At 40.6% G+C, this 230,369-nt stretch overlaps 3 protein-coding genes across 6 annotated transcripts; 1 reads left to right on the top strand and 2 right to left on the bottom strand.

Moving 5' to 3' along the window:
- Positions 1-49,034: 49,034 nt before the first annotated feature.
- NEK11 (NIMA related kinase 11) lies at positions 49,035-131,050 on the bottom strand. 2 transcript variants are annotated; one of them, XM_072330622.1, is made up of 16 exons: positions 130,827-131,009; positions 130,047-130,303; positions 115,238-115,403; positions 110,096-110,214; positions 104,972-105,036; positions 104,073-104,199; positions 97,140-97,289; positions 96,979-97,057; positions 96,411-96,496; positions 91,944-92,063; positions 89,503-89,596; positions 88,517-88,640; positions 74,429-74,553; positions 69,829-69,889; positions 63,378-63,474; positions 49,035-51,081 (listed from the first exon to the last, which is right to left on the bottom strand). In XM_072330622.1, the coding sequence occupies exons 2-16, from the start codon at positions 130,214-130,216 to the stop codon at positions 50,877-50,879; spliced, it is 1,788 nt and encodes a 595-aa protein (XP_072186723.1). In that variant the 5' UTR covers positions 130,217-130,303; positions 130,827-131,009; the 3' UTR covers positions 49,035-50,876. The 2 variants fall into 2 exon arrangements, with proteins under 2 accessions (XP_072186723.1, XP_072186724.1); XM_072330623.1 differs by lacking the exons at positions 110,096-110,214; positions 115,238-115,403 and having other exon boundaries at positions 130,827-131,050.
- ASTE1 (asteroid homolog 1) lies at positions 130,949-135,634 on the top strand. Of its 2 annotated transcripts, XM_072330621.1 has the most exons (5): positions 130,949-132,237; positions 132,322-132,377; positions 133,856-134,066; positions 134,654-134,849; positions 135,149-135,634. In XM_072330621.1, exons 1-5 carry the CDS (start codon positions 131,055-131,057, stop codon positions 135,438-135,440), a joined length of 1,938 nt encoding a protein of 645 aa, XP_072186722.1. In that variant the 5' UTR covers positions 130,949-131,054; the 3' UTR covers positions 135,441-135,634. The 2 variants fall into 2 exon arrangements, with proteins under 2 accessions (XP_072186722.1, XP_072186721.1); XM_072330620.1 differs by having other exon boundaries at positions 130,949-132,377.
- A 3,961-nt stretch (positions 135,635-139,595) lies between these two features.
- On the bottom strand, positions 139,596-182,165 carry ATP2C1 (ATPase secretory pathway Ca2+ transporting 1). Of its 2 annotated transcripts, none has more exons than XM_072330619.1 (28): positions 182,074-182,165; positions 181,452-181,602; positions 168,344-168,454; positions 167,501-167,617; positions 166,015-166,104; positions 164,510-164,545; positions 163,605-163,666; positions 163,128-163,236; positions 160,074-160,229; positions 159,496-159,564; positions 157,607-157,682; positions 157,020-157,086; positions 156,147-156,271; positions 154,850-154,947; positions 153,813-153,908; positions 153,613-153,702; positions 152,216-152,320; positions 150,422-150,578; positions 148,813-148,983; positions 147,751-147,848; positions 146,207-146,257; positions 145,316-145,482; positions 144,827-144,895; positions 143,962-144,078; positions 143,166-143,313; positions 142,278-142,373; positions 141,547-141,688; positions 139,596-140,778 (listed from the first exon to the last, which is right to left on the bottom strand). In XM_072330619.1, exons 2-28 carry the CDS (start codon positions 181,455-181,457, stop codon positions 140,642-140,644), a joined length of 2,766 nt encoding a protein of 921 aa, XP_072186720.1. In that variant the 5' UTR covers positions 181,458-181,602; positions 182,074-182,165; the 3' UTR covers positions 139,596-140,641. The 2 variants fall into 2 exon arrangements, with proteins under 2 accessions (XP_072186720.1, XP_072186719.1); XM_072330618.1 differs by having other exon boundaries at positions 139,948-140,778; positions 182,001-182,131.
- Between the last annotated feature and the right edge of the window lie 48,204 nt (positions 182,166-230,369).

The raw sequence follows: 230,369 nt of genomic DNA, 5'->3' as shown, positions 1-230,369 counted from the left end.
TGACAGGAGTTTGTTTGCAGAATTTCACCTTTCTCCACCCTCCATGTGGATTTCACAGTCTGGGAAGGTCAGAGCTTTTCTTAAAATTAGTGTTTCTTTAACCAGCTTCTTACAATCCAGCTCACAAGCTGGGTTTGCTGATGTAGCATTTTAATAACTAGCAGCAGCTCCGAAAGGTGAAGCGTGGTACAGTGAGATGGGATGTCAGTGCAGGTATGGTCGTGAGAAGTGACAAAAGCCCAGGAGGACTTGTGGTTGTATAAAGCCTTTCAGCACAGAAAGGCAGTTGTGCTGATAATACCCTGGGCAAATCTGACAACCGTGATCTTCCGAATTGCACCTCCAGAGAAGACTGGAAGAAGATCGATTGCCATATAAACCACAGGGGAGCTGGCTTGTGTCCTCCAGCTGACTCCACAACAGCCAGCAGCAGTGAGCCCAACACTCCTGCCAGCACAATGGGATTTGTGCTGCTCAGTGCTGGGGAACAGAGGGTGCTTCCTGGCCAGATAACCACAGCTGAGGGCAGTGGTGGTCTCATTCATCCCGTGAGTATCGTGTTTGTAATACAGTGTGTGGCTGGAATCAATCTATCTCCTAGTTTATTTCACACCCACATTCCTTGATGTTTCACCTGAAAGCCTCTGTACCCTGTGTCTGCTAATAATCAGCTCCTATACCCTTCAGTGCACAGACGTTGCTTATTAATTGCATTTTAATGAGCATCTCTCACCTGCAGGGAGTTGCTCTGCATTATAGTATATAACATAGCATAGAATAGTTTACTGTTTATACATCACACTTGGTGGCTCTTTACACCTGCAAATACGTGCAAGAATGCTGACCTTGGTCTTGAGTATTTATTGATTCTGGAGAAAATGTGCAGTTTCTGGTGGAGGAATTTATGTCAATTATATGTATCCTTCACATTATAAATTGTAGAATCGTAGAATGGTTTGGGGTGGAAGGGACCTTTAAGATCATCTGGTTCCAACCCCCCTGCTATAGGCAGAGACATCTCCCTCTAGACCAGGTTGCTCAAAGCCCCATCCAGCCTGGCCTTGAATGCTTCCAGGGAGGGGGCATCCACAGCCTCTCCGAACCACCTGTTCCAGTGTCTCACCGCTCTCACAGTAAAGAATTTCTGCCTAATATCTAGTCTAAATCTACCCTCTTCCAGTTTAAAGCAATTTCCCCCTCATCCTGTTTCATCTGCCCTTATAAAAAGTCCCTCCCCAACTTTCCTGTAGGCCCCCGTAGTAAATAAATCACACCAGCAAGAGAATGCATTTCCATTGGTACAGCTTTGCTGTGCTTGAAGCGCAGCAACAAAACAACCTGGCAGTTAGTTTGAGCAGTGGTAGTGGCATATATAAAGACCAATGGTCTCTGAATTAGTGCAGCCTGTTGACCTACTTCATGAAGCATCCAAGCAGGAACTGGAGAGGATAGCTGTGTAAATAGCAAGGAGCTGCCCCTCTTTGTAGCACCAGTTTGACAACCAGCACTTCTGTCATTAGGCTACTTGCATCTCTCCCCTCAGTTTAGCTGCGTGTGTGCATGGTATGAGTGTGTCGTAGGGCTGAGCATCACAAAAAGGTTTCCAGCAGCATCGATGTCCATGCTGAGATGAGGACTACTTACACCCAAGTTCTCTCCCTTATTTGTTCTGCTTTCCTCATCCCTATAGAATGCCATGTGTGGGTTCCCACTTAAGTGGATTGCTGTTGACATGCCACAGCAGAATCATTTCTGAGTTTGAATACTGAGGACCCATGCTCTGTTCATGCTTACTGACCTCAGTGGCCAGTCGGTCATTAGTGGAATTAGAGCACCCATGTATCTACAGCCTATGATGCAGTTCTTGTGAATAATTTGATTTGTGGAATAAATTAATCTCTACTTTCATGGCAGTAAATTTGGACTTCAGAACAGACTCCAGAACAGGCAATCAGCTAAGAAAGCAAATGCAGTTTCCAATGTGAATGCAGACGATGGCTTAAATTATGTCCTGTGGTGAGTGTCTGCTGGAGATGGAGCCTCCTGTGCTCTGGTGCATCTCAAATTCCAGGGCGTAAAACCTTCTGGCAAAAGCTGTCCGTATTGAAGACAAACCATGGATAAAGCCAGCTTTGGGGGATTTGGGAGGAATAGGCTTGGAAGGCAGGTTTTTAGCAAAAAAAATAAAAAATAAAAAAAACCTGTTTAAACCAATTTCATATTGTTTGGTTTGTGCTATGTAATTTGCTTCACATTTCCCGGGGTGACAGAAGCTTGCAGTCAGCTAAGTCGAGTTTTCATCTGTCTGTTTTCATCTCCTTTCTCATTTCCTTTCTAAGTAGTAGAAAGCCCTAAAAAATGTGTTTTTTGCAGGTGCTCAAAACAATAACCTCAAAGAGGGTCCCCTGACAACCTGCAGCTCAATCAAAAAGCACTATGACTCATCTTTCACAGGCAAGACACGGTACTTTTGTAACCCTTTCTTCTTTTATTATTTCTAGAAGATCAAGATGGAAGACCAGCGTTGCTGGAGCAGAGGCTTTTGTGCAAGTGGCCTCTGCAAAAGCAATCTTACACAGATTCTCACCAAATCTCGCCTGCGATAATGTGTTATTGCTCCATGCAGCAACGATGTGTGGTTGCTCACTCACAGTGTGAAGTACAGGTTTGGTACCTTAGTCTTGCAAAGAATTTGAATGCATCTGCTTGGCATTGTACCAAAGATGCATGAGAGCATTTGGCAGCAGGTAATAACTCATGCCGTGCCATTCGGAAACACTCTGCCTTTCTCTGCAGTTAAAAAAGCATTTTTGCCTGCCGGCTTGTTCTCAGACCATGAGATCTGTTGCCAAAGGAGATCTTCCTCAGGCACTTCCATGGCCTTCCTTAGGCTTGCTTCAGATTTTCCTTTATTTGGCCTAAAAGTTTATTGCTGCATATGGAGCAAGAGTTGGATAGACAAGAAGCTGATGTGATTTATCTTCCCTCATCTTTCATTTCTCTTGATCGCAGGTCAACAGAAAACTTCTTTCCCTGGATGCTTCTTAAAGACTAAAATCAGTCATTTTCTGTGAAATTGGCAGTTGGTATCTAAACTGCTATTTCACCCCCACAGAGAAGGTGCCGCAAAATGTCCTTCAGCTCTTTCACACCCAACCATGGCCACTATGCCTATGGGCTGATGGCTTGGCTGCTGGGCCTGTGGGCCAATGGCACGGCCACTGGGCCTACCTGGTACTGACTGCACACAACCCAACCCTGTTGCACACACAGTCTGGAAGGAGTTTTGGGCAGGCTTTGTCCTGTGCCATTGAAAAGCACCTGGTGCAGCAGCTCTTATAGCTGTGAATGCCTGTGTTTGTTTGCTGGTGGGGTGCGCAGTGGAGGCTTATTTATTCCACTATCTATGAGCCAGTACCTCCATTGCTGTTTGCTTGCTTCTGATGGGGAGGCTCAGTGACAGGTTTTCAAGCATCGTCTGTTTACAGTTCAGTGAAACCACTCCAGTTGGGAAGGCAGTCTGCTCCCATCATTCTTTGAAGGGAGAAAGAAGTCAACAGACTCCTGAAACTTCAGTGGAGACATGGCAGGAAAGCACTGGCCCTCTCCCCCACTGTGCAGCCCTCTCTGGCAGACGTTTTCCGACGTACTTTGATGCAAACACAGTGCTTGCTCTTGTCTGAAATGCATCTATATGAGAAAAGTAATCAGACTCTGTCATCTGGCCTCATTGCAGGCAGTCTTCTGACTGGTCACCTTCTCCTAATCGCTTAATGAGCTTCACTGCGAATTATTAAAAGTAATTGCTGATTTGCAAGCATGGGAGATTGTGACAAAACAATTTCATAGTTATCAAACATCAGTGTTAAAATAATTGCTGTTATATAAATACGCAAGTACCCATCTATTAAGTCACAGTTAGGAAACCTAATGAATTATTAGTGCCCAGCTCTTTGTTTCTGAAGCATTTTTACAAGCACAGCCTATGCTGTTACACATGTTTAAGGTGGTAAGCAGAGGCTGCAAATCAGCTCTTGGCAAACTGCAAGATTTATCCCCTGTCCCACAGCCTGTGGGATCTGAGTGACACACCACAAATGCTTGGTGAGGTGCTGGAGGCAGAGACTGCTCAGAGAGAGGGTTAAGAGGAGAGCTGAGGGCTGTCAGATGAAGGGAGGGCAAGGCTGGAGGGAGATCTGGGTATGAAGATGTCCCACCTCATGGTGAATGTGTTTTAACCCAGCTGATAAGATAAGCAGCCCTTGAAAGGGGAAGTTCAGGCACACAATCTTCAGAAGAAGCATGCGAGTGCTGAGTTATTTCCTGAGGAGAGTGCCTGCCGCTCGCCTGCAGATGGATTTTGATTCCTGGATTAAGGGCAGGAATTGAAGTCAGGCCCTGGCTTTGGTGGCTGCTCTCAGCTGTCCTGAGCCATCTGCTGCCTTCTGTAGGAATGCTGTGCACCCGTGGGGCTGGGATTACTTTGGTCAGGGACCAGCAGGACACAGGGACCTGTCATTCTGGAGCCCAGGACCTGTGCTGAGGTATCTACCAGCCTCTGTCCTGCTGCCCTCATCTCATTTGTCTCCATTTGCCTCCCCGTGGCAGCGGCTGTCACTCATTTAATGGCAAACTAAATTACTGCCTGTGGCCTGCCAGCTCTGTCAGGGCCTCACCGCAACAGACACCGAGACATGGGGAAAGAACGTGCCACGCACAAGGGAGAGGGGAGGAAGTTTGGAAGGGGAGAGACTTAGTTCTGCGTCTCATGCACAGCCACAGTTAGCTACAGTGGAATTGTTGATCTTTGGCTTGCTGGCCATTTGTACACAGCACAGAAGATGTTAAAATCTTGAGAAAATCCTAATGTGTGATAACGTCCTAATAATAACTAAGCTGCTTCTCTCCTTTTCTTCTTTTTTTCCATAGGTCATTGTGACAGACAGCCGGGCCTGGAGAACCCAACCATCTCTGCTCATGGAAATTTGCCAGTTCTCCTGCAAGGAACAGAAGATGTTTGGCTTCTTCATTGCAGAGACCTGGAGAATAGATTTAATTACATTTAGATTTAACCCGCTTTCCTCTCAATTCAGTTTTCCTTTCTATTTAAATAGGGAATGACAGGGCATGATCTGATCATTTTTGCCTTTTGTGAGCAAGGGTGGGATATTCAAAGGAAGATTTAAATCCCATAAGGTTATTTAGTTTACAGACCAGGTCCCGTGATATTTAGCTCCGAATTTTACAGGTTCATGTCTCATGTTACCTAAAATCTATCTGGTAGATACAATCCCTGATCTCATGCCTTCTCACTGTGAACTCATGCTTTTTAAGAAGTCCCTAGAAATAGAAATGTACATTTTTGTATATTCTGCTGCAAAGCCCAACCCAAGGGAAGCCCTGTGGGATGAGTGTATGTGAGTCTGTTGACCCCACAGTGACAACAGCTTAGAGGGAAGGCGAGGGCAAGATTTACTAAGGGAGCTCAACACCTACATGTGGCTGTAGGGCATGGCGTGTGCCAGACTGCGGGACCACATGTGCTTCCCATTTGGAAACTCAGCTAAGCTGATGCTGAGTGCCTTGGTGAAGTCTTTGCCCTAAATGACATTAAGTGCAACAGGGAATTGGAGTTAGGCTGGAAAATAGGCAACTCTGAAAAAGTTTTGTTTGTACCCAGGAAAATTACCTAACTCTAATGTTAAATAATTCAGTGCCTTCCTACCTTCCTTCAGTAATTCCTGTCACGAGGTTGCATGCAGTAGCTGTAAAGTGCTGTAGGCTACAATATTAAGTTGAACTCAGGGCTCAGGTGCTAGGGTTTTCAGTGAGTTTCATCCATCTGTAAACCAGCCAGCCCTTTATGAGAAGGAAAGAAAAATCCCATCTTGCTGATCATTTATCCCTAACAAAAGCAGGGAGACCCTGCGCGCGTCCTTTGCATGGACAAATGCAGCTTGTCTCTCCTTTGTGTGCTGAGCAGATGTAGCACAGGTTTCGGATGAGTTGCAGTGTCACAGACTGCAAAGCAACAAAGCCGGGGAAGTCCTTGGGGACCTGCAATCAGCATTCAGAAAGGCAGAGCCAAGCTATTCTTCAGTATGAAAAATTTCAGGTCATCTGATTACAACGTGTGCACCACTGGCAGTGGTGGTAGGAAACTAAATGCTTGTTGGAAATCTTTCCTCACCTTCATTTTCCCCTTCAGGATTGGCTGTATCTTGCCCAGTGCTGAAGCTTATGATGATGCAGGTGGGAAGTGCAGGAGCTGGTGCTGATTGCGCTGTGCCTGCAGTGAAGCTGCTGCCAGGTATTGACTTCATGAGGAGCTCAGAGCTATTTCCCACTCCCCACAGCCCATGGAGAGGAACAGCAGCGGTTCCTGGTCTAACATGGAAGCCCAGGGCTCCCTGTGAAACTCATTCTGCACTGCTGTGCTGAGGGTTTTTGCAGGGGTCTGTGTTCGTGCCTTGAACCACACGTTCTTTTAGCAGAGCAAGCAGCAATGCTGCCTCCTACAGAAGGAAGACCTGGTAGGTTTTTGCTGATACCTTAGCAAAACCACATCACCGGAGCTGCCATAGACTCATAGGAGGAGACTATTTGAGCCTTGAAAAGAACTAGAAAACAAATGTAATTTAATAATTTGTTTACATTATTATAAAAGGAAACTATTTGCTGCTTCTTGATGTCTTTCACTTCAGTTATTCTCATGTTCACATGGGCCTTGTGAAATCCAGGCAGCAAACGAAGGATCTTGCTAAACACAAGTTGCATCCAACCCTAGTTCCCCATTCTCACAGGTGTCCATGCCAGGGAAACAAGAGAGGAGGGGACAAGCTCCATTTGCAAATCATATTATCACAACAAATTCACCCCTTTTCATTTTGGGTTAGCCACATCTTTTTTCCCTATAATGCTACAAGTGTAGTTGTTTAATTAAGATGCATAGAGCAAGGTGGAAAGGTGGGCCCATGCTTTAAAATATTTGATTTACGTACGGCTTTACAGGAGCTTTCCTTGCAGAAGAGATGATACCTTCTGGAACAGAATACTCTGAGAGATTTGAGCCATGCAGATGATGGGAAAGCAACTTCTGTGCCTTGACAGCTTGGTACTCAGTTTGCATTTGTGGGACTCAGTGAACACCACCCTGAGTTGTCTATATTTCAAATATAGGCCAGCAAATTGATCTTCTTGGCTAGGAAATGGCCAAAAAGAAAATGATAAAAGACACCTTTCTGTTCTGCTCTTTGTTCAGAAAGGATAAGGACTTATTTTTAATGAAACATGCCTTCCTGTGCATTTCATACTGCCAGCTCGGCTATCTCACACCTCCTGACTGTAGCTATAGTTTAATCACGAGATGTGTTTCATGCTGCTGCAAGCCATGCAGCTATAATCATGTTTTCATACAAACACTCCATCAGAGCTGTCTGCTTTTGCCAGTAAGCCGTAGCTATGCTGGTGGACCTGCCCATTTCAGTGGGCTCTCCCTGCAGTTTTTCACTGGCCCTCCCTGAGCCCAGCTCAGGCGGGCTGCGTGCCATCCATCAAGAGCCATCCTGTTGTACTGTACAGTGCGGGGATGGACAGCAAAGCCTGGGATTTGAGGACGTCTTGCAACATTGCAAATTGGATCCAGCCTTAGTCAATAAGCATTGCCTAGCCCTAGTCACGCCTCCAAGTGAAGTTGCTCCATGGTAGCGTTTTTAGCCCCAGGCATTCTCTGCATCTCCAGTGAAGGGTAAGCTGGTTTTGTCACTCCAGTTCCCTGCAACGCCAGAAATATGATTTCACCCTCTCCCAATAGATGACTTTGATTCAACATATGGAGGCTAGAGATTCAGCCTCTCTGATTTCCACCCGTGGTGGATAAAACTGGCTGTGAATTATTTATAGCATCAATCTGAGCCTTTTTTTTTTTCTTTTTTTTTTTTCCCCTTTTAAACTCGTGAATTAAGCGGAGTTCAAATGAGTGTCTGAGAGAGAGGAGGTGGGAGGCTTTAAAGAGGTGAAAATAACAGGAAGACAGCTGCTGCGTGTTGGCTCCATCAGTGTGGTTCAGCACCCCGTGTCGATCTGGGGACGGATTGCCTCGCATTAATCAGAATATGGTTAATATTAAAAAAGCAGAGGAACTCTTCTGACTGGTTCTGGGCTTGCATTAGTTCTGCCATTTAGCTTTCTCCGCAGGCTCATCAAAAATAGAAAGAGCCATTGTTACGATGATTGCTGGGTTTCTTTTCAGAGCAGCGGAAGAGGGGAAAAGAGACACAATTTAGGCTTTACAATTTGGTGATGCAGGGAGAGAAGTCCGAACAGTTGCTTTGCCTGCTATTACAGCAAACGCTTTCAACCTCTCTGCAGAAGCCCATCCTGCCGAGCGGGGGGGCCGGAGACAGCCCTGGCAAGTGCTGAGCTTCTCTCCCCACAGATCATCTGCAGAGTGAACACAGCCCCAGTGTGGGGCTTCAGCATCCCATCAGGGCGCCGGATGAAAGGTCCCATAGGTGTACCAAGGGCCACCACCCACCTGTCCCCCTGAAGCACACCAGGCAGCTTTGTCCAGGGGGCACTGGTTTTCTTCCAGAAAACTTCTGCTGAACTCTGCAGACTGCAGGTTTCTTCCTGTCTGAGCTATAAATGCTTGGGGATAGGTACTCAGTTGCTTGTGAAGAGGTCCCTGTTATTTGGTTGCTCTGTAATATTGCTCTCAGTATCAGCAATAGCAGTTGGCTCACACCATGAAGCATATGCAGTACAAGGTCATGCAAGAAGATATGCCTCCTGCCAAGTGCAGGGGGTGTGGAAGGGGGTCCTGGCTCTCCAGACAAAGCTCTGTGGGGTTGGGGGATTGCTCTGTGGGGTGGGACCTATGAAGGACCTGCATGGATCCAAGCTGCCATTTCAGGTGGCCAGCCACTGGTCTTTGGTCACAGCAGCCTTTTCTGTTACCACATTTTATTTCTTCAAGCAGAAGAAGCAAACACACTCTACATTTTTCCCTCTGATTTTGTGAGGTGAGTGATGTGTACGCTTTCTCTTTTTTCTCATTACTGACTGTGAAGAACCTCACATCCTTTCTTTCTTTTATTTTATTTTATTATTATTATTTAATTTATTTAATAAGCATTTAACAGGTAACTTCAGGTGTGCTGAGGACATACATAGCTGTGTCACACCGCAACAAATCAGCTGCCTTGTGCCATCTTGGTAAATGGAGAGAAGCAAAGCTTTCAGCCTCTGAGCGCTTATGCAGAAATCCAGGATACATGCAGTTATTCAGATGATTAAGCTGGCACTTTTTTGTCTGCTATACATTTTCACACAACAGAAAAGCTGCAAATACTTTCAGGAAAGATAACCATTTCACTAATATCCAATACAATGCCATAGTAACTAATTAATAAGCCTTATGTGCCTTTCTGATGCTGGGGACACAGGGATGGTGCAGAATTGGCCACAGTGCTGTGCAGATCCCATCTGTGGTGAGGTCTGACAGCTCTGCATCCATTTGCTCTCTTACAGAGCCTTGATTGCCATGCAGATTTGTTGTTCAGGTCTGAGATGGAGAATCTGAAGGCTCCCTTGGGGAATATGTTCTAATATTCTTCACCTATTAATAAACCTATAATTCCTGGGAAGAGTAATTCAAATACCCACCTACTAGTATTAAGCAGCAGTTGCACAGTATTCATGATTCAGAAGCACACACTTGGTCTGGCTGCAGTGTGGATTTAGATAACGTACAATTGCATGAAAACATCAATTCAACTTGCAGAGTATTACAGCAGCCCATTATCTGTTTGGGACAGATGGTCTACCCTGTAATTCTGGTGCATTCCAGCATTTTGATCATGGGCAAACAGCAGCTCCTTCCCAGGCTCTACAGAAGTGCTAGGAGAAGTGCTGGGCCCAGAGACCTGCAGCAAGCAGGAAACTTGTCTACTCTGACCACACTGGCTTACAGCATTGAGTCACCATCCCTGGAAGTGTTCAAGAAACATGTAGATGTGGCACTGAGGGACATGGTTAGCAGGCATGGTGGGGATGGGTTGGCAGTTGGATTAGTTGAACTTAGTGGCCTTTTCCAATCTTAATTACACTAAGTTTCTATAAAGCACCACCATAGCACATTTCTTCTTTTCTTTCCTAAGCTGATTTTCATCTGCTGCTTCTGTCTTGTTGAAAATATGTATGGTCTTGTGGGGCAGGGGTAAGCTGGCCCCCATGCATTTACTCTGATGAAGAGTGACATATCCCAGGAAAATTGCTAGTATGGTAAGACACAGACTTGTATCTGTTCCACCAACACATGATACAACCCAGCAACACTCCTCAGCAGTGCAGAACTTCAAATGAGAACAAGAAAGACCATTGTGGTAGTGCCTAAGGAGACATCCCTCTGAGGCCTCATATACCTCGTACTCTACTCCAGCCATGTACCAGACTGGTGGGTGCTGTGGGTGCCATTGTATTCCAGGCACCATCTTGGTGAAATCGTGGTGCTGGCTCTGCTCATCCCCTGCCTCCACACATCTTCTTTTCATTTGTTACATCTGTACCCACTGCCAAGCCTCTTATTAGCACAAGGGGAGAAGTGGACAGTTGAATAAATGGCCTAATTTTGCATTGCATGGAAACACTCCTTCCACCCTCATGAGGAGGATGAGCAAGAGGCTCATCAACAACAAGCCAAAAACAGACAACTTGTGCTTCTTCACCACCCTGGCATGACGAATGAATGTTTTCTCTATATACTGTGTAAGCCGACACTGAACAACTGGTAATAAACTGTGGCAATGTTCAACACGTTATAGTGAAAACATTTGTCCTGCATTAAACACTAGGAAATGATTGTACTGCAGAGATCTTTCTTAGCAGGCTCTTTTTTTTTTTTTTTTTTTTTTAGCTTTCTTGGTTACTTTTGCCATTGACAATAAATACTCTGCTTAATTACACAGAATCACACAGATCACAGAATGACCCGGGTTGGAAGGGACCTCAAGGATCATGTAGTTCCAACCCCCCTGCCTAGCAGGGCCACCAAACATACGCCTTTACTAGATCAGGTTGCCCAGAGCCCCGTCCAACCTGGTCTTGAACACCTCCAAGGACGGGGCATCCACAACCTCCCTGGGCAGCCTGTTCCAGGACCTAACCACTCTCCTAGTAAAGAACTTCCCCCTAACATCCAACCTAAATCTTCCCTCTTTTAACTTAAAACCATTTCCCCTAATTATAGTTCTTCCTCATGCCCTCAAAGATGTTGCCCTTTCCCCTGCTTCTATCCCATGTGGAGAAACATCTCAAGATAATTCCATCTCAGAACAGTGCCAAATGCTCTGTGGGATCCTTGCAAGATTTTTGCCAGGCTCCTTTGGGCGAGAGTAGAGATTCAGAATCTATCTCAAATAAGCAACTATCAGCCCTATGTACCACAAAGACCTTAAAACCATACCTAACTTCACTAGAGGATTCTGGGCACAGATATGTCAAGGGAGTGCTCCCTTGAGTTTCAGCTGTGCTGAACTGTTTGGTGTGGGGGTTGATTCTACCACATCCTTCAATGGCAGCTCAAGCTAACTTGTGATCAAAGCTGAAATTAGAGGCATACTGTGACATTTGGAAAGGACATAGTGAAAACTCTAAATGTTATTGGGTCATAGAGAAAGGATGGGGTTGGTGTTGGTGCAGACACAGCACATAAAGAGCTTGCATGCTTCTAAATACACTTGTGCCCTCTTTTTTTTTTCTCTTTTTGTGAACAGTGTTTGACCCCACTATTGTACAGCCAGCTGGGAAAGTGTGGATGAAGAAGAGCTATAAAGAGCCTTTTCCAACAGCCCTGTTCCAGGAACCCTCCCACTCAGGTCAGAAGCTGAGAGAAACTTACTTTTCCAAAGAGGGTCACCTGAGGGGCACAAACCCATCCCTGTGCTTCCCAGCATGAAGGGCTGTCCTTAAGTAGCCCTGTTGCGTAGGGCTGTGACTAAAGAGCCATATTAACCCATAAGAATTCTCTGAAGATATCAGTATTAGTATCTTCATGTGTTTCTTAACCAAATAATAGATTTTTGTAGTGAGGATGTTCTTTGGTAGACCATTAAGCTTTCCCTCTCATGTATTTAAGACACTATTTTTTCATTAAATGTGTTTTTATGTTGTTTTTTGTTTTTTGGTTTTTTTTCCAACGGCTTGAAATCACTGTTTGTTTCTGGCAGTTCTGAACTCCACCTGGTTAGTTTTCCTCCACACCTTTTTTCATTATGACTGCCTTTAATAAACACTGATTATTCTGTGTCTCTTTTATGCTCTTGGCTTTTATCTGTGTGACCAATAATGGAAATGGTTCCAACCACGGTGAGTCTGCTTTCACAGTCAGCCGTATCAGTCAATGGATGCCTCCTCCTCCCACGGAGAAAAGCTAATTGCTGCTCTAAATTTACTGCAGCGAATCAAAGAAAAATATTATCTTACAGCCATCGGTGCCTTTCTCTCAGTAAAGTCAGTAAAAATTCTTTCTGATGCCTTGGGCCATTATAAAGAAAGCGGATTGTCAGAAAAAAGCATAAGTATTATTGTGCTCTCATACTTACAGACTTGCTGGATGTGATCTCTGGTGGTTATGAAACTCGTTCCAAGAATATCAGTTGCAAATGAATGCCAGTCCCCAGATTCACAGGATTGTGGTTGTTTGTTTCTATTTTGTTTTATTTTATTTTGTTTTACTTTTCATTATACTGTATCGAGGCAAGTGTTTTTTTTACCCTGGAGTGCAATCACACTCCCACTTCAAGTCTGCCGGGATCAGCAGCACTCCTTGTGGAAGTGACCCAGCTGCACAGACAGACCCGTAAAGATGGAAAGAGGCTGCAGGAAGAAAAGGAGACGGAGAAGGATGTTGTCCCCACCTGGCTGTTGTCCCCAGTCAGCTGGGCAGCCAGCTGGTTGCACTCAGACAAATAACGTGGAAGAGTGATTTTCACCAGCTGATGATAACCATGGAGAAGCAAAGCCCTTGTACCCAGCCATATTTTTGTGTCTGTATTTGGTCTAGGACATCTGCAAAATGATACAAAGGTCTGGTTGGTTTCATCATGCTCAAGGATCAGTTGTGTTCCAGCTTAATAAAGAAGTTCAATCTTCATCAGAAGGGGTAAAGCTATTCCCAGCAGCGTGTCCCAAAGACCCTAAATGATATGGAATAAAGGCAAATTGGGGCAGAAATCCACTGAGACTTCTGGGGCTGTAAGGTAGGGCAGCACCATTGGCAGTTCTGTGCTATAACCAGGCTTAGCTCAGGCAAGGCCAGGGGGCTGCATCTAGCATAAGCCCCTGTACTCATCAAGCAGATGAGCACACAGAGCCTGTACAAAGTCACAGGGGGTTGGTATCACTCCCCAGCCTGGGACAGGGTGTTAACAAAAACAGGCACATTGCAGGAAAAGCTCAAAATTTTCCTGGGGAGTGCTGAGATGTAACCAGTTCATTCTAGGCAGTCCTCTTCAGGAAACCCAGCTGGGAAGCCCACCTGCCTTAGTTGGGCCATCATGGTAAGACAACGAACCACCTTGGAGTGCCTCCCCACCGCGGGTTGTGCTCAGTGGGGTCCTCTGTGAGCCTATTGATGTGCTGGGGAATCAAAAGGTGAGACACAAAGAATAAGCACAAGTCATGCATATGAATGTGCTCAAGCACAGACGGTAACCTTTCCTCCTTCGACTGCCTGAGCAATAAGTGCTTGTGATATCAATACTTGATGAGAAAGAACCAGGCACAGTTTCCAAATCTTACTTTGGAACTGCAGGTGGAGGAAGAGTTAATTACTTTCTTTTACTTTAAGTACAAAGCTCATAAACTCAAGTTTTATGAAGTTACAAAAGCTGCACTGAGCAAACAGCAGGATAAGCAATTACATCTGCAAGGTAGTTTCCAGGTACAAAATACACAATATATGAATCTGTTGCTTGGTCACCTTCCATTGCACGTTCTGCTTCATCTAAAATAGCATATGGATGAATATCTGCGTGTTTATATGTACACCAAAGGCTTATGGAGGCCAACAAGAAGATGTATGTGAGCACAGTGAGACAGTGGGTGGCACAGTAGCAGTGACGGTGACAGAGGGTCACCCCAACTGGTGCAGATTTTGATGAGTGCAGATTTTGATGAGTGCAGAAAGCAGGCTCTTGTTCATCGCTGGCATAGATGCATAGCTAATGGTGGTTGAAAAAACAGGTTTTTGAAGCTGAGAGTTTGCTCTATCAAATAGTGCTATTGTGCTCTTTGTATTTGTTGTAGTTTCCCTGGAAATGAATAGGAGGCATCACTTTTGTAGTGATCTACATGTTTTATATAACGTGTATACACATACGCATATCTATATACATGCACATGTACAAAAGTGATAGGCTGCTTTAACACTGACAGCTATTTTTAGCCGAGTAAATAACAGGAAATATTTCTAGAGTCTGAGCTTCTGCCAGCTGTTAAGATCTAGCCAAGAATCAGAGGGGTTTGTTTGAGGGTTTTGAGACTAGATTAATTAACGTCATATTTTAACTTCCAAACAATGCCTGATTTTGGTTAATTTTTGCATTCCTCTACATTCCAGGTGATGCAATAAGGTAAAGCTTCCAGGTGTTTCCAGCAGGGAGAGCAGAGCCTGGAGCACTTTGTGCAGCTCTGATTGCTGTGTTGAAGATGCCATTCAGAGGATGCAGGTGCAAACAGGCCAGGAGGACAGGCAGAGGGATAGGGAATGTGCCATTGAGGAGAAGAGCTCTTTTACCAAGGAGGTATGCTTGTTTTCCAGCAATGATGCCAGAAGGTGGGAAAACAAACACCGGGGATAAAAATGGTTTTAAGAGGGCCAGAGAGAGATAAAGTTTACACTGAAGCAGGTTTGAGCAGTACAGACTGAAGTAATTATCGTATTTAACACAGAAATTTGTCAGCCTATAAAGCTGGCCCAGATCATACATATGATGGCTACCAGGCCTGTGCGATCTCTTCCCAGCCTGCTGTCCCAGCTACTCTCCTCTATTTGTGCTATATTCTGATGGGGATTTAGCATTTGAACACAGCTAAGAAGCCAAGAAGGAGGTGGCAGCATACAGAGGAGAAGAAATCAAACTGCACAGCATGGCACTCATGGGGCTCCCCTGGGAATGGGAAGCATCACTGGCTCCTGAGATCATGTCAGCTCTGACTGACTGCACAGATGTGCACTGTTTATCCAACCAAAGATGATATTTCCTTTTACAACAGTGAGCTACATCTACGTCCTCTGCATGGAAGGCCGTGCTCCTTTAAAATGAGGCATTTGATTTGTTTAAATGTGTCCGGACAAGAATCAAAAGTGCACATCAGGTGGGACCTCCGGGCTCTGACCTCTCAGAGGGGTGAAGTTGCTGAAAATGCATGGGCAGCACTGCTCCTCAGGATAACACACCCAGCCACCATCCCATACCAGCACCTGTTCAAACTGAGGAGCAGTGCCAGGATCTGCCCCGGTGGTAATCACAGCTGGAAGCTGCTACCAGACACACACACAGGCTCTGAGTTTATATTAGAAATCATATTCTGCAATTAGCAGATCCTCTGGGATCCTTTCAGAAAGAGCTTCAAAAATAAACACCTACCAAGAATGTGGTGTTTTCCAATAAAGTATTCTGCTAACAGTGCAGTTCTTCAATAATGTGCTGTGAAGAAGCAGACACAGAGCAAATACTTGGAGCAGCAAAGATGCAAGACTCACTGTATTGTGCTATTGTATGGTTAAAGAATCTTAATGCTTGGAGAGGAAAGAGAGCAAGAACTTGAAGCAACAGTGATAAAACATTAAGGCTTTGGGAGACAATGTTGTAGGCAGAGTTTTTTGTAGTCATTGCTATCAGAAGATTGACAGCCAGCTTGGAAATAAAGGCCTGGTTGGCTGTGATGAAATGCTCGGTAACTGTCTGTCAGTTTTAGCTGAGAAAATTAGCAAATGACTCATGGGCTGCAAGCAGCAGGGAGTCTCATCCGTCATCTCCAGAGAAGCCATCACTTCATGCACTCTGCTGTTGCTTAACTGAAGGACGACGTAAAATAAAATGCAAAAGGTCATAAATAAAATGTTTCAGGAACACAGAGGCTTAACTCAAACAAACACAACTATGGGTGAGGTGTTTGGCTGTTGTTGTTCTTCTTGTGTTGTATTCTTTTGTTTTGATTGCGTGGCTGATGCTCAGAGAGGATTTCCTGAAAGCCGGGTCCTTTCCATGAGCAGGAGACAGGCAGGTGACCATCAAACAGGACGGACCTCCAGGGAGCTCAGGGATTGTCTCTCCTTTTAGATCAGTAAGAATTTGGTACGTGGCTAATTTAAATGCCCCTGTAAAAACAGTGGGAATTTTCTCATAACTTCAGTGGAAAAAAATGAAGCCTGAACAACCCAACCAAGGGCTTCTTATTATGAATCATGGGGTTCCATCAGTGATCTGGTGCGTTTCAGAAGAAAAGTGACCTATTGCTTTTGTTAAGATGCCAACCTCTTCTCTTGCCCAGAATAACCTGGGGGGTGTCCTGGAATGAAGGAAGACAAGGGGGGATAATAAGACACTAAAATAAAGAACTTTATTGGAAGGAAAAAGAAATACATACAACTAGACTATAAGAAGCAGTATTTTAGTGCCTCATCATGATTCAAGGTCAGGATGGAAAGGGCCCTGGGTAGCCTGATCTACTGCGCAACAGCCTTACCCACAGCAAGGGTAGCAGCACTGTTCTGTTGTCATCCCATTGACAAAACAGAGTGTAGGTGGACTGATGATTCAAACCTTGAGTTTATTTATAAAAACAAATGAACGATGAAATGTTTTCCCTGGCAAAGTAACTGCTGCAAATTCAATCTCTGAAACTGGGCTCTGTGTACAGGAAACAGCCAGAAAGACCAACAGACCTTATGAACCCTCATCTTCTGTAAATCCAGAGCAAGCCACTGAGTTGAGCCTCATTCACTTTCTTAGAAAAATAACAGATTGGAATGAAATTAAAGACATCATTTTCTGCTAAAGAATTTTCCAAGAAATGGAAGCATGCAAGAAGTAAATGTAATCTCGAGCAACATGGCAGAAAATCATGGAATCATAGAATCACAGAATCACCGAGGTTGGAAAAGACCTAAAAGATCATCCAGTCCAACCGTTCACCTATTACCAATAGTTCCCACTAAACCACGTCCCTCAACACAACATCCAGTCATTCCTTGAAATCAATCACACCCATGTTGAATGGCAGACTAGTCCAGCAATATTAAAAAGTGCAGTTGAAAAGAACAACTTTTCAACTAAATTCCCTCAAGGGAAAGAGACAAAATGCGCTTCAAATTATCACCTTTCTTTACAGACCAGCAATAATTATTCTGTTTCACACAGAGGCCGATACACCTGGAGATGGGATAAAAAAAACCCCACAAACAGCAATTAGAAAATGTGCTGAAGATAACTCTTTTGATAGCAGACTACTTGGCTATCTTTTTCTGCTGCAAAGGGTGAAAATGTTATGTTGTCTTCTGTAGAGACTGCTAAATTACCAAGAAAGTGGCTGAATGTCTGTGCATTAGCTTTCTAAGTGACCTAGATCTATATTTCTTTTTCATATTCTCCTCTATGTGTTTCTTGTTTATATTCTTAAGTTACAGTCATAGTTCTCAGCAAGAAGTTCATAGATCTCTGGCGGGGAAGGGAAAGTGATTTTTTTTTAATAATAATTATATACAATTATGGGAAAAACAGTGTTTCCTCTTGCTTTTCACAGATAATCCCCTTCCTACCCTTTCCAGAGGACATTGTTCTTACAGCAAATCCCCCAAACCAGAGGTAAAGATGAAAGCGCATTCATAGTAGAGCTAACAGGTGACTCTCAAATGTTGCATGAATCCTATTGATCCAGGACATCTTTAATGTGGTTTTTCAATTCTCCGCCCAGGACACAATCCAGAATTATTTAACAAAGCCTCATTGATTTTCCTCTGTTCTCAGAGGCAGGGAGAAAATCAGCCATGAAGCTGATGGTAGGAAGTCAAGGTTGCCCCGCTGCAGAGAGCGTTGGGTGCTTCCACAGTGACGCTGCCCGCACATCTGCTTTGCCTGGTTGTGAGCACATAGGAGGAAAGGAGAGGCCCAGAGAGGTGGTGTTGAGCCCCCGGGGAGCAACTGGGGATTCGCTTAACATGGAGAACAGTCTGAGACTGGTTAACGGTACAAGATTGACTAAGACAACGTCAGGAGAAACAGTCCTCTCCCAGTGAGGCCAGACATTCCTCCTGGAGATTCCTAAGGTACCACCCTAAGGTGAGCAAAGAGGAGAAAAGCCACAGGCTATAGTTAGGGCAAAAAGATGAGAGGGAGAGGGTGGCAGCATGTCCTTGTTCAGAATGAGTGGGAGCACCTTCAGCAGAGGCATTCCCAGCAGCATAACACAAGGAACCTGGGCAAGACTGCATTCCAAGGCCAAACTGGCCTTTACTTAGCCAAGATTATGTCTCATTCCTGGACAGATGCTTTCTTGGATATTTCAATGCCTTGCTCAAGCAAGAGGCAGGGTATAAGGATGGGAATATGGGAACATGGGAAGGTGCAGCCCCGGCACACCAGTGGGCACCTGGCTGGGATGCGCTGCACTCCCCTGTGACAGGCACCATTTCTTGTGAGCAGCAGGGTTGTCTCTTCATGGTTTTTCAGAGGCAGAATACAAGTCCTTGATTGGTAATTGTGGGCAGAGCAGCTGCCAACTTTAAGTAGGTGCTTGGAAATGGCTATAAGTGCACAGTGGTGAACGAGGACAAAGTCTGCTCGGGAGACTTTGGAAGGAGGGAAGAACATGCAGCTGAGCCTACAGGGATGGGAAATGAGCAGTTTCTGAGTGGTGGGTCATGGAGCAACCCCATCAGAGGTACTCTGATGTGTTGGAGCAGCATAGAGGGAGCTGCCTCACCCCCTCTGTGCTGCCCCCAGTTCCTCCTGCTGCCCAGAGACCCATCCTTAAAGGCACTACCGCTGGTATCACCCCATTCTGACTGAGACAAGTCACTGCAGCTGAAACAGCACTTCTATAACTGCCAGAAATTCAGAGCAGGTACTGTTAAGTCCGCAAAACACTAATTCCCTCAAGGTTAATTAAACCGAGCAGAATGGCTAGATGAAATGTAACAGCTGACTGCTGCAATTTACTCTGGCGTCACAGTTAGCATTAGGTTGCTCTCTGGTGCAGGGGAGCTCCTCGGATGACTTATTTTGGTATTTACTCTCTTGGGAGCTCCTGTATAAATCACTCATCTTGTTCATGCCAGCCTTTGGGTGATGGAAGTCAGTGAAGCCCAATTCAGTTTTTCTGGGGGAAAAACGCCATGCTGCTCTACAACTCAGCTGAACAGACACTCATGAACACTGACTGTTAAAGTATTAGTCTCTGAAGTCTGTTTTCTAATCATAGAATAATAGAATGGCTTGTGTTATAAGGGACACTTAAGATCATCTCATTCCAACCCCTCTGCTATAGGCAGAGATACATCCCTCTAGACCATGTTGCTCAAAGCCCCATCCAGTCTGGCCTTGAAATCTAAAGCTAATCTAAATGTAGTATGTAAATAGTGGATGTTACTTCATCATTCCTTCTAAGTAAATCTGGAGGGAAAAGACTGAACTACAGTACTGTGGGCTTGGAGAAGAGTGGGTTTTGAAGTCGGTGGCAGGACACGCAAAGGAACATCATGTATTGCTAGTCATTCCCAGTGTGAATCATCCAGGAAGCAGGGATGGAGAGCCCCACATCTTTCCTGCTTTACCCACCCAAGGTTCCAGGAAAGTTTAGGCCCCAGGGTGATATGAAAGGAGAACTGAGTGAGACTGGCTGCAGGTTCTTGTTAGTGGAACCCTTGCTTCTGGTCCTGGCAAGAGGGACACTGTGTGCACATGCATGCTGCTTCCCAAGCTGACTCACCCAGCCTGTGGGACAGATGGAGCTGGCAGAGTTCATCTACCCACGCTCTGCTGTTGTCTTCACGGCAAGGAGATGAAGAACATAACTTCCCAGGTCCATGGCGTCTCCCACAGGCAGCCCTGAGCTCCCTATGGGGACTGTTACCTCCAGATGAATAGCTATTGTTGTTGTCCCCAGGAGGCACCTGCTGCATAATAACATTCAAGAAACTCTTTCAATTACTGCCTTTTATAGAAATATGAGGAACAATTACATAACAGCTGCAAGCAATTATTACATCAGGTGATATGACCTTTTCAAAACTGAGAAGGAATATAATGTTATAGGTGGAACAAGAAAAAAAAGCTTTTTTCTTTGTATGTGAAAAATAAAACCCATGAGTTCAAAACAAACTCCTTTTTTTTTTTTTGAAGGATTTCTTTTTAAAACAAGGGTAATGGCTGTTCTTTCAATTGCATCGCATGCTACAGTCTCTGGACATCTGGAGAAAATTGAATGAAAGCAAATCATACAATAAGTAAGCAATTCTATGCATCACTAAAAACACGAAGCCTACGCTAAGAGGTAAAGCCTTCTTTTCTCTAAGGCTAACTGAGTTTAGCTTTCAGCCTGGAGCATCCACTGGTGTTTTTTGTACTTACCCACCATTTGCTTAAAATAACTGGAAGAAACTTCCTCTCTCAAACTTCAGCCTGCCAAATTCAATTAAAATTGACCAATGGCACCAGAAGTTATTGCTAGGCACTCAGACAGCACTTCTGCATTCAGACTGGGTACTTTGGCCAATGCACTGTGTAGTTTTCCAAGTGAGGTTGTAAAAAAGACAAACTATAACAGTAAGCAATGGGTAATTATGTAAATAATATGTCATGCATGTATTGAAAACAAGAGCCATGGAGAATGTATACATTTTTTCCCTTCGTACTCAGGGACCAAATAAACTTCTGTATGGTTTGCGGGCTTCCTTCTTCATCAAGGATTTTTCCCTTTGCAGAAGATGATCTCCATGATTCTGATACAACCTTTCTCCTTTTCTGCCCTGCATCTCCATGATATCTGGCAGGGCTGGCATACAACTGGTTAGTCCTGAGTTGGCCCAGGTGTGCAGAGCAGGGATGGGTGTCATAAGGTCAGGGAAATGAATGGCTGGAACATGGGAGAAGGGTGAGAGCGGAGTTTTCCTTGATACCCATGGGAGACCATAATGCCTGGGCTCTACTCTGATTTTGCCCTGAACCAAAAGAGAGCCTTTTCCAGGATTATCCAGCCAAACAGCCCAGAAAGGAGAGCACAGGCTCTGAAGTCCTCAACTCTTGTTGCCTTTGAGATAACCTCCATTTATGTGGATGAAATAACTTTTAACAGAGAGTAGTTCTCACCTTGCTAGTTAATGCAAAAATTATGACAATATTCAAGACCTGTGCCCTGCTTCTGAACCTGGACTATGTCCTTCAGAGCAATGTGGAGACAGACGAGACCACTCCATCAACCCATGAAGCTCTTTCCTTGGACTGCAAAAGACATCTGACCACAGCACAAGACACCAGTTCAGCAATCTAGCCCATCTTGCTAATCTCCCTCTGTTCAACATAGCTAGATAGAGACATGAATATGAATGAATGCAGACTGCATGGGAATGTAGTCTGAAAGAGGAGGTCCGGGCTGTCAAAACCGTGAACACTTAACATCCTGGTACATTCACTGGTTTCTTCTGCTCATCATAAGGGGCTGGAAGGTCATGAGACCCCAACAAATAGCCTTTGTGCTATGTTCTCAACAGCATATTTTCTTGCTTTAATCTGCTCTGTGATATCATGTCCTTTGGATTACAAACAAATCTTGTTCTGCAATAAAACTGGAATTACACGTGCTTATGTAGGGAGGAGCATAGGCAGGGGCAGATAAAGCATGGCATATAGACTTCATAAAATATTCAAAAACTGAATTATTCTGTGTATTTTTCCTAGAAGAAAAAAGTAACTTTAGGTTCCTGAATGGCCTCATAAAGACCAAATGCACACTTCATCCAATTCATATGCATATATCTTCTAATGGATGTGATCTGAGATAGCTTATGAGCCAAGTGAATTCAGCTCCTATTTTCTGAAAGCTCTAATGAGTTAATCAATAATGCATTCTTTATTTTTAGATCTATCTGTTAACTCTCTATATAGCTCAAATGGCAGATGGATGCCCAGGACTACAAAACATTCAGAAGTCTTTTTCCTCTGATTTTTGATAATCCCTTTTCCTCCTGCTGAGAACATTTCCATCCTTGTGATTGCTTTTATTTGGTCCCATCCTCTTGTACGAAAGCAGATACCACAAATAATATCTGAGGAGGCTGAAGGACCAGTGATGTGAAAATTGTTTCAGTACTAATTCTGCTTTCTAATTATAGGCACATTTTTTCTTGAATACAAGGACAAACACAAGGCAAATGCTTCTGTCCTTTGCAGCAGCTTCTGTAGTGTATACCTGGCACTGCTGGGAGGAGGCTTTGTTTACAGGTACTTTACCTTTACTTTACTTTTTACTCATTCCACCTGCTGAGGAAAGAAATAGACATTTGTATCTGTTTATGTGTTTACATACACTTACTTAAGGAAGCAAAAGAGACATACACAAATATGCACTACAAAATGAGCTCTTTAAAAACCAAATTGGTCGAATTGACATCTGTCTATTCAGAATAGAAGTTTGCTGTGGGAAAAGGGCACGATGTTTATTATCATTGTTCTGTTACACGTTCATTATGTCCCAGCCCCAGGTGGAGTCTTTCTGAACTTGTTTTTAGAGTCAGGTGTCATCATTGGCTGGGCTTGTATTTCAGTACATATAGGAAAGATGTCAGTGCTGTCATTTGCTACCATTTTTTGAGGTATTGGTTTATTGATACTATACCTGCTCATAGGAGATCTTTCAGGCATCTGTTTCTGATTGCTTGATGAATGCTTCTGCTGATTCTCAGTTTTCCTTGCTAGGATACATGTTACATGTTGATAACATCTCCTTTGTATGCCATGGACCTGATGAATTGAGCAGTCTCTGCATTTTGATGTGGACAAGAAATAAATCCACCTGGGGAAAAAAAGGAACACAAATGAGAGCTCATAATGCAACACTGCTGACAAAATGCCAGCACTATTCCCTAGCATGTGTGGATATGAATCATAAGTAGAATCAAAGGGTTGTCTTGTCACTTTCCATAGGCTTGTAGCAATCATTTTTGAAACCTGAACATCATTTTAAAGGAAACTTGTCTTACCACTTTCCTTCAAGAAACTTTGCAAAATCTATTTTGTCCGTAACACACCCACAGAAGATCATAACTCAGTAAAACCAGAGAAGGAGGTAGTCTTGGTAGCTGCGTAGCATTTGAATGGGTATTTCTCTGGCAACTGGATTCTGATTTCCTGTGACTTTTAAGCGATTTCCTATAGCTCTCCTTTAACTTTCTCCTCTGCTGAGTCTTTACTTTAAAATAGGGATACTGATCTAGGATCTGAAGAAAATGTTGTGGGTCACAAGATGTGCATTTTTTTCTCACTAATACAAGTTGATTTCATAAAAAGACAGCACTTCTACTCATTTTCACATCAGTTTTCATTCAGCTTGTAGAAAGTCAGTGCTGAGACTTCTTAACAGCTATCAGATCTGTTTGAAACTGAGACACACACAACCAGAAGTCATCCAGGGGGACAGACTAAACACAACTACAACAAGATACTGCAAGTCTTTCTTTAGAAGCCAAATTATACAGCATTTAAATCTGAGACAGAAGCTTTTGGAGCTTTCTGACCCAACAGACTTAGCATTAGAGAAAAAGATTGGTTCCAGATACAACACTTCAAAAATGTTTATGTAATCAGTTGGCTCTTACTGCACGTAATCTTGGCTCCCTCAAGCGGCTGGTCCCAGAGGCCGGACAGCTTTCTTTGTGTATCAGATCTCTTAGAAGTGTTAGAGGTCTCAGTTTCAGGGATCACAGCTGCAAACTCTGCTAAGATGCAACGTGCTTTTGCATGTAGCCATGGACTGTCAGAAACTGGTACTCAGTGAATAAGATCCATGCAGCTCTGAGGTCCCATCAAGTGAGAGAGGAGTGAAAGAACTGGGACTGCCTTTATTTTTTCACGTCCTTTTTTCCTTTTTCTTGCTGTCCTCTGGAGGATTTCCTTGCCATTAGTACTTTCCTCTAAATTCAGTAACAGATCCTAATGGTTTTGCTGTGGTAGTTTTCATAGCCTTTCTAGCTGAGGTCTGCTCTAAAAACGGCTGGCTTGGGACCCATGGGACCCCTACAGCTTCCTGGAGTTCAGCAAAGATGAATGCAAAATCCTGTAGTTGGGATAGCCCTGGGACTGGGGATGACCACGTGAGAAGTGGCTCTGCCATGGAGAAGCAGCTGAACGTGGGGCATTGCTGCAGCCTTGCAATATTTATAACAATAGGCACAGGCTGCAACTGGGACAATTTCTGACAGAATAGAGGAGGGAAAGGTCAAGTCCTGGAGTCTCCATCCCTTGACATTCTCCAGACTTGGATGGATGAGGCTCTAAGCAATTAGCTGTTGTTGGGGATTACTCCCACTGTGAGACTGGATGATCCCAAGCTCCACTCCAACCTCTTTTATTGAATGAATCACAGAATGAATCATAGAAACATGGAATCATAGAATGGTTTGGGTTAGAAGGGACCTTTAAGATCACCTGGTTCCAACATTCCTGCCATAGGCAGGAACACCTGCTTCTAGACCAGGTTACTCAAAGCCCCATCTGGATTGGCCTTGAATGCTTCCAGGGATGGGGAATCCACCTCACTGGGCAACCCATTCCAGTGTCTCACCACCCTCACAGTAAAGAATGTCTTCCTAATATATAGTCCAAATCTACCCTCTTCCAGTTTAAAGACATTTCCCCTTGACCTTTTGCTACCTGCCCTTCTAAATAGTCCCTCTCCAGCTTTCCTGTAGACCCCCTTAAGACACTGGAAGGCTGCTATAACGTCTCCAATTCCATGGGCCAATAAACACTTAGAGGGTCTGGATTTATCTCTTGTCTGATGTGGGAGTACTTCAGAAGTTCATGCAGACCCTGACACAGACCCTGAAACCCAGCCATCCTGCAACCATCTCTGCCTTGCTCTTGCCATCAGTCAAGCTTTACCCTGAGTGCTTCAGCCAGGTTCTGACCAAAATAAACACCTACTATCCAAATACTGAGGCCACAAATCTCTACCACAGGTGGCTCATTTTTAAATCCAGCTGCTGTTAACCCTGTGGAGCTTGGTATGCACTGACCCCCTCAGCACTAATCCAGCTTTGCTGCGCTGCTCACATTCCATGCAAGGCTGCCCTGGCACCTGGCAGCAACAGCTCTGCAGAAGCTGCTACTTCAGAGAAACAGCCACTTCCCAGAGATCATCAGGAAATGGGGGGACATGACAAATTCACAAGGGCTTATGACTTGTTTTGTTGCAAGAGTTTGCAGTGTGAGCACCTCTGCACTCGCCAATAGGCAGGATCTTTGAGTTCCCAGTACCTGAACCTTGTGCAAGGCAAATCTCTGAATTTATCTCCTTCAAAAGGAAAGCTTTTGCAAGTCACCTTTAATTTATTAGGTTTTTCTTCACAGGGAGGCCTCATTCTACACCCCATTGTCAGACACAATTTATCTTCTCTGCTTTAACACTTTTTCATGTCCTTACAGGCAGAAGATTTCCAGATTTCTTCAAGGACATCTAATGATTGGTATTTAATGCTCACCAGTGCAGTACGTGCTGCTTCAGTCTCATGAAGCAGGGATGTAACTTCACCTGTTCAGTCTGGAGATCAGCTGGAAAGTAACAAGAACGGGAATTTAAAACCAAGGGGGAAACTTTATTTTAAATGCAGGACCTAAAATCTATATTGCATTTTTCATTTAATAAAGTAAGACCACCAGAGTATTTGCTGATTGGTCATACTACAAAGCTGACTGACAAGTGTATGACTCCCCATTACCTCTTGAAGTGAAGACTTCCCGCTTCATTTACGCATCAGAAAGCACAGTTGATGCTGCAACAGATGCTGAACAAACTTGTGAATGTTCCCTCTTTGTTTTTTTTTTCCTTTTTTCCCTTTCTGGATGTGAGAACTGGGTGTGGAAATACATGATGTGCTTCTTTAATTGGCATGGGGTTTTTTCTGCTTTGGTTCAAAACTTTGTTCAAATGAGGAGAGAGCTTTTAAAGCAAATCTCTTCATTTTCACTTCTCACACGCGTTGATTTGCAACACAGCATGACTACCGAGTGCACAAACCAGATTTTCTTCCAATTAAACTAAACTGGGATGGAACATCCATATTGCATTGTTCCAGTCTCTACTGGTCATCAACAGGTCTGGACCAGAATCTTCTAAATTGAAGTATCTTGATGCATGAATATCACGGAATGTGGATGCATGGATAATGCTGGCTTTGGACCTTAGAGCTCCAGTGCTCTACAGATCTACCCCTACTGGACTGCATTACCAGATTCTGTAGACACAGCTTTTTCTGCACAAATATTCTGCCTTTGGCTCCTTTTGTGTGGGAACAGTTTGGATTTTACTCAAACAGTAAACATGGCAGCCTGAGAATATAGTGCTGTACCTTGTCATACTGGACATGCAATAAAGCTGAACTACAGTTATAACAAGGCATGATATTACTTTTGTATTTGCTATAAGATCAGATTCTTCTCAAGCCATTTCTTGGCCCCATATATATCACTGCTGGGAGAACTAAGCAAAGACAAAAGATGGCTTTCAGTGGCGGGCAAGGAACAACAACAGTTGCCTCTCTCAAATAAATCTTACAGGTCTCTGTGTCAGAATATACCTCTGTATGTGTGTGTTTCTAATGCCATCTCAGTCGTTTATTTCTGAATGAGTTCTTTTTTATTACGAGCTCCCTATTCCAACATGAAAAGATAGTTTACTTCTGCTAATTCCTCCTTCCCATTGCTGTGACAGAAGGACTGCTGGTTATTCAATCTTCTTCCTAATGCATCTGGGCAGTCCATGTTGTGTTCTGTCTTGGTGGGCCAAGAGGAATTTTTATTGCTCAATAAGCAGTCAATAAAGTGATGCTAAATAAAGTTACTCCAGAAATTATTCCAATACATAAAACCAACATCAGTGTCAGTGATGCCATCCAGTCCAAACAGAGCAAGTGAGCAGCGGTGGCTTTGAACAGTGGATGCAGAGCACACATTGAGCGAGTCTTAACACTTATGAGAGAAATGCTTCCATTTTTCACCCTGGAGACTTGGTCAAAGCTAATTTCTGAAACCATTCATCTGCCTTAAGCTTGAATGGGCTCCTCAATACACATCTGTAGCATCTAGAGCAGTTGCTGACAGCAGAAAAAGCAAGGAGAGCTGCAATCGTGAAAATATGCACATCATAGGGAAGGAAAGAGGAGGGCTGGCAGCACTGGAGGTAATACTGGAGGGGAGCCCAGACCTTCTTCAGGTGAAAATCGTGCCCTCCAGCAAATTTGAGTCCCCACTCCTCTCCTGCCCTTCCAAGAGACAGAGCAAAATAAAAGAAGTGAGCTCAGAAGTTAGTTGGCTGGCCCTCATAGGAATGGGGTGGAGAGAAGATGCCCCAAGGCTACAACACAATGCAGAACAACTGAGAAATACCCTGTGGTCTGAGTTATTCCCACCACCCTTCGATATAACATCAATATTTTGAATGAAAAGCAGAAGGAAAAATATGGTGGATCTTTGCATAGTACCAAGACACATTTTTCTTCCATCATCTAAAGATGTGCTTTTCTCTCCTGTGGAGTTTCAGATGACAGCATAGCCTGACCTGGGCCTGACACATGTTATGAGGTATGTCTCATTAAAATGCACACTGAGTACCATTAAACAACATCAAAGTTAATTAATATCTATGTGGCACCTGGGATTTTAAGCAAACTGTAGCTCCAGCTGAGGATCGTGCCCCAAAGTCTCTGTGCACATCCATCAAGTGGTGTTGGAAGCCTGGAAGAAAGGAATGTTACCCTGCTGCAAAAGAAACACTGCTCACCATGCCCATGCCCTACAGCACTGGAAGATGAAGGCAGAGGGATCACAAATACCCTCCTACAACCATTACCAATTCTCAATCAAAGATGAACTAAAGAAAAATGAGCAGTTTTTAGTGTACCAACACAAGTGCCATGTGAGGCTGGCCTCAAGGAATGAGAAAGGAGGAAATGCTCTTTAACAAAAATTAATCTGTGTATTTTTAGGAAAAGGGGGACACGGTTGACATGCATATTAGGAACCACATGAAGGCAGAACTAGCCAAGCTTTTAGGTGGAGAAGAGGTGATGAATAGACTTTATTAAGTTGCTGCTAAAACTGGAGCAGATGAGATAAGCCTTGAAGGAGATATTCATTTAAGATTGATGTGGAGTAAGTGTGGAGAAAGAGCTCTCCCACTTGTCATTCACAAACACTCCCCAGTGTTTTCTAATAAAAATATCTGTTAGAAAGCTTGTCTTTAGCTACTAGTGCCATTTCTCGTCATTGTTTCAGACAGCAAACGCTTCTGGAATAAGAGAGCTACTGAAGAAGATAAAATTTTGAAAGAGGTCTCTAAGTTACTGTTATTTATACTGGCAAAGCACTTTGTACAGCTTTAAAAACAAAATAATGGTTTCACAATACAAAAGATGAGGAAAGGTGCCCTTGCTTTAAAATATTGCATGTACTAGGCAAGAACCACTTAAGCTGATGACAGATTTTCCTTCTCTGTCCAGGTTTGCAGCAAGTAGGAAGCCATCTTTAACTCTTCTGCACTAGACATGATTTTGAAACTTTTAACATGCAAAGAACATCCCCCTGCCTCTCATAGCCTTGAAGTGCTTACCATCAGAGTTTGTCTGCAAAAAGGTTTTCAACCATAGAGCTGTGCAAACACCTTTCATTTTAAAAAATAAAGGCATTTGAATTACTTGTAAAGGTTAATTCGAAACACAACTCAGCTACTTGGAAACAACTGTGTTGTTTTTCAGCGCCATAACCACATGGTTCTTGAATACAGTTCTTGGATGATGACTCCACCACTTCCCCTGGTAGCCTGTGCCAATGACTCATGACTCTGAGAAGAAATTCTTCCTAATACCCAGCCTGAACCTCCTCTGGTGTAGCATGATGACGTTCTCTTTCATACTATTGCTGTCACCTTGGAGCACAGGCCAATTCCCACTTTGCCATAATCTCCTTTCAGGCAGTTGTAGATAGTCTCTCCTGAACCTCCTTTTCTCCAGAACGAACAGTCCCAGACTTAACAAATCCCTTGGGCTTCCTCTTGGGAGAGGGAGAACCTGTGTGAGTTACCCAGCCAAAATCCACTTCTACAGTTTTCCAAGTTATTCACAATCTTATGGCCCGTCATCAAGTGACCAGACCATGGACATCCGGGTATCTACATTGAAATACTCACATCCCCAGTTTGCAGCTCACAGTGTCTTCAGGACTCACTTCATCTCAGCTTGTCACGGACACAACTTCCGAACAGCCCATGACATGTTTGTAAGGTGCCTTGCCACAATGTGCAGATGAATAGGAGCTATATAAATGCAAATTGAATGTATTCATTTATTCTATACCGAAGGTTGTACTGAAGGCCAGGTAAATTACACCCACGGCATCTGCCTGTCAGCTCTTAATGTCACCCACTTCAGCAACTGTAAGTTTCCATATAATTTGTTAAGCACAGTTTTCTTTTGTTAGCCATTCCAGACCATTTTTAATCAAATTGAACTTCCCAACACAGTTTCTGCCTGGCTGGACCCACTAGCTGCTGAAGGCCAGAGCCTGGTTCATTGCCACTGGCGTCACTGCCTGACCTTGCCATGAGACAGCAGAGGGTGAGAGACATTTGTCCATCCACCATAGCCTCACCTTGCCTGGCTCTGTGCTGAGATACTTATAGTATCTAAAGGGGGGCTGTATGAAAGTAAGGGACTTACTTAGTATTTAGCAGGGACTGTTGTCACAGGACAAGGGGAAGTGACCTCAAACCGAAAGAAGGGAAATGTAGACTGAACATAAGGAAGAAGTTTTTTTAAGATAAGGATGATGATACACTGGCACAGGTTGCCCAGTGAGGTGGTGGATGCATCATCCTTGAAGGCACTCAAGGTCAGGCTGGATGGGACTTCGAGCACCTGATGTAGCTGTAGGTGTCCCTGATCACTGTAGAAGAGTTGGATTGGGTGGCTTTAAAAGGTCTCTTCCAACTCAAACAATTCTTTGATTTTTTGAGCTCCTCAGGACCCCAGGCTGAGTTCTGGCCTGGAGCCCTCTCACTATTTCCTTTTCTCCCCTACAAGTGTCTGCCTGTCACTTGCATTGCTCTCATTATTGTTCTCTGAGAGCTGGAAGAAAAACGCATTGATATTTTCTGAAATGCTTCACATTCCTGTCATTGCCATTTCCCTGTGACTGCCTCTGACCTCTGCAGTCACTTTTTGCACCAAATCCATTGCAAACACTTTTTCTTCTTTACTGCTGTTTCCTGTGCAATTTCACTTTCGTTTTTCCATCTCTGTTTTTACATTACTTTCCTGCTTTGCTCTTTTGTGCCCTCCCACACATATTCCATCTGCAGTGATGACCCAGGGGTCCTTCCAGACATTGCTTCCTGCCCTCTGACATCCCTGCCATAAGCCTCGTTGCAAGATGCAATGCTGCTGGGTCCTAAATAAAGGGAGATGAAGGTCAGCCACAAGTGAGGCCCAGCACACGAAAGGAAGCTTTGCTAGTGAAACTTCAGAGACCTTAGCTATTCTGCTGCTGGCGTGTGGGCAGCCGGCTTCTTGCAGAGACAGCATGCCTGGAGAAAAAACAAAGCTTGTGGCCCCTAGTATGGCTGCATTGGTGTTTTGGGACTCTCCTTTTGGGACTCACGCGTAGGTAGCTGCAGACTCATGAAACATCATTGAGCAACTTCTTGGGTTTGTCTGTAGAGTCAGTAAAAGCCAGAACTTAAGCTTCCAGAAAGCAGAAGAAACTCGGTGAAGGCAGTAGGTTTGCACTGATTGGCTTCGGCATAGCTTACAATCCACGAGAAGAACCCAGCTGATCTGATTCCTGAGACAGAAAGAAATTGGTGTCTCATGGCAGACAAGCAAAAATCTAAATCCCTGCATTAATGTGTCATAAATCACAGTGCAGCAGACTCAGATTACACCAGGATTCATGCATAGTCAGAATGAGCAAGCTAACTGTTGTGAAGTTAAAAATCATGGCATCTCTTTGAGGCACCTTTTCCTCTTCTGGTCTGTGTCTTAAAGCAGAACACACTCACATGTTCAACACTAATAGTGACAAAAGCAAAAACAGAAACAAAGAGACACAGCAAGTTCTCTTACAGCATTCTGAATTCATAAAAAATTAAGGCGATAAATTAGAAGGACAAAAATTGTGCTCCTTCAAAATAAGAAGGCTCATCACGAAAGAAAACTCAAACAGCAGTCACCTCACAACAGAAGTATCCTGGTTTTCAATGTTTCTTTGACTATTCAAGAGCTCCAACAGCCAATAAGATCAAAACAATATGTATTTTTATTTAGGTACCCAACTTTGATGTATTTTGTAATAAAAACTCTCAGAGAGCATTCTTGTTCTTCGATGAGAGCTACTGCATTTGCATCAGATTAAGGGCAAAGATTCTCTTCTAGCTCAGAAGAGAGTAAGCAGCCCGTCATAGAGTGGCTTAGGTTGGAAAGGACCTTAAAGGAAATCCAGTTCTAATTCTCCTTAATAGTTTTAATATATATATATATATATTTTTTTCCCACTGAAAATGACCGTGCTTATTAGAAAAAGGTTTAGATATCAGTCCCATGAGGTCCTTAGACAGTGCTAGTACTTATTTTTCTCCTTCACAAGGTCATTTAAATTTCAAACATTAATTTATGTGGTTCTTCGTGTCAAGAGAAAACAGACTTGTTGTCAGTCAGTCCACACGTTTCAGATTACTCCTCACTGAAACATCTTCTTAGGCATTTTATATACATTCATCCAAAATGGCACATGAAAAGAGGTAGATGTTCCTACCTTCAAGGAGTTTACTTCATCTTGCATTTTACATCCCTATGGGCAGGAATTAAATAAAAAATACCCAAGAGAAGCATAGAACTTTCATATGACGAGGGAGGAAGAAGGCCCAAAATGAAGTTATACTACAAATGGAACAGAAATACAACAAGCACTAGTGAGGGGACAGTTCATTTTTTTGCAGTAGGATTTTCTGTTTCAGCCAGGAATTGATGCTCCTGACCCTTCAAAGCTGGCTTAAAGAGAGAAGCCTCAAAACCATTTGCTGGGGGACAGCATCAATTCAACCACAACTCAAAAAGGACAGTCCTTATGCAAGTCACAAGGCAAGTCTGATACTCAGTAGCACTCTGAAAGCAGTAACAAAACATTCATTCTCATCTGTGGGTGCCATTTTCTTCATGGTGCCAGCACAGCATTCATTTGGGCGATACATATTCTGTGACAGTAGATATGCTCTCCATACATGTGAAGGTGTAAGAATCATAAAGTACCTTTGTCAGGAGATCAGATACAGCTGATGGCTTATGAAAACGGCTAAAGCACAGTATAATGTACAGGAATAGAATTTATCCACTAACTGATATAACTTAGCACTTCATAAAAAAAAAAAAAAAAAAAAGTTTTTTATTAATCTTGCATAATTCAAAACCATGTACCTTTACAACAGAATACTGGTCACGAAATCCAACGAAATAGTTGGATAGAAATCTGATCCTTATTTTACCTTTTTTACCTTTTTCTAACTACTTGATAAACAAATCTTACAACAGATTCCATACATTGGCAGTGAAACTTCATAAAGAAAGGATTCCCTAAGCCTCTAAACCACAGCAATCTCAGGTAGCACAAAATCATAGAATCACGAAGGCTGAAAAAGATCTCCAGGATCACCTACTGCAAGAGACAGAGGGAAGCAGTAGATTTTATTGAACAATAAACCTTCTTGCTGTATGAGCCTGGGGCTGTGTGCCATGGCCACGGCCAGAGCTACCAGATGGGGTGTGCGGGAAGACAAGGCCCAGGCCCTGGAGATTGGTGTGAAACACGGAAGCCAAACACAAAAGAGGTGGGGGGTAAAATGGAGTGGGCAGCAGCACTGGGGAAAGCCCAGAAACGTGTGCTGGGACTGCAGTGCTGCTGGCACATGTGCGGCAGGTGAGGCCGGCGCACAGTGATGACCAAGCAGTGGATGGCGTCATCACTCTGAGATGGGCGGTGATGCCCCCCAGTGAGGGCGATGCCCGGCAACATGGCCAAGCCATGTTTGTGACATCTCCGTGCGATGGATTGTGACTGCTTGGCCCACGCTGCTCTAATGTGGGTGCAGCAGCCCAGCCCAGCAGTTCGTGCCTGGCCTCCAACCGAGCGAGTGTGCGAGGACTGGAGTGTGGACAGGGCGAGCTTTGGAGCTGGGACGTGCTCTGGGTGCTGCTTGCGCAGCGCTCAGCCACTGTTTCAGAGCCACTTGTGCTGTACCCCGACCCTGCTGTTGGCAGCAGGCAGCCGGGGCATCGAGGAGAGGAGCGTGCAGCAGCGCAGGTGGGCAGCGTGGCAATGCCTCATGCCAGAAGCTAGGGGTGCTTCTTGAGGGCCCCTCCCCAGGCTGACCTATGCCCGTGGGGTCTCTTGTCCACTTTCAATGTGACACCTGCAGTCACAGAATCTCAGCTGCGGAGCACATTGTCATCTCCTGCTCCCCCATGCCCACCAGAACAGGTGGAAGCTTGGAGGTGGCATGAGACACCCACAGCCCCATAGGCCTGGAGAACTGGGACAGTGAGGCATGCACCATACCGTGCTGCTAGGTTTGGCTTCCACTGCACCCAGCCGTGGATGAGCAGCAGGGCCCAGATTCCGCTCTGCAAATGGGGCGTGCAGCCCATCATCCACACAGAGCAGGCAGACAGCAACTCTGAGGAGCTGGTCCTTAAACTGGCCACAACGACATTCATTGCTGAACCTGTCTAGCATTGTCATGGCATCTTGCAGCACCAGCTAGCCACAATTCCGTTACAAGTTACACCTGCAGTGGACATACATGCCATCTTTATTTCCCCAATGTATCACCATTATGAACAAAAATCAGGGAATGATGGAGGGCGGTGGAGGCCCCGGATGCTGCCCAAATACATGCAGTGATGGAACGTGAGGTCACCAGCCAAGGGGCTGTGATGTCAGCAATGGAGATGACTGTGACCTCGCTGGCCCTCCCTGTGTAGATTTGGTTGCTGGCATAGGCCGGCGTGCACTCGTGCCTGGACTCCAGTTGAGCACAGCAGCGAGACTTGGAGCTCTGAGCGAGTTGTTTGGGTTGTGCTGTGTGGCTGCTGGCACCAGTTCTTGGTGCCCATCCCACAGTATCACCAGTGTTTCTCCCAGCCCTGCCTGGATCGGGCAGCTGGGGCTACACAGGGTGCACTTGTAGCAGCAGAGGTGAGTGGTGCAGGACATGGCCCCCGCAGTGGCTGGAGGGGAACAGGGACCAAGAGGGTTTGCTGATGAGAGACTGGGTCAGTGAGTGACCGTGGCCTCTCTCTGTCTTTTGCAGTTGGTGAGACCTTCTGCCTGCTGCAGCACCTGTGAGGGGAGCAGCTTCCCGACCTCAGCTCTCCCCAGCCCACCGCACAGCCCGGGCCATGGACGCGCCATCCAACTGCACCTGCCCCATCTGCGGGCAAAGCCGGGAGGATGTCGCTTACGTGACCCCCTGCCAGCACCAGCTGTGCTACGGCTGTGCCATCTGGTGGGCAGAGAAGAAGCCGAGTTGTGCCGTATGCGGGCACAGAATCGCCACCATCCGATACTCGGTGAGGTCGGACGAGGACTACCTGGAGTGTGCTGTCCCGCAGCCCGATGCGCACTCAGGTCATGGCCTGCAGGACGAGCAGGGGCCTGCAGAGCCGGTGCTCATCCCAGCTGAGCACAACTTCCCAGCCGAGGTCTGGGCTGCCTTCTTCCAGCAACATCCGGAAGACCTCGGACCCCTGCTCCAGTGGCTGCAGGAGGAGATCCAGCAGGTGTCCAGCGACGACTGGTGGGAAGTCTACGTGGCACAGTGCACCACCGTCAACTTCCTGTGCCAGCACGGGCTGGACGAGGAGGCCTTGGTGCAGGCGCTGCAGCTGACCACCAGTGGTGATGTGCTGCCCTTCGTAAGAAGGCTGGTCAGCACCGCTGCAGCCCTGTACGGCCCCACCATCCGCCACCATCTGGACCACCAGGACGCCCGTGCTGCTGGACGGAGGGAGGACAGCCCTGCAGCCAGCCCCAACACCAGCACCTCCCAACAGGAGCCTCCTGCCTCGGGCTCAGGCCGCTCCACCAGCATCGCAGGGCCCAGCACGGAGCCAGGGCAGGAGGCGACAGCGGGCCCCTCTTCCCAGGGCAGGGACCGCTCGTGTGGGAGGCCCCGGCGCCCCCCGAAGAGGAAGACCCGCAGCAGCCTCCAGGATTCTGCGCCGCCCTGCAAGAGGCGGCCCCGGCGGCGGCGCTAGGCCGGCATCGCACTGCCGTCAGAGCACGGCTCCGGAGGGCTGGGAGGCCAACATCTGCCTCTCGGCCTGCTGCTTATAATACTTAATAAATATCTGTTACAACTAAGAACTAAAAGTCTCGGTGTTATTGACAAGACTGCCAGCGTTGCTGTTCCTACCCATGCTACCCATGCTGCTTTCTCCATATTTCAGTCCTGATGTAATCAGATCCTGTCCCAAACCATCCCACTAAGGAAGACTTCTCCCAAGCAACTGCACAGTAAACTCCTTTTTCAGAGTTGTTCTGGACTCTCTGCTTCTGTAAAAGATAATGCACATTTCCAGATAAAAATCTCATTTCCCATTTGTGCTGCATCTGATGCATCTTGACAAGCCTTCAAGGAGGGCTTTGATGAAGCAGCTCAAGAAGGATAGATCCAGAGCAGATTGAACAGTAAAACTTCAGCAAAGGCTGTGACTTATCCAGTGCTCAGAGTTGATGTGGTGGTCCAGAGGATGATGAGACAAGCTGTTTCTCTCACCTGAAAACAAACCAGCTCCTTTAGATTTCAGTTTGGTTTTGTGATCAGTTCATGTGTCTGATTGATGCTATGGGAAATAGCTGGGGGGAAAGTAGGGCAAGAAGCAGCTAACACAACCCAGTTGCATAGCTCTGTGCACATCTGTAACTGGACAGAATTAATCTTAATTTCTTCATTTATGTTAGTGCAAGAAAACAGAGAAAGCAATCGTCAGTACTCATCAGAAAAAAAAAAAATGAGTAAAAACTGTTTAGTTATAAGATACACTCCAGAAATCATTCCTGATTGTAACCACTCACCTATACTGTTCGAGATTTCTTGTCCCTTTTAACAAAAATAATTCTTATGCCTTGATTTCTCTGCAGCTAGGGAAAACTAACTCAACAAGAACAACATCATTTTGGACAACTTTTCTTTCTTGCACTACTAAGCCTGAATGCAGCCCTTGCTGTTGCCAGTTGAGTTCTGGCAGATGGATTTCTCTTGGAAACTGAGACTTCCAGGACTAAGCAGCAGCTGAGGAGAGAGAACGAATACTGAGACTGGGAATCAAGCACTAAATCTTTTGGAAGAAGTACCCCTAAAGGGTGACTCGCTCTTTCTTGGAACAGAGAGAGAGAAGGAAAACTTCATACTGGGAACCAGACACAGAGTGAGTTGCCTACACAGCCAGCCCAGTCCATGCTGCAAGTTACCCAGTCCTGCTAACACTTCGATAGATGGTTTATCAGTCTGCTGTGCAGCTGTTATCAGCTGCTCTTTCCAGTTACCCATTATGCTGCTAGGTGAAGGAACAGTGGAGAGCCCAGCTACTCAGCTATTGAATGCAGACTTTGTACAGCAACACTTTAGACCATATCCTATAATAAGAGCATGAGAAACAGCGTATGCACTGTCATCTCAAGGCAGAGCAGCAAAAGAGCACTGGGGATCCAAAAACAGTTATAGATTTTCACATTCTGGGTAGTCTAGATAGATTTTGGAAGACACTGCAGAGTGAGGCCTCTAGACCACAGAGCACATCAGCAGTAAAATCTGACAATGCACAGTGCTTTTTTCCAACACACCTGTGGCAAACACCTGCTGCATCTGCGCCTGTCCACATTAAGCCTCAGCAAATCCTTCAGTACCCACGCTGCGGTGATCCCAGCCCTCCCTTCCCATGGGTGGATCTGGAGCTGTAACCACAATTCTTTCCAGCAGTGGCTTATACTTCCTATGAAAATGAACAAGAGAGGGATCAGCACTTCCCAACTCTGGGGTCTGAAATGGGAGGAGAGCAAAAAATCTGGTGGATGAGGCACTCACCTCCTTGCACTGTTTTGCTTCATTCAGAGGATATTTTAAACAAACTGACTCAAACCCAAATATCGTGTGTTTAATACGTCTTTGTTTGGGTAGTCAGGGAAGGACAACCGTCACATTTCTTCAGAGCTGTGGGGCTGAGAAGGAACCAAAATGCCACAGCTGAGGGAAGGACACACAGTGGGTAAACAGCTGGCTCTGAGCTGCCATCAGCAGCCTGATGCATATATAGAGCACAGATAGCAAATTAGAATTGGATTATAGAATCCAACTATAATAGTTTGAGTTGGAAGTGACATTAAAGATCATTGATCTCCAGCATTTTGTAGTGGGAAGGGCTGCCACTCAAAGATCAGGCTGCTCAGGGCCCCATCCAACCTGGCCTAGAGTGCCTCCAGGGATGGAAAACTCAGCTCCTCTGATCAAATGTTTGATAACGTTCATTTGTTGTGCTTAAGGTGTGATATGCAGGTGCTGCTCACCTCTCACACATCCACTCTGCCCCTCTGAGCTGGGGCTCATTACCCCCTGATGGTGGGTGATGCTCAACACATGCATTAACAACAGCTTCAGCTTCCAGTATCCAGGCAAGTCTCTGTCTCAAGGAATAGCCATACACTGCAGTTTTAGTCCATTTCTCTTTCTGCCCATGAGTAGTGGGCATACTCTGGCAGTCCCATGTGGGACTCCACAGAACAAAGCCAGGGACAGATAGATGACAGCTGGTCTGAATCACTGGAACTAAGGTATCAGAAGAAACACCACCGTAATCTGAATTGTCTCAATCAAATCAATTAATGGAAATTAATTTAAGGAGATAATTATAACAAGTAGCGGGAAAGCAATGGGAACAGCATACCTGAGTTCAATCAGGGGCTCTGAAATACTTCATGTCTGAGTCTTTCCAGGCAGATCCATCTGTGGTGAGGTGCTCTGCGTGCCAAAGTGAAAAAGAAAAGGATTTCTTGCACCACTTTTGTTTCAACTTTGAAAACTTGTTCTGAGTCTTAGTCTCTGGGGAATTAAGCCAATTATGCTGCAATCTGTCAAGCCTGTTAGGCATCCCTTCCTTTCAATGAAAGCCCTTTCCTGACTGGCATCGTGGCTGAGTGAGGGAAGACTAACCAGGCAGAAGCAACAGCAAATCATTCCTAACTGAATAATTGCAGCCCTTCATGTTCTGCTGCACTTCCAATGGGAGGTGACGATCTTTTCAGAAGCAACGCAGCTGAAAGTAGAGAAGACTGATTAGGGCTTTTGCAATCAGATGTAGCAACACCTCTGAAGATTTTTTTCCTGATTAAATAAAAGATGCTGAAGCAGAAGTGTGAAATTCTCTGCGTTGTTTTTCTTGGAAAAGAAAACTGGCCATGGCTGACACATCCCAATGTGATGCTCCTTGAGAAGAGAACACCTCTCCAATCAGCTAACATTCTCCCTAGCACTTTCAAACACAAAAAGATCCTGCTGATGAAAATAACTGCTTCTTGCTTGTATCAGTGCATAAAAAGCATACCTGCAGAGCTGCCCAGGAAGGCAGAAAGGCCGTCGCTCCCCGAATATCCCAGTCCTTTTGTTTCACCTACTGTCACCTATAGAACTCAACACCGAGCTGAGGCCCGAACCTTGTAGCTGTGCTGTTCAGACCTGTGCAGGGTCTTCATGTATTGATTTGCAGGTCACCTGAGGCTGAGAATCTGCCTTTCCACCAGTCCTCGCCAGTAGACATGCCAACCTGAGCTCGGCTGGACTCCCTGCTCAGCTGCAGGCTTTGGGCATGATTTATCTCAAAGTACAAGAAAGCTTCAGCTTGGTATTTTTCCCAACATGAGGGATCAACGAGTCATCTTTTCATCTTGTATCTTTGTTGAAATAAACTGTCTGACTACTTGTCTCAGCGGAAGTGCTCAAACACTGCCACAAATATTTGCTGTCCCTCTCCCTTGTCTTCATATTTGTTTTTAGGCTCGGACCAACAGAATGCCAGGTGACACACAAAAGGCAGTCTGTAATTATCTCCCACCCTCCTATTTACTTCCCATTCCTTCTTTTCTACACCTTAGGAATGTCCATCAGCAAAGATTTTGTCTTACAAATGCTCACTCAGGTGCTGGTTCTGGTAGGCCCCATGAGCTCTCCAGGGGTGAAGTAATTCTCCACTCTGCATCTGCTGACCATAGCCCAGGAACTGGCCTTTCTTGGGGGCATTTTGGTTTCCACCATGACCAGATTACTCTTTATGGCTGACCTGCCTTCCCTCTCACTTGCCCATTAAAAACTGTTGCACAATCACATTTTGTCAGCAAAGAAATCAGGCTCCATTTCAGACCACTGATAGCACAGAGTGCTTTTGGCCTCATTTCAATACTTTCAAATCCCCCTGGGGAAAAAAAACAAAAACAAAAACTAAAAACAAACAGAAAAAGACCAGTTGGATGACAATTCCCCCCTGGCAGGTAGTTTTCGAGCTGTCAGTGAGGAAGCCTGTAAGCCACTTAATGGGTGTCTCGGCGATACTGCAAACTGCTCTTTTCTTTGTGCAGCTCATTGCTATCCCCCGTGATTTTTATGGGATCTCAGGAAATCAGTAAAGTGGGGTCATCTCATCAGGAGTAGAAATTAGAGTTGAGGTTTTGAGATAGGAGGAGAAAGGAGTGGGGGAAGGACTGTAAACCAATTTCTAGCTTAGCAGGGAGACATCTGTTTGTCCCCAGCCACTGCTTCCTGCTCTTAAATGGCTTTCTTTCACAGCTCGGTCTCTTCTTCTCTGGCCACCCCAAAAGCCCATTTCCCCAGTGGCCTGGCAACTTGCCTTTTTCTCCTGACATCCCAGATCTAAAAGAAACCTCCCTTTTCTCCCCATTTTGAGACCTGCTGCACTTGGCAGTCACCACATCATACCCACAGACTGTGAAGTGGCAGCTGAGAGAGCTCTGTCCAAGCAGCTACCACCCAGCCATACCATTTCAGCGATCAGGTAGCAGTGCCTGGTGTCCAGCAGCCAGACACAACCAGTTCGCAGGGTATTAACATGTAATTTTAAGTGGTGGACAAAATTTATCTCAGTGGAAAGCGCAGAGTAGGCAATGCACAGAGCTACCCACAAGTCTAAAGGCAAAAGCACACTTAGTGCAAGTCTTTCTGATCAATCCATGCTTATGATAAGCTATCATGCACGTCTATATGCACATTGTTTGAAGAACTTAGTCACCACACCTGTTGATATATCAAACCCACAAAGCATATCAGTCCCAAACCTCATCTATCTCCTGGATTAGCTCAGTTCTTACATTATCACCTCATTTTCTTGCCTGCTCTGTCTGTTGAGGGATGTGTGTCAATTTGTCTGATTCTCCAGCCAGTACCTTTGAGTTTCTCTATTGCAATCATTTCTGACTCCCATCCCACCTTCATTTCTGTGCACAAAATGCTCTCATGTGATAACAAGCTGGTGCTTCTCTGGAGCTGTGTAGTATACATCGACTTACCTGTGCTGATGTGTCCCACTGGTCTGCTTTTTTGCCATTTCCCTTCTCATTCATTTGCCCCAGCCGCTTGTCACAGCTTGTTTTTTCACTTCTACACCCTCTGGAGCTGACCTGCTTGCTGAGCAGGTACACTGCTGGTGATCCAGCCTGGCTGAGCACTCTGGGTAAAACCATAATGCAAAGCTTATACAATAACACGTCAGAGCACACCGTTGTCCATTACACTTCTTCCTTAATTTCCCTTAATGAAGGAGTTCATATTTCATCAGTGACCATTTGCTGAAGGACGAAAGCTTCACTATCACATTAATAAATCTTAAAACAATGGCATAATTCAAACAGCCTCCACTCAGCTTGCTGGCAGATCGAGGGCTTTGCTCTGAATTGAGTTCAAATTCCTCACGGTGCCAATGCAATGAAAAGCACTCAGTCAGTTTATTAACATGAAAAGAATCATTCCTATTTCAGTATACCTTATTATCCCAGGAAGGGAATTCAGACAGTCTGCTTTATTATGCTTGATGGCTGATATTAAACTCATCAGACCCAGATGTAAACTCAGACACATCTAGCAGTACTCCAGTACTGCAGAAGGCCTCACGTTGTGAGCTCTCTTGTCCACATTCAATTTGCTAGGTAAGAGGAGGAGCACTGCCTCCTCCCCAGTGCTCCCCAGTGCCCTGTTCTGGATAGAGTCGGAGGACAGACAGGATATGCCCCAGTAATGCCAGCTGTGGGAAACCTCAGCCCAGCCCTATCAGTCCTATCTGAATCTTCAAAGGCTGGCATGTTTATGGTGCTCTTAGTGCTCACGGCCAACAGCGTTGACTGGGGAGTCACCAAGCTCTGAACAGCCAGAAACAACATCAGTGCCTATGCAGGGAACTAAGTGGAGGAAGGAAAAGCAGAAAGTCACAGCTCTTTTAGAGAATAAATACCTAAAGCTCCAGCTCCTGTCACCATCAAATGAGTTTCTGTTCTGTTTCCACAACAGGTATCAAAGTGAGTGGGTTTTAATGGGCATTTAAAGGCCAAGTCCTGGAGCAATGAAACACAGCGTTTGAGGGCACGGTATACTTCTCTCAGGGCTCTGTCACTCATCAGTTATAGCCCCATCCCCACTGGGAGCATACATCTACCCTGCAGGACTGCTGTACTAGTTCCCGAAACGGAAGCCAGGATATTAGCAGATCTGCTGCCAACACACTGAGCATAATTGGAAATCCTCAGCCTAGCTGCCTGCTCATTAATAAAAGCAGATTCATAATGTACCTGGCTCCTTCTGCCCGCTCCTGGGCTATAATTAGCTACTTGTGCGTAGGTGGCAGTAAATTGCTTCCAGTCTTCAGTGACAGTAACTCATAGCTGTGAGCAGGATGTAACAAAGGCATAAGGAATAGGGATAGATGGCTACAGTAGTGCAGAAAGTCACTACTGCTAAACAGCAATAGCTCTTTGCACCTCAGACCCAGCTCCATCATTTGGTGAGACTCCTTTACTTTCCTGGAATTATGACGGTTCATAGAATCATAGAATCATTAAGGTTGGAAAAAACCTCTAAGTCCATCTAGTCCAACCATCCTCCTACCACCAGTATTGCCCACAGATCATGTCCTTCAGTGCCTCTTCCACACAGGTCTTGACCACCTCCAGAGATGGCGACTTCACCACAACCCGCACAGCAGTCCAGTAGACTCCTTCCATACACGTAGCAGCAGCACTGAGGTTTCACCAGCTGCATGACTCAGTTTTCACAAATCCTTGAATTTGTTGCCAGAAAAAAAGAAATAAAAGAAAGAAAGAAAAGTCAAATTTGTACAGCCTTTTTGATTGCAAGTGAATATATTGGAAGAGCAAAATGTGTCTTATTCTCTTTGGGAAATCAAAGCTTGTTTGATTGAAGCTCATTTTTACATGACCGGTTGATATAATTCATACTTCAGACATTTTCAAATTCCTTTTACTTTTCTACAAAAAAGACATCAATCCTGAAGATAAGTATCTTTCTCCACATTCACTCATCCAGGCCATGTTACACTTTTGGCTGCCAAACTTTTGATTAATTACTTGAAAAACTCTATATTTCTTAGATGACAATAATGGCATGACTCTTCTACCATCCCTTCTGATTGCTAATGCAGCAATAAAATAAGTATTTTGATGGCAAAGAGTTAGATTCAGGTGCTGATGACGCTAAAATACAGTCAATTTATTTTCTAAGAATAGAGTTGAAATAATGCTTCTTTTTATTAGAGCCTCTTTCTGTACATGGAAGAATTCTGGATACCTGTTTCTTCTTTTGGTAGCTGAAAATCCAGTTCTTTACTGAGTTGTCTCTCTGATGTTTGGCTTTGTGGAGTCTCTTCAGCCGGAACATTATTTTTGTCTTGCTGTGATGTTTTCCTTGATGCTTTGCTTTCATCCCCAGGAAGAATCCTTGTTTGTAATTATTTCAAACATTCAGAACTAATTTGAAGTGGAGGCAATGCTTGGAAAAGATCAGCTCTTAAGAAAGGAAAATCAGAGGAGTGGATGTGACACCAACACAGCTCTGGTGTCACTTAAAAAGTAGTTGTTAATAAACAAATAGAGATTGCAACAATTGATCCAAAGTTTCTGAAAAGCTGTACCCATAAGTTTTACATCTATCATTAGGAATGTGGAGGGAGACTTTTCTGAGGACTTGGAAACAGCTATGATGCACAGTACTCCAAACTCACCCATGAGAGAATCACAGAATCATTAAGGTTGGAAAAGCCCTCTTAAGACCATCTAGTCCAACTGCCAAGCCACACATTCCCCCTCCCCCCCATGCCCACTGCCCACGTCCCTCAGTACCACATCCACATGGTTCTTAAACACATTCAGGGACAGTGACTGCACCACCTCCCTGGGCAGCCTGTGCCACTGCAGCACCGCTCCCTCTAAGAAGAAATTCTTCCTAATATCTAACCTGAATCTCTCTGGCACAACTTGAGGCCATTCCTTCTCATCCTAGAGGGCTTTTTAGATCCAAACAAACAGAGACAGAGAGAAGAAAAAAGTTTGTTTTGATTGTTTACATCCGTGTTCATTTAGCTCAATTGAACTGACATTGTTATATGGGTGAAAGAGTGGTCCATACAAAAAGCATACAGTGACATGTGTTTTGCAGATAACTGGAATGTGTCCCCTGAGTGTCCCAGTGTCTGGCACTAAGAGCACACGGTGCCTCATGTGACAGCCCTCAGCATCAAGCCATTGCTCTGCTGATGCCGATGGCTTGCAAGGTCAGGAGGTTTAAAATACACCAAAGTAAAACCTACCCATACAATATCTTGGAAAATCAGCATTTGCTCTTTGGGCATGGATGGTGCACAGTGTTGAAGGTCTGGGGAGCAGAAAATGGCCCATTTTTTTCTTCTGCCTGCAAACATTTTTTGTTAGTAGAAAAATACACCCCTAATCTGCATGTTAGTGGGGGCATATGGTCAGTCACTGTGAGCAGGGGTCATGTTGGTTCTGACAGGGCTACTAGCAAAGGCAAACATCCATGTCCTCCGGGAACTCCCTGACGGTGGTTAAAGCCTTCTGGGGATGCTTTCTATTGAATCTTCAGTTGTTTTCAGAGTGCTCTCCATACACTGTATGTAGGTACATATGTTTGTAGGTGAAGCTGCTGCAATTACCACATGCCATTTTGAATCATCACTTTTGTACAGATGTGTCCCAGGAGCACTTGAGAGAATGCCTGCCGAAACTTCAAAGGCTGCTGAAGGAGAAAATGCAAAACAAACTTAATTTGCACTATTTGTGTCTTGCCTTTTCCCCTATTCCATACAGATTTAGTGTCTTGGCTCCTGATCTGGGTCTCTACAGACTCCTTAACATGACTGAACATTTTCTCTCCTTCGCAATAAAAGATAGCCCTCTGGCTCCATGACTAGCTAGACTGTAAGGGAATAATTCAGCAGTTTTCTAGGCTAGGCCCTTTCCTGGGATGGAATTCTGTTTCCAGTGATGTTGAGGATGATGCAGAGGTGACATGCAGCAGCTCCTTCTTCAGTGGCTTCCACTTGCATTGTGTCTGTTGACTCCTTCATGCATTCCCTATGATAAATAATGCCTCCCTAGAAGAACAGTGCCTTCTATGTTGCTTTTTTCAGCTAAGTATTGTCAGATAACTGAACTACATTAGCCTGAATTCAGTTCAGGAGCTAATGGTGTCATCAACACTATCCAGGGTGGATGCTCTGGACCGCCAGTGAAGGGCTGGCAATGTCAAGAACACCAGCGATGGTACTCATTGCCTCAAAGCTGGGACCTGACGCTCTGAAGACCTTGCTAAGGAGCAAAAAGTCCCTGTCCTGTGTTTCTGTCAGTAGTACCCACCTATGTTCCTGGCAGCACAACTGCTCACCTAGAAGCACTGGGGCTGGTACACAAAGCTAACTACGTACTTAAATGCTTCATGGACACAGGGCTCCCTTTGTCTCATTAGGACCTTCCTGCTGTCTACTGCTCAAAGCTATGCTTGCACATCTAACATGATGAAAAATATTCCAAGCAGACATCAGTAATGACACAACAGGAAGAGAGATCTTTAAAAAGCCCATCTGCACTGACCTGGTAATGTGGATTGGATTTTTTGTACATTAACAATTAACCCATATTTCATTCAGTGTAATTTTAATTGCCTCACAGATACACAATAAGCTATTATTCTACCAAATGATGCTGAAAATAACTTAAATTTTTAACAATTGTAAAAATACACGTTTTATCCAAAGAGGTGGCAAGCACACAGTAGTGTTGCTTTCTCTCATTGCATTATTCGTGTGGTCTTATCCACACATGCCTGGCTGTCTCTTAGGTATTACTTTTTAATCATCCACCCTCATTACATGTAGTGTTTTCTCCTTTTTCATTTGAAAACACAAAGACAGAGAGAAGGCAATTAAAATTCAATAACGGTGCAATGCTTAGACTCTCATTAAGTAGTCATTAGGTAGTCTGGAGACTCATTGTCTTCATGAGAGTTTGTTCTCTTGCTCTCTGCAAATCTCCCCAGCATGCTATTAGCTCAAAACATCTCTTGCATCATGAATATGAATCCAGACACGTTCATGGAAGGATGCAGCAAACCCTGGGCTCTTCCAGCAGCACCCTGGAGATGCTGAGGCCTAGAGCTAGATCTGCAGGTGATCCAGTACCCAATTCCACATCCTAACCCCAGCCTGGCTGAGCAGCACCGCTCTCATAAACCAGTCCCGGTTACCCAGACAGCCTATAGCAGGATGTGCCTCTCAGTGTCAGTAACTGGCAAAATCAGGCCACTGGGGAGTTGGGAGCAGTCCCTGTCAGCATGAGAAGCCAAGCTCCTCCCAAAAGAGAATTCAAGATGAGCAGACTCCAAAGCTCACTAGCAGGCATAGGATGGAGATAATACACCCAAAGGCATCAATAGAATAATGTTCACCCTTAAATGTGACACCCTCTCTCTGTAATAAGGATTGTTGAGTACCCCGAGTTTCTGTTGCTTTCTGTCCTTGAGCTGTGGGTGGAGGACAGGGGGGACAAGACAGCGCATACTAGGGAGGCCCCTCAGCAGCTGTATGGAGCTCGCAGGAGCTCACAGAGAGCAGTTGGCACAAACCCCACTGCATTATTTAAGACTACCCTCACACTGCTGATTCTTGCTAGATGTGAATCAATATAGCGGCCTCTGCCAGAAAAAAAGGGGCTGAAATATGGGAAAAAAAAGGAAATAAAATCATACTAGAGATGCTGAGGGAATAAGCAGTCCCTGAGGGATCTAGAGGGATAATAAAGTTATCAAGGACAGAATTTGTCCCCTGTTCTATGGTGGGATATGTGGAAGAAGGGAGGAAGGTGGGTGTTATATACAGCTTTGGACCCCTTAACTCTCTCCTGAATAACATAGTATTCAGAGGAATCTAACTATAGAGTTTTCAGTTTATGACATGATGCAAGCACATGAACAAAACATGAAATCAGGTCAGTTTACATATTTATCGCTCCTGTCTCCAAATGAATCTCCTGCTTTTCTTCTCTTACTCACCGAATTCTTTCAGTCACTGCTGCTCACAACTCTGGTGCACCAAAAGATCAGTCTTAGAGGTAGCAGGAAGCATCCTTTGCTGACTCCTATTGTTTTCTTGCCTGTGTGTTTGCTCGATGCTCCATCATCCTGGTTTACATGGACTTTGAGAGCCAGCAGTGGTCAGGGGAGATCTCTGGCCATGTCAGGGATGAGTTCATGCTTTGGCCCTGAGTGCACCTCGGAGCTGGTCATCATTGGGCAGCACCCACAGAGCCAGGTCCTGTGGGAAGGATGATCCTCTCCTGCACTGGAAAAGGACTGGAAAGGATTTTCAGACACTGGAAACCTCTGACAATTCATCCTACAGAAAGATGTCTTCTGGTGCCTTCTGACGGATTATCTGGCAAGCCAGTCGCCTTTAAGAAAGGACTTACGTCTTGTTTTCTGCGACAAATATAATTGGTCTGCCTTCTAATCCACCTGTGGACAAGTTGTTGACAGCTCTATTTCTTATCAGAGAATTCAAATGTCCTTTTCCTCTTTATAGTCCAAGCACTTTTAGTAAGCTCAAGGCCCCAAACCATTAAATAATTACTTGCCTCACTTCCTTTGTTTGCAATATCTCTGCATCAAGCAATACAGCTTGTAGAGTCTTTAGGAGAGTCAATAGAAAAGAAGCAAGGATGCCTGATGCTTGTGAAGCTTTTGGTACAAGAATGTAGGTCAAATGTGACGTTTTATGAAGGCCTACAGACAGCAGTCTAACGTCTTTACATTTATTTTCTTACAGTTGCTCCTCTATTGTTTTTTTATTACTGAAGATCCACGATACTAACAGTGGGATTTTGCTGGATGTGAACTTACTTCAGTGTATGGAATGTATTTCATATATAAAAGATTGGGGACTCAGTCTTTTTGTTATTGTAAGCCCTTTTCCCCAGCAAGCATAATAAACCTGAAAATGAAAACATGTTTTTATATAAGATCTGATCTTCTAAGTAAAAAATCTTCTTTTATGGTGACTCATTGTGTTTGTCTAGATCTCAGTATAAGGTGATGATTTTGATTTATTTCTCCCTGTCCATCAATGGTTCATTAGGTTAGAAAAGGATTCTGCACATCTCTGTAGACCGAGCTGTTTGCAGAGCAGTGAGGCCTGCTGACAGCCTGATGGGGGCACGATCATTCCTTCATGGATGCAGTGGCCATTCTGCCCTGTTTTCCCGAGCATCTGTTTCCTTGAGACTTTTTGCATTTCTCTGGAGTGACTAATCTCTAAGGATATCATCCCCTACTATTTCTTTGTTAGTTCAGAGTTCCCTCCTTTCAAATGTGATTACAGAAAAGTGATCAATCTGATAACCATATACAAGAGATTGTCAGCAAGGCAACTCAGTCAACTCTGTTCCATCAAATCCTCATAGTGCTGTATCAAGTGCAGCCTCACTAAGCTCCCCAGAGACAGTCTTTTGACACTGGGGCACCAACCTCTCTGACCTGGGATGTATAAAACTATTCTTTGTCACATGTTTGGACTAATGTACCTATTTCTGCCATGATGGGGATAACACACCAAATGCCCACTGCTAGCTACTAACTACACAGTGCAGATGACTCAAAGGCCTTTGTGAAAAGATGGCCTTAAACCTGCTCCATAGCTGGATTTTATGAGCTGCAGAATGGAGCTGACCTGATGCTTATAATCCCCCAACAGTTCAAGTGACAGAAAAGCAGAAGACAATTACAATGAGTTGTATAAAGTTACAGCAGGGCTGGACCTCACTGTTTCCGAGAGCAGGCCTCGGTCTGGATGATGTAAATTCAATAGTTTGCTGAAAACTTTGGAATGGATGCGACCTGGAAAGGGCAGGGGTTTATTGGGAAACAAAGTCATTTTGTTGATTTATTTATTTATTTATTTTTCATTTCTTGATTATCTTATTTGAGTATTTGGATTCAGTATGTTGCTAGTAGTTAGTTATTAGCACGCTGCAGAAGTTAGCTACAGTATAAGTCTTCAGATTTGAAAACTTGTGTTTTTGAGAGAAAAAAAAAAAACTACTAAAACAGCACTTTCAAACTGACTTCAAGACTGTTTTCAAGTGTGAATATAATTATTATGCATGACATTTTGCACAAACAAACATTGATAATTCTATTACAATGCAACACATTAGCAAGCGTGGTATTCAAAACACTCCATGTATTAAGCCGAGAGTTTGAGCGCTTTGTGAGTAATAAAATATGAAAATTAATACAAATAAAACATGTCCAAAAGCAATTGATGGCTCACAGGGTTTGTTCTTGAAGCTTTCATGAAAAATCAGTCTGAATCACAGACAGACAGAGGTGGGTGTAGTAGTCAAGGTTGTATCTCTCTGAGATTATTCTCATGTATGCTAGCTGCTTTCTCTTTGCTCTTTGAACTTTTTCACTCCATCAACATCCAAGCACTCCTCTTATTTTGATATTTAAGTGGCCTTAATAAGTTGTGTATAAAACACGTGGAATCGAGTACACAAATACATCAGTGAGAAGAATGTGGACTGAAGTCTGACTGAGAATCTCTGCTTCAGACTGCCTCTCCACCTATGAGACTTAAAGCACCACACAGACAAAAACCATTTTGCAGCCTCAGTGAACATCACATTCACATATTCCCTGCAGAAGTTGAAGCCAGACACACCAGGATCTCCTACTTTGGGCTGGCAGTATAACGCCACATCTTCCTTACATGGGCATGCTCTTTTCTTCTGCAATTTGTGTTACGGCTGGGATGGATAAGGATGACTGATTGCTGTTCCCTTTGAATCTCTTAAAGCGTGCCACAGAGTTGGATCAGTACTTCTCCTAACTATATTGTCAATCCCAATATCCTTATTAGTAGTCCAATTCAAGTAGCAACATTTTTTTGATGTTCACATTATTAATTTCTTTTCATTCATTTAATTCAGCTCCTGAGTATTTGAAGAGTTATGGCACAAAAAGAGAATACACAGGGCTTTTGGTAATGGCTAGATGGCTAAAATTAAACTGGTCCACAATCCACTTGAGATTCTTCTGTAGATTGTATTATTTGTTACCTGTTATTGTTTCACACAGGTAAAGGAGCACAGAGTGCACAGGTGTATTATCAGAGCATAATATGCACTCTCAATCAGCAAAATAGTGATGCATACAAAGAGGTAAGCATAAATGTTCTGAAAAAAAAAATAACAATATCTGTGTGCAAGCAAAAGAAAATTGTTTTATTGTTTTGTGTACAGTGGTCTAAAACTTGGAGAATCTGTAATAAGAATTCCTAGCTTCCATAGTCATCTTCAGCTCTGGCCTCATCTCTGTCTCTGTAAACTTAAACGTGTACACCAATGTGGCCAAATGTTTTCCTGTCTCTACACATATACATACCTACTTCTATGTAAGTGAGTAAGCATGGATGAATATACATATGCTTGACGTGAGCCAATAGTGTGCACCTGCAGCCTGGAAGGCCAACAGTATCCTGGACTGTAACCAAAGAGGGGGAGCCAGCAGGAAGAGGGAGGGGAATGTCCAGTTTGGTCTGGTGGGAAGTGCCTGTGCCGTGCCCATAGCAGGGGTGGGAGCGCGATGACCTTAAAGGTCCTTTCCAAGCCAAGCCATTCCCAGATTCTATGATCTAATTTTCACAGTTCCTTTGAAAGACACACAGATTAAATGAAGTTCTTTAGGCAATGAATGGTAAACAACAGTCTATAAGTTTTGCTTCCTACCCTTGTAATCTATTCTGTACTTACCCACTGCACAGACTGGACTCTCCAAGAGCCTTCCCACCTGCTTATGTTCTGAGTTACCCTCAGCAGTTTCCTCCAGACTCCTCCAGGCTTTGCTGGCTGGCCTGAAGCAGGCAGCTCAGCACTGTCAGTCTTGTTCATGATTTCCTGTGCTGTTACCAACACATTTTACAGCTGAAGACACGATTCTGAATCTTGCAGCTGCTCCTCGAAGTAGAGGAGCTGATCCACCTCAAAGCAATCACTTGCTCTAGGAACCAGTTTCTCCAGGTGTCTCGTTATCTCCTCCTCACTGGCCTTCTGCTGTCTCGCCTGCTTCAGATAGGTGTACACCTTCTCAAATACCTCTCCTCCCAGCTTCTGGATGGCAGATCTAAAGATAAATAAAGGTCAAGTCAAACTTACATTATATATTAATACAAGCAATTGAAAGTTCTGAAAGTCCTGATTTACCTTTTCCCCCCCTTTTTTTTGTTAATGTTGTAGCTCCCTTGGATTAAAATGTGATAATAACACACCTTATTTGCCTGACAGCAAAAGGAACTAAAACTTCCCACGGAATTTCTCTATGGCTGTGTTAAACAAAAAACCCAGGAATAAAAACCTGGCCACAATAAAGTCATAGGACATACGGCCATTGCCGCTGCTGCAAACCACCATTCCTTCCCACGCCAAATCTGACACACTGCTTTATCTTCAGCAAATCCAATATGCACACATAGATTATTGCCCCTGTTTCATCAAAACCAAGAGAAGCATCCCCAGTCAGCCACACGTCAGGGGCATTATACGAAAATAAGCACATAAGAGAACGCGTTGCTTCATTTTAGCTTCTATGAAATAACAAGGAAACTTCTGTACCAGGTCAGCATAAGCCAACTGGCAATTCTGTCTTCTACAGCACTATCCTCTTATCAGCTGACAGATCTGTAATTCAGTGACAAAGAGTACAGTCACAGAAACTTAATGTAGATTTATAAAGATCTGACTGAAAACTGCAATACAATGAGTAAAACTTATTTTTCCAAAGGCAAGCATCTTTAAATTCATGTGCCACATATCACAAGCAGTGGCATTCCCAGCAGTGGAGGGTTCGTAATATTTTGATAGAGTAATATTAATTACTCTTCATTGTGTCAGAAACTCTGCCTGCTCCGTGTAAGTCTGCTGCAGGGACTGCATTCACCTCACTGTTTAAACAAACCAGCTTAGGCTCACACACTCCAAGTTTCTTGTTGGACCTCAATGGTGCCCATCTATACAACACTCGTGGCAGGACTGAGACCTGAATGGCATCAAACAGGAGAGTTTGCTGGCAAACTTCGTGAAGACATCAGCAACTTGTATTGAAAAACATCTTATTTTGGTTAGGTGAAGTGGAGGCCAGCAGCCTTTCCTCCCAACAATATTTTGCTAGGATTACAAGCGTATTCAGTTGGGGCAATCATTTCTTTTTCAGGAAACCCCTGGAGATTCTCAAGGCCAGATTGGATGGGGCCCTTGGCAGTCCACTCTAGTGAGTAGCAGCCCTACCCAAGGCAGGGATTTGGAACTGGATGGTCTTTAAGGTCCATTCCAACCTAATTCATTCCATGATTCCATGATTCTATGGTTCTATAAAATCCTTTGGGGAGCTCTTCAATAAAATTTCTTAGTATATCAAAACAAAGTTTCTCTGAAAAATGTCTCCTAACTACTAAACTAAACTAATGATATCTGACATTAGTGATTAGTGATTAGTGCTGTAACATATTTCTCGAGCAATACACATATTGTGTCCCTAGCACATAGAAATATTTGATGCCTTACTCTTTGCATGGTGGAAATTCTTTTAAACAAAAAGTAGTTAATAGGAAATGAACTCCCTGCAGGTCCAGGTGTGACTCAGTCCTGCTTTCCACAACTGGAAAACAGTTTTTTTTTCTCCCAACAGTGATGTTCAGGGGAAAATGAAAACTGCTGGAAGCGAATCAAATGTCAGACTATGGCAATCAAGGGATTAGATTAGCACAGAAAGCTAAACAGGAATTTGTTCAGCAAGTAACGGAAATTCCATCAAATCTCAGCAGATTTCCTTCAAATCTCACCAGAAATACTCTACTTCTCTCCAAAGGTTAAAAATCAAGCAATGAGAAGCTATTTAGAAATCATGACTGCTTCATCAATGCCTCTAGAGATCTCTTCTTCCTTCTCTTGTCAACAAATTATTGTGTTTTGTTTTTTTTTTTTTTTTGTCATTCCTTTCTATTTAAAGATGAAAAAATAAGCAAACACATACCTCAGGAGTATTGCTTCTGTTAATAAATGTTACCTGCAGACTGGAATCTTTTCAGTGTGGCTTGGCAGCGCATGCAAATTAGCTCCTCTGTATAATACCTGATACAATAGAATTAGGGGAAAAGTGCTCATAGTTTGAAAATTAAGGGGTAGGTGACAAAAATTATAACCTCCTTTTACAAAAGAACTCATCAGGTTCTATTTGGGTTTGGAAGCTGCATTAATACGAGTCTGCTGCCACACAGGAACATTTTCTGTGATGGGGACAGAAATTTGGGATCTCAGCAAGTATCAAACATAGTACTGAATCTTTTACTATACCAATGGAGTGGGGGAAATGATTTCCTAGAAAGCAAAGTTGGCTCATTACAACCCTAATCAGCACCAGTACTTTGGTTTCTAGGAAATCATTTCCTCTACTCCATTTACTCTTGTAGCTCACCCACCTCCAAACTCACTATTCTCCCCCAGAAATGAGCCATAATCCCTTTCTCAGCCCAGATCCACAAGCACAGTGGATACCTGACGTAGAATCATAGAATGGCTTAGGAGACATTAAAAAACACTGAACTTCAACTCCCTGCCATGGGCAGGGCTGCCATCCACTGGATCAGGCTGCCCAGGGCCCCATCCAACCTGGCCTTCAGTGCCTCCAGGGATGGAGCACCACAGCTTCTCTGGGCAACCTCTTAGGCTGCCTTACCACCCACTGAGTAAATAACTTTTTCCTAACATCTAACTTTCTCCTCTTTTAGTTCAAAGCCATTCTTCCTTTTTCTATCACTATCACTATCAATCAGACCATGTAAAAGTTACCCATTTATGTCTCAGCTTCTGTTTTCTCACTTTCCACTATTACACCTGGACTGAGGAAAACATTTCTGCTGTGACATCCCCAGTAGAGCTGGAGGCACAGGCTGTGACAGAAGACATACAGGAGTCTTCATATCATCGCTCACTGCCTGCCTTTGACAAGTCATACCCATTCCTTATTGGGAAGACATCTCATTGTCTGGACACAGGTCAGCTCCAATTAAACTCCTTCCCCTAGTGCAGCCTAGCTACATTAAGTACATTTTATCAAAATTAATTGATACAATTTAAGCTCCAGCCTTAAGCCTTTAGCCAGCCCCACTGGGAGACATTCAGCAGGGAAACTCCACAGTCCCTGGATAAACTAGTTCAAGCAGTTCTCCAAAGGACTGAAATTCAAGTTATCGTATGTAAGTGAATGCCCAGAGTGTGTGCTTTCCTACTGCAAACTGGAAGAAATTCAACAGTGAGTCCAGTCTCCCTCACTCCTTGTGGCTGCAGAGGGCCACCCCAATGATCCAGGCTAAGGGGTGACAGGGCTGGGGCCCTCCACAGCCCCCAGCATGCTCTGACCGCCAGCCTACTGGCTGAGAGCAGCTACTGCCAGCCCCTGCACAGTCATCCTTGGCAGCTGTGGTTTGGAATAAAATGCCTCATGCTGCCAGCTTCTGTGAAGCACAGAATAAATGCCTAGAGAAAATTAACTGGAACAAGCCCCAAAGGCCACGGAGGCAGACAGATATCTGATTTGTGGCTAATGATAGGGTTCTGGCATGAGACAGAGAGTTCTGTTGAGGATAAGGTGCTTCTAAGCATCTGAGAAGCAGTATCAATATCAGCTAAATCATAGGCACTTAGTGCTTTGACTCACTGCCAGTGTCGGAGGGGAGCTAAATAGGAGCCTTCAGAATGGCAATTTTATACTCAGGGTGTCCAACTGTGCCTAAAAATGTGCCAAGTCATTCCATGGAGCTGGGTCCAAGTGAATGCATCAAGATATCTGGTGATTTGCAATTGATTTCCTACGCATCAGTGCAAAATTACTAAAATCTGACAATATAATAATGTGTTCTCGGCTGACTGAGGAAGCTGTAAATCTTTCCCTGGGTGAACAAAGAATTTCCTATTATCCTGCCGGCCTTTATTTTGACAGTAGTGCTACTAGCTATGTGCTAATATTTCTTTTCTGGTCTGGAGATCAACTACAATACACCTACCTTTATGCAGCACTGACAAAAGCCACAAAATGAGATTAATGCTGAAGTTTGTGCTCCTCAATGGGTGTCAGTAGATTGGTTAGTATTTCTCAACAGCTTTTCATCACCTACCTTGAAGGATGACCATGACACAAATCAGCAGCTGTGGGGGATTGCAGCTTATCTCTTGGGGATGTCATTCTGCATGATAGTAACTATCATTTATAACCATTCTACTCTGTCCCCAGGGGGAATTAGCCTTTCCCACACAGCATTTTCACAGTGCTTTGAGAAGTTGTGGCATAGGTTATTCCTCAGCCACCACACACTACACAAGTCACAGCTGAGCACACCAGGACAGCGCTGTGCAAGACCCCCCTCCTCCAGAGAGCAGCAGTAACACCTCACCTCTGCTACAGCAGACAGCAAACATGCAGCTCCTACGTCAACCACTGAAAATTGAGTGATTTCAAAATGCTAACCTTACACATAATTACCTCACTGCCAACTTTGAAAGTTGTCTGAGCATGGAATATCCATCCAAGTGGATGGAGACAAGTGGCATGATAAGGGCTTGTAGGGCATAAAAAACTATGTCCCAGCAGAGTGATGGAGGTCCCCCTCAACTCCACCCTTGTGAGGCCCCATCTGGAGTACTTGTTTGTCCATTCTAGTTCTGATGTCTGTCAGGTGTTGAGAATGGGGTAAGTATGCCAAAGTCTAAGAAAATGGCATATTAAAAAAAGAAGAAAAAGAGGGATGAATTAATATACAAAAGCCAGTAAAATGAAATCTGAATTGTTAAGACTAGCCCCTACAGTCACCTTCAAGCTTCAGTGGACTTTGACTTTCATTGTAATATCTCTGAATGAAATTTTCTTCACTTGAAGACAATGATAATTTTCATAACTCATCTTTAATTACTTCATACCTCCTGAACTAAAGCACCTTAATTTCATTGCAAACAAAACTCTGACACCCTATTTCAAGGATCTGCAAAATTTAAAGCACATTTAGGACATGTTTTCCCCTGAGACAGTAAGAATCTTATTATTTAAAGCTGTAGACACAGCTGAAAAAATATCAATAATGTTCTTTACGCATTTCATTTTCTGAGATAAATTCATTAGTAAAAGCTATCATCAGCTCTTGGAAGAACTGTGAGTTAGAATTTAGAGCTGTTGAGTTCTATCTACAGAAATCAGAATGCAGACTGTGAGAAGGGGAAATGGTGGGGTTTTTTTGGTGCCGTATTAAAAATACCTAGTCCCAGAACTACAAGCAACCTGTCCTGTGGGTTAATTTGCACTGAGCGCTTAAGTCTTCATTGAATATGAATGATTCAGTGAGTGGAATACTATCATAAATCAATCACTAAGGGATAAAACCTGTCTTCTGGGAGAGACAGGTAGAAATTACAGGCCAAATACTCATTACTCTAGAATAGCCTTTATGGTCTCTACTGGGAGACAGCAGGAGTTTCAGCAGAATATTTCCAGTCCTCCGGAGCTACGTGCCTAACCAATTTCCCATAAGGTAGAGAAAAAAGAAAAAGAAGAAAAAAGATTAAAAGAAAAAAAAAGCTTTGCTTTTTCAGTGAAATATGAAACAAAAAAAAAGAAAGAAAAAATGATGATGAACTAAGAAGTGCTCTTTGAGTCTATTATTAAAGCAGCTCTGCATTGCTAAGCTCTTTCCACTAGGGTCTGCTGGATGTCATTTGAGTATTCACTACCTTTATTACTTCCACGTGCCTCAATAAACCCCCTAAGGTCACTATACTGTATCTAGTAAACACCGTCAAGACTCTTTAAGTGTACCTATATTGAAAACAGACTATATAGTTAATGGCATGTGTGAACATTCTCATATTTGGAAATGATTGACAAAATTAAGGCACTAGAAAACTGAATAGCTCAGTCTATGTATGATGTATGCACAGCATGAGAAACTAGGGAAATTATGGGTTTTGTGCAAAACAAAAAGATATGTTGATGTAATTGTAATGTTTTGAGTGTTCGGGGCTACTTGACATTTTAAAATGGATGATTCTATATTAGTAATTATATGTTTTGTAACTAGAATCCAATTTTCAGACTGGATGTAAATTCTCTACTGCTAAAGCAATTATGACTCTAGTATCCACTTAAAAAAAATCCTTAACAATTCAGGACAACAGAATGGCTCACAGATCTAAGAAATGCAGCCCAGTAAAGAAGGTGAAAAAGTCTGAGGTTTGTTGTTTTTTTTTTAACATATCCAAGTAAATTCACAAAATCTTACAGTTCATTTTAAGTGTTGGACTTGAGGTTCAACAATGTGTAAAATGAACACCAGGATGAGCATCCCAAGAAACCACATCTAAGCTTAATTATGCTATTCTGTACAATGGCTAATAGACCCACTACCAAGTTTTCTCCCTGTATTTATTGCAAGTGCATCTGCCCATGGGATGAGGTTGGAACTCAATGATCTTTGAGGTCCTTTCTAACCTAAGTCATTCTATGATTCTATCAGAACTATAGTGACACATAGCAAATAACCCAGTATTGATTTAATTTAGGCTACATGGCTGAGGGCTTTGCACCAGAGTCAACACACGTCCTGTTCTACAGACTGGGTAAAAATCCAAGGACATTTGGATTAGTGACCTGGGACTTCAAAACAGAATCCCATTTTCCAAGACCATAGAGCTGGAGCAAGATATATATATATATATATATATCTACACACTAACTTCAAAGGAAAATAAAAAAGAGAAAAAAAAATGGGGAAAAATACACTGTTCTTGCCAAATACTTTTCAATAGCAGCTGGCAAATTCTGACCTTGCTCATAGCTGGCAGGGTGTACTTTGAGATCTATATAATCAGTACATCACCACCTAACAACTAAATTATGAATCACTTGCAACTTTTGCTGAGCTCAGATGTACTGTAGAACCAGCACAATTTCTGCCATAGTCCTCTCTCCCCTCCTACAGTACACATCAGGGTGAAAGCCTGTTGAAAAGAATAACGAGAAAAACTGAGCAGCCACTAAAACTGAAGGCAAATAGCTGCAATACTCTGGATGTGTGTCTTGACAATTTTAAAGATGCCATCATTTGCAACTCAATAGTACATAAATTCTGTCATGTTACAGCACAAAACACATTCAACCTGAAGATGTGAAACATGAACCTCACTAATTCCACTGCCATTGCTCCCCATGTGACTCTTGCACGTGCTGGGCAGGAAAGAAGGAACCACTTGTAATGAACCATTTCTTGAGAAAACTGGATCTACTCAAGCATTGTGATTTACTTCATGTGTGGGAGCTAGGTAAGGTCTAAATGAATACAGTGGATTTTCCAAGCGCTATGCTTTCACATCTCTCCTTACACAGAATCACAGAATGAAGGGGTTGGAAGGGACCTTCAGAGATCGTTGAGTCCAACCCCCAACAACCACTCTAATCATGAAGATGTACTTTGATGAATCTAGATACCAAGGATCACACCGTTCTAGATGTAAGGACAAAATTCTATGTGCACAGAGTCTGAATGAGAGGGACAGTACCCCAGAAGTACTAGAGCAAGTAATCCTGGACACTGGAACACCAACATGCCCTGACCACTAAGAGATGGAGAACGGCCTTTGAAATGAAGTGCAATAATACTGTGACAAGTAGGATGGCTATGCAGCTAATATTTTGGCTTAGCCCATGGAAAGTAAAAATCTACATTTACACTGTACGCTGCTGTGAGATCACAACACTGAAATTACTACAGGAAAACAAAGTGTTAAACAGAATAACTGAAGTATGTATAAGAGGAAATCTTATGCTCAAAAACATTACAGCATCAGTATCCTCAAGAATAATGATGTTCTCTGCCTGTCTGCAAAAATCAGTCACAGCTCAGACAGCAGCAATACCAAATAGGCCTCCTGTCTGCAAGAAAATACTTTAGTCCTCAAGTACATTTACATCATAATACTTTCAACTTGACATTTAAAGCAACTGAAGTCCTCTAGGGTTTATTTATTTTATATTTTTTTTAAGTTTAAAACTCCAGTTAGATTTTCTATATTTCTTGCATTTGGCTTTACCTAAAGATGTCCTCAATGATGTCAATAACAAACTCATTTTCAGCAGGCTGAGAAAGTCAGCCCCAAGGAAGGCCCCTCCAACATCTAATAAATCACTAAGTCAAATAGCCAGTCTCTTCACAAAAAGAGTTAAAAAATGCTCAGAAATAAATGTACACAGAGTCTTCTGCACTTCAGGCATTTTTAGGACTACTAATGTTGCAGAATATTCAGTGCCCATTCAATCACTTCAGTATGACCTCTCCTTATGAATTTTTAAGATGAATGATATATTTGATGCTGATGTCACAAGCAAAAGAAGTATATATACATACTGTTCATGAGTCTTAACCAATAGTGTTATGAGCAGTCACAGGAATAGAATAAAAATATCACTATATGCCTTTTCTCCGTGACTTCTGAAAGACAGCTTTACTTACACTCAGCAGGTGACGATGAAGTCTTTTGCCTGATCATGGTAGACTGCTGTGTGTAAGACTTCAGGGACTGACTAAGAGGCGCTTACTGCTGTGCTAAAGGATTTTAATTTACTTAAAATTTGGGGCATAAAAGCCTTTTCCTTTTACTGACATACATTGAATTCTCAATTGCATATTAAAGTTTGCTGCTATTAAAATGACTCATTGTATGTATTCATGGATACCTCCACAACAGAGCACAAAGTACTCTGTACTAATAGTTCTTTTTCCTAATTTTTTTTTTAGTTTTGTTTCTTTTTATATTTTAAGCACAGAGAGAACAAGATATAAATTCTATTCCATAGATATTAAATTATGGGGAAAATAAATAAATAAGAAAGAAACCAAAAAGACCAAAACAGCCTTACTCTGTAAAACACAAATTCTCATTTTACAAAGCCCCCAAAATGAATTTTCACTACAGTGTTGAGAAGGTTTCAAAGGGAAGCTTCCCCTCACTGAACAGCTTGGATGCAAACACTACATAATAAAGGGAGGTGCAATTGTGAATACAATCAGCACCAAAGCCCCAAATAAGGGCTTTTCTTTTCAATAAATTTCTGCACACTTGTCTTATTTCTCACTTTTAGATCATGAAGCCCTGTAGCAACTTCAGATCTCAAGCATACATCGTAAGACTTACCATACGCTTGTCAAGAGCCATCTGAGATAGTCAGCTACGTGGAAAGAAGGGCTTCATAAGAAGATGCACCAAGATGAAAAGGAATATCACAGAATCACAGAATGTCAGTGATTGGAAGACACTTTGAAAGATCTTCTAGTCCAATCACCTGCTGGAGCAGGAACAACTGGATTAGGTCACACAGGAATGCTTCCAGGCAGGTTTTGAATGTCTCCAAAGAAGGAGAACCCACAACCTCTCTGAGAAGTTTGTTCCAGTGTTCTGTTACCCTCACCATGAAGAAGTTTTTTACTTGTATTTATGTGGAACTCCCTATGTTCCAGCTTGCACCCTGTAACATAGGGTTGCCCCTTGTCCTATCATTGGATGTCACTGAGAAGAGCCTTGCTCCATCCTCCTGACATGCACCCTTTATATACTTATAAACATGAATGAGGTCACTCCTCAGCCTCCTTGAAGCTAAAGAGACCCAGCTCCCTCATCCTTTCCTCATAAGGGAGATGCTCCACTTCCTACATAAAATCTTTTTTTTTTTCAGTTATGTATCTAAACATGACGGGCCAGTCTCTTTTAAAGTAGATTTTGACTTCTATACCTTCTTAAGGGTGCTGCTGAAGAAAGCAATCGATTCCACCCACCAAGCTTTTCAGAAGCAGAAAACGAGCATTTGCTACAATGACTATTCTAAAGGTTTTCCCTAGGGACAAAGTCAAACTTCCAGGTAATGAGAACTGACAAAGCTTTGGATATCTTGTAAAGGAGGCTTTCACAAGCTTTTATGGACATCCGTGTGGGGAAAAGGAAAAAAAAGTTACAGCTGGTATAACAATTTGATCCGATGGAAAAAGGTGCTTTAGCTTCAGGGGCTTTCTGAAGAACAGCGTGGCTCTCTTCTGAGATGCGTAACTGCGAAATCTCTTTTGGGTAACATCAGTGAAACTGCCATTCATTTCTCCTAATTTCTCTCTCTGGTGAAGACAATTTATCTCTAGAGAACATGCGAGAGTGTAGCTTCTCAGACTGCAGCAGGAAGTACCATCAGAGATAGCAACCACCATGAGAATGAGATGGTGGCCAGGTCAGAAAATACTCCTCCTGTTTCCTACATCTAACAAGGCTCCTAAGACTAAAAACTGTATGAGTCGCAGAACTCTGTATACTTGGCTTACTTCCTACTGTTAGAATGCAAAGCTGGGAAGAAACATGATGAGAAAAAGCTCAGATAACCTTTGCAGGAGCTAGTTCAAGAAACTGAGATTTCTTATAAACACCACAGAAGATCCTAATATTAAACTTGTTAGCATTGAAGTAGAAATCTTGCAGACAGAATGAATTCCACTTGAAAGATAAATCTATGCTGCTATAAACTCTATAATGAATCCTGATATCAAGTATAATAAACTAGAAACTGTTGTCATTGGAGTGGGTGATTTTATCATGGCTTTTACTGAGAGGATAACAACTCAAAATGCTGAAACAGGAAGTGCAATGGGATTGGTAAGATGATGTTGGACAAAATATTCACGGACTATAGACAAGGAAGCTGGTGACTAAATCATAAACAGTCTCAAGCTGTCTATAGGTGAAGGTTTTGTTTTGTTTTCTTTTGTTTAAGTTAAAATAAGCAACAAAGGACACCTACCTACAGTACTCAAGAACATCAATGTCCTCCTCCTTCAACACTCCTATAAAGGCTTTTAGCACAACTTCCTGATACCCTCTCACATGAATATATACATAAGGCCCTGCACAAGATTACAGCAGAAGCTTCTGAAATTGGCACTTTGAAAGTACAACGCATCACGTGAAGTTTGCTGAGGGATGAACACAGCAGATGAGGCTTCACACATCATTTTGAGCAAAATGAAAACTCTCACTGTGCTCAATGGGAAAGCTGCGTGTGTGTGAGAATTTGCAGGGATCTCCTTTTGTATGTGTGCGCTGGGTACTGCACTCACTTGCTCCTTAACATCCTGATATCCAAGCAATGAACATGCCTTTATATATTTAGATATCTAGATATTCAGATATTGTATGGTCATACTATATTCAAAAGAAAGCACAGTTACATGAGTAGATATTTAGACGGACTTCTTTAAACTATCTATTACAGTTCTCAAGAAGGAATCTATACTCTTATTTTCCAAACAACCACAACAAGCAAAACCAAAGCAACTCACTCTTCCAGTTTTTCTCTTAATGACTCTTACTTTAAAATGTCTTACAGTATAGCTCACAGATACAGTCTGCTGGTTATTCTCAAGATGCCAAGAGATTCTCATTCAGGAATCAGATGACAAGGCAAGTGTTCCAAAACAATGAGGTCTAATGTAATGAATGTAAATACTGAAATTAATCAGGCTTTTCATTAGCATCTGACTGTTTTATTAACTACACTGTGATGTGTCATTTCCAAAGGAACATACAACAGCACTTTCAATTTTTTCAGCATTTAGCCACCATTACGTGCCAATCCTATCAGAACCAACAAACTGTGAAAACACAGAGACAGCACTGAAAAGCGGACTTTTCGAGAAGTGATTTCATTGTACCTCAGCCCAAGAGACAGTGACCATGAAGCTCAAACAGTTAAGGTTTATCCTGTAACTGTAAGAACACAAGGTGAAGGCTGGAAGACCAACGAGTAATTTGACTAAAGAACCCCACCTTGCAACTAGTCAGCGCAACATGGTGCATTTTAGGTTTGATTTTTTTAAGTACTTTCTATGGAAAGGAATCAGACTGGCTGACTGTGAAACCTGTTGATTAGTTTCATAATAAGGACTAAACTGTCAAGTGAAACCCAAGGAACAGCTGTTTATTGGAATATCATAAAACAGAGAAGCTTGGTTTTAATCATCATATCACTACAGGAAAGAAATTTTAGCCTTTTTTTTCCATGCTAGAATGAAGTGTGGGTGAGGGAGCAAACACGCAGCTCAGTGACCCAGACAGTAGTGAAAACAAACAAGATCTTGGAAAAGATGACAGTGATTGTGCAGATTACAATAAAACAATCAGAACTGACTGTAAAACTTCAACCTTTGTGCAGGCAAGTTGTTATCCAGTCTGCAAAACATATCTTAGCATGTTACAGATTTTTTGGGAGGCAACACAATTTTATTTGCCTTCTGCCATTTTTAAATGCATCTTCTTTGCCAAGATACTGGCACACACAGATATGTTACTTACTCCCTCATGCAATTCAGCTTGGTCTCAGCCATAGTGCTGTTGAGAGCTCTGAATCCCTGGGGCACCACTGGAGCCATGCTGGTGACAGTTGCCGAACCTACAAATCAATGCACAGACATACAACCTCATTCACCTTCATCCCCTGAGCATTATTTCAGAGTCAAGGGCAGTCAGGAGGAAGAAGACTACTCCTGTTCCTCACAAGGTAGTGCCATATTAGGTAAAGATGAATTAGATTATTAAATACACATTAAGGGCAACTCCTTTTTCAGTGACATGTAGATTTATAACTCAAACCAACCAGAATTGTAACATGAATTTTCCTGCTGTGAAGGAAGTATTCTGTTACAGTAGACAGGACAGTTACTGAAGGAAATGCTGGGGCAGACAAATATTCAACAAAATGAAATTTATTTGGACAATATTTATTTTCTTATACTGTTCTTGCCCTTAGTTGTAAGAAAGAGCAGGAACTCTCTTCCTAACAGGCAAGTCTCTCCTTTGGCTCAATCATACTGTAAACTGATAGTGTTTTACTAATCAGACAGTAAACTGACTTATGGCATCGCTTTCCTCTTCAGATGAAAGTACTTCATGTAAGTATGTCTGTGACTATACATACGTATATATACATATGCAAATACACACACACACACACTTCCTGTTCACATAGTTCACGTGCTGTTAAAATATTTAATGACCTGACACCAGAGCTGCCGAATCACAGAAGACTGACAGAATTGTCAGCTCAAATATCCTGCAATTTTATGTTGCCACTGCATCACACAAGCCCCTGCCTAACCTCTTACAAGCCCTCAGGTTCAAGTTAGTGATTGATTTATTTATTGCCTCTACTGCTCCCATTGGAAGACAATTCCATAGCCATACTGTGACCTGCTGGCTAAAATCCCCCTTGATTTCCAGACAAAATTTCTTTATTGGCCAAATTTGTTCTCATTATTCTCTTGCGTTAGTCTCTCTTTTTGGCTTTCTCAGTTCTTCCCTTTGCATTTGAATATTCCTCCCATTTATTTGTAATTATGGGAGAAAAATATAAATATATATTCTGCTTTCACCTTCTTAATCCAAGTAAAGCAGCTATTTTAGTTCTTTCATGCAAAAGTATTTCTCATTAGGGTTCCAATTCCCCAAAGAGGAGAATGTATATCATGGTGGAACTTCTCTGTAAATCCATGGGCTGTGCCACACAGCACCTAAGTTCTGAGCAGCCAAAACAGGGCTCTGCATGGGACACAAATAAGCTAAAAGTCACACAAAGAAGTTAATGCAATGCCTTGGTTACGTAAACACAATCTTCTCTCCGAGCAGGTGTTTTTGGCTTGAACTTAGCTGGGTTTTAGCTTGGATTGCATTAGCATCGATCATGTACAGCCAGAAGGAGCTTAGAGCTACCCTTCTGCTCTGAGGAGTACAGACACCCCCAGACAGTACAGAATGCATCTCCTGAATGCATAATCGTGACTTCCGCAGGAGTTAGGATCACTGCTCTTTGAGCTGACAGGGAATCAGGGTCCAGATGTGGAGGCTTGGGCTTTGATATCGTTGTCAGACTTCAAAGACAAATACATTTTTTTCTGCCCTGAGCACGAGTGGTCTAAAGAAAATGCAAGCCTTGCATTCTTTTTAGGACTGAATACATTTAGCCACAGGCCCCAGCAAAATTCTAATATTTCTATTATTACAGGATATATCACTGTAGTTAAGAGCGCAGCAAACTCTTCCTACTTAGTGGGTTCAGTCTATTTATTGCTATAATACTTTATCTCCCTTTCTTACATTTCATTATTAAAGGCATCCTTCTTGTTTGTTTGTTTGTTTTCTAGGATTCCAGTCTAAATAATTCCTACTTTGCCTACCCTCAACATCGGCAGTTGGCCAAGAAATGCTTCCTCTTTAAATACAAACTAGTATCTATCTTCCTCTTCGTTAAATATGATCTTCTGGGTACTGTGAAGCAGCTGCAAGGACTAGAGATTGTAGGATGCTGTAAAGTTACGACTACTCATTAAAAAAACAAACAAACAAACAAAAACCACACATAAATAAATAAAAAAGAAAAGAAAAAGAGTTCTAAGTGAAATCCACTAACAGCTTTTCACATTGCTACTATGAGAAGCCTCAAAACTTTTCCTAGAGTGATTCATAACCCACACCAACTTCTAAATCACAGGGATTTTCTTATGAAGCAGTTACTTGATCAGGAATATATTTGGTAACCAGCTTCCCAGATTGCTACAGTCTGCCTACACATACGTCAACAAAACAAATAACTATGCTTCTTCAAAAGGTGGCTAAGTAACTATGTGCACTGCTAAGCAATTTACCATTCTTGATTAGGTAAACTAAATCAAATGAAAAAAACAAAAACAGTGATTTCTCAAAGCCAAGTACTTTCACTTCCTCTATATATTTAAAAGATGAATAGGCTTCCAGTCTCTAGCAGAGAACAGAGGCAAAACTGTCCTCTTGGGTCATGGAGTACCAGTTTTCTGGTTCTCACTGCAGCCTTCTCACTCTATCAAAGGGAAAAAAGATGAAAGAAATACTCTGCTCACATTTACTCATAGATAGTTACAGTAAAAAAAGATGATTAGCTGATGAGACATCTGTACACTAAGTATTAAAGGAATTCATACTTACATTTCTGCTAAAACCCAAAGAATTGTTGACAGACATCTACTGCATCTCTTGATAATTCATTATGTGTTAAGAAACTACTATCTCCACTGAATCATAGACTACTGGTTTGGATTTGCTTTTTCAGCTTTCATTTCTACATATGAGATCCTCCAATGCCTTTTCCTCTAACACTGAAAAGCTCCTCAGAATCAGATGTGTTTTTCTGAGTTTATAACGTATTTAAAAACACAAACTGACCAAACTGCCTCTAACCTTCCCTTTACTTAAGATAAGAAGACTTAGTAAACCTTAAAGGTCGTTTTTCAAACTTTCTTTCATTCTGTAGATCTTTTCTTGGATGCACTCCATTTTTCATGCCTTACTAGCACGGATTATGTTATCTCAAATCGACTCTACACAGAACTGCATAGCCAATCCCAAGTGAAGTTTGCATAGTACCAAAGCACAGACATTCACAGTGATTTACTGGAAAACTGTGGGGAGAAAACTCAGTTAATTCAAAAAGTCCCAGGATTTTACCCTTTACCTCTGAGTTTTTGTGAGAAAGAAACTCCATATATGGAAAAACAATGGAATTTTACTGCATCATTTTCATCATGGCCCTTGCTGACATTAAAAAAAAAAAAAAGCTCTAACTTTATTCTACTCAGATGTTCTCGAAGATATGCTCGAAACTGTACATATTATTGTTTCTTTTACAACTCCTTTAACAATGAAAAATGCTATGAGAAATTCTGACCAGTCAAAGTTCTGCAGCCATGCTATTACTGCCACGAAATTCCTCCTGTTTTCAGGAGCAGTCATTACAATAATGTTGCAGGTCTGCAGCCCAGCAACATGGTATTGCTGGTGCTAGTGCCAGCCAACAGGCTTGGGTCTGGGTTTGCAAGAATTCAGCACTGAGGTCTGTCAGGTTTTGCCCGGCTGGAGCTTAATTTTAATAGCTTAAGTTGAAAGTGCAGCTCTTCAAAGGACCCTGGGGCTATTGCTTTTATTTCCACTTATCTTTGTTTTCTTAAAATCACAGAACCATACAATGGTTTCAGTTGGAAGGGGTCTTTAAGATCATCTTGTTCCAACCCCCCTGCTACAGGCAGGGATACCTCCCACTAGAACAGGTTGCTCAAGGCCCCATCCAGCCTGGCCTTGAACACCTCCAGGGAGGGGGCATCGACAACCTAGCTGGGCAAAACAGACTTCTCTTTTCTACAACCAGACTCTTTAGATGGATAGTAGAAACTATCAGTTACTTATGTAGAATAGCAATTTTTATCAAACAGGATTAAAGAAGTAACGTAGAGAAATCTGCCCGATACATCAACAGAAACTTTGAGAAGCAGAGACATAGGATGAGGCTATAGGCAAGGAACTGTTAAGAGCTGAGTCATAAACTGGCACTGGGGGCCCCACATCTACAAACAACTTTCTAGTTGTTAAAGAAATGCAGACCTGGAAGTGGGCGAAACTAGCTTTAGCATTTAGGGATAACAAAGGGAACATCTAAACTATGTAAAATGCACATAATGTTTTTAATATGACATGAATTTGTCGGCCAGTGAAGGAAAACCAATGGTGGCAAACAGTAGAAAACTCCCCCAGTTGGATCCTAGAGTGAGGAAGAAGCGTTTCTGGTGAAGGATTGCAAGTGCTGAGGGCTCACCACAGCCCCTGATGTGCTACGCTGAAGTTACCAGCATTAGTACCAGTGGGAAGGTAAACACAACACCAGGCAAAGCAGGAGATCCAAGATGCGTGGATAAAAAAAAAAAAAATGAACTACATTACTGCAGAGAACCCTTTTTTTTTCTTTTTTCTCTTTTTTTTCTTTTTTTTTTTTTTAATAAAAAAAAAAACGGCTGTAATCATTTCTTCATTTTCTTTCTCTGTAATTTCTGTAATTATTAGACCTGGAGTAACACTAATTATTTGATGAGACTTAAGAAAATGGTCTCCATGCATTCTGAAGAGTTCCCTGTAACAACACAACTGAAATAGCTTTTCATATCATAAATTGAATTTTTATTTTTTTTTAATGAAAAATGATTAAAGTGCTGTGAGAATGTTGAAAAAAAACACCAACCCCAAAACCAGCAAACCAACCAAACAATATGATACAAGCATTTCTGGTTAATAAGCGCAATATGCTTCTAGGTTTTTACATACTGACATAAAATACAATAATCCTGGCTCATAGGGTTCTGACTAAGATGCACCTTAACAAGATGGGATATAGATTATTTTAAAGATGGTTTGTACTCTGCCTAGCTTTGTAGCTTGGCATGGAAAGAACTTAAAACAGTAAATATTTGAAGCTCTTCAGCAATACTGAGCATACAAAGATAAAAGTGACCCTTGTAGATTTCTGTCATATTATCGTCAACAGGTATTTGTTTGGAACAAATGATGCAAACCTAATTACTAGCACAGCTTTGAGAAAAGCTTTAAGTTTCATCGCAGAGTGGCCAGATGTTTTTTAATTATTAAATCATAATTTAATTCTTCAATATCATCATTTTAAAAGGCATCTTCTTTTTCACATTCTTTATATTGAAAGAGAAAGAGGAAGCCAAGAAACTCTTTAAAACTAAGATTTATTTTCCAAAGAATTCCATTGTTTGGCTTTGGGTAATACTCTGGATTATTCCTAGAAGCCACTAGGGCAATCCCTATCCTACATTAAGAAAATGAATTGTTGAAGTATAGAGGAACATGTTCCCATTTCCACTCTTTAAACCTGCAGTCAGCAGGGCTGCAATTTTATAAATAAGTGTAAAATCTGAAAACCATGAGATTGATTAGTGTGAAGGCAAAACACGTGATAACAAGCTTTCATTCAGTCATAAAGATCACCCTGAGATGGAACCCCAAAGGTGATCATAGAGTGACTGAGTGTGACGCCCATACCTTTGACTACTCCCTTTTATCCTCTTTCTTCTTCAGTTTTCTCTGCCATCATTCCATGCTCATGAGTTGGGGTGAAACAGAGCTCAACAATGCAGGAATCACTGTGAGGAGGATATCCCAAGCTTCCCCTATAGTCTCATCAAAGTCAGAAGTTTATCATGACCACTGAGTGCAAACGAGGCACCAAACCAAGAAGAAACAAGGCTGCTTTCATGCTAACCACCCACAGACTGCTACTGGCACAACTTAACTTAGTAGTCTTCCAGTGGCTAGCCCAGCTCCAGAAGACAGCCATCTTTCATTTAGATCTTTTCAGCTTTTCAGTAGACTATGAAAAACTAGAGTTGGAAACTGTAGATTTACACAGAAAATTTGCAGGAGACTTTAGGATTAAATTGCAAACTTGAATTCTCAGTGATTTTCCCATTCCTGTACTGAAATAATATAAGGTAAAGTATACATTATCAAAACCTGGATCATCATTTATGTTGTTGATTAAAAAGAACAATAACAAACTACCAAAAATTCACTGTATCTTATTATTACCTGTTCTAGAAACTATATAACAACTTATATACCTTTAAATATTTTCCTTTGAAGAAAAAGTGGCAAAAGCATAATTTTTAAAAGCTTTTAACATTCCACAACTCTGATCATCATGTTTTATAATTCTGTTATTCTTAAAAGAAGCAACTAACTATGAATTTCTTTTGTCTTTGCATATTTATACATTTTTGCAGTAGATTAAGAACACAAATTTTCAGGGAGATCACTTTGTTTAGACTGATTGATTGATTGATTTTCAAAATGGAAATAATGGGAATGTGATGAATAAGAATGCTTAATAACAGCTGAAACTATATTTAAAGAAGAAATACTATCTTACCCAATGAGCTATTATTTAGGACGCTCTCCAAATGCTTGACCATGGCTTCAATATCACTGTCCTGAGGGTAAATGAAATAATGAACATTAGTGTGACCAAAATCCTAAATTAAAAAATAATGTACCAAAGGCATGATCCTACAAACATAAAGGATAAGCCTTTATGAGTGTCAATACTAGACTACAACAAGGTGAATACAAAGTTCACAACTTTTTAAATATATTCTTCTCCTAAAACAGTAGGTTTGGGAATGGTGTTCTATAAAAGCAATTATTTAAGTCAGATATCTAGCAGAACACAAGCATGTAGGACAGTTATGTTTGTAGCTTAAAGAATATGTTTATTGCTGAGGTTGGTGTGCAATATTTGAAAATATACCAGCATTTTATTATTGGTTGTCCTTGAAATATCTATAACAAGATTAGAAAAGGAAAGTATAGATTTCATAACCGTTCCAAAATTTCTTAGACTTACTATATTTACCACTACAAATTAATACCTATGTTTCATTTAATTGCACCTACTCATGTATTTTGTAACAATGAACAATTGAGACTTTAATTAGGAAAAGATTTTAGCCCTTTTCTATTTTAAGTTTTCTGCTACAAGACAGATAATTAACAGTTTTGCCATGATAACTTTCACATGAAATGTTAATCATGTTCTTTGATGAAATCTGAGATCTGGCCATTAATAAAATATCAAGCTCTAGAAAGCACATCACATTACATTTGAATGGAAGAGAAAAACCTGAGTTTTAAAAAGCTGTTATCACACCTCACGTGACAACAGGGTGACAACATAGCATCCCTTGACTATTTAAAACTGAACGTCAAAAGACTGACCTCACTGAAAAATCCACCAAAAATGGTTTTAAAAAGGCTACAGAATAGGACAGGGAATTTGACGGATGGACAGAAGAGAAGCACTCTTTCACATAAGAGCCAACATGGATGAATGTTTGAACGTTTCAAACTCTGAATGAATGAAATCATTTTTCATAACAACAGGTGATACTAAGGATGCCAAGTCAGGCACAAGGAACCTAGCAGAACAGCTCTGAGGTAACAATGCACAGACTACCCACTGTGCTGATCCATTGGATCTATAATTCACTGGAGGTGTGATGAAAATGTATACTATATCACTGGAGCTATAATTTATGCCAGTTGATTATCTGACTTGATGTTCTCAGGAGCAACCTGGAAACTGAAAATAGTGAGCTAATGTACGGCATTACTAGACTTTTTAAGAATGAAGAGGGCTAATTTGCTATTAATATTATCACTAAAAGAAAGCACAAAGGTCAAAGTGATAGACTTCTCAGCTAAATCAAAGCAAATGCGAAACTTTCATGGTTCGCTGACTTCTCAAGATGAAACCCCTTCTATGTTTCCTATTTTCCAATTTATTTTTGGAAATAGTTTCTTGTTCTCATTATTTCTCATACAATTAGAAACCAACATTCCTTAAAACAAACAAACAAAAAATAAGAATAAAGAATGGAAAAGAGCCATTGGCTCAAGAAGTTAGAAATCTGGAAACATAACTGACAAATTGTTGCTTGAAATCTGGCAATCTGCATATAAGCTGCAAAAGAGAAGGAAAAAGGACACAGAACTCCAGTGTTACAACCAACACAACCAAGATGAGATGTTCACGTGTGTAGGGCTTATAACTGGTAAAAATTCCACATCTTCAAGTGGGCAATGCAGCTGAGATCACACAAGCTGTATTTAAAGTTAGCAACAAATACAAAGTAGATGCCTCAGCTCCCATCCTAAAACTTTCAATTATACCAATTGAGTGCCTGACCGCACCTTCTTATGTGAAAAGGTATCATTTCGTAAGGCCACTACTCCATCTATCATGATGTCTGTGGGATTCTAACATAGCAGGAATGAAGAGCTTCAATCCCTTTCAACATTATGCATCCCAACGTGTTATTCAATTAGATGACTTGTCTGACCCCCTACTGCTGCATGAACTACTGCACAAATATCAGAGGGTGAGGATTTTTTTTTAATTTTTGGTTAAAGTAATGGGGTCACCACTAAGCACTACCAGGCATAGCATTTCTGCACTCCATCTGCACAAAATTAATGAGTAAAGCAATCTTGACATTGGATAATTGAGAGGTTTGCAATGATTAAGAAGGTAAATACCTTCCAGGTCCTTGTCCTGTACTATAGTGGATTGATTTTCAAAAGCTTAATTTGTAAAGGTATTTTTGAAGAAAGAGTTAAAGAGTATGAATCCTATCATAGAAATAGGAGTGGGAGTTTTGGTATTAAGTAGATGACTGATGAAGCAATGCCCTGCTACACTCTAGCAAGATCAAATTTATTCTGGTAGGATTTGAAGCTTATTATTAAAGTTGAGCATGATACCACCTACCTTTGAGTGGGATTCAGCTCACGTAACTGTTGACATCCAGAATGAAGATGCCCCATGCATGCTAATAACTGCAGATCTTTTTACAATCACCAGAGAGAAAGAGGTACCTCTCATCATATTCCATCTGACCCACACATTAGATGTTCTTGCCAAGATAAAATTATTCCTTAAAAATGTGTATTTCTCCTAACTGTATAGAGTTTATATTCAGTTAGGTCAGACATGGGAGTACAGCTAAGTCCAACCTGCTTTGTTTTCATGCTTCCTGCAGAATTTTTTTACTCAAGAAATGGAAAAATCAAAATTCTTTTCAATCCCTAAGAAAAAGAAAAGGTGATTGTTTCAATACCCCCAGAGACAGCTCTGTCATATCTAAGGTGCTGGTCAATAGGAAAGAAAATAAAGTCAGACTATTTGCTTCTTTGATAAAAAAGAGTCATGAGGGACAAATGCTCTGAGAGGGTGTGCTTTCCAACTCAGTCTTGGGAAGCCAGTTTGCTGAGGACCAGTGCATGGAGTGCACACAGACTGCAGATAAAGCAAAGCCACACAGCCTGGAGGGGCTGGATCCTGACAAGAGGCGTCAGTGGGAACGCTCTTCCAACCTAGCGCCAGTCCTTGTCACCACTAAAATCTCAGTCACTACAAAATGACTGAATGACATTGCTCAAATCTTGCTGCCAACACCCGATTTATTCTGCATTATTGAGAAATCTATTTTTATCTTCTGCCCTTTGTTAATTCTAAGCAGCAGTCTGCCTGTTCAAAAACAGTATTGATTGACACTTAATGATATTGCCAGTGAAAGTTGAATGAAAATTTTAAAAGGCTTTCTAAAATAGAAAAATGGGAAGAAAAAAACCCCAACACTTAAAGTCTGATAAAAGTGAGCAATAATTTAAGATTCCATTGTGGTAGATTTTTCAAGCAACAGTTCTTGTATTTTTGAGTGCTGTGAGTAAACACAGACACAGCAAAGTGCAACAAAGCATTGCCTCAGATATTCCACTGATTTCCAACATACTATTTCTTAAGACCACTATTGTATTCGCTGTTAGAAATTGCTGTGTGTTTAGTTTGAAAGGTAAGAGGACGTGTCTAGATTGAATGAGGTGTTTATGAGTAAACTTCAAGTTTAACTGTCTGAGAGAATTTCAGGATTAAACGCCAATGTGGCAGAAGTAGCATTCTGATTTCTCACAAAGGTATTTCTGCCTTAAAAGCTACATCTTAAAATACCTATTAATTCAAAAATTTCAAGGAATATTAAAAGTTATTTATAATATAATGAAGAGTTTTAGCAAACTTGGTTGGTTCTCTAGACTATAAACTGCGTCATATTCTACTCTGCAGATTTTGCACATTAATCTCACACGTTTGTCATCCTAAGCAAAACCAGACAGTACAGTTCAGAAGCACTGCAGCAAAATGTTTTAAGTTGATGGCCCAGCATAGAGAATAATTGTTCCTGAATGCCTTAGGAAGATCCATTTTCAGAACTGACTTGGCCATTTAAGTTCATTGATTTCACTGAGACTTGATCACTGAAGACAGGATTCATTGCAGCTCTTTCTGATCAGATCTAAATTAGGTGCCTTTTCCAATAATCTTCAACCTTCACACTGAGAGTTTCTTGTGGCCACCTTACCTGGCAAAGCTACATTAAGTCCTTCAATAGTAAGTTTTATTTTTATTTACAATTTCTAAGATTCTTGGGAAATTTTACAGATGTGCTGATCAAGACTTGCTGTTGTTAATGATCACTGTTATCACACTACACTAGAAAATATGATTAATACAGACAAGAAGATGGAATTCAGACCCTGTGCTTGAAGTATTCTTTCAGATTTAACTTAACTTAGGTATAACTAACATTACATGAGAGAACCCCACTCTGTGTGTATGGCTACAAGGAAATTTACTGAGAGCAATCCACCTTAAGGCATTCATGGGAGTATGGCCCATAATAATAATAATCATAATAAGAAAATAATCATCATAATAAGAAAGAATCTTTCTCATCAATGCACATGTCTAATTCATTTAAAACATACTCCTACAACTAATTCACGATGCCGATATAGACGCACATTCCTTAGAAAAGCAAATTTCAGTAATATCAGTAGGAGAAAATCTTGGAAGGGGTTTCATTTTCCCTAAGAGAACATCAAATGCGTACTGTTTCCCCGAAGGTCACACACACCTGGTGATCTGCCTTAAATACAGTCTGTGTCACTTCCACATCCTCCTCCGTTTCGCTGTCTTCTGAACAGGATTCAAACTCTTCATTATAATATTCTTCTGCAATTTGTGGGTCTTCAGGGATCTCTAGAGGAAATTAAGAGTTCATAGTATTATGTAGACAGACCATATTCATGATCTTAGAAAGATGCAATAGATTTTACATCGCTCATTACTAATTGAAAATTTTTGGATAGGTTATCGGATTAAAATGTTCATCTTTGATGGCATGATAAGTAGCGCTAAAGCTGCCTCTTTCAAAAGGTCACATCCTCATCACATGGAAATTAATGACCTCAGAAGATCTATACTGAGTTTGGGATGAAATCAATAAACCGTAGAATAACTCAGACTGGAAGATACCTCAGGGGATCATCTAGTTCAGCCTCACTCAGAACATCGTCAGCCTTCAACTGAATCCAGATTTTGTGAGATGAAATTATGCTCCAGTTTGGTTTTCTCTAAAATATATTACTTCCCTAGGCCTGCTCACCACACCGCGGCATCCTGGCTCGTATCAGGAACAGTGTGGTGAGCAGGACTAGGGAAGGAATCCTGCCCCTGCACTCGGCATTGGTGAGGCCCCACCTGGAGTACTGTGTCCAGTTCTGGGTGCCTTAACACAGAAAGGACACTGAGGTGCTGGAGCAGATCCAAAGAAGGGCAACAAGGCTTGTGAAAGGCTTGGAGAATATGCCCTACAAGGAGAGACTAGAGGAACTGGGGCTGTTCAGTCTGGAGAAAAGGAGGCTGAGGGGAGACCTTATTGTTCTCTTCAAATACCTCAAAGGTAACTGCAGTGAGAGCGGGGCTGGTCTCTTACAGCTGACAGGTGACAGGACGAGAGGAAATGGACTCAACTTGCTGCAGGGGAGGTTTAGGTTGGATATTGGGAAAAAGCAATTTTCTGTACAGAAAGGGCTGTGAAGCACTGCAATAAGCTCCCCAGTGAGGTGGTTGAGTCACCAACCCTGGATGTGTTTAAAAACCATTTAAATGTGGTGCTCAGGGACATGACTGAGCAGAGGGTTGTTGGAGTTGGGGTAGTGTCATTAGGTTGTAGTTGGACTCAATGATTTTTGGGGTCTTTTCCAACCTGAGCAATTCTGCAATTCTATGATACATATCCTGTGATGTATATAATGGCTAGATTAAATTGGAAATAACATATATCAGACTCTATAAGCAGTGAGTTAGTAAAACGGAGTGAGGCCAGATTGCACCTTCTTCAGTGAGCTGTCCTTTCTCAGCAAAAGCCCTTAAGCACTTGCTCAGTTTTAAGCAGAGGCCAGACTGTGGTGACTATCAAAATAAAGAGCAGGATCCCTGTTTTTCTGAACAGAAAGCTTCAATGCAAAGGGTTGTCCATTGGGAGCACAGGTCAATGTCAGAGATGAGACCAGTGCAGAAGGAAGACCAGGTTGGTGGCTGTCCCATCAATAGCCTTCAGCATTTGTGCAGGGAAGTTATTCAGGAGAGCTAACACTTCTGCTTTATTCCAGGCAGTGCTTATTGACTTATTATCAAGACAATTCTTGTGCAAGCCCACGTACAGCATTTTTATGCTATCAGTTTTCAAAATAAAATGTTGGCTAGACTTCTCAGGCTGCTATTACTTTAAAAAATGTTAGCTGAAGATAAAAACAATTCCATATCAAGCTATTGTAAATCACTACAGCCTTAATGTCAGCTAATGCTGATTTCTCCCATTCTCCCAATTAAGTCTACCTCTTTAAATCACAGAGTTGTAAATCCATAGAATGACTTGGTTTGGAAGGGACCCCAAGGATCATCAAGTTCCAATCCCCCTGCCACAGGCAGGGCCACCAACAAATATACACCATAAATCTTTAATATTACTGCCTTGAAAGAAATTCAAACAGTACTTTGTATAAAATTGAAAATGCATAGTAGATGTTTAAAACATTGTTTCACATGAATAAAAATACCCACAAGATTTAAATAAGTGAATACAATTAAAAGATGCCATTGGATTTTGGGTAGAAGGAAGCGTTCTAATTTTTAAGGCATAAGAAACTCAAGTGAAAAAAAATGGGTAAATGTATTTATATGCTGCACTAGGAGGTTGAAGTTCTCCTGCTGAGATTTAATCTCTACTATTATCTACTGTCTCCAGAGCACTTTCAGAAATACTTCTTACTTTGAAGATTTACCTCCAAAATCAAAGCGTGTCAACATTTGCACTCAGGTTTCTCTTTTTTAAGACACCATCTGTGCAAACTACACTGCCTTGATTTGTAATTAAAACAAACAAACAAACAAACAATAACTTGTGCTTCCAGAAGAACCTCCAACCCCCAAAAAGCTTGTTCCATAAAAGAAAGCATTTATCATTGCACCCAATTATTCGAGTTCTCCAAAACGCCATTTGACAGAAACGTCTAACACTTCATCTTAAAAAAAAAATAAATAAAATAGCTAAAACTCAGACTCTCAAACATCATTCATTTTTAGCATAGGAAGAACATTGCTGAACACAAGTATGTGGTCACTTCCAGACACAGTGAACATTTGCCTTTCTTTCCATCAGGGAGGCTGTCATTCCTGTTATTACTCTAATTTTATTAGGTTCATCTGCATGCTATTTGTATGTCTATAAGCATTTACAATAGCTATGAATCAGCCTATTATATTGCAAACACTGCACTACATTAGTGTTTTCTGATCCTCCCATGTTCTGCATTTGCTTACTGCTGTTCCAAAAAATACAATCCTCCCCTTACCAATTGAACAAGGTACAAAAATCACCATTTACATGCTCAAGCTACAATAGAGCCCTACACATTATCAGTAGCTCACAACCCTGCCTCAACTAAGCCTCATACATCTAAACTACTCAATGAAGCTGGCACTAGCTGAATCCTACTTTCATACCAGCTTTTGCATCCTTGCCACAATTTCTCACTTTACCATTTGTAACATTGTTTTGACAGCTATACAAAGATGGTCATTTAATCCGAGTTCAGTAACACAGTTTTAAATGCTAGTTCAGACATGAGAGATATTCCAGGATACAGATGTTTACTGGCTCCAATTCAGAACCTGTTTCAAGTGACATTTCTCCACAGAAGACAGCAAGTCCAGTGGATAGGAGCTTGGGAGTTAAACACAACAAGGCATTAGAACTACTTTTTGTAGTTTGAAGATCTTCAAACAACAAACTCATTTAGAATGCATGGTTCATTGTAAGTTTCTACTAAATATAACCAACTCCCCATTGCTCACTTGCTACAGATGCAGAGGCACAACTCTGATTTTCTGCTGAATTAATTTGGGTACAGAAGTGCTTACTTAGTTGAGATCTAGGATCCATCTAATCTCGAGAATACACAAGCTGGCTGTAGCACAGCAGACATAAGTCACCATGGTGAGCTATGTCCATGCTGTTTGCCTCAGAATTTGTTTGGATGTTACACCACAGCACTGAAGAGCTGTACAGAGTGAGACACCGAGTAAACAGATGGGACTGATTCACCTCTGCTAGAGCTGGAGCGAACAAGCCAGGAGAAGTCCAAGTCCATCTCTTCATAAACACTTGCTGTTCTCAATCTTTCGGTGCAGTGCAGATAACTCAAGTGAGCTGGGTTTTTGGCTCAGGAAAGATGCTGCAAGGCAAGGCTGGGCCCAACACAATGCCATTTTTACATCTGCAGGCCATCCTATAGGATGTTTTCTACCTGCATTCTCCTGTAAGCCTTGATATTTCGTCTTTCCCCATCTACCCCATGGAAAAGGTCTCATTACACTGTCTCCTGATTGTTCTCAGTGTAGTTCTACACCTCAGAAGTGTAGCCCAGAAGGAAAATTCTTGGCATATGTGTTCAAAAAACTAACTTCAATAAAGATGTTGTTCCTTGGGCTAAGCCTGTTTGAATTACATATGAACCCTTGCAGAGTCTGTAATGGACTTCAAGTCCAGGGCTTTGATTCTATTCTTTGCTCTGACACAAAACAGAAACTAAGTCTATTTGTGCCCGGAAAGCATTTGTGGGGAAAAAAAATAAAAAGATGCTAGTGAGGTGAACACCAACTCTGTCATATTGAAAGAGGGAACTAAACTGCTGCTTCAGAGGCTGGGATACCCTGCTTCTGTGTTTCAGCAGTTGGACTGGGAGAAAAACAGCACTGCATTGCATTTCCAACACTACCTGTAACCACATGATGCGCTTTCTCATGCAGCCCTCCTGATCTGCCCAGGAATAGAGGGATCAGAGCTGCCGAACCCTGCACACAACAAAGCCACCCTGTGCATCATGCACACAGCAGGCAGAGATCCTGCCTTCTTCAGTGAGCCTTGGAAAACACACATGTAACATCCGGTATAAAGTTCTCTCTCATACTGTGCCAGATGCTAAAACATGCAGACTACTGACCACAGCACTACTGCAATACAGCTATCCCTTGGCTGCCTGTTCTCCCTCCAATACAGCTCACTTAACAAGCTCCTGGTGTAGCACAACACAAGATATCTACTACTGCTTCCTCAAATTCATGATCCCAATCAGTCAACTGATTTCTGAAAATACATCTTATTTACTCCTCTGTGTTTCACCAAGGTCAGTCCCAGCATCTTTCTTTGTTTACGCTAAACACCTTGTTTAGTGTACGTATATATTGGTAGGCAGCTTCAGTACAGCATTACCAGACTCAATATTTGCAAAATTTATTAGATAATGGAAAAAGAGCTCAGAATATTCCATTATTATAACTTAAGATAACACAGATTGTTTGCTTGTTTATTTGTTTTCCATGCAGGACAATGTTAATAATGTCCATCAGACAGATCTGACATCCATTGGCCAGCTACAAAGGAGATTTGCAACCATACCCATGATAAGGCATTGGAACTGGATGATCTTTAAGATCTTTTTCAACACAAGCCATTCTGTGATTAAGATCTGAGCTTCACTGCTCAGAAAGTCTATGGAAGCTTTTATCCATCTTCTAAAGTAGGCTGAAAAAGAGTTGGAGTTGGAAAAGGCATTGTTTAGGAAATGAACTAAGGGATATAACAGACCTTTTGTGTTCCAAAATGATTTGTATCATTCTTTAGCCTAAATACAAAAGGACTGTGTGGTCATTGAAAGAACTATGTTTTGACAGAACCATGTACTGCATAGATGTAAAGAAAAACGATTTGTTCTATATGAAAGATAGAAATATAGCCAAAGTTAAACATGAATATTTTGCAATTCAGTTTTTAGCACTGTAAGAAAGAAAAAAGCTTTGGTTTACCTTTGGACTTCACTAAGTTATCATTTACCTACTGCAGAATGTTTCAGAAAAAGTGGAGATAAAGGGGGTCATTATTGCTTCATGTTAAAAATGCAGTTGTTTCTTGAAAGAATTTTTTCAAAGAAAAATTATTATTATTATTTTAACCTGAATGAGGTTTCCAGGAAAAACATCTTATTTCAAGAACACAGTTCCTTTTCCTCAAGCCTTCAACCCCCTGACATTTTATCAGTATATCCACAAGCTGAGCATGAGAGAAAGAGATGTTGCTAAAAGGAGTTGTTAACAAAAGCGAACAGCACGTAGTTGCACTTTTATCACACTTTTTTTTCCCCATGATTTTCTTAGTTTTGTTTTTTTCTTCCTTCTGATTTTCTAGTGGTCAAACAAAATGGGAGTTCTGGTAAGCAGTGGGAATTACACGATGCCACGTTGCCTTTCAAGCTTAGATTTCATCAAAACTAAAAGTTTTCAAAACAATCAGAAATCCTTTTAGTGCTGACAGGTGAATGAAGAGAAAGAATGATATGGCAATACAGTCAATAACAGGAAGCACTTAGTGAGTCCTGAAAGCCACTTCTTTTATGCACAAAGAGGCACTATTACTGTAAAAGTTGCCTATTACTTGCACAGTGTCCAGCAGGAAGAGAGCAAGAGCTGTACATTAGAGGAAAAATGACCAACTTACACCACCCATTTAAAACTACCTTACATACTGCTTTATTTTAAACTTTCTGATCGGTCAAAGTGTACTTTCAAAGAAAAAAATCATGTTTCCTCTTGAATCTGCCTGACACTTTCCCTATCATTGTGATGACAGTGCTGGGAAGGAAAGAGTCCATACATCAATACATAAAAGCCACTCCTTAAGAAAGCCACTACCTTATCCCTGAGATTCAGTTCAAGAATGCCATTTTCAAGAGATAAAATGGAGCTATTTTCATGAAAGCAGAAAACATGGAACCGTTCTGATCTAAACCTGATGTAAACAGAGTGCACATGAGATTCTGGACGCAGCAAAGATACATGTAAAGTATAATAAATTTGAGTTTAAGTGGTAATGTAAATTATGTCAGATATGCACAAAAGCAGTGACTGCAGCCAAGCAAATCTGCAAGTATTGAGACCCCCAACATCTAGATGTAATTAACCTGTGTAAATAAATGCATTTTCTAGATTGCAGGAACACCATCTGCAGATTAAATAGCAGAAGAACATGAACTAAGTACCTTCATTGCTGTCATCCTACCACAAGCACTGAATGCTAAGCTGGTAAAAACTCCAAATTCAATATTTACAGCTATTTTTCAGAGCAAATTCTCATTCCCTTTGAATCAGTTCCAGATTCTTACATTCCCTCGCAATTTGGACCAGCTCCCCAGAAATGCTACTTGGTTTGTTAGATGAGCCAGAAAGCCGTAGCTGGGGGACACACTGGGATATGCAGTGTTTTTCAGTACCATTCTGCTCATGCTTTGTTTGCTAGTAAATGCCTGGTGTGTTTTCATTTACAATGGTTTAACCTAGAATTTAAAGTGCAGTGTGAAGATACATTGCCTGTTAAGTAAGTAAAACTACTTAGAATAAAAACTAGTATCTTTCTAACAAATATTTACAATACTGAAATTGCACAAATATTCACCACAAATTCTTCTATACAATGCTTTGTACATATACAAGCTTGGTGCATTGGCCTCTAACTGTTCCCGAAATTCATACAGTGTTTTGTAAGTGCTTTTTAATGGAAGACTTGAGAATGAGCAAAGGGACCTACATCACAGGCTTTAACAAGGCTTGGCCAGAATGACTTTAACTTTAGTCATTAACCAAAATAAACTTTCAGGTACGATCTATTCATCAAAGCCAAACTAAATCAATTGGAAAAATTAGTTAGAAAAAAAAGTAGGAACTATAGAGTAACGTGATTTTATCCCCCATATATAACTTTGAACATCCACAGTTTTTAACAAAACAGCTTTTAAGGACTACACTGATATCATTCTGATATCTTCCCTCAGAGAATCTGTAGGAGCAAGACTTCTTGGAAAAGGAAGTAAATTTTTGTCAAGTCACTAACAGCTGCAAGTAGATAAGCAAACCAAACAGCTTTGACAAGGGCTTCCTGGGGGCTTTATGAGTAGAGTTCAGTTCCCAAAGGCCTTCAAAGATGCTAAAGCATTTTATTATAAACTTGAAGATAAAGGACAATGCTCTCCGACAGAAAAAGGACAATGCTATTCTAAACAGGGGCTTCTAAACTACCATAAATGGTAGGCATTCTAAAACTCCATAAAATTTCCAAGAATATCTATCTCCAAGAATACTCTGTGGCTGCCCTCATGGAAAATGGGTGAGCATGCTCACCTAATGCTCATGGAAATGGGAGAGCAATAACCAAAGCAAGAAATGAGCTCTGCAAGGGCTTCCAGGTAACAATCACTTAGACAGTAAGAGTAACACTTCAGTCAATTAAAAATAATAGTAATTAAAAAATAAGTAGTTTTCTTAATTGATTACTTTTTCTCTTTGTGGCTAAAACCTGTAAATCTTGTTAAATTTTGCTTGTGATAGAATAACCAAGCAGTGAAAACAAGAGACAGCTGAACATACTCCCAACGTTCCTAAGCCCTCAAACTGTGTGAGTGGCAGGAATTCTGGCACCCTATTTGCAAAGGACAAGTGAAGGACCTGGTAGATGCCAGAACTAAATAGCCACGTTTCTCTCAGCAAGCATCTCATACTAAGATTTCAGCAAGTAGCAAACTGGGAATACACCTTATGGTTTTGGAAATATTCCAGCTTGTAACACAGACCTGTACTCCTACAGCTACTACAACACTACTCCTGTGTGCTTACATACTTGCTAGCAGTTGCAGTCCTCACCTTCCTACAAAATTAACAGCAATGTAAACTGGTGCTCGAGAATATTCCTCAAGAATAAATACACGCTTTTCTATGACTCCAATAAACATGTGTGATATGTCTCAGCTTAGTTTCTCCAATTATTTTTATTCCTCCTTTCCAGTCCCTAATTTGCATAGATTAAATTGGACATGCAAAATGTAGCTTTCTGGCCCACCTACTTCAACCATGGTTCTGACAAGGTGTTATACAAGGACTCGTCATCTTTCTCGAGAGAGGTGATCCGTGTCAGAAACTCATTCAAACTTCAATGCTTAGCTCAAGAAAAGCTGTTTTTTCTTCAAATAAGAGCTGCTGAGGACTTACTGGTTTTGCACAAAGTAGGGTAACTACATGAAGAGGAGACCAGTGGTTTGGACCAATGCAGAAATCACTGCAACATTATCTTCTTAATTGAGACAAGTCTTTCTGGTTACAAAGGATAATATAATCCAGAAAGGTGGTTACTGCTACTTGCTGTAAAGAGTATCCTGTTCTCTTTCGACTTGCCAAGACTGAAAAGCAAAACAAGATGGCTTTCCTAAAAGCCTTTGAGCTGTGTGATTGCCTGAGTGATGATACTTCAGAATTATCAGTTACCTGATCAGTATGCTTACATACTGTTTAACAGGCACCAGAAAAAATGTGCATGTGCAGATATGCATAAGAATGCATAGAAAAATATAACAATATTTATTTACTATTTGAGAGTCAACTGAATTTTACTCACTTAAAATTCAAAGGACTATGCCTGTAACTTACAATTAGCAATGGAAATAGAGAAATAATGCATTCAATTACTGTAATGTACTTAGCTATTTTGGAATTGTAATGAAATCAGGGGTTTGCCAGATGTAATTTAGTGCAACATATTAATCCCAGGAACTGAACATGATGATAATCTCTGAAGTATAAAGAAATAAAAAGGAAGACAATACAAACCAGAAAACTCCTGTAATACGTCCCTTTAAGTTATGTCTTAAGCTTTCACATTCTTTCTCTGTACATATAATTTAAATACAGCAAGTAGTTAGCTTACGCTACTTTGCTCCTTTAACTTGACCCCTTCCCACATGCAAAGTCCAGTATAAGCAGAGGAGAAGATTATGTAAATAATCTTGTAGGGAGGGAATGAAATGGATCAGAATGCAGGTGAAGCCCCAACATACAATGTACTGGCAATCATAAAATGCAAGATACAATGTTCTTTTAAAGGTTCTTAGGTCCAGTCTTGTTATCCTGCATGGCCTTTTTCAGTATAGCCGTTTAAGCACAGTGAGGACAAGCCCTCAGAAATTGGTAAACATTTTCATATATAATTTATTATATACTTAAAAATATATATCTTTCTCAGTCTTGTTTACCATGTCTTTTATCTTTGAAGCTGATATGAATATAAAGTGGCACATTTTGCTGCAAATGCCAGTGTGCAGCTTCAAGTTTTTGTGACTGTTAGACTATAGCTTGATGAATTTAATATTCCTTGTAGCACCTGTGAAAAGTAAGGGATTTTGGTAGCCTTCAACCCAGTATCTTTCAGTTGCAAAAACTGATCCAAATCAGAAGGATCTAAGATTACGGTAAGAAAATGGGCGTATCTTTCAAACCTGTAAGAAGTACTGAGCAATCTGGAAGCATTTCTAGATACAGTTCATGGTTTTGCCACCAATTTCAAGGTAACTTCCACTGTAGAAATTGAATCGGAAACCTTGAACATTTAGCTATTACAGTTGTATAGCAGGATTACAACTTGTTCTTCATGCATTATGCCACTGGAAAGACTGAGCTTCTCTACCTACAGCATTTTATGTGTAGCAACATAAGAAACTTTGGACATCCCACACTAATTTCCCATGGAGAAGTACCTAAGTACATTTCTCTGGGTTCATTACAAGTAAATCCCCATAGCTAGCCTTTCCTATTTATTAAATACATCTGCAGCACTACAGCTAGTCAGTAGCAACCAAGCTGTATAGAGAGCTGGGAAAAATTATGCTGTACAATCTGGCTTCGTTAGGTAATAATGTAACTAACACAAAAGAAATTGCACAGAAATAATTTATGTGATGTAGAGACAGAGCTGCAATTTTCCATCCTAGCCCGGTGTATGGTAGCCCACAGAGAAAAGCTGCAGTGACCTACAAGTACAGCAGTAATCCATGGAAAAGATGAGCATCAGCATCAGAACAACTCTGATGCCAGCCAGGGAACACATATTACTGCAGACCGTATGTGTGAAGACACAGAACTTTATAAGATGATTACAGGAACTTAAGAAAGAAGGAACTGTGTGTTCAAACTGTGAGATGACAGCTTGGAAGCATCTTAAGGAAGGAAGGTTCAGGTATGCTGGGATCAGCCAACAGATAAAAAATACAGAAATATTTGATAGAAGTATTACACAGAAGAACATTACTGCTGCCTATGAAAACACAAGGACATTAAAAAGAGGAAAACAACTACTTAAACTGCAAGGCAATACAAAATGCATCTTGAAAACACTGGCAAGGAAAAGCCAGAAGTAAAACTAAGGCAGAAATAAGAAAGTTCACAAGCACTGCAATATTTTGGCCCAGGAACCACTTTCCATGCAGAGAAGTGGGGGGAGCTTTATGGAGCATACAGAACAGGCTGAATTCTTAAGGAGATGTACATTACAGGTGATGGTACGCCATAGGCTGGACTCACAGATCAAACTGAAGTTTGTACTCTTGCCATGGAACAGAAGCAAATGGTGGGGAACTGGTGCCACTGAGAGCAGCAATTCCTCTGTAACAGAGACAGAGAGCTGCCAAGGTAACAGCACTGAAATTATGTGTTCTCAGTGCACAGCTTCCTCTCCTGGGTCACTGAAGCAAAAATAGCATAACTTGCTATTCACATAGTTTTTTCACGGTTACCCACTCCCAAGTTAAAACTAGATCCCTTTCTTCCTTGAGCACAAGTAATGCACAGAAGATTTCTGTCAGTAAAAGCTTGTGTTTCTTTGATCCCACCCACCCAGGTTCTTCATTTCAGGCTGGAGTAAGGCAAATAGTGCAGAACAGGTGCCTAGAGCCCCAGAAGTAAGCAAGGGGACAGATGGCAGTGTGCAGCTCCTGTGAAAAAAGGCTAAGTCAGCAAAATACAGCTGAGTGGAGTAATAGGGAATGCACTGTAGAAAAACAAATAGAATTATGATGATTAAAACCAGCATTTTATACTGCCCACTGTATTTCTCTGTAAGTACTTTATGAATCAAATTATTTCTTTATGTTTCTGAAGATGCTGTAGAACCTGTGAACAGTCTGAATGGGCCTGTTCTGTAATAGACCGAGTTCTTCTCAACATTAAAAGCACAGGGTCTGCTTAGATGTCTTTCATACCCCCAGAAAGAAAACCTGCTTGATGACTAACAGATTAATCAACTATTCGTGATTTCATACAACTCTTTTAAATGTCTGTCAAGTGCACAGAGGTGCTAATTATAATGAAAAATGTTCAAAAAATCATTGCTGATTATATAAAACAAACACGGAGAGAAGCTTAAACTTCCCAAGGAACTCTTCAGCAGTTAAGTTTATCCACCACGAAGTCCAAAACTTCGAAATGCCATCGTGATTTTCATTTATCAAACTACACAGCCTTGCTTTTCCATGCTTTCAAAAACTCTATTTACAACTGCTATAACTGGATAAATATATCATGGTTTCTAAATCTCCTTACTAAAACTAAACACTGAGCGTTGTATTTGACACCTTCCCCAAACACGTACAACCATTTTTCATAATATCTTAGATAATTCTCAGTGAAAGAATTGTGTACAGTGTTCTATTATCTATGTCTCTTTTTAACCCTTTAGGAGCCTTGTCTTTCAATCCTCCAAGCCTCTCCTTTCTCCCTTCCATTCTTTGCCCTTCTGCCCTCCCCCCACTCCTTTTCCTTCCCTTCTCTTTTCATTCCCTTCCCTTCCATCTCCCTTCTCCCTTCACACCACAAATTTTTCAAGGACTTTAACACATGAGCCAAAGATAGCTTGAGTATTCCTCCCTACCTCTTGGGACTGGGTACTCTCCTTAGCTATTCCTCACCAGCTTTTCCTATTTCTGAGAGGTTTTTTAGGAGTAGCTTAAAGGCGGCTGCTGTTGAAACTCCTTGGTATATCCATGAACAGACTCCTTTGCCTGCCGTCTTGCCCCTTCCTCATCTGCTATTTGTTGCATAGTTCTAACTAGGAAGACTGTTAGTCTGTCATTCTTCTAACTTCTTCTGCTAATCTTGTATAGGTTACCAAATTTATTGGATGTCAGACAACTTCACAAAAGCATTTTATAGCCTTTCTTCCAGTTTTACTCTTTTTCTATTGTGCGGCACATTGATTGAGAACCAAATTCTACTGAAAATCAATAGCTGGAATTGTTTCTACGTTTCTGGGTACAAAGACTCCATTAATAACTTAATTAATAGCATGTAGAACATGCATGGCTGCACTGAAATGTTTAATGAAAAGAATGAATACTGAATAGAGTAAGTAACAGCTTTGACATCAGCTTCAGGAATAACAAGGTAGTCACAAAGCAAAGAAAAGAAACTGTAATTTGCTTTGCTTATCCATAAGTCCTTTTTCTCATGAACCCACCACCACTTCAGAGAACCTAACAAAAGCCACCTCATTTAAACAGACATTCATCTTTGCACAGCTTCAGACTGAGAAAACTTTTGCATCATAGATTTAAATGCATTTAATTTCCATCATTATAGTTGAAAAACCTCGTGACCTCTTAAGACAGAAACATCAATTTTCTTTCCTTCCTTGCATGTTGTCCTGTTTCTATTTAGGTATCTTTGTATGCCTCCCCCCGTACATCTCCCTCCCACTCACATTTACTGCTTTCTCTCTGTCTCCTACTTACGAGCAGCTCCACCCCTCACCGCAGGATGTATTTCTAGCAGCTGGTTTCTCTCCTACACAGTTCACCCCTTCTTGCACTGTGAAGTCGCAAGCCAACTGTGTGGACGTAAATGAGGCTACGTTGTAAGAAACAAGGCATTTGCTATTAAAAAAACCACCTCCACCACAAACAAACTGATTTTGATGCCTTTAACGACATAATCCCATCGCAGACGCGCTCAAAACAACACAAAAAGGCAGAGCTATGAAAGTAGTTGCTATATTTTAAAGTACATTAATACATGCTAACGAAATTCCAATCTAATTAATAGTCTTCCATCAAAATAGTTAAACGTTGAAGAGTAATGACATTATTTCAGTACATAATAGAAACAAAACTTAAGTATGTTCTGTGAAAAATATTTTTCTCCTTAAGTACATTTCCACAGCCTAGCCCTTATTCAAAAGTTTGACTATTTGTTCTTTTATCTACAGTTAAGTGCAAGATAGTACATAACAAAGACAGCAGCTAAGAATCTAAGGACAGTATAGGTAAGCACTTTTTAAAAAGTTTCTGTCTGCGTCTCCCATTGCTATGGGTAATGAAAATGGTATCACAGTGTACCAGAAGTGCAAATGCTCTCTACTCTTGTACTCATTTTTGCACTGGAAAGGTAATTTAGAAAATGTTTTTCTAATACAAGTCATCTTATGTATGCAAAGGTTCAAGCTATTTCCTTTGAACCCTGCATCTCCTTTGGAGGAGGTTTGTTCACCTTCCTTGTCATTCAAGTCACTCCAGCTCTGAGAACTCAGACTTCCTGACACATAATGCTGCTGCACATCCAGTCTACACACATCCACGTAGAATATCTTCCTTCTCTTTATGCAATTTTTTTGTCAACTTTACAAACCGAACTGTTCTTCATACTGCAGTTCTTCACCACAGATTTAAGTACAAGGGACAAAATCAAATCATCTTTATATGAAGTTTCAATTCAACGTCAGATTTTTAAATCTTACCATGGTCCGTAAATTGACTCAATCTTTCATTTCCATTTGGCTCATCACATCGTATGGACGTGGAGTCACATGTCATGACCCGCTGAGAATCAGTTAGGAGTTTTGCAATCTGGTCATCGGATTCCTTAGTCAAACAAAGCAACATAGAGACACAGGGTCAGTTAGAGCTTTCAGTAGCGCCACAATATGATGGTTGCCCTGTTTCACACAACTGCTGAGACTCATCAAGCAAATATTAAGAAAAAATTTACAGACTCTTCTGTAATTGACCAGCAGTGCGTCAACCACAAGCTATGATAGATGTAACATGATTTTTATTTCTCCAAAGACAATGCAAAATAGGAACCAGAGTGCACGCTAAATAAAAGCCTGAAAACAAAGCACTAAAACAAACCTTGTGCTGCTTCCACTGTTACCAAACTGTCCCCTGTATTATAAGACATAGTGTTGGTATTAAACAGGACTGTTTTCAGTTGATATTTTAAAAGCAAAGGAGAGTTTACACAGGGATTAACTTCAAGACTTTATTGTTACTAGAGAATTCAGTTAAAATGTCGATACTTGTATCTAGTCAAATGAAAATAAGAATGAAAATATGAAAATAATATTGTATCCATATCAAATTAGAGCATTAAAAAAATCACAATTCTAAATTTATCTTGAAATCAAATGTATTTTGAACTCTGAAATCAAACAGAATATCAGAAAGTACATTTCAGGGAGAAGATTTAGATCCAGAAGTGTCTTAGTGAAAGAAAACTATGCAACGACTAGAGAGTTTGTTGAACTGTGTCTAAATAACTAAATGTACTGCCACTCATCACAGGTCCATAGGGTTCAGCCAAGGGGCCCAGACTTTGATACACATCTAAATAATTAATCTTGGAATAGGAAAGTGTCTCTAATGTTAAAGAAAGTGTGTGGCAAACAGAAAATAGGTACACACTGAAAGTCCATAAATAAGGCCTCCAACAGCCTCTACTTACATGCAGGACATTGACATTCAGCTTCTGAAAGTTACGGGACCTGAATTCTTGCATTCTTTTGATATTCTCTTGATATTTTTCTTCTGCCAGCTGTCTGTAAATATAGAATACTTGTGATTAAGATGTGATATTGAGGATTGCACAAAGGGATCTTCTAGCAGTAGCCATGGAAAAGCAAATTCCATTATCAGAGTGCTGTGGTTCCAAACACTCACAGCATCCACTCAAGGTGAGGTTAGTTTTACATGAACAGATCTGTGGCCTTTTTTTTCAGTCAATATATTCTCACAGCTTGCATAATATAATTGAGAAATAGAAAATGGTTAGTCCCAGTACCTTTTGTCTCTTCCAAAGATATTAAAAATGTCAGATTTCATTCCACCTTGTATTCCAGGGACCTTTCAGGTCAAGACGGGCACGCAACATTTGTTTGCTGTGAACACTTCACCCAGGGCAGAGTTGTTAATTGTATGTTTTCTGTGTGGGACTGCTTATGACAAGTGCTACATTAAGTAAATCCTCCAGCTCCCACCACTAAAACCCCTTTTCATTTATGAGTAGATCTGCACTATTGAATGAAGATCTCTAGTGTGAGAAGGTACTATGTTATTGAAGTCAGCAGGCAACAACAGAGCTGAATATAGATCATTTTTAAAGATTTATGACTGAGAATAAGATTTGCAAATTAATATGTTGCCTTTATATTACAAAGTAAATATATTTACTTCTGCTGCTGGAGGAAAAAAACAACGTGAAAATCTAAATAGAGAATGCTAATATGCAAGAAAGCAGAGAAAACGAAAGACAAACAAGAAATATCCTGCAATTAGTATTAATTCCTTATTTCCAGTCAGTTAAAAAAAAAGAAAGAGACAAACTTCCTACTTACAAATTTCATATAAGAATGGGCCTACCACTCTGTTGAAAATACCACACACAAGAGGTGTTACATTTTAAATAACTGGTTGATTTCAAGTAGCTTTTTAAAAATGAGAATAAATTTACATACCAGCTTGAGTCTCAAATGAAGTATTAGGTATCAGACAGACATAAATGCTGATCAGATGTATTTTCCAAAAGGAAAGGAAGTACTCTAGTTTTTATTTGTCGCTTTTGGGTACAGATGCTGTGGGTTTGCACAATTAACACTAGGATTCAATTTTACAAAGCATTTTCCCTAAATTATGATTACTGTTCATTTGCAAACATACACAACAGCTTCGAAGTTCCTGAGGCCATAAGTTCAGGCTTCATGTAACCTTGCAGTATTTCTTTGTAGTTAGACATCAATGCCTTACTGAATTGCTATTGTGCTTTGTCATGGCAGGGTTAAGATACCAATTCTCACAAGGCTGGAGAAGTGAAGGGTGCTGCATTTGGACCAGGGCAATCCCAGGCATTTATGCAAACTGGGAGAAGTTTTTCACACAGAGCGCGGTGAAGCACTGGAACAGGTTGCCCAATGAGGCTGTGGATGCCCCATCCCTGGAGGCATTCAAGGCCAGGCTGGATGTGGCTCTGGGCAGCCTGGTCTGGTGATTGGCGGCCATGCACATAGCAGGGAGGTTAAAACTCAAGGATCATTGTGGTCCTTTTCAACCCAGGCCATGGGTTGGCTGTGATTCTATGATTCTATTCCTCGATTATTGTCTATGAATAACTGAATAAACATTTTTTAATTTACACTGTGCTTTACAACATGCTTTTAAGGAAAATATTAAAATTGAAAATGGAGCTTTTCTGATTTTCATTCACATCACATGAAAGGCTGAACATTCTTAACTGGGAAAAAATTAAAGATTGTCATCAAAACAGTATCTTCTTTTGATTTAAAAATAGGATCTGTGCATACAAACATAGCCTTCAAGCTGTTTCTCACATGCCACTCAGAAATGACACTTCAAATCCCCACTTTTATTATGTCTTTCTTACTTAATAAAAACCTATAAATTTTAAAGCCCTTACAACATGTTGATTTCCCTGTGATTTGATCACTTGACAAGACTATTTCCTGAGCTGTTAGCTTTTATTGGCATATCTCTTAGGACAAAACAATTGACAAAATCAGTATTGTTACTGAATATCTGACTCCTCAGAATGTGCAATCCTCAGAATGACAATTCATTAACAGAATCCTATTCCCTACTGTAATGAATCTGAATATCTCTTGTATACTTATTTAACTAGAAATTCAGTGCTCAAAGAATCAGTTTGGGCTAATGCTCTGAATTCTTTTCTACGTAAACAATTACATTAATTTAACTCGTCCAATATTCCCATTCACTACGAGTAGCTAAAGACTGTTTCTATCTTTTGATTTTTTGACTTTTTATTCTTGACTGTTCAAACTCCCCAATCAGACCACTGAAGGGGTGTGTATGTATGGTATGTATGTATGTGTATGTATGTATGTATGTATGTATGGTTAGGGCACAACTTACTTCAACTTCTTGGCTTTTTCATCAGCAGCATTCAACTTCCTCAGTCTCATTCGTTCCCGTGGTGTCATTTTCTGTACTTCAGACAGTTGCTGTAGAGTTTGCAAATGAACTTTCCTCTGCCTGAAATTAAATGCACGCAAGCTTATCTTCATACAGAAATGTAAATATCGGTATTTGGATTTGATATTGAAACACACTGACATTTCAAATGGAATAATTAAAAAGTCGCAGGTACTATAACAGACTAAACAGACCTTATTCTGGAAAGTAAATGCCTCTTTTAAACTGAAATATTTAAAAGTGGATTCAGATTTGTGAAGAAGATGAACCATTTCAGGCATTTCAGGTGAAAACAGAAAAAGGTAAACTCAGCTCCTTAAAAGAATAAATGTTGAAGCATGGTGAAATATTTACCCTGCCAAGACTCATTGAGCATATTACAAATCCAATGGCAGTTTTTAAATGAGAACCACAGAAAAAAAAGAAATACCACGCGTACATTTTGCACTGATTGATAAAAGTTGGCTGCAATGAAAGAGAGCATTAATGTGTCTATAATGAAAGTCATAATTACTATGTTGTCCTTTTGAATTCCTGGTCCTAATCGATAACAGTTTGCTTGTAAAATGGTCTCCATGGACCATCTTTGAAAGCTGAGCATGAATTATTGACATTCATAGCTCTGCTGCATTTACCAACAGAAGAGCAACAGTAGTTGTGTATCAGAAACAATAGCATTTATCTCAGATTTTACCTCACATTGTAATGACAAAAATTGAGCCATAGCTTGCAATGCAATGGCACACACCGTTCATTCATGCCAAAATTTTGCATTCTTTGTAATCATATCAGGTATTCATTTCAAACAGTTATCGATGCTCTAATGAGATAAATTATCATCGTGTAAGAGCATAAATTGCAACACTACCATTTTGAAATCAGAAATTTAGAAACTGAGAAGCTTTCATTTATGCTTTTCAGTTCTTGACTATAGAGGGAAATAGTGTAAAGATGTGAAAATTACTGTGAAATATGAAACACTAAGGACAAAAAGACTCTAGTGATTAATGAAAATGAAACTAACTCTTCAACTATGAATAATGGAGATGTATTTCTTGTCCCCTATAAGAAGGAAGGAAGGAAGGGAGGAAGGGAGGAAGGGAGGAAGGGAGGAAGGGAGGAAGGGAGGAAGGGAGGAAGGGAGGAAGGGAGGAAGGAAGGAAGGAAGGAAGGAAGGAAGGAAGGAAGGAAGGAAGGAAGGAAGGAAGGAAGGAAGGAAGGAAGGAAGGAAGGAAGGAAGGAAGGAAGGAAGGAAGGAAGGAAGGAAGGAAGGAAGGAAGGAAGGAAGGAAGGAAGGAAGGAAGGAAGGAAGGAAGGAAGGAAGGAAGGAAGGAAGGAAGGAAGGAAGGAAGGAAGGAAGGAAGGAAGGAAGGAAGGAAGGAAGGAAGGAAGGAAGGAAGGAAGGAAGGAAGGAAGGAAGGAAGGAAGGAACCTCCAATTTAAATTGTAAGAATCTCTTGGGAAAAAAAACTCATTTTTCATCCAACCTACACAACTTTTCCTTACTTAAATATTTAATATTTATGACTTGCATGGAACTGGAATAAACTAATCCATTAGAGCTTTTACTGTAAGAAATTTTACTCAAATAAATATGACAAAAAATAGTTCTCATGAGGAAAAAAGAACCAGAAATATAAGGTAGTATTGACCAGGGAGGATTGACAGGGGAGGACACCATAGCAAGGAGCTCCCTGTACACACACGCACACAGATTGCAGCAGATGTGGGTAAATCACTATGTTATGCCTCTTCTTCCCTTTTCTTTTCCCCCTTCCTTTTGAATATCACCATTTTTCAGGGATTTTTATTTCATTTTACCTGCCTCATTGGATTTGTGATTGAAAAAGATATGTGGCATTTTGTTACCCAATGCCAGTACAGGCAGCTTTCTCATATATACTATAAAATTCATGATAGGATTATGGTTTTGTACACATTCTAAACATTTAACCAAGGAGAATCTGACTGCAGCACATCTGAAGATAATTTATCCACAAGCTTTTCCCAGGACTTTTGATTTCAAACTGATGCTCTGAACTTGAAAAGTTCAAGTTAAATTTCCATGCTCTAATAAAGATAGTTGTTATCCTTAGCTGCAAAGTTTTTAGGACTCGAGCTAGGCCCAGGAAAAGCTTTAAATTGCTCTTCACAGAAGTATAAGAAGATGATGCTTGTACTTAGAACTTGCTCAAATAGTTACAGACTCCAGGATATTACATCTGTGTTCTCTTCTACAAGCAAAGTGATAGTTGAAGTCTAGTTATGTACTTTGCAAGTAAAAATACTGCATCCCAAAAGCTTTTTGATGCATACAGATAATCTGAAATCCTACACAGATTACAAGTGAGAAAACAAACAAACAAACAACCACAAAGGCATGGATTACAAGTTTTTTGAAGATTCACATAGTGTGTATCTTAACAGGTTTTTAACACTCTGTAATATATACAGAATTGACATAACATTTGGGCAAGGTTTCAGTTCCTCAAAACTAGTTAAGGTGTATCTCTGAGGAATACCTCTGCAGCTAACTACATTTAATTTCAATAGACAGGAATGCACACAGAGTTAATTAAGTCAATGCAAACACAGCAGCAATAGACAAAAGATACGTCTAATATTTTCTGAATACATCAGCAAGTGTGATTCTTGGATTCCAGCATACTTACAAAAGGTTATTTCTAGCAGAATCAATAATAGTTGCAAAAATTAGATAACATGGCATCATTTGTTACTGCCTTTCACACTTCTGCTTGCAAAGTTCAACCATGTGTTTATACTAAAGTGGAAAACAAAACAGAGAATTCTGGTCTGATAAAATGACAGAGACTCATCTGACAACAAGAGAGAACAGGAACAGAAAGGACAGAGTGGTAACTCAAACCACAATTTCTAGTGATGATTGCTGTACAGATACATTCCAAGCAGTCACATCAGGTAACAAAAGTGTACAGAAGATTCTGCCAAATCCTTATTCTCCTTATCACTAATCTTAAACAATTGTTTTGTAGCTGATCATTCCTCCCAAAGGAATGCTTGCAAGTAGAGGTGGTAGCATCTGCAAAGTGACCACAGCTGAAAAACTGCAAGACCACACTAAAAAAAGGGGTCACAAAAAGAACAGAGGAAGAAGGCAAATTCCCTCACAAGTGTTGTTAGTTCTGGATCACAAAGTCCTGATTTTGAATGTACAATGGCTGTTCAGAAAATAATGCCTCCTTTTTTATTATGTTGGCCCACGATATCAAAGGCAGATGTGGGTGGTATGGCAGGAGGGGTCGAACTTTCCCACCAATATTCCATTACACTTTGTTGCTGTGTGACAGATAGCAGCAGAAGAGCAGTCTGACATGGAAGCACGTCTGAAGCAAAGGAGTGGAACTGAACTCCTCCATGTGGAAAACAGTGCTCCCACTGACATTCATTGATACTTGCTGAAGGTTTATGGAGACCAACCAGTGGATGTGAGCACAGTGAGGTGGTGAGCTGTGCATTTCAGCTGTGGTGACAGTGATATGAAAGAATGCCACATTCCTGGCAGCCATGTACAGCTGTCACACAGCAAAATGAAGAGCATCTCAAATAGCTCATCTGTGCAGATTGGCTAATGGTGGTGACTGTTGAAAAGCACCATTTTGTAGCTGAGAATTTGCACTATCAAATAGTGTTGTGCTCTATTTTCCCTGGAAATAGGAGACCGTACTTGTGGAGCCACCTATGTGCTATCCCACAACAAAGAAAAATCACAGCTCCCCTCAAGTACTGGAAAGCTGCAAGGAGATCTCCCCTCTCTTCTCCAAACTAAACAAGACCAGCTCCCTCAGTCTTTCATCATAGGAAAGGTGCTCCAGGCCTATGATCATCTTTGTGAACTGCCTCCAGACCTGCTCAAACAGCTCCTCATCATCCTCGTGCTGGCGGCCCCAGATCTGGACACAGTACTCCAGATGGGGCCTCACAAAAGCCGAGCAGAGAGAAACAATCACCTCCCTTGCCCCACTGGCCATCCCTCTTTTGATGCAGCCCAGGATACTGTTGACCTTCTGGGCTGCAAGCACACACTGCTGGCTAAAACGATGAGATAAGCCTTCAAAATATACAGAAAATGTAATTACACACCAATTGGTAATAAATCAGTTTGCGCATATAGTACACATGCATGCAATATATATAGAATTTACAGTTACAGAATAAAAATATTTGATTATTAGAACCATTTTTTGCCCTAAATCTTAATTATGAAACTCATTAATGCGACTGTCCTGTATTTCTGAGAAATGGCAAAATCCCTTTAAAGGCAGAGTGTTATGAAATGAACACAAACAAATGTTCAGAGCAGGATCGTATTTGGCAACACTGTAATTTTTTTATAGAGCTGCCCACAAAATATTTAAAAATACTTACACAGCATCAAAAATGGGAGCAGCTTCTTTCTGCCAGTTCATCCCCTTGTCTTTTGCAGTCATACATGTGAAATTGTACTGTACATTCTGTAAAGAAATAAAACAGAAGTGATATCAATGCCTAAGGCCAAAGTGATCCAGACTCCAACCAATTATCCAAAACAGTCCTAATGCAAAAAATGATTAAGCGGTTTCCTTCCTTACCTCCTTAGAAAGTAATATATTGCATACATTGAAGCAGGAACCAAAAAAGCAAGATGCATTAAAACAATGACTAACCAGAAGAGGTTAAAGATTACATGTCCCCAGGCCCAAACTATCTGCACTTGTTATGCATAAGTGCCCATTCTCCTTATTGTTCATAAAATTTTAAAGGGGGGAAACATTTAGCATGTCAAGTGAGAAGGGCTTAATTTCCCACTGCCTCAGTCAGGTTGTAATTTAGATCCCCAAAGTCCCTTGATTAATGTTCCCACAGGCTGCTAACTTAGTTTTTCTTCAAACATTTTCTCTATCTGCATTCTACTTTTGTGAAACATGTATGTCTACCACTTTATCGCCTTGTATACCTTTAGTTGCTCATCAATATAAGGGATTTTTAGGATCTCTCCTGCTGCTGGCCTCAGCGAAGGATTCTTATTTAACATGCTGAAACATTAGAAAACAGTAGTGATAATTCAGTCATTTTCTGAATTAACTTAAGAAGTAGCTAAAGAAGAGAACAACACACCTGCTCAGCACAGCATTCAGACTGCTTGGATATCTATCAGGAAGAGAAGGTGTATCACCTTCTACAATTTTTAGCACAACAGACAAAAAACTGCGTCCAGAAAATGCATGGTTCATGCAGCACATCTCGTATAAAATGCATCCCAGAGACCTTGAATAATAAAAGAAATAGCATAATGTTATTTTTTCAAGTAGCATACATAGCGACATTACGATAAGGCATTTCCTATTAACCTCACTATTATGTTATCTTTTTCATCTGAAAGGATTACTATTCATTATTCAGATCACAAATAGACATGGCCGCAAATAGGAGAGATCCTCATTCCTTTTGCATAAATGCAGGGAAGAAAGATGTACAATCTGTATATAAAGTCTTATACGCATGTACAAACATACGTACTTACATGCACATACACAAATATTCACACACATATATATGTATTTAATGTATTTGTATTTATGTATTTATATGTATTTGGTTTTGGTTAAAGAAGAGGAATGAGATCAGCCCATTTGGCAACAAAAGAACAAGAGCATCATAGAATCACAGAATCACCCAGGTTGAAGAAGACCTCGAAGATCATCAAGTCCAACCACAGCCTAACCATAGTAATTGAAAGTAAAGCTGAAATCAAGGCTCCACATACAAAAAAACAAGGACAGGGGGTGAGGCAGGCTCTCTCACTAGTGCTTTTGTATATGAAAACAATTAGAACATTTTTGCTAACAACTGCTTAACTATAAAGATACCTAAATCACTGTATAGTGTCTTAAATATTTAGTTGCCAATCCGCTTTCAAATTTCCAAAATCAGTCAGTGGTAACACACAGAGAAGGTCTACGTATATGATGTATGTTTAAACTCTAAAACAAGATAATCACTACCTGAGAAAATACTTTACAACAGAGTCAAGCACAAGGCATATGAAAGCACTGAACAAAAATGGAAACCCACCAGAGGAAGAAAGAAGAAAGGAAAATCCCAGCCTGACAAACTGTACTAAAACTATTTTTTGCAGGATCAATCTGTTTTGGATTAATTCTGGCAGCCAAAAAGTGCTTAATGAGACATTAGGAAAACAGGATTTGCCACATCAGGGAAGCCCATTTATTCAGCTAGATGAGCCCTCTGACTACACCAGAGGCTTTGGAGAAAGATGAAAAACAACACCCAAGGCATACTGGTATAGCCAGGGCAGCAAACAGGCTACCCAGAGAAAAGCACGTCTGGGCCATCAAACAAACAAGCAAAACAAAACAAAACAAAACAGGAAAAAAGAAAGGAAGAGAAAATAAAAAGAAGGGGAAAAAGAAAAGGGATTTTCCTTCAAGGTACAACTCTTTGAAATGTAATAAATACCTCCTAGGCTGAGAAATGCTCTGGATCCTGGAGAAAGGCAACTTTTTTTCCCAGGACAACTTCTGAGTTGTAGTTGCCCTGGGGGAATTACCAAACTGTAGCCTCCAGACTGCATTTCTCCCAGCAGTTCTTTCAACAGCCCCAGCCAAAGCATATTGTAATGAGCACATTCAGCAAGAGAAAATTGCTTCCCAATTTGCCAATGACCCAGACACATAATTTAATTACTTTTATAACCTTAGCTTGTTCAACTGCCATTGATATGAAATTCTAAAATGGTTATTAAACTATCCAGCCAGAGCACTTGGTTTGATAGCATCCTATGTTTGCAAAAACATTCGATAAACGTGCTAAACAACACTTCATTCGAGCAAAAATGATGTATAGTCATTTCACCTTCGAGCCATTTATGCTCAGTTACAGCACAAGTAGAAGCATCTGGACAGGTTTCAGTATATCATCTGCAACACTGATCGACAGACCTCTAATTTCTCCTTCATACTTTTAATCCATTCTAAAATGTTGTAGACATTCCTGAAATACTTTACATTCCTTCAAATGCCGTAAGATGCACATTAGCATTTCAATGAAACACTAAAAACCTGACAAAATAAATGCACATGCCTTTGTGGCTTGTGTATCTCAGTCTGATTGCAACAGCAGGTGCAATGAATTTGCTGACTCCAGGGTCTTCGAGGAATATATACATGTACACATATAGCTTGCTCCAGAAGTTATGCCTCCTATTTATTTCCTCAGAAACTACAATAAATACAAAGAGCACAATAGCAGTATTTGATTGAGCAAATTCTCAGTTACAGAACATTATTTTTTGCACATGGTTACCATAATTACCTGTGCATGTTTGCCAGCAATGAACAAGAGCCTGCATGTCACACCTGTAAAAAAATATGCTCCAGTGAAGGTGACTCACTGTCATCACTGCTGAAACACACCACTATGCTTACATCCACTGTTTGGTCTCCGTGAATGTTCAGCAAGTGTTAATGAATGTCAATGGCTGCAATTGTTCTGCGTGGAGGAATTTAATTACACACCTTTGCTTCATATGCTCCTCCATGTCAGACACCATGTTGCAGTACTGCACCTCTGCTGCCATCTGTCACATGGCAACATGTAACAGAATAACGGTGAGAAAGTTCAGCCTTTACAGCTGTACCACCAACATCTGTCTCTCACATAGCACACAAACAGGAAAAAATAGGAGGTATTACTTTTGGAGCAGCTTTGTATGTAACATCATGACATTTTCATGCAGTGCTTTTCAGGTCTTTATGGCACAGCTTCTGTCTCTGGAGTTGAGCAGCAGCTGTTATTAATTTCTGGGGGTTACTTGTTGGTGTCTTTCTAATAGAGACAAGTAGATGTGGGTCACATGGCTCAGTCTGTTACAACCAAGTGGGAAGAAGAGCAGCACACTAATCCTCACAATAACTAAATTCTGTGAAGTCTTTCTGTGAGAAAGGGCCCAGGTTGTCTGTGCACCCAAAATCTCACTTGATTTTTAAATAACTACACACTCAATGGATACATCCACTGAATTATCACAAAGGAATCTCTTATCTGTCAACTTAGAGAGGGATGAAGGCTGAGCACACAGCAGCTTTTTAGTATATATATTTACATGCAGTTTACAGTATTGCTACTTATATATATTTACTGGGGTTACATTGCACGTTCCAGTGAGACGTCAAAGCATCTCCCCAGCACTTTAAAACATTTTTCATCTTCACAAAACCGTCCAGCTTTTATAAGCCATTTCCAAACCCACAGCCATTAACATCTGGGGAACTCTGAAAGCCTGAGGAGTCTCCCAAAAGCACATGTACTCTGTGTTCACTGTGTGTTAGGTATCAAACTCCTCTTACAGCATTAGTAGTTCATCCAGTCAATACATAACCTTTTATATTAAGTACTATAGAATAGCTAGAAGCAAACCTGTTGTAATAAATACGCTATCTTCCAATGCAAAAATCCCAAAGAGTTTCCCACTACAAGACTAATTCAAATAACAACCTCAAATGATGTGGAAACCATTGTTATCTAGATTGCATACTTTAGAAATAAGTTTGGATACTGCCAAACCTTTGTATTTGGGTGAGCGGCCCTCTTTTACCAGTGGAGTTATATCCACCAACTGGGTCCACAAGCATCAAAACGATTTCTAGGTCTGGGTCACCATAAAAAGAACACTGCTATAATCTTTTCAATGAGGGAAGGTTCCTCCTCTTTTTATTTCCCTCATTTGTGGGGTGGGAAGGGTTTGATGACTTCAGCTATGCGTAGCAATTACAAGAAGGTTTTCAGTTGGCCCAGACATTTAATAGTCTTACTAGCATCTAGCATTTCTACAGTACAAAGCAATGAAAATAAAAATGAAAGAATATTTCATTCCTTCAGAATGTTTCATTCCTTCTTACCATACGATATATAATCTCAGCAAAACAGGGTATAAAGTTTCTTCAGTTGCAGGTGTTTGAGTTCAGCTTGGTCGCACTGAATTTTCACTGGGTGATGATGACTCCTTTTATTGTTGAACTGCAATAGTTCTCATTTAAAACAATGTAGGTACATACTGGTTTGTTGCTACCTGTATGTGGGCTGCTGAATGTAATCAGAATCGAATACCACATCTAAATATTTAAGAATCCAGAATAATCTGCACTCCTTCAATTCTGAAATCAAATATTTGTCCCAAATTGAATATCAGTAGGATTACTGTGCCTGCATAATCAGCTAAAGGGGGCTTTTTTGCAGTTGTTGGAGGATCGATGGAGGAATTTGTGAGGAAAAAGATAATTTAGACAATATCTATTAATTCAAATTGCAATTTTATTAGTGATTTGCTTGAAGACACATTGTTTGGAAAATCTGGGGCAAAATAGTAATATGGTGTTTGTAAAGACACAAATCAGGGTGAAATTCATAGGAAAGCTCCAGGTTTCATAATAATTACACTTTAAAAAAAATCAATCAGTTAAAAATTACTCAAAAAAGAAAAGCATGTATTAATCCTGCTGCTTAATTTGGAAATTATCTACTTAAATTTGGCACAAAAAAAGAAAAACCAACCCACAAAAAGCCAAATTTTAGATTGTTAAAGGCAAACTGAAGCAGAAGCATAGATAGCAAGCACAATTAAAATCAAAGTCCTAAGATCTGTGGCACAGGGAGCCCAACTCATCCAAACTCCACAGAAAAACAGTCTGTCACAACCTGACAGTACTTGGCAGCTGAGTACAACGGATTCAAATGCAACATCACTTCTTCTCGGGAAGACAAAAAGGAAGCTATTTATACCTCTCTTGTAAAGAATTTGCTATGTTTCTAAGTGACAAATACGTTTGTTTTTCAACTAAATTATTTCTGCTCTCATTTTCGCCTCTGAGAAAATTTATAATATGTAGCATGCACAAACCTTTTGCAAAGTTCATGGATGGAGTTCTGCCACAATACACTCGTAACTTTGAAAAGAATACAGTCTGCATACACTTGATCCTATCTTCTCAGAAACAAGATAGTCATGGCACTGGAAGGCAGACAAAATTTGCATTGGAGGATCTATATACATATACCCTTGCCAGACTACACACCAGTACAGATTACAGATTCTCATTTAAGCAGCCCCTAATTCTTTGGAGTGGAGAAACCTGTGTGCACAATACAGTGCTATCAACTAGTGGCTTGTTAACTTTATCGAGCATTCGAACACAGAGACAGTTTCAGGTGAGATGGGAGAACGATGCTCAGACTGCAAAATGCAAAAAGCAGGATCAAAACTGCCTGCAAGCTGTTGTGCTAAGGGAACCTCCAGCTCTCTGGGATAAAAGAGATCTCAAGGAAAGCTACAACAGTCCATTTTAGCTTTAGAGATATTTGTAGGAGTTATCACTGACCTTGGAAAGTTTGGGCTTTCTGGGCTGCATGAAGACACTGGAAAGTATAAAGGTTCAGAAAACCCTGTATTTCAGAAATGAAAGCTAGAGATCAAGACAGGTCTTAAGAGAGAAGGTCACCTCAGGTACTCATAGAAGACTTGGGCAACTTCTTCACAAGTCTCTGAATATCCTGCAAAGCAGCATAAGGATTTCATCATCTCCCTTGAGTCAGGGCAGAAGCTGGGCTGACTGGCCACACACTGCTCTCCAGGCAACTATGTCCAGGATCTCCCCAGGGCTCCCTTTATACAAGGCCAGCAGCTGCAGAAGACATTGTAGTGGCCATTCTTTCCAGCATGACTGCACTCACAGACTGAGCTGGGTCTTTGAGCTGGCAGCAATGAGTGCTGCACTCCCACCTGCCATAGCCTATGTCCTGCAGAGTCATTAAATGGGAACAAACAGTGACTCTGCTCCTCCTGCTAGATGGTTCAGACAGTAAATGCAATTACTCATGTCAGAGCCCTTTATCTTGTTTTGTAAGGCCTCCAAAATACTCCTGAATACTCAGAGCTGAGCTCTGAAGCCTAGATGCTAAGTCTTCCTTTAGGTGTATGAAGTTCATATATGGAGTTCACCTTTACTAGGGCTTCTTACATGTCATTGCATTAAAACTGTGGAAAATAGAACAGACTGTTCTGCAGATCACCTGATCTTTAGTCCTTTCCCCCTCTCTCGTGGATGGATGTCATACAATAGGCCATTGAACACAGTCTACTTTGAAGGACACAAGACCAGCCTCATCAAATACAAGCTCAGATTAAAAAAAAATAATCAGACATATAATAATGGTTCTTTTTAACATTCCTACATTTTCTCTGCTGAAGTCAGAATTGGAAAAAAAAAATTATATTGTTCCTCGAGTTGAAAAAATACTGTCATTTTATCCATTTTATCCATCTCCTGGGTTTTATGTTCTATAAAAGGAATGAATATTTTGTGCCATATAAATGCCTTATGTATAGATATTACTGTTATAAGCAGTGATGACAATATAATTAGGCACAGTCAGATAAAACTGGGATCAAATGAACTCAACAGCAAAATTCCTAACAATTTTAATAAGACTGAGACTTTCTAGCCTTTGTAAGGAAAGAAGCCAAGAAAGCTACCTTTCTCCCTAAGGTAGAAACTTGCTATCACTTTTTGAAGGAAACCAATTTATTTAATGAGTTGAAGCTACTGACTGAAGGAAAATGAGCTGTCACATTAAAAAAAAGCCCCTGAAAACCAAAGAGCCCAAAACAATTGCAGAACTTGACTTTTCTCATGTGTCGAGCAATAAAAAATGAGCTTTCATGAGCTTTATCAAAAGTATTTATATCTAACAACTGGAGAGGTTTCTCAGTAGGAACAGACATTCAAATTTACCAGTCCTTGTACTAACCTGATAACAAAAAGCAGCAGAGACTCATCTAACTTCAGTTAATAGGTCATGATATGATGATAAAAACTGTTTCTAAAGAGGAGAAGGGAGAGGAAGGGATAGAGAAAGGACAGGAGTTCCTAAAGACAATTAAATGCCAACCCTGACAACAGATGACATTTTACCCTTTAAGACATTTCCTTTTCACTGGATGTATATGAATGAAATAGCATGCTGACTGCTCACCAAATATCAGATTTTGTGTTGTATCCTTGGTGTTTCAGCGCCTCTGGACTCATGTAGTATGGTGTCCCAGTAAATGTTGTTGCCAGATCACACGAACCCATCAAAAGACAAGAAACTCCGAAGTCCCCTAAAAGTGACAACAAGAGAAATCCACCTCTAAACAATTAAGCACAATTAGGTTAAAATTCATACACAGAAGTTAGAGATTACCACTACTTTCAAACACACCTCTGGCTCAGTTTTCACTTTTTATATGAAGAGCCATACCCTCAGCTTGTATAAATTGACAAAACTTCAGTGGTCACGATGCAAAAACAGAGTCTGATGGAGAACTAAGAATATTGGTATTGAGACAGGGATCTACCTAAATTCCTGATAATCACTTCAAATTTCACAGTAATTTCTTATCTGAGTTACCATCTCAAATTATTATTTAATTTATTATTAAATTAATCTCAAAACTAATTGGAAAGGCTGGGCCTATTTGTACCTATGATCCATTTAAAAGAAAGGAACTATCCTGTACCAACCATTCTTATATTTGCAGGAAATATTCTTTTTCAAATTTCTATTCTTAAATTTGCAGGCCAAAGGATATTTAAAAGTCCAAGTTTTTGTCCACATTATCTGTTAGCTTCTACATATAAAAGTTATCAACACAGCTGGGATACTATGAAAAGTTTTGCCCTGTCAGAGAGTGTAGTGAATAGCTCTAGGCATCAGAGCTTGACACTTTGGCACCACGGTGATGAATACTGGAAAAAAAACCAAACAACAGAAATAAAGAACCGAAAACCAAGTTACTGCAATAAATTTATTTAAATCTCCTTATTCGCAGACTGTCTGCTGGATTGTTCCATCGTACTAAAACGTATCTTTCAAAAGTAAAGAAATCTCACCAATTTTCAGAAGATTATTCTTCAAAAATATGTTCTTGGTTTTCAAATCTCTGTGAAGTATTCGCCTGTAAAACAAAATAACGTTTAAAAATATATATATTCAATCTCATCTAACTTGAAGGATTCACAGTCAACTGGCAAGTTTCTCAAGTATTTATCTTCTTTCCTTGCCAGGAAGGACAGCTCACCATGTTACAGTCCAACTCTGTTTAACAATGCAGAGACAATGTCATTAAGGAGTTTCAAATAATCATAGAGATGTATTCACAGACACCCAAGTGCAAGCTAAGAACCTAACCAGACATGATAATAAAAATGAGCCCAGGAATCTCAGCTAGAGAATACAAGACACAGGTTTAAAATGAGCTGCAGAAGAAAGGAGAAAAGTGAGTCTTCCTGTATAGCTCTTCTTAAAAGCGTTACGTACTATTTACAGCCAGAAGAATAAGATGTATCACAATAGAATAAGGGATGAGACAAACAGCAATAAGCTCAGGGAATCCTCCTTCAGAGAAAATGTATTACTTGAAAGACAAATACGTATATAGACTAAGGTAGTTGTATAATTTTTTCAAGTAATGGTCTGGAAGATAAAAGAATCTCACAAAGACAGAGATCAAAAGGAAAAGAAAGAGAGCAACCAGCTCTTAGAGAGTTATGTTTCTATTAAGGACTGAAGCAGCATCAGACACTACACACCCCGCTGGGACAAACTGCATCTCCTTCCAGTGACAGGAATTCTCCACCCTATTAGGGAAAAATATATATCTCTGCAGTACACAAAGTATAGTCTGAATGTATTCACTAATTCCAAAAGAGTTTCCTACAACCTCAGCTAAACTTGAACTCAACCCCTCTGAAGTTCCTTATAGCTTGAGTAACACACAGTATTTGTTTGGAACAGCATTCAGCACAGACTGGCTACTGAAACTGGCATTACAAATGCACTCCTTGTACAGCCATTTAGAATGGATAAGAAAAGATGTAAAATTCTCGAGATGTGGGCAGAAAAAACCCATACATAAATCGATTTCAGTTGTTCTTGGGCTGTTTTCAAGGGTTATGTCAAATTGTATTGAATGATGAAAGTCTTATACACTGAGACACTTAAATGATTTCCAAAACAGCTTGCATATTAAGACTACAAAAGCTACTAGAGGATACTGTAATGCACACACAGTCAAACAAGTAAAACATCTGTATTTTTATGGGACATTAAAGCAGTACTTTATACTTCTTATGGATTTTTTTTCTGATTTTTATCATGAAAATAATACCTGTAGTGAGAGATGCGTTTCCTTACCATGCATCACACAGAGCCTCTGAAAGAAGCTGACTTCACTGAGTTAGATTTTTCTTGAGTTAGATTTTTGTTTGGTTGGTTTTGTTTGCTAGAAAAATAACCAGAGACTCCTTGAACAGGAAAATTGGGTAACTGTGATCTGAATAACAAGCATTTGAATAACAAACATTTTGGCCACATTAGTTTGAAACAGAATGTAATGTTAAGAAATGCTTGTGACATACTGATTCAAATTTGATGCAAATTATTGGCATTGGTAATTATAAGATCCCTTTATGTGTTAATATGATTTAAAAAATAATAATAATAATGCCTGGATATGTCAGACAACAAACAAGTTAAAAGCTGAAACCTTAACTGAAACAACTACTTTAATTCTAGCAAAAAAAATATATATTTTGCCAATAAAGTAGCATGATCTAACTGGGCCCAATAAAACTTCATCTAACTTGACAATCAGCCAAGTGGTTATTGATATTCTGGGTAGAAATTAACACTTCAGGATGGTTTTAAGTTTGGCCCACACATATATCTGTGCCTATGTTCTATAGAGTACCTGATCGCTGTCTCATAGTGATGAAAAAGCAGTGTGGATCACTGAGCAGCGGGCAGCCTTCTTGAATAAAGATCCTCTGCAACCTACAAGCAGGGGAAGCTGATTGAATCTGAAGTAGTTCATTGCTGTGAAATACTCAGAAATGCATTTCTCTTCACTCTTTCTGAAGAACTATTTTGAGAACTAAGTGGTTCTGGACAGCTGTGGGTCCTATACTAGAAAAGACAACATGAAATCCAGATAAATGACTTGGGCAAGGCCTGCTACCCTGCAGACTGAAAGCTAGAGGTTTGTTTGCATGAACAGTAACCTTATTAAAATCTCAGTGTTGGTATATTATTCAAGAAGATTAGGAAAGTGATGGATAACATAATGGTCAGCTTTATTCAAACAGAAGTTAAATGTATTAACAGTCTCATTGCCTGATTGCTGAGGGATCCATTTTGTGCCCTGGTATGTGCTGGGATACAAGCCAGACACCAGATAATGGTTTCATGCAAACTCTCTGTGTAGATAAGATCACTGAAATCATGTTGCTGTCTTTAACTTTTCTTCTTGGTTATACAAATGAGGACTCAATCTTTTTAATTCTAGATAATTTAGCTGTCAAGTTTCAATTCAAAAATCCTTCCAACTATGTAAAACAGACAATAGATGGAAAAGTCACCAGGAGGTATTCCTTATTCCTTTGGGATTTATGAAGCATAAGTAAGAGACATGAATGTCTAAACCGCGCAGTTTTTCTTAATACAGGGGGAGAAATGCAAAGTAGAACAGCTCATTTTAGAGATAAATCTCCAGCATGAGAGTTTTCAAAAAGTGTAGAAGTTCAACTGAAGCTGTTAAAGAAGCACAATCATGTAACAGTCTACATCTAAAACTAGAAATAATTATTTTTTGCTGTTCTGGAATAAAAACTCCCATCCACAGCAGCTGGATTTTCTGAGAATTGGCTTGAGAAAGTCCAGCCAATGAATACATGAAGCTTCTAACTCTAGAGCTAAGTTTGCTTTCCATTAGAACACAGTTCAAATATGCATTATATGCTTTTTCCCATATCAGCATAGAAGAAATAATGTGTGACTCCTTTATTTATATACAAAGGACTGTTATTATATGTTTATATTTCTGTAATCCAAATGAATTTCTGTAAGTAGTTTTAAAGCCTATGCTTTCCCACTTAAGCTATTGTTTGGCTGTATAAGATAGAGAATAGGCTTTCTTGTGAACACAGTTAAAAACATAATAAAGGAATTGCAAATATGAATACAACTGTCAAGACATTTGTATGTGTCTGGAGAGGTGCTATTAAATAGCTCTAATTCAAAGACAGAAAATGAAATGCTGTTTGGAAAATCAAATTGTTATTTTCACTGGAGAACCCAGTAATTTAACATACACACACACACACACACACACATATATATATAATCATTCATAGGAATTCTAAACAGGTTGTTTTGAAAGCAAGTAGAAGATGAGAAAAATAATGCAGAGAAGAAAAGCAGGCAAAGAGGATGTTTGGAAAAAATACGGTAACAGAGGCATAAGTAAGCTCATGCAATCTATTATTTTGCATTAGTCTATACATCATATATGTATGCATATACATAAATGCATACATTAAAGAAAGAATTTCATTGCAAATGAACCTTGCACATTACCAACTTTTTTATGATAAATTATTAAACTGGGTTTCAAGAAAAGGGTGGACAAAAAGCACTAATAGTTCAGTTAAACAATAAGGATTTTTATTCCCTTTTTCCTCTGTCCTTTCTACCTTAGGTGAACACTGAAAAACATGGCATCCTGAGTTCTCTGCCTGCTGTGCAGCCTGTGGGGCTGGCATGGCACATCGTGTACAAACCCCATGTGTATTACCACAGCAGGGGAGTTGAAAATAGATGATCTTTTAGATCTCTTCCAACCAAAGCCATTCTGTAATCCATTTTGTTATACTGACAATTAGGAACCAAAATGTTCTGAGTCCTAGACAGCAATTTACTCTGTTTTTCCCTCTACAGCTTGACACTGTAGGTGCAAAAACTCATTAGGCATCTCTCTTCTTAGGTCAAGGGTATCCTATAGACTTCAGTTCAGCTCAATTCAGAAAATTCATTCTTGGTGACAAGCGACTGTCCCCATCTACTGCTTTCTTGCAGCTCAAGGTCAAACAACTGAATTTGGCCCAAGTCCTGCTATGAGATAGATTTGAAACAGTCATATCAATTTGGTGCTGCTTTCAGCCTCAATATAGTATTCATAAAATCTATTTTATATTCAGATTGAAAAAAATAATAAAAAAATAAAAATGGAAAAAAAGAATTCTCATCTCTAAATTTAAGGTTAGATTCAAGGTGTAACCTAACCTTTAAACATCATCTTTTCTCTCTCTCCACCAGCTGTACTAATAATTTATGCCATTATTCTAGGCAAGTTGGCTCATGTCCCCAAAACAAGGCACCTAAACTTGAGTGTTGCAGAGTGTAGATTAGTTATTTACAAGTGGCAAAGTAGATGCCGTACAAGGTGATTGCAGATAAACATCCTTAGTCTCTAAGACTGCCCTTACAGCAAGAACATTTTTTAATTCTGAATGGTCACTAAGAAGAATAATGGTGACACTCCATCAGATAACCAACTTGATGTCTGTGGTGGCATGGGATCTTTCACTACTGGTTAAAAAATGTGCTAATATATATATATATAATGTACCACTGTCTGAACGACCTGAAGCAAATGATTAGGTTAATCTTTGCTGTTAAAAGTAATGTTAATGCTTATATGCCTATAACTTCACTGATTTCAATGGGACCACATCAAGCATATACATTTGATTCTTCACATTAAACATTTGCAAGAATTATTTACTGAATCCCCTTCAAAATGCTGTCTTTATTTTAAACTTTAACTCCGATTTATTCTAACAATATTGAACAAATTTCTATGGTGTTAGATTTTTCACTTGGCTGTTAGAAATCTAACACCGTTTTCTTTCAGTTTTTAACACTGAAAGGCATCAACTACTGCACCGCTAGAAGATGTAACATACAATGTTCTTGTATGGTAGCTATTTTGATTACAAAAGTAGCTAAAATGATTACACTTTAAATTTACTACATGCAACCTATAGCAGCTTGGTGAATAGGATCTTAGACGCACTGAAAATAATCAATATGGTTTAATTTCTATTTGAACATGTAAGAACGTAAAAGTTTACTCACTCCCCTCCCAACCAAAAGCTCCTGTATTAAAATGACCGTACCTTTCATGCATATAGTTGACTCCAAGTAACAACTGTACAAACCACTCTATTATTTGTCTTTGCGTGAATAATTTCCCAGATTCTTTGTACTCTTGAATTTTAGAGTCTAGATCTCCACCCTGAAAAACATCACAACAAATTTGTACATTTAAAGTAAGTTTTTAAAATGTCTTCTCCTTTGTGAAAACACAGGACTCCATTTTCTTACACCTCCATAGCACGTAGTCAGTAAAACTGCTGCTTGCACGTGAATTTTGAAGTCTCACAGCACCAGAAGCACACAGAACTGAGAACTCAAATGAGATCAAGCAGTCTGGCTGCCTAGGGAAAGTAGGTCAGTTCTCGCTTAGCATCACACAAAATTACCAAAGTTCTCTAATGTTCTCACCTTACATCACCCAGTTTTAAACAGGTTCACCTAAGATGGTCACCTCAAACTCCCTTTATAGTTAATACAAAGGAACACGCAGTGCTAGTGTGCAATTATCTCTGCTATCTAGGTGTTTGCCTTAGGAAGACATAGATTATGCAGTACAAGCACTGTTTCTCTACAAAGGCTTACAGTGATGTAAACACCTAAGAAGGCAAAATGATTCTACCCCAGCCTGCCTAACTAATGGCTTGTAATTCTGAGGACAACACTGCCACTTAGGTCAAGCAATGCACAGTCAAGAGACACTCGTTTATTATGTTGAAATAAGCATAGTCAAATAAACTCTCCAGTTCTCTTAAAATACGTTTTTTTTAAAAGAATTATGATACCTTCTCCTCGTTTCATACTCTTTTGCCAGAAACAAAGCAGAATTCAAGCACCTAGAATCTGTAGCGTGTGTTATTGGGAATATTTAATTAAAAACTACAATTAAATTTTGATGTAACACTTGAAATGAAGTTATGTGATACATAGCATTCAATGTCAAATAAACCAGAAGATATAAAAAGAAAAAGACTGCTTGAAAACCATAAATGCATGTATGTGAAAAAATCATTTGAACAACAGCATAATGAAAGAGGCTCTTGAGGAGAGTTAAATGAAAACTATTTATTTTGCTAAAAAAAGAGAGAGATCGTTGCCTGATGGTTATTTATCCAGATTATAAAAGAACAGGAATTTGTTTAGAAGAATGCACAGAAGTGGCAAGATCTGTGTTGAGGTAACTAATCCCAGAGCAAAGGGACTGTGAGTCATACTGTATTCTACTGATTAATTACCTTACACCAGGATGACTTATTCTGCATAAATCATTACTTCTGCATTACACATCTGGCATAAAATCAGACTGTATGTGTGTGTGTGTTTGCCATACACAAGAAAATAGTTTAACCTGTACCACTGTGGTAAGCATATAGAAAACAAACCACTGGTTAAGTTGATACATGTCATTTCCCATCATCAGTCTTTTCATGTACTGTTGACTCTTAAAATGTTGAAGCCTGTTCAATGGTTCAGCCACTGTGCTTCATGCTTAAGTTACAAAATAAGCAGGTTCTGTCCTTGCACATCCATACATTTCTGAGTGGACACGAGTTTACAATTATTCCTATGGTACTTAAGTCTCTAAGAGTTGCAACATTCAAAAGTGACTATGTTAAAAACAACAACAATAACAACAACAAAAACCCAACACCACCAATGTGTTTTGTCACATATCATAAATGTGTTCCCTAACAATGTCCTGCAATTTCTAAATTGAAATGTCTGATTCAGCTCATTTATGGCTGCAAATCTCCATCTGCCTCCCTACAGCAGTCCAGAGAGAAGCTCTTTTGGGAGCTTGGAGCTCTGAGCAGCTGCTCTCTCCTTGCAACTCCAAATGTTCAACAGCTTCCCCCTGGCTGCTCACAGCAGATCAAAAGAAGGGAAGAAAAGGTATTGCTGGGTACAGTGCCACATGGCAACCAGATGGGCTGTGTCTAAGCCTGCACTCACCTCAAAAGCACTGACTCACCTACTCCAGATGGCTGCCCCAGATCATAGAGAGCCAATAGTAGCAGTAGTCCCAGACTCAGGGGTTGCTCCAACCCATGGCAGCTGGCTACTATCTCCAGGGGACTAAACAGGTAAACAGCTGAAGTGCAGCAGCCTCTGATCACCATTTCTTACTCTCCCAATGTGTCCTTTCCCACAATCACGCACTGATCCAAGAAACACAGGACATAAAAGGTCCTTCAGATTATCTAAGAAGAGCAAAAGCAGTCAAATAAAGTACTACATGTGCCCTCAAGTAATTGTGTGGCTTTTGACAGGATTGGTCTCAATGTCCTGCAGTTAATTTAAGCTTAATGCTATGTCTAAGAAAGGAAAACAAAAATGCATTATTACGAATTTGCTGAAATACTGCAGCCATGAAACTCTGAAGAAGTTTATTACCCTATTTTTGCATTTTGGAAAGCCAATATAATGAAGTCCATAAGGAAGTTAACAAAGTAGAAATGAGATAGGAAGCTTCCAGGCTGCAATTTCTATTTAAACGTCAAGAGCATCAAACACACCAGTAGCTTAAAACAGCTCAGTGCCAAGGACTGATGATGTGAACAGGCATTAATTGCTCTAATTATTGCGTCTCCTTAAATTTCCTTAGAATATGGATGTTCACATCACAGTGAGAATGCAGTGAAAAGACAGAAATAATTACCTGAGGAAAAGTGCAACTAGTTCTGATTTTTGATGTATTACAATAATAGAACATTTAAAGGCACTACTTTGTTTGCGTTTATAAAACCTGTATTTGATTGAAGTCCAATTCGTGCCACAAAATGAAACCTAAGTTTCACAAAAGCAGAAGCTCATTTTTTGTTTCAAATTTGAACTACGTGATAATGTTCATATTGTTTATACGCATAAAGCACTGAATCAGGACAACTGCCAAAAAAGCTCAACAAAAAGACTGAAACAGAATACACGTACTTCTTTTCTATAATTTTGAGAGAATTCAGTTATAATAAAAGATGTCAAGCTGAGCAATGGAGAGCAGTGTTCTCTTTTGTTCATAGGATAGGTATAAGACAGGGCAACTGCATTGGAGGCTCACTCTACACTATTGAAACAAGAACGAACAAAGTACGGCAGCTAATGAATAAGTCACAGTTCTTTGGAGAAAACAGAATAAAGCTGAGAGGGTAGTTCTGTTTCCATGCCAACTTGATGTTTATTCTTTATTTTGAGTCTGCCCAAGAGTATAAATTACTGCCAAAGAGGTAATTATTCTATGCATGAGAAACTGAATGTACTAGATTTCCAAACAAGGACAGATCAGATAGCAGCGCACAATTCTCACCATATTAAAAGGCAGGCTACAGAAACGTAAATACAAAAGTATACCTCATAGAAATACTCAAGGTAAAATAGAATGGCAGTATGCAAATACAACTGTATGCAAACCCATGCTTTATACTTTCCTTATCTGAACAATTGATTCAATACATTCTAATTGCTTAATGGCAATAACACAACATAGTTTGCCCTTCTGGAAAAATCAGAAGCAAATCCTTGTGAACTCAGTGTCATTGAGGCCTGAACTAGTAGACTCAAAAATGAAAAGATTCAGCTGCACCGTCAACACATCAATTTCCTCATCCTTTATTTGCCCTTTTCTAATACATTTGTGTGTGTTTGAGTACCTGTCCACTGGATTATAGGGCTACTCTGTACTAAAATGTTTCAGTTCAGGTCTGTTGACTTTATCTGAATAAAAAAAGATATCCAGACATGCTGCAACAGGTTTGGATTAGTCTTGTGATTGCTACCACGCCTTTTTTATTCACCAATACCTTTCTTTCAGACAGAAGAATAAAAGTAAAAAGCAATGGACCAAAGACACTAGTGTACTCCCATAATGCTGCTGAAAGAGACTCCTTCAGTTCTACAGGATCAGCTGATGTAGTTTTGGGCCACTTTCTACCATTGGCAGAGAGACAGTGAATCACAGTGCACGGGAATGTCTGGACAGTTAGGATAATGCTTCAGTTCTAGCTCTGAACTTCCAGTAAGAGCTGACAATATAAAAATTCCATTAAGCCTCAGCTGTCAGGCATTCAGAGCGTGAAGCAAAGAATTTCTGCATGAATATAAGACCAGTACATTAACAAATGTTCAGATTACATAACATAACCAAACATTTCAGATATGATAAAAAAAAAAATCCCTGCTATAATGTGCATTTAACTGTCATCAAAGAAGGTTCTAAGGTAGGAGTGACTGGCAAAAACTTTACTTCTTTAATTGTTCACATCAAAGTTGGATGTTTGTAGAAATGTGATTAGCTAATACAAGCCTGATGGTGGACAGATAACCCAGGGGTCCAACGTCATTAGCTTTCAAAGCATTTCAAATGTCTAGCAGAGCACAACTGAACAGTCTGCTTCACGGATTCATTAAAAGAACGCTGCATGTATAACAGATGTTTTAAGAACAGCACATCTATATTTAATGCTAAAGTAGTCATTTGTTTCATATAAACTCTTAAAAAGTTGGCTTAAACATGTTTAAATACTTACTTTACAGCCTTAAGACAGATTTTATCAATATGTTTTAAGCCAAATGCTGCAGTCAAAAAAACCCAAAAACCAAACTGGTAATTATACAGCACTGTCTCCTACTTTGGAATTTGCTGTATCCCTCACACTATAGTCTGACTCATCAACTATTCTCCACTTTATAAAGTAAATACTGCTACCAAACTCATCACCCACATGATCAGCCTTAAGCTCTTTGTAATCAGCTCCAATTCGCAATTCCCTTACCCATTTGCATCAGATTTCACAGTGCGCCTCCAAACTCCCAATCTCATCCTCTCTTACCTGTCAGCAGAGCATACACGGTACAGTCTCTCTGAGTTCATCCAGAAATCTCGTAGTCTATCTGCCTTAGGTCTTTTAATACCAATTGCAGTAAACAAAATTAACTAGTATTTAAAGAAGCTATTTTCTCTTCTCTGGTTTGTTTATGAGCTGCAAATTTATGAGCACACACAAATAGGTAATATTGTTTGTTTGAAAAATGCCTAACAACTGGCAAGTGGTAGCAAACATAACAAATAAAAACAGAGTGAAACAAAAAAAGACTGGTCTAGTTTTCTTTTAAGACCCTATTTTAAAGCATGCATTCCATCAAATTTCTTCAAAGTGATCTAAATCTCTCACCTCACAGTACTCAGTGATAATGCAGAAACTATCTCGCTCCACAAAGCTTGCATAAAATTTGACAATGGCTGGATGGTCTAATTTGGAGAGTAGCTGTGCTTCCAGATTTGCTTCAACTGTTTCATTAGGCCTTAGGTCTCCAATGGAGATTTCCTTCAGAACCTTTCTAGAGGAACAAATAAATATTCACATTAGCAAAAACAAAAACACAGAAAATCCCATAGTGCTCATAATCCCACCATAGTTTCTTCACATGTAAAACAGTAACATCAGCCAAGTATTTGGCAATATGAAAGTAGACAAGTATGGGTAGACAAAGAGCATGCGTTTAAATGCCATAAAACCAGAAGTCACCATAGTGATCGAGCAACATTTCTAAAATGCTATTTTGAAGGATTTTTCACACTAATTCCCCGCTGTACTGTCTTCTTTGTAATATGTTTTCAGTGCTAGGGATTACTGCATAAAAAAGAAATACATATAAAAAAAAGTCTCAGTGATTTCAAGCCCACTCAGAGTTCATGCTCAAGATTCATAAATGGAATTAAGGACTAGCAAGAAACTGGTTTTGCTGCTTCTGTCAGAGCCTCTCTGTGGAAGCATTAGAAATAATCACACAGAGGCCAATATTTCTGACTGTTTTTCTGATTAAATATTGGGACACTGATTTATATATATATTTTTAAGAACAACTTGCCCTTCATAAGAACACCTAAGTGGAAAGAGCAAATCTAGATTTGAATCTGAAACCCAATCCTACAGTTCCAAAGAACTCTACATGTCAGTAGTTAGTAAGCAGCAACAGACAGGCCCTAAACATCCTGAAGTGGAAAAAATTAAAGGGATTGGTTTTATATTCTTCAACTTAAGCACATAAAAGTGCCAAGACAGAATCCCTGATTCAGACTCAGCTCTACAATGTACGTGGGAGATATGCAGTTTTTACTGTCAAACTGTCCTGAAAAGAAAACCTGTAGTGCAGAACAAACAGAGGAAGCATATTCTGTTGGGATCTTCCTGTTGAAATATCATTCAAAAAGCATATATCATAAAAAGCATACAATTTCCATATATCTTACTAGGCACTCGGGCATGGATCATTGGTCTATATCTGAAGGAGCACTTTGAGACTACTAGAGAATATCATGGTATTGAAAGAAAGAATATCATGGTTATCAAAAGAAAGTGATTAATTTTCAGTAACTTGAAAGGTGAGTTCCACACCAAAGGGACGTCCTCACTGTGCTTTTAATGATTTCCCATTCAGTACTGCATGGTTGTAAAGACATGAGTTAAACACGATAGTGATAAAACGATGGCAATTCAATAAATTAAAGGGAAAAAAAAAAAAAAAAAAAAAAAAGAAAGAAAGAAAGAAAGAATTATGAAGAAAGTGTATTTCTTCATAAGAAAATGTCTTTCTAACTCTCAATCATCAGTTACTTAGTCCTCATGCAGCAGTGTGCTGCACTGTTTGATTTGTCTGCATCTCTAGAGACAAGGCTCACTGTACAAAGACATGTAATACCTACTACAATATTGTCATCGTCCATTGACACGGGAACATTATACTTTCCTTCATATAGATCGCATCACAAAACTGACAAACAGAATGAGCCCTTGTTAAACATCACTTAATGCAACATCCTTGTATGCCCAAGACAGCAATGGAAGCCTGATGTGTTGATGTGTGGGGATAGCTTGTCATCTTAGTCCCTCAGAGATTCTGATGCTGTCATCAGCTGTCACACTACAAGACAGGTGTTTTTCTTATTAAAATTCATGGCTGGCAACACAAATCAGGAAAGTGTGCTTCTGTAAATAAGAGACTGAGTTTCTACTACATAATGCTAATTCACAGTGAGAACTGGAAGACATTTGCATCTACAAAGAAAACTTCTGTCACACAACCAAGATGGTAGGTGCACCATTTCAAAGACTCATAGAATGGTTTGGGTTGGAAGGGACCTTTAATATCACCTAGTTCCAACCCCCCTGCCATAGGCAGGGACACCTTCCACAAGACCAGGTTGCTCAAAGCCCCATCCAGCCTGGCCTTGAATGCTTCCAAGGAGGGGCATCAACTGACTTTGTGTACTCTGTTCCAGTGTCTCACCACCTTCACAGTAAAGAATATCTCCCTAGTCTAAATCTACCCTCTTCCAGTTTAAAACCCCTCCCCAGCTTTTCTGTAGGCTTCCTTGAGGTCCTGAAAGGCCACTATATGGTTCCCCCTCAGAGCCTTCTCCAGGCTGAGGAGCCCCAACTCTCTCAGCCTGTCCTTGTAAGGGAGGTGCTCCAGCATTCTGATCATCACTGTGGCCCTCTTCTGGTCCCACTCCAACAGCTCCATGTCCTTCTTGTGTTGGGGGCCCCAGAACTGGATGCAGTACTCCAGGTGGGGTCTCACAAGAGCAGAGTTAGAGGGGCCAAATCACCTCCCTCAACACGCTGGTCACACTTCTCTTGATGCATCCCAGGATACAGTTGGCCTTCTGGGCTGCAGGCGCACATAACTGGCTCACATTGAGTCTTCTCATCAATCTATACCCCAATATCCTTCTCCTGAGGGCTGCTCTCAAGCCATTCTCCACCCAGACTGTACCTTTGCTTGGAAAACCCGTATCTGTGCTTTCTGTAAGAAAGGTTTGATTTTGCTACATTTAATATGAAGGTGGCAACTGGACCTTATACCTTCTGCAAATCTTTATCTACCTCAGTAAATAAATTCTTAGATTTATTTTTAAAAAGCTCCCTATTGGTTAAGTATTACCAAAGAAGTTATGTCAGGGTCTCAGATGTTTTACAGCTGGACTGTAGTCTCTAGATCTCTTGTCTCTTTCCTAATAATGTTAAAATAAAAAACACTGAAGCTAAATGTCCTCAATTAGAATTTAATCTATGCAAATTAACTATATTTTTTTAATACAGAAATCATGTTCATGTACTTAAATTTGTTCTACCTCATCCCACTCTCTCTGTATACTGTTTGTGCTTTAAGGCATTCCAATCTGTCTCCAATTAGTGATATCAAATAAGCTGATAGATCTATAAGCTGATAGAGTTTGCGCCTGTCAATAACAATAATAACATTAAAACTAGCAGGCATAAGAAAACAACAAATTTATCTTAACCAGTCCTGAATGCATTTCCCCTCTTAGCTAGGGAATCCATTTCTACAGCTTGAAGAGACAAAGTATTTCAGTATATCAGATTTTAAATATAAATAAAACCTATTCTTGCAGTTTAATGGTGCAAAGACATTGAACTTGATCTTGAACTGACTGCAACTGAAGGAGCCCGGTATTGAATATGCTCACAGCTAAAGAGTAAGTACCTGTCACTGTTTGCATCTACCCTAGAAGATGTGGTACTGATAACAGCACTGTTATTCCCTGAGGTGGGGAAAAAACAACAGAGATGAGCCCACTCCCCAGTACACAGAAAGCAGCTGTCCTTTCTCCATAGCGTCCAGGTTCTCGGGACATCCTCAGGAACATTGCCTGGCTCTTCTCAGCAAAACTTCCTGGCTTGCACTGCCACACTTTGAAATGCAGCCAGGCCATCACACTGTGTCTCCAAGTGCAGTAATGGGCAGCAAATGGGGAGAAATAGAGCAAGATTTAAAACAAGAGAAAACACGCATGAAGTTGGAATCCTTGAGGATACGGACACCCAGTGGAAAACCTTTTTTGAGCTTTACTAGTGACTGACAATATGCCACAGCAGTGTTTATCTCAGTCTATTTGCACCGACCTAAAATTAAATGTTTTACAGTCCATCTGGCATTTGTTTACATTGACGGCATGCTTTATTATTATATAATTTGGCTGATTGGATCAGAAGCCTTTTTTTTTAAATGACAGCCTACCTCAAAAGGCACTTCATTTATTGAGGGAACTGCAACATGAATTATTGACTAAGTACATTTGCTTGCTGATAACGAAGTATGAGAAATACTACTCTTTTAATGTCAAGGGTAAGAATGTTTAATAAACTACCACAGAGTGGGTGTGCTCTAGAAATATATGATTCAAATTTGAAGGTTTTAATTAAATAGAAGTTTCATTTCATGCAAGCAGTTATTCAATTAATTGCACGCACAGATTAGCAAGACCTGCTAGCACATAATCAATGGGCAAAGCTGGGAATTTGTTATTCCATGTAGCTTATATTTCCAGAACCACCCTGACTTCAGTATGGAGAGTTGTGGAACAACTCATATTTGTACATAGCATTTCTATTCACTTGGACTTCTGTAAAACTACCTCTTCAGTGCTAGGACCACGTGCAAGTCTATAAGAAAGCCGCCTTGTACTGGATCTGTAACTGGACATGAAGTTGGCCATAAAGATTAAAATTAAGGGACTGTCTAATTAATAATTTCTTAAATACTATTCATTAAATGGCAAACTGAGAAGGTATGGTATTACAAATGGGGACCAAAGCAAACAACAGACCACAATCCTCAGTCTCAAGTCCTGTCTGCACAACAGCTACCTTGTTTGGGAAACTCATAGAATCATAGATTCATTAAGAGTGGAAAACACCTCTAAGATCATCTAGTCCAACCATCCACCTACCATTAGTATAGCCTACCGAACTGTACCTCTAGGTTCTACATCTACACATTTCTTGAACACCTTGGTGAATTTACCACCACTCCGGGCAGACTACTATTAGTTCAATAATAAGGATACCATCTGCATACAGACAAAATGAAGTCACCCATCATCACAGCTTCTCAGTCTGTTGCTATTTCAGAATACTGTACAGTCAATGAGTTTTACCCATTACAGACAGTAGCATCGTTCAAAAATCGTAATTTTAGATTCCTATTGATAGCCACTCCATTGAAAACACTGCATCACTGGAATGTAACCTTTGATACAACATCCTGTCTTCAGCTTAAGCTCTCTTTTCAGTCCACTTTACATCCAGATATCACAAGTTCCCTTTGGTTTGACATTGTCCTTTGCATTTGAGGAACTCCACACATAAAGTTACTTGTCCACTGTCAGGTGTTCCAGTTTCCACATTTCCTTTCAGACCTCTCATTTTTGCACTTTGGAACACCCAGGTTTTACCTGCAATTAATAATAACTAATTTTATATGACATCCTATTATCTGGAATCTACTTTTTCACTTAGGTTGGTCTTCTGTACCCATGATAATCTTCATCTTATCCTCACACAGAATACATACAGCAAACCTTTTACTAATAATCTTAACAGATTCCTCCGCATGCCCACAGTGTCTGTGTTTCTTGCAGTTTACAACTCAGTATCAAAAATTAAAGCAATCAGTCTTTACATTTTATCAGTTATATTTGGAGCATCGGTATCTCTACGGTCAGATAATATAAAGAGATTCATTCTTAAACCGAGGAAAAAAAAAAAGCTGGTGAAATTATAAAATGCAAAAAGTCATATATACAAATCAGTTTTACTTGGAGTTCTACTTGGAGAGAATGCTTGATTTTATTTAAGGAAAGAAACACTTATAGGATGTTAACAGCACTTGGCATCTGGGAAAATCGAGAAGGCGCATAGTCACTGAGAAACAAATGAGGTGTGCTGTTTGCTATTCGTACTTACATATATATGTCTACGCATTAGTCAAAACATCTCGAACTTAAATATTACTACACAGCTTCTTAAATCAAATGCTAGGCTCCTTTTATTGCTCCCATGGCCATTACTGATATATTAGTCCAGCCACAAACCAATTTCAAACCCTAACCATTGCAGCACAACTTCGTCAATCAAATGCTGGGCTTCTTTTGTCATGCCCATAGCCAAGTTTATTAGTAAAGCCACAAACTCATAATTTCATCAATGACTGTTTTTTTACTAACCTCCAAAATAGCTTGTTCTTGTTGTACTTGTACATTCCAAAGCAAGCAGGACAACTCCTTCCCGTGCCCAGCTGGCAGTGTGGGCCTGAAACACCACCCCTGGGTATGGTTGGCCCTCTGGGCTGCCAGAGCAGAATGCTGACTCAGATTCAACTTACTGCCAGCAAGAATCCCCAGATCCCTTTCCATGGGGGCAAGCTCCCCTGCCTCTTGTCCCCAAGTCTATATGTGTATCTAGGGTCGACCCATTCCAGGTGCAGAATTCAACACTTGCTTTCATTAAACTTCATGTTGTTGGTGACTGTCAAGCCCCTTACTTTGTCAGGACCAACAATGCTTAAATATCTTCAAATGCTAATGAGAGAGCTGGAGCACCTCTCCTACCAAGAAAGGCTGAGGGAGCTGGACCTACTCTGAGGAGATCCCATTGTGGCCTTCCAGTACTTGCAGGGAACTTGTAAACAGGAGGGGGACCAACTTTTCACATAGGCAGATAGAGACAGGATAAGGGGGAATGGTTTTAAACTAAAGGAGGGGAAGTTTAGGTCTAGTATTAGGGGAAAATTCTTTACTCAGAGAGTAGTAAGGCCATGGCACAGCTGCGCAGAGAAGCTGTGGTACCCCATCCCTGGAGCACTCAAGGTCTGGTTGGGGGGGCCCTGGGCAGCCTGAGCTTGTGGGTGTCAGCCCTGCCCACGGCAGGGGGTTGGAACTGGGTGGGCTTTAAGTTCTCTTCCAACCCAAACCATTCTGTGATTCTATTGTGATGACATTTCACAAGTGAAGTAGATGATTCATTTTTCATTTCCACCACCAATTCACAATTATAGCACCTACAAATATTTTTCAAGATGATTAATTTTTGAAAGCCGTAATGTATGCACCGATGCTGAACCGTTCAGCTCATGATGTAAACAGTTTCTGGTTATTTGAAAATGAACAGTTCTTAATTAGTACGCTACAAAATCATAGAATATATTTACCAGGACAAGCTCATTTCAGAGAACAAGGCTGAAACAAATTAGTTGCAAGCCTATATATTTTTCTTCTGCACTGAGTACAATCTCACATATAGAAAGGGGCATGCTTCAAACTATTCTTGGTCAACCATATGTGCCAATGCTGAAAAAAATCAGTAACTATAAAGCAAAGCAAAGTACTTACGCTATTCTCCACAGAGCTGACCTAGATGTACTGCTGCTTAATAGTGTTAATAATACTTCTGCATAAAAGCATATAGTATAAAATATAAATAATACTTCATATGGAAAGTATTATTAACATTATTAGGATATTAAAACATACTTATTTTTAATAAATCTTTCAGGTATCTTGAGTTGGGACATCTCAGCTCTGAATCAAATACTGACAGATGTCAATTACATGGAAGCGATTGATGTCTTCTCAGGAAAATATATTATTATATATAAGTTATATGTAAATATATAAATACCTTTGCCTCTAGGGTTGGTTTTTGTTCTGTGGGGTTTATTTAAATCATATCTCTGTGTGTTGCATTATCACCATCTACTGTTCATTTGTTCATTCATCCTTTTTTCCTACCTCCTAGTGTTTAAGAACATAGTTCAATGTCATACTGTTACTAATCTAGATAGAATCGTAGAATTGCTCAGGTTGGAAAAGACCCCAAAGATCATCAAGTCCAACTACAACGTAATGATACCACCCCAATGTCAACAACCCTCCTCTAAATCGTGTCCCTGAGCATCACATCCAAACAGTTTTTAAACACATCCAGGGATGGTGATTCAACCACCTCTCTGGGGAGCCCACTCCAGAGCTTCACAGCCCTTTCTGTAAAGCTGTTTTTCCTGGTATTCAACGCAGACTTCCCCTGGCATAACTTAAGGCCATTTCCCCTCGTCCTGTCACCTGTCAGCTCTGAGAAGAGAACAGCCCTGCTCTCTCTGCAAGCACCTTTCAGATACTGGAAGAGAGCAATAAGGTCTCCCCTCAGACTCCTCTTCCCCAGGCTGAACAGCCCCAGTTCTTCCAGTTACTCCTCGTAAGGCATATTCTCCAAGCCCTTCACAAGCCTTGTTCCCCTCATTTGGACCTGCTCCAGCACCTCAGTGTTCTTTCTGTACTGAGGTGCCCAAAACTGAACACAGTTCTGGAGGTGAGGCCTCACCAATGCCGAGTACAGGGGCAGGATTCCTTCCCTAGTCCTGCTCACCACACCATTCCTGATACAAGCCAAGATGCCAGTGGCCTTCTTGGCCACCTGGGCACAGTGCTGGCTCGTAGACACGATGGCTTATATTCATATTCAAGATGAATTTTTAGAGAGGGACAAGCAAAGAACCAAATACTCTGGTTATCCTCTACCTTTTGAAGATTTAATTCCACCAAACACCGAATCATCTAAACCAGGCATCTTTCCATTGTGATTTCTTTGCACACACTCGATACATTTGATTTTTAACTGAGCTCTGCTAATTAACATTCCCTTTCAGAAGAAGCAGCCATCGTTACAGAAATAAAGTTTGGATACGGCATTTTGTGTATTCAAACATTATAATGGGATTAAACATCTCTCAGTTAACAAGTTACACATACTTCTCTTCAACTTGAAGTCTTCAGCTACAGCATAAGCCATAAAGAATTCTGATTGTGCTGAAACTAGTGTGAATTCACATACCACCATGTATCACCCACATATCACCTCATCCATATGCATCAGTTTACAGAAAGCAGACAATCTGGGAGAGCGGGAAGTGGCAAAGGAAAACCAGACACACTGATAATCACTGTAGTATGAATTTATTCCATAGAAATTCAAACTAAAACATTTTCTGGTGTAAAACATAATTGGTTCTTTACTGAGTATAAACATATTTTGTAAGCAGAATTATGTTCCCTTCAACGTTGCAAGGATATTTATGTCAGCAGTATTGTTTCGTCTGTGAAACTAATTCCCATAAGTAATTTAAATACTAATTGCTTCAACTTTAATGAGAAAACTCATTCTTCCTACATGTCTCTTTCCAGCAGGCATCTCCTTCAGTGTTTATTACTGATATGCATTGAATTATATCCACAGTACTAAAAAGAAAAGAAAAAGCAGAGAGGTGGGGTGGGGGAAGTGAGTAGGGAGAGATAAAAGGATGGCTTACAGCTTCATAAAAGCTTATTACTGAGAAGTCTACAAGCGTAGACAAAGCAGATCAAGCAATACTAACTGAGGAAATTGACTGTATATATATCTATTGTAAAATTAAAGTCTTCTAATGCTCTCCAGAGTATGACATTGTGGTCTTAGAAATCCAGGAATTATGTGCAAATCAAAAAGCAACTAACCGCCAACACTGAAAAGATATTTCAGAACACATGAAGGACACACCAAGTAGGTAAAGGAAACACTGAAGTAGGAATTCTATTTACTAATGCTCCACATGAGCAGAACAACAACAAAAAGGGAAAAAAGGGAAAAAAAACCCCACACTAATTGTCCAGTAAATCCAGATTTCTTTTCACTCATGGCAATTGTTTTCTCGTTACAAGGTGCTGAATGCGACAAAGAGCTGGTTCTGCATGGAAGAAATACAATACCCCTGATGGAGACTTCAGAGAAAGTACCTTGTTGACACAGGCAGCTCCAAAAGTAATGCCTCCCGTTTTATCATGTTGGCCCACAACATCAGTGGCCAATGTTTGGTAGTTGTTCCTGCATGCAGAAAAAATGGCACTTGCTAACATTCATTGATGCTTGCAGGAGGTTTATGGTGACCGAGCAGCGGATGTGAGCGCAGTAAGGTGGTGGGTGGTGCCATTCAGCAGTGGTGACAGCAGGTCACCTCTGCTGGGGCAGATTATGATGAGCACAGCATGCAGGCTCTCTTGTTCATCACTGCTGAAACCGCATAGCTAATGGTGGTGACCATGTGGAAAAACAGTGTTTTGTAGCTGAGAATTTGCTCTAACAGTGTTATTGTACTCTTTTATCTGTTGTAGTTTCCATGGAAATAAATTGAATGCATTGCTTTTGGAATGACCTACGTACCACAAGCTACAATAGGCAGGTATATACAAATACTGAAGAACCTAACAGAATCTTTGAGGCAGGTGGTCACAATTTGGCCTGAAGTAATAACACTGTAACTCTCCATTTTCTTACTAAAATTAGCTTACAACAGCATAAAAATGGAACGTCGGTTTCAATAAAATGAATCAGACAGTAGTGATCTCAAGGCATTTCCTTAATTACAAAATCATTAAGTTCCGTCTCTGCTGTACACCTCAAAGCACCAATAATTCACCAGCAATGCCTTAAGCACAACTCTGTTCTCAATGCTGAAAATACTGCTTGTAAACATTACAAAGAAGGAATTAAGTCAACCACCAGCCCTGCTTGCTGCCCGCACACAAGATCAGAACCTAGTGAGTTGTGATCCCCTACGGGAGCTCAGCTTTATGGGGATGGTATACAGAGTAAACTCCATGTCCATTTGTAGGTACACTCTTAAAGTAAAGAGCAGGAGCTAATGTTAGGAAGTTTCTGTAAGGACTCAGGCATTTATTTAGCTCTGGACTCCCCTAGCATTCCTTATAAAATATGAAAATAAGGCTTAGCCACTTGAGTGGAAAGCATGTAGAGGCCAATTTCTTCAGCTACCTCAGCTAAATAGGCAAGAAGTCCCTGTCCATGTCACAGTGTTACCTCTCATCTGGGGCTGAAAAGGGCTGAGAAGGTATCCCAAGCCTTACATCCAGCAGCAGAGGCAGACCTGGATACAATAAGCAAAAACAGCACAGTGAAAAAAGCTTACATAAAAATAAGCGATGACTGGGAAGGTCCTCTATCAACTGCACCTTTGCTCAGTTTCCAAGGAGATCACAGATATCTCTTCACACACCTAAAATGACCTGAAGTATTTTAACTTTCTTTCTTTTACTAAATGAGGGAGTCCAGAAAAGGCCATCAGCACGATTAGATGAACAAGTACACAGTGACTGCGAGGAACTCATTTGTTATTGTTTTAATCAATTTGGTTTCAAACAACCGTTCCCTTGGAATGCCTTCAGAGAAGCGAAGGGGCAGCATACAGGGATTTAGCGACAAAGCAATCTGCTGGCTGTCGCTTGGATATTCATGAGTTACAAAACTCTTCCGCCTTTAGATTTTATTTCATTTGTAATAAGAATTCATAAATAATTGAAAGCCATGTGATAAATTATTCAGCTAAGTGCGCAGTTTCCAAGGAATCCTAGCGTGAGCCTGGATTAATGGCATTATGCAAGGCAGGCGCAGAAGCTGGCTGACACCCCACAACTACCACCCGCAGGAGCAGTCCGGGAAGCCTGGCACATCCCAGTGTGTGCTTTCCACCAAGGGCACCTGATGAATATGGATGAGTCAGAAGTCCCTATCCGCCTACTGCGTACTTCAGCTGCTTGCCTACGCAGGGCTACGAGCAAGTGAAACTTAACCCAGAGCTCCAATTCACGCAGTTGATCAGGAGGTTCTGTATGGAAAGCGCTGTCCTTCAGGCTATTGTGAATCTCTGCTATAAAAAGGGATTGTGTTTAGCCATTATTACCTGTTGTAAGTAACTGATAAACTACTCAAGGGGGCAAGGATAAAAGTGACTGTGTGGGGTATTGTCGCCACGTTGGCCAGAAACAAAAGCAAGCGCCTCAAAAATTGAGATACACCTTAGCAAAAATCACATGCCGGTCAAGGAAGCTGCAAGAAAAAACAGATTCCTTGAGCTGCACCTGGAAGTTGATTTGTAAATTTTATCAAGTAATTTTTTTCTGAACATTCAAGAAAATTCAAAGTCACGCTGACTCTTTGTTTGAAAAACTCATGCAAACTCTTTCTTAGAAACAATATTGAAAAGCTCTCCTCGTCTCTCAAGCTAGAGATTGTATTTGAGCAAAACACTGAGATGGTAGGATTTATATACAATGGTACTGCCTCGGTAACTTCTGAGCTGATGAATAAATTTCACTTGTAACGTTGCCAATAAAATTGGTGTTGTAGTCACACATACAAGTGACTTGAGCTTCCTAGCAAATTAGATCAAGTATGCTTCAAAGCATTTACATATTACACGCTGACAAAGAACTGAACACAGAAAACAAAGATCAAGTAAACTGGCCAAGTTGTAGATGAATTCTAAGTATGTGGGTTGCTCCAAAAGTACTTTGTACTTATTATCATGGTAACTACAATAGATACAAAGAGCACAATAACACTATTTGATAGAGCAAACTCAGATACAAAACAGCATTTTTCAACATAGTCAATATGTATTTTTGCCAACAATGAACAGGAACCTGCATGGCAGACTCATCAAAATCTGCACGGCCAACCAAGAACATGGCTTGTCATTCATGTCACTGTCACCACTGGTGAGACACACCACCCACCTCTCTGTGCTCGTATCCACTGGTTGTCTGCACAAATATTCAGCAAGTGTCAATGAACGTCCATATTTCTTTCCATACAGAGGAATTCTGTTGCACATCTTTGCTTCACGTGCACATCCAGGTCAGATGCCATTTTGTCAGACTGCCCCTCTGCTGCCATCTGTCACGTGGCAATAAAACGTAATGGAATATCCATAATATTCTATACAAAGGAAAGAACTGACCAACTATCAATCACTACTCCACCTGCAGACTTACTGTGCAGTTTCAACCAAACCTGTCATAAGAGCAGCGATTTCAGGGTTGGCCTTATGTAATGATCTAAGTAGGAAGCGCAAGAACTTTCAATTAGTGACCCTTGGATGGCAGAAGTTCTACACTGTTTGAGCTGCCAAATGGCATTATACATAGCACCATCACCTCAGCTGTGCAAGTCTTCGCAGACAACCACCCCTCAACTGTATGCTTCCCTAGCCACTAATTAGGTCGTACAGAAGGAAAACACAAAGACTAGGGGAAAAAAACCAACAAGTTGTACAGGCAGAGAATCTATTGCTAAATAAAATGTGAGTAATCCTGTGACAGTATATTTAAGATTACATGACAGCTAGAAACGATTTGCTGTCTAAAGGAAAACGGAGCTCATCAATACTAGAAAATGTGTTGTATGAGTAGAAATTTTACCTGGCTGAGACATCCAGGTGTTTAGCTATGTATGTAACCGACAACTGCTTACAGTAATATATAGTCTGAGTTTAAACAGGGCATGGCAAAATGAAAAAGGTTTTCAGAGTCACCTAGTAAGAAAGAAAGCGCACTGCACCACGAACAAGAATGCTACAAAAAACTACACATTACAAACAAGACAAATTAGGAGGTTAGAGTGGAAAGGAATGAGTTGTACAAGGGAACACTTAAGACCAAGCCTACATACACCACCACAGTACTTCATATCTATGTTATCTGTATAGGACACAACTCAGCCGTATCACACCAGAGCTCAGCAAGTCCGCAGTGTGTATGTAAATATTTTGCTTGGAACATTCTGAACCATCTTTGAAACAATAAAAACCAGAAATCTAATCCTGTTCAGGTCTCTTGGGACTTTAGTAGCTCAATTCTCCTTTTATTGCCCAAGTACTTTCAGATCTTTAAGATTTTTAGTTTCGTTTTGTTATTAATAAACATAATTTGAATCACACTCTGAAATGTATTACTCTGGAAGAGCACAAAACGTGATGGAAAATAAAAAGCTATTTTTCATCTGAAAACGTACCTATTTCCCAAAGGAAAATCTAACAAGCAATAAGCAGTATATTTTATCATCTCAAAAACTAGATAGAGTTAAAGAGAAGAAAGTACCCACGCTCTATTTTGTTACACTGCTCGAGTTTTCACATCACTGGGGCCTCTATTTTTGTCATCTTCTAGCGTAGAAATGGCAGAAAGTTGGTGAATCTGCTCTTCAACTTAAATCAGAGGAGCAGAGAATAACGGTGATACACGAGTTCCCTCTAGTGATAAAACGATGAACTGCATTATACAGCCGTTCACCAGCATTTCTGTCAGTATTGCTTCTGAAGTTTCATTTATACAACCCAGTTATTAAGAAAAAGACCAGCACTGTAGTGTTTCTTTTTGGACACCTCAGTAACAGTGTCAGTCCTTACAGTGGCATAAAATCACTCCTGAATTCCAATGAGGTGTTACCAAGTATTTGCTGAAAATAAATAAGAAATCATCAGAAATAAAGAGGGAAGTCTAATAAAGTATGTTCAGAAAGTCTGACACTTTCATGCTCACGTTTAAAATGTCAGCGCTTTAATGAGTGCTGAATGAACCATTACAGAACTAGATGCTGTATCTACCTCAGTTCTGGATAAATACCAGGTCCTCCACAGTGTGCATTCTGCATTAGCAACTTGTCCAAGGCATGACATTAGGAATAAGTTATTTTCTTGTTTAAATTAGTTGCTGCACAGCTTTAGAAGTAAACAGCACTATGGAGGAGAGGGTCAGAGATTCTCCACCTACCTCCATCCTGTCTTATGTAACAAATAGAAAAGAAGTTAGATACAAGCACAGTGACACAGACTTATCACACAGAATGTGTGATAAATCACACAGAATGGCCAAAGCTGGAAGGGACCTCAAGGATCATGAAGCTCCAACCCCTGCCACAAGCAGGGCCACCAACCTCCCCATTTAATACTAGTCCAGGCTGCCCAGGACCCCATCCAACCTGGCCTTGAACACCTGCAGGGACGGGGCATCCACAACTTCTCTGGGCAGCTGTTCCAGCACCTCACCACTCTCATAGTAAAGAACTTCCCCCTGACATCAAACCTAAATCTCCCCTCCTTATCTCATAAACTATTTTAAACAAAACAGACAACATAAAGTCTGCTCTTATCTTCAGTCCTTACTACTGCTGAACAGTAAACGCTGCAACGTAACACTAAACTTTAGAAACAAATCAATACAAAGAAAACATCAACAATGCAAGATGATGGTCCAAACGGTTTTTATTTAAAGTATGTAAAGAGCTTACTTACAGTTCATCTCCTTGTTTTGCTTTCTTGTCAGAAACCAGATACACGCTTCCAAAGCTTCCGTTGCCAAGCTTCCTCTGAATAGTGTATCTCCTTGCGATAGCAGCATCTGAGCAAGCAGAATTAGATCTGGAAACGCTGACAAGCTTACCAGTTTCTTGAAATTTCAGCATTGCTCCGTGTAACAGAAACTGCCCCAATGTCTCTAGAATGCAGTTTTCAGGGCCTTTTCCTCTTCTACAGAAGTTCAGAGGAAATATCTGAAACAGAAAGATGATGATTAATTAACGCAATATTCTTAACTAAGAAAGCTGTTTGTTCTTTATTTTGCCCTTCAGCTTCCACCATCTTTCTGCCATCCGTCAGCACTTATGACCTCAAGTCGTGCCAGGGGAGGTTTAGGTTGTTGAGTCATCATCCCTGGATGTGTCTAAAAGCCATTTGGATGTGGTGCTCAGGGATAGGATTGAGCAGAGGGTTGTCAGAGGTAGGGCAGTATGGTTAGGTTATGGTTGGACTCGATGGTCTTTAAGGTCTTTTTCAACCTTCTATGACTGAAAACACTTTTGGACTGACTTTGTTTTCATTTCCTTGCTCATTCCAAACGATAACCAGCAGGTGCTTCTCCGTACGTAATAAAACAATATTGGTATCATTACGTTGTTTTTTTATCACAGAATCACAGAATTGTAGGGGTTGGAAGGGACCTCCAGAGACCTCCAGTCTCAGTGAAGGTTATGAGCTTGAAACCTCTTTGTTAACAGTACCCAAACGCGCACCAACCTGTTTCAATACCCAGCTGCTGAGTTGCTGGCACGCTGCACCAAGGAGCGCGACTTCGAGGTGAAACGCACCCGAGCTGTGCGTACTGCAGACCACCTTCACGACGACACAAGCCTCTCAGAGTTTAAAGCCGTTCCCCCTCGTCCTCTCAGCCCCCTCAGCCGAGAGCCGCCCGTCAGCTCCAGCCCGCGGGGCCTGAGCGGCGCCGTCGTCAAGGCGACGCCGCGCATGCGCGCCGAGCCCGGCCGGAGGGCCGCTTCCGCCACAGCCATGGGCGTCCCGGGGCTGACGGGCTTCGTGGAGGAGCGCGGGGCGTTCTTCGCCGAGCTGCGGGTGCGGGACACCAAGCTGGTGATCGACGGCAGCAGCCTCTACTACCACCTCTTCTTCGCCTCCGACGCCGATTGCCGCCGAGGCGGAGATTACGGGCAGTTCGCGGCGGCCGCGGACGAGTTCTTCGCCGTGCTGCGGTCGTGCGGCGTGGCCGCCTTCGTGGTGCTGGACGGCGGGCGCGGGGCGGCCGACAGGAAGCTGCGCACGCTGCAGGAACGCGCCGCCGAACGGCTGCGCCGGGCGCAAGGGCTGTCCCGCGGGGACGGCGGCCGCGTGCTGCCGCTGCTGGCGCGGCTCGTCTTCGTGCAGGCGCTGCGCCGGGCGGCCGTCCCCTTCGTGCAGTGCTGGGCCGAGGCCGACCGCGAGGTGGCGGCCCTGGCCAACCGCTGGGGCTGCCCCGTGCTGTCCAACGACAGCGACTTCTTCGTCTTCGAGCTGACGGGCGGCTACTGCCCGCTGAGCGCCTTCCGCTGGCGGGACGTCCGCGCCGAGCGCTCGGGCCGCTACGTCCCCGCGCGGCGCTTCGAGGCGGACAGCTTCTGCGGGCACTTCGGGCGGCTGAGGAGGAGCGTGCTGCCGCTCTTCGCCGTCATCAGCGGCAACGACTACGTGGACGCGGCGGCGTTCGACGGGTTCTTCGACCAGGTGCGGCTGCCCGGGAGGCACGGCCGGACGCGGGGGCTGCTCGGCTGGCTGGCGGGCTTCGCCGGGCCCGAGGAGGCGGCGGACGCCGTGCTGAAGCGGCTGGGCAGGCGGCGGAGGGACGCGGCGAGGGAGCTGCTGAGCGCCGCGCTGGAGGACTACGAGCCGTCCGAGGTGAACCTCGAGGAGTTCTTCCTGGAGGGCCGGTACCGCTGCCGGGAGGCCGAGGCCTCGGGGCTGCCGCCGTGGATGCTGGGCGCCTCGGCCAGGGGCGAGCTGGCCCCGCTCGTCAAAAACGTCGTGACGCTGAGGAGCACCTTCCTCCACGTCCAGATGGAGGACATGCGGCGGCCCAGCGCGCACCGCGCCGCGCTGCCCATCCGGCAGGTTCTGTACGGCCTGCTGCTGCGCGCTGCTCCCGGCGCCGACGCGCAGTGTAAGTCACAGAGCGGCGCGCTGCCGGCCGTGTGCGAGTTCGACCGAGTCCAAAAGTCAATTAAAAAGACGTTTGTTGAAGCAGCGAGCCTGCCCGCGCCTTTTGGCGACGATGGTTTTGCTTTGGACAAGTTAGTGGAGGTAAGTGGTTGCAGCAGGTTAACTGTGGCACACGCTTAAGAGGCGCTGCGTTTGACAGCAGGGTGCTAAAAGTGATGGCTGAACCCGGAGACTTCAGTGAGCACACACTCACTGCATGGCTACATGCACTTGTGCTTTCAATGGCTGAGGAGCTACGCACGTTTCATGACTCCCCCCACCAAGTGCACCAAGCCAGATGACATGACCAGCTGGCAGCGTGTGTATATACAGCATTGCCTACATCATCCCATGTAAGCCTTTCTCCCATCCTTCGTGTCCTGTTAAACTAATATCTGCTTTTGTCGTTCTAGGAAAGGACTCACAGTTCTGTGACATTTAGAAAGGTGCAGTTCAACACCACAAACTATAACTTGCATTTGATCGAGTTACGGATGTTTCAGAGCGAAGTCAAATGTTTGTTTTTTTTTCTGCTAAAAATCAGCATTATTATTTCATCTGCAAAGCTTGCAGCTGAGCGGCAGTTCCTCCTGCTACGAGTACGCATCATGCTAAACTTGCTTCCCTGCTCCTTGCCAAGCAGAAAAGCACCTGAAAAACACAACTTGTAATCAAAGGAAGGTTGTACTAGGTTAGTTCTAGTCAGCATTAGCAATGCAGCATATGTACATTTACATGGTTTCTTATGGTTGAGGCTGTTCCTTGCAATGGGAAACACCCATACCTGTTTCTGAAACTTTTGGGGATCCTGTCTGTGCTCTTTTATACTACACATAGGATCACAGAATTGCTCAGGTTGGAAAAGACCTTAAAGATCACTGAGTCCAACCGCAGCCTAACCATCGTACCCTACCTAACAGCCCTCCACTCAGTCCTGTCCCTGAGCACCACATCCAAACAGTTATTAGACACATCCAGGGATGGTGACTCAACCACCTCCCTGGGCAGCCTATTGCAGTGCTCTGTCCACTGGCATCAGTCCCACAGCAGCACATCTGTGTGTTGTCATCACCATCACACCTTGCTCCAGTACTGCAGTGAGCTCTGCGTGCAGACAGTTTGTAGCACTGTGTCTTAAATAGCACAGCAAAGAAGGAACTATGAGTTCATATGTTGCAGATGAGAAAGGTGAACTGTACACTGAAGTTTTCATTGTGTTAACAGTGTGTTCTTGAAGACATGATGTTACACAGACATGTTTGCCATACCAAGGTAACTTTACTGCATTACACCTGCTGCATTTTCTAAGTCAACTTTTGCACAGGAATGTAACGTAGATCACCTGATTTGTAGGAGACTGAAACCTATTAAAATCCAGCTGACCTCAGTGAAAATTGCCTTTTTAGGTGGTATTTCAAAAATACTGCCTGATCAGAGTATCTGTGACACTTAAATAACTATTTTACTTAAAAGCACAAAGTGTTGGCTAGTTTAAACCATCTGATTTGCATTCTGGAAATGGCTCACACCAAATGAAGTCTGTTTTTTTTTCCCCCTCAAGATCTTTTGCTTATTTTCAGGTGCCCGTGCCGCGCCGTCAGCTGCTTCTGCTGGAGACTTTAGGAGTGAAAATGAGTTTGCTAGAATCTGTCCCCGCCCACTTGCAGCTCCCTGTTGCTGTAACCTGTTACTGGACGCGTTGTTCGGAACCTAAAGTGAACCTGCATCACTTAAAGGCTCTACTTCTAATGATAGTATCTGGAGAACTGCACAGGATAACAAATGATCCAGGTATGTCCGCAGAGAACACCTCCAGATGTGGCGTTTTTTAGGAAGAGTCCTTGGTTTGATGCCAAAGATGATGCGTGCCAGGGTTATTCTGTTGATTTCGGCTCTGTACTCACAGAAGCTGCTTGAAAATGGCTGCCACCTGCTTCTTGAGCGGGGTGGAGCGAGGTGGCAATCTTCTGAGGTGGATTCACTCCCAGAACAGTGCAGAAAAGTGGCTGACATAGAATCATAGAATTACCCAGGTTGGAAAAGACCTCAAAGATCATCAACTCCAACCGCAGCTTAAAACCATAGTACCCCACCTCTAACAACCCTCTGCTAAATCATATCTCTGAGCACCACATCCAAGTAGCTCTTAAACACATCCAGGGACAGCGACTCAACCACTCAGCCACCTCCCTGGGGAGCCTATTCCAGTGTTTAATGATACCACGTGTTTTTTTTCTCCACTGTATGTCTTAATGTTGAGACATGAAGGTTCACTTCCAGAAATACAACTAAACTGGTCGTTTGTAGGCCCTGTACATTGCAGATACTTTTCGTCTGTTCACAGAACATTTAATTGTCGTTTTCTGTTCATAACTTAGATCTCACAGTTCTCCACCCTGAAGACAACAGTATTGCCTATAATGAATTTCTAAAATGGAAGGAAGAGAAACTGCAAAATAAAGACTTTGATTTAGATGCTGCACATGGCTTTTGCCAGTGGCAGTGCTGTCTTGAGATGGGATTGTATCTCAACCAGCTACTCTGCAGTCCTCTCCCTGAGCCAGACTTAGCTAGGTAAGGACATTTTGGAGGTCTGCTTTCCACAGAAGCTCCTGCTGAAGCGATTTCACACGTTGCTTTATTGTCTGCGTTATAAACTCCTTTGGACAGTTTTACCACGCTTGGGACTCCTTTCTTTAAAGGTGGGGATAGAGAGAACACCTAATTAAAATGTGCCTTAGAGGCCCGCTGTTGAATAATACTGTATGTAGCTAAGATGCGGTTTGGGGTGTTCGGTTTGTTCTCCCCACTAAGCTGCATGTTTCTGTACTTCTGCAAATAGCAAATGAGAATTCTCTCCTTCCTTTGAGCAGGCTTTACAGTGGGACCCTCGTGCACGGGCTGTATCAAGAGCTGAAGTCAACACCTTCCGTGGAAAATGTGTTCAGTCCTTCTCCAAACATGACTGCGCTCTATCAGGCTCTGTTGAATACAGTCATGTCAGCTCTACCTCCGGACTTCTTTCAGAAGAAAACAGAGGCCAGATCTGAGTCCTGCAAAAAGAAAAAAGCATCTAAAAAGACAAAGGCCGTCAGGTGCGCTGTATCTGAAACTCAGCGTTTATGTGATGTTAACAGGTTTGCATCACTCAGCGTGGATGACTGAGGGCATTACTCCTAAAATCATTTCTAATGCCACGGAGACAGAAGAAATTACATTTCAAATGTGACTTTAGTGGAATTTGCTTGGCTGCTTTCATACAAGTTCCTGATATTTTTTTATAGTACTTTTTTTTACCAACAAATCTCACTGCAGGATTTAGTATTTTTGTAATAAAGCTCCTATAAGAGAAGTGCCACATACAAGTTGTCTTGGTGTCTGAGCTTTGTGTGTGCGGAAAGTGGGCCTGGCTGGTTGGATGATTGAAAGGTGTCTGTCTAATTGAAAATGAGAGTGAAGAACTTCAGCATTTCAATGATTCTTGTTCTGAACACTTAAAGCTTACTATCCCTACCTTTTCCTGAATTCTTCTAACTTGGAAAACATCCCTTTTTCAAGCTCGTGTCTGAGAAGCAGCTGTTTATGCTGCTATATGGTTATGGTCTTACAAATCAAATTAAAATTGAAACTGACAGTTTAAAAAATACTGCCTTCACAGATGGTAGAATATTTGTAGTTTTAAGGAGAGGTGGCAGTCTCTGCTGATCTGGGTGTTCAAAGGAAAGGTCCCCTCCACCCTTCATGCTACTGATGCTGCTTAGAGTAAGTGGGCTGAGTTGACTGTACAACAAGCTCAGATAGGGAACCTCAGTCATCCAGGAATCCTAGAGGTGATCATGGACTGACCTGAAGGTAAAAAGTTCAGAACATCACCAGGAGAAGAGGTGTCATGTGCTGGAGAGGCTCCATTGTACAAGGAACTACCAGGAAATGAAATCCGCCCTGTTCATGGATGGATCATGTATTGGGAGGCATTGCAGATGGAAAGCTGCAGTGTGGAGCCCCACACAACAGGTTGCAGAGACCACTGAAGGAAAAGGACAATCAAGCCAATTTGCAGAGGCTGTCCAGCTTGCCTTAGATGTTGCTGAATGGGCGAGGTGGCCAGTGCTTTATACTGACTCATGGATGGTGGCAAATACCTTATGGGAGTGGTTACAGCAGTGGGAACAAAACAACTGGCAGCAGACAGGTAAACCTATTTGGGCTGCTAAACTGGAAAGATGTTGCTGCCCAAAGAATAGGGTTGTAAAGATATGCCATGTGGATGCAGATGTGCCCAAGAGTCGGGCTACTGAAGAACAACAAAACAACTATCAAGTAGACCAAGCTGCCAGAATTGAGGCGGTTCCAATAGACTTGGACTGGCAGAACAAGGATGAATTATTTCTAGCTCAGAGGGCCCATCAGACCTTGGGCCATCATGGAAAAGATGCAACATATAAGTGGGCCAGAGACCAAAGTGTGGACTTAATTATAGATGCTATTGCACACTGTGGCAAACGTGTGCCACAGTTAAACAAGGCAAGAGGATGAAACCTCTCTGGGGGGGAAAGGCAATGGCAAAAGTATAAATATGGGAAGGCAGGGCAGGTTGATTTTATCACCTTGCCACAAACCCACCATGGTATGCATTATTTTATTGTTACCAGTATTCCACATAACATCATGTAATGCACTGGGAGTTTAAGAGTTAATGCTCCAGTTCCATGGATCATCAGTAGTTCCAGGTATACCAATGTAGACATTTTTAAGTAACTCAGGTCAAGCAAAAAGTGCATTTTACAGAGCACTGGCCAATAACCATCATGTTCATGATTCCACACAGCAAACAGTACCACTTATATATTAAAAATCCTCACCCTTAACACTGTACATAACAGACATACTGAAATGGAAGAAAACACTATGGTTGGTTTGTCAAAGTGTAACTGCAGCAAGGAAGTTCAAGCTAAGGAAGAACTAACAAGCTGACCCCCTCGCTGAAAATTCAGAATTCCTAAATGTGGGGAATATCCCACAACCCAACAACCTCTGAAAAGAAAACATTAAAGTATGCAGTACGAAGAGCTGTGAATACGCCTGGAAAATTAAGCTTCCCTCTCTTTAGGCTCATCGCCATACGCTGCCTTAGCATTTTCTACATGGAAAACCTAGACCTCAAGAACTACAGGACTAGTTTCTGATATTGTACAGCTGAGTCTTGATACTTTCATAATACATTCAATGAGAAATTGATACATTTATATCATGTATTTAACTCATGGGAAAACTATTTTTGAGACACAGTCCGAAATAGCAGGTAACTCAGATAGTAGGCAGTAATCAAGTTGTCAGTCCTGAACTGCTACTTTCCCAATTAGCAGCAGATGGCACTCACAGCCACAGAGCAAAACTGCTCAACGCCTTTCTGTTTGCAGCCTTTCCATCAGATGACTTAAATATATCACCTTCCAACTATTAAAGTTCTTGATCCTAGAAACTAAGACTTACATTCTTATTCACCCAAGTCATCCCTTGAATCGTGATCATCTCACGCGTTTCAGGTTCAAAAGCCTATCGTTCTTTGTGGTTTTTATAACCATCGTCTCATTTTAAGTCTTACACACACAGAGATTCCACTCTGTTGCTGCAGTAAGATGAGAGATCTTCACCACCCTACATCCTTCATTGGGAAAATGCCAATGAGATCAAATTCTTGAGCCTTGTTGAGGAGCACAATCATGAATTAGTTCCAAAGACTGGGATCAACTCAACCGTTCTGTTTTTTGGATGAAGACTTGCTGTGATCACAAGACATGCTGAGATTACCTTTGGGAGCACTGACTTGGTGATTAAGAACTACTCTATCGGAAATGTGTTCTCAATGCAAAATTCAGCTGCTCTTTCTTTCTGACAGGATGAAATATATCCCGCTGGAAATACCAATCCTGCAAGCTGAAGAAAATCATTACTGATTCTAGGATCACTGTTCAGAGTTTAATTGTTTTGGTTTTCTTTGGGTCGTCATAGGCTTGTTTGGCTTGGAGAAGACACCAGGGAGGTCTCATTGTGGCCTTCCAGTAGTTGAAGGGAACATATAAACAGGAGGAGGAATGGCTGTTTGCAAGGGGGAATAGTGATAGGACAAGGGAGAACTGTTTTAAACTGAGACAGAGGAGGTTTAGGTTAGATAGTAGGAGGAAGTTTTTCACACAGAGGGTGGTGACGCACTGCAACAGGTTGCCCAAGGAGGTTGTGGATGCCCCATCCCTGGAGGCATTCAAGACCAGGCTGGATGTGGCTCTGGGCAGCCTGGTCTGGTGGTTGAAACTCAATGATCACTGTGGTCCTTTCCAACCCAGGCCATTCTATCATTGTATGATCTTAAGAAGGTAGAACTAATAGTTCTTCTGGGACTATAATTTTGTTTCTTATCTACACTGACAGGTAATTCAGAACATGAGTCTTATGCTGGCAAATGAGTACTTTGTAAAATTTCTTTAAATACTAGCAAATAATAATTCCTCTCTAAGTCAATACATTTATGCTTATCTGCACTTCTCTATGTACTTGGATTTCTAGGACTCCAAGAACAAATGCTGAGCACAAAGTAGTCAAATCCCATGGAGAAGATTATCAACAAGAAGTCTTACCAGATGAAAACCATAGTTACCGCACTTCCTCAAAATCCAGGCTGGTGCAAGTGGTTCTTCATCAGCATGCATCATCACAGTTTTTACTACACCTGAAATAGCGAACACTCTGGTAATACAGACCCACTTGTCAAAGTCCTACAATAAAAACACTGATAAATCTTTCCAACTTCTGAAAAGCAGAACTGCTGGAAATGAGAAATTTGCGCTAAAAGAGATCATTTCTAAGAGGTCATCAAGAGGTTTGAGCCCTCATCAGCTCAGTGGTTCACAGAACATCCTGCAGAAAAGGTGAGTGCCATGTACTAAATTATTTCCCCTTACACTATTAAACTTCTTGCACGTTAGCACTGCAGGTAATAAGTGCACATTCAGCAGGCCCAGGGTAGGCCAGAGTAATAGATGTGTATCTGCATGCTTTGAATCAAAAGATACAGCATTCTGTCTTCAGCTCCCTCTTGTGTTCTTACACATCACCTTTCCAAGATTCACTGGGTGACTGTTCCTTTCATTTCCTCAGGGCATAACTGGTCCATCTCTAACAGCAAGGACGACAACAGCTGCAAGACTACTTCTAAGGAAGACAGCTGTTTCTACATCACTGAATATCTGAAAATCCAGGCATCATCATATATTAAAAATTACTTTTAACATATCAAGACACCAATTTACTGTAACACTTTTTGATCCACAAAATTTTAATCTTTGGAATGACTTTCCAGGTGACTCTAAAAGTAATCTATTTCTTTTAATGATGGGGGAAGAAAAAAAACAAGAGGGGCATGGAAGGAAAAATAAGCATATTTTAAAGAAGGCTGGGATTTTTTGCTGTTAGAGTGAGAATCAGCTTGTTCACTTTCTAATTCAGTATACCACAAAACTGTAAGTCAGATATTTCTGTATCAGTACTGTCTTACTACTCAAGTAGTCTAGAATTTGCAAGGTAAATGTGGAACAGAGCAGGTATCTGAAACCATCAGAAGCCTGACAATCTGGTGTAAATGCCAGTTCCTTTTAAAGCAAAGAGACACCACACTTATAAGAAAAGCAAACATTTACTTCAAATTGCAGTATAGGCTTTTCAATCACAGAAAAAGAAAAGAAAAAACAGTGATCCGACAGCGGTCACATCCTGTGCAAAAAGAAAAAACCTCCGGATACAAAAAAAATAAACCTTAGCACAAGGTACTTGAGCCGCTTACACATCGCAGGATAAAGTAAATAAATACAGTAGCTAGAATATGGCACTCTTGTGACAGACTAAACCCAGTGGAATGCCTCTGAAATATGTTTTTAATCCTTGTATTAGTAGCAAAGTCCCACCACCATAAAAGTAAAATGGTACAATGTTTTAAATAAAAACAAACTAAAATATTTATACCTAAGAGAAGAATTTTATACAATTATCTCTCTAAGTGCAGAAAATGGGACTTGGGCTTAGATCTTTCTTTAAATTAACCCCCCCACACACACACAAAATCCCATTCAATCTCAAAAGTAAATTGGTTTGAGGAAAAATGTTACCAAAGTTGCATAATTTCATTTGTTACTCCCACAGCTGGAAGTTAAATTCTAAACAGTCTTGAAACATCAATGTTCATCATTAGCCAGTGAAACAAAGGACTTGTCAAAAGCCCTCAGGACTCCTTAATCCTCCAAATATTGTTTTGCTTTCTCCTACATCGTCAGACAGCAACCCCTAAGTCTGCAAACAAATGAATGCAATATGCATCATACATCAAGAAAAGATGAAGTTGACGAAGAAGAACTTCCATGCTTCTGGATCTTTTCCTTCCTTCTCTCAAACTTCTTTATGATCTCAGTCACTACGCACACAGAGGAAGTGAGTCCCAGAAGAAACAGTAAGTCTGGAAGAGATAATTAGCCTTTTTAAAACTTGCTACTTAAGGTTGAGGGCAGACTAACAAAGGAATTTATGACTTACAAGACCTTCAAATTGCCTGCCTATTACTGGGTAACTCGAGCAGAAGTGAAGCAAGAACCATTTTGCAGAACCAGACAATTAGCATGCGTAGTTCATGCACAAATCACAAGGACATGCACGCTATTTCAAACTCTCAAAGCACTTTATAACACTGCTTTTTATCAATACCTAGAAAAGCAAAGAACACTAAGCAGCATAATTAGCTTTATACTAAAACTATATTCTCAGAAATGACACTACTATAAAAATCCAAAGGATTATCTAAAAACACAGAATCACAAAATGGTTTGGGTTGGAAGGGACCTTTAAGATCATCTCGTTCCTTTTTGCCTGCATCAGTACTCAATAAAATCCCTAAAATATACAAGCGCTTCAGAAATGTAAGAACACACTCGCCTGTTTTTTGTGCAATGTGCACTTAATTACTGTTTCCAAACAAAATATCTAACAATATTTTTTCCCCCTCTTAAGAAGGATCAGCAGGATTGGTTTTCCTGCTGTATGCAAATAGTTAGAAAGAGCTCTTACAGAACCACTGAACATTTAAGTTGGAAAAGGCCTTTAAGATCAAGATAACACAACCAAATCCACCACTAACCCACGTCCCTAAGCAGCATGCCCACTACCATAACCCAATGCTTTTACAAAACAGTCCTTAACATATCATGCTTTGAAAGGGAACATTTCTTACCCAAGACACTCAGGCTCTCTGTTTGGAAAACTTTCTGAAGTGGAGGAAAGTAAATGACCAATAACTGCCCCATTATAGATCCGAGGACAGCATAGCAAAACATTTTGTTACTGCAAAGTCCAATCTCAAACACAGATTTTGTCTGTAAAACAAGCAATATATTACACTGTACATGTAATTTTCATTGTCTAAACATGAAAATAATAGCTTTTTTCATGTCAACGTTTGCAAAAGTGTAATATATATATGTATGTATGTATATATATGTGTGTGTGTGTGTGTGTATGTATATAAGTATATATATATATATATATATACACACCCACACACCATTGAGTTGCTGACCTTGAAGATAATACAAAACACATTCCCAAGAGGATAACTTAATGGGAAACCTGAGTGCAAACCTTGCTTTCACAGTCAGGAATTTATTTATTGAGCTCACTTCTCTACAAGTACCATGCATCAGAAGGTGCCCACTGTACGAGAAGGATGTGTTTTTGTCTACCTTGATATTCGCATCAGAAAATAGACTACAAATTAGATTAAACATAGTAATGCGTAATTTCTTCAACTAACACAAATGTTCAGACTTTGTCTTCCTTAGAACAAAAATTTAAGCAGGAAGAATTCTTAAAACAATTTTTCTTAGGCTCTCCTAGGGCTACAGCTTCCTTTGAAGAGAGGTACTGATGTAAATACCATGTAAATGGCAATATTAAATCACTCACCTGAGATCTAGAACTCAAAGCATTGAACATATCAAAAAATACAAAACAGGTGAAGGTCATGGTTGTATCTCGAGGCGTTATTACATTGTCTCTTAACTGCCAACAAAAAAATAAAATGGCTTTAGCATGCTTTAATTTAAAGCTTCGGCAACTGAAAAGTTTCTGCAATAATGCAAGTTCTACTAAGTAACACATAAAAGCAAAACCATCTGCTTGCTCCAAGCCCATTCAAGAAATCATAACAGAAGTGACATGCTCATCATTTATAAGAATTTTAGTTCCAAGCCGTGAAGACTCTTGACAAACATTGATGCAAGCAGACAGAATTCCAAGGATTCTATGATGTACTGCTAAAAAAGTTCAGCTTTCCTCCCCACTCAGAAAGAAGAAAGGCAAACAGCTGATTCCTAACAAGCTGGCTGTAAGTTTTGTTTTGCTTTTCACAGTTACTTCCCATTGGCCAGGGTTTTCCAAATGCATTTGGGACCTGGAAAAGTCTGTACTAAAAATTACATTTCTCATTTTAACTGCTTTGAAAATCATCATATCATCATAGTATCATAGTATCATGCGAGTTGGAAGGGACCTTAGAGATCATCGAGTCCAACTCCTGGGTTTCAAGCCTCCTGTGTAGCGAAGCGGCACTTCTACCCCCTGAGCCACAGGGGGATTCGAACCCGGGCCCTCCAGTGCCGCAAGCAGCAGCTTATACCACTGCGCCACTGTGGGCACACAATCATCCTCTGTAATCTTAGTTATTATTAAATAAGCATACATAAATCTTGCAACTAAGTTCATGCCAATTCTAAACTTCGAATTTCAACTTAAGTCAATCAAAATGACTTAAATATGCTCGCTACTGCTGTAAGTCTTGTGTTTTTGTCATACCTCTCTCCAGAAGACGAACAGTGTTCCACACACAATAATTACCGATGACACCAGTATCTTAACAATCAGGTTTTTGGTCAGAATGCTATCCTTCAGATTTCTTGGAGGCTTCTGAATAACATCTTTATCCACAGGCTCCACCCCAAGGCTTAAAATTAAAGAAGCACCTCAGATTTTTATCATCACAGTGATTTGTTGCTTCTACACAAAAGACTAGATTTCATAGGTGGGAAAAACAGATTTGATTCTTTCCTCTGCAGCCTAAGAATCACTTCATTTAAATAAGCATCTGTTATTTTCACCTTTAAAGCACTGAGTTGTAAGTATCAGTAACAGGTAACATTCCAACACTGCAGTATCAGAGTCCAGAAGTATGTGGTATCTATCAGACAGTATCAGAATTAGTAAATAGTTTTTAACGAATCTGCAGTATTAGTAATGTCCACTATTTGTTACCTTGATAACTAAGGAATTCTACTGCTACATCCCTTTCACTGCTCCCTCCACCATCTATCCACAGTGAAGAAAGTCAGAGTAAGACTCTGGACAGAAGCCAGAATCTTGCATGCTGTGGATCTTTAGGTATCGTGCTGGTCCCCAACCAACCACTGCTGGATACCAAAGCAAGCCAAATGAATGAACAGGGAATTACACTGCAAACATTGCAATGCAAAGAAACAACTGCTCTGTTTCACGAACACTTCTCAAGAGTTTCTTTTACAAGCAACCCTCTTCCTTGCTTAAGTAATTAGACCACAAACCTCTAACATAATTTAAAGCAAAGGTAAGCAATTACCTTTGAGCTGGAGGCCCATCCATAATAATATTGATCCATAAGATCTGCATGGCATTGAGAGGATTAGGAAAGTTCATTAATGTAGCCAGTGAGATTAAAGTCAATGCTGCTATACTCCTGTTGAAAGAATCCATTTTTATAACTGTCAGCATGGAACATTTCTGAAGATCCACTGATAACTGCTTTGTAAGCAAAACTTCATGTATTTAAGAGTACATATAGATTTTGACAACTTCAATCACAACTACCATAATCCTAACTTTAAACGGTCAGAATAGAATAGAATGGAACAACTGGAAGGGAATTAGAAGGACCATCCAAGTCCAACTGCTTGATCACCTTAGGCCCAACCAAAAGCTAAGGCATGTTATTGGGGGCATCGTCCAAATGCCTCTTGAGCATTAACAGGCACGAGGCATCAACTACCTTGATGGGAAACCTGTCTGAGAGTTTGACCACTCTCAAGGTGAAGAAATTTTTCCCCATGTCCAGACTGAGCCTTCTCTGGCACAGCTCTGTACCACCCCTCCTTTAAAGAAGAACGCTAAGGTGGGGCTATCCTGTCTCTGTGCATCCTCTCGTTTACTGACTTTCCACATCTCAATATGAAAGACTGTAATGGAGGTCTGCTTACTGCATTATTTTCTGAATCTTTAAAAATGAAACAAACCACCAAGTACAAAATACTAAAAATTCAATCCTAAAATTCTCTTGCCATTATGATCACTGATACCTTCTAGTACAGTCTGTCAGTATGTGAAACCTAAAGCGTTCATATGAGTTTATACATTTGCTTTGTGAGGCTTTGGTTCAATCACAACGCGGTAAGAACCTCCTGATATTGGCAACAATGTTTCAGACTTACGTGCTCAGTTGAAATCTAACAAAATTTTTTATGTTATTATAAATTCCTTTACCCTCTTCAATGGCAGACCTGCAATTAAAAACAAAGATCATACCGCTAGAGACTACCGCAACAAAGCTTAAATCAAACAAAAATAGTGTGTTATTTCTACTAACTGAAGCACAAACAAGTGTCTAGAACAGAGTGGAGCTGAGGCTCTTTGACAGCCACTGTACTTTACTGGAAGATCAATTACAATAGTTCTTATTCTGACTGCTTTCAAAATGAAATGTCGGTAGAAAAATTTCCTCCTTTTAAGGCTTGCATCATCACTGATGCTGCCTCTGGAATCAAGGTGGATAATTAAACAAGCAAACAACACACACGTTCCAGAAATGACAGAAACAGAGTTCAGAAGGCCATGTATTCCTACAGAGTGAAATATGTACAGACAGAAAGACGTGTCATTAAAACTATACAGCACAATGTATCAATACAAATGTCACCTACATTATTGTCTGAAAATCATCATCCACAAGGATCATATCTGCTGCCTCTTTACAAACATCTGTTCCAGTCTGTCCCATTGCTACACCAATATCTGCAGCCTTCAGAGCAACGGCATCATTCACTCCATCTCCTGTCATAGCTACTACTGCACCATTATTTTGCAGGGACTAAAGAAAGGGAAAAGAACATAAATCAGAGATTGAAACAGCCCATCCTATAAGATCGTTCCAAATACAGCAGTTCGTGGTTTTCCCAAAAGAACTATTTTACCATTATAAAATTCTGAAAAAGTGAAACTGTCTGTATCTTAACTCATCTTTTATACAAGGTTTTACATTAAGTTTTAGGTCATACATTCCATCTAGATTTGAAAGCTGGGATATATAGGATCTTAATGTTATGGCCCTTTTGTAATTCTCAAAACATTCTGTCTTTTAATATTTGACTTTCTATTCTTTGTTGATAATCAATATGAGAATTAGAACAATTGGAGAAGCACATCCCTCTTCGTTAGCTTTGTTTTGTGTTAGCTTCTGAATGGAAGCATTACCTCAGACATGACCTGAAATTCATGCCGTTTTATTGTTTTACTCCTGCTTCCCAGAAGTAGCAGAAATATTATGGCTCTCTCAAGTTCCCAGTCAATTCAACTGCAATGCGACAAAATCTCCAACTCCCAGCTCCTACCATATAACAAACTGATGCTGCCTACCAGCAGTTGCATAGCCCTCGTGGACATCACGTACCTTTTTCAAGTCATATTTTCAGATATACTTCACTTTCATTTCTGGTTTCAACCAGATGCTCTGCAGCACATTATACTTTAAGTATGCGCACTACAAACAGTACTCACAGCCACTGTCCCGCAACGCAGTCACCAGTGAGACATACCTTTATAATTTTTAATTTATGTCGGGGACTGGCTCTGTAAAATACTGCAACCTGTTAAAAGCACAATGAAGAAGGAGAGACATTGAGAACTGCATAAGATACTATATAGCCAGAGCATAAGCACATGTTGTCTAGGCCAACTATGCCCTTGTTTATTTTGAGGTTGAAGCACTGGTGAAACATGCTTTTGTTAGAGTGAAATCATTAATTCAAGAGAAGACTTACAGGTAAACAAAGTTGGTGCTACTTTTTTCAAGACAGAACATGCAATTTTAAAACCCTCTGAAATAACAAAGCAACTGAGACATAATGGCTTGCTACTGGGCTTCTTGACTAAATGCATGAAGGCAACAGAAGGCAAGCAACTCAGGAAAATTTAACTTTTACTATTTCATTTAGCATAGCATTAACACACTGAAGTTTTAATGCTGATTAATGAATATTCTAGCTGAGAAGAAATTATTACTTTTCAGTGTTTTTTCTACCTCTCGTCTACTCTGTAAATTAATTTGATTAACTGGAGTTCAGTTTTCATACAAGTTCCACACTGAAGTTAAGACTTCTCAACAGACTCATTAGACTGTACTTTATTGGTTGACTTTACTCAGCTCCTAGTGAGATTTTAAATACATGCTGCAAATCCAACTGGGTTTCAGGTCAAAGGTGCACAAAGTAATTTTGTTGTTTTGTCTTGTTATGTAATGTGAACAGCCTGTAAGAATAGCTATTACCAAATAAACATGGAGTTTCTTGGTGAGTCACCAAGACACAAAGCTTTCCCATTAATGCATATTTCTTAATGGTACTGGCTTTTGGCTTAGTTGCTACAGTATGCTGCAGTCTCATTATGCAAACCAAGCAGAACTTTGAAAATCTGTATAAATTTTGCAACAGAGATGAGCATGAAGCTCAATTACATTTGATTATGACCATACATTTACCATGATGACATTGGTTAAGGCAGTTAGTTACTTAGTAAGTAAAAGGTATTGAAGCAGCCAACGTAACAAATAGGTCTCTCAAAACTCTTAACCGGTGGCTTTAGATCAATCAGAAATTTAAGATTCAGTCACCTTTCTGAATTACAAAAGGACAGACTGATGGAACAAGAAAATTGTAAAGTCATACAAAAGTTACTGAGAGAAATAAAATGTTCTAACAACGCAAAAGGGAGATGATGCTCACTGAAAGGTGGCAAAATGGAAATTCCAATACTGGTGCCAAAAGGTTAAAGAAAAAAAACAACCCACCAACAATCTGAACCAGTAAAGAGACACAAAAGAAAGAAAGATTGAATGCACTGAAAAGCTAATCCCATGAGTTGAAAGAGATGAATCTTGGTACAATTTTCCGTCAAACAAAGATCTGTTTGACCTGGGACAGCTTCCATATTCAGTCCTAAAAGCCTCTGGTAATTCACTGTATCTCCTATTCCCATTACTGGAATCTCAAAAGTTACATTTCAGCTTTCCACAGATAAAAGCATTTCTCAATATAAAGGACATCCTTTACTGCATTTCAGTGAATAGCATATTGCTACCAACCTTGGGTGTTATTTGAGAAAGCTGCTGGATATCCAGATCATCTATTTCTTCTCCAGAGATTGCCTGTGAATTCTTGGAATACAATCCTAGTCGACTAGCTGGAAACAGATAATTAGAGAGGTATTATAATAAAAACTAACGCTTAGAACAAACAAACATTAAGCAGCCAGTTATTCTTTAAAACTATTGTTTTCTGCAGCATTTCAGATTTGATATGTTCACAGCATAGCATCCTAACACTTGACTCAGTATACTGAATTAAGTGAACTCTTGAGAAACTACCACTCGCTACAAAGTCTGTTCTAATCTGGTATTTATTTCCTTTAAAATTCTTAGCTCAAGGTCTGTATCTCATTGTGTCAGGCACAACCTAAACATTCTACACAGAGAATTTACAATTCAAAGGTAACATGACAGAAAACAAGAAATGAGATGGGGATGTGCACAACACTCAGATGCAAAATCACAACTGATAAAGCACTGCTAACTTCAAGGTGTACATCTTTGTGCACATTCAACTATTTTTCACCATTGTCCTGGACAAAAAGGATCTATAATCCAGCTAGCATATTATATTACAAAAATAAGCTAAGTTTGTTTAAATATTCATTTAGTTTAAATATTTACTAACAATACTTAACCTTCAAACTTAGTCACATGGACAAAACTGGATTGGGAAAGCACTGAAGTGCTGAAATCATCCTAAATACTGTCAGCAACTATTTTAGTTTCTCCCTGTTGCTACAAGACAGACTTCCAAAGCTGATGGTAGGGAGGTGTTAATAAGGATCAGGCATGTTACAACAGAAAGAATATGCAGTAGGAGAAAACATATATATATATATTTTAAAATAGCAAAGAGTCACACATTACCAAATGAGAAAAACTGTATTATAAGCAGAAATGAAAGCATCACTTCAGACTAATTCCATTCTGATTACACTGTATCATATGTCTAGGCAATATACAGAACTCACAAATAATAAAGACTTAATAACCACATTTCCTACCACATTTCCAACACAGAAAACAAGTGAAAAATGAAAAGTAGACTATTCATACCAATGGCAACTGCAGTCTCCTGTGAATCTCCAGTAATCATTTTTATTGCAACTCCCGACATAATAAGTGTAGTAACAGCTTCTTTTACACCAGTCCGTGGAGGATCAATTATTCCCACAAGTCCCAAAAAGGTCATCTGCCCTAACTCAGGACCAGAAGCTAAAGCCAGGACTTTCAGAAGACAAAGAAAAAATAAGTTAGGATTTGAAAATAACATCTCCAATAACATTTAAAACAACTGCCAACATTTGTTTACTAAAATTAAAACTAAATAGCACATATCTATAATAACCAAAGGCCTCAGTACTGGAAACCTTTATGAGCAGCTTCATTCATCTGAGTATTCTGCTTGAAATGAACCCAACACAAGCAGATATTCAGAATTGAGACCTAACTGAACTTATAAGCTAAAATAAAGCAGTAGAGAGGGATTTCTGTTTCTTCTTAAACATGGGTAGCAACGTCTGTTGTCTTAAGATTTCAGGACAAGCTCTTTATAAGAAAAGTAGTACATGGAAGTCTTTATCGAACACAGGTTTTTTTCATGTTTTCAAGACATCTTTCACGTTTATTCACAGGTTAAAACATTTTTGCTTCCACTACATGCAGAGGAAAAAAGGCATGGAGCTTTGTGGTTTCTGTGTACATGCACAGTCTTTTATACAAGAGGACAAAGGGAAGATCAGTTAACAAACAAACAAACAAAAAGCTCAGAAAATAAAAATACATTGTATTTATTTAAATAGAGGCAGATTTTATTGACTACATGCCGAATACTTTCCAGAATGTCTTTTTTACAGTAGGAACCTTAATTCAAAGCTATTTAAATGACTGAGTTGCAAGAGAAAAGAAGTTTTCAGGTTTTTATTTTCAAAACACAGCACTAGATTTTCTGTTTGACAGTTCTCTGAAGCAGACATACAGAGAATGATTGTCTGAAGAAAACGGGCACAAAAAGACACCACTACTTCTTGTAAAACCTCTCAGTTTCTAATCATTTTATCATAGGGCTTTCCTGCGCCATCCAGCACCCATACTTGCACATTTAAAACATCTACGTGGACTTAACAACCTGCAGGTCTCTTTACAGAAACCACAGACAGACAGTTACGGTGTGCTGTTTCATGGCTTGCCCACAACTGCTTCCAATCAATCATCTTTTGAAAAATACTTGCAGCTATATTTAAAAATCTAACAGTGTGCTAATATAAAATGTAATCTTAACAGCATCTTCTGACTCACAATCAATCATTTATACTAGCCTAACTCACGAAGGTGCCAGGAGTCAAAGAGAAAAATGAACACATTTCTATTAAAAATAAATAATTTTTAAAAAATCTATAATGAGATATGGAAGATGCCAAGTGGCAACGTGTTTTTCAGTTGTTATGGTTGCAACCAGCAATACCTTTTCTCACCTGCTGGAATTTAATCACTGTTGTTACGCAGACATCACCTGCATCCCTCTTGTCCATTTAAATGAAAAACCAACCAACTCAGTGGCATTTCTTCAACAACAAAAAATCTTGTATCTGCTCTTATTTTAATTTCAACAAGCAAGCAGTTCCATTTAAACAATAATTATCTGGAGACACTGAAATGCTCTTACCCCTAAGTCCTGCAGAGCCCATGGATGTCTTCTCTTGCTGGTATTGCTCTCTCTGTTGCTGAACAAGAGGTAGGGTCTGTCCCTTACAGTTATATGATGTACAATACCTAATTACTTGTTCATATGCACCTTTCATAAAGCAAACCTCTGGTTTGTCCTAAAATAGAAAGGAATTATGTGTGTATGTGTGTATACAAATATATACATGCACATCTATAAGAGTGTTTTATCTACTCTTTTCTGGAAAGTCTTCAGAACATGTAATGCAAATGAAAGTTACACTTTTTGAACACAAAAAAGTCTGAAGCATCTGTATAAAGTATATGTTTAAAAGTGTTCATGCCAAAATAGCTAAGTTAATAATCAATACCTTATTGCAGTAGACATCATTCACATGAGATATTGTGGGGTCACAGTTTATAAACCACAGAGGCCATTCAAAGGACAGCATTCAAACCGACGCAGTACATTAGACCTGAAAGACCTCTAGCTCATCACCGGATCATCCGTCTTTCTCCACAGGTCATTAAGTATATCACCTACATCCCTGTACCACAAATAACAACTCTAGCATTTTCCAGAAAGCAAGCTAGACTTGGTGGTACAACGGGACTGCAAATTCACTGCCTACCTTAAACACTTATTCCAATGTTAAATCAACTTATCATTTCCCTTCCTCCCTTCTCCATTAAGAACTGCTGCCTCAGCTCAATTTCCAATCACTGATTCTCATCTTCTGCTCCCTGTTGTGCTATAAAGGCCCTTTTAATACACTTATTTTCTCCCTTTGAAGGTGTTTATGCGCAGTAGTCAAGACTGCTCAATTTTTCTGATAGGCTTACTTGACAGAGCTCTAATTCCACAGCATTTCCTTAGTCTTCAAATAATTTAAGCTACTTTTAAAACTGTTCCCAATTTTTCAACAATCTTTTTAAAATGCTAATACCAAAAAAACATCAGACACAGTAAAAACATCATCTAGCAATTCCTGCTCACTTCTTTCTTTACAGACAAGGATTGTATGACCTCATCTTCCATACAGAGAAAAGGGGCCAAAGGTATAGTTTCCAAAGCACAGATTTTACTGTGGTACTTAATGCTGTTGAAGACCATTTTTGGTCAGAAATACTGTGAAATTATTCATAAATCTGGAATAAGAACTGTCATTGAACATATTATCTAGAAGCCTCCAGTTATCAGATTGGCAATTGTTATGTCAACATTGTTAATAGAAGTATCCATATTCCATTTAGACCAATCTGAATGCAAATACATGTGAAAGCACCAAAAGATGGAAAAATTGGTTAAAGAATGGCTTATATTGATAATCCACATTACTAACATAAATAAAATCTTTGAAGACAGAGGAATGAATGTACTAATACCATTAAAACCAGAAAACCTGTGTTTTCAAGCAAAATAAATTCTTGATTATTCAACACCTACACATTTCTTCTTGCTCTGAATTCTTTAACTGGAACAGCAGAAGTTTGACAGACTTGCTTTAAATATTTGATGAGTGAGGAAAAGGAAGAAAAGCCAGACACATTCAAAGTTTGAGACATCAAAATACTTAGTATTATTTCTCAGGATGCCTTTATGGAAAGAATTTCTTGGCCTTCTTAATCTCCATTTCAGAGCTTGAAACTGAAATTAGATAATCAAACCATATTCCCAGGACTGCACATTACCACCAGCTTGCCACAATCTCTCAAGTGAAAAATGAGGACATTAAATAGAGTACATAATGGTTCTACAGAGCCAGTGTGCAAGGAAGCTGCGAATCCAGTTTACCTGCTGTGTTCTGTGAACACATTTAACTGCCATCCATTTCTGCTCTGAGCTGAAGGGATATTCAGCCTTCCTTATATAGTCCTCTTGGAGCCCATCTAAACCCATCTGTATAAAATAGAAAAAGCACCATAATGTAAGCACCTTTCTTTTCCAAATAGCTAAGCATTCTGTTTTGTCTTGCCAGTTAACTATAAGAAAAATATCTCCAAAGTTGCTCATCAGCACACTGTTCTCATTAGACAAACTTCTGAAAAACAAACCCTCAATGAATCTAGTAGCTTCCTTCAGGCTTCAGCATAAGTTAGAACATTTCAGTCTGTTTTCTTTGACTCAAGGACTTGGAAAAACCTTGTAGATTATGAGTTTGTCAAAACACATTTAAAACAGCAGTGCTTATATAGTTTATCCACTAGAAGAGTCTAGAAAATTATTGTATAAGGCTGTAGAAAAGTTGGCAGAAGGCAAGACAGTCATTTAAAGTTCAAATGATCAAATCTGAAAGGATTTTTCAAAAAATTATCATCAATATCTTCCAGCCATTTAAAAGGAAACTAACCACAAAGACTCCAGACAAAATGCTTTTCATTCTTCCCACTAAATGCAACTTGCAGAATTCCATGCTCTACCCTGAACCAAGGCTGAGCATTGATTAAAGTGGCCAACAGTCATAAGCCATTCTCAGTATATACAGAGCCTCACAACTCTTTCACTACTACCCTTTCCAGCAACAGATGTGAAAGATCTCTCTTCTTCTTTGTTTCTTTAGGGTCTTGCTGTAACAACAACCCATTAGTCCTTTCCAGTCAAAGACTGGAGACTTGGAATGAATCTCAGCAAGGTGATAAATCTCAGTCCTCAATCGCATGGGGAAAAAACAACTGGGATGTACTCAGCTTTGAAGGTTTCTGAGTTTATACACCATCGGAGAAAAAAAACAAGTACTAGAATGTCTTGCTACGCTTCTCAGAAGCTACAGTACACGTCATAGCATAAAAATAACATTTAACCAGCATTAACAATTCAAACTACCTGCTCCCAGCACTTAAAAGCATTGCAAATACTACAGGCACCAATGTGTCCATCATCATGTTCTCACTACTTCTGATGAGAACTGGGAAAGAGACAGCACAAACAACACTCAACAGGTAAATTAGCCTCTGGTGGGCAAAACGACAGTACTGCAAGCAAAAAGATGACAGATTTTACTTCAGTTCCAAATAACTTAATAACTTCCTATTATTTTTCAGAATGCCCAAAGATTTCCAACAGATAAGAAGCGCAGGAGACAACCAGTTGTAATGCAAATGTAGTAGTCAAAAATGAGGGGAAAACTGAGGAAAAAAAACCCACATTTCTACACGCCTGCCACAAATCAAAAATTACCATCGAACACTCACCTTCATTGCAAGTGCAATTAAAGCCCCTTCAGTTGGTTTCCCCATTAAGGTGTTGTTTCTTATCAGAGCATCATTGCAGACACAGCCAGCCTAAAAGGCGATGAAGGAAATAGGGGAGAGAAGACAACATAGTGTAAATGTTGAGTACAGCTCTTACTCCATCATCAACTAAAAGTCACCTCTTTGTGACAGTATCTCACCTCAACAATTTTGCTAACAGATGGGTTGTTATAACCATGAATAACTTCACCATCAAGCATCACATCTCCGAACCTGTTATAACCTACCCCGGTAACCTGCAAGACAAAGAGCCAAAGGCAGTACATGAAACAGCTTGTGAGCCCAGTGAAAATTACATTAATCTCAGATTTTCACTATGAAATACAGAAAACTACAAGAAAAGCCATTCACAGTGATGGATTTTACCCAATGCAGAGTCTCCTACTAAGCATCTAATGTAGCAGGCATTAGATCAGGGAAAGAATTTGGAGGTCAACTGAGTTCTTCCATGAAATATACTGCTACAAAAAATGTAGCAATTTTGTTCCTTAGCATAAATAAATGCAGAGAATATCATCTCCTTACTCAATTAGGACATGTTTTGGTTTGGTTTTTTTTCTCTCCTCATTCTTCTTACTTCTGCTTTGTAATTTTTTTCCTCCTGTTCTCCTTTACCCTGGTTAATAATGCATACCCCTGCATGCGAATGGAAGTACACAGCTGAGTCCTACTTTTATGCAGGAGGAACAACAACAAAAAAACCATACTTGAATGGCCTCTCAGCTGAGACTTGAGCAGTAAAATCGTATTCTTAATGCATAAAACGTGGGCATCCGACTAGAATCCTAAAAAGTCTTCAGGTCTACTGCATTAACAGCTAATATATTTAAGAGCTATTTCAAATTCTCTTTCCCTTGGGAAAAGGGAACTGATTTAATGCCACTATAAACAAATTATGCTAGGAATAAAAAAAGAAGTAATTACAGCATTCCTACAGAATGTTAAGAATGGAAACTAAGTACCAGGCAAAAATAGGTAAGTAACACAAAGAATTACAAATATCCAGTATTTATTCTCATAAAAGTTATTGACAAGGTCTCCCCATTAACCACAGCATGAATAAAACCCTAAACATGAGGAATCTGAAAATTTAAGAACTTGTACAGTATAATCAAGAGTATCTGACAAACGCAGTCAAGTAAAAGCAAAACTTAAGTCTAAGAGTCTCACTACATACCTCAGCATGCTGCCCATCTGAAGTAAAAATGTGAGTAACCGTCATCTCATTCTTTGTCAGAGTCCCAGTTTTATCTGAACAAATTACATTGCAGCATCCTAAAATAACCAAACAGCACTTGTAAGACAAAGCCTATTTAGAATAAAGCGAGTAGCTAACGAACAAAGTTCTAGAAATACTGCAGCTGTCTCTCTGAAGAAAAAAACAACAAGATGTGATTCAATAAGGACAGACAATTTTCAACTATTTATGAATATCCGTACAAGGTTCCTTACAGGTTTGTCTGATAAATCAAAAAAGGTAGTCAAAAGCCCAAATTCACAAGTTGCCTCAAGTGCTTCCATTCATTACCTCCGTAATTTTCCTCCAGTACATCTATTACTGAAATTACTATTACTGAAATCTCAGTTGAGATTCTTAGCAGCATTCCTTCCCAGGTAAGGTGTGACTTACTACTAAAGCAGCAATTCTGAATGAGATTGAAACATTATTACAGAAGTATGGAAATACATACATGCTGTTTTAACTCGGGAGAAGTACTTTGAAAGACTGTTGCAGTGTTTTGGCATTCCTGGACCAAACAGCCAGAACTGCAAAAAAATTGGACCCAAAAGCCAGAAACTCTACTAAGGCATTAGGAAAAAACAAAAAGTATTTCCAGTCTTCAAAGGAAAAATTAAAATGCATCAGAATTACCTAAAACACTATTTCTATTTCATTTCCATGTCCTATGCACGATGTTTCATGACTGAAGCCACACGCACAAAATGTTTCTAAAGTCATTTTAAAAGATGAAAGCTAAAGTTCTAGCACAAACAGTATAACTACCTTAAGGTGCATTACTATAGCATGTTTTCTAAAATTTAAACTTGGATTTGTTTCCAGCTGAAAATAACATTCCCATATTCATGCCAACAAGTTGGTTTGAAAACCATCTCCCAAGTCTGTTATTTGACAGGAACATCTTTGAGCAAACTAAAAATACTTCCACTGAAATATTTTCACTGTTCTACCGCAAACTAAGAGCACTCCACACATCTAACTACACAGGCAGGTTTCAGTGTTGAATGTCATTAGTGCAACATGCAATTAATCAGGGGACTGACAGCTGCCATTAAAACACTGAGTGGTTATAAGGCACGCAACTTGTGTACAAGACATTCAATTTAGAAATGATACCATCATACTTGCCAGCAAATAAGAATACCTGCTTCATTTTTACCACTGGCCATTAACATTCTAGTTGATTTCCTAAGATTTATATCAAAACACCATCTCTGAGTTAGTTCCGTCATACCTAAAGTTTCAACAATAGGCAGTTTCTTTACAATAGCCCGTTTCTTCACCATTCTCATCACACCAAGGGCCAGCGTCACTGTTACCACAATTGGTAGTCCTTCAGGAATTGCAGCTACAGCCAAACTGAAACGAAAACAAATACACAAATATCTTGTCTATGAATGTCCTAGATAAACACACGCCGAGTGTTGGAATAGCACAGAATTTTATGTAAAAAACCTAAACATAATTGACAGTAGTGTAAACGAATCACAGTATTTCATACAATGCTTGAAGTTGCAGTTTTCATTGACCCTTTTTATTTAAAACAACTAAAAAAAAACCACAATCACTTAAATCTCCACAGATCCTGTTATTTAAATAAATGCTTTCTGTAATTTAAAGAAACTCTTCTGCCTTGTGTTCCATCCAGGTAATTAGCAACTCAGCAACTTCTCCGAGAGCAGAGAATTAGAGCATATAAACTGTTAATTATCAGCAAACAGTATCGTAGGATGAAGTTTCCATGAAGTACTTCTTCAGTTAATTTTTAGCACATGACAAGGCTTGCATTCACTTCATTTTATTACTTACAAAATTGTATTTTATTTATTCAGTTGTACAGTTTGAATCTCTGTCACTTATTGCCTATTTACAGATGTTTCAATAACACTCAAATCACCACACATACATGATATGAGGAGATGGACAGTTACTACATCACTAAAAATTAACATTAGCTTGCTTTTCTGCAGCACAAAGTCTATTTTCTGTATTACTTATCTAAACTTAAAAACAGAATCTGTGTGGATGTATGTTATAATATACATTAAAAGCTTTCGAACACTTCCTGTAACGCACGGCCTACACTGTTTAAAGACAAAAATCTTACCTCACGCCAATTGTGAACATATCAAGGATATGTTTCCCTTGCAACCAGCCAACCAGCATAATTACTCCTATAAAGAAAATAGTTGCCTTAATAAATACAAAGCCATCGTGTACTGTAGCCTAACAGGAAAAATAACTCAATCAAGCTGCTTAAAAAAAATAATCTGTTATTTCCTTTACTATTGAACATGACTCCATTATTATGACAAAGATGAAGAAAGTTTCTGCCAGTCAAGCCCAATCATACCTGCAGTGAGGTACACACTTCCGCACACCTTGGATTAGAATATAAGACATGCTGCAATTTGAAAGGAAGCATTTAGAAGGAAACCACGTTTGTGCAAAGAAGCAAGCAAACATCCTTATGATGAAACCTACACTACATTGTTAATCTTCAGATGATCACTTGCATTAACTCATTAAACAGTGGAGAATACAATTAGATTCACACATCAAAAATATATGAATTTTGGATATATTCACTATCCATAAAGATCAAGTCCCTCAGTCTTTCCAGGACTGTAATCAGTCACAAAGTAAACTGTCAGTCACAAAGTAAATTGTAGATGTTTGCATAGATTTTCTTACCTATTATACCAAAGGAATACAAAGACAGCTGTTTTCCTAAGAGATCCATGCTCTTCTGCAGCGGTGTCTTTGGAGCCTTGGTGAACAGCAAACATTCCACAGTTAACAAGTTAAAAAGTATAATCTATATCAAATATTTCTTCAGGTATGCAAATTTCAAGACTTGTCTTGGAAACTACTTGACTAAGATGCAGCTATTTGGTATTTTTCCACACATTCACTGAACAACATTGACTTTGTTCCCTCAGCATGTAGAATTCAGGAAATTTGAAGAATACTTCAAGGAAACTAAGTAAAATTTAGAAATATCCTTTGGGAGTTTTGTGATGTTTACAGCAAATTTAATATAAAAAAATCGTATCAAAGACTTTGCAAAAAAGCAAGGTTAACCAAAATCAACCACATTTCTTCCAGACATAAAAGTCCTTGATAACAAGAACAAAACCGACTTTTAGAGACAGAAACATTAAAGCTCTGAAAGACCAATTCTATCTCAGGAAGAATTTGTTAACTAGCAACAAAAATAGCCAAATAGGAAATTACAGGAATATTTAGTGCCAAAAATACAATAAACAGGAGTGGGATAATAAGAAAAAAAAATACTTTTTATAGATAAATAGATCATAATATATCTATATATGTATATATACCAATATATATCAGGAAAGGAGATTTTTACACTGCATGCCATTTAGTTTGTTTTGTGGATTTCTTTGATTTTTTCATACTAATATATGCTGGATTACAGTATGGAAAGTGTGGCAAGAGGAGGGAAAGAGGTTAATTGTAAAAGTCTCTGCTGCACAAGGCAAGACAAAAAACACTCCACACTATGTGGGGAAGCTGACTTAAGAGTTTAACTCACTCTTAACATCAAAATTTGCTTTTAAAGTAAGATTATTATAAAATAAACATAATAACCCCAAACTACTCTGCTATTTCAGCATGTTGATGGTACAGAACGTGCAGACGCTTCTTTTGTAATTTTTTTAATTAATAATCGCAAATGTTACAACACAAACTAAAACCCATTGAATGGATCATATTTTCCTTGCATGTGTAATGAAGTGGATTCTACTTGGGGCAATTGGACAGCAACATAGGACTGGATAGCAACATTGAAAGGCATAGTAAGGCACTGCAGCTAACAACATGAGGTCTGTGGTAAACTCCTGGCTGACACATCTAATGCCTCACCTAATAGCCTCAGTAGCTCTGTTTTGACACATGTCAGAAATGTAATTCAGGGAAAAAAAATGTGCTGCCTGTACTATGTCTGATCATGTCCTGACAGCTGGAGACAGACTGTCACCTTCCAACCCTGTGCTGGTCAGGCAGCCAGAAAAGAGGTTAGAAGGGCACAGGAAAACAAAGCACTCAAGAAACTGACTTCTGTGTGGATCAGGGAGCTGCAATAAATGAAGTCACTACAGCAATTTGGTGAAGTCTATGTGAGCTTCATAACCTTAAGGGAATAAGCTAGAGATTACGAAGCAGCAGAAAACATTCACAACCCTGAAGTACATAGTATAAACTTTTTGATGGGAAACATAGTTCTGTACACAAATCTGCCATACAAAGCCCTTCTGTACAAAAATCAGTTCCACTTGAAAAACACAGTAAAAGTTGTTCCATTCTTGAATAGCTCTGGAATATTATTTTCAAAGATATTATATTTAGGTCACTTAGGGACAATGCATTACACTGAACCCAATTATTGCTTTCATGTTCAAGAGATAAAATTTGTTTTAACTAGAAAAAGGAAAACATGAAAAGCACCATAACAATCTAACGAAGTTCCTATAGAATAAACCCCCAAAACATAATTTGAATGAACAAAATGTACATCTCTAAAATATACGCCCATATTTCCAGCTATTCACTCTTACCTCTTCTGCTTGCATCATTTTGAAAACCTCCCCAAATTCAGAGTTTTCTCCTGTTCCAATAACAATGCCCTAAAAAACCCAAATAAGTAAAAAATTCAATTCACATCTAAGGTTTAATATTAACAGTAGTGATTGTTCTTGATAGCTTTGACTCAAATTAGTACTTAGGTTTTGTTACAGGTAGTTAGTAAAGAGTGCAACACTCAGCTAACACCAAGCACAGCCACAGGTCTTCGTTCTCTAACACACAAATGCAGTTCTACAAGATATCACATCCTAGATAGAACAGTTTAACATCTGCTTCCTCCCAGTTTGAATACTCTTGACTATAGGCTTACGCTCAGTGTCTGAAAGAGCACCACTTAAAACAGCTTCACACTGTGTTACAGTAAATTCACCCATATTTCCAGTAAACATTTCAATTTCTGCTCCATTTCATTTCTATTGTTTTAGAAAAATGAAAATACATGCAGCCAGTAAAGAGCAGTTATCAACTGGTATAAGTGAGTATTAATAATAAGAACCAGAGTTATTCCAATAACATGGAAGTTATTCTTCCCTATCACTCATAATTTTACCTTTGCTTTTCCACATCTGACCAAAGTTCCCATGAAAGCAATGTTGCTCCTTGAAGTGAGGTCTCCATTGGTAGCTGCTGGCTGTGGAGCTGTGGATTTAGCGCATGGCGCCGTCTCACCTGTGAGGCTGGATTCATCGATGGAAAGGTCCACAGCCTTTGGAAGCAAAATAAACAGACTGCTAAAAGCCACTTCTACAAGTAGCTAGAAATGGTAATAAAAACTTCCCAACTCTAACCATTAAAAATATATCTAATTTATTCACACAAAAAGAAATCATAGGTCAACATCAACCCTATTTTACAGGCCAACAAAGCAACAAGCAGTCCTAAAGAACGTTAGAGTGATACTCTCACTTTGCAAAGTCAAAGTTTACTCCTCATTTTATGATCAGGGCTTCTTTTTCTATAAAACAGTCAAGAACTTGTATCTGATGCGTTTCACTGACAAACAAAATAATTAACTGTGAACACAAATGCACAGACATATTATCCTCTCAATTCTTCCTCTGTCCATTTCCTCTTAGTGTGGCCAGTAAGGAACAAGCTAACAAAAAATATATCTTATAAAGGGTTTTTTTTGGTCTACAAAGTTCCTACTGGGAAATTGCGTTCAGGCAAGAGTCACAATAAACTGGAAAAATGGTACAGAAGTCCTTCCTTTAGGTTTCAGTTTTGTGGGGTTTTTTAGGAGCAAGTGTGAGCAGTTAGAGAAGGAAAAGAAAAAAAGGAATTATCCCATTAAAGCTACGCAGCTGTCTGATAGGAACAAAACAAGTTTTCTATACATAGAATGTAAAATGAATAATATCTTACAAAAATAAGAATTAAAATGTTCTTTCCCAATTGACATCAATTCTTAAATCCTCTATTGATTTTAATGGGTCTTGAATAGTGCCAAAGCTTAAACAATGGAATTCTATTGACACATTCCAAGTAACATAATTTTGTGTTACTAAGAATTATACAGCTCATATTTGTGACTAAATCACTAGATTTTAATATAATCTTCTTGAGAATAGCAGAGCTGAAGGATGCTTGATAAAATTAAGTTACCAAATCGCTTCGAAAGGATAACCCTTGCAAAGAGTAAATAAGCATCAGTGACACTGTACTTGGTACCATCACACGTAGCACATCACTCTGAGCTTAAAGAGTATTCTTAGTTTGTTCCTTCAGGGGGACTTTATTTTGAATTAACTTGGAAGCTCTCCAGTTAGAACTGGACAATGAAATGCTGCTAGAGACAAAAAAAACTTGGTCAGAAGAAGAGAATTGTACCTTTACTAAAGTGCTTTATGAAGAGTCGAATCCCCCTAATTTCTGCTATTCTCTCAAATAGTTACTAGGATAGTACCCATTTTTAAAAGATTGATCCTGTATCAATAAAGTGACACTTGTCAAAAACTGCAATGAATCTTTCAATCAAAACCATAATGAACAATTAGCAAAAATTCTATAGTAATGCTTTACTTGCATTGTATTCCTCAGACCGCAAGATTAAACAAGATGAAGTTACCACAATGCTACCGTTCAGCTTTACCAATGAGCTCTGAATTACCTGTCATCTCCACCACATTCCATTTTGTCCAAAGCCAAAGTTGCAGTCACGTTAGTTTTTGTCGTATTGTAGTTTCAGAGAACATCCAAGAAAACTTGATGGATGAGTCATTCACACACAGAAAACTAAGACCAGAAGTGGTCTTCAAATAACGCTTTGAAAAATAAGATTAGCCCAGCAAAGAAAATTCTTTGCAAACTAAATAGCACCTAAATAGTGCTTCTACAAATTTCTAGGACAGCACCCATGAGAACATGCTATAGTGATCTCATTCTTTATCTGAAAAGACAACTTCCCTCTAGTGGACCATCTAGCAGTGCCCACTGGGACAAGCTGGATGATTCTTCCAAAACAAGCGATAGTGAGGAACAGCAGCTCAGGGTTACGAGTTGTTATTTTGTAGACTTCATTCCTATACCTTTACAAAGTTCTACTTGCCGTTTATTTCTTTATAAACATGATATGATACCAACTTCCAATGCAAGGACAATCAAAATGTTACATTTCATCCAAGCTCTTCCATCTTTGAGGAAGTTCCTCTAGAATATTTTCATGGAAGAATTTCACATCCCATTAACACAGTAAAACAGAAATCCTGCAGTACCACAGTACTGTTAACAACAAAACTACATTCTTACTTTCTTTATCCAAATACCTTATTTTCATGTAACAACTTCTGGCTTGCAGAACCTTAGATACCATACCTTAAACAAGAAATGTAGAAAGCAGAACTTGCCCCATTATAGTAAGATTGTGAAGATGTTTACATTTCTACAGAAACAGGTGCACACAAAAATACGTCCTTATACAAAAAAAACCTAATACATCTTCCAGTTAATCCTTAGTGGGATCACTTTCTACCCAACTTCAGCCGCTAAATATTCAGAAAGGGGTATTATACGGTAAGCAAGTGATTTGCAAAGCCATATTCACCAGAAGTGCCAAAACAATTTTTTTTTATGATTATGTATCTATTATTCATACTTCCTTGTATCAAGGACTTGAAACTGATCTAGGCTCTAAAATAAAGTAATGCTCACATTCTACTGATTATTCATCTTTTTTCAGCAAGGAAGGGGTGTCCTACACTGGTAGGAAAGAAGAAACTACTAGGCCACGTACAAGAGAGACTGGCAGGATCTTGTATTTTTGCGAAGTAACCTGCATAGGCTTTTTCTCCATCTACAGACAGGTTAGGCATGGGAGTGACCAAGAAATAGGCACAAGGCTAAAGGTGGGTGAAATCTCATTTAAAGACATAATGGTGTAAATTAAGGTTTCATCAAGTTGTGTAAATAGTACAGCCTGGATCTGTGGCCAGAATTTTTTGTCACTATGTAGTAGTTTGGTGCACATCTACTTTGATTTGAGCTAATCTCCTTTCTCATGAACAGCACCCAAACAAAAATAGTTTCTGCAGTTCAGTGTCCAGTGCATATCTTCTCTCTGTCTCACAAAAAGAAATGCTGTTAAACATAGTGCAAAATCACATACCTCAAATAAACGTAGATCAGCCGGGACTCTGTCTCCAACAGACAGGCAGACTGTATCACCTGGGACTAAGTCTCTCGCAAGTGTGTGTTCCACTCTACCTTCTCGCACACTGTAGGTGTAAATACAACGTCAACATGCATAACAACATCTTCTCTGGCATTCTGTCTGGGAAAATCGAAATGCTGACCATGCATTGAAGTGTTACTAGTTTCAGTAAAATACAATTTCTATTTCACTGTTCATTTCTTCAGAAGGTTTGTATCACTTAACATCATCAGAAGCATCCAATGGCCAAAAATGCAGAGTATTATTTTAGAACCACACAACAATCTTTAAAACGAGTCAAAGCAAATTACATTCTTTAAAATCATAATGGCTTGCTATAAAGGTGTTTTAAGTAAAGCATTTTTCTTCTACTCATTTCACATTAAACTTAACATGACTTAATTAGGTAGAGGGGATGTGACGATTCCATACCAATGGCATTCTGGAGGCACAAGTTTACTCAGCTCTTCAAGAGATTTTTCTGATCGATACTCCTGCAGGGGCAAGATAAACATTTCAGCAGACGTGGACATACCTCATTTTAAAAGCTGTATTAAGACAATTTTCCAAAGACTCAGTTAAGATCTGCCCTTCACAGCAGTTTCTTATTAAACAGATTTTAAAAAGCAAGTATGGTCCAAATGCTAAAATTTCACAGACTCAAGAATGTGCCTACATGCAATTTTCCTGAAAGGCTAGAAGAGGTCCTTTGCATTCTCCTTTAATACTTTCAAGGCCTTGTAATACTTAACAGTAATATTTCTAAACTCGGGGATCAGATGTACAACCAAGTTCTGCAGTTTAGCAAGGTTGTACCAAAAATATCATGTTCATGTTCTCAGCCCCTGGAGAACAAACTCAACTCTAACTCAACACACGAATTAGAAAATACACAATGATACAAAGCACAAACAGAAAGCTGTTTTGCCTTAGGCACACACTAAGTAAAGCTGGGTATTTAAAGAATGAAAACAACTTTTTGATATGATTTAGGAAACAAGATTCAGGGGGTAAAATTCCATACAAAATTGCAGCCAGAGTGATATGTTTAAAACATTATTGCTATGAAATTTAATATTTTAAAGTACTTCAACATTGTTTAATCTGAATGTTTCCTTACGTGCATTCTTTTGTCACTGATTACATTACCCATATAGATGCATAAAATGTTAAAGCAGGACAAATCAAGCACTTCAGACAAGGCAAAAGACTTGGATGAAAGCACAGAGCTCTTTAATCAAGCACTGTGCAGCTGCACATTGCATCAGGACAGCTACTTATTAAATATAAGAGCGTACATAAAAGCAATAATCTCATTTGTACAACAGATGTCTTACCTGAACAAAGGCAACTGTAACAACAATCAGTATTGCCTGTAAAAAAAGAAAAGTAGATAAGAGAATTCCAAATGGCGATAAAAGCGATATCTGCTTCTGCCCAGCAATAGTTACTACTACACATTAGCAATATGGCTTGGAAACAGACTCTCACACTCAAAAGGACTGGCTAACCCTCAGGCCTGCTAAAAAAAAGCAATGCCATTGTCTATCTATGCCTATTCAGCGGCATCCAAGTGCCTAAGTAAGCTGATACTACTAAAAATAAGACTGATAACTAGATGGTGATTTTGAAGTAAAATTTCCAGTGCTTGGGAAGTAAACTGTTCTGTGTTGCTAAAAGGTGAGCAAGAGGTAGCAGTGGCAGCATTTCCATAACACAAAAAAGAAAAACAATGTCTGAGTGAAGTATTCACTGCCTTATTAATTGTCATAAAGCATCTATCTAGTTTAAATCAAGTAACTAGGTAAGAGACTAAGAATAAACTGAAGACTAGAAATAAAGTAGTGAGCTGAGGAGCTGATCTGGAGCCATAAAATATCTCATTTATGAGAACAAGTAGAAGAAACTTGGGAACCCTGCCCAAGACTACCAAGGAATAAGACAATTCACTGACTACACCCTGAACAGCCAAGATCCCAAACAAAGAGGCAAAACAGAATTGTCTGTAGGAATAACCCAAGAGGAGTGGAAAGGCATCAACAGTAAGCCCTCCCCCATATCACACCCAACTCTGGTCACAACACTTCAACACAAACATCACGGGGCTTGTACACATGCAGTGTGAAAATGAGTCAATAAATGAGGTCTATTAGATAATGAGAAAGATCAATTTTGTTTAAAGAATAACCTCCTCCCTCAATACAGTCTCTAATTGAGCTTTGTTATACTGATTGAATTTGCTACTCAAATTGAGTTGTTACAGTCATTCTTTATTGGTTGGCCTGTACCTTTGAAGATACAATCATATCTTACAAGTACACCCTTTGGAATTACTAAAAATCTAAATATGACAATTTTGAAAGAGAAAGACCCTTCTAGAACTCTTAACTAAATCACAAGTAAACCCAGCAACTTTGTCTGCCTTGTTTTACACTGACATTAGCCTTAGCAATGGAATACTAGTAAATACCTATATGTGTGTGTGTGTGTGTGTGTGTGTGTGTGTGTGTGTGTGTGTGTGAGTGTGTGTATACAAAAATACTTTCCCTCCTTCTGTTGAATATTGCTACCTGAGTTACACATGCTTCTTTTGGAGGCAATATCACCTTCTACAGTTCATGCTACCTGCCACAGTTTGGCTCCCCTGGCCTCACATCAGCACCTCACAGTTTGTGTCTATGTGCATCAAGATGCCCGTATCCTCCAAAAGTAAAAATAGGTAAGACACCTTAATTAATTGCAGTCAAATACCGACCCGTATTAACATTCACGTGATGTTCAAAGTAAAAGTGGCCACCCATTCTGAAGCACTTTTTCAGAAGATAAAATTTGAGTTCCTTACCACAGTGATACTGACAGCATCATCAAACTGATGCATTAAAACACTGATGACCGCAGATGCCAGGAGAAGCATAATAAGGGGATTTTTAAACTGAAACGAAACAGAAGAGTAATTCAGCAATACTCCATACAGAAAGACTATTTTATCTACACCTTAAAACACATCTAAAAATAATTGACCCTATACAGTCCACATTTCAGGGTTGGTTGTTTTAAATATCAAAGTCCTTGTACAGGCCCTATTCAATGGTAGCAGAAAAACATTCCTTGATCCATATTTTCCAAGTCAAAATATCTCCTTATTTGTTTATGCTGCATTTAAACACACACACAAAAAAGCCTGAAACGTATTCAAAACATTCTTGAGGTAACAACAGGCAGATCCTGTTCCCAGCAATTTCTTATTACCAATGTAATTTCATAAGTTCCAATTCATGACTTCTTGCTTTCCAAGATACAAACTTTCATTTTAGATCACATGCTTTCTTCAGATTTCTAAGGCTAAAATAATAAAGGATCTTGTGTCTGCATGACAGCTTGTTCCTAAAGCTGTCAAGAGAAGTCTTACAAAAGAAGTGAATCTTACAATAGAAGCAGAGGATATTCAGGAGCACATATGACAAGCACATCCAAAGCAAATACATATCTTAATAAATGCTATCTAAAATGGCTTTGATAATATGCTTTAGAAGCATTCTGATGCATCTAATTGAAGCTATGGATGGGACAATGAAGCACTGGTGTCAGAGGACAGCTAGTACATAAAGATGTTCCCACTCTTATCACCAATCCCATCATTAGTTCCTATCACTTGAAGATCTACTTTAGAACTTCAATGTACTGCTGCTTAGACAAGTTGCAGGAAACATCAACCAAAATGTTTACCATAAATTCCTTAGAAAACTCTTGATTGAAAAGCTGCTGTAAATATCTTTGCCAGGGACGCATAAGTGAAGCAAACTATTGGCAAAGTAGTGGCACTTTCACACCATTCAGAGACGCTGGACAGGCTCGTATTTATAATAAATGGATAGGCTGACTCCATCCACACCTTCAGTTCATAGGCAGAGCTTTTGCTTTTTCAAATTTTCCTTTGCCTATGTAGTTATTCACACTTCATATTCCATTTAAGCATTTAGCAGTCATAAACATTTGTGTCTGATTTCAGTGCAATTCATACTCAAGCCATTGCCTATAAGGAACTTGTACCTCTCCAGCCCTTAACCTAGTTACAGATGGCAGCCTTCTGCTAGATGCGAACATTCATTCAAGAACAAACCATGTAATCTAAACACTCATTTCTACACCCAAATGAAAGCTTTTTCAATAGGTAAATTAGATGCAAGCTATGGAAGATAATTTCTCACCCAACTTCAGTTTACCCACTTTTATCAGAATGCATACATGTACATGAAAGCTACAGAACAGAGCACAAAATCACTGACCAAATATTAAAACAGAAAAGCAGAAAAGACAAAAATCTCAACCTGGGAAATATATTTTTTCCAGAGAGGTTCATCTTCACTAATATCAAATTCATTCCATCCATGGAATGCCCGTCTATGACACACTTCACAGTTTTTCAAGCCATTCTGAAGATTAGCCTATTAGAAAAATACAGGAAGAATAACACAGTCAGCAATTATAGTATCAAGACAGCCTTCAAAATAAATCTCAACACTTAAATAACGGGTCTGAGATTACAAGCGTTTGGCCATCAGGTTTAGCCTTCAGAAAGACAAATCTGGTGCTGCTGTTTGTATGCCAATAAAAGCTAACTACTCGCTGTTTTAATATAATATTTGACAGTAGAAATATTCAACCCAAAATTCACCAAACTAAAGCAGCATCTGCAGTTGCACATCTCTAAATGACTGTTGATGTTCCCTGCAGAGAACTCATCAGTAATCCAAAATGTGAGCACAACTCCAACTCTTGAGAATTAAGGCAGGAGTTCGGCTGCTCAGCCAAATGACAGCAATAGTTTCAAAGTCTTGGGTTGTCTGTGGGAAATATTTGTCATGGTGTACTCCTCAAGCAGTCAAGCACACAGAAGATGAAAAAAGACCATCAATAAAGAAAATTATCCCAAATTCACTGGTTCATAAATCTGTCAATGGGTAGTTTTCTCAACCCCATTCCTCTTCTTAAAATGGAAGCTGCCCGAATATTTCAAGTATGCCCGAGCATTTCAATGTAACAATATAAAGATCAACACACCTTTAGAAACAGACAGTATCAAACTGCTTGATAATGCACCCATCTGTCCTTAAGAAAGGCCAAACATTCTGTAACATCAGCACAGCTTTAAGAGATGCAGAATTACTCACTTGCAGAATGCTTGCAACTTCATCGACTGGCAATTCACTTGCTTTTTTTGAGGACAGTACAGGAATCATTGTCTCATTGTCACCATCAGGGATTTGTTCAAGACGTGCAACCTAGAAACAAAACCGAAGTCTGAAGGAAATGGAGCACTAATATTTCAACAACACATGCCAGAGCAATGCAGTATTAATGCCACTGAAAAATCACTGTCAATAACCATTATTAAGCACTAAAAAAATTAAGATCTGCAGATTCGTTTTATTTTCATGCAGTATCACATGTGCACTTGCAAAACAAAACACTGGATGTGCAACTGAGAGAACTGTATCTGTAATTAAGCATTAAGCCACAGCAAAGATCCTTACAGTTACATATGTTCATGCTCCTTTAGCTCCCTATCATCAAAATGGGCAGAAGGTAATAACTCCAGATTAAATTTCACTCCCTGCCCCTACTTTCTACCTGCTGATGAAGTCAGTCTAAGCAGGCATATTTGTGTGATACCGTAGACAAAGAAAGGAGAAAAAATATTAAGAACACCACAAGCAATAGCACAGATGCACATGAAGTCACAGAACTTAACCAACTACAGTACAAGAACTTCAAGTCAACGCTATTACAAGAATATATTGCTTTTTAAGAAATAAAGACATTTTTGTTTTAGCAACATCAACAGCACCGCTTAGCACTGCATTTAAAGAAACTGAAGAGTTTCAGAATTCTTGCTTACTCAATATTTGAAGCTCAAGCAATGCTCTTGTCCCACCCCTTCCCTACCCCCACTCTATCGTGCTGCACACAGTTAATTCGCATCTCATACACCTTGCTTCTGCCACTCCGTTAAGCAGAGCACACCGACCACATAAACATGCACACCAGAGAAAATGTTTTCCCATTACATCTGCATAGAATTTGAATGCACCATTTAATGCCTTCATACAATAAAGGTTTTGAATTTCCTCTGCAGATGCTGTAATACAAATACTTTGTATGAAAATGTGTTAGAAGATTACAGCATTTTTATCCCCTAAAAAGCTATGACAGCCTTCATTTCCTATACTACACACAGTATACTACACTCAAATATGATAGCTGCGATTGATTCAACCCCATTCTTGTTCTTCCAGCTGCTTACCTAAGTAAGATTACACCAAGCATTCATCCCATGTGCCTGAGGGAAGAATGAATGAAGGTAAAAGCACCACAGGTGGAGCATACATGCCATATTGTCATGGACCTCCTAAACATTAGCACTGAGTAGGTACTCATTGAATCCTATGTACACACACACACAAAGGCCTTCTTAAAAAGTGATGATGAACGAACACACATTGTACATTATTAACGTGATACCTTAGCAAAAGTTAACTAGAAAGTTACTATTTCTAAACGCTCACGTGTTTCAATTGAGACAAATTGAGTTAAAATGTTTCAGGGGAGGAAGGGGGAATCACAGTACTCTGTGCCATATTGTTCTCTCAACACTCGTTGAGGTTCTCTCAAAATACTTCAAGTATACAGCAACTGCTTTTGACATCAGGGACAAAACAAAAACCAACAAAACATAAGTATAATTTTGTTCCTAGCAAGGGATGTCTTCATGTGACGCAAAGACACAATAATTCAATGTTTTTCAGAAACACAAGTGGTAACAAGAACTTGCACCAGGCAGGTTACGTTATTCTACAAACGCTTGTCCCACAGCCTAAGGTTTCTCCCACAGCATAGCATCCCTCTGCAAAACTGAGCTAAATTAGAGCAACTTAGACTAAAGCAGCAGAATGACAGGTACTTCAGCTAGGAAGAATGCAGACATTATGACTCTCAGCCTTACAAAATACACTTTGGTGCATAAATATTCTCCAGGACTTCACCACTGAAAGTGATGCAACACCACAGTCACCCAGTCTGCCAAGCAGGCATCCAGCCTTTGCTTAGATATAGCACTGCTGATACTAGTGTCCACGATGCACTTGATGCTTGTGAGGCTTAGTCCACAGAAAGAAGAGATGGGAGCCAACAGCCATTTTACTGCTGAGAAATCTTTTCTCTGCCTATAGACATAGAGGCATGGCTAAGAGGCTTTCAAGAAACGTGTGCATGTGGCACTGAGGGATGTGGTTAGTGATATCGAGGCGACAGGTTGATGGTTGGACTGTATGGATGATCCTAGTGGTCTTTTCCAACCCTAATGACTCTGTGATTCTACAGTGTACAAATACCAGCATGCACTTACCTGATTGTTTCCTTAATATAATCAATAGGACTTCAAAAAAAAGACTATTAATAAGCTTTTCATGTATATCTTTTAAAGTTAAATATCCTTATAAACAAGTGTTAAAATGATGAGGCTTTTCCAACTAAATCTGCATTAGCATGGTAAAATTGTGCTACACCAAAGCCTATTTTGACAACTTTTACCTTGTCAGACAAGAAAACCCCACTGATGTTCAATGCATTGCATTCAAACCACCTCCCACATTTAAGAAAACATGGTAAAAGCTTTAGGCCATAAATCTAGCAATGGATTAGAAAAATAAAGGCTCAGAAGGTCTTTTTACAGACAGTTTCATTCTCTGGAGCAAAATTAGTTATCATGAGACAATTCTGAATGGATCCCTCATTAATTTCCCAACAAGTTCTACAGTCTCTGTGTAGACAGAGCTCTACTTGCTGTTCAGAAAAGAACAATTTTATGTCCAGCACTTTGCAACCAATTACTAAGCCAGTAAGAAACCGTTCCCTTTATCACCATTTTCCAACATACTAAGTGGCTTAACACTGACAGACTTAAGGCAAAAAAAGAAGAAGTTGGAAAATCACTTCCCATCTGCAAGTACATAATAACCAAATGCAAACAAATATTGCCTTTATTATGTATTACTTCCACACAGCGGGAGAAAGACTTGTAAGAGTCACTGATGTTGGAACGACCACAGAGATCACCTATCTAGTCCAACCTATCACCGCCATACCACTAAACCATGTTATTCAATGTGACATCTACCCTTTTCTTGAAAGCCTCCATGCACGGTGACTCCTCCACCTCCCTGGGTGGCACTCAATACTGTCTGCAACATCTATTATTGTACCCAACAGAAGCTATCCCCAAACCCACAGCGTTCCACATCACAGGAGTCAAGCCACATACAGTAAAATCTCTTTCCATCCTTGATGCAACTCTTTTTCAAACATTTATCTGCTGGTATCTTAGAATGCTTCACATTTCACCACAGGCAAAGATTCTGTATGGATAAAGAAGCTAAGAAATGGTGCTTAGCAAATGCTGCTGTATCAGTTGGGCAGCACAGCTGAAGCTTCCAATGCAATGATTACAGCTTTCCACTCCCCATCCACAGTTCAACCTACCACAGAACAAAGAAGCAGGATGCAAGCTAACAAAAATAAGCAGTTGCCTCTGGACCAATTCCAACATACACAGCACCATTTCTATGGCAAGAAACACACATCAGTCTTATGACCACAGAACTGTGACTTAAGCATGTTTACCAAAATTAATGCAAGTTTGTCTGGAAGGTTTACATTACTGGAAATTGAGAGTTCCTTCCTATTTTTTTCTGAAGAAAAACATGTAATTTTTCTGACCAGCTAACAGTAGAGCAAAGAAATTCTTCCTTCTCATACATTACAAGATGCTGTCTGCCCTCTTTCTACCACCACTGGAGACCGAGTGTCAACATCCTACCTCTGATACTCTGCAGCAGCAGCTTAGCAGGGATACTCCATAGTCCATTAGCAATCAGCAGGACTCACAGACATAGGGATACTTCAAAAAAAATAAATGTAAAAGGAAAATTTTAGCTCTGCATGCTCAGTGAATGCAAATGGCAGGACATACATTAACTGGGTGGTCTACACATTTTTCAGAGCACTCTCGCAACAAAACCTATTTTTAGATAATCTTGTGACCAAAACACTTGGGCTAATTAGCTAATGCAAAGTACTTCACATGTTACATGCGGTTACTCAGTTGACCTACAAGAGCAAAATGCAAAGACCACGTAAAAGCAGAACTAGTCGGAACAGTAAAGAGAAAGAAAAACCAAACCAAGATGTTTAAAAGATACAAAGACATTTAAGTTACAGAAATTAAAAAGAAATGTGGACCCTTTCCTTGAAAAGTCCCATTAGAAGGACAAGAGAAAGAAACACAGCTGGATCTGGGGACTCTGCTCCTGGCAAGGACTGCTTATCCAACCACATGAGAAGTCACAGTGGCAAGCTGCAGGTTGGTACAGCCAGCTCTTGGGAACCACTGCACCACAACCAGAAAGGCAAAAGATGAGTGCAAGCACTGCCTCAATATGCTTTCCAATATCTGCGTGCTAACCATACCAATCACCTGAATCTTTCCATCCATCTGATCAGCTCCTTCAGCCTGCCCATATCTGGTTCATCAGCCCCTGCAAAACTGAATCCCTTTCAATTATTACAAAGCAATAGTGAGCTGCCCATGGTTCATCAAAACTACATTCACATTCTGGACCCGATTGCTATCAGTGACTGATGAATCTGTGAGCAAAACCTCTCTAGAGTACAAATGAACTTAAGGCAGGCAAATTCTGTACTGTGCCATGCCCTGACCAGAGACAGATCATATCAGATGCACGTCCTGTATCAGAAAGGACATATTCTTTTACAACTTGCTATCACCTTTTCTGGATTATTAATTAGTGATCTGCCTTGCAAATGCTTGTACTTTTCTAACTTGGTTGCAGAAAGAGTCAGCACCTCTTCAGCGCGCAACACCATTCCTCCCAGCCCACCCTGCCTCATGAATCAGCTTCCCTATTTTATTTACCTTTCCCTCTTCACTGAGAGATCATCAATCTTTAACAACGTGATAGCAAGGTCTTTCACTGAAACAAAAGCTTCCATTTTCTTGAATATTCTATATGACCAAGCTCTTAAGTAATATACACCAAGTGGTTTAGAAAACTCAGATCCCACTAAGCAAGTTCTTCTCCCACCGAGTGCAATGCAGAACCGAGTGCTGGGGATGATAATGACAGATCTGTACTGTGACAAAGAGCAGAATTCAGGATCCAAGATACCTAGTGGAAGTGAGCATCAGGAACAAGAGCAGTTTTAAGAAGAGATCTGGGTGTGTAATATAATTAAATAACAACTGCTTATCTCTTTTACATTGTCTGGCAAGCTGAAAGCTCACAGGAACAGAGTTACCAGCTGTCAATGAGCACAAGTGCTGGTGCAGAGACTTGGGAACAGCACCTAGTGAGCAAGGGCTACGCAGTTGTGAAGCATAAGGAAAAGCACTCCTTCCAGAATGGCTATAACCCTTTTCTTTGCCAGGTGTGGTACGCAGAAGACTCGTGCAGTCTTCTAATTCATCAGCACACAGCAGACAGAAGATTAGGAGGTCCAGACCTCTGACCATCTTATTACTCATCTTCAAACTCTCAGTCTGAACAGGTATCAATGACTATGATCCCAGAGAGCTACATTTTAGCAGTGACATTAAAAGTGTCTTTTTCACTGGATGACTCTGCAGCTCTTTGCCTCCTCGGCTTTTCCAGTAGACGCTCCTAGATGCTCCTAGAACCTCGAAAGACATCCCAGTCCAATGGCTACATAGAAAGAGTCCTCAGACTGCTTTGGGAAAAGCACTACAGAATGTGGCTGTGACTGTGATGCAGTTTCCTCTGAAATTCCTCCACATCTTAGTAGGAATTAAGTCTCCAGAGGAATTCAGTAGTTCCACTAACATAAGAACTAGGTAGAAATAGCTGAGAGTGATACACACATTTAATAAATTAATAAGAACTGGAAAAAACCAAGCTCACAAACCATAAGTGCAGATAAACTACAGGTGCACTCAAAGTAAATTTCATTTCTAACACCCTACTTTTGGTTTTTGAACTAATTTATCTGTATTTTACTGACAGATGTAAAACTGGAAGTTATATGCAAGATTTCATCCATGCAGACCGCACTAACAGAGCTGGTTGTACCTCATACTTGATAAAATCATGAAGATCAGTACTTCCCTGTATTCTCTGCTAACAGTTTCTCTAATGATGGCCCAGAAACCTGCAAATTTAGTTAAGAGCTCAAATACTGTCTGATCCATAAACCCCTATAATGGAAGAAGAACCAGAGGAGATGGGCAAGGGTGATGTGCCCATGAAGCTCAGGAAAAAATATAGGGTGTAACTGACCACAGCTGTTGCAAAACAAGCTGACTTCAGCAGTAACACAAAGGGGACCAAGCCTTTGTTTCAGATAAACAGCTTCATCAGTTGAGCAGATCAACTGACTATGGTTGCTTAGTGGATCAACTGGCAGCATCAAATATTTTCTCCCTCTGTTCATTAGAAGTGTGAAATCTCTGAGTTCACCCCCATTACACAGTCCACTTGTGGAACACCTACAAGAACCTGGACAGAGAGTACTCAAATACCTTCACTGGAAAGGGTGCTGCTTTCTCAGAGCAACAGGTGAAGCGCCAACGCTCCTTCAACACAGAAACGTTCACAACCAACCTGCAAGAAGCATACTCTGCACTGCAAAGAGCTGTCCCTCCCCACCCACAAAAGGTGGGAAACTGCAAACTAATGAGCTGCTTATTTTCTACCAGGCTGCGTTTGCTCAGGATACGGGCAATACTTTTTTGAAGGCTTTGAAGTTACTGTGCTCTGTCTTCATTTGAGTGGAATCTATTCCGAAAAGTGTGATGATTTTGAGGTTTTTTTTTTTACTTCTGGGAAACAGCTGCAGTAGCCCTGTATTCTAATATTCAAAGAAATTTGTTCCTATTCAACAGCATTTTACTTTAAACGTTTTACCAGGAGTCCCCACATCAAAGGAAACACACACACACAGAAAAGTTGTGTCTCTAAAAAAGCTAGAAGGAAAGAGACACACTAATTTGCATTAATGAGTTCTCCCTGCAGAGCAGATTTCTGTCCTGGGAGGTCACATGCTTTCAGCCCATTGCTATTGTGTTATTTCACGGGGCTTTACAGAAAAAGGGTGGTATTCAACCTGGCGCAGAGACCACCCAATAACCGAAGGAATACAAATACCCAAATGAGAACAACCTGCTAAGCAGCCCTACAGCCTGAAAAAGCCTGTGCCGTTGTCCAGCGCTATTGCAGCAGCACTTAAGGCCCTCCTGAGGCCAGCAGCAGAAATGTACCTCTTGGTATATGTCACTTCTGGAATTCTGATCAATTAAAAAACAGAAACCTGAATTCTAAAGCTGACAGGCTAAGTCGAGGTTTGCACAAAGTGAAAAAGGCAAAAAATATTTGCTATCTGCTTCAGCCAGTCTAAAGAATACCACAATGCTCTACATAACATCCAACTGATTTGGGCGACCGACAGGGTGGTGCCCCATCCCTGGAGCACTCAAGGGCAGGTTGGATGGAGCCTTGGGCAGCCTGATCAGGTGGGTGACAGCCCTGCCCATGGCCGGGGGTTGGGGCTGGGTGGACTTAAAGGTCCCTTCCAACACAAACCATTCTGTGATTCACCCTATAAAAGCTCAGTAACTATGTATGAAAAATACTGAAAAATTACTAAAAATATATTTAAGTACTAGAACTACATTATTAAAAAATAGCTTGTCCAAGAAATATATCTCCACACCTGAAATGCACCTCAGGATGTTGCATCTTTTCTTTAAGAAACAGAAAGGAAAGTAGGGCATTTAGTTCAACTGAGGATACCAGCAGAACAGCAAAATTGGGCAATTTTCTGTAGTTGCAGGATATCCATGGGGTTATCTTACAGTCCTTGTGAATGACAGCTGCCTGCCCTCTCACAGGCAGAAAACTCTTCATAGATATGTCACAACAATAACGACACCTTCAGCTGACCGCAATGCTGTAGATTCCATAAGGAAGACTGGCCACAAAACTCCAGACTAAACCACTCAACCTCTGAGCAAACTGCCTTACCTCCCTTTAGCCCGTTTGTGTACTATACATCTGAATCTTTTAAGAAAACCACATGTTCAACCTTTGAATACAACCAAAACGAACAATTTAACTACCAACATATTGGGCCAAAACGTTCCATTTTGATTCTTCCTGGTTAAAAAACTCCTCGTGGAATCATAGAATCCTTAAGAGTTGGGAGGGATCTCTGCAGGCCATCTAGTCCAAAAAAATCTCCCCTCCTTGAAACCATTTCCCCTTTTTCTATCACCACAAACCCTGTAGAAGAGCATGCCCCCTTCTGTCCTGCTGCTCCCCTTGATACTGAAAGGCCACTCTCAGGTCACCTCACTGCCTTTCCAGGCTGAAGAGCCACCCAGCTTCTGCTGAGACCAGAGCCTCTGTAAGACAGCACTTGGTCAGCTCAAAAACTCATTGCCCAAGAGCTCAGCTGCCATACCTCACTTGGCACCAAGCAGCACAAGCCTCCACTTAAATCGTGACTCACATGAGGCATTCTAGAAATTCAAGGCCAGAAGACTTTGGGCAGAAATACCAGTCATTAATCTCACCACAGTTGCTAACTTACTACAAGAGAACATTTCAGCTCAGAAATAAGATCATATGGCTCCCCTCCAACAGCCTGCCTCCATCCCTCATCGCTGAGCTTCTCAAAATGAAAGATGGCGCTGGAACAGCAGACACCAAAACATTTTAGTACCCTGTGGGGTACTACCAACATCCCCACAGCATGTACGACTTAGCTGCTATGGAACTGTAACTAAAAGAAGTCTCAAAGAGACACGTTTGCTTAGTATTTGTAGTTCAGATTTGTCTGCCGGCTATGCAGTTACTTCATAACGTGACCAAATAATAATCTAATAAAAACCAAATCTATCCAAACTTACCATTTAAAAGAAATAAGACCAAGCTGGTGTCAATGCCTTTTAAAAGGCAAACGTAACTCACTGCACCGATACTCACAATAAGGTTTCTTACAATTAGTATCAAGAAAGCAGCAGCCTTGTATTCACCAAGATCTGTAGGTGAATTATGTACCTATGGGGAAAAAAGCGCTGCAGAAAACCTATGACAAAATATTTCGAAAGCCTTTGTAGATCCTGTAACCTGCACCTGCCAACCCATTATCCATTCTTTCCCTTCTAATTACTTAGACTGGGATATTTACAAAACAATTAACTAGAAACAGATGCTTGGCCCATATTTACACCTTGATTAGTGTATTTGATTTTCCTTCTCTGCATGGCAGTTCTGTCCTTCTTTCTAGCTGATACTAACCCCAGTGCAAATGCCAATTAGTTATCACCCGATAACTTGTTCACAAACTCAAAGGCATAACAAATGAAATCTGCTCATCTATAACTTATTCCACACGGAGAGCCTCAGCCTGATACAACAGAAGCACAGCTACAGGAAGAACAGAGTCAATCAAACATCCCACTTGCAGTAAGCAGGGGGGGCTCTCACCCCTTATGCCCTCTGGAGATTCATATGCTCATTATTTCTGACATGAACTGGACTCTCTCCATGAGCCCACGCAGCTCCCTAACTCAGCAGAGTGCTATTCGGCGCGGGGCTAGGGGAAAGAAGGGTCAGGCAACAGTCACAGTAGCCTATGGAACCAAAATCAACACTCATTTGTCAGACTGGACATCAAAAAGGAATGAAAATGCTCGTTTCTCTGTAAATTAGATATCCTAATTCCTTACGCTACTGCAATTTGTGACTCACTGAGAGCTAGTGCCACAGATCCCCATACAAGAGGGTTACCAAGCCAATAAAATAACTAATCACACATTTTGTGGCATCTGAACTCAAGCAGATCCCACGTCAAACCACTTCCAGGTTATCACAGGTATATCTGCATTGAAAAACCAGGGATGGATGAAAACTATGTAATGATCTATCAGCCAACCAAACAACAGAGTCAGAGGTGACACCAACTGCAATTTGAAAAGGAAGCCTGTATTTCTAATGCAAGGCAAGTGCTACATTGTGAATGCTATGATAACTGAATTGGTAACAGGTAGGAAACTATCTACTGGAGCTGGCCTTCAATGAAGACTTCAAGTACAATGGTTTGAAAAAAACAAAAGCACAACCCCTTCCCTCACTTTGTCCTCCAAGTTAAATGGAACAGATGTCATTTATGCTAACATCGATGTAAAGTACTGCATTCCAATTTCCTCATAGCGAGCCACAGATTGAAACAAACTGCAATCAATGAATACAAAAATTCTTGTTTCACCTACGCGGATGATTTATTAAACAAGTAATACCAAAAGACATGTGAACTGCTGTGATAAGTCCCACTCCATTTCAGAATTTGGAACATTTTCCATCACAAAATTCATTCTCATTATTTTGGATATTATGTTCAATTATAATTGACAACGCCACTCTGGAACAGTGTGGATTGTTTTCCAGTCCCTGCTGCTCCAAGCACCCTTCCTGGCCTCCACTCTTCCACCAGCCCCTAGAGCCATAGAGTCCATGAGCAGCTGGTCCAAAACGCGACCACACTGCTCCCAAAAAACCAAAGCTGCCCACTGATCTGAAATTGGTCACTTTTCCAATATAACCTACATAAGGAATATGCACAAAACTCACCAGGAAGGTCAGCTGTACTTCGAGCACGGGTTAAAAGCAACAAAAACACATGTTGTCTAAACTGTGTGTGACAAACTGAAGCACCTTCTTCAGATAAAATTAACTGACTCACCTCAGTATTCACCCAGTTGTCAAAACTAGCCAGAAATTGCCATTGACAGAGTATAGATTGAAACAGTGGTCTGTGTCAATCGGCTAAAAGCCAAGTAGGCCTTAAAACAAAGAAGACTAGAGGTTTAGAAACCACCATGCAACGTTTTTATTATTTACAGTGAACCTGTGCTTGTGCCAATGAGTGACTTCAGGAAAATCTACAGGTGGGAAAATGCAGTTCCAACTTCTTCCGATAGGCACAGAGTGAGCTGAAAATGAATGCTACAGAAAGAAGGCCTTGGTAACAAAACAGCACCATTACTTCACAACCGGTATCACTTTGCACTCAGAGCTGTTTCCTCTAAGCAGCTGCAAGTCCTCTCGCCTGGCCACAAGTTATGGAAGAGCTCCAATTCTGAAGCCACAAAACTCCAAACAAAAACACAGTCTTCATTCCTCTAAGTCACAGAGCCTCACTGGAAAAAAAAAGAGCAAAAACCCTCCTATGATGGGAAATTCACTTCCCCATTACTGCGAGATACATGAATTCTGGAGGAAGTCTAATTAGCTAATTCATCCCAATACAAGAGACAGAAACCACAACGTCTTGGGACGAAACATTAGCTAGCTTACAGTGACTGTGCCATACTGCTTATGAAAAATGGATTATGAGATGAAAACATCAGTTTTCCAAATGGCATTATCAATTCTGTCCTTGAATAGTGCTCCAAATATAGGGGGAAAAAATAAATCTGCCATTTCTTGCTCAATATTCAAACTTTCAAACACAGACTTGGGGAAAAAGGGGAAAAAAAAATTAACACATTGTCTTTCTGAAATCCTTATTCTATAGTTCAAAGTCTCACGTGGAGAAAACACATTAAGGATTCTACCAGTGGTGCTGAAATGATCCAAAGGAAAGCTGCTAGCATCTGGCTGGCTCATAACGTCAGATGGACAGAACAAGAAGAGCTCCAAAACGCTGAGAGACAAGAGCAGACCACAGACAGCTGTATATACATGTCTGACAAGAAGCTCAGTTATGAGCTGGTGGAGGTGGGGAGGGGGAAATCACAGAAGTGATTCTGTGATACGTGTCTGATCATCTTATGAAGCATTTTCCCCCTGGATGTGGCTGTATTTTATATCACTCCTATCATACAAATATTACTCCTGGCTTTGAAATACTGTTTATTTATTCCAAAAGAAGCATAAGAAATGCCATCTCCGTGCTACCAGCCTTCAGAAGAATTAGAAAGGACCACACTGTACCACACAAAACTTGATTACCTGCAATGTCATATTTACTTGCTAATAGAACTAAAAGGCATTAGAAGCCTTCCTGCTCTTTCAGTTTAGATACACAACATCAGATAGATACTTTTTCCCTACATGTACTTCTTTTCAATGGCACTACCTTCATTGTTCTCCCCCTGCACTGAGAGCCAGTCATTCAAAAACCCAGTTTACAGTGCAGCACCTTTAATGCAAAGGCACTGACATTGCTTCTGTCAGCTAAGTGGGCTCTCAAAGCCAAAAGCAGTCTTCTACAGATGTCCCCCCCCCCTACAAACACAGACATCAAAACTTCTATCTGACAAGTTCTGTGTTCTTTATGACAAATACTCACTCAGAAGACGTGATCAACAGCATTGATAAAATTCTAGCATTTCTCAAGTCAGAAAAATGTTCTGAGATGCAAGACTATAACAGCCTATGGCGTTTTTAACATAGGTTGGACTTTACAACAGCTTTCCAGTCACTGGAAACAATGATATCCAAGCACAGAAACCCATCAGTCTACCCCAGGAAGGTCAATCCAGGCTACCAAGTCAGACCCTATGGGAAGCATCTCTCTGCTCTGAGCTCCCCAGGTTCACATCCAGCCACAACAAAGGAAATACAGTGGTCACCAAAGAATTCCACCCAGTATCTCCAAAGAATAATAACAAAAGAGATCAAGATAAGGGGACTGCTATTTCATAGAATCATGGCATGTCTTGGGACCTTACAGATCACCGAGCCCCAACCCCCTGCCACAGGCAGGGCTGCCACCACTGGACCAGGCTGCTCAGGGCTCTATCCAACCTGGCTTTGAGAACCTCTTGCTTACACCCATGATAAAGAAAACTGTAATTCCAAGAGATTTACAACATCCCCAGTCAACTCGGAAGGAAAGCAGCAAAGCACACAGTCAACATCACCAATGCAAACGGGCTTTCAAGGTTCCCAGAACACACACGGAAAGCCAGCATGGAAAATATGAAATAACTCCCCAGACTACCCCATTCCCAAGTGCATTCAACGCCAAGTGCAATTAAAGCTCCTCGATTTAACCATTCAAGACGAATTTCAGCAAACATCCCGGCATCTAAGCGGTACCGAGCCCAGAGGCCCCTACGGCGGTGAAACGATACATGCTCCCCAGCACAGAGATCCTTCTCGGCTCCGAGGAGAGCTTTACCTTCATCTTCCATCGAAATCGTACGTGAGTCGAGAGTTACAAAAGTCTTTAGCAACAGCGGCGCCGGAGCGGGAGCTGAGAGCTGTTGAGAGAGCCGCCCCGAGATCCCCGGCAATCACACCGCTCCCTCTGCCCCCACCTGCAGCAACATCTGCAAGAGAAACCAGCGCTGGAGAAGGGCAATCAAATAAAATAATCGTAAAAAAATAAAAATAAAAAAGAAAGAACAAAAAACAAAAAAACCCCTCCGGACCCCGCAGGCCGCGGTTCCCCTCACGCCGGGACCCGCAGAAGCTGCGGAGCGCCTCGGCACACAGCACAGCAAACACAACGCAGCACGGCGCAGCCGCCGCACCGCACCGCGGCCGCTCCCGCAGCCGCCAGCGCCTCCCGCAGCCCGGGGAGCTAAAAATAGCCCAGCGCCCGCCCCGAGCTCCCTCAGCGCCGGTCGGGAGGGAGGGAGAGGAGAGGAAAGAGAGACGAGAGCAGAAGGAAGGGAGCCATCCCCACCCCGGGGCTCGCTCGGCCGGCCCGGCCCTTCCCGCTCACCCAATGGCGCAGAGGGCCGGCCGTGAGGGGGAGCCGAGGGGAGCGGGCGGCAGCCCCTGGCCGCGCCTCTCACCTCCGCGTCTCGGGGCGGCAGCGCGGCCGCATCCCCGCTCCGCTCACTTCCGCGGGCGGCGGACGAGGCGGGGCGCGTGGCGGAAGGGCGGGCGGTCCCCTCCTGCCCCTCAGCGTGCGCCTGCGCCCAGGAGGCGAGAAGCGGTTGGGTCCGCAGCGGCCGCGGCAATAAACTCGTTTCCAACGTTACTTTGAGGAAAAGTGGCCCTGGTGCGGGCTCCGTGCGAGGCCCTTCCTGCTTGGGGTCGTGCCCAGGCTGCTGGTGGGCGGTCAGGAAGGGGCTCCCAGCGCTGTTTTGCTCACTTTACCGCCTCGCTTAATTAAATAAAGCGATCCCTTTATATATCACACACTGGACTTTGTCTGGTTTTGTCACGAGAATCCGTAACAATTTGGTGCCGTGACTCGGATCCAGATTCCTTTGCTGTGGGGTTCCCTCGTAACCAGATTCGCCCTGCCTGCAGTAGCGGGCAGCCCTGAGTTGGGGGTTTCCCACTGCAAATACTGGATCTCTGAACCCCTCTAAATTTGGACAGTGAGCAAAAGAACCTGCAGAACCCCATAACCATTTGTGCACCAAGACTCAGGATTGAGTAAGTATTGCGTGGATCCATCCAATTGGGGTTGGTTACCCTGGGGTGCGCCTGTGTGAGAGCTCTCTGAGAGGCCAAGCGAGAGTGGACCCTTCAGTAGTGCGGTTCTTGTAGCCCGAGAGGGACAAGCCACGACCCAGGGGAGCGTGTGTGTGTGTGTAAGAAGATGCCTCAGAAGATGGGATGGGAAAAGGCCCCTCTGCACATGGAGGCAAGGGAAACCCTGCACTTACACTGGGCTTTCACCTTTCAAGATGTTACACGGTATGCCTTATAACACTGACCTACCCCTAGATCACCCCCTGTTAGATGATAGGAACTTGCAGCCTTATGTTATGCAACTAATGTCCAGAAGAGAAGAGCTACATAAAAAGGTAATGGTGGTACAGCGAGCCCCTTTAGAAATTGACATGCATTCCATAAAACCAGGAGATAAAGTATTAATAAAGAATTGGAAGAAGTTATCTCTTACTCCTTGCCGGGAGGGACCCTTTCCTGTCTTGCTCATCACAGAGACTGCTATCCAGACTGCGGAGCGTGGATGGACACGTGTCTAGAGTGAAAGCACTTTGAGAATCAGTGAACTGGAAAGTGGTGGGACCCCCCCAAGGACTGAAACCATAGAATCATAGAATCATAGAATCATAGAATTACTCAGGTTGGAAAAGACCTTGAAGATCATCAAGTCCAACCGCAGCCTAACCAGTAGCCTAACCAGTTAGCCAACCTAAAACCGACTTTGAAGAGAAGGAAGCAACTAGATGAGTAGTCCCATATTCTGTGATACCCTTGATTGTACCTGTTTTCCCTTCATGTGTTTGGATGTATAATATGCAAGGATAGCTGGTGGACATATTGTGAGAACAGGCACTCTCCTGTGGGTATCTGCAAACAGTGCCATAGGAATAGGTATAAATTGGCCAAGTAAGCCCTAAGGGTAGGGGTAGACACTGGACATATCATTAAAGCGTCCAGAGAATGGTGGAGGAGTGGTGGGCTCACATTAACAGATCTGGGAAATTCGACCCTGAAATCATGGGTAAGCTGAGTTGGTTCCAAGTCTCATACGTCCTGTGCCAAGCTCTGTAAGTAAAAGCTGAGCACTGAAGCCTTCAGGCTTCACCAGAAAAGAGGGAGCAGTAGGAGTCCCCTACTCATGACTGCTGCTGAGTAGATGGAAAACCCTGCTGCTGTAGGCAACAGAGTAGGTAGGAGAGGTGTGCAGAAATGGAACTCCAAAGTGGTGGCGTATAGACAGGTGAGACCACCCCGACACCAGAAGGGAAAACAAGTGAGCACCACCCAGACTCAGGAAAAAGGGAATTGGAATTCACTGAAATCTAAAGGGTGTCCACCAGCGTCTTTATACTTATGGTTGTGGAACTGGATGTTACGGATTGTACTTGTAAAAGGGGAACAAAGTCACCAACCCTTTAAATGGACCTTATATCAGTTTGATACCCAGAAGAGTGTTATTACCTCTGGGGCCCCTAGTTTTAAGGTCACTCTATGTCAGCTCGCCCCAATCAGTCCTTGTCTTAATAAGATGGGATATTACCTTTGCCCTCATTCAAGTCCTGGAAGATCCTACTGTAATTATTATTGTGCTTACTGGGGATGCAAAACAATAGTGTCAGACTGGACCTTATCTTTTCACAACAGGGAGGCTGTGTGCTGCACTTGGAGAGGAGTGCTGCGTATACGCTGACCATACTGGGGTTGTAAGAGACACAATGACCAAATTACGAGAGGGACTAGAAAAACAGCATGGAGAGAGAGATGCAACAAAGCTGGTATGAATCAATGTTTAACTGTCCTCCCTGGCTGACTACCTTGCTGTCTACTTTAGCGGGACCTCTTATTTGATTAATCCTGGGACTAACTTTTGGACCATTTCTGTTCAATAAACTTAATGCTATTGTTAAGGGATAGTTAGAAACAGCTCTCAGTGTTGTAAACTACGGAAACTAAGAAGCTGCAGGCATTGCAAACTACACGTTGCCAGGGCACATAAGCTGCTAGAAAATAACCAAAGAATAATGGGAAAGACTACTGACATTCACCTCCACAACCATCAGGAAGCAGGAAAACGAATCCCCAGCAACAACCTGCGCAGCCGCAAGAATGACTGGAATGTATGCAGGAGATAAGAACTGTATAAATACAGAGCCCAGAGCCAATCCTTTGTTCAAATCCCTGCCTTGGTGGAGTGTAGACTCCCCTCGGGCTACCAGCGCTGTTTTGCTCACTTTACCACCTTGCTTAATTAAATAAAGCTATCCTTTTATGTATCACAGTAGACTGTTTTTGTCACAAGAATCAGTAACAGTCGGCCCTTGCATTCTGCAGCCAATCACACAAGGACCAGCCCACATCACCAAATAACACGGAAAAGCTTGGCTGATTAGTTTAGATGTTAAGAAGAAATTCTTCACTCAGAGGGCGGTGAGGCCGTGGCACAGCTGCCCCAAGAAGCTGTGGTGCCCCATCCCTGGAGCACTCAAAGCCAGGTTGGATGGGGCCCTGAGCAGCCTGATCCGGTGGGTGGCAGCCCTGCCCACAGCAAGGGGTTGGAACTGGGTAGGCTTTAAGGTCCCTTCTAACCCAAACCATTTCATGATTCTGTTTCAATTTACTTTACCAAGACCTGCAGAGGAATGTTACTTGAAGCTGCAATTCCACACTCAGCACCAAAGCATGGGAAAGTGTAAAATCATCCCCACTCGGGTAAATTTATATTTAAGGGTAATGAACGTAAGGTAGGATGCACAGTGCTAGTAACAGCGCTAGTAACAACAAAACGCATTCAGACTCTCAAGGTCATAAATCGAATGGAGACATGCTAATTGTAGGCTTTACATTGCTTCTAAAGGAGTGCAACAACGTGGATGGAGAGGCACAGTCCCATTGACAGCTGATGATTAACGGCCTGTCACCTCTGCTTTGTTTTTCTTAAGCAGCAGAAGAAACCAAAATCCATCTCTGTCAGTTCCTGAGGAGCATTTAGCAGAACATTATAATTTCAAACGTTTTAATTACACCTCCTGGACCATAACAGCATGTTTCTCAAATCCCTCAGCCAAACTTGGTCAAGTTAAATGGCTTATTTCCTCTTTTCAGGACCTTAAAGCTCAATTTTTTGGGTGCTAAAATAATTTGTCTACATACAGTGATAGGTAAGTAAGAATGAGAGTTGCTGATCTGTAACCCTAGATACTTGCTTTTGGGAAAACAAGGAGACAACAAGCAGGTGAACTGAGATTGCCTAATGCCTAATTTTAGACCTGTCCCATTTATTTGCCATGTTACACAAACATCTCCATGAAACAGCCCATTACAAGTAAGCAGCACAGTCACTGTAGGTATGGCTCTAAAAGCACTGCTTCCATTGACTTGTTTGTGATGCCAGCAAGGAGCCATGTTAGCTACCTGTGACACTTGGACCATTGGCACGTACAGCAAGTTTGGACTTCTTAGCACTGTGCTAGGAGAAGCTTTGGGGAAAAGACTGGGAGGGAGATACTGGATGTTAGTGAGCTTATCCAGATGTACATAACTGGGATGAAGTCTGACAAGCAAGAAATATCCTTCTTTCACATGTCTATAAAAAAGGGAAGGGAAGGGAAGGGAAGGGAAGGGAAGGGAAGGGAAGGGAAGGGAAGGGAAGGGAAGGGAAGGGAAGGGAAGGGAAGGGAAGGGAAGGGAAGGGAAGGGAAGGGAAGGGAAGGGAAGGGAAGGGAAGGGAAGGGAAGGGAAGGGAAGGGAAGGGAAGGGAAGGGAAGGGAAGGGAAGGGAAGGGAAGGGAAGGAAAGGAAAGGAAAGGAAAGGAAAGGAAAGGAAAGGAAAGGAAAGGAAAGGAAAGGAAAGGAAAGGAAAGGAAAGGAAAGGAAAGGAAAGGAAAGGAAAGGAAAGGAAAGGAAAGGAAAGGAAAGTCAAAAGCAAGCACATGGTATATTAACAACTGAAAAAAACTTCATCTCTGGGGCTTAATCTCTTTCATATTAGTGTAAATCTGCCAACCATGTGCTCCTGAGTGCAGCCACTTCTGCATTATCATAGGACTGAATCCATCTTTGGGAGCTGTATTACTTTTTCTACCGCACTGCGCTCCCAAGTTCAGTGGCCGTTTAATAAACAGTACTTGTATTTTATCTCCATCTGCTGCTGAATAAAAAGAAAAACCTGACCTTAAGGTGAGCTTGATATACAAGAGAATTAGAAGAGCCTTAACGTCCTCTCAGGGGATGGCAAAGTCATTATTTAGCAAACCAAAACGCTGTTATTATAATGCAATTGTAGAGATATGAGTTGAAAATAATATTAAATAAAGCTTTGATGACAGTAACCATCTAGTTGGCCGTGTTCAAACTGTGGGAATCTGCGTTAGATTGTTTTAATCTCATGTGGAAAAAAAACAAAACAAACCTGCAATAAAATGCTAGTGTGAATTGTCCCACAAGCAAACGTGTCTCTAACAGCCCACAACATAAATAATTGAAACGAAAATACAGAAGAATATATTAAAATACTAAAAGCCAGAAAACCTCTAACCCTCACCATTGAAATCTCTTTCTAAAATAAAGGTAGTACCTGAAAGGATACGCAGTGCTGATAGGCTGGGGGAAATACTGACTGCTCACCTCAGTGATGACAGTGTCAGCATTTGCCTCTTGGCTGCAGACCTGAAAATGCTTTCTAACAAACAAGTGAGCCTGCTGACAATAGGTCTGCATTTATGAAATCAGTTTCATGAACATTCAGTGCCAGCTTAAGCAGCCAAGTGCTCTCCTTGCTGAGGCATTGAGGGGTTTCCATGCCACCAAGTTCTTCCTAAGTGTTCTGCATCACAAAGAAGAGTTCTGTCATCCTGCCACACACACACACCCCTCCTCATCTTTTTACCTCCCAAAACCTCACCATTTACCTACCATTGATGCCAAAGTCTGAACTTTGCTTCTGCAAGCGGCTGTCAGTGGCAAGGAGCCACCACGTTACCTCTGAACGACAAACGTAGGTGTTAATCAGAGTGAGGTTATGTGAGGACTGATTCCTGTTGAAAATAACCCAGCAAATCAGTAAGCAGAGGCGTCTCTAAATGAATCAGAAGTGGTTTTGCTGGCACAGCCAAAAGGGTGACAATGCTGCGGGAAGCATAAATAGGTAATTTTTTATGTTCCTGTCGGCCTCTGGAGATGAAAATTTGACAGAATGAAATAGGATATGGGTGAGTTTTTTTAGTGTAGTTGTCCAAAAAAAAAAAAAAAAAAAAGGGAAAAAGAAAAAAAAGGGGAAAAAAAAGCATCCTTATTTTTCCTGCTGAGTGAATCTAAAGTCAACCCAAAAAGTTTCAGCTGCCTTTCTACTTATTCAGAAGGAAATAAAAGCTTCTGAAAGCCTTGGAAAAATTAAGACATAATAAATTAGTGACATTCCAGATAGATTCGTTCATCATCTGGATGGGAAGAAAGGAGAATTCTATCTAGTGTCATTCAATGCGTTCAACAGGTAGGCCCTCTCCTGCAGAAGTTCATATGCAAGCTTAACACAGTGTTGGAGTCTTCAGGATCACAGTCAGTTCATCTTAGCAATGCCCCTGTGCTACATACAGCACTATCAGAGGTAGTGAAATGTATTTTAAACACAGTAAAGATGCCTATAATGGCGTATTTCACAGTTTGGAGATCCGCTTAACACAATTCTTTTAAGGCACTTTTCAGACCATCACTTTTCTGCTCTGAAGTGAGCTTCCAGATCCTCTTAAAAAAGACCCTTTTAAGATCTATTTGTTGAAGTGTTGTCAGAGTTGAGTCATGCTAATGAGGTCTACTACAAATTTTGTTAACCTCACCGAAAGTTTCTTTCTAAGTTGCAATGCGAGATAAGCATTTTTCTGAGTTAATTAACATGTGAACCTTCTGTCAAAACACCTATTTGCTTACTTTGCTTTAGGCATAATTCAACCTGTGCTCAACAGACTGAGCATAAATTAGCTTTTCTGGAAGAAAAATAACTTTCTGGTAAAACTGACTTTCCTTTGATTTTAATCTTACTATTTGTCTTCTTTCATCTACGTGTCAAAAACTCAGCAGCGTTTGTACAGTCCTCTGCATGACTTGAGTCAGACAGGGGAAGGATGAGACCAGATCTTCCCATTTTCATACCCTATAAATCATTTGTCACTTGTAAAGCCCGCATTGCATATTTCCTCCCCACATCCTTTCCACGTGCACCGTCCAATTGATAGCTAATTGGAAGTAATCATCTTTTCTCTGAATAGAAATCTCCGGGGGAGAATCCATGGCAACTCCAGCTAAAGTTTGAATGTTTCAAATGTGTTTGCATATAGAATCATCGAATCACCAAGTTTGGAAAAGACCTCCAAGATCCATTAAAGGGGAAACGTAAAAACAATGGGGAAAAATATATGTATATATATCATTCTTTCCGAGGAAATATATACTCATTTCATTTTATAGATCTGAGCATGTAGAGATGTAAGAAAGGTAGTTACATTTTCAAATTACCTTAACTCAGCCTTATCTTGACACCATGCAATTATGATAATTAAAGAACTTTGGTTTATGGCATTCTTAAATTAGTTTTCACTGACTTTTAAAGCATCATCAGATTTAATCCTCTCATCCCATCCTTAAATCATGTCCCTGCTGATGTCCCACATTCAGAGTGGGGGTGTGGCCACACTGCAGTTTAAATTGGCGTTATATCAGGCTTTTCTGATTCTCCTTTTGCTGACTTTTAGTTCTGTGCTGCTTCTGTGCTGGCTTTGTTGATTACCTGGTTCAGAGAGAGCTGTCCAGCCCACAAGCAAGCCAACCTCAAAGGAGGCATTACTGCTGAACTCCCAGAACTGATGCAGGAAGGCAAAGTACAGCAGTGGAAGGACTATAGGAGCTTCAACCTTAAATCCATTTACACTGTAGTGAACATACACCTTCAGTCAGAGAATCTAAGAAAATGTGGTTTAATCTGTCCTGCTCAGAAAGACTAAATTAATTCCATTTCTCACAATAAGGCTTTGCTGCTGTCTCTCAAACCTGTGTTTTATCTTCTGTATTTTATTTGATACATTCCATTTCTCCCACATGCTCTGTGCTCACCTGCCAGTCTCTTCCTTCAGCCTCACTCTTTCAAAATAGTTAAAAATACTGTGTATCTTTCACAGAGGTTTTCCCTCCCTTCATTTAAGGCTCTTCCACCGTTTCTGTTTTACTCTGTTTTCAGAGCTGACTACTCCAGTAACAGCTTCACTGCCAAAGTGTGAGCTTTCAGGAGATGCGCTTCTATCCTATCTATTTTGGCTACAGATTCCTGAAGATGATCCCACTCGTTTTGTGAAGAGCTAGATTTCTCTTGCCTCCAAAAGGCAGCCAAGAGATGCATCCAAAGAGATTGTGCTCTGTAACTGGAATATGCCGTGAAGGAAGTTACTACTATTGGAAATGTTAGCTGAGGCAGGCAGCACCTCTTCTTGGATGTCTGCTGTGGGATGCATGCAGCACAGCTCTGCAACATGAGCTGCAGCTACAGTCACATTACAGCCCTTGTACAGCAGAGGATGGAAACAACTGCTCCACAGTAATGTAAAGCTCACATGTCTTCATGATGGATTATTGCAGTTCATTGAAGGGGAAAAAGGAACTCCCCATCTACTCATGAAAGATGTTAGTTCCATTATAATAAGATGCCTGTGATGGAGAGTAAAGACAATTCAACAGTGTGCAGTAAAGAGTTAAATAATCAGTGGCAGTGAGGTGGTTTGGCCTGAACTGATTCAAGGCTAATGTGCCAAGAAGTTCAGGAATGCTGCATATATTACGAGTCTCTCAGCACTTGTAAATTCTTTTTCAAGATTATCAGTGGGGTAAAATGGGGTGAAGGTAACAGTAAGGAGCTGGCTGTTAGTAAACAGATGTTTACCTACTCACAAGATTTCAGCCCCGGGCAAGAACAAGATAATTTGTTTGATTACTGTTAAGAGCAATGTGTCAGACTGCATAATTTTATTCAGACTTGGAGCCAAAAGTTTTATCAAGTGAGAGCATCAGACGGCATTTCAGATTGGGAGAAATTCACTATAAGCTTTAGTTGTGCTGGACAGCTTACATTCTATTTTCCTTTTAGTTTTGAGAAGTACTGTGTGTATGTAAATGAAAGTCTAGTCTCCAGAAGCTTTTTTCACTCCCTTATATCTTGAAAAGACACAGTCTGAGGTCACAGCTGGTAGTGGTTACTGATAAAAGCAATTAATGCAGCATGCCTCTAGTGCACCTATGTGCTCTAGCATAACACCCCAGCCTTAAGGTAACCCCTAAGACTCAATCTTTATTCATACGTGTTCTCAAACAACTTGAGTAATTAGTTTTGTGTGGTGACAAGTAAAAAGCTGTACGCACAGGGGATGCAGCACTTATAAACTAAGTACACTTGGTGAAACACTGGAGTTTAACCAGGTTGTGCGGAGCTGGTACTCTATCCAGGTACACAAGTTTGTGCTAGGACGGGCCAAGGTGGGAGTAAGTGCTCAGAAGTGCTTCTCTTCTACTGCTGATGGATACTGAGCTTCAGCATAAGGAGTACAAAGATGGAATAAAAAATTAACGCTCATTTCTGAGCAGCACAAGAAAAAGGGCTTGGAAATATGGTGCTGGAATGACTTCAACACTACCACCATTAAGTGAAATGGCATTGAGTAATAGATCACAGAGTGCTGGATACAGCCCCAGGTGAGGTGGGACCTGGGAGGGATAAACACCACAGCTATATCACATAAAGTAGGAGGGTATATTCCACCAGCCTGTCACGATGGGAGGGTTAAGAGGGCCCTGAGGTGCCCCTCTTCTTTCCAGTAAATCAGTGAACTGACGTCAGCTGCATTCTGTGCATCTGCACCAAGCCAAGAAGCACCAGAGGGGGATTTAATTTAAAAAGAGTTGAAACCGGTACCATATGCCCTCCTCCCTACCATCTGGCTGGGGGCACATTTCGTACAAATTCAGCACGCCGGCTGCCTGCTCGGAAGGAAAAAAAGAAGTTTCTCTTTTGGTAAAAATATTTGGCAGTTCCTGTTCCATCTTTAGTGGCCTCCAACGTAATTCAGATCTATGGAGGAGTTCTACAGATGCAGCCCTATTTATGGGCCTCAGAAATAGGCAATGACAGATAGTGGAAAAGCTTGTTTCAGTGTTTGGAATTCTTCAGCCCAAAGTGAACCGTAATCCTAAAGATTATATGTAATGTTAGAAAACAGCCCACGGTCTGCTTGTATCTGAATGGAGACATTATATCTATTGTACGTCTTACATATTTTCTATCACACGTAAGGTCATAAGAGGATATAAGGTGGCATTAACTCATTATGAGTATGAGATCATATTAATCATAACACACCAGGTAGAAATAATTTAAATATATGATGTCAGATATGATATTTTGTCATATAGATTTGTGATTATGCCAATCAAAGATATGTTTATATCATTAGCTTGTCTTTAGTTTCTGTCTAATCAAGTATACATCTGTTCATATATGTATATCTTATGTAATGAATTCAAATAAATAAATACATCAATTTATAACCATTTCTGATTCGTTACTCACTGACATGTGAAAAATCATCCATTAAGGGAGAAAAAAACCTACCTCACATCTTGAAATAGTAGGAATAACTGCTAACTAGAAACTGATGTGAAGTATGCAGCAGGCATAAGGACTTTGCTACTCTTTAAGCTGCAGAACAGAGCTCCCAGAGAATTTTCTTCAGGAGGTAAAGATCCCAGAAGGTTATTTTAAGGGTTATTTTAAAGAATTTGTCTTTGATAGCTCGCATCATTTTTTCACTCCAAATCGTTTTTTGGTTTTGACAAGTTATCTTCATCTGTTCACAGCATCACATCGTCAGTATGTGCACGCCCTGATGCTGCCATTTGTTACTTTCTGGGTTGGATTACAAAGGACTGTAAATAAGCCAACCTTGGTGTTTCTGCTTTTCCTGTTGATAGAATGCGTTATATACAAAGCCTTTCTCTCACAAACACATGAAGAGATGACTAGGTTTGAAGAAACTAAACTTTGTGGCAATTAAGCCATTACATCCTACAGAGTCTCATCAAAATATTGCTTCAGGGTTGCAGCTCAGTGAGTGCAGAACTGTAACCAAAGAAACTGAAAATCAGTCAGAAAAAAAAGAGGGTTCCTTTTTAAGGCTGGTCAAAACCTTTGAAATCACATTTTCTTGTGCAATACATACAGTGCTAGTGACAAACGCAAAAACACTATATATATAAACACATATATCCCCCTAAGTCCCAGGCTGCTTCACTAAAGAAGAAAAGACTTCATGTATTTCCACATCCATTCACTCAATGGCTTCTGATCCCAAGCAGAACTATTTAGCGTATGTTTGCTAACGAATTCCAGGTCCACTGCAGATGTACAAGCTTTTCCAAGCGTTTCTCCTTAAGCAGAATTTGTTTTTATCAAGTCTACATGATTCTGAGCCAGCCTAGTCACCTGTGGCTGTAATTCCATTCAACCTTTCCAGACTGATGTGGCATGACACCCTGCCCTTGCCTTTAAAATTAGCCCTCCACAAACAGCATCTCCTTGGCACACCGTAATTGCTCCAAGTTACTTCATGAAATATGTGAAATTTGGTCAGGTTTAAATGCTTCTAGCACCAATGCCAGCCAGCACCTCTGAGTTCTATACGTGGAACTGCTGCAACTGTTTTTAGACATTAGCCCTCCTTGCAAATACTGCTCATTACTGCGAAAGACGAAGACTGATAGCACTAAGTCAGGTTCCTCCCTTAGTCCTAAGGACTGAGATCAGCCTGTAGTGGACTATAACAAGCTTCCAGTGGATGCAAAGCAGTGATCAAAAGGAAAGAAGTGTGGCAAAGCATTAATACCAGAGAGAGGGTACAACCAGAAGGCCAATTCCTGTAATACATCCGTATTAATGACATTTTCAGTTCCTGGGCTTTAATCTTACACTCTTTAATATTATGTATGGGTTTCTGGAAGTGTTTGCATGAGCTGAAAAATGTCCTTGTAGCTGCAGAGAAAAGCTTGAAAGCATCAAAGTTAAAACCTAAAGAACAGAAAAGCTAAATGAAATTCCTCTGAAAAGAAATCAGAATTTGAAAGGCTGTCATTTTTGTCATTGTTGTGAGTGACAGCACTGAAATTTCTATTATTCATAAGCATTTTCAACTAGGTTGTTTTATTATTTTTAATGCCTCTTGAGCATTCCGTGCCCTCATTTGTTTAAATTTTGGTTAGAAAAAAAAGGGGGGGAGTGCTATAATTCCATCTGATTTCCTGGAGGGAAGAGTTAACATGTACTTGTGCTACTGAATGCCACACATCTTTGTAGCAGATGCTCAGTACACCTGATAGTGCTCTACAGGACAGGCTGCACACACTTTATAATTGATCCGTGCACCTGAATTGGGCACATGCGGAGCTTTTTAAGCTCTAAAAATTCAACAGGAAGTTGTTTCCTGGAGATTAAGCATATAGTAAAAATAGATGCAGGGCCTGAGATGTAGCTGCCTCATGCTAAGCCATGGACTAACTCCCGTAAAGTCCACAGGTTCTCATTAAAGCCACATGTAAGAAACATCATATATAGGTCACTCCGAAAATAATTCCTCCTGTTTGTTTCCACAGAAACTATAACAGATACAAAGAGCAAAATGACACTGCTTGGTAGAGCAAATTGTCAGCTACAAAACTAATACTGTCACAACCATTAGCTGTGCATTTATGCCAGCAATGAACAAGTGTCTGCATGCTGTCCGTGCTTGTAGAAATCTGTGCCAACTGAAGTGACCCAAGAGTCACCACTGCTGAAACACACCACACACCTTCCCACTGTGCTCACATCCACTGGTTGGTCTCCATAAACATTCAGCAAGCTCTGATGAATGTCAGTGGGTGACATTTTATCTGTATGGAGGAATTCCATTCCACCCCTTTGCTTCATCGGCATTTCCATGTCAGATACCGTTCTGTCAGACTGCCTCTCTGCTGCCATTTGTTACACAGCAACTAAGTGTTATGGAGTATTGGTGGGAAGGCTCAGCTTCTGCTGTTGTATCACCAACACCTGCCTCTGATGTCGTGAGCAAACATACTAAAATTAGAGGCATTACTTTCAGAGCACCCCTCATATAATTATAAGGGGAAAAAAGCAATTGTGATAAGCTAGTTTAGTAGGACAGAGCTGAAGAAATTCACTTAAGAAACAGGAACTACAACCATTTGTTCTGATGAACTGTTTCAGGACTTCAGATGCTACCTATATTTTGATGATTTTCTTGTCTGCACGGCAGTGGAAGTGCTCACATCAAGGTCCCTTAAAATCTGATTTATCTTTATTTGTCAGACTCATTCACAGTATGAAAACAAAGGAAGCAGTGGGATGAGACAGAGGGAATCTTTTAATTAAAAATGGTTTCCTTTTTACACAAATATAACACCGTAGTAATGCAATATTTTAGTTTTGGAATCTTTTCCCTCCATCCTTGTCATACTTCTGTTTACACACACTGCTCCACCAGTTGCTCAATAATGCTGTGAAAGTCCAGCTTAGTATCTGTTTACTCATTGGGCTTGGTACTGCACAGCTTATCCTGGCAGGGTTTTTCATGGTACTGGATTTCAGAAGTGACAGCCAACCTGCTGCATGCCCTCTTCAACCCAGATCAGTTGTTGTAATTAAGAGCCATGATGCTGACCTAAATCATAGAATCACAGAATGGCCCAGGTTGGAAGGGACCTCAAGGATCCCGAATCTCCAACCTCCTGACATAAAGTGAAGAACATGACAATATGATTGAGATGGTATCCATTAACCCCAGAGAATCACAAAACATTTCAGATCTGGACATACCACCCTAGGGATTCACAGCAGTCAATTCACACTGTTTTGTGCTTCAGAACAGTGGAGAACAGAAGCTAGGGAAAATGTTTCATTAGGGAAACAAGGCAACCCCCTGTTTAGCTGCTTTATCATTAGCACCTTAATCATCCAAAGGCAGCAGAGCACTTTGATCAGCTAAAATTTAACATACACATAGCTTTTACATACCAATATGTATACCACTATTCATTAGATTTAACTCAATGTGTCTAAAGCCATAATAGTGCAGTTTTCATTAATAGCTGTATGGATTTCTTTGCTGTCACTTGTAATACATGCTTATGTCAGAGAGAGCTTCTACTGGAAACCTGAGGCAGCTACACTAAATATATCACAGAAATCATTGGAAACACAAAACCAGACCACAGCTGACCCACAGACACAATTATTTTGTTTTTTTAGAAGAAAAACACAGAACTGTCTACCACAGCCAGTGCTACTAAAATACAAGCATTGCCACTGCTAGAACGTTGTCAAGTATACATCTCCTATATACATTAGGAGCGTAAGTGGAATCGAACTTTCAGCCACATCACTTGCAGCTAGAGGTTAACTTTTGTGTGATGGGACGTAGTTAATCTCAGAGCAGAGATCAAGTGACAGCTGTATCAGCACAAGTTGCTAGAAGATCTGTGTACTGGGTAATGTGTCCTACTCAGGCCCTTGAGCTGCATCTGCAGTATCCCATCCCCAGGCTGACTACACGTCTGAAACGTTTCCCATTTGGAAAGCTGATCCTTGCAAAAGTCTTGGGTTGTCACTTAAGGGCATTAAACTCGTCCTTTAAAATGCCTGTAGTTCTATAGTTTCTGTAGCTGTGCGTCAAATTTGTATGCCAGATTCAATTATACTAACGTTGCTTGGCATATAGTAACCACATTTAGAGACAGAGTTCAACAGGCCCGTTTTTATTTAATTAATGTAGACTTTAAAGTTGTAAGGAATTATTTCTGTTATCTAGGCTGACTGTACATGTAACAACTTTGACCTGTAAACTGTGCACACAGACTACAAGCTCTATTTAACCTATACAAAATCTCCTTAATAAGAACCTGTAACCAAACTACCAGGGTAAGATCTGGCAGCAGGTAAATTATTCCATATGTTAACTGTCGGAAAAGTACACTTTAATTCCTATTTGCACATAGACTGCATGTTTTTTTCTACCTGACTAGTGTCCCTTTGTGAGCATTGTCTATAGTTACTCAAAGAGAAGAGTTTGAGTATATGACTGGGAAGAGCCATCATTTTTGAAGTAAACAAACGTAAGTGAAAGAACAATGAAGTTGACAAGCAAACATTTGTCAAGCTCTGTTACAAGAAGGTCTGCACAGGAGGAACTGTACTTTGTTAACGCTTAGCCCTTAAGGCAACTTACAAACCCTGCACAGACACTCCTATCATATGGATCTCACTTTCATGAGAATCTCCTGTCCATGTGTTCCATGGTTACTGGAAGAGAGGGGCAGATAGAACTCACTTCCTTCGCAAAGGGTTCTGCCAAAGCAACTGCTGTGGTTAATTGCCTAAGACATACATACTCTCAATGCCAAGTGCAGCGTACAAATTATCCAATGCTACTTCAGTTCTGGACTCTCAGAACTCATTCAGTGTTTTCCCTCAAGGATCAAACCCCATCTGTTATAGCTCATGTAAAAAAGAAGCAGCTCACTGATCATATCCCCCTTGTGCATGAACTATTAGCTAGAGGAATTATTTTAGCATTCAGTTTGTGTCCGGTGTGTAGCTCAAAAATAATTCCAAAGAAGAGTTGGTTGGTGAGGCTGTAAGAAATGTTTATTGTGGGAATACAAGAAAAGCTGTTCAGAGCAGCAGCTGTGGAGCAAGATAAATGGCACGAGAACCAAGGACACCTCTAGAAGGAGAAGAAGGGACTCACAGCTCTGATATATGATATATGAGGATATGCACCTGCATGGACAGTTGATAAGTGTTTTGCAGAATGCTCTGTTGATGGGAAAGTTGTAAGGGCGGATGGGAAAGCTAGAAAACAAAAACTTGTGAAGGTACATAAGGGATGTGAGAACTTGTAATAAACAATTTGGATCGTTCACATCTGAATCCGTGACTCACACGCTGCAGTCCATCTGCTGGCAAGTTTCAGCAGGAAAGTTGGTGGTTTCTCAAAACAAAATGGTGGTTCTTGTATTTTTTTAATGCTAGTCAGAGGTCCTTTGGAAGCTGATTATAAAGAGGAAAAAGGGTCCTGTGGTTTCTGTCACAAAAATGTTTGGTCTGAGTCCAACTGGCACTTTCAACAGGAAGCACAAGTTTACTGCCACAGTTTGGAAAGAGGTAACCTTTGAATACTCTTGAAAAGTCATTTCCTCAGATGCTAATTCATGTATATTCAAACTAGTATCAAAGGCAAGGTTTATTTTTTGCTTTGCTAAATAAATTGAAAAATGATTTCTTCAAGGAAAGCATATAAACCTCCCAGCAAATGCGCAATTAAACAAACCACACATACAGTTTCCACTGTATTTGTTGTAAGCAGAGAGACCTCCTAAACACCTTGAAGTAATATGTCTTTTGTTTGACAAGAAAATAAAGGGCATGTTTATAGCTTTCACCTGCTTTATCAGTGGGAGTGAACAACTGCCAGGAATGGGGTTGACTGGGATTAGTCTGCCGTGTCATTAAAACCACAAATCCATTACATAGTCACTAAGGAAAATTCATTTCCAGGGCTATTCATTTGCTGTTCTGGGATTGCCTGCAGTCACTTACAAGACTAAAATTCACAGGGCTTTGCAATTCTTTTTTTTTCCGCAGTAAGAAAGCAGAAAGAAGCAGTAACTGTATCAAAACATACAGTATAATTTAGCCTTCTCTCTAGTGTCTCCCTTTCTATATCTTCAAAGTTCTTTCACTACCATTTGTATTTGGAGCTTATTTTTCAGGAAAAACGAGTCTATTATTTCAACTGTCAGTGTCAGTTTCACGTGGCAGGACATTGTTTTATTTGTTGATTTCCTTACTCAGGCTGAATTAATGTTAAATACTTCATACCATCTAAGGGTTTAGCCTTAATTTTTTAAGTGGAAAATTTCAGTGTACAGAATTAGATAAGAATCTTTTAAAAATACGTATATTCCCATAAGAAATAGCCACACAGGTAAAGATAAAAGCCTCATTTAACTAGAACTGCCTCCTAAAATCAACTAAGCTGTTAAGATGTCATTTGCTCCAAAAGAAACAACCAAATAACTATAAAACACATCTCCATACCACTTCTATAAAAGCCATCAAGAAGATTTCAGGTTTTTATGCTCTACACCTTCAAGACTGAGTTAAAAGTAGAAGAGAAAATGTTAAAGATCATAAAAGAAGTACATTATTGCATCATACCAACACTCCATGAAGTCCATTCTCCTGGGCCTGATGAATGATTGAAGAAAGTGATCTCAGAAAGAAGACAATGATTTAATACACTGCCAGGATGGAAATAGTCTCCCTATAGATTAGTGTATATCCTGGAGCAAGCGAGTTCATCCTTCTTAGTATAAGTCTGGATGTTCTTATCCATGTACATGTCCTTCCTATAACCTGTTTCTCTCTTGAACTTTATAAGACTTTGTGGTAATTTCCAGAATCTGTTAGTTCTGAACAACATATATAATTCAAAGCTTTAGGTTTTTTAAAATAGTTGTTGGCCTATGATCTTACTGATGTAGAATCAATTCCCATAAAGTTTATAAGAAAACAGTAAACAGAACTTTTATTTCTGTCTAGTTTCTGGAGTAAAATGCAACTGGTGAAAGCAAGCATGCAAAGCTGACCTGGGACTGAAGCCATTACATATATTTTAACGTTATATTTCATTTTAAAGTGTGTGATTGGTGGATAAGTCTCCTAGGATGCACATGTTTTCTGGAAATCACAGTGAACAGCAGTCATTCAACAAGCCTCATTACATTCACTGCGTAATATCAGGCAATGCAAGAGAAATGAATAGAAGTATTACATTCAATCCATTTTATGTTGATAAAGCTTTGTGCTTTGGGACGAACAGTCTAATAGCTACATGAATGCTTGGTTTGATTAAATGGACTCCCTCTAGCAGCTTGGAGCTGCTGTACCAGAAGCATATTGCACTGAAGACACTCGCATCCTAAATGGAACTATTAAATATAGTGACAAGTTACTGGTAGCTCTATAAACCATTTGCCCCCACCAGTGGATGATCAAGCTGTAACTGACTTATGCATCCTCCAGAGATCAGCTGAACCTTTGAAGATGAACCTTTGAAGAACTTGAAGCTATAAGCCAACTAAACCTACATACATCCTCCACTTGTGAATTTAACTCTATGACTGTCTAAGCAGTGCAATGAGCATCACACAGGACCATCAGAATAGTGCACGAAAACAGCACAGTTAACACGGACCCATTAGCTCTCTTGAGCTTTACCTTTCATGATCAATAATGAGTGAATATCAAGAATAACAGCAAAACCTCAAAGAAAAAGCAGTTAGTCATCCACTGATAATATTTATTACAAGGCACTAGGCCAGTATTGAGCAAACAATCTGAAGGACTTACCCTTCTAGATAAAAGAATGGGATCCTCAGTAATAAAAGCTCATTCTTAACACCACACTGGGTAACATGCTGAGCCCAGCTGCACTTCCCACCCCATAAATGTTTGTAGAGTCAAAGAAGCAAATGTTAGTGTTTGGTGAGCATCACCTCTCCCAACATGGGCCAAACCCAAGGAGAACACATTTTTGAGCTGTTAGCCATTGTAAAAACATGAGGAGTAAAATAGAAAATAACAGGCATTGATGTAACAAAACAAAGAATAAAGGGTTCCAAAATGTATCATGTTAAAGGAATGTGCCTTTTTCGTCTGCTGACCTCTCGCTTAGGGAAGTACGCTGTTCAGTATGATTTAGTGCACAAAAAGAGAAAAAAATGCAACCATTTCAAGGGAACGCAGAATTCCGACTCACGCTACAGGTTTCTTATGAATGTTAATCACACAGTTTAGTACTGAGCACATAGCATCAGAGATGGCCCTCTGTTCTAGCTTCATTCTTCCTCCTACATGCAAAAATCACCTCCACCTCACTGTGTAACAGCAGCAGCTTCATACAGTTCAGTTCTCTTCATGATAATCATTTTGCATTTGAGTCAAGAAATCTCAGTGTATTGAAGAGATTTAAGAAACCGAATTACAAGCACAACTGCCAAGAATTCAATATTTTATTTAACACAGATGTATAAAACAGAGAGCCCAAATGCTGACCAGTCCCTGCACCCCATCTTGGGCAAATCAGCGCTGCCTGAAACAAAGTCCTCACAGCAGTGAGAGAACAGAAGAACACAAGGCTTATGGCTAAGAGAAAAGCTATAAGAAAGGAAGTCTGCTGTGGTTTATAGGCATACCTAGGAATTTGTTTTCTCAAATGTATCTGCTTTAGTGTAACAAGCAGACTTCAGGACTAAAAGCAAAAGCCAGTCCAAAAATTTCTAAAGCCAACAAGGGTGCAGACAAATCATTCAAGACGAACTGGCATTGCACTGAAAATGCCTCATGAAAACAGTGAGATATGGATTTTTCTGATCCCCGGTAGGACAAGTAATGACCACTTAAATCCTTACGGTTTCATAGCACGACTGTTTTGTGTCAAGTAATTTCCTAAGAGTCAAAAAATATTTGCTATCAGGGCCAGTTTTCCACTAAGAGCCATTGTAAAAACTTAAGCATAGCCATTATTCCAAGATACTGACATTTATTTTAAGATATAGGTAAGTCACACACAGGGCTACAACTTTACTTTAAAATAAATAAATAAATAACGTTACCTTTTCTTGAATCCTCTTGACTTTCACTCTCAACACAAGTTTCCAAATTACATGGATAGGAAACATTATGAAATAGAAGGACAATTTATGCAGCAGATTATCCATAATTTCAACAATAGCAGTTGCTGCACAATTAAAGAAGGATCCACATCAGGAATTTGAGGCCCAGATACATGTTTTCTGTCTCTTCCAAAAGAACAGCAGTTTTCAGGTGTTCTGTAGTCCTTTTCTGCAGAGCAACCGGTGGAAACCAAAACATCAAATGCAGAGCCTACAACAAATGACCAACGTTAAAATGCCGTAACGTCAGTTTGATCTGGGAGGACTGAGGGAAGTGCTATCAAATGCAAATCATTTTGCTGACAGCATGCTCTAACAGTCTTACTTCTGCTAAGACTATTCAGCTGCAAAATAGAATAACAGTAACTAGGTGCTCATCCTGCTACTAAGATTAAATCTGAACGCCCCTTAAAGCTTCTTCAGCTGCAGTAAAACTGTTAGGAAACCCCTGTTTCTCACATATTTCTCCCCACCACCTCAGCTGTATTTAACCAACGGCACGGTCTCACTTCACTTTTGTTTTGCTCACAATTCCGTTATGTGGATTTCAGCCAGATTAATGCATTCTTTCATTCTCCACTTCCTAAACTGGAATCGCAAGGCACTTGTTACAGGGCATAACAATGCAAGCTTATATAAAGCGCAGCTTGCAATGGGAGCCTTTGCCTTCAATCATACCTGCAAGCATTTCTTTCAAGTCCTTAAAGTTTTCTTTCTGTGAGCCCTTCTCTATTTTGCACCTTTGATCAGCAGATGAGAAGACACGTTTGCCTGATTTTATAGTGGATGTAAAAGCAGCAAAGCATATTTCCACCAGTAATAATCCCAAATTCTTGAGTTTCAGAGCTATGAAAGACTTTCTTCTTTTTCTTTTTCTTTTTCTTTTTTTTTTTTTTTTTTTTTTTTTTTTTTTTTTTTTTTTTTTTTCCTCAGGGAACCAGGCTTGTTTAACTTGCAGAAGAGAAGGCTCCAGGGAGATCTCATTGTGGCTTTCCAGTATTTGAAGGGAGAAAATAAACAGGTTTGGGAATGACTATTTACAAGGGGGAATAGTGATAGGACAAGGGGAATGGTTTTAAACTGAGACAGGGAGTGTTAGGTTAGATATTATGAGGAAGTTTTTCACACAGAGGGTGGTGATGCACTGGAACAGGTTGCCCAAGGAGGTTGTGGATGCCCCATCCCTGGAGGCATTCAGGGCCAGGCTGGATGTGGCTCTGGGCAGCCTGGTCTGCTGGTTGGCAACCCTGCACATAGCAGGGGGGTTGAAACCAGATGATCATTGTGGTCCTTTTCAACTCAGGCCATTCTATGATTCTTTCTTTCTTCTTTTTATCTCTCTGTCACTGTTGATCTTTAGAGCAGAGAAGTCCCCAAGAAGAGCCGGGTTCCCATTATACCTGTGCAATTACATCCTTGCTGCAACTCCACAGCCGTTCAGAGATTATCTCAAAGTCTTTTAAGATATTAATAAGGTTATTGCTGTCCATAATGCATTACATAGAGCTTGGCTGATACTAAAGTATTTGTCCTGAAGCTATTGAATACAGATGCCAAAGACAAACCAGCCAGAGCTCTGTTCTGTGCTCCCTGCACATCAGCATCTGCAGGAGGTGAAAGAAACAATTTCTTCACTTTCTCAGCATAGTTTCTGGAAAGTGATCCATCTGGTAGGGAAATATTATTGCTTTGCAGGATTCTTCTCCCACTCATCCCTTCTAGTTTAGCACTGCTAAGAAAAAAATCTCTCAATGGGTCCAGGAGAGGATCCAAAACAGATTTTCATGTTTGTTTTCAGCGTTAGCTCATCCCACACTACTAGCACATATCCTTCCCTTTAGGTTTGGAGGCTTAACACAAGCAACTGTTCTGACATTTCACACTTGGAAACCTGCCTTCAACAAATCCATTTCATGCTCCTAAATTACTGTTTGGCTGCTTGTACTTCAGTCCATCTGTTTGGATGGCACAAAGCCTGCTTACAAGGTGATCTTCCAGTCTCACAACTGCTCACATCCAAAGAAGCAAACCAATTTCAAACAGTCTGCACAACCCTTCTCCTGCCCTCATGTTGGTACAAGTCCTCGCTGCATAAGAACCACTTCTTCTGTGCTCTATTGAATTTGTTGTCATTTGTGTGGCTCCGAGCACCTGAAGTGCTGCAGAGGAAATCTGTAGTTGTCAGCACTGGAAAGTGCCAAGTACACTTGTTGCTGTGAAGCCAAGGAAATGTTATGAAGCTTAGTGACACATCACAGTGTGAGAATTTTAATTGCAAGCACTCTGCAAAGTCAGGATCACCAGGAGCAGAAGGACAAGGGTAGTAAAACTGAATACAGAAACCACAAACAGTGGAGCCGAGTAGGTGAAAGCAAAAGGCTATGCTTTGTTTTAACAGTTCTTTTAAGACAGGTAAGTGCTAGGACATAGTGGTTCTGCATTGCATCTAACTTTTCTCAAAGATCAGTGTTACGTTCTATGTCATTCATTGAAAAATCATACAAGGCAGAAGACACATCTGTGAAGTACAGCAATACGCAGCCAACCTCTTCCAGAGTAAAGGACTGCTTGTCAGTAAGCTTGTTTTGGGCTCTGCTAACATCTGTGCCTCAGCAGACACATGTACACCTACCTCTCCTGTGCTGCACGCAGGTACTTGCTGAGCACAGAAGGAGATATTTGCAGCACCCAGATGTCTGAAGCCTTAGAAAGGAAGGAGGACATCATCCAGTTGGTACGTAACTTTGCCCTGGCCAATGCCAGAATTCTACATTTTCTTTAACAGTTCTCCAAATCCCTCACTGGAACAAAGAGATGAAATAAGAAAAGCTGGTACAATACTTCACTAACTAGAAAAATTGGTGTGAGCAAGAGCAAGTCCATGGTATGTTTTTCCACTCTTCCTTCAAGGAAGGCAATATCAAGCCAAGGAAAGCAAAGACAGCTTTCAACATACTGTATCAGCTGTCAGAGTGCTTTAGTGTGAGAGTTCTAGTGAAAAAATTCTCATTTCCGCAGTTGAAAATAATGTGACAAAAAAATTCCAAGTGAGCATTTTGACGCCTGAAAGAACAGTTTCTTCCTGTTGTAAACTGTGTTTTTATTAAAACTGGCTCCCTGTGCCACAATACACTTAAAAGGAAAAGAAAAGCATTTAGGAATTGACTGAATTTAGATTAAAACAGTGATCCATTATGTGCTCAACAAACAACAAACAACAGAATAAGCCCCTCAGCCCTGGCATGGCAACTGTACAGTATCAACAAGAATAGCATTCACCTGCTTGTTCAACAAAACCATCTGATATCAGTCAAGGTGAATTTAGCAGCTCTCGCACAGCACTTAGACAACATCTGTTCTGTATTGTAACAACCTTCAACGATAGTAATAATAATATATCAATAACAGCTAAAGCAGTAACAGATAAAGCCCTCAAACAGCACTCAGATTCTGCTGTAAAAGAGACAAATAATTCTTTTTGGGGGGGTGAAAACTATGTATGTAGACAGATATACATCTGTATGTACTTGTATAGCTGTATAGCTGCATACACACACACATACATATTTGTATATAGACACACACAGAAAAGACACATGATATTTTAGCTCCACATCCAGTTATGGACTCCTCTGTGCAAGAAAGACATGGGGATACTGGAGCAAGCCCAGCAAAGAGGTTCAAAGATTATTAAGTGATAGGAGCATCTGTCATGGGAGCAAAGGCTGAGAGAACTGGGACCATTCAGCCTGGAGAAAAGAAAGCTCAGGGGGATCGTACCGATATGCTTCAATTTCTGATGTGTTTGGAGGTGAGAGTGGGGAGGGCAATGAAGAAGACAGATTTCCCAGCAGCACGCTGTGAATAGACAAAAGGCAATGGGCACAAAGCAAAACACATGAATTTCCAATTATTTTTTCTTCCTCCTTTCAACTATAACAGTGATGAAACAATGGAAGCTGGTGCTCAGAAAGGTTCAACTTCAGACATACACAAACCTGACTGGAATCAGTCCTGAGCAGCCTTTCTAACTCAGCTTTGAGCAAGGGGTTTGCACTAGATGATTTCCAGGGGTCTCTTCCAACCACAGCTATTCTACTACTTTGTGAAATTACAGGCTATTACTATTAAGTCCTAAGCAGATGTGAGTGATAGCGTTGATTCTGTATAAAAAGAAGATCTTTTTAAAAAAAGGTAGAAAGAAGACTTTAAAAATGCCACCAGTAAACTGATTCTCATATGCATAGATTTGTCACTGGTGTAGTGCCAACACATGGCATGTATCTTAGTTTTCATAGCATCTTTGTGTGCAGGCATTCACGCGGGCACACAAATAGCTTTATGCAGTCTGTACTTTGTTGCAAATAGTCAGCTTGGCACTTTTAGACCAGATAGCTGGTCTATAACTCCTCAACACCAAAGTGTTTTGAGATTTTTCTACCTCTGACCTTTTCCATACATGCAAAGAGCAACTTGCTTTTCCTCTTTCTTTCAAGAGGCAGCTCGTTCCTCAAGAGCATCAAGCTGTGATAACCAACAGACTGTGATGGCAGTTCAACCTGGGTGAAATCGCTCTTAGAACAATGTCCACTGCTCTAAAAAGAAACTCAACAGCAACACTCATTTCTCAAAACTTTTTCCTTGGTAAATTTATATAAAGACAAACAGAAGATACTGTTAATTTAGTTGTAGTTAGAAACATGTTGATAAAGGGAAGATAGAAGCTGAGACTTCCATGCTTGTATAATGCTAGATTTTCAATGACCAACAAACCTCCCTCCCATTATTTTTGCCCAGAACACATAGGATACTAGCATCAACATAACAGATGCAAGATGCCTGGTTAGCTGCCATATGGCTGATAAGTGGGCTGTCACTGGAGCACACCATGCTCATGTGCCTCTCAGAGGCCATGTACGTTTATCTCTTCCTTGTCTTCAGAAACTTTATTCCTTACCAACCATCCTGGGGTCACCATTGCAGAGGCACAGAATTTTTGTTTGTAGATATTGGTTTTTTGGTTGGTTGGTTGGTTGTTATTTTTAATGTGAACAAAAGTTTGAAGCCTTGCACTTGCATTGCCACACTGAAAACACAGAGCACCGATCCTCACGGCCACTGTCCTACAAACAACCTCTGTTTTCACTCTCTGTACAGTCAGGAAAGCTATTTGTCTTTTTAAAGCTCTATGGTATTGGGATTTGTGCCCCATTTGTTACCCACTCTCCTAAGTTCTTTGCATTACCAATCTTTAAACAGCAGCTTTCCATTTCACAAAGTGTCACTCCCTTGTGTATTATTTAACATTTATCTAAATTAAAATCTCACTCTATTTAAAAGTTGCCTCTTGCTCTAAAATCTCTTGATCAATCACTCTGTAGCTATTTGGCCTCTATAAATCTGAACAATGCGTGCTTCATTTTATCTTCCAGATTTTTTAATAGAAACCTTAATTGGTGTTTTCACTAATTAATACCAGACCAAATACTGATCCAGTGATATCCTATTTGATGCCTCTCTCCCCACTGGTGTTTCATTGCTAATTATTCCTACATTGTAGCCCAGGAAATTCTGTATTCATCTTAAAGGATTATGAAAGGCTTTTTCCTCCTCAGTTCTTCCTCAAGGAACTTCCCACACACAGCAGCAAGAAGCCACACTAGAGTTAGATAACAGAAATCCACTGTGTTTTCTTTGTATATTAAACACAAAATATTCTGGGGACTATTAACTGTCTGAACAGAAAAGATCAACTAATTACATACATGTCTCACAGGAGAGTGAAAACATCTTCCTTGTTATCCATTGGGCTTTGTGTTAGTTTTAGCTGCTTGACAGGGCAGTAGGTTAGAAAGGACAGGCTGAATTTCACTGCTTGTGAACCTGGCAAACAGTTCATCTTCTCTATGCCTCTAATTTTCATTCAGGGTGTGTCTGAATGTTTTCCATCTCTCACTCACAAGAGCCCAATGTGAAGTCCTTTTCAGAGGAAATTTGCCTCAGGTGGAGAACACTTACAAATACGATACAGTCCTGATCTGTAACAACCCAGTTTATTTAAGACACAGTCAGAGACATGTAAGGTCAAGTTGTCTAGAAAACCCAATCTTAATGAAAGTGTAAGCTTTACAAAAACATGCTGGGCAACAAGGGCTACATCTGTAGATGTATTTGGGAACAAGAGACTCATGACAGAATTGAAGGATCATAGCGGCTGGAAGGGACTTACAAGGATCACATAGCCCAACTTTCTGCTAAAGCAAGTTCCGAATTTATCCAGGGAAGGAAACTCCACAACCTTTCTGGGCAGCCTGTTTCAGGGCTCTGCCATCCTCAAAGAAGTTTTTGCCCAGGGTACCATTGTTCTTCAGAGCCATAAGTGCACACTCCATGGCCAACCTGTTATCCACCAGAATACCCAGGTCCTTCTCTGCAGAGCTCATAATGCTAATAATATGATGTATCAAAATGCAGAAAGCCACATGCTAATATCATGTTTCTAAAAAAATCTCATTCCACACTGTGGAACAGGATATGCAAAATCCAAAACCAAATATGAACAACAGAAAGAGACATTCCAGGGCTGACCAAACTGAAAGAAATCTAGTGGTGACAGAGAGCTTAATGAATGTGTACTCTACAGTGCATATATACCTCAATGGGAAAGCAAGTTCTCAAGCAAGGCTAGCATTTAACAAACATATTTTTGGCATAAAATGGCAATGAGGCAGTGATTATTTCATTCTTTACCATCTAGCAGTTAATATATAGGTGATACACATGATGTTCTTAGATGGATGTTCTTAGATACCTATCTCTCATATGAAATTCCCCTCCTACCACCACTTTTCTTCTAATACAGTCCAAAACTCCAGAACAGTTAGAGTAAGATCTACAAATGCTATTTGCTTTTCAGATACCTTCCTTTTCTTCACACTTTAATAAAAGGGAAGGTCTTTCTCAAATTGAGTCTGATCCCAGCAATTCACTCTTGAACATTTAGCAGTTGCTCCTCAAAATATTTCTCAGATAAGACTAGAGAAACATAACAGGAGAATTTAACATGCATTATGTCATATCTGACATACATTTTTTCTCCTTTAAATTAAGAAAGCATAAATATACTTCAGTGAAATGAAAGTAGCATCTTCTCATATGAAATGGAAGTAGCATCTTCTCATAACACAGCTCTCCTACTTCAACCTGTTGTGCAGCATCTCCTGCTATATTTCCTTATGGCTTTCTACCTATGTAAATATTTTTTCTTTCTTAAACACACTTATCCTTCCCAAGACAATTCAGGTATTTGAATCGAACAAAAAATAACTGACCCCTGAAGCCCTTCCAAATGTTCCCTAAGGAAGCCCTGAAAGAAAGGGTACTTTGACATGGGCTTTGTAAGGGGGCAGCTTGGACTCCCCCCCCTCTTCTCGCTTTAGAAGATCTTAACTGCCTTCTGATTTACGGCTGGTACTTCTAGAATATTCTAGGGTTTTTTTCTTCTTCATGAAAATCTCAGGTTTGAAGTTGGTGAAGCAAGCAGGCAAGTATAGGAAATACTGCAGGGGTATTATGTGACTTATCCTAGAGCAGTCAGCGTGAATCTTAATAATGACAGAGTATACAGGATCTAATTGAAAGCACATAGGTACATCATTTGAAAGCTGGTGGAGAGTAAGGACCAAGAGGTACTGGGCACCTGGAATTCCAGGTGCAATTAACAGTCCATTTACTTAGCATCTACTGAAAAAACATGTACTCTACTTCATAAGAAACTCAGTTTCTAAAGGCCTACCTACTAGGCTGGTCCATTTCTGTACTGATCAGATAAAAAGAAGAATGTGTTGGAAACCTACATATAGAAAAAGGAAGAACCAGCACAATAGTTTGGAGTTTAGAATGAAAGCTTGGCCAACAGGCTTCTGAATTTCATGTAGTAAATTGGCAAATGTCTGACTTGAGTGATATTTGAAAGTAAAAAGACACTCAGAAAATGGATTCTGGAAAACTATTCTCGGTTTAGGCTTTCTCTGCTTGTATATCAAAGGATGCTCTTCCTAGCAGCTGCATGTCAATCTGTTCTTTCTGCTTTTTACATGCTCTAAGAAATATTTTAGGATTGAATTAGCTGTCAGTTTTGGATAGCCCGGATCTCTAGTGCAGATGATATGCAGCCACTTTGAAGACATCCAGCAGAGAAGATTGCACACATCGCGAAAGGATGATCAAAAAAGTGTGCCTAGAGAATGAAACAGAACAGTATTTGCAGTCTTATTTTTCATTTCAGAACCTAAGGATGTGTCTAACCAGGAGTGCCCATAGCCAGATGTATCATCATCTTACAAAAATGAGCTGCAGAAACACAAAAAACATGAGACAGGCAATGTTCACGAATACAAAAGCTTTTGTATGAAGTTCTTACTTGAAAAGCTGCAAACTGTTTAGAGTAGTCAGGAGAGACAGAGGGAAATAAAAGACACAGAACAGGGTACAGCAAAGAAAGAGTGAGACTTCCTTACTTTTACTCCATACAGGGGAAAAACCAAGTCACGGGATATCTGAAACACAAGAAAAAAGTAATTCTCTAGTTTTGCTTTTGAGTAAGATAGGAAGTAATTAAAACGTGGAATTTTTTTGCCACAGGTCATTTCAGAGGTCAAATGCTAATCAGATTCACAAAAGGATCGGACACATAAGCATATAATGGGGACATTCATGAGAAATGGTACAGGCTGGGATACAACACTGTATGCTTCAGGGCATAAGTCCTTAATCAACTCTAAGGAATTAGAAACCAGGCTATTATAAGCAGTTATCCCGGCAGACAGAAAAATAATGATAACTTATTTATAATGCTTTGGACCCAAAATATAAGGGGAGAATATAAGCACAAAAGACAATATGAATAGAATTGGCAAAAATACAAATGAATCAGATACGAAGACTTAAGAATAAAATACCTCAACTTTCTTTTTAAGGAAAGACAAGAGCTGAAATATCAGTTCATCAGCCAGAAAGAAACAGAACGATTCTGTGGTTAAGCCCAGGAAGGTGCCAATATGAGGAGGCAGAAAAAATATCCCAAATTTGCAAGCGGAATAGAAAAAAGCTTTGTAATTATAGAGAGGGTGTAAACTGCAGCATATTGAAGAAATGAATTACGTTTTTTTATTAAAACAAAAATTATCAGTGAAACAAATTATGGAGCAGATGCAGTATTGACTGGTTTAAAGTTTCATTAACATAAGATCTTCTTCGAGGGATTCAGTTTGCCTCATTTATTTGCTGTTTGTACTTTCTCATTCTGAGCCTTGATGTGGTTCAATTCTTGCATGAGCAGAAACAAAGAAACAGTCCTTCCCCAACAGCTCTGAAACTTATTGATAGGAGAGGCTGATGAAACTTGAATTACGTGTTTGGGCACAGAAATGATCACTTGACAGGGTTGTAAACCTTACACCTTATAACCTTATCCACTAAATTCTGAAAGAGGGAAGTCAGGAAGAGAAAACTTGCCGCAGATTTTCTTTCTCGTAAGGCAAATGTGATGAACAGATTCCAGCTGCAAAGTATGCAGCATTATTAACTGTTCTTAATCTGAACACTGCACATATTGATGGACAGTCTGTTCGTTGCTGTTGTGCACTTCTTCATTATCCCAGCATGGCTTCAGATGAGTCCGATAACAGTGTCCATAGACAGGCATGGACACAGCTATCATACAATATAGGTTGGTTGGGATCCTAAGAGCCAGAGCCTGAGCTTAAAACCTGATCCTGGGTGAAGAGGGCAAGAGAGACACTCACTAAGTCCTCCCATCTCTCTCTATGGCCATCACAAGGAAGTGACTGAGCAGAACAGGCACAGTGTCTCCCAACAGACACTTCAATCAGCTTCCAGCAATCTACAGGTCAAGAATTTCCTGCACCAGAAGTGGTGCCATAGACGTAACAGCCCAGATAATTTTTCCTTGAGAAGTGCATGTAAACACCTGGCACCTGTGACATGTGATAGCAGTGAATTACACTACTTAACTTTCCTCCATCTCTCTCTTTTTTTTTGTTGTGAATCAATCTGAGTTCCTTGAAAAAGCAAACATATATATACAGTTGTTAGATAAATGACTGCTGAATTCTTATGAGAGACTAAGAACAGGCCTTGATCTGGTATCAGCTATAGAGTACCAGTTGATTTGAACACTTTGCTACTACCACACAGGCAAATATCATATTTCAGGCTCAGAGATATAAATAAAAAGATTCTTGGAAAGAAATGATATGATGCTTTTTGTTTTTGTAAAGTCTAGCAGACAAAATGTTGAGCAGATAAAAGCAAAGGTAAAGGGCATAACGTAAGCAGAAATTTTATTGTGAAGATACCACCAGGGACTAAATAAGCAGGGCAATCATAGAGCCAGCACCATTTATCACTGCAAAAAGACTCAGCACTCCTGCTGCAATCTTCTGTTTCTATGGAAAAGTTATTCTGTTAGCTTTGTACCCATTATGATAAATATGACACAATGATTATGCACAAATACCCTTTCCAAACATAATTATGCTCTCATGATAAAGAAACAGTACACAATTTGCCAGTCATAAAATATTTAAGGTATGGCTGGGACAAAATTATCTTATTGATACTCCATATGTGTTACTTAGCGCAGCATATAACTGGGAAGTGCTCAGTAACTCTATGGATTATACAGAAAATTTGGGAAGTAATGTTGTAGTACTGGGACAGATAACTGTATCAAGAGAATATCATTTACTGCTGGTGCCAAAATGCAGGCACAATTTGGTCCCCTGTTTCTCTGCAATGGGAATGTACTCATGTGGGATTACTATACTGTGCCCTTATACCTCTGTCACATTGCCTTTTGAAGAGCAGGAAAACTCACCCCATCCTTGAATATTTTTTTCTTTGGACAGAATGCATTAGATTGACAGAGGGGCTTTCAAACTCAGCTTTCTAGTGAGCTTGTTGCCAAAGCTAGCTGAGTGTATGTGCATGTGTGGGTGTATGTACATGTGTATGGACCCAGCTTAAGGCGTAGCTTGCAGCACACTTCTAGCCCATCCCTGAGTTGCTCCAAGCAACTTCAAGGTATTGATGCTCCCCAATATCTTGGAACTGAAATCACTCCCTTCCCTAATTGCCATCAGCTCATGCCAGTGGTGCTCTACTGGCTTTGAAACAGTGATGAATAAGGAAATATCCATTCTCCTCACGTGTCTACATTCTTTTGTTTTCCTTTTTTTTTTTTTTTTTTTTTTTTTTTTAATTGAAATATTTATTTAAAAACTACCCGTGTGTGGAACAATCAACTTATTGTTGGGATGGGGTTATAAAGAGGTATATTCTATGCTTTCAGGAGAACACTTATTAAGTAGGTTTCTCATGGCGTTAATGCTGTCTTAATTGTAGAGAAAAGGCATCTCACCTTCCCATGTTTTTTCTATTTAGAGCCCATCTTCAGCAGCTGGATAAGCCTATCACAGCATAGATGCTGATAGCGCATGTGCATTCTCCTTCTGTTCATTTTTCCAGGACATTCCATGAAATAACGTGATGACATTACCCTGTGATTTACTACTGTTCCCTTTTGCTTCTCGTATCTCTCCAATGCAGACTGCAGTAAGCTAACCTTCTGCTCTGTTGTCTCAATGCAATTTCCCTTATCACCTCATGGGAGCTAAGTCCATACCTTCTTCATAAGCCTTTGATTCTGCTTTAAATAACAATCTTCATATTGACTTTACGAAAAGTGCACTGTGCTCCCTGCTGTCAATACAATTTGGTTCTGTAAATAGATGTATTATGATACTCTTAGGAGAAAATTATTAACAGTGAAAGAAAACAACATTTGCTTAAACTGCTGATTGTCTACCTGGGAAGCCTGAATATCAGAATCATCTGTATTTATTTTTATACTATATCACTATTTGAGTCAAAAGTACTGTTATTTCATTCTCTTGATTAAATGGGCACACAGAGCACTTGCTAATGGAAATTAAATAATGCACTGTATGAGAGAGGAGAAGGTTGCTGAGGTAGAGATAAGTACTTCTGGTGAAAAGGAAAACACTCTTTAATATCCATGTTCGTGTGTCAGGTAGAGTATTCATGTATAATTTACCTGATGCATTTGCAAGGAGTTCTCACAAGACATAAAGTGAAGGCAGCTGGAAATGCAGATTAAATCCCAGCTAAGGGTGAAGGGTTGTTTAGGCCCCAGTACCCAGACAGTCTGTTACAGCCACTATGATTCAGTGTACACTGGTATTCTATTAAGTGGATTTTGCCACCACTGATTCATTGCACCCTGGTGACAGAATAGCCATATATAAAATTTTTTCCTGTCCTCTGGCCTAGATTCTAGCTAAAAACTGTTTTAGCTTTGGTAACAGATCTACTTCAGCACTTCCTGAATGTGGTGCAGGCAGAAGAGAAATATTTCTTTCTCATACTCATTACCTGGACTTCTACTCTTCTGGTTGCCTCCCCACCTTCCTGGTAAATAACCATGCTGTAATCACAAAATGGTTGCAGTGTCATACAAAACTGCAGTGTTCTAGTGCTCTAATAAATAGTTGTAAGATATATCCATTATCAAACAATACTATAAAATGCCATTTATTAATGGGGCCACATGTTCAAAAAAGACACTGTTATTTGTGTCACCACTGTCAAGGTCACAAGATACCCATAAAATCATCACTTATAATGCTATCCTTTTTTTTTTTTTTACAGTCAAGCAGGAGTGCTCAGAACTGAAGTGTTGCTGTCTTAGTTCCTTTTCAGTTCTAAAATGGCTGCAGTGCTCATATACTCTTTCACAGAATCATAAAATCATAGAACCACAGATGGGTTTGGAAAGGACCTCAAGAATCATCAAGTTCCAACCTCCCTGACACAGGCAGGGTTGCCAGCCACTTCATCAAGTACTCAATCAGAGTTGGATCCAATCCAACCTGGCCTTGAAAACCTCCAGGGATGGAGCATCCACAGCCTCTCTGGGCAGTCTATGCCACCACCTCACTACTTTCTCAGTAAAACCCTTCCTCTTGACATCTAATCTAAATCTCCCCTCCTTTCATTTAAAACCATTCCCCCTTGTCCCATCACTATCTCCCCATATAAGAATTGTTTTCCCTCATATTTATAAGCTGTTCTTGAATATTGGAGGGCCTCAATGATGTCTTCCTACTGCCTTCTCTTCTCTAGACTGAACAAGCCCAGTTCCTTCAGCCTGTCTTCACAGGAGAGGTGTTCCAGCCCTCTGATCATCTTTGTGGTCCTCCTCTGGGCCCTCTCTGAAAGCTCAACATCTTTCCTGTGTTGGGGGCCCCAGACTCAGATGCAGTACTCCAGGTAGGGCCACAGAAGGGCAGAAGAGAGGGGGACAATCACCTCTTTTCAGCCAAAGGACAACTGAAATTTTTCAGCATAAGTATCATTTCCCCAATTGCACAATTGTCCCAGTTCATCATTTCTGTCAGGTGAATATAGCAAACAAAACTATCCTTTATAGCAATGTGTCATAAAGAAATACTGTTTACACTGAGAGTAATTTTGACTGAGATGAAGAACAGAAATTACCAGGCACTACAAAAATAACTTTTTGGGTAATCATGGGCATATGGTCTCTACTGTCAGGGAAGTCACTCTGAAACTGAATTCCTCCCTCTTCAGCATGGAATTCTGCCTTTACCAAAGATAAAGGGAATAAACTTATTGATTCCACTGAGAGAAATTTTTCACCCCAGTCTTGTTAAAGCATTACTTTAGAAGAGCACTTACCAAGTTACTCCACTAACAAGTTCTCCTCTGAGCTTGCAGTCATGTCTGGGGCTCTTCACCCTCACTTCACCTACAGCCCCCAGCTAAAAGCCAGAGATTGCATCTGAAGCAGCAGAGCTGTTGATAAATATGATCAAATCACAAAATTCAGCCAGGTATTAAAAAAAAGTGGTCGTGCTTCCAGTGAAATGAGTTATCACCTCTTTTCATGAGATGAGGCGCTAAGGTTAGAACGCCTACCACCTCTGTAACTACTCCCAAATATTTCTAAATCTTCTCAAATTCTCTGACTAGTTTAAAGCCTTAAACTTCTACTAGATGACACGAGTGACAGGTTAGGCAAATCAATTTTAGTATGCATCATGGCAAGTTCCACTGAGTTTTATCAGCTGCTTATAAATGCCTGAGGAGAAGGTTGATAAAAACAGCTACGCAGAAAGATTAAATGTATTCCTCAGGTTGGCATTCATATTGACTCAGAGCTCACAAAAACCTCACGAGGTATTAGATGCAAAGCAATATCCATCCAGTCTGCTCTTTACACAGATTACATGTCATTCTGTCAATCAGGACCTTTCATCAGAAATAAAACAGAAAGAATAAAACAGAAGTGAGTGAGAATGTACAGACAATTCCCTTGCCTCAAAATTTGTTGCTTTTACAAACACTACACACAACTACTACATGAAAGGCCACAGAAAGAATGATATTTGGATGAATGGGCTGCAGACTGCAGCAATGAACATCTGTGTTTGTCATGGTAGCTTATTATACTGTGTGCCAAAGGACCAGAGAAACACAGAAGAAGGTCTCATTTTCCCACTCTTACTAGTCTGCAGTAAACAGCGCAAGTAGGATGCCTGGTAACATCTACTGGCAAACACGCACATATCAGCTGAAAAGCAAATGGATAGAATGGCTCTGTAGAAGCTATCTACTTCAGTGCTTCTCAGGGCTTTTTTACCACTTGCACATCACATCTTAGATGATACATTTGCTGAACAATTTAAAACAAAAACAACCAAAAACCTGTTAGCTGAACATGCAGCTAAATATAAATAAAGAAGTGAGTAAAAATCATGGTCAGTGAACGTAAACAATCCCATTTCGTGTTGTTTCTATATATGAGAAAAAGGTACATCTAAATCTGATACATTTTTTTCTGCTTACAGTTTGGCTTTTTCTTCAAATAAAAAGAGTCTGAGAAGCAATGCTATGGCCTATTGCTCTGACCTAAACTACCTGTTGGTCATTTCTCATAGTTTTTGCTTGCTCTGAACTCAAAGGATTCCACTGATGGACATTCTGCAACTTCCACAAGCAATGCTCAAATCAAGCTAGTGCTCTGCTGACAAGCAATCTGTTGGTCAGAATGTGGCTCCTGTGATTCACTCACTTAGCAGTTTCTTAAGAAAATGAAACCAAAGAACACAAAAACCATGTATATTTCACACACTCTTTCATTCTTCTCTGCAAAAGAACTTTGAAGAGAGGAATTAACACAAAAAATAATTAAAATCTAAACATGAAAGAATGAAACATTAAAAATCATGGGTCCTTAAGACAAAATTAATGACCTTACTCGACCCTGCTCTGAAAGTCTACAGAAGTGTTGTAGTGCTGGCAAGTTAAATCACTCAGGGACTGGCATTATTTGATAATATGGCATTATGAGATACTACGATACGATCCTTTTACATTTGCAACTTTTGGATTGGATCTGTATTTATCCACAAGGAACTGAAAGGAAGTTTTGCAGTGTTATTCTAGTACCTACCTGTAGATAGCAGAGAAAAATGACTGTTACAGCTGCACAGCTGGCTAAACCTGTTCAGAAAAGGCTTGGCATGGGAGGAGTAATGCTCTACCTCAGGAAATAGGGATCACACACTCCTGTTATTGGCACATGAAAACGTGTGGAAAAATATTACAAAATCTGCCTTCAACTCTTAAGGGTGAGCCAACGTGTCCCATCTGGTATGCCAGGCTCACGTTGGGATAAGTGTGCTGCAGTTTAGGATCTGCCATGAAGTGCAAACAAAGGTGTGGTATGTGGGAGGCAGGCGCTGTCAGCTAAAAAGCAATTTGCTCCATGGTTATACTGTTCCTTGGGAAATCTCCAACGAAAAGCAAAAAGTAGCATAAATGGTCATCTCTGGGACAAATTTTGTGCTATGAAACCAAATTCCTTACGCTCCTAAGAATACAGCCAATCCTGTCTGATTACCTGAGAGTCTCCATCACTTCTTTTTACTGACTTGTCAAAATCAGCAATATTGTTCTTGTATAGAGCCTGGGAAGGTGCAAGGTCAGTGGAGATTCCTCATTCTGGAATTCATTTTTCCTTCCCGTCCAACACAGTCCTGGTGCTTTGACTGGAGCAAGCAGTCTGTGAAAGACAGATTATATCAGCATGGTTTCAAAATACATTTGCTTGCTGTGTGCACGTGAATATGAATTAATAATACTTAAAAGCGCTTCAGAGCTAGTGGAACCTAACACTGGTGGAAACAAACATCAGACATGCAATGATTCTCTGCAGGGAGCTAAGGACATTCTCTTTTCCTTTTGTATCAAAAAGCAAGATAATTTTCTATCGGTTTAGCTTGCTGGACATGAGATGAAAGATATTAAAAGAGCTATTAATTAAGTATGGTTAGGAGGCAAATTATTAAATATGAAAAACATTTTTTTTCAAACAATCCTCTGAGACAAGGCTCGTCACACTGAACCTTCATGCTGTGTAACCTTCGTTTGTGAACCTCAAGTAATAAAAAAATAATTCCTTCTTAAGCAAACAGTCTGATGTCCCCAGATGCTGATTAATTATATAGAAAATTCCCTACGGCATCAGATTATTTTGTTATCTGAAATTGTCCTTTGGCATATTTCTGTGTACAGGTAACCAAGAACACGTTACAGTGCAGATGCCTCCTCGTTACCTCAACTAGTAACTCCAGGAACTAAAGGAACACTGTAGCACAACTATCTGTTTTAAGGACAAAACAATTTCTATTTTCAAGATCATGCAGCTCCAGTGACCATTTAAAATCATCCCTTATTCCAAGTGAGAAGTGTCTGGCCTACGGAATTATCATATTAGCCTTACACTGTTTAGAAGCTAAATGCAACAGCTCCAAAAGGAAAAGAACTTCTTCCAACATATATTCTCCAGAGGATCGTTAAAAGAATTTGTATGGCAGACTGACCTTGTACAATACCTTGATATTTTTCAAATACACTGCTACTTTTCAGTCTGATGTAGTCAGGGTGTAACATTCATACCCTTGGAAAATGTCTACCTAAAATCAAAGTAACTATTCAGAGCAATGTCATAAAATCCAAACAGTGTGTTAATTCAAACAACCACTGCTACGGTACAAACCTTTTAACCAGGATTTCTTTTTTTTTTTTTTTTTACCAGGGCATCTCCCTGGTTGCTAATTTAGTGCAATTATACTTAATGATAGTGAGCCTACTTAGCAGAGATGCATTCATTCAGTGACACAGGGAGATTAGTATTAGCAAGCTTTTAAATCAGCACGAAATGCCAAACTTCACTTCCATCACGAACAGAGATTCCAGCATTAATAAGGAAATAAACGCCAAAGAAAAATGAAATGCTGTGAGTAATCTCCTTACTGCCATATTTCTTTCTTTGCCGGTACTTTATGCCACAGTGACTCTTTTCAGAAACTTTTTTGCCTCTCCTTATCAGGATAGCTGTTTAATTGCGTTGGCTGTCTACCAGCTCAGAGCATTCTACTGAATTAATGCTGAGATTTGCTGAGCTTTACCCACAGACATGAGCAGATGTGGCATTCCTGCAGGTCTTTCAATAAGAAAAACAAAGCTCATGCATTGTATGGGTTGAAGCACTGAAGATGCCTTGCAGATATTATTAATTCCTTAGTGTACCAGACTATCTGTCTCTTCAGTTTTAAATCACTGCTACAAATCACTATTGGAAGAAATTTCTGTCTTATTTATGTTAAGTGATTATCACTGTATAAGACAGATGTGAGAATTAAGGTAAAGAAAATAAGAAAAAAAATATATATATATAATCTGTAAGTCCAAAATAAACAAGAAAAAATGGCTCAGTCGTTATTCAAAATGCCCAGCAAGGAGGCTGGCTTTTTTTTTTTTATTGTTGTTTTTTTAACCAGCAATATAACACCAACTCAAATTACTCTAGGAATAAGGACACAAACTCAATTTCCATTTATCCCTGCAGGTTGCCTTTTGTGCCACATAAACAGAGGAAGAGATGTCTACTGGAAGGAAAAAAATAAAAAGGGAGAATAAATTACTTCTAGAAAAGAACTAATGAACAGTTAATTGGTATCCTTTCCTTCAGCAACCTATGTGTAATTTCAAGGCCTTAGTGCAGCTCTTACAGGACCAGTTCCTTACTCAGATAATGGCCTCAGCTTGCTGGCTAAATCATAGCAAGAAGTTCTTGAATTATGTTGAGGATATAAACGAGCTTTTTGCTATAAAGACAGATTTCTGTGTGATACTTACTTCAGTGGATGAGTGGGATTATTCTGTATTCCATTCACCTGTCACTGATGAATCAGCTGTGTGCACCTAAGCTGTTGGTTATATTCCCCTGCTTCTTGATAGCTTCTTTTAGGATCTGTGTTCTGCTGGACTGCTCCCAAGAAGAAATATACACCTTGGCACATCAGTTCCAGAAGCTGTAAAAGTGTAATGAAGTGAACAGAAAACACTACTTGAATAAAAACACACATTCCAGCCTTCTTTCCTCTCCATTTCCACGCAGACCTAAATTCCCCTCAAAGGACACACCGACATTATCCTCTCTGGAAAAGAGTCCTGAAGACTGAAATGTTACACACCATCCCCACTTGTCTGTACCATCTTCCTTTCAATGCATTGTCAGCATCCTGCTTCCCTCCTCACCACCCCCTCCACAAACATCAGTGTCTCCTTCTATGAAGAAGCAAGAGCCTCCCTGCACACAGCCTCTGAACTAGAAGAGGCTGCAATTACAAGTTTCTAAACCTGTATTTTTATATATGACCTGCCTGTGCTAGTTTTGACAGGCAAAAGAAACTGAACTGAAAAAACAATACCGAACACTTGGCCACACTCAATGTGTATAATGTAGTGACTTACAACAACTGTGAGTTACTCAAATGGTATTTCAGAATAGTTACAGAATGTAAATGCTCCATAGAAGTTCCCATTACTACAACATTATGGAAAATTTCTTCTAAAATAGGAAGGTGTACAAAAGACAGAGATGAAATCTGAATATAAACGACGTAGGATCTCCTGAGTATTTTCTGAGGAGTTTCTGAAATTCCGAACAAGCTGTTAATAATGTAAAGAATATCAAACGATGAACAAAGCGCACGTTGCTTGTAAAAAGAAAAAGTGATTTATTATTTATAAGAAGATCTAGCAAGTAACTACTAGGTGCCAACTCCCTGCTGGCTCAGGCCATATTGACAGGTTGCTGGGAGTACACATCAGTTTTATCCCCTGGTTTGATTTGGTTTGATTTCATTCATCTTGGTTTGATTTCATTCATAATTGACAAATCTATTTGCTTTTTCTATTTGCAATAAAATACTGTGCAAACAAAATTTGGGAATACATACATGCAGAGAATCCTGCATCAACATGGACTGGCTGCCAGGTTTGGAACTGATTCACTGATTAGTTTGAGAGTGATTAATTTAAATCCCTGATTTAAAAATAGATTTATGAAAAGAGAATTGGAGGTAAAAAAAATAGCACTTCAGACAGCTGAACTGTTCCTTCTGCAGACTCTGTTTCCGTAAAGTACAACGGTGAAATATAAAATAAGGTGATGATGTTGAGATGATAAATTTTTTAGCTCTTCTTGCAATGAAAAATGATGATTGTTAACATATTGTCAGAGGGTAAAGTGATTAAATCCCAGCGTTTTAATTCTGAGGTACAGGAAGAGATGTACAAATAATATACAACATGTATATTTTTTACATACCTACATTTGGAAGTTCAGCATGCTGCATGTGCACTATTTCTAGACAGGACACAGCAAGCTAAACTGCACTTTGGGTTCAGAAAATAAAAGAACCCCCTGTGGAAAATTCAGTGGCTTGTGGGTTTAAGTGTATCTTGACTAGAGGCTTCTTCCAGCATCGTAATGTCACACATTACAAGAGGCATTTACCCTCCCCATATATCTCTGACCAATATGCACATGAAACCTGTAGGAAACCTGTAGTCCAGGCCCTGCCATTGCTTCCCAGACACTGCCCTGATTGCCTCGCAGTTCTCCAGGAACAGTACAGGAGGGAGCCTACATAATGAACACGCTAATAACAAAACATGAGGACTAACGCTAGGAGTGATTCTTGATACCATGGTTTGTTTGGAAAGAACTTATAAAGAAAAGAGGTCACAGCATCATAAAATGTTCTTTTGAATAGATTAGGAAGAAAACAACCCTAGGAGATCTTTTTTCTTTTTTTAATTAGGACTACAGCTGCATATTTCCCCTTGAACAGAATAAATACACATCCTCTCGCATCTTTGAACTCTTCTAATGCTGGTTGTTTGCTTTGGGATACTGCCCTCTGATTCTGATAAGGCACTTCCTTTCTCAAAGTCAAAATCACAGGAGTATTTTAATTGATAGAAAAAATACTGGAAGGTCTCCTTGTTTTAATTTATGTACATATATAATCATATATATATATATGACCGTTATCTACTTGACCCTTTCATCCATTTACATCTGGTCAGACGTGATGGAAGCTGCCAGTTTTTCATAGAAAATGATAAACAGCCAAATGCAAAATACATGTTTGGGTTTTTTCCATTCTCCTTTTCCTTTCAGAAAAAAAAAAAAAAAAATAATTGTAAGTGAAATTCAACAAGCATGTAACACTGTCCGCTAAGACCCAGCATGCTGTGTTGCCTAGGCAAACTGCCCAGATATTTGGAAGGTGCACAGGTGGTGACTGACATTCTCCTTGGTGAACTTATTTTGTGAAGAACTCTTGCAGCCCCTAGAAAATTCCATTCTGGCATTTGCATATTCAACATGAATAACAGCACAAATTTGTTGTGCTGCTCTGTCTTTTGAGGTAAGAAAATAGCCTCTTCTTCCTATTCAGTATTACAGCCTGCCTATAAAAGTGAAAAAACTGCTATAAAGATACCACATAGCAATCACCGATTGTGATTTAGAAGAGACTTTTGTTTTACAGAAGTCAGGTGACACAGAGCTGACCTAAAGTGATTAACACTGTCTTAGATTATATTCAGATTAACAACTGAAGGGAGAAATCCTACCAACCTCATCATTAGTCCCTCCACAGCAGCTCCACCTTGATTTGGAGTGAACTGAACCCTGCTGGTACGTAGAATCAGTAAGAATGGCTTGTGACTCCTTATTGCTTTCTGCCTATGGAAAAAAAATATATATATTATGATGCCAATATTTCACTAACAGGCACATATGATGGTCCAGTTCTGCTGGGCTTATTCACTGCTCTTCAAAGACACAAAAAGCACAATTTTTTGTTTCTTAAAAAGAGAGAGAGAGAAAAGAGAGAGAAATTGTTGTGCAAAAACTTTTTCTTCATTTTTTGAAATAAGCTCACGGCAATCTGTCTTCATTTAAACTGCAAGGGAACTGGCTTGGGTCCTGGAACAGACTCTGGTTCCTTTTAAAACAGGGAAATAGTTCCTAAACACATTGAGCTGCTTTTTGGAATTTATGAAGCAGAACAAAAAACTAAGAGCTGGCAACACTTGATGGTAATGAGGCAGGTCTTACATGAGAGTCCATTACAGGATCAGCTAACGATGTTTTCCAGCAGCTGGAAAATGGAATCATCACCAGCCTGGGAATGAAAAATCTGTCTTTAAAATTATCTGCTTTATTCTCCAATATAGAATTAGTTTAAAATGGAAGCATAGCAGAATTGTGCTTTTTATTGAAGGATGACAATATGTTTTCTTTGTACAGTGCTGCTGTGCCAGCTGAACTGTAACACATGGTGGAAAATGGGTCTAGCCCGTGCTTTGCTCCATGTTTTGAAATAGCTAATCGTGCTCTTGTACAGGGCAAAAACTGTCCTTGTATTTAAAGAGCACAAGGACAAAGATTGTGCCTCACTCTCTGGTTGCAAAAAGACGCTTTTATTTTGCTTTCTGTCTCGTGCTGGGCCCTCCCTGCCCTTGTAGACACCGTTCCATTTCCCTCTTGCTCTTGCATGACTGGCTATGAGGCATTTCCTTACAAAGGCACATTTGTTATCTGATGTAAGTCCCCAAATGGTACTTCCGACTGTAATTTTGCCATCAGTTGGTTTCACAACTAAAGCATGGCCTATGAGGAGCTGTAAGTCTTTTTCCCATCTCAGAGTTGGAGCATGGTTGCCAACACTAAGCCATTTGCTGCATGTTAGAGCTGTGATTCCTACCGACCAGCTTATTCTTCTTTCACTACTCGGATTTTGACCAAAAGCAGTTGTGATAATACTGTTTTGATATGTACTGGTCGGTCAATGGATACAATAGGAAATCTCATTGTTTAGCCTCTCATTTCATATTTTTTATGGTGGTTTGCAGAGCATATATTAGCAGAGTCTCTAAATGATGCAAGTCCCCCCAGCCCCCCCCCGAATGTGCAAGTCCAGTAGGAAGCATTTTCCTCCTAGGTTGCTCTTTGTTGCTCTTCAAAGTATTATTTTCCAAAGATGTTATGAAAACTATTTTACTTCACTTGCTACCCCCAAACTTTAAAAAGACATCACTCAATTAAAAGCAACCATGTGACAACAAAACAGATTAGCATCCTACATGGGCTTTTTAATTTAAAGAGTACAGAGGGCCACTGACCAACAACCCCTCTGCCTGTGATCATCCAACAAATTCTTTATCCACCAAATAGTCCATCCTTCAAATCCATACCATGTAGAGATAAGGATGTGGTGCGAACCTGTGCTAAACGCCTCGCACAAATCTAAGTAGCTGACATCAGTTACCTATCCTTTGTCCACCCACACCATCACTCCATCGTAGAAGAACACCAGACTGGTCAGAAATGATCTGCCCTTGGTGAAGTCAGGCTGGCTGTCATGGATTACCTTCTCATCTTGCATGTATCTTAATATAGCTTCCAGAAGGACCTATTCCATGATCTTCCCAGACATATAGATGAGACTTTGCAGCCTGTAGTTCCCCAGGTCATCCTTTCTTCCTTTCTTAAGAATAGGCATCATGTTTCCCTCTTTTTCAGTCACTGGGGACTTTGTCTGTCAGCCATGACCTTTCAAACATGATGGAGAGTGGCTTGGCAACAATACCAACAAGTTCCTTCAGGACCCTGGGATACACATCATCCATGTCCATAGACTTGTACATATTCAGCCTCATGAGGAGGTCTCATTTTCAAATACAATTGCATCCACACCTTGTCTTTCTTGATTCCATCTCTGCAGAGCTGGACAGCATCCTTGTACTCTTCCCAGACCAGCCATTCACCGTTCTTGCCTCCACTGCCTGTGCATTTCCTTCTCCCTTAGTTTAACCAAAGGTCCTTATTCCTGCCGGTTTCCTGCCTCCTCTGCTTGATTTCTTGTGCTGGGGGATGGAAAGCCCTTGTGCTCTCAGACTGGAAGAGCTGCCAGCTCTGTTCCATTCCTACGAACCTAGGGACAGTTTCCCCGGGGATCTCATCCAGTAATTCCCAAACTCAATCCGAGCCTAGTTGCTATCAAGCGGCCTATAGTAGACCCTGACCACCAGGTGTCCTTTATTGGTCTGGTTCTTAATTTTAACCCACAAACTCTCAACTTGTTCATGGCAGTTTGTTTTAAAGGCAGCTCTTCACAATCTAACCACTTTCTAATGTAGAGGGCAACACCCCCGCCTCTGCTGCCCTGCCCATCCCTTCCAAAAAGTTTGTAAACCTCAATCATAATATTCCAGTTGTGTGATTCATCCCGACATGTTTCTGTGATAGCAATTAGGTCATAGTTTTCTAAATACACCATCGTTTCCATCTCCTCCTGCTTATTTCCCATGCTGCATGCATTGGTGTAGAGGCACTTCAGCTGGATTATGAGCTGTGATACCTTCTAAGAGGAGCACTCCCAAATTCCTCTGGGACAAATCTGAGGTTTCCCCCTGCTGCTTCCCAAAGTGATGGTGTTCTCTAGCTCTTCTCTGTCACTCAGAAGTACATCCCCTTCCCCCACTGAATCTAGTTTTAATCTCTGCTAATCAGTGCAGCCAACTTGCTGCCCAGAACATTCCCGCCCTTGCAGGTCATTTGCATCCCATCCAGTATTAACATGCCTGGTTTCTCAAAAGTGCATCCAGGATCATATTAGCCAAAACCCCAAGTATGACACCATTCACACATTCCTCAGACTGATCTGTTCTCTCCTTCTACCCATGTCCCAGTCACCGAGAGGAACAAGGAGAACACTATCTGTACTCCTGGTCCCTTCGACATCCTCCCAAGGGACATAGCCTCTCTCAGTACTTTTTAATTCCCTGGTTGCAGCCTCCTTGTGACCTAACTTGAGAGAGCAGGAGTGGATAGTCATCCCCTGGCTTTATCAGACCTGGTAACCTCTTCTTGATTTCTCTCCTCTCCAGTTACCCCTTATGCAGGGTGCAAATAGGAGTGAGGCTACAGAACACAGGAAATCATGTGGGGTGTGGGGAGAGCAGAGGTGAACTGCAGCCAGCAAGGATTTTTAAAAGAAGTACCTCTTTAAGATGGAGCTGCATGTACATTCTTGCTGAGGCTTGCAAACATTAGCAGCCTAACTGAAGTCAACAGATAATCAAGCTGGGCAGAGCGAGCAGTGAGTCAAAGCCAGCAATGTTGTCATACTCTTACTTGCCATTTCAAAAACACAAGTTAGGAATTTCTAATGCTAGAGTACTCTTTAAGTTAAACAATAAGCATGTTTTCTTAAAGCAGGTGGGTTAGGAAGGCAGGGGTCAGAGAAACTTGAAAATATTTGACTGGAAATAGTGTTGAGGAATCACAAAGAATAGTAAACTGCTGAACCAAGATACGTTTTGCTTCGGCTGGAAAACATAAAATACTGGCAGGAAAAGAAGCAGGTATGTCAGCTGCAGAGGCCAAACTGAGAGCAAGAAACAGATTGCTGAAGGAAGATACCCAACTAAGTCAGCCAACTATTTATTACGGTTTATAGTAAAGCTTGGCCCAAAGCCCCAAACACTTTAAAATGTACTAGGTGAACAGTAAAAGTATGAATGAAAATGCAGCTGTAGCTTCAGAATAATTTTATAGCAACTTAAAATGATTGTACTTTAAAGAGTGACCAGCAATTTGAGTTTCAGAGACAAGCAAAGCAAGGGGCAGTATGCTATGAATGAGAAAACAAAGAAAATCTCTTCCAACAAACCAATACCAGTAACTTTCCTGGTGATTGCACAAATGTTTTTGTGATTGAGATGAAGAGGCTGCAAATCTTGGTCCATGTGTCAACCAGAACGTATGGGTTTGCAGCAAGCTGCTGGCTGAATTTTAGCCCCTGTCGACTAGAATTCAAACAGCTGTTAGCAGCCATTTCATATTGTGTTGTCACGGCTCAGTGAGAACAACAAAAAAAGACTTTTTCACTTTTTCTGGTGTGTGCAAATAGAGTGATATGGCTGAAAGACTGGATATGCTTTTCTATGCTGGAGAAGATCTAATTTAACACTCTTGGACCCAGTTTTACCTTCATTATAGCCAACTGACAATTTGCCAGAGAATTCGGTGAGCAGAAATCAGATCCCTTACTGTGAGCAGACAGAAAAAGAATAAGCTGCTATATGTGAGAATATGATTTTCCCAGCATGTTAAAAAGAAGTGAATTTCCAGCAGCTCTGTGATATAAGGGGTTCGTTGAAGACACAGGCGTGGAGAATTAGGGTGCATACATGACAATGCATTGATATGAGTAAAGCTAAGTGCTCAGGAAAGTGGCAAAATCTTTGGTGAACAACATCACACTAGTGGATGCTTTCCAGGTGATTTTCTTGAACTTGGAGAGAAAAGAACAAGAGAGAAGAGCCTGGAAATGGGAGAAGGAAAGCAGGAAAATAAAGTTTTCCAAAAATGAATGCACTATTAAGATCCCGATATTATCACTTGCTTCACTGTAACTGGATTTATCAGAGAGGGTTCTCTCAAGAGCAGTAGCACTTTGCCTCGCTCTTTCTTACTCTCTGGCTGCTTCCAGCAGTGGAAGCTATGTTGGAATTCCTGAAGTACCTGCTCATAAGAGCAAAGCCTGCAGGGAAGCTTAGTGAGTTTCTTTTCACCTGCTTTGTTTGTGGAGAGTGAAGCCTTGGTTTATTACCTGCCTCCTGCCACTCCTTAAAAGCTAAAGAGCTTTTCTTTGTGTAGTTACAGTAACTATGGCAGCTGCACATTTATTAGTTGCAGCATACACTAAAAAACAGGCAGGGTAACTACCTTGAGTGGAAGGCAAAGATATGTGCAAGTATCTATCGAAAAAAGTCAACAACCTGTTTACTGAAAGCAAGCAATTGTGAAGCTAATAAAAGATAGAATCTGCCTCGTATTTTGCCATAAAGCAAGATGATAGACTAACAACTCTGATATTGCACCTGTGAACACAGTATATGCATACGTCTAACTGATCTATCTAGCTATCCCAGGCATCTGATTATATATCATTCACCACAGACAGGCTCACATTAACAATCTTCTCCTCAAATTTGAATAACCAAAAGCTTTGGCAGTTTTAGGTGTCATATGCAGATTGGAATTTAGAGTTAAATATAATGGCTGATGCAGGGACAGTTCAAACAAAAGACTCTAGAACTGGATTCCCCTGAACTTCCAGTGTTTTGGTGAGGAAGGGTAAGAGTGGAGAAGAAAGGGTACTGCTTGATATCACAGTATAAACATCACTGCTTCTGTCTGTACCGGGAGGTTAACATTAAAAGAATTAGATGCAATAATTTTAAGTGAACTAAACTCACAACCCAGGATCATCTGCAGAGCAGTCTGTGTGTTCTTGTTCTCACCCTTCTCATGGGTACACACCCAGTATCACAGTGGTTGCTCTGGTACACAGTTTGGGAGATAAAAATTCAGAGATGGGACTGGCCATAACTATCTATCTGCCCTCTTTTCTGATTATATTTTACTATATATAATCCATATATAACCAATAAAACTATTATAATACCCTCATAACTAACACCACAGTTCAAGCAGGTGTCCCCAGCCCTGCATCACTTCCCCAGATGTTCCTGTTCCAAATCTTCTGTCAGTTGCATGCTGGGTGGGCTGAATGCATAACAACTGAGTTACTCTGGTATGTTTTCTTCTGACTACCTGTTCTCAAAGAGCTCACACTCATGTGATCCCTTAGAAGGAACTACTTTTAATTTGATTTCACAGCAATTAGGGCACGTTTGCTCCTTTCCTTTCCTTTCCTTTCCTTTCCTTTCCTTTCCTTTCCTTTCCTTTCCTTTCCTTTCCTTTCCTTTCCTTTCCTTTCCTTTCCTTTCCTTTCCTTTCCTTTCCTTCCCTTCCCTTCCCTTCCCTTCCCTTCCCTTCCCTTCCCTTCCCTTCCCTTCCCTTCCCTTCCCTCCCTTCCCTTCCCTTCCCTTCCCTTCCCTTCCCTTCCCTTCCCTTCCCTTCCCTTCCCTTCCCTTTCCTTTCCTTTCCTTTCCTTTCCTTTCCTTTCCTTTCCTTTCCTTTCCTTTCCTTTCCTTTCCTTTCCTTTCCTTTCCTTTCCTTTCCTTTCCTTCCCTTTCCTTTCCTTCCCTTCCCTTTCCTTTCCTTCCCTTCCCTTTCCTTTCCTTCCCTTTCCTTTCCTTCCCTTTCCTTCCCTTTCCTTTCCTTCCCTTTCCTTTCCTTCCCTTTCCTTTCCTTCCCTTCCCTTTCCTTCCCTTTCCTTCCCTTTCCTTCCCTTCCCTTCCCTTTCCTTCCCTTCCCTTTCCTTCCCTTCCCTTTCCTTCCCTTCCCTTTCCTTCCCTTCCCTTCCCTTTCCTTCCCTTCCCTTCCCTTCCCTTTCCTTCCCTTCCCTTTCCTTCCCTTCCCTTCCCTTCCCTTCCCTTCCCTTCCCTTTCCTTCCCTTTCCTTTCCTTCCCTTCCCTTTCCTTCCCTTCCCTTTCCTTTCCTTCCCTTTCCTTTCCTTCCCTTTCCTTCCCTTCCCTTTCCTTCCCTTCCCTTTCCTTCCCTTCCCTTTCCTTTCCTTCCCTTTCCTTTCCTTCCCTTTCCTTTCCTTCCCTTTCCTTTCCTTCCCTTTCCTTTCCTTCCCTTTCCTTTCCTTCCCTTCCCTTCCCTTCCCTTCCCTTCCCTTCCCTTCCCTTCCCTTCCCTTCCCTTCCCTTCCCTTCCCTTCCCTTCCCTTCCCTTCCCTTCCCTTCCCTTCCCTTCCCTTCCCTTCCCTTCCCTTCCCTTCCCTTCCCTTCCCTTCCCTTCCCTTCCCTTCCCTTCCCTTCCCTTCCCTTCCCTTTCCTTTCCTTTCCTTTCCTTTCCTTTCCTTTCCAGCAAAGAATAATTTAGTAAGCATGTGCATTTATGACATTCAGCCTTATGTTACCTGCAGCTTGAACAAGCCCTTCTATTGTCTTGTAAAGTTATTATCTGCTGAGACTGGGCTGCAGGGAAGTCAAAGCCCTAGTAATGGTGAGCAACAGGTTTTTATGGTAGGTCTCTGTTTTCCATAAAATCAATCTATAATAACAGACTTCCAAAACTACTGAATTAGATCTTCCCCAATTCGAATCACCTCAGAATAAACAAATGAAACTCAGCTTCCAGCAAAGCTCCGCTTGCTGCACGAGTCCTGGAAATAGTTGAGATCTTAAACAGCTCTTTGCTAGACGGGGAACCTTGAGGCGTTGGCTTCCAGTAAGAGCAGCAAGGCAGAGGAAGCACTGCCACCCAGTGGCTGCCGAGGGCAAATCGCTGCTGGACCAACCTGCAGACTTCACTTTCTTGAGATTCGTGCTGCAAAGCTGGACGGTTCGCTTAGACAAAGTTTTCTGTCTGATCCAGCTGATTCGAATCGT

The sequence above is a fragment of the Excalfactoria chinensis genome, chromosome 2 (genome assembly GCF_039878825.1).
Source record: "Excalfactoria chinensis isolate bCotChi1 chromosome 2, bCotChi1.hap2, whole genome shotgun sequence".
Lineage (NCBI taxonomy): Eukaryota > Metazoa > Chordata > Aves > Galliformes > Phasianidae > Excalfactoria > Excalfactoria chinensis.
This window is presented reverse-complemented; position numbering and strand designations above follow the sequence as displayed.

Excerpts from the sequence above, each read along its gene's own strand:
- ASTE1 (XM_072330620.1), top strand. The coding sequence starts at position 131,055 with ATGCGCGCCGAGCCCGGCCGGAGGGCCGCTTCCGCCACAGCCATGGGC. Across the intron at positions 132,378-133,855 it reads CTTTGGACAAGTTAGTGGAG|GTGCCCGTGCCGCGCCGTCA; the intron begins GTAAGTGGTTGC and ends GCTTATTTTCAG. Across the intron at positions 134,067-134,653 it reads CAGGATAACAAATGATCCAG|ATCTCACAGTTCTCCACCCT; the intron begins GTATGTCCGCAG and ends TTCATAACTTAG.
- ATP2C1 (XM_072330619.1), bottom strand. Across the intron at positions 147,849-148,812 it reads GGAGACTGCAGTTGCCATTG|CTAGTCGACTAGGATTGTAT; the intron begins GTATGAATAGTC and ends ATCTGTTTCCAG. Across the intron at positions 145,483-146,206 it reads ATAAATTAAAAATTATAAAG|TCCCTGCAAAATAATGGTGC; the intron begins GTATGTCTCACT and ends CCCTTTCTTTAG.
- NEK11 (XM_072330622.1), bottom strand. The coding sequence starts at position 130,216 with ATGCTGAAATTTCAAGAAACTGGTAAGCTTGTCAGCGTTTCCAGATCT. Across the intron at positions 110,215-115,237 it reads TTATCACTGAGTACTGTGAG|GGTGGAGATCTAGACTCTAA; the intron begins GTGAGAGATTTA and ends GATGTTTTTCAG. Across the intron at positions 89,597-91,943 it reads GAAAAAGCCAAGAAGTTGAA|ACAGCTGGCAGAAGAAAAAT; the intron begins GTAAGTTGTGCC and ends CTATATTTACAG.